Source organism: Ranitomeya imitator, chromosome 3 (genome assembly GCF_032444005.1).
Source record: "Ranitomeya imitator isolate aRanImi1 chromosome 3, aRanImi1.pri, whole genome shotgun sequence".
In the NCBI taxonomy this organism is placed as follows: domain Eukaryota; kingdom Metazoa; phylum Chordata; class Amphibia; order Anura; family Dendrobatidae; genus Ranitomeya; species Ranitomeya imitator.
The window spans coordinates 645,341,436-645,629,793 of NC_091284.1; positions in this window are offsets into that span (position 1 = coordinate 645,341,436).

Below are 288,358 nucleotides of genomic sequence, written 5' to 3' on the forward strand. Positions count from 1 at the left end.
AATTGGGGACTAAAATATCATTTTTGTGGGAAAAAATAGGATTTTTTATTTTCACGCCTGGGCATTATAAACTTTAGTGAAGCACGTGGGGGTTCAAATTTCTCACCAAACACCTAGATAAGTTCCTTAGGGGGTACAGTTTCCAAAATGGGGTCACTTGTGGGGGGTTTCTACTGTTTAGTCACATCAGGGGCTCTGCAAATGGAACATGATGCCAGCAGAACATTCCATCAAAGTCTGCATTCCAAAACGTCACTACTTCCCTTTCGAGCCCCAACGTGTGCCCAAACAGTAGTTCCTCCCCACATATGGGGTATCAGCGTACTCAGGACAAATTGGACAACAACTTTTGGGGTCCAATTTCTCCTGGTACCCTTGGGAAAATTAAAAATTGGGGACTAAAATATCATTTTTGTGGGAAAAAATAGGATTTTTTATTTTCACGCCTGGGCATTATAAACTTTAGTGAAGCACGTGGGGGTTCAAAATTCTCACCACACAACTAGATAAGTTCCTTAGGGGGTACAGTTTCCAAAATGGGGTCACTTGTGGGGGGTTTCTACTGTTTAGTCACATCAGGGGCTCTGCAAATGGAACATGATGCCAGCAGAACATTCCATCAAAGTCTGCATTCCAAAACGTCACTACTTCCCTTTCGAGCCCCAACGTGTGCCCAAACAGTAGTTCCTCCCCACATATGGGGTATCAGCATACTCAGGACAAATTGGACAACAACTTTTGGGGTCCAATTTCTCCTGGTACCCTTGGGAAAATTAAAAATTGGGGACTAAAATATCATTTTTGTAGGAAAAAATAGGATTTTTTATTTTCACGCCTGGGCATTATATACTTTAGTGAAGCACGTTGGGGTTCAAAATTCTCACCACACAACTAGATAAGTTCCTTAGAGGGTCTAGTTTCCAAAATGGGGTCACTTGTGGGGGGTTTCCACTGTTTAGGCACATCATGGGCTCTCCAAACGCGACATGGCGTCCGATCTCAATTCCAGCCAAAGTTAGCTTGAAAAAGTCAAACGGCGCTCCTTTCCTTCTGAGCCCTGCCATGCGCCCAAACAGTGGTCCCCCCCCCCACATATGGGGTATCAGCGTACTCAGGACAAATTGGACAACAACTTTTGGGGTCCAATTTCTCTTTTTACCCTTGAGAAAATAAAAAATTGGGGACTAAACGATCATGTTTGTGGAAAAAATAGGAATTTTTTTTTTCACGCCCGGGCGTTATAAACTTTCGTGAAGCACTTGGGGGATAAAAGTGCTCATGACACATCTAGATAAGTTCCTTAGGGGGTCTAGTTTCCAAAATGGGGTCATTTGTGGGGGGTTTCTACTGTTTAGGCACATCAGGGGGTCGCCAAACGCGACATGGCGTCCGATCTCAATTCCAGCCAAATTTAGCTTGAAAAAGTCAAACGGCGCTCCTTTCCTTCTGAGCCCTGCCATGCGCCCAAACAGTGGTCCCCCCCCACATATGGGGTATCAGCGTACTCAGTACAAATTGGACAACAACTTTTGGGGTCCAATTTCTCCTTTTACCCTTGAGAAAATAAAAAATTGGGGACTAAACGATCATGTTTGTGGAAAAAATAGGAATTTTTTTTTTCACGCCCGGGCGTTATAAACTTTCGTGAAGCACTTGGGGGATAAAAGTGCTCATGACACATCTAGATAAGTTCCTTAGGGGGTCTAGTTTCCAAAATGGGGTCATTTGTGGGGGGTTTCCACTGTTTAGGCACATCAGGGGGTCGCCAAACGCGACATGGCGTCCGATCTCAATTCCAGCCAAATTTAGCTTGAAAAAGTCAAACGGCGCTCCTTTCCTTCTGAGCCCTGCCATGCGCCCAAACAGTGGTCCCCCCCCACATATGGGGTATCAGCGTACTCAGGACAAATTGGACAACAACTTTTGGGGTCCAATTTCTCCTTTTACCCTTGAGAAAATAAAAAATTGGGGACTAAACGATCATGTTTGTGGAAAAAATAGGAATTTTTTTTTTCACGCCCGGGCGTTATAAACTTTCGTGAAGCACTTGGGGGATAAAAGTGCTCATGACACATCTAGATAAGTTCCTTGGGGGGTCTAGTTTCCAAAATGGGGTCATTTGTGGGGGGTTTCCACTGTTTAGGCACATCAGGGGGTCGCCAAATGCGACATGGCGTCCGATCTCAATTCCAGCCAAATTTAGCTTGAAAAAGTCAAACGGCGCTCCTTTCCTTCTGAGCCCTGCCATGCGCCCAAACAGTGGTCCCCCCCCACATATGGGGTATCAGCGTACTGAGGACAAATTGGACAACAACTTTTGGGGTCCAATTTCTCCTTTTACCCTTGAGAAAATAAAAAATTGGGGACTAAACGATCATGTTTGTGGAAAAAATAGGAATTTTTTTTTTCACGCCCGGGCGTTATAAACTTTCGTGAATAACTTGGGGGATAAAAGTGCTCATGACACATCTAGATAAGTTCCTTAGGGGGTCTAGTTTCCAAAATGGGGTCATTTTGGGGGGTTTCCACTGTTTAGGCACATCAGGGGGTCGCCAAAAGCGACATGGCGTCCGATCTCAATTCCAGCCAAATTTAGCTTGAAAAAGTCAAACGGCGCTCCTTTCCTTCTGAGCCCTGCCATGCGCCCAAACAGTGGTCCCCCCCACATATGGGGTATCAGCGTACTCAGGACAAATTGGACAACAACTTTTGGGGTCCAATTTCTCCTTTTACCCTTGAGAAAATAAAAAATTGGGGACTAAACGATCATGTTTGTGGAAAAAATAGGATTTTTTTTTTTCACGCCCGGGCGTTATAAACTTTCGTGAAGCACTTGGGGGATAAAAGTGCTCATGACACATCTAGATAAGTTCCTTAGGGGGTCTAGTTTCCAAAATGGGGTCATTTGTGGGAGGTTTCCACTGCTTAGGCACATCAGGGGGTCGCCAAACGCGACATGGCGTCCGATCTCAATTCCAGCCAAATTTAGCTTGAAAAAGTCAAACTGCGCTCCTTTCCTTCTGAGCCCTGCCATGCGCCCAAACAGTGGTCCCCCCCACATATGGGGTATCAGCGTACTCAGGACAAATTGGACAACAACTTTTGGGGTCCAATTTCTCCTTTTACCCTTGAGAAAATAAAAAATTGGGGACTAAACGATCATGTTTGTGGAAAAAATAGGATTTTTTTTTTTCACGCCCGGGCGTTATAAACTTTCGTGAAGCACTTGGGGGATAAAAGTGCTCATGACACATCTAGATAAGTTCCTTAGGGGGTCTAGTTTCCAAAATAGGGTCACTTGTGGGGGGTTTCCACTGTTTAGGCACATCAGGGGGTCGCCAAACGCGACATGGCGTCCGATCTCAATTCCAGCCAAATTTAGCTTGAAAAAGTCAAACGGCGCTCCTTTCCTTCTGAGCCCTGCCATGCGCCCAAAAAGTGGTTCCCCCTCACATGTGGGGTATCAGCGTACTCAGGATAAATTGGACAACAACTTTTGAGGTCCATTTTCTCTTTTTACCCTTGGGAAATTAAAAAGATTATTGCTGAAAGATCATTTTTGTGACTAAAAAGTAAAATGTTAATTTTTTCCTTCCATGTTGCTTCTGCTGCTGTGAATCACCTGAACGGTTAATAAACTTCTTGAATGTGGTTTTGAGCACCTTGAGGGGTGCAGTTTTTAGAATGGTGTCGCTTTTGGGTATTTTCTGCCATATAGACCCTTCAAAATGACTTCAAATGTGAGATGGTCCCTAAAAAAAATGGTTTTGTAAATTTGGTTGTAAAAATGAGAAATTGCTGGTCAAATTTTAACCCTTATAACTTCCTTGAAAAAAAAAAGTTTGTTTAAAAAATTGTGCTGATGTAAAGTAGACATGTGGGAAATGTTATTTATTAACTATATTGTGTCACATAACTCTCTGGTTTAACAGAATAAAAATTCAAAGTTGGAAAATTGTGAAATTTTCAAAATTTTCGCCAAATTTCCGTTTTTTTCACAAATAAACGCAAGTTATATCGAAGAAATTTTAGCACTATCATGAAGTACAATATGTTACAAGAAAACAATCTCAGAATCGCTAAGATCCGTTGAAGCGTTTCGGAGTTATAACCTCATAAAGGGACAGTGGTCAGAATTGTAAAAATTGGCCTGGTCATTAACGTGCAAACCACCCTTGTGGGTAAAGGGGTTAACGAGTCGTGCAATATGACTTAGGATAAAAGCCAAATCAGTATCTCAATTCGCAGACACGGTGTTTCGGGCTGTTGGCCCTCGTCATTGCGAAGCATGAGAACCAATTTGGCTAGGTGAGAGGCTCTGGACTGGGGTATAAGGGGTATCGTTTCTCCTTATGGAGAGTGACATACCATCTCTGGCTTGTCAAGGTAAGGAGGCTTATTCGCCGTGCAATGCTCCTCTGGGAAATATAATATGCAAATTGCCTCTTCTGAGAAAAAGAAGACTTAAACTCTATAGCACCACCTGTTGGAAGTAGCGATCCTACAAGTCACAATCAACTCTTTAACGAGTCGTGCACGAGTGGGAAGAGAGTGACTAATTCCCAGAATTTTCGCATCTTACAGATGCGCCATTTCTGGGGCGGCTGCGGACTGATATTTGTAGCGGGGGGGCCAATATCCATGGCCCCTCTCTAGGCTATGAAAATCAGCCCGCAGCTGTCTGCCTAGTCTTTCTGGCTATAAAATATAGGGGGACCCCACATCATTTTTTGGGGGGTCTCCCTATTTTAATAGCCAGTAAAGGCTACGCAGACAGCTGTGGGCTGATATTCATAGCAGCCTACAAATATTGGCCCCTGGCCGTCGGCTTTCCCCCGCTTTCCCCCTGGTGCAGAAAATTGCATGGGAGCCCACACCGTTTATTTTCATTTTTTTTAATTAAACGCTCATTAAGGCCTCTTTCACATTTGCATTGGTGCGGGTCTGTCGCTATGCGTTGGCCGACGTACCGACGCACATTGTGAAATTTGTGCACGACATGGGCAGCGGATGCAGTTTTTCAATGCATCCGCTGCCCATTTTGAAGTCTGGGGAGGAGGGGGCGGAGTTTCAGCCGCGAATGCGCGGTAGAAAATGGCGGACGCGACAAACAAAAAACATTCACATGAACATTTTTTCTTGCTGACGGTCCGCCAAAACACGACAGATGCATTGCACGACGGACGCGACGTGTGGCCATCTGTCGCAATCTGTCACTAATACAAGTCTATGGGTAAAAACGCATCCTGCGAGCACATTTGCAGGATCCGTTTTTTTCTCATAGAGTTGTATTAGCACCGGATTGAGCCTGATGGCCACACGTTTCGTCCGTTTTTTGCTGGATCCGTCAAAAAAGCTGTTTCCGCTGGACGGAAAACACATACAGAGGAACGGTTTTTTTGTCCGGCGAAAAAACGCACAGCAACGGATCCGGCAAAAAATGGATGAAATGTGTGGCCATCAGGCGCAATGTAGTATGTATGTTGTATGTATGTATGTAGTATTTATGTAGTATGTATGTTGTATGTATGTTGCATGTATGTATGTAGTATGTATGTAGTATGTTGTATGTATGTATGTATGTTGTATGTATGTATGTAGTATGTAGTGTGTGTTTTGTATGTATGTAGTATGTATGTATGTATGTACTATGTATGTATGCAGTATGTATGGTGTATGCATGTTGTATGTGTGTTGTATGTATGCAGTATGTTGCATGTATGTAGTATGTATATTGTAGGTATGTAGTTTGTATGTAGTATGTAGTATGTTGTATGTAGTATGTATGTTGTATGTATGTAGTATGTATGTTGTATGTAGTATGCATGTTGTATGTATTTAGTATGTAGTATGTTGTATGTATTTTGAAAAGGAGAACAATACGGAGCATTGATGAAAAAATATCACAAATGTTTATTTAATAAATGGTATAAATACAACGTGGAATTAAACATCACTTATATTATACAGTAACATGCAAGGATGAAATGCCTGGAAATGCTGGAACCCTCCTCCCCACAATACACCCACAGATGGTACCCCCACAGTGGAAAATGGCACAACCTCCCCTCCTCCAACGTAACAAAAAGAGGAGGAAAAGGGTAACATAAGAGCAGGCGCACTGCAAAAAGGCACATCACAAACGGCGCGGCTCAATAACAATTGCGCATATCCCAAGGTCCATGTCCCAATGGGGCCAGAGAAAAAAAGTAATATAAGAGCAGACACCCATAAATGAACATGCCGCAGTGAGCCAAGCTCAATAGCCAATGCCCATAGCCCAAAAACAGCGTCCCTCAGTAGGAAAAAACAACGCTGCAAAAATAAAAAATAAATAGTGAGGACCGGGCTTACCAGTAGTGGGGGCGGAGTGGGGAGACAGCCGGGCGGTGGACCCCATGTTGTATGTGTGTAGTATGTATGTGGTATGTATGTGTGTAGTATGTTGTATGTATGTAGTATGTATGTAGTATGTTGTATGTATGGCAGGCCTGCACAGACCCCCGGCAGCCCGCACAGAACCCCGGCAGACCCGTACAGAGCCCCGGCAGGCCAGCACAGACCCCCAGCAGGCCCGTACAGACCCCTGGTAGACCCACACAGACCCCCCACGGTCACTCACAGACCCCGCCCGCACACACAGACACACAGTCTCCGCCCACACACCGCCCACACTCCATTATAGTGCATCATTGCACTATAGGAACTTCCAATTCCGGTATCCGATATCTTAAAAGTATCAGAACTCAGTATCGGAAATCCGATACAGCGAATATCGGCCGATACCCGATATTTGCAGTATCAGAATGCTCAACACTAATGATCACCCGATTCTTACACCATGGCTGGTCCGACCAACTAAAACAATTGTTACCATCCACCTTTAAAGTGTCTCCGTTTTCCTCATAGATTGTAAGCTTGCGAGCAGGGCCCTCATTCCTCTTGGTATCTGTTTTGATCTGTGTCTATCATTATGCCGTAATGTGTATTGTATGTTCAAGCCCCCTCTAAAATATAAAGTGCTGCGTAATATGTCAGTGCTATAGAAATAAAATTATTCTTATTCCCGAGATGAGGGACATAACACTAACTTCCTATTCATAAGAACAGCACAGTTCCAGGTGTATCACTGTAATCATTCTAGTCTTCGTTTACTATGACTTACAGGTATGGCTATAACTTTACCTCCTCCTTGTATAGGCACCCAACTTGCCAGCTGCATATAGATTCTACTGCAACTTGTTTATTTGGTAGCCTTCAGGATTTATCTGCATATAAGGGTTGCCTCTCCTTCAGAATTTTCTCATTAACTGCCAGACACCAGGTACTAACTTCATGAAGTCCACTTAACTCTTCCCAACCACAGAGTGACCCAATTAGTAATCTTGTCAGTACCAGGCTAGGTAAACTGTTACAGGCCACAAAGGATATAAAGACACAGATAAAACAAGTCACTACCTTATAAGAAAAACAAAGCGTTCTTTGATTGTGCAATGAGAATCTGTGCGATATGTCAAATTAAAATGAATAACTGTGGCAGTATGCAAGTGGCAATTTGTGTTACCAGTGAGAGCAATAAGGGCAGTGGTAATATGGATTCATAAGAAGAAGGAGCCTTCCAAGTTTGTGAAAACTTTCTGCAATTTACAGAGATTTTGCTGCCATACAGGACTGACCCTGAGATCTGAAAGAGGTATAGTAACTAATCTGGTTAAAGCAGATAAATAGCATGCACCATGTGTGCCACATGTACAGTATATCACAAAAGTGAGTACACCCTCACATTTTTGTAAATATTTTATTATATCTTTTCATGGAACAACACTGAAGATATGACACTTTGATACAAAGCAAAGTAGTTAGTGTGCAGCTTGTATGATGGTGTAAATCTGGTGTGCCCTCTAAATAATTCAACACACCTCCATTAACGCCTAAACCTCTGGCAACAAAAAGTGAGTACACCCTAAGTGTAAATGGCCAAATTGTGCCCAAAGTGTCAATATTTTGTGTGGTCACCGACTCACCACTATTTTAAAGCACTGCCTTAACTCTCTTGGGCATGGAGTTCACTAGAGCCTCACAGGCTGCCACTGCAATCCTCTTCCACTCCGAAATGACAATATCAGGGAGCTGATGGATGACTGAGACTTTGCACTCCTCCCCCTTCTGTTTCAAGATGCCCCACAGATGCTCAATATGCTTTCATTTGGAATACATGCTTGGCTAGACTGGCACATTTATGCATAGTTTCTTTAGCGAGACAGTACTTGTCTTGGAGGTGTGTTTGGGGTCGTCATGTTGGATAACTACCCTGTGGCCCAGTTTCTGAAGGAATGAGATCATGCTCTGCTTCAGTATATTACAGTACATATTGACATTCATGTTTATCAACTTGGTATATATCAAAATATATACCGGTACGCGCTGGGTGATAGCAAAGAGTCCACTGATAGGATGTGAGACAATTAAATAGGACACGGAGCTAAATGTACAATAGAATATCCTAAAGTAGCTGAAAAACACCAAAAATATATATATAATCCCCTGCGATAGATGCAGAAAGTCTTTGAAAGTGAAACGGTGTTCCTACCTTGAATAGGAGTAGTCCCGGATTCACCGCTTACATGTCACGCGGCACCGGCTTCGCATGACCCCGCGCTCTACATCGGAGGTCAGTTTTAGGTGGCTGCTACCGGCCGGGGCAGCCACCTGTTTTGGTAACGTTCCATTGCCCGGATATATTCAGCATATTTACGGCACTATAACCGCCTCTTAAGCCGGGACTACTCCTATTCAAGGTAGGAACACCAACATTTTTTTCTTTTTACAAACAGTAGGTGGATGTTTGTTGGTGTCGCTGCAGGGTTATTGAGCTTGATACTTAGCGCCACCATATTTTAGATATATTTTGACATTCATGTTTCCCTCAATCAACTGTAGCTCCCCACAACTGGCAGCTCTCATGCAGCTGCAAACTATGACACTCCCACCAGTATGCTTGACTTTAGGCAAGACTTACTTGTCTTTGTATACCTCACCTGGTTGCCGCCACACATGCTTTGAACCATCTCAACCAAATAAGTTTATGTTGGTCTCATCAGACCACAAGTCATAGTTCCAGTAAGCCATGACCTTAGTCTGCTTGCCTTCTGCAAACTGTGAGTTTTCTTGGGCATCTTCTTTAGGTGAAGCTTCCTTCTGGGATGATAGGCGTGTACACCAATTTGATGAAGTGTGTTGCACATGGTCTGAGCACTGACATACCTACCTTCCACCACTGTAACCTCTGCAGCAATGCTGGCAACATTCACACGTCTATTTTGAAAAGACAAACTCTTGATATGAAGCACGTGAACTCAACTTCTTTAGTCAACAATGGCGAGTTCTGTTCTGAGTGGAACCTGTCTTGTTAAATTGCTATATGGTCTTGGCCACTGTGCTGCAGCTCAGTTTCAGAGTGTTGGCAATCTTCTTATAGCTTAGGCCATCTTTATGTAGTGCAACATTTATTTTTCAGATCCTCAGACAGTTCTTTACACGAGGTGCCATGTTGAACTTCCAATGACCAGTATGAGAGAGTGTGAGAGCAATAACACCAAATTTTAACCCCTTTACCTCCAAGGGTGGTTTGCACGTCAATGACCAGGCCAATTTTTACAATTCTGACCACTGTCCCTTTATGAGGTTATAACTCTGGAACGCTTCAACGGATCCTGGTGATTCTGACATTGTTTTCTCGTGACATATTGTACTTCATGATAGTCATAAAATTTCTTTGATAGTTCCTGCGTTTATTTGTGAAAAAAACGGAAATTTGGCGAAAATTTTGAAAATTTTGCAATTTTCAAACTTTGAATTTTTATGCAATTAAATCACAGAAATATGTCACACAAAATACTTAATAAGTAACATTTCCCACATGTCTACTTTACATCAGCATAATTTTGGAACCAAAATTTTTTTTTGTTAGGGAGTTATAAGGGTTAAAAGTTGACCAGCAATTTCTTATTTTTACAACACCATTTTTTTTTAGGGACCACATCTCATTTGAAGTCATTTTGAGGGGTCTATATGATAGAAAATACCCAAGTGTGACACCACTCTAAAAACTGCACCCCTCAAGGTGCTAAAAACCACATTAAAGAAGTTTATTAACCCTTCAGGTGTTTCATAGGAATTTTTGGAATGTTTAAATAAAAATGAACATTTAACTTTTTTTCACAAAAAATTTACTTCAGCTCCAATTTGTTTTATTTTACCAAGGGTAACAGGAGAAAATGGACACCAAAAGTTGTTGTACAATTTGTCCTGAGTACGCCGATACCCCATATGTGGGGGTAAACCACTGTTTGGATGCATGACAGAGCTTGGAAGCGAAGGAGGGCAATTTGACTTTTAAATGCAAAATTGACAGGAATTGAGATGGGACACCATGTTGCGTTTGGAGAGCCACTGATGTGCCTAAACATTGAAACCCCCCACAAGTGACACCATTTTGGAAAGTAGACCCCCTAAGGAACTTATCTAGAGGTGTGGTGAGCAATTTGACCCACCAAGTGCTTCACAGAAGTTTATAATGCAGAACCGTAAAAATAAAAAATCATATTTTTTCACAAAAATTATCTTTTCGCCCCCAATTTTTTATTTTCTGAAGGGTAAGAGAAGAAGTTGGACCCCAAAAGTTGTTGTCCAATTTGTCCTGAGTACGCTGATACCCCATATGTGGCAGTAAACCACTGTTTGGGCGCATGGGAGAGCTCGGAAGGGAAGGAGCGCCGTTTGACTTTTCAATGCAAAATTGACAGGAATTGAGATGGGACTCCATGTTGCGTTTGGAGAGCCATTGATGTGCCTAAACATTGAAACCCCCCACAAGTGACACCATTTTGGAAAGTAGACCCCCTAAGGAACTTATCTAGAGGTGTGGTGAGCACTTTGACCCACCAAGTGCTTCACAGAAGTTTATAATGCAGAACCGTAAAAATAAAAAATCATATTTTTTCACAAAAATTATATTTTTGCCCCCAATTTTTTATTTTTCCAAAGGTAAGAGAAGAAATTGGACCTCAAAAGTTGTTGTACAATTTGTTCTGAGTACGCTGATACCCCATATGTGGGGGTAAACCACTGTTTAGGAACATGGTAGAGCTCGGAAGGGAAGGAGCACCGTTTGACTTTTCATGCCAAAATTGACAGGAATTGAGATGGGACGCCATGTTGCATTTGGAGAGCCACTGATGTGCCTAAACATTGAAACCCCCCACAAGTGACAACATTTTGGAAAGTAGACCTCCTAACGAACTTATCTGGATGTGTGGTGAGCACTTTGACCCACCAAGGGCTTCACAGAAGTTTATAATGCAGAGCCATAAAAATAAAACAATTTTTTTCCCACAAAAATTATTTTTTAGCCCCCAGTTTTGTATTTTCCCTAGGGTAACAGGAGAAATTGGACCCCAAAAGTTGTCCAATTTGTCCTGAGTACACTGATACCCCATATGTGGGGGGGGAACCACCGTTTGGGCGCATGGGAGGGCTCGGAAGGGAAGGAGCGCCATTTGGAATGCAGACTTAGATGGAATGGTCTGCAGGCGTCACATTGCGTTTGCAGAGCCCCTAATGTACCTAAACAGTAGAAACCCCCCACAAGTGACACCATTTTGGAAAGTAGACCCCCTAAGGAACTCATCTAGATGTGTTGTGACAGCTTTGAACCCCCAAGTATTTCACTACAGTTTATAACGCAGAGCCGTGCAAATAAAAAATATTTTTTTCTACAAAAATTATATTTTAGCCCCCAGTTTTGTATTTTTCCAAGGGTAGCAGGAGAAATTGGACCCTAAATGTTGTTGTCCAATTTGTCCTGAGTACGCTGATACCCGATATGTGGGGGGGAACCACCGTTTGGGCGCATGGGAGGGCTCGGAAGGGAAGGAGCATCATTTGGAATGCAGACTTAGATGGATTGGTCTGCAGGCGTCACATTGCGTTTGCAGAGCCCCTAATGTACCTAAACAGTAGAAACCCCCCACAAGTGACCCCATATTGGAAACTAGACACCCCCCCACAAACTTATCTAGATGTGTTGTGAGAACTTTGAACCCCCAAGTGTTTCACTACAGTTTATAACGCAGAGCCGTGAAAATAAAAAATCTTTTTGTTTTCCCACAAAAATTATTTTTTAGCCCCCAGTTTTGTATTTTTCCAAGGGTAACAGGAGAATTTGGACACCAAAATTTGTTGTCCTATTTGTCCTGAGTACGCTGATACCCCATATGTTGGGGTAAACCCCTGTTTGAGCACACGGGAGAGCTTGAAAGGGAAGGAGCACTGTTTTACTTTTTCAACGCAGAATTGGCTGGAATTGAGATCGGACGCCATGTCGTGTTTGGAGAGCCCCTGATGTGCCTAAACAGTGGAAACGCCCCAATTATAACTGAAACCCTAATCCAAACACACCCCTAACCCTAATTCCAACGGTAACCCTAACCACACCTCTAACCCTGACACACCCCTAACCCTAATCCCAACCCTATTCCCTAGTGTAAATGTAATCTAAACCCTAACCCTAACTTTAGCCCCAACCCTAACTGTAGCCCCAACCCTAGCCCTAACCCTAACCCTAGCCCTAACCCTAGCCCTAACCCTAACCCTAACCCTAGCCCTAACCCTAACCCTAGCCCTATCCCTAGCCTTAATCCTAGCCCTAACCCTAACCCTAGCACTAACCCTAGCCCTAACCCTAGCCCTAATGGGAAAATGGAAATAAATACATTTTTGTTATTTTTCCCTAACTAAGGGGGTGATGAAGGGGGGTTTGATTTACTTTTATAGCGAGTTTTTTAGCGGATTTTTATGATTGGCAGCCGTCACACACTGAAAGACGCTTTTTATTGCAAAAAATATTTTTTGCGTTACCACATTTTGAGAGCTATAATTTTTCCATATTTTGGTCCACAGAGTCATGTGAGGTCTTGTTTTTTGCGGGACGAGTTGACATTTTTATTGGTAACATTTTCGGGCACGTGACATTTTTTGATCGCTTTTTATTCCGATTTTTGTGAGGAAGAATGACCAAAAACCAGCTATTCATGAATTTCTTTTGGGGGAGGCGTTTATACCGTTCCGCGTTTGGTAAAATTGATAAAGCAGTTTTATTCTTTGGGTCAGTACGATTACATCGACACCTCATTTATATCATTTTTTTATGTTTTGGCGCTTTTATACGATAAAAACTATTTTACAGAAAAAATAATTATTTTTGCATCGCTTTATTCTCAGGACTATAACTTTTTTATTTTTTGCTGATGATGCTGTATGGTGGTTCATTTTTTGCGGGACAAGATGACGTTTTCAGCTGTACCATGGTTATGTATATCTGTCTTTTTGATCGCGTGTTATTCCACTTTTTGTTCGGCGGTATGATAATAAAGCGTTGTTTTTTGCATCGTTTTTTTTTTTTTTTTTCTTACGGTGTTTACTGAAGGGGTTAACTAGTGGGCCAGTTTTATAGGTCGGGTCGTTACGGACGCGGCGATACTAAATATGTGCACTTTTATTGTTTTTTTTATTATTTAGATGAAGAAATGTATTTATGGGAATAATATTTTTTTTTTTTCATTATTTAGGAATATTTTTTTAAATTTTTTTTTACACATTTGGAAATATTTTTTTTTACTTTTTTACTTTGTCCCATGGGGGGATATCACAGATCAGTGATCTGACAGTTTGCACAGCACTCTGTCAGATTACTGATCTGACATGCAGCGCTGCAGCCTTCACAGTGCCTGCTCTGAGCAGGCTCTGTGAAGCCACCTCCCTCCCTGCAGGACCCGGATCTGCGGCCATCTTGGATCCAGGCCTGGAGCAGGGAGGGAGGTAGGAAGACCCTTGCAGCAATGCGATCACATCGCGTTGCTGCGGGGGGCTCAGGGAAGCCCGCAGGGAGCCCCCTCCCTGCGCGGTGCTTTGCTGCACAGCCGGCACATCGCGATCATCTTTGATCGCGGTGTGCCGGGGGTTAATGTGCCGGGGGCGGTCCGTGACCGCTCCTGGCACATAGTGCCGGATGCTAGCTGCTATAAGCAGCTGACACCCGGCCGCGATCGGCGGCACTCCCCCCGTGAGCGCTGCCGATCGCTATGATGTACTATCCCGTCCAGGGTCAGATAGGCCCAGGGCACCTCGACGGGATAGTACGTCTAAGGTCACAGAGGGGTTAAACACCTGCTCCCCAGTCACACCTGAGACCTTGTAACACTAAAACGTCAATGAGGGAAAATAGATAACTTGACACAATTTGACCATTTTCAGTTAGGGGGTGTACTCACTTTTGTTGCCAGCAGCTTAGACATTAATGGCTGTGTGCTGAGTTACTTAGAGGGCACATCCAATGTACACTGTTATTCAAGCTGTACACTGGCTACTTTATATTTAATCAAATTGTCATTTTTTCAGTGTTGTCCTATGAAAAGATATAATAAAATATTTATAAAAATGTGATGGTTGTACTCACGTTTGTGATATGCTTTACCTTCTATGACCTAACTCATGCAGATAGTGCTGATGGACTACCTCACAGTGGAAGAATCGCTTCGCAAAGTTTGCATTTGTATGAGCCCCAGCGAATGTTATTGAAGCAGTTAATCACCCGGGCTCTAGAAATGGATTTTGCTATGCATTTGTTGAACACAGGTACACTTATACAGCGCGGTCCTGTTTTGAAGGCAGAGTGATTGAAGAACTATGATTGAATTCTTACACTGCCTCTGCTATTATCCTAAAGGAAATGATGACTCAAGTACAGGCCCACACATTGCTCCTTTGCAGAGCAAACATACTTTTCATTACACTAAATAACATTTGCGAAAACCATAAAACTCTTCAAAGGTAACTTGCCAGCTGAATCATGCTCCCAAGATTATGGGCAGCATAAATCAGAGTCTGAATGTGTTATTGCTACCTGCTATGCTAATACTTCATTCACACGTCCATGTCTGACCCATAGAAAGTCTGCGTCACGGTTTTCTTTAAGGCCAATTCACACTGATGTGTGACGACAGCATTACTCCGAAGTGCTTCAGCAGGCTACAATGTGTTTCAGATGATTATCCAAGGAAGGTCGGTGGAGAAGTCAGTCAAAACACATAGTTACTTTCCAACATTTCAAAGTATGTTTTCTCTGAAACACCCAGAATGTTTTCTCGAAAACATACGTCTTTGATAACGCAGCGTAATCTGTCATATTCTGACAGGTAAGGGGTTTTGGAGAAGCTTGTTTGGTGTGCTGAGGAAAAGAATATACAATAATGTCTCACACTTATCAAAATCTCTGTGCTGTGTGTCCAAACTTTGTCTATTAGCAACCAAACTCCAATGCATTCATCAGAAGAACAGATATTTACTCCTTTGTAGTAATCTGTGAAGGTTCATATTAATCAGAGATCATGAAAACTGGCAGGAATTAATGTAGAAAGCATATTGGAAAAGTCACTACATATGGTATCACAATAAAATGTTTGCTTGTCGTTACTATAGAATGAATAACCTTCTTTTACATGAACTGTAATATTTTTTAATACACAAATTAAAAAAAATCTGCAATGAAATATTATTATGTGGGGAGGAAGGGTAGATACACTAAGGTCTGGTGTCCATGCAGTCATTCAACCAAACCTCATTGATCTAGCCACTTAAAATGAAAAAAAAAAAAAATATATATATATATATATATATGTATATATATATATATATATATATATGCCCCCCCCCTTATATAACTACATAATAATCAATATCTTTGCAATTTGCATATTTGGTTGAAATGTAAAATTCCACTAACATGGTTCAAAAAAAAAATATAATATTTAATAATGCATTTGTTTGATATTTTCCAGGTGATGAACAAGACATTATGAGAAGTGAAACTATGTTCACCATTCATAGAATTGGATTTATTGGCTATTTTCACTTTAGCTCCATGCCATTGATTACATTTGTGCTGCTTTCTGAGTTTTATAGCAAACATATATTCCATTTTAATCATACGAAATAAAAAAAAATAGATGCATTTTTCATTTCATTCAGCATCTTAGGTTTAAAATACTCCCAGGCATAGCAAAGATAGCTATTAAGAATACGTATAAAATTATTTATGAGACATGAGATATTAAAAAATGAATAAAGGATGCCATCTTCTGGTGATGCCGTGCCTCTATGAGTTCACGGTTTCTCATTTGGAGTGCTTCAGTGTTTGAAAATGAAAGCACAGTGCCATCTTTTGGTACGTACAGAGTTGGATAAAAGAAAAAAAAACATTCTGCGATGGCAGACAATCTGTTCAGAGAAATTACATGTTTAATCTTTATGAAGCATTTTTATAAAATCAGAGGAAGTAAAAAAATGATTTTGACTGTTTTCAATCTGGACGCAATGCAAATATCTGAAATTTATGTCCTTAAATAATGTAATAAATAGAGATGATTGAAGGTGGCAAGATTTAAAGTCTGCAACTCATACAAATTTGACGGGAAAAGTTGATTCTCATAGAAGTGCAACACGGCACACACATCACGCATGGAGGCTCAGTCAAAAGAGATGAAGTGGCATTGTTTCGCAGAACGACTCCGCTGTGCGTGCTGCAGAAACTCCATTACTGCCTACTGTTGCTCTCAAAGTCTCCCCAGCATATGCAAGGTGGAGTTCCAACTTTTTGGTACGTAGCATATCAGCCACTGAGCGTGAAGGCAGAATTGATGCTGCAGTGCAGACAGAAGAACAGCAGCACGGTGAGAATGCCAAAAGCGAGTACACACTGCCCGCACTTTCAGCAGATGCTCTGAAATGTGTGGATAGTTTTTCAGAAAGCTCTGCACCATCAAGTTCAGCACAAATACCAGACAAGGAATGTGTGTCAAACCGGCTGGGCCCTGAGTTACTTCAATATTCTGCCCGTTTTCACACACACCCAAAACTGGGCTTGAGGTTCACCGTAACCAACCACTCATCTGTCTGCTGTTCTCTCTGTTCTTTTGAGGATTTGGAGTATGGAAAGCTGAACACTTTCATGAGATGGTGTGCAGATGCTCAATGACACTTGTGGTGGTGCTGTCACACCCTCTCTTGGCGAGGGGGCAGGTAGCCCTGATGATCATGAGTAAGAAGCTGAGACCACAGCAGAAGAAGGAGCAGGAGGATGCTCAGATCTGTCAGGCTTGGATTTCAGATGGCTTGTCATGCACATGGTGCTCAGGTCCAGAAGATTTATTCCTCGCTACAGGGTCTGACGGCACAGCATGCAAACCACCCGTCGCTTGTCGCCACAGCAAATTCCCTGAAGAAATGCCACACCTGGTAGCTCTTTGAAGCTGTCTTTGCTGTGCTTTTGAAGCCTGCTCCCTCTTTTTCTGTGCTGCCCAGCAGCATGGCCACATCCTCTTCCTCCAAACTTTGCATGTCACTAGGATGGCCTCTGCTCCATGTGGGGCCTAGGAACTTATTCTCCCCTGCATCATCTTCCATTGACACATTTAACCCTGCCCTACTTGCCGGTCTTCACACTGCATAAAGATGATGCAGTTGGTAACTGAGTTTCGTCGTCATCTGACATATGCCTCGGTAGTCGACTGACCGTGTGTACTAGCTCTCCCACATACTTATCCTCCAACACAACAAGTGGTTGGGCATTGGTGTATTCTGTCTCTTCAACTTCCTAGGCAGGGCCAGGTGGATGGGCCATGGAACCCTAGCCAGTGGAGTTATCAAAAAACAGAAGAGATTGTTGCATGACATGGGGAGCAGACTGTTTGGCTAATTTGGAAGGGCATGGAGTGGAAGCTGAATAACCATGGTCATCAGGTGCCAACTGTGCAATTTCTGCACTGGACCAGGTGGGACATAATTTGAAGGAACTGAAGGGCATGTAACAGGTATAGAATGACTATGTACAGCTTGTCCAGCTACACCACCACCACCATATGCAGCTACACCAGCACCATCAAGGCCAAGCACACATCCTCTGTTTGATGTTCTCCTCATGTTTGTAAGTAGTTTTTCTGCACACTACTCACTAAGATATGGTGGAAGAGTAAATTTATTTTATTTTGCAACACTACTAGAAGAAAAATGTTTTCTTAGGCATATAAATGGCAACGAGACAGCTGATATGATTTATATAGTTGCAACAATATTAGAAAATACACAGTGACTTAAAAGAGCAGTACTCACACAGATGGGGGATGCAGAGTACACAGTAGCATAAAGGCACATGACTCACAGGTGGGGTTACAGAGTACACCCAGCAAATTAAAGGCACAGTACTCTCACAGGCATTGTTGTTTAATGCACACTGTGGCTTAAAGGCACAGTACTCCCACAAGGGGTACACAAAGCAGCTTAAAGGAACAGTACTCCCACAGGGGGAGTTGCAGAGTACACACATTTCTTAAAGAAACAGTTCTCCCACAGGCAGCGGGTGTAGAGTACACACAGTGGGTTAAAGGAACAGTACTTCTACAGGTGGGGAGTGAAGAATACACATAGCTTCTTAAAGGAAGGGTACTCTCACAGGCATGGAGTGCAGAGTACCCACAGTGACTTAAAGGAACAGTATTCCCAAAGGTAGGGGTGCAGAGTAAAACCAGGGGTGTAAAGGCACTGTATTCCCACAGGCAAGGTTGCAGACTACAAATAGTGGCTTAAAGGCACAGCGCTCTCACAGGCGGGTTTGGAGAGTACTGACAGCGGCTTTTGGAATAGTGCTCTCACAGGCGAGGTTGCAGAGTACACCAGCTGTATATTCAGATTCTGTCCCTCAGTCTAGCAGCATCCTGTCTCCTACCTAATAAGCCATATATTCAAATGGAATTTGTAGATATACTCCGTGCTGCCGCAAGGATAAATTCAGGAAAAGTATCAAAGATTCTCCATGGTTTATTCTACACGTTTCGGGGGTCTCATGCCCCCTTCATCAGGAAATACCACACAATATGTACAGGCATCACAAGTATATATAGTTAAAAGAGGACGCTGAGTTTAAAAAAAACAAGCGCCAACAAATCAGATGACATGGTGTCAAAGTAAACTAATAAGAACAGGAGGCAGAACTTGTTATCCAGCCTTTAAACAGGTCGGGTAATGTAGTTCGCCTGTCAAACACAGCCATGCCAATACTTGGCATGGGTCTGATGGCTCCAGAAGTTCCCACAGTCTAAAAGTTGCTGTGTTGATTGGCTACTTTACAGCCTTTCAACAAGCTTTAGGAGTGTGGTGAATTAAAAGAGGAAAGTGGATGTACATTATAAAGTATATCTCAATGCATCATGTGAGTCTGCTGGAGGTGGGAGTCACTTATACAATACAACTTTACATTCTGACTTATAGAATGGAGTAGTGAATAGGAATTTCTCTCTGTATTTTTAACCCCTTTATACTTTAGCCTGTTTTTCTTTTTTTGCCAGGTCAAATATTGCAATTCCGACAAATGGCAATTTATGTGGTATTTAGTGATGAACGAATATACTCGTTACTCGATATTTCTCGAGCATGCTCTGGGGTCATCCGAGTATTTTTTTAGTGCTCGGAGATTTAGTTTTTCTTGCCTCAGCTGAATGATTTACATCTGTTAGCCAGCATAAGTCTGACCCTGTCTGACCACAACCTACTGACATTCTCTTCCCTCTCCTCTCCTAATGTGCAACCCCCACTCCACAAACTCCCTCACAGAAATCTCAAACATTTCAACTTACAATCACTCTTGGAGTCCCTTCTCCCTCTCACAGACATAGATTCCCTTCATGACACAGATGCTGCTGCCACTTTTTATAACACTACAATAACAGCAACACTCGATTTGGCCGCTCCGCTCATGGATTGCAAAACTCGCATAATCAACAGGCAGCCCTGGCTGACCAGCCTGACCAAGAACTGAGACGGGCTTCCAGGATCGCTGAGCGGAGATGGAAGCAATCCCGCTCTTCCGACCACTTCACTGCAGTCCCTCGCCAGCTTCAAGTCTGCGCTCACTGCCGCAAAACAAACTTACTTCTCATCTCTCATATCCTCCCTGTCTCACAACCCTAAACAGCTTTTCAACACTTTCAATTCTCTAGTCCGTCCCCCAGCACCTCCTCCCTCCCCCCTCATTTCTGCTGAAGACTTCGCCTCTTTCTTTAAACAGAAGATCGATACGATCAGAGAAAGCTTTGGCCCACAGCGCCCACTGTCCCTCTTAGCTGCTCAACCCTGCTTCTCCAAAACCAGCTTCTCTACCATGACAGAAGATCAGCTCTCCACCTTCCTGTCAAGATCACACCTCACCACCTGCACGCTCAACCGGCTCCCGTCCCACCTCACCCCCAACCTTTCCACTGTCTTCATTACAACCCTAACGCACCTCTTGAACCTCTCACTCACAATAGGTGTCTTCCCCTCATCCTTCAAGCATGCCAAGATCACACCCATCCTCAAAAAGCCCTCCCTCGACCCATCCTCTGCGTCTAGCTATCACCCGATATCTCTTCTCCCTTATGCCTCCAAATTGCAGGAGCAACACATCCATCTTGAACTGTCCTCCCACCTCTCCTCCTGCTCCCTCTTTAACCGGTTACAATCTGGCTTCCGTTCCAATCACTCAACTTAAACTGCCCTAACTAAAGTCACCAATGACCTACAGTTAGGGCCAGAGATATTTGGACAGTGACACAATTTTCACGAGTTGGGCTCTGCATGCCACCACATTGGATTTGAAATGAAACCTCTACAACAGAATTCAAGTGCAGATTGTAACGTTTAATTTGAAGGGTTGAACAAAAATATCTGATAGAAAATGTAGGAATTGTACACATTTCTTTACAAACACTCCACATTTTAAGAGGTCAAAAGTAATTGGACAAATAAACATAACCCAAACAAAATATTTTTATTTTCAATATTTTGTTGCAAATCCTTTGGAGGCAATCACTGCCTTAAGTCTGGAACCCATGGACATCACCAAACGCTGGGTTTCCTCCTTCTTAATGCTTTGCCAGGCCTTTACAGCCGCAGCCTTCAGGTCTTGCTTGTTTGTGGGTCTTTCCGTCTTAAGTCTGGATTTGAGCAAGTGAAATGCATGCTCAATTGGGTTTAGATCTGGAGATTGAATTGGCCATTGCAGAATGTTCCACTTTTTGGCGCTCATGAACTCCTGGGTAGCTTTGGATGTATGCTTGGGGTCATTGTCCATCTGTACTATGAAGCGCCGTCCAATCAACTTTGCAGCATTTGGCTGAATCTGGGCTGAAAGTATATCCCGGTACACTTCAGAATTCATCCGGCTACTCTTGTCTGCTCTTATGTCATCAATAAACACAAGTGACCCAGTGCCATGGAAAGCCATGCATGCCCATGCCATCACGTTGCCTCCACCATGTTTTACAGAGGATGTGGTGTGCCTTGGATCATGTGCCGTTCCCTTTCTTCTCCAAACTTTTTTCTTCCCATCATTCTGGTACAGGTTGATCTTTGTCTCATCTGTCCATAGAATGCTTTTCCAGAACTGAGCTGGCTTCTTGAGGTGTTTTTCTGCAAATTTAACTCTGGCCTGTCTATTTTTGGTATTGATGAATGGTTTGCATCTAGATGTGAACCCTTTGTATTTACTGTCATGGAGTCTTCTCTTTACTGTTGACTTAGAGACAGATACACCTACTTCACTTTGAGTGTTCTGGACTTCAGTTGATGTTGTGAACGGGTTCTTCTTCACCAAATTAAGTATGCGGCGATCATCCACCATTGTTGTCATCCGTGGACGCCCAGGCCTTTTTGAGTTCCCAAGCTCACCAGTCAATTCCTTTTTTCTCAGAATGTACCCAACTGTTGATTTTGCTACTCCAAGCATGTCTGCTATCTCTCTGATGGATTTTTTCTTTTTTTTCAGCCTCAGGATGTTCTGCTTCACCTCAATTGAGAGTTCCTTTGACCGCATGTTGTCTGCTCACAGCAACAGCTTCCAAATGCAAAACCACACACCTGGAATCCACCCCTGACCTTTTAACTACTTCATTGATTACAGGTTAACGAGGGAGATGCCTTCAGAGTTAATTGCAGCCCTTAGAGTCCATTGTCCAATTACTTTTGGTCCCTTGAAAAAGAGGACGCTATGCATTACAGAGCTATGATTCCTAAACCCTTTCTCCGATTTGGATGTGGAAACTATCATATTGCAGCTGGGAGTGTGCACTTTCAGCCCATATTATATATATAATTGTATTTCTGAACATGTTTTTGTAAACAGCTAAAATAACAAAACTTGTGTCACTGTCCAAATATTTCTGGCCCTAACTGTACTAACTGCCAGGAGCAAGCGACACTACTCTGTCCTCCTTCTCCTGGACCTGTCTTCTTCCTTCGACACTGTGGACCACTCCGTTCTGCTGCAAATCCTCTCATCTCTTGGCATCACAGACTTGGCCCTTTCCTGTATCTCGTCATATCTGACAGACTGAACATTCAGTTTCTCCCTCCCCCACACCACCTCCTCACTTCATTCCTTGTCAGTCGGTGTTTCTTAAAGCTCTGGTCTAGGACGCCTACTCTTCTCCATCTACACTTTCGGCCTGGGACAGCTCATAGAATCCCACGGTATGCAGTACCATCTCTACGCTGATGACACGCAGATCTACCTATCCGGACCTGACCTCACCTCCTTACTTCCCAAAATCCCACACTGTCTGTCTGCTATTTCAGCCTTCTTTTCTGCTCGCTTTCTACAACTGAACATGGACAAAACAGAATTCATCATCTTTCCCCCCTTGCCTCCTGCTGTCTCAAACTCAAAAATATTTCCCGGATCTGTGCTTTCCTTGACCGCGACACTGCAAAAACGCTAGTGCATGCCCTTATCATCTCCTGCCTCAACTACTCCAACCTCCTACTCTTTGGACTCCCCTCTAGCACTTTGGCACCACTCCAATCCATCCTACACTCTGCTGCCTGACTAATCTACCTGTCTCCCCGCTATTCCCCAGCCTCTTCCCTATGTCAAGTCCTTCACTGGCTTCCTTTCACCCAGAGACTCCAGTTAAAAACCCTCACAATGACAAGCAAAGCCATCCACAACCTGTCTCCTCCATACATCTGTGACATGGTCTCCCGGTACCTACCTACACGCAACCTCCGATCCTCTTAAGACCTTCTTCTCTACTCTCCTCTCATCTCTTCTTCCCACAACCGCATCCTAGACTTCTCCTGTGCTTCCCCCATACTCTGGAACTCTCTACCCCAACACATCAGACTTTCGCCTACCATAGAAACCTTAAAAAAGAACCTGAAGACTCACCTCTTCCGACAAGCCTACAGCCAGTGATCCTGAACTTACTGAACCACCGCACAACCTGCCTATCCTCTCCTAGAGTTTTATCACCCATCCCCTGCAGAATGTGAGCCCTCGCGGGCAGGGTCCTCCCTCCTTATGTACCCGTGTACCTTATTTGCTCATGTTTAATGTATTTGTCTATATTTGCCCCGTGTTCATATGTAAAGCGCCATGAAATAAATGGCGCTATAAAAATGTATAATAATAATAATAAGTACATGTGGGGGTTGCCTAGCAACCAGTGGACCTTAATCTAATTGAGAATCTCGGGTCAGACTTGACGATTGCTGTTCATCAGGGGAAATCATCTAACTTGAAACAGCTGGAGCATTCTTGCATTGAGGAATGGGGGAAAATCTCAATGGCAAGATGTCAAAAGCTCATGGAGACTAATCCATTGAAATGCAGCTGTAATTGCAGCAAGATAAGGCTCTAGAAAGGCTCTATAGGAGGCTCTATAACTGTGTACTCTAAAGTTTAAGTCGTCCTATTTGTTGTTTGCTTCACTATAAAAAAATGATCATATAATCATTGAATGCTAGAATTGGAAGGGAACTCAAGCGTTATCATGTCCAACCTCCTGCTCAATGCAGCAGAGGATTTACTAAACCATCTCAGACAGATGTCTGTCCATCTTCTGTTTGAGGACTTCCATTGAAGGATACCTCACCAACTCTTGTGACAGCCTGTTCCACTCGTTGATCACAATCACTGTTAAAAAGTTTTTTCTAATGTCTAATCTGTGTCTTCTCTAGTGTTGAGCATTCTCATACTGCAATATCGGGTATCGGCCGATATTCGCGGTATCGGAGTTCCGATACTAAGTTCCAATGCTTTTACAATATCGAATACCGGAATCGGAAGTTCCCATAATGCAATGAGCCAGTTTGATTTTATTCAGCCAATGAGGAATCCTAAGAAGTGTGGGCACATCCTGTTATGCATGTTAGGCATGTTAACTAATGGAATGGCTGTGATTGGCTGCTGAAATGATGTCATGATGTAATATAAAAGCCGCCGCCACCATTTTGGGTTCACTCTGCTGTGAATTTACTTAGGGACAGGACGTTGCTGTTCTGACTCTGAGGGACAGTTTGAGCTAGCGATTTGCTTTATTGTGCTTTTCCCAGGCTACTTTAGCATCCGCTGTGTGAGAATTCACAAGCTTTCTTTTGCCTTGCAGTGCTGTTCACCGCTGTTTGCGAGGTCTGTGTGTGTGAGGGCAGCTCACGCTGTAGTTGTGTTCTGCAGCCACCTCTGGTTGTAGTCCGCTGAGCGTGCGTCACTGCCTCATACATTGTCCTTTTTTTCATTAGTACAGCTCATTTTTTCTGATTTCTCCTATTAGTGTGTTTCCATCCGTATTCAGCTAGATTGCTTGAAAACACTATATAGGAGTAGATAGAGGAGCTTTACTTCAGCCTTGCAGCGCTGTTCACGGCTGTCTGTGAGGTCTATGTGTGTGAGTGCAGCTCACTCTGTAGTTGTGTTCTGCAGCCACTTCTGGTTGTAGTCCACTCAGCATGCGTCACTGCCTCATATGTTGTCCTTTTTTTCATTAGTACAGCTAATTTTTCCTGATTTCTCCTATAAGTGTGTTTCTATCTGTATCCAGCTAGATTGCTTGAAAACACTAATTAGGAGTAGATAGAGGAGCTTTCTGCAGCCTTGCAGCGCTGTTCACGGCTGTCTGCGAGGTCTGTGTGTGTGAGTGCAGCTCACTCTGTAGTTGTGTTCTGCAGCCACCTCTGGTTGTAGTCCGCTCAGCGTGCATCACTGCCTCATATGTTGTCCTTTTTTTCATTAGTACAGCTCATTTTTTCTGATTTCTCCTATTAGTGTGTTTCCATCCGTATTCAGCTAGATTGCTTGAAAACACTATATAGGAGTAGATAGAGGAGCTTTACTTCAGCCTTGCAGCGCTGTTCACGGCTGTCTGTGAGGTCTATGTGTGTGAGTGCAGCTCACTCTGTAGTTGTGTTCTGCAGCCACCTCTGGTTGTAGTCCACTCAGCGTGCGTCACTGCCTCATACATTGTCCTTTTTTTTCGTTAGTGCAGCTCATTTTTCCTGATTTCTCCTATTAGTGTGGTTCCATCCGTATCCAGTTAGATTGCTTGAAAACACTATATAGGAGTAGATAGAGGAGCCTTTCTGCTGCCTTGTGCCCTGCAGCCTCAGCCACATTAGTATTAGCCTATTTTTGGAGCCTCATCTATTTCATTATAGGTTACCTTCCTACCTTGTAATAGCTACAAAAAGTTTGTGATACTATCAGTTTGACATCTTTTTGCACATCCAGTGTCTTTTTGGGAAAAAAACTAAAAGTTAATATAGTTCATTAAACACTCCACTTTACAGTTGTGTAGGCCACATTAGCTCATATTAAGGTCTAGCCAACACTTTATAAAATTAGTGTTTCTTATACCTATTAGCAGCTGTTCAGGAATAAGCACACTAAGCCCTTAGTACTTTTCTGCCTATCTTTATCAGTCTACCAAGATGAAGAAGGCAGGGAATAAGGCACGTGGGCGTGGGCATGGAGTTTCTGCAGGGAGAGGACATGGGGATTCTGTGCCAGCTGTGGGCACCAGTGACTCAGCATCCCCCAGTTTTACCAGGGAACAGTCGTTTATGCGCAGCTTTGTAGGAGCTCGCCGTACCCCACTGCTGCGGGATGAAAAAATTGAAGCCGTTGTCGGATGGATGGCAGCTAATGCATGGACTTCAATTAGTTCCAGATCCTCTCAGGTCCAGAGCACTGAAGAGCACCCATCTGTCTCTTCACCACCTGCCAAATTGCCCAGGCAGTCAGAGAGCCCAGGACAGGAGCCATCTCTACTTCTGTTCTCTGAATATTTTGGCTTGGAAAGAGGGGGCCAGCCAAGCAGCATTCGAGAATTAGAAGAAGAGGTAGTATGCAGTGATGCACAACAGCTTTGTCTCTCTGACTCTGAAGAGGTGGGTGGGCCAGTGCCTATGGTCAGCACACCTCAGTACGCATCTGCTGATGAGAATCAGGTGCCACTTTCTGGTGTGACCACAAGCATGTGGCCGAGTTACAAAGACACACTAAAGACCTAGGCCAACCTACAGCACATCCTTTCACCTCTTCAGCTCGTGTTGTAGCCTCTTCCTCCAGCTCACACACAGCTGGTTCGGCTTCCTCACAGGATCGCCATGGAAGAACCTCTGGCACTGTTGTACAGACACACAGTGTCATTCCACCCACGGCACCATGTTCCCTGCCAACCTTACACTCCCAGGCCAGTCTACAGCCATTGGTAGCACAGGCATGGGAGAAAAGGCACCCATACTCGGCAAACCACCCCCGAGCACAGGCTCTGAATGCTGGCATTGCAAAACTACTGTCCATTGAAATGCTCTCATTCAGGCTGGTGGAGACTGACACCTTCCGTAACTTCGTGGCATTGGCAGTCCCACACTGTTAGGGTTGGCGGAACGAACCGAATACATTCATTAGATGAGATTGGTGCGTTCGCAACCCGGAATCCACCATGCAGGAAAGAACCTGCTGCTAAGCAAGGCGGCGAAGGAAGTTAGTACAAACAAACTCTGTTACTTCACAGAGCCCGTGGCAAAGAGAACGCTGTGCCCTGTTTAGCTCACAGGAAACACAGCTACCGTGTAGAGCAAACAGTGGTCATGCAGTCCAACCAACTAGCAGCTCCTCTCCGGTGGAGCCAGAATTCTAATGGCTATTAGCCAGCACGGAATTCAGACATAAAATTCCTTGCCGGAGGTGCCAGCATACTAGGGGATTATTTTAGCCGGGTCCCTGACTGCATACACAAAACTCCTCGCCGGAGGTGCCAGCATTCTAGGGGCTTATTTCAGCCGGGTCCCTGACCACACACACGACCACACTGGCGCTGAGCTCGTACATATTTGATTCTAGTGCATGGTCGTGCGGTCATGAGAACCTGTTATAGCTGTAGCACCTACAGGACCTTCCAAGAAGGACCAATGGAAGGCTGCCACAGAACTTGATCAGGTACAGGGCCTTCCTGGAGGACCAATGGAAGTTGCTGCAGTACCTGAGCATGTGACCTTTGATCTCCACTGAGAGATCTTACCCTGGGCATGCTCGGTGTGTGCAAAGCAGGACTTAGTCCCAGAAAAGCCATCTCGCTGCAGACCAGTGCAGGGTACAATAGTAGAGCCTGGAGAGGCAGCAGTAACCCTTTGCACAGTATCAGATTCAGTGAGACACTGGGACCGATGTCTCCGCTGAGCAGGCTCCACTGCCGCCGATGCAGAATGGGGGACCGCAGCAGACATGGCTCGAGATTCCCCCTGTGCAGTGGCAGCAACTCGACTCCTAACATTACCCCCCTCCTAGGGCCTCCCTCCTTGAGCCTCGGTATGCTAAAAAACTGCAATGAGCAGCGGAGCCCGAATGTGCTCCACAGGCTCCCAGGTTCTATCTTCTTAACCGTGACCCTTCCAGTCCACCAGATAAAATTTCTTGCCATGTACCACCTTGCACCCCACGATAGCATTCACCTCAAACTCATCCGTGGATGAACCCGATGTCCCGGCAGATGATTCAGAAAACTGGGACAAACGAACAGGCTTTAAGAGGGAAACATGAAAAATGTCGGTGATACCAAGGCGTGGAGGAATAGCCAAATGGTAGACCACAGGGTTGACCTGTTCCAGAATCTTGAATGGGCCAATGTAGCGAGGTGCAAACTTAGTGGACTCAACTCTCAGCCTTATGTTACGGGCGGAGAGCCACACTAAGGTCGGAGCGGGGCGCCGGTGTGTATCAGCAGAGACCCTCATTCTCTGCTTGGAGGCCCGGATGGCATCCTGTGTGCGGTCCCAAATGTCACGTGCCTCCACCGCCCAGTCTGCCACCCTAGAATCGGTGGATGACACGGGCATGGGCACAGGGACACGCGGATGCTGGCTGTAATTAAGGAGAAAAGGAGTCTGCCCAGTGGAATCGGCTACGGCATTGTTCAAGGCAAATTCCGCCCAAGGTAGGAAAGATGACCAGTCATCCTGCCTAGCAGAGACAAAATTCTGCAAGTATGTCACCAGTGTCTGGTTGGTCCTCTCTACCAACCCATTCGTCTCGGGATGGTATGCAGAGGAAAGATTCAACTCTATGCTGAGTAAATGGCAGAGCTCTCTCCAAAACCGAGACGCGAACTGGGGACCCAGGTCGCTGACAATTTTATCGGGCATTCCATGTAAACGGAAAATATGCTTTATGAACAACACCGCTAAGGCCCGTGCAGAAGGTAACCATGAAAGCGGCACCAAGTGCACCATATTAGAGAAATGATCGGTGACAGCCCAGATAACAGTGCAGCTACGAGACTTGGGTAAGCCCACCATGAAGTCCATCCTGACCATTTCCCAGGGCCTGTCTGCCACCGGTAGGGGGTAAAGCAACCCAGCAGGCCATTGCCGAGGAGACCGATTCTGGGCGCAGGAAACGCACGCCCGAATATAGTCCCCGACATCACGGGTCATATGGGGCTACTGGTACGTTCTCGCCAAAAGCTCAGATGTCCGTTTGGTCCCAAAATGCCCACCCACTCTGGACGAGTGAGCCCAAGCGAGAACCTCCGGTCACAGATTCGCTGGCACGAAAGTCTTGCCCGGGGACACAGACTCTAGCAAAACCGGAGCTACAGTTCTCAGGCTCTCAGAAGGGACAGTAAGCCGAGGCTCCTCCTCAGATGACACTACAGAGCGGGAGAGAGCATCGGCACGAATGTTCTTCTCCCCGGAGAGAAAATGAAGAGTGAAATTAAACTGGGAGAAGAACAGGGACCATCTAGCCTGGCGAGAATTCAGCCGCTGGGCCGTCTGTAGATATACCAAGTTTTTGCGGTCAGTGAAAACCTGGATGGGAAAGAGAGCTCCCTCCAAGAGGTGTCTCCACTCTGAAAAAGCCAACTTCATGGCTAGCAACTCCCTGTCCCCAATGGAATAATTTCTCTCTGCTGGTGTGAAGGTCTTGGAGAAGAAGAAGCAAGGATGCTTCCGTCCTTGAGCATCCTTTTGGAAAAGGACTTCTCCAGCACCAACGGATGAGGCATCCACCTCCATGATAAATGGCTTATCTACATTGGAGCGATGTAGAATGGGAGCGCTAGCGAAGTGTGACTTAACCGAGAGGAAGGCCTTGGAGACATCCTCCGACCACAACTTGGGATTTGCTCCCTTCTTGGTGAGGGCAACCAAGGGAGCTGCCAAAGTTGAGAAGTGTGGGATGAACTGACGATAGTAATTAATGAACCCCATAAAGCGCTGCACTGCTTTAAGTGAATGGGGTTCCTGCCAGTCCATCACAGCCTGTAGCTTGGCAGGATCCATAGACAAACCCTGGGCAGAGATGATATAACCAAGGAAAGGCAAGGACTCCTGCTCAAACACACACTTCTCCAACTTGGCGTAGAGGGAGTTTGCCCGTAAGAGGTCGAAGACTTTGCGAACATCTCTCCGATGGGAGTCAATATCTGGAGAAGAGAAGAGAATATCATCCAGATAGACTACGATTGAGGTGGTGAGCATATCCCAGAAGATGTTGTTCACAAAGTCTAGGAAAATGGCTTGGGCATTACAGAGCCCGAAGGGCATCGCCATATACTCATAGTGCCCATCCCTGGTGTTAAAACCGTCTTCCATTCGTCCCCCTCACGGATGCGAATCAGGTTGTAAGCACCCCGACGATCTAATTTAGTAAATACCCTTGCTCCCCGTAGCCTATCAAAAAGCTCAGATATCATGGGTAGTAGGTACTTGTTCTTAACGGTGATGGCGTTAAGACCCCTGTAGTCTATGCATGGACGTAAGTCTCCACTCTTCTTCTGCACGAAGAAGAACCCAGCCCCTGCAGGTGACACTGACTTCCTAATGAATCCTCTTGCCAGATTCTCTTGGATGTACTGAGACATTGCCTCTGTCTCCGAGAGAGATAACGGATAGACTCGACCCCGGGGAGGCTCAGCACCAATCAAGAGGTCAATAGGACAGTCATAGGGGCGGTGAGGCGGAAGGGTCTCCGCAGCCCATTTGGAGAACACGTCCGCATAGGGCCAATAGTGCTTGGGGAGAGGAGAAAGATCTGTGGGTACCTCTGTTGTAGCAACCTGAACACACTCCCTCTGACATCTACCCTCACAGGATTTACTCCATCGCAAAATTATCCCTGAGGACGACTCTATATGAGGAGAATGATAGCGTAGCCATGGTATCCCCAACAGGACCTTATCAATTCCTTCAGGAATGACTAATAGAGCGATAATCTCCTGATGTGATGGAGACACAGAAAGAGTGAAAGGAATGGTTTGGTGGGTAATCTGTGAGGGTAGTGTCGACCCATTTACCACTCGAATGGTTACTGGTTTGGCAAGCATCACCAGGGGTATTGTGTGACGCTGGGCGAAAGCGGATGACATAAATTTACCCTCCGCCCTAGAGTCCACGCATAGCTGTACCATAAGAGTGGATGGGCCTATGGTAATTGTCCCCTTGAAGGACAACTTAGAGGCAAACGTCACCGTGTCTAGTATACCTCCTCCAACTGCCACTAGACGCTGACGTTCCCTGTCCACTGAGGACACTTGGAGGCAAGATGTCCTGACTGCCGGCAAACATGACAGACCTTAGGTGCACGAGTGGACAGGGACTTGGACCCCGCTCGTGTCACCTCTATAGCCTCATGTGACTCGGACACCAGGACTGGAGATTCCAAATGTCTGGCGAAGGTGGGAGCCAGCCGAAACCTCTGCCTACACTGGGCTCGCTCCAACCTTCACTCGTGAAAACGAAGGTCTATGCGAGTTGATACAGCTATGAGCTCCTCCAGTGTGGCAGGAATCTCCCTAGTGGCCAAAGCGTCCTTTACATGGTCAGCCAGCCCCCTCCAAAATACAGGAATGAGGGTTTTATCTGGCCATTCCAACTCAGACGCTAATGTCTGGAAGTGGACGGCAAAATGGCTGACCATGGTTGAACCCTGAGTCAAAGCTAGCAGTTGGAGCGCTGTATCATGGGTGACTTGAGGTCCCACAAAGACCTGTTTCAGAGTGTCCAGAAACCAAGGAACACTCCACAATGCATGATCGTTGCGCTCCCACAGCGGCATAGCCCACTCCAAAGCTCTGTCCGACAGGATAGAGATTATGAATCCCACCTTTGCCCGCTCTGTGGGAAAACGTGCAGCCAGGAGCTCGAGGTGTATACCGCACTGGCTCATGAAACCCCTACAGGACTTACTCTCCCCAGAGTATTTCTCAGGCAATGGGAGGTGAGATAAAGTCGGAACAGAGGTGGCAGTGGGTAAAGCTACTGCAGCCACACTAGCAGCCTGAACAGCTATTGCGGTAATATCCACCGCCGAGGTTGCACGCTCAAGAGACGCCAACCGGCCCTCCAGCTGCTGGATGTACCCCTGCAATCGCCTTTCATCCGCCATTACTTAGCCAGATCCTGGCACTAGTATACTGTTAGGGTTGGTGGAACGCACCGAATACATTCATTAGATGAGATTGGGGCGTTCGCAACCTGGAATCCAACGTGCAGGAAAGAACCTGCTGCTAAGCAAGGCGGCGAAGCAAGTTAGTACAAACGAACTCTGTTACTTCACAGAGTGCAAACCAACTGCATTTTTAAAAGCAAAAATCCTGTTGCTCCTTTCTGCACAGTTATCTTGTTTATTTGTCCATACTTTCGTGTGCAGCAGTCCTTTTTATTGCTGCCATACTTTTCCTGAGATCATTGTAGGGAGATTGAAATTGTACTACAGTCCTTGCATTTTTTTCATATATCTTCCAGCCATGTTCTGCCACTTACATTGTGTTGCTTTATACACTGGGCCTGAGTTTTGGTTCAGTCTCCCCCCAAAAAAGTGAGATTCAAATTCTCACAAAGGGGATATACTTCTGTCCTGTTAGTTTGTTGTATATCAGCCAGCCACTGTCTGCCACTTAGATAGCGTTGTTATATACACTGGGCCTAAGTTGTGGTTCAGTCTCCCAAAAAAAAGGGGAGATTCAAATTCTCACAAAGTTGATATACTTCTGTCCTGTTAGTTTGTCGTATATCAGCCAGCCACTTTCTGCCACTTAGATAGCATTGTTATTATACACTGGGCCTAAGTTGTGGTTCAGTCTCCCAAAAAAAGGGGAGATTCAAATTTTCACAAAGTGGATATACTTCTGTCCTGTTAGTTTGTCGTATATCAGCCAGCCACTTTCAGCCACTTACATTGTATTTTTTTTGCACAGGGACTGATTTTTTGTTCAGTCTCTCCAAAAAAAGGAGATTTAAAATCTCAACACATTTATATACACCTTCTACCTTGTTTTACAGTACCATATAACGGTTGTTATTTTGGTTAGATTTTCCAAGAAATGAGGAAGTCAGGTGGAAGAGGCTGTGGGCGGTGGTTGTGAGCTGGTACTGATGGTGGTGGTGGTGCATCTGGTGGTAGTGGCAAAAGCACAATAGCACCTAAGGCTGGAGGTGTTGAGCCAGCGTCATCATCTGGCTACACAAGGCCTCGAAGGCTCCCTTATCTGGGGGTAGGAAAATGGCTTTTAAAGCCGGAGCAGCAGGAAAAAGTTTTGGCTTTCCTTGCTGACTCCGCCTCTAGCTCTTTCACCTCCTCTTCGGAAAGTTCCAAATATAAAAGCAGCGAGTCGTCAGGGGATGCTCCCGGTCAGGAATAAGACACCACAGGTTACTCCATGGAGCTCTTTACACATACCGTGCCTGGGTTAGAACGGGAAATTGTTAACTGCCCATTACAAGATGAATCAGACATGGAGTGCACTGATGCATAGCCACAGCTAGATTATAAAGCTGTTCCATTGACTCAGATAACTACATTGCCCTCGCAGTGTACTGAGCCAGAAACTGACCCTGAGGAGACTATGGTGCCCTGTCCCGAACATTATAGCACCTTACACGGTGACACTGAGGAAGGTGCACATGATATTGAGGAGGAGGAGGTGATAGATGACCCAGTTGTTGACCCAGATTGGCATCCATTGGGGGAAGAGGGTGCCGCTGCCAGAAGCTCAAAAGCGGAGGCTGATGATCCGCAGCAGCCATCTACATCGCAACAGCTGTCATCTGGCAGGCCCGTATCAGGCCCAAAACGTTTGTCAAAAGCAAAAACAGTTTTAGGACAGCGTGGCCATGCAGAGAAAGTAGCACAGCGTGCAATGCCTGAAAAGGTACTCCATAATAGGAATAGTGCAGTGTGGCAATTTTTTAACCAAGATCCGAATGATCAGTCAAAAGTTATCTGTAAGAAATGCTCAAAGACCTTTAGCAGAGGGAAGAATCTTCAAAATTTTAATACAACGTGCATGCTTAGACATTTAACCAGCATGCACTTGCAAGCCTGGACTAACTACCAAATGTCCCGTACCGTTGGTGCACCTGCTCAGAATGAAGATAGTCAGCAACGCTACATTGCTTCTCTTACTGTAAGCCCACCGGTTAGGACACCACCAGCAGCAAATGTGGAAGTATCGTCGCAAGGCCAAAGCAGTCAGGGAATCACAAGGTTATTGGTAGGAAACATTGTATGTAAACCAACAGCGAGAATACCATCACCAATACTGTTGAGCATTCCGATACCGCAAGTATCGGGTATCGGCCGATATTTGCGGTATCGGAATTCCGATACCGAATTCCGAACTCCCCGCGTATCGGATACCGGAATCGGAAGATCCCAGAATTCAAACAGAACGCAGCAGCCAATGAGGAATGATTGGAAGTGTGGGCACATCCTGTTTAGCATGGTGGGCATGTAAGTACTGGCAAGGCTGTGATTGGCTGCTGAAATGATGTCACTCTGCACTATAAAAAACGCTGCCGCCATTTTGCGCTCACTCTGCTGTGATTTCAGTTAGGGACAGGACGCTGTGTTCTAACTGAGGGCCAGTTGAGCTAGCTAATTGCTTTATTTTCCTTTCCAAAGGCTAATTTAGCAAAACGCTGTGTGTTCTTCACTGTTCACCTTGCTCTTGCCTTGCAGCGCTGTTTTAACAGCGTTCTGCAAGGTCTCTGTGTGTGTGTGTGCAGCTCACTCTGTAGTCTGTGTGCAGCCATATACCCGGTTGTATTCAGCTCAGGGGGGTTCACACTGCCTCACACAGTTGTCCTTTTTTGCTCATAGTGCAGCCTGCTGCACATTTTTTCTCAAATTTCCTATTAGTGTTTTTCCACCCGTCTCCAGCTAAATTGTGGAAAAACACTACATAGGATAACCTAGAGGGGGGTTTTTGGGCCTTGCAGCGCCGTTTACGGCTGTCTGCACGGTCTCCGTGTGAGCCCAGCTCGCCCTGTAGTCTGTGTGCAGCCATAGCCGGTTGGATTCAGCTCAGGGTTCGTTACTGGCTCATACCTTGAGAAAAATTTTCCTTTCTTTCAAATAGTGCAGCCTGTTTAAAAATTTTAAAAAAAATTCCCTATTAGTGTTTTTCCACCTGTCTCCAGCTAAATTGTGGAAAAACACTACATAGGATAACCTAGAGGGGGGTTTTTGGGCCTTGCAGCGCCGTTTACGGCTGTCTGCACGGTCTCCGTGTGAGCCCAGCTCGCCCTGTAGTCTGTGTGCAGCCATAGCCGGTTGGATTCAGCTCAGGGTGCGTTACTGGCTCATACCTTGAGAAAAAATTTCCTTTTTTTCAAATAGTGCAGCCTGTTTAAAAATTTTTTAAAAAATTCCCTATTAGTGTTTTTCCACCCGTCTCCAGCTAAATAGTGGAAAAACACTACATAGGATAACCTAGAGGGGGTTTATTGGGCCTTGCAGCGCCGTTTACGGCTGTCTGCACGGTCTCTGTGTGAGCGCAGCTCGCCCTGTAGTCTGTGTGCAGCTATAGCCAGTTGGATTCAGCTCAGGGTGCGTTACTGCCTCATACCTTGAAAAACAATTTCCTTTTTTTCAAATAGTGCAGCCTGTTTAAAATTTTAAAAAAAAATTCCTATTAGTGTCTTTCCACCTGTCTCCAGCTAAATAGTGGAAAAACACTACATAGGATAACCTAGAGGAGGGTTTTTTGGCCTTGCAGCGCCGTTTACGGCTGTCTGCACGGTCTCCGTGTGAGCGCAGCTCGCCCTGTAGTCTGTGTGCAGCTATAGCCGGTTGGATTCAGCTCAGGGTGCGTTACTGCCTCATATCTTGAAAAACAATTTCCTTTTTTTCAAATAGTGCAGCCTGTTTAAAATTTAAAAAAAAAAATTCCTATTAGTGTCTTTCCACCCGTCTCCAGCTAAATAGTGGAAAAACACTACATAGGATAACCTAGAGGAGGGTTTTTTGGCCTTGCAGCGCCGTTTACGGCTGTCTCACGGTCTCCGTGTGATTTAAACTAGCTCTGTAGCCCGATCTGCACAAAAAAAAAGTAAAGTTCACCAAACACAACTTAACACTTGTGTAGGCCACATTTGAAAAATAATAAAGTTTAGTCCACACTTTACAACATTAGTGTTTCTTACACCTGTTAGGAGGAGCATTTCAGGAATAAGCACGCTAAGGCCTTAGTACTTTTCTGCTTATCTTTATCTGTCAACCAAGATGAAGAGGGCAGGGAGTAAAGCACGTGGGCGTGGGCGCGGAGCAGGGAGAGGAGCAGGGAGAGGACGTGGTGATTCTGTGCCTGCTGCGGGCGCCGGTGACTCGTCGTCACTCAGTTTCAGCAGGGAACAGTCCTTCATGCGCAGCTTTGTCGGAGAGCGCCGTGCACCGCTGCTGCGTGAAGACCAAATTGAAGCCGTTGTCGGGTGGATGGCAGCTAACGCCTCGGCATCGACTTCAGTTAGTGCCACATCCTCTCAGGCACAGAGCACTGGAGAGCAGCCATCTGTCTCTTCACCACCTGCCAAATTGGCCAGGCAGTCAGAGAGCCCAGGACAGGAGCCGTCTCTACTTCTGTTCTCTGAATCTCTTGGCTTGGAAACAGGGGGCCAGCCAAGCAGCATTGGAGAAATGGAAGAGGCAGTGTGCAGTGATGCCCAACAGCTTTTTCTCTCTGACTCTGAAGAGGCAGGTGGGCCAGTGCCTCCGGTGACCACAGCGCAGTACGCATTTGATGATGAAACTCAGGTGCCGCTTTCTGATGCGTACTGTGCTGCCGAGACTACCCAGGAGGAGCAGTTGGTGGCAAAGGGTAGTGGAGATGATGAGGTCCTTGACCCATCGTGGCGTGAGGAACAGGAAGGTGGTGGGAGCAGCTCTGAGGAAGAGCTTCCCCTTACGGGCCAAAGAGGGAGAGGGAGGGGGAAGACTGCGGAGCCTGTAGCCTCCACTTTGGCACCCGTTAGGAGCCTGTCTCTTTCCAAAGCCAAAAAGGGCGCTCCCAAGACTTGCAGTGCCTGGTCCTTTTTTGACACAGTTGCAGATGACATTTGTTTTGTCAAATGCAAGCTGTGTCATCAGAAAGTAAAAAGAGGTAAAAGTGTCAGCAACCTCAATACCACAAATATGTGGAAACATGTGCGGACCAGGCACGCGGTGGAGTTACAGAAACACAGTGAAGACGTAGGCCAACCAACAGCGGCAGCTACCATCTCTTCATCTCGTGTTGCCTCTTCCTCCACTGTTGTCCAGAGACCTAGTGTAATTCCACCCACAGCACCACCTTCCCAGTCATCCTCACACTCCCAGTCTACTCTACAGCCATCGGTAGTACAGGCATGGGAGAAAAGGCGGGCATTCTCGGCCAACCACCCCCGAGCACAGGCTCTGAATGCAGGCATTGCCAAACTGTTGTCCCTGGAAATGCTCTCGTTCAGGCTGGTGGAGACTGACAGCTTCCGTGACTTGATGGCATTGGCAGTCCCACAGTACAAGGTGCCCAGCCGCTTTTACTTCTGCAGGCAGGCTGTCCCTGCCCTGCACAGGCATGTTGAGGCAAACATAAAACATGCGCTACTGAACGCCGTCAGTAGCAAGGTCCACCTCACCACCGATGCGTGGACCAGTCAGCATGGACAGGGGCGATATGTTTCCCTCACTGCCCATTGGGTTAATGTTGTTGAGCCAGGTACAGATCGTGCGAGTGGCGCAGGACGTGTCCTGCCCACTCCAAGGATTGCAGGAATCCAGTCTGTACGCATCGACTCCTCCTCTTACACCAGTTCCTCAGATTCCTCTTTGCAGGATCCGTCACAGTCCACCTCCACATGGACCCGTGAACGTTTACCTATGACCGACATGAGCACAGCCGTGGCCAAACGTCAGCAGGCCATCTTGAAACTAGTTTCATTGGGGCATCGAAGCCACACAGCGCAGGAGCTCTGGAATGCCATCAAGCAGGAGAGCGATGTGTGGTTACTGCCAGCGAATCTCCAGCCAGGCATGGTAGTGTGTGACAATGGCCGAAATCTGGTGGCAGCTTTGGCCCTTGGCAACCTCACTCACATCCCATGTCTGGCACATGTGCTCAATTTGGTTGTGCAGAGTTTTCTGAGGGACTATCCGGATCTTGATGCCCTGCTGCACAAGGTCCGCCTAGAGTGTGCTCACTTGCGGCGTTCCAGCTTGGCCAGATCCCGCATTGCTGCTCTGCAGCGCCGATTCCGCCTTCCGGAACACCGCATCATATGTGACCTACCTACCCGGTGGAATTCCACGTTACATATGTTGGAGCGGTTGTGTGAGCAGCAGCAAGCAGTTATGGAGCACCAGCTGCATCAGGCGCAAAGAAGTCGCAGTCAGCGCCGATCAGACTTCACAACCACAGAGTGGGCCACTATGAAGGACGTCTGCCAGGTTTTGCGTCCTTTTGATTATTCCACGCGGATGGCAAGTGCAGATGATGCACTAGTCAGCATGACTGTCCCCCTTATCTGCCTGCTTCAGCAAACTTTGCAAGGGTTAAGGGATGATGTTGTGGAAGAGGTGGAGGATGAGGAGTCACCTTTTCCATCAGCTTCTGGAGAGTCAGCGCCACGCGGTTCCTCACAAAGGGGTACGCAGGGGCCAATTTGTGAGGAGGATGAGGAGGAGTCAATGGAGGAGGAAGAGCTCTGTCCAGAGGAGGGAGCGACACAATTGTCCAGTGGTCAGTGTGTACAACGAGGGTGGGGTGATGACGAGCGGGCAGAGATCATGTCTCAAGCAGGGGACAGCGTTTCTGGGCCAGTTGGCACTCTGCAGCACATGGTGGATTTCATGCTGCAGTGCCTGAGAAACGACCGCCGCATCGACCACATTCTCAACATGCCTGATTATTGGGTGTTCACCCTCCTCGATCCTCGCTACCGGGACAACGTCCAAAACCTCATCCCTGCGTTGACCCGGGAGCGTAAATTGCGGGAGTACCACGACACACTGGTGAATTCCATCATCTTCTCCTGTCCAACTGAGAGGAGTGCTGCTAGTGCTTTACAAAGCAGCTCAGTGCGTCGAGGCAGTGGGGGAGGCTCTGCCCAAAGAGGGAGCAGAAGCAGTGCCTCTGCCCAAGGCAAGCCCAGTATGGCACAACTCTGGCATACTTTTGTGTGCCCGCCCCAAATGTCTACACCATCACCGGCGGCTCCAGTCAGCAGGAGGCAACGGTTCCGTCAGATGGTGACAGACTACATGGCTTGCCCTCTTACTGTACTCCCAGACGGCTCTTCCCCGTTCAAGTTTTGGGTCTCTAAGCTGGATACATGGCCAGAGCTAAGCCAGTATGCATTGGAGGTGCTGGCTTGCCCTGCGGCTAGTGTCTTATCGGAACGTGTCTTTAGTGCCGCAGGTGGTGTACTAACAGACCGTCGCATGCGACTATCCTCCGATAACGTTGACCGGCTTACTTTCCTGAAAATGAACCAGGCCTGGATCTCGCAGGAATTTGCCACTCCTCTGCCTGATTAAGTAATTGGGTGTCATCCAGGTCTCCTGCTGTGTTCATCTTTCTACCACCTGAACTGCTATTCCTGGGCTCCAACACCGCCAGTTGCGGCTCAGAAGTGCAGGCTGCACAGTAAAAACATACGACCCAGTGTTATTGGGTTTCAGTAACGTCAGCTGATCCCCAGCTGTGTAGCCGGCAATGTGTCCTGCGACCGCCACGCTGGCACAACAACCTAAATGGAAGGGAACCTGCCCCCCCCCCCGTCGTTTGTTACTGAGAGAGCCATCTTGTGCAGCAGTAATGCTGCACAAGGAAAAGGTAGCTCTTTTTTTTTAGCTCCTTGCACACGCAGAACTTAACACTTATAAAATGTGTTCACTGATACCGTTATACTGTCCCGGAGCTGGGACTTTCCTTCGCAATGTGACGCAGCACAGCCGTCATTCCTACCCCCTTGGTGCCATGCGCTGCCTCCTCAGCGTTGTTTTAAGCTGTCACGGAGCCTGCGCTGTTCTGTTATCCCTTGGGCATGGCCTATTTGCGCTGCCTGTCTTCTGACATAATTTGGTGTCAGGCTGGCTGCGCCTGTGCGGCCGCGCTGCCCGAGATCCCGCCTCGCTGTGTCATCTGATTGAGTCACACTGCGGGCCTGGGATCCATGGGCATGCGCAGTGCATATCTTCCCCTCGGGCTCTCGCTCATTTCCCTCCGCCTTCTTTAGACTGTGCGCCGTCAGCTGATCCCTAATAGCATGCCACGGCCGTGACACCGCACAGTCTGAAGAAGAGGGAAGGAGGGGAGTGAGAGTCGAGGATATGCACTGTGCATGTCCATGGTTCCAAGGCCCGCAGTGGGATTACGTTGGACGAGACTGCGAGGTGGGATCTGGAGCAGCGTGGACGCACAGGCAGTGACAGCCTGACACCAAATTATGTCAGAAGACAGGCAGCGCTAATTGGCCATGGCCAAGGGCTAACAGAACAGCGCAGGCTCCGTGACAGCTTAAAACAACGCTGAGGAGGCAGCGCACGGCACCAAGGGGATAGGAATGACAGCTGTGCTGTGTCCCATTACGAAGGAAATTCGCACCTCCGGGACGGTTTAACGGTATAAGGGGACACATTTTTAGTGTTTACTTCGGTGTTTGCAAGGAGCATAATTAAAAGAACCACCTTTTCCTTTTGCATCGTTAGTGCTGCACAAGATGGCTCTTTCAGCTACAAACGTCTTGGGGGGGGGGTTAAAGGATCCCTTTCAACTTGCTCCAATCAGGCTTCGGCCTAGACTCTGTTCCTCTGCTCCTCCTGCTGTCCCTGGGCTCTAACACCGCCAGTTGGTGCCTGGAAGTGCTGTGTGCACAGTCAACAGTCGCTCCTCTGTTATTGGGGTTCAGTAACGTCAGCTGATCCCCAGCTGTGTGTGCGGCAATACCTCCAATCTGCTCCTCCTGCTGTCCCTGGGCTCTAACACTGCCAGTTGGTGCCTGGAAGTGCTGTGTGCACAGTCAACAGTCGCTCCTCTGTTATTGGGGTTCAGTAACGTCAGCTGATCCCCAGCTGTGTGTGCGGCAATACCTCCAATCTGCTCCTCCTGCTGTCCCTGGGCTCTAACACCGCCAGTTGGTGCCTGGAAGTGCTGTGTGCACAGTCAACAGTCGCTCCTCTGTTATTGGGGTTCAGTAACGTCAGCTGATCCCCAGCTGTGTGTGCGGCAATACCTCCAATCTGCTCCTCCTGCTGTCCCTGGGCTCTAACACCGCCAGTTGGTGCCTGGAAGTGCTGTGTGCACAGTCAACAGTCGCTCCTCTGTTATTGGGGTTCAGTAACGTCAGCTGATCCCCAGCTGTGTGTGCGGCAATACCTCCAATCTGCTCCTCCTGCTGTCCCTGGGCTCTAACACCGCCAGTTGGTGCCTGAAAGTGCTGTGTGCACAGTCAACAGTCGCTCCTCTGTTATTGGGGTTCAGTAACGTCAGCTGATCCCCAGCTGTGTGTGCGGCAATACCTCCAATCTGCTCCTCCTGCTGTCCTTGGGCTCTAACACCGCCAGTTGGTGCCTGGAAGTGCTGTGTGCACAGTCAACAGTCGCTCCTCTGTTATTGGGGTTCAGTAACGTCAGCTGATCCCCAGCTGTGTGTCCGGCAACGTGTCATGCGACCGCCACGCTGGCACAACTAAAATGTAAGGGGACCTGTCCCCCCCCCCCCCCTAGGCGTTTGTTACTGAAAGAGCCACCATGTGCAGCACTAATACTGCACAAGGGAAAGGTCGCTCTTGAAATTATGCTCCTTGCAAACGCTGAACTATACACTCATGTAATGTGTCCCCTCACACCGTCCAACCGTCCCGGAGGTGTGACTTTCCTTTGTAATGTGACGCAGCACAGCCGTCATTGCTACCCCCTTGGCACCGTGCGCTGCCTCCTTAGCGTTGTTTGATTCCGTCATGGACCCTGCGCTGTTATGTTATCCCTTGGCCATGCACAGTTTGCGCTGCCCGTCCTCTGACATCATTTGTTGTCGTCCTGGCTGCGCCTGTGCGTCCACGCTGCCCGAAATCACATCTCGCAGTGTCGTCTAATGTGATCCCACAGTGGGCCTGGTATCCATGGCCATGCGCAGTGCATATACTAGCCTCTCACTCCCCTTCTTCACGCTTCTTCAGACTAGGCGGCGTCAGCTGATCCCTAATAGCATGCCACGGCCGTGACGCCGCACAGTCTGAAGAAGCAGGAAGGAGGTGAGTGAGAGGCGATGATATGCACTGCGCATGCCCATGGATCCCTGGCCCGCAGTGGGACTACATTAGATGACACTGCAAGGTTGGATCTCAGGCAGCTTGGACGCACAGGCACTGCCAGCCTGACACCTACATGATGTCAGAAGACGGGCACCGCTAACTGTGCATGGCCAAGGGATAACATTACAGCGCGGGCTCCGTGACAGAACCAAACAACGTTGAGGAGGTGGCGCCCGGCACCAAGGGGGTTGGAATGACGGCTGTGCTGTGTCACATTACAAAGGAAAGTCCCACTTCCGGGATGGTTTGACGGTGTGAGGGGACACATTATATGAGTGTGTACTTCAGAGTTTGCAAGGAGCATAATTTTCGGAGCCACCATTTTCCATGTGCAGTATTACTGCTGTACAACATGGCTCTTTCAGCAACAAATGCCTGGGGGGGGGGTTAAAGGTTCCCTTTCAACTTGCTCCACTGCAGGCTTCGGCCTACACTCTGCTCCTCTTTGATTCCCTGGGTTTCAACACTGTCAGTTGCCACCTGGAAGTGTTGTCTACACAGAAAAAACACTAGCTGATGTGTCAGTGGGGTTCAGCACCGCCAGCTGTTCCCCTGCTGTGTAGTCGGCAACGTGTCCAGCACAAGCCACGCTGGCACAACAGAACAAAACCTGCCACCAGTGCAGGCTTCGACCTACACTCTGCTCCTCTCCTCCTCCTGCTGACCCTGGGCTCAAACACCGCTAGTTTTTGCCCGGAAGTGCTAGCTGCACAGAGAAAAACACCAGCCAATGTGTTAGTGGGGTTCAGCACCGTCAGCTGTTCCCCTGCTGTGTAGCCGGCAACGTGACCTGCAAACGCCACGCAGGCACATGAACTGAAATTAAAGGGAACCTGGCCCCACCCCCCCAGGTGTTTCTATGTATAACAGCCACCTAGTACAGCAGTACTGCTGCATTTGTACAAGGTGGCTGACTTTTTCTCCTTGCCCACGTGGAACTCAACACGTACAAAATGTGTCTCATTGAGACCATTCCACTGTCCCTGAGGTGTGACTTTCCTTTCTAATGATACGCAGCACCCCCCTTGGTAGCGTTTCTCGTCTTTTGTCATCATGGTTAGCTGGCTGCGCCTGTGCATCCGCCCTGCTAGAAACAACGCCCCTCGTTGTCATATTTATTTTGTCAGCGAGGGTGTGGTTTATGGGCACGAGCAGTGCATATGTTCGCCTGTCTTAACTCATCTCCTTCTGCCTTCTTCAGACTGTGCGGCCTCCTGGCCGTGGTAGGCGATAAGGGATCAGCTGAGGCCGCCCAGTCTGAAGCAGGTGTAAGGACATGTGTGAGCGGCAAACCTATTTACTGCACAAGGCCACGAATCCCAGCCACGCAGTGTGATTTTTTGAAAACACACTGTGGGTCTGGGATTCATGTCCATCGCTAACCGCAACGGCCGACATGAAATGAGGTCAGAAGACAGGAAGCGCTCACAGCGCATGGCCAAGGGATCACAATAGCGCAGACTCCTGTACAGCAAATAACAACGCTCAGGAATCTGTGCCCAGTACCTAGGTGCAAATTTTGACACCTGTGCTGCGTCTCCTTAAAAAGACAAGTCACGCCTCCACAACTGTTTGACAGTATAATGGGCTAAATAGTGTACGTGTTTTATTCAGCGTGTGCAAGGAGAAAACTAAATAGAGCAACCTTTTACTTGTGCAGCATTAATGCTGCACAAGGTGTGGCTCTTGTACCTTGCAACACCTGAGGGGGGGTTAAAGGTAACCTTTGAAATTGGTTCAACTAGGCTTCGGCCTATACTCTGCTCCTCTCCTCCTCCTGCTGACCCTGGGCTCTAACACCGCCAGTTTTTGCCCGGACATGCGATCTGCACAGAGAAAAACACCAGTCAATGTGTCAGTGGGGTTCAGCAACGCCAGCTGTTCCCCTGCTGTGTAGCCGGCATCATGTCCAGCACAAGCCACGCTGGCACAACCGACCAAAACTGCCACCAGTGCAGGCTTCGGCCTACACTCTGCTCCTCTCTTCCTCCTGCTGACCCTGGGCTCAAACACCGCCAGTTTCTGCCCGGACATGCTAGCTGCACAGAGAAAAACACCCACCATTGTGTCAGTGGGGTTCAGCACCGCCAGCTGTTCCCCCGCTGTGTAGCCGGCATCGTGTCCAGCACAAGCCACGCTGGCACAACTGACCAAAAGCTGCCACCAGTGCAGGCTTCGGCCTACACTCTGCTCCTCTCCTCCTCCTGCTGACCCTGGGCTCTAACACCACCAGTTTTTGCCCGGACATGCGATCTGCACAGAGAAAAACACCAGTCAATGTGTCAGTGGGGTTCAGCAACGCCAGCTGTTCCCCTGCTGTGTAGCCGGCATCGTGTCCAGCACAAGCCACGCTGGCACAACCGACCAAAACTGCCACCAGTGCAGGCTTCGGCCTACACTCTGCTCCTCTCTTCCTCCTGCTGACCCTGGGCTCAAACACCGCCAGTTTCTGCCCGGACATGCTAGCTGCACAGAGAAAAACACCCACCATTGTGTCAGTGGGGTTCAGCACCGCCAGCTGTTCCCCCGCTGTGTAGCCGGCATCGTGTCCAGCACAAGCCACGCTGGCACAACTGACCAAAAGCTGCCACCAGTGCAGGCTTCGGCCTACACTCTGCTCCTCTCCTCCTCCTGCTGACCCTGGGCTCAAACACCTCCAGTTTCTGCCCGGAAGTGCTAGCTGCACAGAGAAAAACACCAGCCAATGTGTTAGTGGGGTTCAGCACCGCCAGCTGTTCCCCTGCTGTGTAGCCGGCAATGTGACCTGCAAACGCCACGCAGGCACATGAACTGAAATTAAAGGGAACCTGGCCCCACCCCCCCAGGTGTTTCTATGTATAACAGCCACCTTGTACAGCAGTACTGCTGCATTTGTACAAGGTGGCTGACTTTTTCTCCTTGCCCATGTGGAACTCAACACATACAAAATGTGTCTCATTGAGACCATTCCACTGTCCCTGAGGTGTGACTTTCCTTTCTAATGACACGCAGCACCCCCATTGTTAGCGCTGCCCGTCTTCTGACATCATTGGTTGGCTGGCTGTGCCTGTGCGTCCGCCCTGCCCGACACAACGCCCCTCGTTGTCTCATATATTTTGACTGCGAGGGTGTGATTGATGGGCACGAGCAGTGCATATGTTCCCCTGTCTTCACTCCCCTCCTTCCGCCTTCTTCTGACTGTGCGGCCTCATGGCCGCGGCATGCGATAAGGGATCAGCTGAGGCCGCCCAGTCTGAAGCAGGTGTAAGGACATGTGTGAGCGGCAAACATATTTACTGCACAAGGCCACGAATCCCAGCACCGCAGTGTGACTTTAGGAAAAGGCACTGTGGGTCTGGGATTTATGGCCATCGTTAACCGCACCGGCCAACAAGAAATGAGGTCATGAGACGGCCTGCACTAACAGGGTATTGCCAAGGGATAACACAAGAGCGCAGTTTCCTGTACTGCAAATAACAACGGTAAGGAATCTGCGCCCAGCACCTAGGTGTAAATTTGTACACCTGTGCTGCGTCTCCTTAAAAAGACAAGTCACGCCTCCACTACTGCTTGACAGTATAATGGGCTAAATAGTGTACGTGTTTTATTCAGCGTGTGCAAGGAGCAAAATTAAGAGAGCAACCTTTGACTTGTGCATCATTAATGCAGTTCAAGGTGTGGCTCTTGTACCTTGCAACACCTGAGGGGGGGTTAAAGGTTACCTTTGAATTTGGTTCAACTAGGCTTCGGCCTACACTCTGCTCCTCTCCTCCTCCTGCTGACCCTGGGCTATAACACCGCCAGTTGTAGCCTGGAAGTGCTAGCTGCACAGAGAAAAACACCAGCAATGTGTTAGTGGGGTTCAGCACCGCCAGCTGTTCCCCTGCTGTGTAGCCGGCATCGTGTCCAGCACAAGCCACGCTGGCACAACCGACCAAAAGCTGCCACCAGTGCAGGCTTCGGCCTACACTCTGCTCCTCTCCTCCTCCTGCTGACCCTGGGCTCAAACACCGCCAGTTTCTGCCCGGACATGCTAGCTGCACAGAGAAAAACACCCACCATTGTGTCAGTGGGGTTCAGCACCGCCAGCTGTTCCCCCGCTGTGTAGCCGGCATCGTGTCCAGCACAAGCCACGCTGGCACAACTGACCAAAAGCTGCCACCAGTGCAGGCTTCGGCCTACACTCTGCTCCTCTCCTCCTCCTGCTGACCCTGGGCTCAAACACCTCCAGTTTCTGCCCGGAAGTGCTAGCTGCACAGAGAAAAACACCAGCCAATGTGTTAGTGGGGTTCAGCACCGCCAGCTGTTCCCCTGCTGTGTAGCCGGCAACGTGACCTGCAAACGCCACGCAGGCACATGAACTGAAATTAAAGGGAACCTGGCCCCACCCCCCCAGGTGTTTCTATGTATAACAGCCACCTTGTACAGCAGTACTGCTGCATTTGTACAAGGTGGCTGACTTTTTCTCCTTGCCCAAGTGGAACTCAACACGTACAAAATGTGTCTCATTAGAGACCATTCCACTGTCCCTGAGGTGTGACTTTCCTTTCTAATGACACGCAGCACCCCCATTGTTAGCGCTGCCCGTCTTCTGACATCATTGGTTGGCTGGCTGTGCCTGTGCGTCCGCCCTGCCTGAAACAATGCTCCTCGTTGTCTTACTTATTTTGACTGCGAGGGTGTGATTGATGGGCACGAGCAGTGCATATCTTCGCCTGTCTTAACTCATCTCCTTCCGCCTTCTTCAGACTGTGCAGCCTCATGGCCGCGGCATGCGAGAAGGGATCAGCAGAGGCCGCCCAGTCTGAAGCAGGTGTAAGGACGTGTGTGAGCGGCCAAAATATTTACTGCTCAAGGCCACGAATCCCAGCACCGCAGTGTGACTTTATGAAAAGGCACTGTGGGTCTGGGATTTATGGCCATCGTTAACCGCACTGGCCAACATGAAATGAGGTCATAAGACGGGCAGCTCTAACAGGGCATTGCCAAGGGATAACACAAGAGTGCAGACTCCTGTACAGCAAATAACAACGCTCAGGAAGCTGCGCCAAGCACCAAGGCGTTATTTGGGACACCTGTGCTGCGTCTCCTTAAAAAGCCAAGTCACGCATCCACTACAGTTTGACTGTAGAATGGGCTAAATTGTGTACGTCTTTCATTCAGCGTGTGCAAGTAGACAAATTAATAGAGCAACCTTTCACATGTGCAGCATTAATACTGCACAAGGTGTGTCTCTTGTATTTTGTAACACCTGAGGGGGGGTTAAAGGTTTCCTTTGAAATTGGTTCAACTAGGCTTCGGCCTACACTCTGCTCCTCTCCTCCTGCTTCACCACGGGCTCTAACATCGCAAGTTTTTGCCCGCAAGTGCTAGCTGCACAGAGAAAAACACCCGCCATTGTGTTAGTGGGTTTCAGCAACGCCAGCTGTTCCCACACTGTATAGCCGGCAAAGTGTCCTGCAAACGCAACGCTGACACAAAGCTGCCTCCAGTGCAGGCTTCGGCCTACACTCTGCTCCCCCTGCTTACCCTTTGCTCCAGCACCGCTAGTTGGGGCTCTAGGAAGACAATCTTTAATAGGCAACGCATCTGGGTTCCAGCACCGCCAGCTGGTTCTCGGCAGTGTTTTTGTCACAGGTACTCCCTCGTGCCAAACCTGGTTTCAGCACCGTCAGCTGTTTCCGGGTTGTGTCAAACTCGCTGAGACGCCTATGCTTGCCCCGTTGTGTTGCGGTCGGGTTAGCCAACTCCAGGGTGCCTCCAGTTTAGGAGCTTCCTATGTGGGCTGCGTGAACTGGTAGTCAAGGCTGGTTCTGTAGTGCCAGTAGGCCCAGCTCCCCCTGTAGGACTGTTGGGGTTCGGTAACTGCGGCTGCCTCGCGGCCTAGCTGTTCTCTCCTCTCCTGTGGGCCTTGGGGTCCACCAACTGGTTCCAGCACCGTCAGCTGGTTCCAGGCCGAGCCTTTGGCTTAGGTGCCTCCTCCTGGGTATCCGAGTTCCGCCAACGTCAGTCGGTCCTTGGTAGTGCTTTTAAGCGCGGGCACCTACAGCTTAGTAACCGGGTTCCAGCACCGTCAGCTGGTCCTCGGTCGTGCCATTGGCTCTTGCACACTGGGGCAACGCATCTGGGTTCCAGCACCGCCAGCTGGTTCTCGGCAGTGTTTTTGTCACTGGTACTCCCTCGTGCCAAACCTGGTTTCAGCACCGTCAGCTGTTTCCGGGTTGTGTCAAACTCGCTGAGACGCCTATGCTTGCCCCGTCGTGTTGCGGTCGGGTTAGCCAACTCCAGGGTGCCTCCAGTTTAGGAGCTTCCTATGTGGGCTGCGTGAATTGGTAGTCAAGGCTGGTTCTGTAGTGCCAGTAGGCCCAGCTCCCCCTGTAGGACTGTTGGGGTTCGGTAACTGCGGCTGACTCGCGGCCTAGCTGTTCTCTCCTCTCCTGTGGGCCTTGGGGTCCACCACCTGGTTCCAGCACCGTCAGCTGGTTCCAGGCCGAGCCTTTGGCTTAGGTGCCTCCTCCTGGGTATCCGAGTTCCGCCAACGTCAGGCCGTCCTTGGTAGTGCTTTTAAGCGCGGGCACCTACAGCTTAGTAACCGGGTTCCAGCACCGCCAGCTGGTCCTCGGTCGTGCCATTGGCTCTTGCACACTGGGGCAACGCATCTGGGTTCCAGCACCGCCAGCTGGTTCTCGGCAGTGTTCTTGACACAGGTACTCCCTCGTGCCAAGCCTGGTTTCAGCACCGTCAGCTGTTTCCGGGTTGTGTCAAGCTCACTGAGACGCCTATGCTTGCCCCGTCGTGGTGCGGTCGGGTTAGCCAACTCCAGGGTGCCTCCAATTTAGGAGCTTCCTATGTGGGCTGCGTGAATTGGTAGTCAAGGCTGGTTCTGTAGTGCCAGTAGGCCCAGCTCCCCCTGTAGGACTGTTGGGGTTCGGTAACTGCGGCTGCCTCACGGCCTAGCTGTTCTCTCCTCTCCTGTGGGCCTTGGGGTCCACCACCTGGTTCCAGCACCGTCAGCTGGTTCCAGGCCGAGCCTTTGGCTTAGGTGCCTCCTCCTGGGTATCCGAGTTCCGCCAACGTCAGGCGGTCCTTGGTAGTGCTTTTAAGCGCGGGCACCTACAGCTTAGTAACCGGGTTCCAGCACCGCCAGCTGGTCCTCGGTCGTGCCATTGGCTCTTGCACACTGAGGCAACGCATCTGGGTTCCAGCACTGCCAGCTGGTTCTCGGCAGTGTTCTTGACACAGGTACTCCCTCGTGCCAAGCCTGGTTTCATCACCGTCAGCTGTTTCCGGGTTGTGTCAAGCTCACTGAGACGCCTATGCTTGCCCCGTCGTGGTGCGGTCAGGTTAGCCAACTCCAGGGTGCCTCCAGTTTAGGAGCTTCCTATGTGGGCTGCGTGAATTGGTAGTCAAGGCTGGTTCTGTAGTGCCAGTAGGCCCAGCTCCCCCTGTAGGACTGTTGGGGTTCGGTAACTGCGGCTGACTCGCGGCCTAGCTGTTCTCTCCTCTCCTGTGGGCCTTGGGGTCCACCACCTGGTTCCAGCACCGTCAGCTGGTTCCAGGCCGAGCCTTTGGCTTAGGTGCCTCCTCCTGGGTATCCGAGTTCCGCCAACGTCAGGCCGTCCTTGGTAGTGCTTTTAAGCGCGGGCACCTACAGCTTAGTAACCGGGTTCCAGCACCGCCAGCTGGTCCTCGGTCGTGCCATTGGCTCTTGCACACTGGGGCAACGCATCTGGGTTCCAGCACCGCCAGCTGGTTCTCGGCAGTGTTCTTGACACAGGTACTCCCTCGTGCCAAGCCTGGTTTCAGCACCGTCAGCTGTTTCCGGGTTGTGTCAAGCTCACTGAGACGCCTATGCTTGCCCCGTCGTGGTGCGGTCGGGTTAGCCAACTCCAGGGTGCCTCCAGTTTAGGAGCTTCCTATGTGGGCTGCGTGAATTGGTAGTCAAGGCTGGTTCTGTAGTGCCAGTAGGCCCAGCTCCCCCTGTAGGACTGTTGGGGTTCGGTAACTGCGGCTGCCTCACGGCCTAGCTGTTCTCTCCTCTCCTGTGGGCCTTGGGGTCCACCACCTGGTTCCAGCACCGTCAGCTGGTTCCAGGCCGAGCCTTTGGCTTAGGTGCCTCCTCCTGGGTATCCGAGTTCCGCCAACGTCAGGCGGTCCTTGGTAGTGCTTTTAAGCGCGGGCACCTACAGCTTAGTAACCGGGTTCCAGCACCGCCAGCTGGTCCTCGGTCGTGCCATTGGCTCTTGCACACTGAGGCAACGCATCTGGGTTCCAGCACCGCCAGCTGGTTCTCGGCAGTGTTCTTGACACAGGTACTCCCTCGTGCCAAGCCTGGTTTCATCACCGTCAGCTGTTTCCGGGTTGTGTCAAGCTCACTGAGACGCCTATGCTTGCCCCGTCGTGGTGCGGTCAGGTTAGCCAACTCCAGGGTGCCTCCAGTTTAGGAGCTTCCTATGTGGGCTGCGTGAATTGGTAGTCAAGGCTGGTTCTGTAGTGCCAGTAGGCCCAGCTCCCCCTGTAGGACTGTTGGGGTTCGGTAACTGCGGCTGCCTCGCGGCCTAGCTGTTCTCTCCTCTCCTGTGGGCCTTCGGGTCCACCACCTGGTTCCAGCACCGTCAGCTGGTTCCAGGCCGAGCCTTTGGCTTAGGTGCCTCCTCCTGGGTATCCGAGTTCCGCCAACGTCAGGCGGTCTTTGGTAGTGCTTTTAAGCGCGGGCACCTACAGCTTAGTAACCGGGTTCCAGCACCGCCAGCTGGTCCTCGGTCGTGCCATTGGCTCTTGCACACTGGGGCAACGCATCTGGGTTCCAGCACCGCCAGCTGGTTCTCGGCAGTGTTCTTGACACAGGTACTCCCTCGTGCCAAGCCTGGTTTCAGCACCGTCAGCTGTTTCCGGGTTGTGTCAAGCTCACTGAGACGCCTATGCTTGCCCCGTCGTGGTGCGGTCGGGTTAGCCAACTCCAGGGTGCCTCCAGTTTAGGAGCTTCCTATGTGGGCTGCGTGAATTGGTAGTCAAGGCTGGTTCTGTAGTGCCAGTAGGCCCAGCTCCCCCTGTAGGACTGTTGGGGTTCGGTAACTGCGGCTGCCTCACGGCCTAGCTGTTCTCTCCTCTCCTGTGGGCCTTGGGGTCCACCACCTGGTTCCAGCACCGTCAGCTGGTTCCAGGCCGAGCCTTTGGCTTAGGTGCCTCCTCCTGGGTATCCGAGTTCCGCCAACGTCAGGCGGTCCTTGGTAGTGCTTTTAAGCGCGGGCACCTACAGCTTAGTAACCGGGTTCCAGCACCGCCAGCTGGTCCTCGGTCGTGCCATTGGCTCTTGCACACTGGGGCAACGGATCTGGGTTCCAGCACCGCCAGCTGGTTCTCGGCAGTGTTTTTGACAGAGGTACTCCCTCGTGCCAAGCCTGGTTTCATCACTGTCAGCTGTTTCCGGGTTGTGTCAAGCTCACTGAGACGCCTATGCTTGCCCGGTCGTGGTGCGGTCGGGTTAGCCAACTCCAGGGTGCCTCCAGTTTAGGAGCTTCCTATGTGGGCTGCGTGAATTGGTAGTCAAGGCTGGTTCTGTAGTGCCAGTAGGCCCAGCTCCCCCTGTAGGACTGTTGGGGTTCGGTAACTGCGGCTGCCTCACGGCCTAGCTGTTCTCTTCTCTCCTGTGGGCCTTGGGGTCCACCACCTGGTTCCAGCACCGTCAGCTGGTTCCAGGCCGAGCCTTTGGCTTAGGTGCCTCCTCCTGGGTATCCGAGTTCCGCCAACGTCAGGCGGTCCTTGGTAGTGCTTTTAAGCGCGGGCACCTACAGCTTAGTAACCGGGTTCCAGCACCGTCAGCTGGTCCTCGGTCGTGCCATTGGCTCTTGCACACTGGGGCAACGCATCTGGGTTCCAGCACCGCCAGCTGGTTCTCGGCAGTGTTTTTGTCACAGGTACTCCCTCGTGCCAAGCCTGGTTTCATCACCGTCAGCTGTTTCCGGGTTGTGTCAAGCTCACTGAGACGCCTATGCTTGCCCCGTCGTGGTGCGGTCAGGTTAGCCAACTCCAGGGTGCCTCCAGTTTAGGAGCTTCCTATGTGGGCTGCGTGAATTGGTAGTCAAGGCTGGTTCTGTAGTGCCAGTAGGCCCAGCTCCCCCTGTAGGACTGTTGGGGTTCGGTAACTGCGGCTGCCTCGCGGCCTAGCTGTTCTCTCCTCTCCTGTGGGCCTTCGGGTCCACCACCTGGTTCCAGCACCGTCAGCTGGTTCCAGGCCGAGCCTTTGGCTTAGGTGCCTCCTCCTGGGTATCCGAGTTCCGCCAACGTCAGGCGGTCTTTGGTAGTGCTTTTAAGCGCGGGCACCTACAGCTTAGTAACCGGGTTCCAGCACCGCCAGCTGGTCCTCGGTCGTGCCATTGGCTCTTGCACACTGGGGCAACGCATCTGGGTTCCAGCACCGCCAGCTGGTTCTCGGCAGTGTTCTTGACACAGGTACTCCCTCGTGCCAAGCCTGGTTTCAGCACCGTCAGCTGTTTCCGGGTTGTGTCAAGCTCACTGAGACGCCTATGCTTGCCCCGTCGTGGTGCGGTCGGGTTAGCCAACTCCAGGGTGCCTCCAGTTTAGGAGCTTCCTATGTGGGCTGCGTGAATTGGTAGTCAAGGCTGGTTCTGTAGTGCCAGTAGGCCCAGCTCCCCCTGTAGGACTGTTGGGGTTCGGTAACTGCGGCTGCCTCACGGCCTAGCTGTTCTCTCCTCTCCTGTGGGCCTTGGGGTCCACCACCTGGTTCCAGCACCGTCAGCTGGTTCCAGGCCGAGCCTTTGGCTTAGGTGCCTCCTCCTGGGTATCCGAGTTCCGCCAACGTCAGGCGGTCCTTGGTAGTGCTTTTAAGCGCGGGCACCTACAGCTTAGTAACCGGGTTCCAGCACCGCCAGCTGGTCCTCGGTCGTGCCATTGGCTCTTGCACACTGGGGCAACGGATCTGGGTTCCAGCACCGCCAGCTGGTTCTCGGCAGTGTTTTTGACAGAGGTACTCCCTCGTGCCAAGCCTGGTTTCATCACTGTCAGCTGTTTCCGGGTTGTGTCAAGCTCACTGAGACGCCTATGCTTGCCCGGTCGTGGTGCGGTCGGGTTAGCCAACTCCAGGGTGCCTCCAGTTTAGGAGCTTCCTATGTGGGCTGCGTGAATTGGTAGTCAAGGCTGGTTCTGTAGTGCCAGTAGGCCCAGCTCCCCCTGTAGGACTGTTGGGGTTCGGTAACTGCGGCTGCCTCACGGCCTAGCTGTTCTCTTCTCTCCTGTGGGCCTTGGGGTCCACCACCTGGTTCCAGCACCGTCAGCTGGTTCCAGGCCGAGCCTTTGGCTTAGGTGCCTCCTCCTGGGTATCCGAGTTCCGCCAACGTCAGGCGGTCCTTGGTAGTGCTTTTAAGCGCGGGCACCTACAGCTTAGTAACCGGGTTCCAGCACCGTCAGCTGGTCCTCGGTCGTGCCATTGGCTCTTGCACACTGGGGCAACGCATCTGGGTTCCAGCACCGCCAGCTGGTTCTCGGCAGTGTTTTTGTCACAGGTACTCCCTCGTGCCAAACCTGGTTTCAGCACCGTCAGCTGTTTCCGGGTTGTGTCAAACTCGCTGAGACGCCTATGCTTGCCCCGTCGTGTTGCGGCCGGGTTAGCCAACTCCAGGGTGCCTCCAGTTTAGGAGCTTCCTATGTGGGCTGCGTGAACTGGTAGTCAAGGCTGGTTCTGTAGTGCCAGTAGGCCCAGCTCCCCCTGTAAGACTGTTGGGGTTCGGTAACTGCGGCTGCCTCGCGGCCTAGCTTTTCTCTCCTCTCCTGTGGACCTTCAGGTCCACCACCTGGTTCCAGCACCGTCAGCTGGTTCTCGGCAGTGTCTTTTGCTCTTGTACCTTCTGCTCCCCATCCTGGTTCTAGTACCGTCAGCTGGTTCCGGGCAGAGCCTTTGGCTTAGGTGCCTCCTTCTGGGTATCCAAGTTCCACCAACGTCAGGTGGTCCTTGGTAGTGCTTTCGGGCACGGGTACCTCCTGCTTAGTAACCGGGTTCCAGTAACGTCAGCTGGTCCTCGGTAGTTCCATTGGCTCTTGGACCTTCGGCTACCCATCCGGGTTCCAGTACCGTCAGCTGGTTCTCGGCAGTGTCTTTTGCTCTTGTACCTTCTGCTCCCCATCCTGGTTCCAGTACCGTCAGCTGGTTCCGGGCAGAGCCTTTGGCTTAGGTGCCTCCTTCTGGGTATCCGAGTTCCGCCAACGTCAGGCGGTCCTTGGTAGTGCTTTTTAGCACGGGTATCTCCTGCTTAGTAACCGGGTTCCAGTAACGTCAGCTGGTCCTCGGTAGTTCCATAGGCTCTTGAACCTTCGGGTAGCCATCCGAGTTCCAGTTCCATCAGCTGGTTCTTGGCATTTTCTCAGCCTTCTTGTACCTTCTGCTACATTTCCAAGTTGAAGACCCTAAAGTCGACGACCCGGAAGACCACCCCGATGACGATGGCGGAGACGACGACGGCTGAGACGACGACGGCGGAGATGACGACACTGGAGACGACGACCCTGGAGACGACGACATGGAAGACCGAGAAGCAGAAGAACAAGAGGCTGCAGAACAAAGAGCAGAAGAACATTAAGCATAAGACTTAATATCAGAGCAAAAGATATTATCTAAATTATATGCAGAAGAAGACTAAGCAGTGTATGGGGGTGAGTCCGTTCCTCCTCGTGGTGCCCCTGGATAAAGCCTGATGCTGCAGGCCAAACTGAACGCGGACAAATGTAACTTTTGTGACTGGCAGAACGGAAGGTGTAATCTTCCAACTTTTATAGATAACAACTGCGGGAATGCCTGTCACAAATGAGAATATGATGAAGAAGTAGAATAGGAAGAATAATAACAGTGGAATAAAAAGAATATGTATAATAGGAAGAATAATAATAGTTGAATAAAATGAATATGAAGAATGTAATCAAAAGAAAAAAAAAGGTAAAGGATGAAGAAGAAGATGAATAAGGCGAAGAAGAAGTTGATGTCAAAGATGCTGATGATGATGAAGATGAAAGTGTGGGAAAAGAAAAAAAAAAAAAAGAAGGGGAAGGGCGTGGAATAGTGAAACATCAATATCTGACAAAATAAAAAAAAAATTTACATAGTCAATATCTTTGTCACTCCGAACGTCTTAAATAAAAACAAAAAACATGCTATTCTATTTGATTGGGATAAACCTCTATGACTTTAATGTCTCCGCCACCTCCCCAAATACATCCGGCATTATTCTTAGTTGTTTTCCTTCATGTAGAATGAACCTACAAGGCAAGAAAGGGTTTATTTTAATTCCGATATTTTGGTCCCATTGACTTGCATTGGGATCGGGTATCGGTATCGGCGATATCCGATATTTTTTGAATATCGGCCGATCCTATCCGATACCGATACTTTCCAATATCGGAAGGTATCGCTCAACACTAATCACCAACCATCTCTCAATCCGCCATGTCTACCACCACCACCACCACCGCTAGTTCCACCATATGTACCTCTCCAGTCCAGCTCACCCAACAAGAGACTCTCGTTAGGAAAAGAAAGTACTCATCCTCTCATCCGCATACACAGGGTTTGAACACCCACATTGCTAGACTAATCTCGTTAGAGACAATGCCCTACCGGTTGGTTGAAAGTGAAGCTTTCAAAGCCCTAATGGCCAACGCAGTACCACGCTATGACCTACCAAGTCAACACTTTGCAAGAAATGCCATGCCAGTCCTCCACCAGCATGTCAAAGACCGCATTGTCCATGCACTGAGGCAATCAGTCAGTAGAAAGGTGCACACACAACAGATGCACGGACCAGTAGGCATGGCCAGGGATGTTACGTGACCATCATGGCACATTGGGTTAATGTGGTGGACAGCCATAGTGGGACAGTCCTGCCTAGCCCACGGTCTACGAAACAATTGGCTGTAGGCTTTCACCACCCCTCCTCCTCCTCCTCCTCCAGAAGTGAATGCTCGTCCACAGAGCGCAGTCGCATGACCACTCCATCCGCAGCTGCCAGTGTTGCACACAAGGTTATTGAACAGCTAGTGGTAATTGTCAGCAGGCTGTGTTAGAAATAAAGTGTTTGGGCGACAACAGACACACCGCGGAAGTACTGGCCGTGTACTTGCAGCAATAAACTCAGTCATGGCTGGGCAGTGTACATCTTGAGACAGGCAAGGTAGTGAGTGATAACGGAAGGAATTTTATGGCTGCCATAGCCCTTTAAGAACTTAAATACATACCTTGCCTGGCTCACACCTTGAACCCGGTGATGCAGTGCTTCCTCAAAAATTATCCGTAGTTACCAGCCCTGCTCCTGAAGGCGCGAAGACTTTGCTCGCACATCCGCCGGTCGCCCGTACACTCCAGCCGCATCCTGAACCATCAGCGATCGCTGAATCTTCCACAGCACCGCCTAATAATCGACATTGTAACAAGGTGGAACTCCACACTACACATGGTTCATAGGCTGTGTGAACAGAGGCGTGCTGTGCGGCGTGCTGTAATTAATTTGTGGGAGGATACACATACACGGGCAGGCAATTGGATGGCAGACATGGAGTTGTCTGGTGTGCAGTGGTCGAAGCTCCAAGACCTCTGCCAAGTCCTTCAGTGTTTTGAGGAATGCACACGGCTGGTAAGCGCAGACGACGCCATCATAAGCATGAGCATACCACTATTGTGTCTGCTGATGCAAAGTTTGACGCACATTATGGAGCTGGCGTCTGCAGCCGAGGAGGAGGGAAGCCTTGATGACAGTCAGCCATTGTCTGCTCAGGGAACTCTCCTGGACGAGGTGGCGGATGAAGAGGAGGAGAAGGATGATGGGGATGAATATTTATGGGAGGAGTGTTATGATGCGGTGGTCTAGGAGCAACATGGAACGAGCTCTGAAGGAAGAGGTAACTGAACTGACCGTAGTCCCTAAGCTCAACACACACTAGAATCAGCCGTGGAATGCTCCTTACTCTCCCTATGCATCTTGTCACAGCCTAAGAGCTAACTACCCCTAAAGACAGAAGCAGGAAAACTATCTTGCCTCAGAGAAAATCCCCAAAGCATAGATTAGCCCCCACAAATAATGACTGTGAGTGGAGAGGGAAAAAGACATACACAGAATGAAACCAGGATGAGCACAGGAGGCCAGTCTAGCTTGATAGATAGGACAGGATGGAATACTGTGCGGTCAGTATAAAACACTACAAAAATCCATGCAGAGTTTACTAAAAATCTCCACACCTGACTAAAGGTGTGGAGGGTAAATCTGCTTCCCAGAGCTTCCAGCAAGACAGAATTAATTCATACTGATAAGCTGAACAAACATAGAAAGCACTGAACGGATAAGTCCACAAACTGTGAACAGAACAGAACAAGTAAGAACTTAGCTTTGCTGAACTGGTCAGGAAAACAGGGAAATCCAAAGAGATGTGAATCCAACCATAAACCATTTACAAGTGGCACTAGCTGAAGGAACAGCCAGACCTAAATAGCCGAGCAGAAGAGAAGATAAGTGGAGGCAGCTGATGACAGCTAACTCCAAGGAGCAGCCATACCACTTGAAACCACAAGAGGGAGCCCAAGAGCAGAACTCACAAAAGAGCCACTTACAACCACCGGAGGGAGCCCAAGAGCGGAATTCACAACAGAGGAGGATGCTTCACAGGGGGCAATGGAAACTGGTGGCGTTGCACAGTCAGTTACAGGGTTTTTGTGGTACACAAGCGATGTTGATTTGCAAGTAAGTGCTCCTCAACCCAGCACAAGCAGTGAATTGACACCTGGAACATTGGCCAACATGGCTGAGTATGCCTTGCGTATCCTAAAAAGGGACCCCCCATTATCAAAATGATGACCGATGACGATTACTGGTTGGCCTGCCTCCTGGATCCACGATATAAAGGAAAATTACAAAATGTCATGCCACATGAGAACCATGAGCAAATATTGGCTACCAAACAAGCAACTCTTGTAGACCGTTTGGTTCAGGCATTCCCAGCACTCAGCGGCGGTGATGGTTCTCACACAAACCGTAGGGGGCAACATGGCAGAGGTGTTAGAGGTGCACAAATCCAAAGTGGTGTTGGACAGAGGGGTTTTATGACCAGGTGGTGGAGTGATTTTGCAATGACCACTGGTAGTGCTGCATCGATTCAAAGTGACAGAAGACAGCATTTGTCCAGTATGGTTACAAACTACTTTTCCTCCTTTATCTATGTTCTCCCTCACAGGTCATTCCCCTCTGATTACTGGGCATCTAAAATAGACACCTGGCCTGAATTGGCAGAATATGCATAAAAGGAGCTCGCTTGCCCTGCTTCTAGTGTGCTATCAGAGAAACTCTTCAGCACTGCTGGTTCAATACTGACCGAAAAAAGGACACATCTGGCTAACCAGAATGTTGATGATCTAACCTTCATTAAAATGAACCAATCATGGATTTCAAATTATTTTGTGCCACCTTCTCCTGCTGACACGTAGCTTGCCTGAAAAATGTCTTGCTTTTGGCCTCCTCTTACTGACTTCTCCAATTCCGCCATTTGCAGCTGCTGAATGTCCACCATTGGCCATTTTTATACCTCCCTAAATGGGCTGACTCCCCCCACAGGGCCGTGGTCACCACCAGGCACAAGCACCCATGTGAGTGCCTTTTGCCTGGACAGGTGGGTGCGCCCACTCTTGGACGACGGCACTGGCACAGGGTCCCTCATAGTACAATGAAGTGTCTCTGTTGGCGGTGGTGCACAACCAACGTCAGATACACCGTCGTAAAATGAGAGGCCCTGTGCCAGTACCGCTGCCCATGAGAGAGTGTTCCCCCCAGCTCGAACAGTGCTCTACGACTTGCAATACTTACCTCTCCCTGCTCGACCACTGTGTAGCATGTGCTTTTAAATCCTTCAATGGCACTCCCAATACAAATTTGCTGAAATGATAGATGATAGTTAAAATATACAGGGGCCCTGGCCTCCATTTTGACCAGTTAATACTTTGCGCCTACTACCACAGTCTGCTACTCAGCAGAGGAGCCCACCCCAGTACCTAGCTATGCCATCTGTTTAGTTCTGTTACCAATTTTGAACTGCTTTTAGCCTACTTTTGTATTTGGGCCTACTAACCGTGTCTGCGCCACTCATTACAGTTGTCCTCCACTGAACAAAGCAATGCCGCCTGTTTAGTCCTGTTACCAATTTTGAACTGCATTTAGCCTACTTTTGTATTTGGACCTTCTAACTGCGTCTGCACCACTCATTACAGTTGTCCTCCACTGAACAAAGCAATGCCGCCTGTTTAGTCCTGTTACCAATTTTGAACTGCATTTAGCCTAATTTTTTATTTGGGCCTACTAACCGTGTCTGTGCCACTCATTTCAGTTGTCCTCCACTGAACAAAGCTAGGCCGCATGTTTAGTCCTGTTACCAATTTTGAACTGCATTTGCCTACTTTTTTATTTTGGGCCTACTAGCTGTGTCTGCGCCACTCATTACAGTTGTCCTCCACTGAACAAATCTATGCCGCCTGTTTAGTCCTGTTACCAATTTTGAACTGCATTTAGCCTACTTTTTTATTGTGGGCCTTCAAACTGTGTCTGCGCCACTCATTACAGTTGTCCTCCACTGAACAAAGCAATGCCGCCTGTTTAGTCCTGTTACCAATATTGAACTGCATTTAGCCTACTTTTTTATTGTGTGCCTTCAAACTGTGTCTGCGCCACTCATTACAGTTGTCCTCCACTGAACAAAGCTATGCCGCCTGTTTAGTCCTGTTACCAATTTTGAACTGCTTTTAGCTTACTTTTGTATTTGGGCCTACTAACCATGTCTGCACCACTCATTACAGTTGTCCTCCACTGAACAAAGCTAGGCCACCTGTTTAGTCCTGTTACCAATTTAGAACTGCTTTTAGCCTACTTTTTTATTGTGGGCCTACTAACTGTGTGTGCCACTCATTACAGTTGTCCTCCACTGAACAAAGCTATGCCGCCTCTTTAGTCCTGTTACCAATTTTGAACTGCATTAAGCCTACTTTATTATTTGGGCCTATATATGTGTTTCCTCCTCATCCTGCCCATTGCGCAGCCACTGCTAGATGAGTCTGCTGGTACATTGACCTAGACCACTACATTCCCCTTGCACTGTACACAGCCTGAATCTGACCCTGCTGAAAGTCAGGTTCCCCTCCCGCATACTATACCACCTTACAACGGGACAAAGAGGAGTTTGCAGATGAAAGTGCAGGTTCCTTCATCAGGTGGGGGGGGGCATACTCGTTGGCGATGTCACTGGCACAGGGCCCCTCATGGTATGCAAAAGTGTCTCTGCCAGTGGGAGGCGCCACCCGCCGTCAAGCAAACCGCCATACTATGAGGGGCCCTGTGTCAGTGCCAAGTGCCAATGAGTGAGCCCCCCTGCTTGCTCAAGATCACAGCACTTGCAAAGTTGAAATACTTACCTCTCCCTGCTCCACCGCCGTGACATATTCCGCGTTTCCTTGGCCCACAAAAATCTTGAGCCAGCCCTAACCCCCACAACTTTAGCCAAATGACCCCCTGTTTTCAATGCCCAACTATTATTATAAAGTAAATTAAGATTGACAAGCTTAAGAAATAAGAATTGATGTTTTTGGCATTAAAATGGGCACTGTAGGTGTTTTCCTGTCCTCCACTCACTGCCGACTTTGATTCCCCATTGACTTGCGTTGGGTTCCGTGTTTCAGTCGGCCCCTGACTTTTTGAAATAATCGGCTGATTTCACCCGACCCGACTTTTGACAAAGTCGGGTTTCGCGAAACCCGACTCGATCCTAAAAAAGTAAAAGTCGCTCAACTCTAGTCTTGACTAAATTCCCAACTCCAAAGCTGAAATGCTGTGCCAAATTTGCAAGGAACCTCCACGATGCATCACTGATGCCTGCTAACTCATTATTGTATGTTTTTCCCAGCAAACAAACTGCCTTCTGTTGCAGCCAAATATTTCACATTTTAACTCAACAGTCCAGAGCACCTGTTGCCATTTTGTTGAACCCCAGTTGCTATGTTTTTGTGGCTAGTTGAGTAATTTGTTCTTGTTTACATGTTAAAGGTATGTGTATGAGAGTGATATTTTGGTGTAGAAGGATTTCATTTGTTGCTGCCCTTTCTGTGCAGATGGCACTGCTGGCATATTCCAATATTGAAGTAAAGTAACCTTGATGTGTTTTTCATTTCCTGCACAAAGTTTCCTTGGAAGACCACTATGCCTATTTTTTTATGTTATCCATTCCTTGATGTCCTCATTGCAAAGAAATACAGGCCGATTCTAATCCATTGTTCAGCACTATCTCAAAGGCATCTATTTGGCTCTAAGGGTGCCGTCTCACAGTGGCACTTTGGTTGCTACGACGGCACGATCCGTGACGCTCCGACATCGCACCATTATCGCTCCAGCGTCGTAGACTGCGGTCACACTTTGCAATGCACGACGCTGGAGCGATAATTTCATGACGTGTTTGCGCTGTAGAAGCTGTTGGTTACTATACACACATTGTATACAATATCGTGCACACCTTTGTTACACGAAGCGATCATGCCGCCACAGCAGGACACTTGACGACGAAAGAAAGTTTCAAACGATCTGCTACGACATACGATTCTCAGCGGGGTCCCTGATCGCAGTAGCGTGTCAGACACAGCGAGATCGTAAGTATATCGCTGGAACGTCACGAATTGTGCCATCATAGCGATCAAAATGCCACTGTGTGACGGTACCCTAAGTTCTGCAGCAGGACTATGAACCTAAACATGCAGTCCATATCATTAAGAAATAAATTTAGAGAGAGGAAGAAAAAGGAGTTCTGGAAGTGATTATATGTCTCCTACTGAACCTGCATCTAAATATCATCAAGTCGGTGTAGGATTACATGAAGAGACCGAAGGAATTGCGTAAGCCTACATCCACAGAATATCTGTAGTTAGTTCTCCAAAATGTTTGGGACAATCCCCCTGCCCAGTTCTTTTGAAAACTGTGTCTAAATGTTCCTAGGAAAATTTATAATTTTTGGTCCAACCAAATATTGATTTGATTTAAATTTCTCCTTTTGTTCATTTACTTTTCAATTGTATAGTTGACATAAATTAAACTATTGACACTTCTATTTTTTAAAGAATTCTTTGCAGTAATTATTCCACACCTGCTTAAAAGTTTTGCACAGTACTGTAGGTAGTTGTTATCAGGGCAAGGTGAGAGTATTTTATATTCAAATTTAAATGCAAATTTACATAATTTGGTGGAACACACTTCTAAGAGTTAATATGATAAGCAAGCTGATTCCCATTATGAGTACTCCATAAGTATAGAAATAATGCATCCCAGAGATAAGTGGGGAGGAAAGTTAAAGAAAATCCATGACTAGGTCAGAATTAGCCAGTTTTTGCTCTTGAATCCTGCTGTTCCCCTGAGTATTTTTTTCTTCTCATTATTTATTTATTTTTTAAATTCAACATACGATTCTAGAAATACACCATGTTCCAAATTATTATGCAAGTGACATTTTTCTCGGATTTTCCTAAATGGTCAGTGCAAATGATAGTCAGTCTAATAAAAGTCATCACCCATTAGAGCATACATCGAATTTTATTGAAGAAACCTCCCAATAATAACAGTATAATCTCCAAAATGAATAAAAACTCAAAATGTACTGTTCCAAATTATTAGGCACAGTAGAATTTCTAAACATTTGATATGTTTTAACCCCTTAGTGACGGAGCCAAATTTTTTAAATCTGACCAGTATCAATTTATGTGGTAATAACTCTGGAACACTTCAACATATCCCAGCGATTTTGAGACTGTTTTTTCATGACCCATTATACTTTACGATAATGGTAAATTTAGGTCAATATGTTTTGTGTTTATTTATAAAAAATGTCAGAAATTTGAGAAAAATGTTAAAAAATTTGCAATTTTCAAACTTTGAATGATTATCCCTTTAATCCAGATAGTCATACCATAGCAAACCATTAATAAATAACATTTCCCACATGTCGGCTTTACATCAGCACCATTTGTAAAATGTTATTTTATTTTGTTAGCATTTTAGGGGGATTAAAAATGTAGCAGCAGTTTTTCATTTTTTCAAGGAAATTTACAAAATTTATTTTTTTAGGGATCTATCCATTTTTGAAGTGACTTTAGGGGTCCCATATATTGGGAAACCCCCCAAAGTGATACCATTTTAGAAACAGCCCCCCCTGACATATTGAAAACTGCAGTCAGGTAGTTTATTAACCCTTCAGGTTCATTTCAGGAATTAATGCAAAGTGGCATGACAGAAATGAAAATGTGTATTTTTACCACCTAAATGCCACTAACTTCTGAACAGATTACTACAGCCGTCAGACTCTAAGGCCGCTTTTAGGTCATGAATTGCCACTGCAAACATCAGGACCACACAATCATGATCTGAGGGCACCGATTGGGATAAAGTGGAAGCCCCCACACTCTGTTAATCATTTATATGATGTAGTCATTATTGACCGCAGCATCTAAGGGGTTAAACAGATTTGGACGGTGCAAACACTGATCGTGGCTGATGCAGCAAGTTGTCAGCTATAGTGTACAGCCGACAGCTGCTGGATTGTCACCTGTATGGGGAGGCTATTCCCTAATATCTCAGGTCAGTTAAAAGACGTATTGGCGGTCATTAAGAACTGAAAATGCTGATTTGTGGAATTTGCAGCATTGGGAGGTCACATTCACTGAACAAAAAAGCTATGTAACTCCAAAACATCCTAACAGGCCAAGTTACATGTTAACATAGGAACCCTTCTTTGATATCACCTTCACAATTCTTGCATCCATTGAACTTGTGAGTTTTTGGAGAGTTTCTGCTTGTATTTCTTTGCATGAAGTCAGAATAGCCTCCCGGATCTGCTGTTGTGATGTGAACTGCCTCCCACCCTCATAGATCTTTTGCTTGATGATACTCCAAAGGTTCTCTATAGGGTTGAGGTCAGTTGAAGATGGTGGCCACTCCTTATCTCCTTTTTTGCCCATAGCAGCCAATGACTCAGAGGTATTCTTTACAGCATGAGATGGTGCATTGCCATGCATGAAGATGATTTTGCTCCTGAAGGCACGTTTCTGCTTTTTATACCATGGAAGAAAGTTGTCAGTTAGAATCTCTATATACTTTACAGAGGTCATTTTCACGCCTTCAGGAACCTTAAAGGGCCCTACCAGCTGTTTCCTCATGATTCCGGCCCAAAACATGACTCCTCCACCTCCTTGCTGATGTCGCAGCCTTGTTGGGACATGGTGGCCATCCACCAACCATCCACTACTCCATCCACCTGGACCATCCAGGGTTGCTCGACACTCATCAGTAAACAAGACTGTTTGAAAATTAGTCTTCATGTACGTCTGGGCCCACTGCAACTGTTTCTGCTTGTGAACACTGTTTAGGGGTGGCTGAATAGTAGGTTTATGCACCACAGCAAGTTTTTTGATGGATCCTACACCTTGGGGTTCGAGGGACTCCAGAGACATCAGCAGCTTCAAATAACTGTTTGCTGATTTGTAATGGTATTTTGGCAGATGCCCTCTTAATCCAATTAATTTGTCTGGCAGAAACCTTACTCATTATGCCTTTATCTGCATGAACTCTGTCTGTGCCCTGTTTCAGTCACAAATATCTTCACAGTGTGAATATCACTCTTAAGTTTTCGTGAAATATCTAATGTTTTCATACCTTGTCCAAGGCATTGCACTATTTAATGCTTTTCAGCAACAGAGAGATCATTTTTATTTCCCATATTGCTTGAAACCTGTGGCCTGCTTAATAATGTGGAACATCATTTTCAAGTAGTTTTCCTATAATTAGAATCACCTGGAAAACTAATTATCACATGTGTTTAAGATTGATTTCAGTGATCCATTGAGCCCTGAGACACAATACCATCCACGAGTTTATTTGAAAAAAAAAATTAAATCTTTATGACACTTAAATTCAATTTGCATAATAATTTGGAACATGGTATATGTTTTTTTTATTTAGTGCTAATTTTTATGGTTTTTACCAAGAGGGAATTGCTGAGAATCCTGTTGTAAAGACTATAAATATTGCTCCTGAATAAATAGGCCCATGTCTCTGTAACTGTATGGTGGATTTAAAAAACAAAAATTCTAGGAGAATCATTGTGAATAAAGTAAATGCAACCGCAGGCCATTTTTGACCTGGCGACATGTTCTTTTCAGGTTATGGTATGTTCTCACGATGAGCTTTTGGTGTGCATTTCCGCAACATGTCAATTTCTCTTGCAGATATGCTGAATTTTCTGTGTGGATTTTCCCCATAGATTTGCATTAGATGCAGAAAATCTGCAGGTAAAAAAATGTGTTTCTTGATGGAAACACATCATACATGCATGCACTCCACACCTAAGTATATCAATGAAGTTTTGTCAAGCCAATTATCAGGAAGTATAAAAAACAAAGCAGATTTATTTAGACAACAAAAAGAGGCAAACACATAGTATCAAAAATGCATTAACCCCTTCACCCCCGGAGCTTTTTCCGTTTTTTCATTTTCGTTTTTCGCTCCCCTCCTTCCCAGAGCCATAACTTTTTTATTTTTCAATCAATATGGCCATGTGAGGGCTCATTTTTTTGTGGGACGAGATGTACTTTTGAATGATACAATTGATTTTTACCATGCCATGTAACAGAAAACAGGAAAAAAATTCCAAGTGTGATGAAATTGCAATAAAAGTGCAATCTCAAACCTGTTTTTTGTTTGGCGTTTTTGCTAGGTTCACCAAAAGCTAAAACTAACCTGCCATTATGTTTCTCCAGGTCATTCCGAGTTCATAGATACCTAACATGTCTAGATTATTTTTTATCTAAGTGGTGAAAAAAAATTCCAAAGTTTGCTAAAAAAAAATAAATGCGCGATTTTCCGATACCCGTAGCGTCTCCAATTTTCGTGATCTGGGGTCAGGTGAGGGCTTATTTTTTGTGTGCCGAGCTGGTGTTTTTAATGATACCATTTTGGTGTAGATACGTTCTTTTGATTGCCCGTTATTGCATTTTAATGCAATGTCGCGGCGACCAAAAAAACAATTTTGGCGTTTTGATTTTTTTTCTTGCTACGCCATTTAGCGGTCAGGTTAATCCTTTGTTTTTATTGATAGATCGGGCGATTCTGAATGTGGAGATACCAATTATGTGTATGTTTGATTTTTTTTTAATTGTTTTATTTTGATTGGGGCGAAAGGGGGGTGATTTGAACTTTTATATATTTTTTATTTTTTTTATATTTTCAAACACTTTTTTTTTAATTTTGGCATGATTCAATAGCCTTCACAGGAGGCTAGAAGCATGCACAACTCGATCGCCTCTGCTACATAGAGGTGAAGTACAGATCACCTCTATGTAGCAGAAATGCAGGGTTGCTTTGAACGCCGACCGCAGGGTGGCGCTCAAAGCAATCGGCCATCAACAACCATAGAGGTCTCAAGGAGACCTCTGGTTGTTATGGCAATGCACCGCTGACCCCCGATCATGTGACAGGGAGCGCTAGTTAAATGCCGCTGTCAGCGCTTGACGGCGGCATTTAACTAGTTAATGGGCGCCGGCGGATCGCGATTCCGCTCGCGCTCATTGCGCGCACATGTCAGCTGTACAATACAGCTGACATGTCGCGGCTTTGAGGTGGGCTCACCACCGGAACCCGCCTCAAAGCAGGGGATCTGCCAGCTGACGTACTATTCTGTCAGCTGGCAGAAAGGGGTTAAAAACACATGTCAAAAAAGGCACAAAAAATGCAATGACAAACAGCAAGTAACCTAATTTAAATACTAGGTGGAGAATTGATGCAGAAATTTTGCAGCTTCAAAAAGTCACCAAAAAGTCATCATGGGAACGTACCTTTAACGTCCTTACCCCTATGTCTAATGATGGGTTCAGATGGCTGCATTTAAAACTAGGCCAGTCTAGGCCATGCATTGCCTACGTTTGTGGTTCTCTGCACTCAACTATATAGTGGACTGATGCAGAAGCTAAATTTTCTTGCATGCGCTATTCCGATCTGTGGTGCTTTGCTTTGTGTGAATTATGGTCCTCAATGCCAAAGAAGTGTCATAAATATTCTATAGTGAGTAATCCACATTTCAGACTGTACTGCATAGTCCTTAATGAACTACTGATGAAAAATACTGCTAGTGTGAGGGCAGCCTTATTTTTTTGTGCATCAATCATTTTTATTGATTTTGGTGCACACTGCACATACATTCTTTTGATCGCCCGTTATTGCATTTTGTTGCAATGTCGCAGTAACCAAAAAAAATGTAATTCTTGCATTTTTATTTTTTTTTCTCGCTACGCCGTTTAACAGTTTTATTAATTATTTTTATATATAGAGAGATAGTGCAATTCTGAAAGCGGTAATACCAAACATGTGTATATTTGATTTTTTTATTGCTTTATTTTGAATGGGGCAAAATGGGGATGTATTGAACTTTGATATATTTTTTATTTTTGTATATTTTTAAAAACTTTTTTTTGTATTTGTTACTTGCTTCAATAGTCCCCATGGGAGATTAGAAGCTTAAGGCCGGGGTCACACTAGACCATATTACGGACGAGTGCAGTGCGCTAAAAAATCGCATAGCACTTGTCCCAATGTTAATCTATGGGTCAGCTCCCATCATTATGGGTCAGCTCCCATCATCCGATATTTTCTCGGCCGTATTTCGGATCCGAGTGAAATCGCAGCATGCTGCGATTGTCAGCGTATCTCGGCCGAGAATCGCCAATGCAAGTCTATGGGTGCGAGAAAAAAATCGGATTACATACGGACCATGCGTGTGCATTGCGAGAAATACGGAAGACTTCTCCAGGTGACAGGAAATTGAATCATCCATTATCAGGAAGCTTTGGCATGCTAATTTCTGGCCCACGCTGGATTGCAAACCAGGAAGCACGCCTCCACGGAGTGTTCTGTTGTAGCAGCATGGCCAGGCATATTAATGTGGAGATGCTCATTGCTCTGGTCCATGATAGGCCCGAATTATGGGACCAACGCGACGCACATTATGCGGACCGTGCACGTAAAGACGCAGCATGGAGGTCAATATGTCGCCACATGTTCCCCGATTTTGATGAGCGACCTCAAGAGGTTCAGCAAGAAATATGTAAGTACCATTCTTCACCAAAAAATGTTGTTTAATAATAGTGGTTTCAGGAATAAAAAATAAGCCTGAAACCATCATATGTGTTTTGTTTATGATGGGAGTAAATCATCCATGCTCTTGGTTGAAGATGCAAAAACATTACCAAGAGACACAAATATGGATGAAATTTATTTTAGCTATAGTCCGTTAATATAGGGCCAAAGGAATTTTATGTCCCCCTAGCCTCCTGGGCCCATGTGTTCTTGCAAACCCTGTAACGGTTTGAGTTATGTGTGTGATATTTATGTCGAATATTTTGTATATTTGCAGTCAATGATGTCAATAGACGCTGGCGGAGTTGCCGGGACCAATACCGGCGTGAGCGTCAAGTTCATGGGCGGAGTGGTGATGCAGCCCCCAAAAAAAGGAAATACCTTTATTATGATCGTCTAAATTTTCTTGCCCCGGTGATGGCGCTACGACCGTAAGTGCATGCATGTCTCCAAATATTGTACACATCTTATTATGTGAATATGTATGTATTTTTTAATATAAATAATCTTTTGTGAAATACAGAACAGAGTCAAATCTGACTGAAAGAGAGACTGGATCTGACTCAGAGTTGCTGATTGACCCTGTTGCTGAAGATGCAGAAATGGCTGGACCATCTGGGCAAGCAACAGGCAGCAACCACCCACCACCACCACAACCAGCAGCAGCGTCTTCTGCTCCACAGGAGGCAAATCCTGAGGTTGATGAAGGAGCCCAGAGCAGCAGTCCAACATTGACTCTGGATACATCACCACAGCCTACTACCAGACCAAACCGTGGTCGTCGCAGAAGGGTGGCTTTGAACATTGGCACCAGGAGGCAAGTTGATACCGGGGTGTTGGACTATTTGTCCCGAGCTGCCCATGACGATGGGGAGGAAGCTTACTTCCGCAGTCTTGCCCGCTATTTACGGCCCATTCCACGCCCGCTCAGGCTGCGGACCAGAGGTTGCATCCAAATTTTGCTAGATGCGGCAACACCCCCCAACAACCCCACTAATATTTTTAATTATCTTGAACGGTGGCAAATGTCAGCTACAAACCTTCTGGCGGTGCAAGACCTTCCACAGGACCAATCACAAACTGTGTCAGCACCACCCCCGCAACCTATAGCTCCCCAACAACAGCCTGCACAAAGCACACAACAAGCCCAAAACCGGGGTATTTATGATTTTGCAGCACATCCCCAATCTGACCACTTGAACAGACACATGTTTGGAGGCTGGTCCCAACATGTGTCTGCTCGACATGGCCATATTGGGGGTTCTGACCAAATGGGTCAATCCAGTACCCAGGACTTGATGCCCTTCTACCCTCCACATCAAGTGTTAGGTCATACACATGATCGCAACTTGCAGCAACACCCTCAATTTATATCTGCACTAACACAGGTAGACAGTGTGGTTGGTCAACCACCCAGGCCAAGTTCCGCACATGCTGGACACCCGCCATCACCATCACCACCCCCAACCTACCATAACCTGTAATGTTTTTGATGTTATTTTTTGGCTGTCATTTGGGCTTTTTGTTGGCCTAAGTTTTTTATGACCTTGGCATGTAAAGCTGTGTTGTTTATTTTGCTCAAATTACATATGAGAATGGAAATATGTTTTTTGAATACATATATATATGCGCTGAGCAGTAAACATTTGTTCTGAAAACAGAGTGTTATGTATTGGTTCAGCTACATACATGATTTGTCAACTTTACACACTTACATCTTTTCATCATCAGATACATATTACACCAATTTATGAAGCAAATTATCTGATTTATTAACTTAGAATCTAAATCAAAATTAAGGCAAAACAGCATTGTCTTGCCAAACCGTAGATCCCTCTGGTGACACAAAAAAATTGGTTAAAACATCACGAACTTTTAGGCCAGAGGGCTGACGACGTGAAGGACGAACACGTGTAGTTGTCAAGACAGTATTTGCATAATCAATGTCATCTGCAGCAGATGATGGGCAATCATGGTCTCTTGTAAAGTTGTGAAGAACAACACATGCTTTAATCACGCCATTTACATTGCCTTCACTCAGTTGGATTGCAGACTGAAGGACCCGCCATTTTGCACTGAGAATGCCGAATGAACACTCGACCAGACGGCGGGCACGGGAAAGACGCAAATTAAAGATTCTGCGCCGGTAGTCCAGGCTTCTCCGTGGATAGGGTCTCATGACGTTCCTTGATAATTGAAAGGCCTCATCTGCTACCATCATGTAAGGGACCGCATCCAAATTAGCCCCTGGTATGTGACTTGGGTTGGGAGATCCAATTCATTGTTGCGCAGCCGCCGACCCATAATGGAAGAACTGAAGACTCTAGAGTCTCCAGTTCTCCCATAGGCCCCAATATCTACAATTATAAACCTATAGTTGCTGTCGACTAGGGCCAACAGCACTACAGAGAAAAACTGTTTATAATTAAAGAATTGGGTCCCTGAACCTGGCGGCTTACGCACACGGATGTGCTTTCCGTCAAGAGCCCCAATACAGTGCGGAAACTGGCATGTGTCCTGAAATCCTTGAGCAATACGTAACCAGTCTGCAATTTTGGGTTCAGGCATCACCTCTTGATGGAGTCTTCCCCAGATTTCATTGCATGTATCCCGCGCAATCCCAGAAATTGTAGATTTGCCCAATAAAAACTCTAAATGCAGGGCCGCATATGATAGGCCAGTGGCAAGGAAGCTAAAAGACAAAAGAATATTGTTTTCAAATATCAAATTAACACAATACAGGGTTATATGGGGCAATAAAAACAAAAAAAAAATATTAAAACATTAACCTTCGTCCGGCTGAGTAGGTACAATTGTAACTATTCTGTTTTAAAATTGCAATAACTTTTTTTTTCGAAAAGCCGTAGAGGGCTGAAATTTCGTGACATCTCTGCAGTTTTAGTCCAGAATATATTGGCCAAATTTCAATAAAATATATATGAAGGTACAATTGTACCTCTGCAGCCTGTTAACGTTGTAAAATTATGCAGCCTGACGAAGGTTAAGGACATGCTATGGCTTTGATCTTTGCCAAAATTTAATGTAAGAAAAGAAGGACAAATGATGTTGAAGTTACTTAACCATTTAACTATCTAATTTGAATAAGGGGGATCGACCAAAAAATGTGTAACAAATTGGGTCAATTAGTATTAAGGCATACCGCAAGGTAAGGATAAGGCGCTCCTCAGCTGAAATAGATTTGCGCATCCTGGTGTCCTTCTTCGTGATCCCTGGACGCAAAATCTCCAACAAAATGTCAAAGGTTTGAATCCTCATCTGACAATAGTTGAAGAACTTGTCCGGATTAGTCCTCAGAGCAGCATACAGACGGCTGAAATGGCCTTTATTGATACATTGTTTGATAAGTGGATGTACCCACATCCGTCTCCGCCTCCTCGGATCTACAATAACTGGGTATGGCTGGCCAAAACGTTGGGAAAGTACCCAGTTGAAAAGCACACGCTCTGTGGTGTTGAAAGACAGTTGATCAGACATGTTGCTCATCAATCCGAAGTGCACCAACACAAGCAGGGACTCTACTGCATAGATTGGTGTGTGGCACCTGTGTTTAGGGCCATTAAATAATGTTCTTGGTGATGATTTAAATTTTTTCAGGTGGAAAAACCGTTATATGTCCATTTTGCAAGCCTGCGAGAAAATCTCGCCATACGGATGCCATACGGATGTCACACGGATGTCAAATGGATCATTTGATACGAGAAAATCGCATCCTCGCACTGCACACGGATCACTGTTTTGTTAACATTTGTGCGATTCTCGTCCGTCAAAAATGGACCGTTTTTTTATACGTTGTGTGTGTCCCCGGCCTTACTTGTCCAATCACCTCTGCTACATAGAGCAGGGATCAAGTCCTGCTCTATGTAGCAGATATGCACACTTGCTATGAGCATCAACCACCAGGCAGCGCTCATAGCAATCCAGCAATGACAACCACAGGGGTCTCCTGCTGACCCCAGGTTGTCATGCAAACCCATTGGCAACCTGTGATCATGTGAAACGGGCGCTGATGGGAGGCGATAACGATGCACTTCCAGTGCGTGCATGTTAAATGCCGCTGTCAGTGTTTGACAGCGGCATTTAACATGTTAACAGCCGTGGGTGAATCATTGTGGATGTTCCAGGCATGTCAGCTGATCAGAACAAGTGTCATGTGCCAGAAACTGGGAGAGGCATCCATGGACGTTAAGGGGTTAAAAGTCCGTGTGCTGTCTGTATACAAAACAGGGAGGATAAAGAAATATGTTTCTTGAACATTTTTACACACGCATCATATGTTTAAAAAAATTTGCAGCATTCAAGACTTTGATCCTTTTTCCGGATCAAACGCACCTGTCATAAGACAATGTGTGTGCAAAAAATGGATCGATAACAATTAATGTAAAATAGTGTATTTGACCTTAATTATTTATTAAATTCTTCATATAAAATCTATATATAGATATATGAATGGCAAACAGATGTAGTAAATAGACATATGGATGTAATTCGGATATGAAAAACGGACATGCAGAGCATAATACATGCAAAATGAAAAAAATGTTAGTATTGTGAGCTCGATTTTAACTCAGGAAACTACAGTGTATTTGGCTAGAAAACGCTATTTATTGCTGTTGTATAAAATGAATGCCATACGATACCTTACAGATTGCATACAGATGACAACACAGATGAAAAAATGTCTTGTCTGGATGATATTTGGACCATTTTTTACACTCTAGTGAACTAAGACAGATTTTCACCTCTTGAATGTAAATATTACGTTTCTCAATATTTGGTTAGGCTCACACGACAATATAAAAATCAGTTTCATGCAGAAAATTGCTACAATGTTTTTTCTCACATGTCATCCATGGGCAGTCCGTATGCAATCTGTATTTTTTACAGTAGCAGCAACTAATCATTTACAGGATCAGTTACAGTTTCCTATGCTATAGAATTGCAATGGATCTGTAAAAATGGGATGCTGTACTGTAGCTCAGTATGGAATTCAATTTTTTTATCGCACCCATAGGCTTGAATGGGTGAGTCTCATCTGATTTCCAGAAGTAAAATCGTGAATGCTGCAATTTTATCACACAATGAAAAAAAAATGTTTGTCTACGCTGCCCCATTGAATAACATTGGTGACTAGGGTTGAGCGAAACGGGTCGAACATTTTCAAAAGTCGCCGACTTTTGGCGAAGTCGAGTTTCATGAAACCCGATCTGACCCCTGTGCGTTGTCGGCCATGCGGTACGCGACTTTCGCGCCAAAGTCACATTTCAATGACGCGAAAAGCGCCATTTCTCAGCCAATGAAGGTAAACGCAGAGTGTGGGCAGTATGATGACATAGGTCCTGGTTGTTAGGGGTCGAGTTCCCGCTTCTGCACAGGGGGAATCTCGAGCCACTTCCGCTGCGGTCTCCCATTCTTGTCCAGCCGCAGTGGAGCCTGCTCAGCAAGGACGTCGGTCCCAGCGTCTTGCTCATTCTCACTCTGTTCTGAGAGTTAGTGCTGCTTCTCCAGTCTCTGCCATTAAAGTCAGTGCTGGTCAGCAGCGAGCGGACTTCTCTGGGACTAAGTCCTTGTCTGCATGTACTGAGCATGCCCAGCGTAAGGTCTCCCGTTGGAGATCGAGGGTCATGTGCTCAGGCTCTGCAGCACATTCCATTGGTCCTCTTGGCAGGTCCTAGAAGGGCAAAAGTGCTGTGGCCACTTCCTGTGCTGCTGCTATATAAACTGCGCATGACCGCACGGCCATGCGCTAGTATTGTCTAACAATTGCTAATGTGTGTATGTTGTGAGTGCAAGTCGTCCTTGGAAACCCCTACCCTAGTGAATGTCTGTTCGCGGAAGGTGTATGGCTGCTACCTAGCGCCCGACTTAGCCTACAGCACTAAACACACATCTCAGCGTCCTGTAGCTGTGCCTGCCAGTACGGCGCCGTGCGCCTGCCTTGCGCTTTCCATACCCGAGTCTGGGTGGTTAGTGGCGTCCGTTAGTGCGGCATCGCTCGCACTCTTGTGCACTTATATTTCTTTAGGTTCTCTACACACCCAGTTGCGGTGTTACGCCAGCAAGGGTCTAATCGGGCTCCAATCCCTTCTGGGGTTAAGTCCGCTGACCACTTGCTCGCGCACTAGTGCGGTACTGCGGTCCTGTGAATTAACAGGATCGCTTCCTTCACGCTGGGTGAGGTTTAACCCACGCGTGTATCCTTTAGTGTACCGCCATATTGTCCGTCTTGCTAGCTGCAGGGTCTTTTACCTGCACGGTGGACCTCGGACTGCGAACGCACCTAGTTTCTTACCATCTATACTTGGTGCGTTCCGCCAGTCCTTAACATAATACTAGCGCCAAGGTCTGGCTAGTATGGCGGACATTCAGCAATCTTTGCGGTATATCCAGCAGTTGGAGGGTAGGTTGAAGGTTCTCGAGAACTCAACCTCAGCTGTGGATGTTACCGCAGTTGCTGTAAAGGCTGCTGGCGTGGCGGCAGCAACCTTGTCCACTGCCACCCCTGTTCCGACATTATCCCGCCTCCTGTTGCCAGAAAAATTTTCTGGAGATTGCAAAACTTGTAGGGGATTCGTGAGTCAGTGCTCTATCCACCTCGAGCTCCTGGCTGCACGTTTTCCTACAGAGCGGGCTAAGGTGGGATTTATTGTCTCGCTGTTGTCGGACAGGGCGTTGGAGTGGGCTACGCCGCTGTGGGAGCGTGATGATCATGTGGTGCAGAGTGCTCCGTTGTTTCTGGGCACGCTGAAAAAGGTCTTTCTAGGACCTCAACTCACCCATGATACAGCGCTCCAACTACTGGCATTAACTCAGGGTGAGTCCTTGGTCAGCCATTTTTCCGTCCGATTCCGTACTTTAGCTTCCGAGCTGGAGTGGTCGGATAAAGCCCTTATCCCCATATTCTGGAGGGGCCTGGCTGACCATGTTAAGGACGCTCTAGCCACTAGGGAGATTCCTGCCACACTGGAGGAGTTAATATCTATTTCTACTCGTATAGACCTCCGTTTTAACGAGCGGAGGTTGGAACGAGCCCAGTGTAGGCAGAGGTTTCGGCTGGCTCCTACCTTCGCCAAACCTTTGGAATCCCCAGTCCAGGCATCTGAGTCACATGAGACCTTGGAGGTGACACGAGCGGGATCTAAGTCTCAGTCCGCTCGTGCACATAAGGTCCGTCATGTTTGCCAGCAGTCAGGACGTCTTGCCTCCAAGAGTCCTCAGCGGTCGGGGAAACGTCAGCGTCTAGTGGCAGTTGGAGGAGGTACACTAGACACGGCGACGTTTGCCTCAAAGTTGTCCTTCAAGGGGACAATTACCATAGGCCCATCCACTCTTACGGTCGAGCTATGCTTGGATTCTGGGGCAGAGGGTAACTTTATGTCCTCCGCCTTTGCCCAGCGTCACGCAATACCCTTGGTGATGCTCGCCCAGCCAGTGACCGTTCGAGTGGTAAATGGGTCAACACTACCTTCACAGATTACCCACCAAACCATTCCTTTCACGCTATCTGTGTCTCCATCACATCAGGAGATAATCTCCCTATTAGTCATTCCTGAGGGAATTGATGAGGTCCTGTTGGGGATGCCATGGCTTCGCTACCATTCTCCTCATATTGAGTGGTCCTCTGGGAGAATTTTGGGATGGAGTAAATCCTGTGAGGGTAGATGTCAGAGGGAGTGCGTTCAGGTTGCTACTACACAGGTACCCGCAGATCTTTCCTCTCTCCCCAAGCACTATTGGTCCCATGCAGACGTGTTCTCCAAAAGAGCTGCGGAGACTCTTCCGCCTCACCGCCCCTATGACTGTCCTATTGACCTCTTGCCTGGTGCTGAGCCTCCCCGGGGTCGAGTCTACCCGTTATCTCTCCCGGAGACGGAAGCAATGTCCCAGTATATTCAGGAGAATCTGGCAAGAGGATTCATTAGGAAGTCAGTGTCACCGGCAGGGGCTGGGTTCTTCTTCGTACAGAAGAAGACTGGAGACTTACGTCCATGCATAGACTACAGGGGTCTTAACGCCATTACCGTTAAGAACAAGTACCCATTACCCCTGATATCTGAGCTCTTTGATAGGCTACGGGGAGCAAAGGTATTTACAAAGTTAGATCTGCGGGGTGCTTACAACCTGATTCGCATCCGTGAGGGGGATGAATGGAAGACGGCTTTTAACACCAGGGATGGGCACTATGAATATCTAGTGATGCCCTTTGGGCTCTGTAATGCCCCAGCCGTTTTCCAAGACTTTGTGAACGACATCTTTCGGGATATGCTCACCACCTCGGTCGTAGTCTATCTGGATGACATTCTCATCTACTCTCCAGATATAGACTCCCATCGGAGAGATGTTCGCAAAGTCTTCGACCTCTTACGGGCAAACTCCCTCTACGCTAAGTTGGAGAAGTGTGTGTTTGAGCAGGAGTCCTTGCCTTTCCTTGGTTATATCATTTCTGCCCAGGGTTTGGCTATGGATCCTGCCAAGCTACAGGCAGTAATGGACTGGCAGGAACCCCATTCTCCTAAAGCGGTGCAGCGCTTTATGGGGTTCATTAATTACTATCGCCAGTTCATTCCACACTTCTCAACTTTGGTAGCTCCCTTGGTCGCCCTCACCAAGAAGGGAGCAAATCCCAAGTTGTGGTCAGAGGAGGTCTCCAAGGCCTTTCTCTCGATTAAGTCACACTTCGCTAGCGCTCCCATCCTACATCGCCCCGATGTAGATAAACCATTCATCTTGGAGGTGGATGCCTCATCCGTTGGTGCTGGAGCAGTCCTTTTCCAAAAGGATGCTCAAGGTCGGAAGCATCCTTGCTTCTTCTTCTCCAAAACTTTCACACCAGCGGAGAGGAATTATTCCATCGGGGACAGGGAGTTGCTAGCCATGAAGTTGGCTTTTTCAGAGTGGAGACACCTCTTGGAGGGAGCTCGCTTTCCCTTCCAAGTCTTCACTGACCACAAGAACTTGGTGTATATACAGACGGCCCAGCGGCTAAATTCTCGCCAGGCTAGATGGTCCCTGTTTTTCTCCCGGTTCCATTTTACCCTCCATTTTCTCTCCGGGGAGAAGAACGTTCGTGCCGACGCTCTCTCCCGCTCCGTAGTGTCATCTGAGGAGGAGGAGGAGGAGCCTCGGCTTATTGTCCCGCCTGAGAGCTTGAGAACTGTAGCTCCGGTTTCGCTGGAGTCTGTGCCCCCGGGCAAGACTTTCGTGCCAGCTAACTTGCGACCGGAGGTTCTCTCTTGGGCTCACTCCTCCAGAGTGGGTGGGCATTTTGGGAACAAGAGGACTTCTGAGCTTTTGGCGAGAACATATTGGTGGCCGCATATGGTCCGAGATGTCAAGGACTATATTCAGGCGTGCGTTTCTTGCGCCCAGAATCGGTCTCCTCGGCAACGGCCTGCTGGGTTGCTTTACCCTCTACCGGTGGCAGACAGGCCCTGGGAGATGGTCGGAATGGACTTTGTGGTGGGCTTACCCAAGTCGCGTGGCTGCTCCATTATTTGGGTTGTCACCGACCATTTCTCTAAGATGGTACATTTGGTACCGCTTCCTCGGTTACCCTCAGCACGGGCCTTGGCGGTGTTGTTCATGAAGCATGTTTTCCGATTGCATGGTATGCCTGATAAGATTGCCAGCGATCGGGGTCCCCAGTTCGCGTCTCGGTTTTGGAGAGAGCTCTGCCGTTTGCTCAGCATAGAGTTAAACCTCTCCTCCGCATATCATCCCGAGACGAATGGGTTGGTGGAGAGAACCAACCAGACTCTGGTGACATATTTGCGACATTTCGTCTCCGCTAGGCAGGATGACTGGGCATCTTTGCTACCTTGGGCGGAATTTGCCTTGAACAACGCCGTAGCCGATTCCACTGGCCAAACTCCTTTTCTCCTTAATTACGGCCAGCATCCGCGTGTTCCTGTGCCCATGCCCGTGTCATCCACCGATTCTAGGGTGGCAGACTGGGCGGTGGAGGCACGGGACATCTGGGACCGCACACAGGATGCCATTCGGGCCTCCAAGGAGAGAATGAGGGTTTCGGCTGATACACACCGGCGTCCCGCTCCGGTCTTTGCTCCCGGCGACTTAGTGTGGCTCTCCGCCCGTAACATCAGGCTGCGAGTTGAGTCCACTAAGTTTGCTCCTCGCTACATTGGCCCGTTTAAAGTTCTGGAACAGGTCAACCCTGTGGTTTACCGTTTGGCCATTCCTCCACGCCTTGGTATCACCGATACCTTTCACGTTTCCCTCTTAAAGCCCGTTCGTTTGTCTCGGTTTTCTGAGTTATCTGCTGGGACATCGGGTTCATCCACGGATGAGTTTGAGGTGAATGCTATTGTGGGAAGCAAGGTGGTACGTGGCAAAAAATTTTATTTGGTGGATTGGAAGGGTCATGGTCCAGAGGATAGAACCTGGGAGCCTGTGGAGCACATTCGGGCTCCGCAGCTCATTGCTGCCTTCGAACGTAGCGAGGCCCAAGGAGGGGGGGGGGCCCTAGGAGGGGGGGTAATGTTAGGGGTCGAGTTCCCGCTTCTGCACAGGGGGAATCTCGAGCCACTTCCGCTGCGGTCTCCCATTCTTGTCCAGCCGCAGTGGAGCCTGCTCAGCAAGGACGTCGGTCCCAGCGTCTTGCTCATTCTCACTCTGTTCTGAGAGTTAGTGCTGCTTCTCCAGTCTCTGCCATTAAAGTCAGTGCTGGTCAGCAGCGAGCGGACTTCTCTGGGACTAAGTCCTTGTCTGCATGTACTGAGCATGCCCAGCGTAAGGTCTCCCGTTGGAGATCGAGGGTCATGTGCTCAGGCTCTGCAGCACATTCCATTGGTCCTCTTGGCAGGTCCTAGAAGGGCAAAAGTGCTGTGGCCACTTCCTGTGCTGCTGCTATATAAACTGCGCATGACCGCACGGCCATGCGCTAGTATTGTCTAACAATTGCTAATGTGTGTATGTTGTGAGTGCAAGTCGTCCTTGGAAACCCCTACCCTAGTGAATGTCTGTTCGCGGAAGGTGTATGGCTGCTACCTAGCGCCCGACTTAGCCTACAGCACTAAACACACATCTCAGCGTCCTGTAGCTGTGCCTGCCAGTACGGCGCCGTGCGCCTGCCTTGCGCTTTCCATACTCGAGTCTGGGTGGTTAGTGGCGTCCGTTAGTGCGGCATCGCTCGCACTCTTGTGCACTTATATTTCTTTAGGTTCTCTACACACCCAGTTGCGGTGTTACGCCAGCAAGGGTCTAATCGGGCTCCAATCCCTTCTGGGGTAAAGTCCGCTGACCACTTGCTCGCGCACTAGTGCGGTACTGCGGTCCTGTGAATTAACAGGATCGCTTCCTTCACGCTGGGTGAGGTTTAACCCACGCGTGTATCCTTTAGTGTACCGCCATATTGTCCGTCTTGCTAGCTGCAGGGTCTTTTACCTGCACGGTGGACCTCGGACTGCGAACGCACCTAGTTTCTTACCATCTATACTTGGTGCGTTCCGCCAGTCCTTAACACTGGTCCCCACCATCTTAGAGAAGGGCATTGCAGTGATTGGCTTGCTGTCTGCGGCGTCACAGGGGCTATAAAGGGGCGTTCCCGCCGACCGCCATCTTACTGCTGCTGATCTGAGCTTAGGGAGAGGTTGCTGCCGCTTCGTCAGAAGCAGGGATAGCGTTAGGCAGGGTCCATTAACCACAAAACCGCTTGTGCTGTAGCGATTTCCACTGTCCAACACCACCTTCGGTGTGCAGGGATAGTGGAAGCTACATTTTTTTTTTTCCCCTCAGCGCTGTAGCTCATTGGGCTGCCCTAGAAGGCTCCCTGATAGCTGCATTGCTGTGTGTACGCCGCTGTGCAAACCAACTGCTTTTTTCAAAGCACAAATCCTCTTGTTCCTTCCTTTCTGCACAGCTATCTTGTTTGTTTGTCCACACTTTTTATTTAATTTGTGCATCAGTCCACTCCTTATTGCTGCCTGCCATACCTGGCTGAGATTACTGCAGGGAGATAGTAATTGAAGGACAGTTCCTTTTTTTTCTTTTTGTGGGAGATTAAGATTGGCATTTCTGCTAGAGTGCCATCCCTGTCTGTGCCATCTCTCACTCAGTGGGCCATAGAAAGCCTATTTATTTTTTTGCTTGATTTGGGTTCTAAAATCTACCTGAAAAAATCACTACATCAATCAGTGGGAGAAAAATATTGGCCTCAGGGCTTGTGTGCCACTCCTGACTCCTGTGTGTGCCATCTCTCACTCAGTGGGCCATAGAAAGCCTATTTATTTTTTTGCTTGATTTGGGTTCCAAAATCTACCTGAAAAAATCACTACATCAATCAGTGGGAGAAAAATATTGGCCTCAGGGCTTGTGTGCCACTCCTGACTCCTGTGTGCATCATCACTCACTCAGTGGGCCATAGAAAGCCTATTTTTTTTTTTACTTTATTTGGGTTCTAAATTCTACCTGAAAAAATCAATAAATCAATCAGTGGGAGATTAATATTGGCCTTTGGGCTTGTGTGCCAGTCCTAAGCGTGCCATCTCTCTCACAAATAGTGGGCCATAGAAAGCATATTTATTTATTTTTTTTTGGTTTTATAAATTCTCCCTGAAAAAAAAAGGGAGATTAATATTGGCCTTTGGGCTTGTGTGCCAGTCCTAAGCGTGCCATCTCTCTCTCTCAGATAGTGGGCCATAGAAAGCCTATTTATTATTTTTTTTATTGGGTTTATAAATTTTCCCTGAAAAAAAAAAAAAAGGGGAGATTAATATTGGCCTTTGGGCTTGTGTGCCAGTCCTGAGCGTGCCATCTCTCTCTCTCAGATAGTGAGCCATAGAAAGCCTATTTATTTTTTTGGTTGATTTGGGTTCTAAATTCTACCTGAAAAAATCAATAAATCAATCAGTGGGAGATAAATATTGGCCTCTGGGCTTGTGTGCCACTCCTGACTCCTGTGCGTCATCTCTCACTCAGTGGGCCATAGAAAGCCTATTTTTTGTTTTATTTGTTTTCTAAATTCTCCCTGAAAAAATCATTTTATTTTATTTGGTTTCTGAATTCTTCCTGAAAAAATCATTTTATTCTATTATTTTTTTTTTCTAAAGTCTCCCTGAAAAAAAAAAAATCAGTGGGAGATTAATATTGCCCTTTCTGCTTGTGTGCCAGTCTTGACTCCTGGGTGTGCCATCTCTCTCTCTCTCTCCAATTGTGGGCCATAGAAAGCCTATTATTTTTTTTGCTTGATTTGGGTTCCAAAATCTACCTGAAAAAATCACTACATCAATCATTGGGAGAAAAATATTGGCCTCTGGGCTTGTGTGCCACTCCTGACTCCTGTGTGCGTCATCTCTCACTCAGTGGGCCATAGAAAGCCTATTTTTTGTTTTATTTGTTTTCTAAATTCTCCCTGAAAAAATCATTTTATTTTATTTGGTTTCTAAATTCTTCCTGAAAAAATCATTTTATTTTATTTTGTTTCTAAAGTCTCCCTGAAAAAAAAAATAAATAAAAAAAAAACAGTGGGAGATTAATATTTACATTTGTGCTTCAGTGACAGTCCTGCGTGTGTGGCATCTCTCTCATTTGGTGCCACTAAAAACAGAGTGTGTAACATTGTGCCTGATTTTCGTTGTGGTCTCACCCACCTGTAAAGGGGTAGCTAAATCATACTGAAGTTATAGCTCACCGTGTAAGTTGTGTGACAGCAACAAATACCGTTAGTTTGGTTACGTTTCTAAAACAATGAGGAAGTCTGGTGGAAGAGGTCGTGGCCGGGGGCGTTCATTGTCAGCTGGTAATGAGGGTAGTGGTAGTGGTGGAGCATCAGGTGGTCGTGGGAAAAAAATATTGCACCTAAGTCTGGAGCTGTGGAGCCAGGTTCGTCGTCTGGCTACACAAGGCCTCGAACGCTCCCTTTTCTGGGAGTAGGAAAACCGCTTTTAAAGCCGGAGCAGCAAGAGCAAGTTTTGGCTTATCTTGCTGACTCAGCCTCTAGCTCTTTTGCCTCCTCTCGTGAAACTGGTAAATGTAAAAGCAGCGCGTCGTTAGTGGATGTTCACGGTCAGGGACAAGTCGCTTCCTTGTCCTCTTCAGCAAAAACCACAACAGAGAAGAATGCAGCAGGCGACACAACGGGTTACTCCATGGAGCTCTTTACACATACCGTCCCTGGCTTAGAAAGTGAAGCAGTTAACAGTCCATGCCCATTACAAGTTGAATCTGACATGGAGTGCACTGATGCACAGCCACAGCCAGACTACTATGCTGGTCCTTTGACTCAGACCACAACATTGCCCTCGCAGGGTAATGATCAAGTATCAGACCCTGATGAGACTATGTTGCCCCATCACGAACGCTATACCACCGACCGACACGGTGACACAGACGAAGTTGCACACGAGCTACAAGAAGAGGTAATAGATGACCCAGTTCTTGACCCCGATTGGCAGCCATTGGGGGAACAGGGTGCAGGCGGTAGCAGTTCTGAAGCGGTGGAGGAGGGGCCGCAGCAGGCATCAACATCGCAACAGGTTCCATCTGCCGGGCCCGTATCTTGCCCAAAACACGTGGCAAAGCCAAAACCTGTTGGAGGACAGCGTGGCCATCCGGTTAAAGCTCAGTCTGCAATGCCTGAAAAGGTATCCGATGCTAGAAAGAGTGCAGTCTGGCATTTTTTTAAACAACATCCAATTGATCAGCGCAAAGTCATCTGTCAAAAATGTTCAACTACCTTAAGCAGAGGGCAGAATCTGAAAAGTCTCAATACAAGTTGCATGCATAGACATTTAACCACCATGCATTTGCAAGCTTGAACTAACTACCAAACGTCCCCTTAAGGTTGTAGCACCCTCGGCCAATGAAGCTAGTCATCAAAGCAACATCCCTTCCGGCAGTGTAGGGCCACCATTTTCCGCACCATCTGCAGTATCTGTGCAGGTTTCTTTGCCAGGCCAAAGCAGTCAGGGTCAGGGAATCACCAGTTTCGTAGTAGGAAACACTGCATCTAGGGCACCGGCGGCAACAATACCATCTCCCACCGTCTCTCAGTCTGCCATGTCCACCGGCACCCCCGCTAGTTCCACGATCTCCAGCTCTCCAGTCCAGCTCACCCTACATGAGACTATGGTTAGAAAAAGGAAGTACTTAGCCTCGCATCCGCGTACACAGGGTTTGAACGCCCACATAGCTAGACTAATCTCGTTAGAGATGATGCCCTACCGGTTAGTTGAAAGCGAAGCTTTCAAAGCCCTGATGGACTACGCTGTACCACGCTACGAGCTACCCAGTCGACACTTTTTTTCCAGAAAAGCCATCCCAGCCCTCCACCAGCATGTTAAAGAGCGCATCGTCCATGCACTCAGGCAATCTGTGAGCACAAAGGTGCACCTGACAACAGATGCATGGACCAGTAGGCATGGCCAGGGACGTTACGTGTCCATCACGGCACACTGGGTGAATGTTGTGGATGCAGGATCCACAGGGGACAGCAATTTTGGGACAGTTCTGCCTAGCCCACGGTCTAGGAAACAGTTGCCTGTAGCCGTTCGCACCCCCTCCTCCTCCTCCTCGTCCTCCTGCAGAAGTGAAAGCTCGTCCACAGACCGCAGTCGCACAACCACTCCATCCGCAGCTGCCACTGTTGCACACCAGGTCTCCCATTATGGGGCAGCTACTGGCAAACGTCAGCAGGCTGTATTGGCTATGAAGTGTTTGGGCGAGAACAGACACACCGCGGAAGTTCTGTCCGAGTTCTTGCAGAAAGAAACGCAGTCGTGGCTGGGCACTGTAGATCTTGAGGCAGGCAAGGTAGTGAGTGATAACGGAAGGAATTTCATGTCTGCCATCTCCCTTTCCCAACTGAAACACATTCCTTGCCTGGCTCACACCTTAAACCTGGTGGTGCAGTGCTTCCTGAAAAGTTATCCGGGGTTATCCGACCTGCTCCTCAAAGTGCATGGACTTTGCTCACATATCCGCCGTTCGCCCGTACACTCCAGCCGTATGCAGACCTATCAGCGTTCTTTGAACCTTCCCCAGCATCGCCTAATCATAGACGTTGCAACAAGGTGGAACTCAACACTGCACATGCTTCAGAGACTGTGCGAACAGAGGCGGGCTGTTATGTTTTTGTGGGAGGATACACATACACGGGCAGGCAGTAGGATGGCAGACATGGAGTTGTCAGGTGTGCAGTGGTCGAAGATTCAAGACATGTGTCAAGTCCTTCAGTGTTTTGAGGAATGCACACGGCTGGTTAGTGCAGACAACGCCATAATAAGCATGAGCATCCCCCTAATGCGTCTGCTGATGCAAAGTTTGACGCACATAAAGGATCAGGCGTCTGCAGCTGAGGAAGAGGAAAGCCTTGATGACAGTCAGCCATTGTCTGGCCAGGGCAGTGTACAGGACGAGGTAGCGGGCGAAGAGGAGGAGGAGGATGAGGAGGATGATGGGGATGATTATATTTTTAATGAGGAAGCTTTTCCGGGGCCACTGGAAATTGTTGGCGCGGCAAGGCCGGGTTCTGGTTTTTTGAAGGACACAAGTGACGTGGATTTGCCTGAAATTGCCCCTCAACCAAGCACAACCGCAGATTTGAGAACTGGAACTTTGGCCCACATGGCGGATTATGCCTTACGTATCCTCAAAAGGGACACACGCATTACTAAAATGATGAACGATGACGATTACTGGTTGGCCTGCCTCCTTGATCCTCGCTATAAAGGCAAATTGCAAAATATAATGCCACATGAGAACTTGGAACTAATATTAGCAACCAAACAATCAACTCTTGTTGACCGTTTGCTTCTGGCATTCCCTGCACACAGCGCCCGTGATCGTTCTCACACGAGCTGCAGGGGCCAGCAGACCAGAGGTGTTAGAGGGGCAGAAATCAGAAGTGGCGTTGGCCAGAGGGGTTTTCTGACCAGGTTGTGGAGTGATTTTGCTATGACCGCAGACAGGACAGGTACTGCAGCATCAATTCAAAGTGACAGGAGACAACATTTGTCCAGTATGGTTACAAACTATTTTTTATCCCTTATCGACGTTCTCCCTCAACCGTCATTCCCATTTGATTACTGGGCATCCAAATTAGACACCTGGCCAGAATTGGCAGAATATGCATTGCAGGAGCTTGCTTGCCCGGCAGCTAGTGTCCTATCAGAAAGAGTATTCAGTGCTGCAGGTTCAATACTAACAGAAAAAAGGACTCGTCTGGCTACCCAAAATGTAGATGATCTAACCTTCATTAAAATGAACCACAACTGGGTTTCGAAATCTTTTGCCCCACCTTGCCCGGCTGACACCTAGCTTTCCTATGAAAAGGTCTTGCCTGTGGACTATTATGAATGACTTTTCCAATATCGTAATTTGCTGCACCTGATTGTCCAGCATACGACATGTTTACACCTCCCTAAATGGCCAAACTCCCCACACGGGGCCGTGGTATCGCCACTTGGCGCCAGCACCCGTGAGAGTGCTGTTTTTTTTCTGAAGAGGTGGGTGTGCCCGCTTTTGGTCGATGGCATTGCCACTGGGTCCCTCATAGTACAATAAAGTGTCTCTGGCGGTGGTGGTGTGCACCCAACGTCAGACACACCGTTGTAATATGAGGGGCCCTGGGCCTGTACCGCCAGCCACAAGACAGTTCCCCCCCCCCAGCTCAAACAGTGCTCTACCACTTGCAAAATTATCTCTCACAGCTCCACCAATGTTTAGTCTATGCGCTGACATCCTTCAATGCCTGGCACTGACAATACCATTGTATTGACATTTTTGTTATGTTAGGCCTTCGAAGCATGTCTGCGGTCCCTCCTTCCACTAGGCCTCCACTGACCATTGTACTGCTGCCCGTGTACCCCTGGAACCAATTTTAAATTGCCAACAGCCCAATTTTGTTATGTTAGGCCTTCGAAGCCTGTCTGCAGTCCCTTCTTTCTACTATTACTACACTGACCAGACCACTGCTGCCCGTGTACCCCTGGAACCAATGTTAAATTGCCTGCACCCCTATTTTTGTTATGTTAGGCCTTCGAAGCCTGTCTGCGGTCTTTCCTTCCACTAGTCCTCCACTGACCATTGTACTGCTGCCCGTGTACCCCTGGAACCAATTTTAAATTGCCAACAGCCCAATTTTGTTATGTTAGGCCTTCGAAGCCTGTCTGCAGTCCCTTCTTTCTACTACTACTACACTGACCAGACCACTGCTGCCCGTGTACCCCTGGAACCAATGTTAAATTGCCTGCACCCCTATTTTTGCTATGTTAGGCCTTCGAAGCCTGTCTGCGGTCCCTCCTTCCACTAGTCCTCCACTGACCATTGTACTGCTGACCGTGTACCCCTGGAACCAATTTTAAATTGCCAACAGCCCAATTTTGTTATGTTAGGCCTTCGAAGCCTGTCTGCAGTCCCTTCATTCTACTACTACTACACTGACCAGACCACTGCTGCCCGTGTACCCCTGGAACCAATGTTAAATTGCCTGCACCCCTATATTTGTTATGTTAGGCCTTCGAAGCCTCTCTGCGGTCCATCTTACCACTAGGCCTCCACTGACCATTGTACTGCTGACCGTGTACCCCTGGAACCAATTTTAAATTGCCAACAGCCCAATTTTGTTATGTTAGGCCTTCGAAGCCTGTCTGCAGTCCCTTCATTCTACTACTACTACACTGACCAGACCACTGCTGCCCGTGTACCCCTGGAACCAATGTTAAATTGCCTGCACCCCTATTTTTGTTATGTTAGGCCTTCGAAGCCTGTCTGCGGTCCCTCCTTCCACTAGTCCTCCACTGACCATTGTACTGCTGCCCGTGTACCCCTGGAACCAATTGTAAATTGCCAACAGCCCTATTTTTTTATGTTAGGCCTTCGAAGCCTGTCTGCGGTCCCTCCTTCCACTTGGCCTCCACTGACCATTGTACTGCTACCCGTGTACCCCTGGAACCAATGTAAAAGTGCCTACAGCCTGTCCAATTTGTTATGTTAGGCCTTCGAAGCCTGTCTGCGGTCCCTTCTTTCTACTACAACTACACTGACCAGACCACTGCCGCCCGTGTACCCCTGTAACCTATTTTAAAGTGCATACAGCCAATTTTTATTCTCTATTTTACAATTATAAAGCCCAGATGGAATACGCTGTACCACGGTAAGAGCTACCCAGTCGTCACTTCTTTTGTGAGAAAAGCCATCCCAGCACTACATCATGTAAAAATCTGCATTGTCCATGCTCTCTGGCTATCTAATAGTAGAAAGGTGCACCTGACAACAGATGCATGGACCAGTAGGCATGTCCATGAAAGGTTAGATGTCCATTACGGCGCACTGGGTTAATGTTGTGGATGCATGGTCCACAGGGGACAGCCTACAAAGTCTGTCTGCAGTCCCAAATATAAATTGTCCTCCGCTTACCACACCAATGCTGCCTATGTACCCCTGGAACATTTCATAAACTCCATTGACCAAAATTTAGGGTTTACAGCCTACTACCAGTGTCTGCCGCTCCAAGGTATTCCCCGGGTTGCCTTTTCTGAGCTTTGATCTTCAGGCTCTTCTTAAGTAGTTGTTGAAAACAACACTGCATTCGGCCTACAAGTTGGGTCTGGGGTGTAGAGACGGTGTGTTCCACTCCAAGGTGTTCCCCAGGTTTCCTCGCCATTGCTGCAATCTTAATGCTCTCGTTTAGTAGTTGTTGGAAACTACAGTGCATTAGGCCTACAAATTGGGTATGGGGTGTAGAGAGACGGTGTGTTACACTCCAAGGTGTTCCCCAGGTTTCCTCTCCATTGCTTCGATCTTCCTGCTCTCGTTTAGTAGTTGTTGGAAACTACAGTGCATTAGGCCTACAAATTGGGTATGGGGTGTAGAGAGATGATGTGTTCCACTCCAAGGTGTTCCCCAGGTTTCCTCGCCATTGCTGCGATCTTAATGCTCTCGTTTAGTAGTTGTTGGAAACTACAGTGCATTAGGCCTACAAATTGGGTATGGGGTGTAGAGAGATGGTGTGTTCCACTCCAAGGTGTTCCCCAGGTTTCCTCGCCATTGCTTCGATCTTCCTGCTCTCGTTTAGTAGTTGTTGGAAACTACACTGCATTAGGCCTACAAATTGGGTATGGGATGTAGAGAGACGGTGTGTTACACTCCAAGGTGTTCCCCAGGTTTCCTCTCCATTGCTTCGATCTTCCTGCTCTCGTTTAGTAGTTGTTGGAAACTACTGTGCATTAGGCCTACAAATTGGGTATGGGGTGTAGAGACGGTGTGTTCCACTCCAAGGTGTTCCCCAGGTTTCCTCGCCATTGCTTCGATATTAAAGCTCTCGTTTAGTAGTTGTTGAAAACTACGCTGCATTAGGCCTACAAATTGGGTATGGGGTGTAGAGAGATGGTGTGTTACACTCCAAGGTGTTCCCCAGGTTTCATCCACATTGCTGCGGTCTTCCGACTCTCGTTTAGTAGTTGTTGGAAACTACAGTGCATTAGGCCTACAAATTGGGTATGGGGTGTAGAGAGATGGTGTGTTACACTCCAAGGTGTTCCCCAGGTTTCATCCACATTGCTTCGGTCTTCCGACTCTCGTTTAGTAGTTGTTGGAAACTACAGTGCATTAGGCCTACAAATTGGGTATGGGGTGTAGAGAGATGGTGTGTTCCACTCCAAGGTGTTCCCCAGGTTTCCTCGCCATTGCTGCGATCTTAATGCTCTCGTTTAGTAGTTGTTGGAAACTACAGTGCATTAGGCCTACAAATTGGGTATGGGGTGTAGAGAGATGGTGTGTTCCACTCCAAGGTGTTCCCCAGGTTTCCTCGCCATTGCTTCGATCTTCCTGCTCTCGTTTAGTAGTTGTTGGAAACTACACTGCATTAGGCCTACAAATTGGGTATGGGGTGTAGAGAGATGGTGTGTTACACTCCAAGGTGTTCCCCAGGTTTCATCCACATTGCTTCGGGCTTCCGACTCTCGTTTAGTAGTTGTTGGAAACTACACTGCATTAGGCCTACAAATTGGGTATGGGATGTAGAGAGACGGTGTGTTACACTCCAAGGTGTTCCCCAGGTTTCCTCTCCATTGCTTCGATCTTCCTGCTCTCGTTTAGTAGTTGTTGGAAACTACTGTGCATTAGGCCTACAAATTGGGTATGGGGTGTAGAGACGGTGTGTTCCACTCCAAGGTGTTCCCCAGGTTTCCTCGCCATTGCTTCGATATTAAAGCTCTCGTTTAGTAGTTGTTGAAAACTACGCTGCATTAGGCCTGCAAATTGGGTATGGGGTGTAGAGAGATGGTGTGTTACACTCCAAAGTGTTCCCCAGGTTTCATCCACATTGCTGCGGTCTTCCGACTCTCATTTAGTAGTTGTTGGAAACTACAGTGCATTAGGCCTACAAATTGGGTATGGGGTGTAGAGAGATGGTGTGTTACACTCCAAGGTGTTCCCCAGGTTTCATCCACATTGCTTCGGTCTTCCGACTCTCGTTTAGTAGTTGTTGGAAACTACAGTGCATTAGGCCTACAAATTGGGTATGGGGTGTAGAGAGATGGTGTGTTCCACTCCAAGGTGTTCCCCAGGTTTCCTCGCCATTGCTGCGATCTTAATGCTCTCGTTTAGTAGTTGTTGGAAACTACAGTGCATTAGGCCTACAAATTGGGTATGGGGTGTAGAGAGATGGTGTGTTCCACTCCAAGGTGTTCCCCAGGTTTCCTCGCCATTGCTTCGATCTTCCTGCTATCGTTTAGTAGTTGTTGGAAACTACACTGCATTAGGCCTACAAATTGGGTATGGGGTGTAGAGAGATGGTGTGTTACACTCCAAGGTGTTCCCCAGGTTTCATCCACATTGCTTCGGGCTTCCGACTCTCGTTTAGTAGTTGTTGGAAACTACACTGCATTAGGCCTACAAATTGGGTATGGGGTGTAGAGAGACGGTGTGTTACACTCCAAGGTGTTCCCCAGGTTTCCTCGCCATTGCTTCGATCTTAATGCTCTCGTTTAGTAGTTGTTGGAAACTACGCTGCATTAGGCCTACAAATTGGGTATGGGGTGTAGAGAGATGGTGTGTTACACTCCAAGGTGTTCCCCAGGTTTCATCCACATTGCTTCGGTCTTCCGACTCTCGTTTAGTAGTTGTTGGAAACTACACTGCATTAGGCCTACAAATTGGGTATGGGGTGTAGAGAGACGGTGTGTTACACTCCAAGGTGTTCCCCAGGTTTCCTCTCCATTGCTTCGATCTTCCTGCTCTTGTTTAGTAGTTGTTGGAAACTACAGTGCATTAGGCCTACAAATTGGGTATGGGGTGTAGAGAGATGGTGTGCTCCACTCCAAGGTGTTCCCCAGGTTTCCTCGCCATTGCTGCGATCTTAATGCTCTCGTTTAGTAGTTGTTGGAAACTACACTGCATTAGGCCTACAAATTGGGTATGGGGTGTAGAGAGACGGTGTGTTACACTCCAAGGTGTTCCCCAGGTTTCCTCTCCATTGCTTCGATCTTCCTGCTCTCGTTTAGTAGTTGTTGGAAACTACAGTGCATTAGGCCTACAAATTGGGTATGGGGTGTAGAGAGATGGTGTGTTCCACTCCAAGGTGTTCCCCAGGTTTCCTCGCCATTGCTGCGATCTTAATGCTCTCGTTTAGTAGTTGTTGGAAACTACAGTGCATTAGGCCTACAAATTGGGTATGGGGTGTAGAGAGATGGTGTGTTCCACTCCAAGGTGTTCCCCAGGTTTCCTCGCCATTGCTTCGATCTTCCTGCTCTCGTTTAGTAGTTGTTGGAAACTACAGTGCATTAGGCCTACAAATTGGGTATGGGGTGTAGAGAGACGGTGTGTTACACTCCAAGGTGTTCCCCAGGTTTCCTCTCCATTGCTTCGATCTTCCTGCTCTCGTTTAGTAGTTGTTGGAAACTACAGTGCATTAGGCCTACAAATTGGGTATGGGGTGTAGAGACGGTGTGTTCCACTCCAAGGTGTTCCCCAGGTTTCCTCGCCATTGCTTCGATCTTAATGCTCTCGTTTAGTAGTTGTTGGAAACTACGCTGCATTAGGCCTACAAATTGGGTATGGGGTGTAGAGAGATGGTGTGTTACACTCCAAGGTGTTCCCCAGGTTTCATCCACATTGCTTCGGTCTTCCGACTCTCGTTTAGTAGTTGTTGGAAACTACAGTGCATTAGGCCTACAAATTGGGTATGGGGTGTAGAGAGATGGTGTGTTCCACTCCAAGGTGTTCCCCAGGTTTCCTCGCCATTGCTGCGATCTTAATGCTCTCGTTTAGTAGTTGTTGGAAACTACAGTGCATTAGGCCTACAAATTGGGTATGGGGTGTAGAGAGATGGTGTGTTCCACTCCAAGGTGTTCCCCAAGTTTCCTCGCCATTGCTTCGATCTTCCTGCTCTCGTTTAGTAGTTGTTGGAAACTACAGTGCATTAGGCCTACAAATTGGGTATGGGGTGTAGAGAGATGGTGTGTTCCACTCCAAGGTGTTCCCCAAGTTTCCTCGCCATTGCTTCGATCTTCCTGCTCTCGTTTAGTAGTTGTTGGAAACTACACTGCATTAGGCCTACAAATTGGGTATGGGGTGTAGAGAGATGGTGTGTTACACTACAAGGTGTTCTCCAGGTTGCCTTTCCTGAGCTTCTATGTTCAGGCTCTCATTAAATTGTGGTTAAATGGAACAACTGCATTTGGCGTACTAGTTGGGTTGGGGCCTACTATCGGTGTCTGCCACTCCTTGCTGTTCTCCTGGTTTCCTGTCCTGAAATTCCATTTTCAGGCGCTCGTTAAGTAGTTGTTAATGTTAGACCGCATTTGGCCTACTAGTTGGGTTGGGGCCTACTATCGGTGTCTGCCACTCCTTGCTGTTCTCCTCCACTGAACAAAGCTGTGCCGCCTGTTTACTACGGTTGCCAATTTTGAACTGCATTTCGACTACTTACTGATTTGGGCCTACTCTCTGTGTCAGCCTCTCATTCCAGTTGTCCTCCACTGCAATGCCCCCTGGTTAGTCCTGTGTTAACAATTTTGAACTGCATTTAGCCCACTTTATTCTTTGGGCCTATATCTGTGTTTCCTCCTCATCCTGCCCATTGCCCAGCCAGTGATAGATGAGTCTGCTGGTACATTGACCCATAACACTAAATTCCCCGTGCACGCTACACAGCAAGATTGTGACCCTGCTGAAAGTCAGGTTCCTCTTCCCGCATACCATACCACCTTACACGGGGACAAAGAGGAAGGTGCAGATGAAAGTGCAGGTTCCTTCATCAGGTGGGGGGAGGAATACTAGTTGGCGACGTCACTGGCACAGGGACTCTCATAGTACGCAAAAGTGTTGCTGCCGGTGGGAGGCGCCCCCGCCGTGCAAACACACCGCTGTACTTTGAGGGGCCCTGTGCCAGTGCCAGTGCCAACGAGTGGGCCCCCCCTGCTTACTCAGGATCACAGCACTTGCAAAGTTGAAATACTTTCCTCTCCCTGCTCCACTGCCGTGACGCGTTCCAGATTTCCTGGGCCCACTAATTACTTGAACCAGCCCTACCCCCCACAACTTTAGCCAAATGACCCCCAATTTCAAATGCCTTCCAATTATTATAAGCTAAATTACGATTGACAAGCTTCAGTAAAAAGAATGGATGTTTTTGCCATTAAAATGGGCAGTGTAGGTGTTTTCCTGGCCTCCACTCACTGCCGACTATGCTCCCCCATTGACTTGCATTGGGTTTCGTGTTTCGGGCGATACCCGACTTTTCGCGATAATCGGCCGATTCCACTCGACTCGACTTCTAAGACAGTCGGGTTTCGCGAAACACGACTCGACTCTAAAAAGGTCAAGGTCGCTCAACCCTATTGGTGACACCTCTCCTTACAGCCATGTGAATAGAGCAGACTTTAACTCTTTGGTGACACATGCCACACATGGAAGCCCACCATCACAACTTTGAAGTCACGAGTCAGTGAAATTTGCAGCATAAGTCATTTTTTTCACAGTATTTGGAATTTTTTTAAGCAACTAAGGTAAAAAAATAAAAGCTCTACAAGTTTGGTATCAACATAATCAAACTGATCGGGAGAATCCTGTTATCAGGACATTTTTATTGCGCAATAAAGGCTTAAAAACCAAATTCCAAAACAAATAGAATTGTGATTTTTTTTTCACCACACTTGAATTTTTTATTACCCATTTTCAGTACATTATATGGTAAAGTGGTTATTTCATTCAGGGCAAGCTCACACTGGAGTATAACATGGTCGACTGCTATGTGATGTTTTATCAGATACTGTAGCACTGAGACCAATGTTATACTGTGGGGCAATGAAGATCTGCAATTTTTTATCATGCCGATTCATACTGCATTAGCATACAATCAGATTACACTTGCCCATACACTTGCCCATGTTAACTATTTAACCCCTTAACGATCGCCGATACACCTTTTAACGGCAGCCGCTAAGGGTACTTAAACCACAGCGCCGTTAATTAACGGCACTGTGGAAAAAGTAAATAGCGCACCCCAGAGTCGGATTTTCTCCAGGGTCTCAGCTGACGGGGGTAGCCGAGACCCCAGAGAACATGATTCGGGTTTTTTTTTTACCGACCCCGCATTTGCGATTGCCGGTAATTAACCGTTTACCGGCGATCGCAAAAATAAAAAAAACGCGATTTCTTTTTAATTTCTCTGTCCTCCGATGTGATCGCACATCAGAGGACAGAGAAATGGGGTCCCAGGTAGCCCCCCAATACTTACCTGTCTCCCCCAGTGCTCCTCGTGGCTCCCGATGGGCGCCGCCATCTTCAAAATGGTGGGCTCATGCGCAGTGCGCCCGCCGGCCGGCACCAGGAGAATCTTTGGGGTCTCGGCTGCCGGAGGTAGCCGAGACCCCAAAGAACATGATCAGGGTCGGTTTTACCGACCCCTGTTTTGCGATCGCCTGTAATTAACTGTTTACCGGCGAACGCAAAAAAAAAAAAAAAAAAAGCAAAGTGTAATTCTCTGTCCTCTGATGTGATCGCACATCAGAGGACAGAGAAATAGGGGGATTCGGGGACCCTATTATACTCACCAGTGTCCCTGGGTCCTCCTGCTGCTCCTCCTGGTCTTCTTGACAAAAGAAAATGGCGGGCGCATGCGCAGTGCTTCCGCCATCTGTTGCCATCTGCCGGCCGGCAGGAGAAGAGCAGTTGGGGCTAAAATTAGGGTTAGGGTTAGAGCTGGGATTAGGGTTAGGGTTTGGATTAGGGTTGGTGTTAGGGTTAGGGTTGGCATTAGGGTTACGCTTGGGATTAGGGTTAGGTTTGGGATTAGGGTTAAGGTTAGGGTTGTGATTAGGGGTGTATTGGGATTAGGGTTAGGTTTGAGGTTAGGGTTGAGATTAGGGTTAGGGGTGTGTTGGATTTAGGGTTTTGATTAGGGTTATGGTTAGGGTTGACATTAGGGTTGTTTTGGGGTAAGGGTTGTGATTATCGTTAGGGTTAGTGATTAGGATTATGGATCGGGTTGGGATTAGGGTTAGGGGTGTGTTGGGGTTAGGGTTGGAGCTAGAATTGGGGGGTTTCCACTGTTTAGTTACATCAGGGGGTATCCAAACACGACAGCCAATTTTGCGCTCAAAAAGTCACATGGTGCTCCCTCCCTTCTGAGCTCTGCCGTGCACCCAAACAATGGGTTACCCCCACATATGGGGCATCAGCGTACTCGGGATAAATTGAACAACAACTTTTGGTCCAATTTCACCTGTTACCCTTGTGAAAATAAAAACTTGGGGGCTACAAAATCTTTTTTGTGGAAAAAAAAATATTTTTTTATTTTCACGACTCTGCATTCTAAACTTCTGTGAAGCACTTGGGCATTCAAAGTTCTCACCACACATCTAGATAAGTTCCTTGGGGGGTCTAGTTTCAAAAACGGGGTCACTTGTGGGGAGTTATTACTGCTTAGGTACATCAGGGGCTCTGCAAACGCAACATAACGCCCACAGACCATTCTATCTAAGTCTGCATTCCAAAACTCCTTCCCTTCCGAGCTCTGCCGTGCGCCCAAACAGTGGTTTACCCCCACATATGGGGCATCAGCATACTCAGGATAAATTGGACAACAACTTTAGTGGTCCAATTTCTCCTGTTACCCTTGTGAAAATAAAAACTTGGGGGCTACAATATCTTTTTTGTGAAAAAAAATATTTTTTATTTTCACGACTCTGCATTCTAAACTTCTGTGAAGCACTTGGGCATTCAAAGTTCTCACCACACATCTAGATAAGTTCCTTGGGGGGTCTAGTTTCCAAAATGGGGTCACTTGTGGGGGGTTACTACAGTTTAGGTACATCAGGGGCTCTGCAATCGCAACATAATGCCCACAGACCATTCTATCAACGTCTGCATTCCAAAAAGGCGCTCCTTCCCTTCCGAGCTCTGCTGTGCGCACAAACAGTGGTTTACCCCCACATATTGTGCATCAGCGTACTCGGGATAAATTGTGCAACAACTATTGCAGTCCAATTTCTCCTTTTACCCTTGTGAAAATAAAAACTTGGGGGCTACAATATCTTTTTTGTGGAAAAAAAAATATTTTTTATTTTCACGACTCTGCATTCTAAACTTCTGTGAAGCACTTGGGCATTCAAAGTTCTCACCACACATCTAGAAAAGTTCATTGTGGGGTCTAGTTTCCAAAATGGGTTCACTTGTATAGGGTTTCTACTGGTTAGGTACATCAGGGGCTCTGCAAACGCAACATAATGCCCGCAGACCATTCTATCAAAGTCTACATTCAAAAACGGCGCTCCTTCCTTCCGAGCTCTGCCGTGCGCCCAAACAGTAGTTTACCCCCACATATGGGGTACCAGCATACTCAGGACAAATTGGACAACAACTTTTGAGGTCCAATTTCTCTTGTTACCCTTGTGAAAATAAAAACTTGGGGGCTAAAAAATCTTTTTTGTGGAAAAAAATATTTTTTATTTTCACGACTCTGCATTATAAACTTCTGTGAAGCACTTGGGCATTCAAAGTTCTCACCACACATCTAGATAAGTTCCATGGGGGGTCTAGTTTCCAAAATGGGGTCACTTGTGGCGGATTTCTACTGTTTAGGCACATCAGGGGCTCTCCAAACGCGACATGGCGTCCAATCTCAATTCCAGCCAATTCTACATTGAAAAAGTAAAACGGCACTCCTTCTCTTCCAAGCTCTGCGGTGCGCCCAAACAGTGGTTTACCCCCACATATTAGGTATCAGCGTACTCAGGAGAAATTGCACAACAACTTTTGTGGTCTAATTTCTCCTGTTACCCTTGTGAAAATAAAAATTTGTGGGCAAAAAGATCATTTTTGTGGAAAAAATGCGATTTTTATTTTCACGGCTCTACATTATAAACTTCTGTGAAGCACAAGGGGGTTCAAAGTGCTCACCACACATCTAGATAAGTTCCTTAAGGGGTCTAGTTTCCAAAATCAGGTCACTTGTGGGGGATTTCTACTGTTTAGGCACATCAGTGGCTCTCCAAATGCGACATGGCGTCCAATCTCAATTCCAGCCAATTCTACATTGAAAAAGTAAAACGGCACTCCTTCTCTTCCACGCTCTGCGGTGCGCCCAAACAGTGGTTTACCCCCACATATTGAGTATCAGCGTACTCAAGAGAAATTGCACAACAACTTTTGTGGTCTAATTTCTCCTGTTACCCTTGCGAAAATAAAAATTTGTGGGCAAAAATATCATTTTTGTAGAAAAAATGCGATTTGTTTTTCCACGGCTCTACATTATAAACTTCTGTGAAGCACATGGGGGTTCAAAGTGCTCACCACACATCTAGATAAGTTCCTTAAGGGGTCTAGTTTCCAAAATGGGGTCACTTGTGGGGGTTTCTACTGTTTAGGCACATCAGTGGCTCTCCAAACGCGACATGGCGTCCAATCTCAATTACAGCCAATTCTACATTGAAAAAGTAAAACGGCGCTCCTTCACTTCCAATCTCTGCGGTGCGCCCAAACAGTGGTTTACCCTCACATATGGGGTATCGACGTATTCAGGAGAAATCTCTCAACAACTTTTGTGGTCTAATTTCTCCTGTTACCCTTGTGAAAATAAGAATTTGTGGGCGAAAATATCATTTTTGTGTAAACAAAAGCGATTTTTTATTTTCACGGCTCTACATTATAAACTTCTGTGAAGCACTTGGGGGTTCAAAGTGCTCACCACAAATCTAGATAAGTTCCTTAAGGGGTCTAGTTTCCAAAATGGTGTCACTTATGGGGGGTTTCCACTGTTTAGGCACATCAGGGGCTCTCTAAACGTGACATGGTGTCCGATCTCAATTCCAGCCAATTCTGCATTGAAAAAGTGGTTTACCCCCACATATGGGGTATTTGCGTATTCAGGAGAAATTGCATAACAAAATTTATGGTTACATTTCTGTTTTTACACTTGTGAAAATAAAAAAAATGGTTCTGAATTAAGATGTTTGCAAAAAAAAGTTAAATGTTCATTTTTTCCTTCCACATTGTTTCAGTTCCTGTGAAGCACGTAAAGGGTTAATAAACTTCTTGAATGTGGTTTTGAGAACCTTGAGGGGTGTAGTTTTTAGAATGGTGTCACACTTCGTTATTTTCTATCATATAGACCCCTCAAAATGACTTCACATGTGATGTGGTCCCTAAAAAAAAATGGTGTTGTAAAAATGAGAAATTGCTGGTCAACTTTTAACCCTTATAACTCCCTAACAAAAAAAAATTTAGTTTCCAAAATTGTGCTGATGTAAAGTAGACATGTGGGAAATGTTATTTATTAACTATTTTTGTGACATATCTCTCCGATTTAAGGGCATAAAAATACAAAGTTTGAAAATTGCAAAATTTTAAAAATTTTCGCCATATTTCCGTTTTTTTCATAAATCATCGCAAGTAATATCGAAGAAATGTTACCACTAACATGAAGTACAATAGGTCACGAAAAAACAGTCTCAGAATAAGCGGGATCCATTGAAGCGTTCCAGAGTTATACCCTCATAAAGTGACAGTGGTCAGAATTGCAAAAATTGGCCCGGTCATTAAGTACCAAATTGGCTCTGTCACTAAGGGGTTAAATGCACTTTTTGCTTTTTATTTACTTAGTTACAGCAGGGTTTTTGCAAATTTCTTCTCTTGTAGGTTTTATGTTTTATGGCCAATTTGAACATGCGCTTATGAGCTGCATGTGTACCAACTCAAGTGAAGCTAAATTTTTGTGTTTTTTCACTGTTCACACTAGGTAGGTTTTAACTTTAGAGAGTGTAGTTACTTTCCCAATTGGATATACCTTGTCACGGTGGGACAGCTTTATGAATTTTATTTAATCCAAAAGAGTGTTTGCTAAATACCTTATGTTAATTATTCAATGCACTTGCTTTTTTACTTATTTATTTTCATTAGGGTATATGCACACATTGCTTTTTCTTTGGTTTTACTTGTCCATACAAGTCTATGGGTGCGTGTGAAACATCAGACTGTACTCAAAAATCATCCAAGTGCAGACCGATGTATGCGCACATAGACAACGGAGAAGATGGAGAAATTAAGTTCTTCATCTTCCCCGCATCTGTGTTGTGATTTTCTCACGCAAGGGAATCGGATCACAATGAGGTGACACTTGGTTCAAACTCTGGCAGAGATTGACCCTTGAGTCATTAGTATAATTAACCCTGTTCCCTCAAAACTACAGATCCTGCCACAGTAAACAAACCCTCCTAGGGCTATGTGGAAGGTAAATAAAAAGGTATGGCTCTCATAAGGTTAGCAGGAAAAAATGAATGTGCCAAGACAACAAACAGCCACATCTCCAAGGGACTAATGTTCATATTCATATTGCTCAAATTTAATTACACCAATCAGAGATCCTGACAATTGGGCGAATGTAATGCACACAGACAGTGCATTAAAAATCTACAAACCCTTTCATTTGCAAAAGAATAAGCTTACAAGAGGCCCAGTTCATCCTTAGCGATGTTTTGAAGCCACTTTCTCTTCTTTTGTCCTGCATTCACAGATTTTTTTGTCCGAGTCAAATACTTCAAAATGGTGCACGTGTTGCATGAAATGGGTGAAAAAATTTTAAAAAATCTTTTTTTCCCTGTTTTTAACCATTTTTTTTGCGATTCTTTTTAACATTTGTTTTTTAGCACCAAATGTAGCAAATCATCTACTATATAAAGCTAAATGTGTGTATGTGTGTGTGTGTGTATGTGTGTGTGTGTGTATGTCCGGGATTGGCATCTGCACCGTCGCAGCTACAGCCACAAAATTTTGCACAGTCACACGTCTGGACCCCGAGAGCGTCATAGGCTATATTGTGAGGCGAAATATTAACCCCGCGTGTTCCAATTCACCAAACAATTTTGCCCCTATCTACATAATGGGGAAAAAAGTGAAAGGAAAAGTGTTGGAAGCGTCGCAGCTACAGCAAAAAAATTTTGCACAGTCACACGTCTGGACCCTGAGAGCGTCATAGGCTACGTTGAGAGGTGAAATTTTAACCCCGTGCTTTCCAATTCACCAAACAATTTTGCCCCTATCTACATAATGGGGAAAAAAGTGAAAGGAAAAGTATTGGAGGCGTCGCAGCTACAGCCACAAAATTTTGCACAGTCACACATCTGGACCCTGAGAGCATCATAAGCTATGTTGTCAGGTGAAATTTTAACCCCACGCTTTCCAATTCACCAAATAATTTTGCCCCTATCTACATAATGGGGAAAAGTGAAAGGAAAAGTGTTGGAGGCAAATTGACAGCTGCCAGATGTGAACAAGAGGGACTTAAAGAATGAGAGCGATGGCACCAAAGAGTATATACCGTACAGTTGCTAAGGTGGGGCCCCGACATGGGATACTCACCACACACGGGGATATGAACACACACAAAATGCGCCACACACTACCACATGCTTGAACACATATACCACCCTCAGCACACATTTCACCACACATACACCAACCTCGGCACATAAAAGTCGAAACACAAAAGTCGCCGCTCAAAACTCGCCACGCGCAAAACTCGCCACATGCAAAAACTAGGCTCACGCAAAACTCGCCACAAGTGCAAAACTCACCTCATGGAAAACTCGCCACACGCAAAACTTGCACACGCGGAAAAATTGCCACATGTACAAAAGTTGCCGCACATGCAAAAGTTGCCTCACACACAACTTGCACATACTCAAAAGGCACCACACATAAAACTTGCCATGCGCAAAACTCGCCATGCACAAAACTTGCTGCACACAACTTGCTACACTAACCTGTCACATGCAACTCAACACACAAAAAGTTGCTACATGCATGTTGCCACATAAAACTCATCTCACAAAAGTCGCTACAAGCATGTCGCCACACGCAACTCAACACACACAACTTGACAAACGAAACTCACCCTAAAACACACACAAGTCTGGTATTATCCTTCAAAAATAAAAATTAGATTAATAAGCAGACAAACTACAAGAGCAACAAATGTACCATATAGGAAATACGGCAGCTGTCAGTCACATGACCTGTCTATTATGTGTATGTGTGAGCTAATATATACTGCCAGGGGGAGGGCTTCCTGTTGGCTGGGGATTTATCAGGCTGCCAATTTAGCTTACAAATACTGAGGTAAAAATACTGAGCAAATAATGTGTGAACGAGGTCTAATACAGGAGGAGATGACACACAGGTATATACTATATACAGGGGAGATGACACACAGATATATACTATATACAGGAGAGATGACACACAGGTATATACTATATAGAGATGACATACAGGTACATACTATATACAGGAGGAGATGACACACAGGTATATACTATATACAGGAGCAGATGACCTACAGGTATATACTATATACAGGAGGAGATGACATACAGGTATATGCTATATATAGAAGATGACATACAGGTATATACTATATACAGGAGGAGATGACACACAGATATATACTATATACAGGGGAGATGACACACAGGTATATACTATATACAGGAGGAGATGACATACAGGTATATACTATATATAGAAGGAGATGACATACAGGTATATACTATATATAGGAGGAGATGACATACAGGTATATACTATATACAGGGGAGATGACACACAGCAGGTATATTATATATACAGGGGAGATGACATACAGGTATATACTATATACAGGAGATGACATACAGGTGTATACTATATATAAGGGAGATGACAAACATGTATATACTGAGGTGAAAGTGAAAAGGTGTGAGTGCAAAATGAGAGGAGTGAGGGAAAATAGTGGAGTGATCGGAAAATGACAGATGTGGCGTCGAAAGAGGAGTGAGGGAAAATAGTGGAGTGATCGGAAAATGACAGATGTGAGGTCGAAATGACAAGTGTTAGGGGGGAATGAGAGGAGTGAGGGAGAAAATGAGAGGTGTAAGGGAGAAAATGAGAGAGATATGAGGGGGAAAATGAACGATGTGATTGGGAAAATGAGAGGCGTGATGGGAAAATAAGAGAAGTGAGGTGCTATAACTAACCACAGATATTTACTATGCCCAGGCAACGCCGGGCTCTTCAGCTAGTTTAAATATAAAGTAACATCGCATCAGCGCACAAAATTGAAAACTTTACTTCACTGGGGGAACTTAAGTGAGATGAATAAAAAAATTCAGTAAGTTGGTTAACATTTCAAGAATTTTTCCAAAACATCTGGGTTGTCTAGACAAAAAAAATAAAACAAGACTTAAAAAATTCCAACAATTTGAAAAGTTTGGAAAAATATATAGAGAATAAGGCGCAAATACTACAGCCACTAAAAAGGAGTTCAACTCTCCTGAAAACTGTAGAAACAGCAATGATGAATCAGGGCCATATTTTTATTTCTATAGGAAATGGACTTGAGTCATATATTTTAAGCACTTGCACAATATTACTTTTACCTCTGGGAAAAAAAAATGTGTATAAAACTAAATATCAGTAGTGTCAGAGACATCAGTACACTTTGCAAAAACAGACCATTGCAAGATATGTAAAAGCTTTATCAAAAATAAATATCCAAGTCTCCTAACACATTGAGGAAAGCTGGCTCTCGGCTCCCTCTGCCCGTGCAGAATTAAGTGTACGGTCTACAGCGGCGCATTAGTCACCATGGAGACGTTTTGAGTTTGACTATAACTATAAATTTAGATGCACCACTTCGCTTTGGTATCTCAAAAATAGGCATTTTAGCCTCCCGATCACATACAGACGAGAAAATGAAAGAGAAAAAGAAGCGTAAATCCTTATGAGTGTTCGGATCCAACAGGCCCATTTATTTTAACCTTCTCTGCACCAAGCATATAGGATCTATGTGATTCTATTATATCTCAGAGCGTGGAGAGCAGGGCTTTATTAACACTCCTGCCTGTTCTTTTTTTGCATAAGATGTTTTATAGTCTTTTCAAGAGTTCTCTCATAATAATGACTCACCTAGTTAGTTCTACAAAGATTATGTCCTAACACAAAGCAGAAATAAGAGGATTATTACTGGGATACCATTAGAACCAGGCATAATAATAAGCAGTAATCATAACTGAAAAAGTACATATTAGAGCTGCGGTCAACCACTTTCCATTTACTTACCACTCAAAAGATAATTATCTTCCAAAATACGCTTTTTGGTTGTACTTCAGCAGAGCTTTCTCATCCTATTTCCTGGCTCACTACAGGCAATTACCCAGTGCAGTATTATTTTATTAGCATGATGCATGACTTAAAATCTTTGTATAGTTCATGTTCATTGCTGGACAATAGATCCCGACAACAACAAGCTTCTCTTCGTGGGTGCAGCATTACATCTGCTCTACATTAAACACATGACAATAGATAGCAAAATGTCTGTGAGATTATTTACATAATGTACATCAAAAATAGTTATTTATACTTTGCATACTTATTAATCAGCTCACCTGCCCCATCCGTGCATGAGATTACCGATCTACAGCACAAGGCTCGATCCAAAGAGTAAGTAAAGCAGACTTTACTTTCCGTCTGTAAATTTCACAAGATGTTCCATAACAAAAAAAATCCAAAAAGAGAATCTTGAATACCCCAGGAGATGTTAATGATTCATGTGTTTTCAAGCATGTTGCTTCTTATTCATAATCTTAGTATAGTTGAACATTTCAATACTGATACTGAATATCAACCAATTTTAATCATTGTCCCAACATATAACGAAATGGCATTTGTAGCAATTGCAACTCACAAAAGGGGCGGTAAAATAAACCGTCACTTAAATGAAGCAAACCATATTGATTAAAATTAAATATTTATTATTTCAAAAGTTTTTAAAAAACATTTTTTTTAACCCCTTCGCGCCATGCGCCGTACTTGTACTGCGCTGCCGACACTGCATTTGTGCCAGCAGCAGTACTAGTACGGCGCACCGATCACCGCGGTCTCACGCTGAGCGCCGCGGTGATCGGGTGCGGGTGTCAGCTGTACATGACAGCTGACACCCCGCAGCAATGCCCACGATCGGCGCTATCGCCGATCGCGGGCATTTAACCCCTCTGATGCCGCTGTCAGTAGTGACAGCGGCATAGAGGGGGATCGCGCAGGGACGGGGGCTCCCTGCGCTCTCCCACCGGAGAAACGCGATGAGATCGCGTTGCTCCGGTGACCCGGAAGGAGTCCCCGGATCCAAGATGGCCGCCGGACTCCTTCCGGGTCATGAAATGCCCTGGCTAGCCGGCGCTTGCTGAGAGCAGGCGCCGGAAAGCCAGCTAAGCTGCCTGTCAGATCGTTGATCTGACAGAGTGCTATGCACAGTGTCAGATCAACGATCTGATCTAATACAGAGATGTCCCAACCTGGGACAATAGCAGAAAGTTAAAAAAAAAAAATAGAATGTATAAAAAAAAAAAAAAAAATCCCCAAATAAAAAAAAAAAAAAACATTTCCTAGTAAATCCATTTATTTATGTAAATTAAAAAAAAACAATAAAAGTACACATATTTGGTATCGCCGCGTCCGTAACGACCCGCTCTATAAAACTATCCCACTAGTTAACCCCTTCAGTGAACACCGCAAAGAAAATAAATAAAAAACAAGGCAAAAAACATTGCTTTATTATCATACAGGCGAACAAAAAGTGGAATAACACGCGATCAAAACGACGGATATAAATAACCATGGTACCGCTGAAAACGTCATCTTGTCCCGCAAAAAAAAAGCCACCATACAGCATCATCAGCAGAAAAATAAAAAAGTTATAGCTCTCAGAATAAAGCGATGCAAAAACAATTATTTTTTTATATAAAATAGTTTTTATTGTGTAAAAGCGCCAAAACATAAAAAAAATTACTTAAATGAGGTATCGCTGTAATCGTACTGACCTGAAGAATAAAACTGCTTTATCTATTTTACCACACGTGGAACGGTATAAACGCCCCCCTAAAAGAAATTCAGGAATTGCTGGTTTTTGTTCATTCCGCCTCCCATAAATCGGAATAAAAAGCGATCAAAAAATGTCATCTGCCCGAAAATGTTACCAATAAAAACGTCAACTCGTCCCGCAAAAAACAAGATCTCACATGACTCTGTGGGCCAAAATATGGATAAATTATAGCTCTCAAAATGTGGTGATGCAAAAACTATTTTTTGCAATAAAAAGCGTCTTTTAGTGTGTGACAGCTGCCAACCCTAAAAATCCGCCAAAAAAACGCTATAAAAGTAAATCAAACCCCCCTTCATCACCCCCTTAGTTAGGGAAAAATAATAAAATGTAAAAAAATGTATTTATTTCCATTTTCCCATTAGGGTTAGGGCTAGGGTTAGGGCTAGGGCTAGGGTTAGGGCTAGGGTTAGGGTTGGGGTTGGGGTTGGGGCTAGGGTTAGGGTTGGGGTTAGGGTTTCAGTTAGAATTGGGGGTTTCCACTGTTTAGGCACATCAGGGGCTCTCCAAACGTGACATGGCGTCTGATCTCAATTCCAGCCAATTCTGCTTTGAAAAAGTAAAACAGTGCTCCTTCCCTTCCGAGTTCTCCTGTGCGCCCAAACAGTGATTCCCCCCAACATATGGGGTATCAGCGTTCTCAGGACAAGTTGGACAACAACTTTTGGGGTCCAATTTGTCCTGTTACCCTTGGGAAAATAAAAACATAGGGGATAAAATATCATTTTCGTGGAAAAAAAAATATTTTTTATTTTCACGGCTCTGCGTTATAAACTGTAGTGAAACACTTGTTGGTTCAAAGCTCTCACAACACATCTATATAAGTTCCTTGGGGGGTCTAGTTTCCAATATGGGGTCACTTGTGGGGGGGTTTCTACTGTTTAGGTACATCAGGGGCTCTGCAAATGCAACATGACGCCTGCAGACCAATCCATCTAAGTCTGCATTTCAAATGGCGCTCCTTCCCTTCCGAGCTCTGCCGTGCACCCAAACTGTGGTTCCCCCCAACATATGGGGTATCAGCGTTCTCAGGACAAGTTGGACAACAACTTTTGGGGTCTAATTTGTCCTGTTACCCTTGGGAAAATAAAAACGTGGGGGCTAAAATATCATTTTCGTGGAAAAAAAATATTTTTTATTTTCACGGCTCTGCGTTATAAACTGTAGTGAAACACTTGTTGGTTCAAAGCTCTCACAACACATCTAGATAAGTTCCTTGGGGGGTCTAGTTTCCAATATGGGGTCACTTGTGGGGGGGTTTCTACTGTTTAGGTACATCAGGGGCTCTGCAAATGCAACATGACGCCTGCAGACCAATCCATCTAAGTCTGCATTTCAAACGGTGCTCCTTCCCTTCCGAGCTCTGCAATGCACTCAAACGGTGGTTCTCCCCCACATGTGGGGTATCAGCGTACTCAGGACAAATTGGACAATAACATTTGTGGTCCAATTTCTCCTGTTACCCTTGGGAAAAAAAATTGCGGGCTAAAACATAATTTTGTGGAAAGAAAAAATGATTTTTTAATTTTCACAATGCTATATTCTAAACTTTAGTGAAACAATTGGGGGTTAAAAGTGCTCACCACACATCTAGATAAGTTCCTTAGGGGGTCTTCTTTCCAAAATGGGGTCACTTGTGGGGGGTTACCACTGTTAAGGCACGTCAGGGGCTCTCCAAATGCGACATGGCGTCCGATCTCAATTCCAGCCAATTTTGCATTGAAAAGTCAAATGGCACTCCTTCCCTTCCGAGCTCTGCCATGCGCTCAAACAGTGGTTTATCCCCATATATGAAGTATCAGCGTACTCAGGACAAATTGCACAACAACTTTTGGGGTCCAATTTATCCTGTTACCCTTGGGAAAATAAAACAATTTGGGGCAAAAAGATCATTTTTTGTGAAAATTAATATGAAATTTTTTTTACGGCTCTACATTATAAACTTCTGTGAAGCACTTGGAGGTTCAAAGTGCTCACCACACATCTAGATTAGTTCCATAGGGGGTCTACTTTCCAAAATGGTGTCACTTGTGGGGGTTTCCACTGTTTAGGCACGTCAGGGGCTCTCCAATCGTGACATGGGCTCCAATCTCAATTCCAGCAAATCTTGCATTGAAAAGTCAAATGGCCCTCCTTCCCTTCCGAGCTCTGCCATGTGCCCAAACAGTGGTTTACCTCCACATATGGGGTATCCGCATACTCAGGACAAATTGTACAACGACTTTTGTGGTTCAATTTCTCCTGTTACCCTTGGTAAAATGAAACAAATTGGACCTGAAGTAAAAATTTTGTGAAAAAAAAGTTAAATGTTCAATTTTTTTAAACATTCCAAAAATTCCTGTGAAGCACCTGAAGGGTTAATAAACTTTTTGAATGTGGTTTTGAGCACCTTGAGGGGTGCAGTTTTTAGAATGGTGTCACTTTTGGGCATTTTCTGTCATATAGACCCCTCAAAGTCACTTCAAGTGTGAGGTGGTCCGTAAAAAAAATGGTTTTGCAAATTTTGTTGCAAAAATGAGAAATCGCTGGTCAACTTTTAACCCTTATAACTCCCTAACAAAAAAAAATTATGTTTCCAAAATTGTGCTGATGTAAAGCAGACATGTGGGAAATGTTGTTTATTAACTATATTATGTGATATAACTCTCTAATTTAAGGGCATAAAAACTAAGAGTTTGAAAATTGCTAAATTTTCCTAATTTCCGACAAATTTTTGTTTTTTTCACAAATAAATGCAAGTCATATCGAAGAAGTTTTACCACTATCATGAAGTACAATATGTCATGAGAAAACAGTGTCAGAATCACTAGGATCCGTTGAAGCGTTTCAGAGTTATGACCTCATAAAGTGACAGTGGTCAGAATTGTAAAAATTGGCCCTGTCACTTAGGTGAAAACAGGCTTTGGGGTGAAGGGGTTAAAAAAAGGAGCCACATATTCATTAATTCACAAATTATTTTTTTACCCCAGAGGAGGGCAATACTGGCAAGACAATTAATATAGAATTACATTTAAACAATATTTTGGACTAGGAGACATCACCCCCTGGTTCAACTAATGGCCTATAAAGAGGTGCCTCATTACCAAGGTGCCACATAAGAAACATCTCATAATGGGTGAAACCAATCAGCTATCTCAAGATATTTCAAACTTTATTGCTGGAAAATATACGATGGCATTGGTTACAAAAAAAATCTAATGTACTGAAGGTTCCAATGAGGACTATTGGGGCCATAATCCAGAAGTGGAAAGAACATAATTTCACCATAAACTAGCCAACAGCCAGGTGTTCCCCACAAGATTTCAGACCGAGGCATGAAAAGAATTATCAAAACAGGTGTACAGTAGCCAAGGACATACTGTGGCGAGTTACATAAAGATCTGGAATCAGCTGATTAGCTGATACAACTGTTTAAAAAAAGTATAAGTAATGCACTCATCCTCCGTGGCCTGCTTGCTCAACAATATTTAGCGAAGCCTGTGAAATACTGGGAGAATGCCATAATGCACACCATATTTGGAGTCCAAAAGGCACTGCCTATCACCCAAAACACCATACCAACAGTGAAATTTGGAGGTAGGAACATCTTGGTGTGGGGCTGCTTTTTAACATACAGCACTTGAAAACTTCATATAATTTAAGGAAAGATGAATAGACAAATGCACTAGGACATTCATGAAAAAAAAATTCTCTTCTCTATCTACCAGGATGATGAAGATGAAACAAGGGTGGACATATGAGCAAGACAATGATCGCAAACACACTGCCAAACAACTCTATTGGTGACAGAGGAAGAAAATAAAGCTGCTTGAATGGACCAGCCAATCACCTGACCTGAACCCAATAGAAAATCTATAAAAGGAACTAAAGTTTAGGGCTCATAGAAGGAGCCTATGGGACCTTCAAAATTTGAAGAGTGCTTGTGTGGAAGAATGGGCCAAAATCACACATGAGCAGTGCATGTGTGATGCCCAGGAGACCGGGGTACCCAGCACCGGACCAATGGGGTCTGTCTCTTGAGGGGGATGTCACGGGTGGCTTGACCCGGTGCTGTGGCCTCAGGCAATGCACAGTGTAAGGGGTATCATGCGGGAACAGGCACTTACTTGATCAGCAGCAGGTTCTCCCAGCGGTGATGATCCTGATCCTGGATAGATGGCTATTGCCCAAATGAAAGACTGAGGCACTGAAACGTTTAACCAGTTTACTTCAACATAAAGGGATTTACAATCCAGTCCTGTCACTGGAGTCTGTATGGGAACTCTGAGTTACTTTGACCCTGCCGAGGTCTTCACCTCTTATTGTACGCAGTTTCTGTGTGGCCCTGCTGCTGTATGTGAACTGGCTGCCGGCCCAATCCGTCCCCTCCGGGCCCTGGTTCGACGGGCAACCCGAGTCCTTTTATCGGCTTACCCCCTCCGGGAGTACCGCTGAACTCTGTGTCTGTTGCTGCGTCCGGCCCTAGTGAAGCTGATATCACCTCACGTTTTTCCGGTTGCTGTATTATATATAATGAATACAGCCGCGGATCCGGTATCCGTCTTTGCGCCTGTTCTGGGTAATGATTAATGCTACCCGGTTCTCACAATGTCCTTTTTCTCTGTCCCTCTTCTCCTCAGGCCGGTGATTTGGGCCTGGAAACCGTCATAGGGCTGTTATAAATTCAGCTGTATGACCTCTCACTTTCAACTCCTTAGCCCAACTGCCAGTTCTTTACTCAAGAAAAGTGGTCCACAGGGACCAAAAAACGACCAAAAAGTCAATATACAGAAATATAGAAAATTAGTCTTAAGACAATAAAATATGGACAAAAAAGAGAGACAGGTGGGAGAAAATACCGCATGGTGTGCACATCCGCCTCACCGATGCGTAAACCACCACAGGCGCCCGGCACCAGGGAAGGGGAACATCTACATATAAGTATACACCAGCAGAAACAGAGGTGTTGGGAACTACCGCAGCCAGAACTGGCGTATAGACTGGAACTCTGCTAGACAAATATCTGCCCTACTGCTAAAGCAATATATTAATAATGCCCATGGCGCGGTGCTTACCTCAGATGTTCAAAGTAGATTAGCAACCATCCTTGGGACCGTGCGCTCTCCCCAACGCGTGTTTCGGCAACACACCTTCTTCAGGGGGCTTGATGGAGGGATGCCAGGCAAAGATTTATATACCGCACCAACCCGGAAGTGGCCACGGAAAAACCGGAAGGAGATTCCGGTAACCGTGGCAACAACAGCACACTATCCCCACTATAACAAATAGGCGCTAAATGATCCGGCCGGTAATAAGCAGCGATCACAGTAATCGGCCACAAGGGAGCCCACCATGTATCGCGCCGCCCGCCCAGCCACCGCAGGGCCCTGTGGCGCCAGGCGGCGGACGCACTAACAGGCAGGCACCCCATGGTGCCGATAAAGGAGCGCGCATGCGCCTATCAGGGAGAAAGCCACAAGCGCCATATCAGAGCAGGGAACGTAGGAAGGGAAAAGCTGGGAGGAGCGTAAACATACATAAGGGGATACATATAAGTCAGACATACTGTCAAAATAAATAACATTGTATTCGATACATCCACGGATACTGTCATTACCAAACCAATATATATAACTAGCACATTAGTTTGAGTGATATTAGCGGCCGCACTCGGATTCCATATGAGTGCCAAACGGCAACCACATAAGACAGAATAGAACAGTCCAGATATTACATTGACACAGTCAATGCTAGAAACTTATAAATTAGAAAATTCGTAATGGTGCCTGTACAAAAAAACACACACTCAGCCTTAGCAGAGTCAGTATTATGGAGGAAACAATGCCGTAATATGATGGCAGGGAGGAATGATAAATGTGGTAACCCCGCAAAGGGCTTCTTCTTCAATGACGTCATTCATCGATAGTCCATCGGGCATTTCTTTCAACACCAAAATACAGTTTCTTATCCACCAGCTGGCCAGATAATGCACCCAGGAATCACGGCACGGCTAACTCCAAATATCCGCAGCGTGAAGACAGTAGCATGTAGCGCCATATGCATCAAACACTAAACCTACAACAAACAGAACAGTTAGTAAATGTAAAAAATTATTAAAATGAATAAAAACACACTACACACCCGGTGAAGCGTGAAAATAAAGACTACAGGATGTGCAGCGGGCGGTGATCACAGGAAGGGTGAGAAGCTCAGATTCTCGTTCAATCCCCGTGGATGAACCGTGCCCAGGGTCCAGATCCAACGAGACTCAAGTTGAGCCAAACGTTGGGTGATATTGCCACCACGGATACCCAAATCTATATGGTCAATACCTCTGACACGTAATAATTTACCATTACATTCATGGTGAGTCTTGAAATGTCGAGGTAAGGTCTTAAGGAGGGCTGTATCCATCTGGTCGCTGGCCGCCTGGATGCCACGCACATGCTCCCTGACCCTGATCTTAAATTGGCGTGTGGTAAGGCCACATAGATCAGGGAGCATGGACAAGTGGCATAATAGATCACATTGGTGGTGGTGCATGTAATCGACTTCTTAATTTTATAGTTCTTACTACCCGATGAGTCCGAAAATGAATCACACCGGTCAATATTAGCACAGGCGACACAGCGACCACAGGGCCTACAGCCCTCCCTAAATGGGACATCACTCAAAAATGTCCTATTGGGTACCCCTTTATGGTGGCTATTGACCAAGCAGTCACGCAAATTCCTAGACCGTCTAAAGGTAATAGACGGCCTTGAAGGTAGGATTTTAGCTATGGTGGAATCGGTCATGAGGATTGGCCACGCCTTCTCCAGTGTAGAGCGTATTAATCCAGAAGCTGTATTAAAATCAGTGATGAATCTTACTACACCAGATTCTTCAGCTCTGGTGGTATTCTGATACAACAGTGTGTCCCTATCAGACCATTTAGCCCTATGATAGGCCCGTTTGATAGCTCGGTGACTATATCCCCTCTCCATAAATCTTTTCTTAAGTTTGTCCGCCTCTATCTCAAAAAGGGCCTACGTAGAGCAAATACGTCGTAGACGTAAAAACTGGCCCACAGGTACGGATCAAATCATATGGGCCGGATGTGAGGAGGAGGCATGTAGTAACATATTAGTAGAGGTAGGCTTACGGTAAATGTTGGTACAGATGTTGTCACCTGTGTCCCTCCGAAGGGTAACATCCAAGAATTCCATTTCGTCAGGATGGTATTTGACCGTAAGCCGAATGTTTAAATCATTCTGATTAATCCCCTCAAAAAAACGCTCAAGTGCTACCGAAGAACCCTGCCAGATGAGAAAGACGTCGTCGATGTACCGCGTCCAAGAAAGGACGCAGTCCACCGACGACGGCCGCTCATCTGACAGGAAGAGGTCCCTCTCCCACAGCCCCAGGAACAAATTTGCATAGGAGGGGGCAAAGGCCGCCCCCATAGCAGTGCCCTGGAGCTGCAGGTAGAGGGACCCCTTAAAAGTAAAAAAAATTGTGAGTCAGAGTAAACTCTAACATCTCAAGCACCAATGCCCTGAAGGCGGGGGAGTGGTCGGACGAGCCCAGGAAAAACTTAACGGCCCTTAAACCGTCACAATGACGTATACTAGTGTAAAGGGACTCGACATCAGCCGCCACCAAGAGGGTATCCGGGTCCAAAGAGAGCCCGTCGACCATCCGGAGCAGCTGAGTAGTGTCCTTGAGAAAGGAGGGGAGTCCCATCACTAGGGGTTGTAAGATGGAATCAATCCCTTTATTAATGTTCTCCAGGAAGTTTACCCGACCCGACACAATTGGACGTCCAGGGGGGACCTTAATGTTCTTATGTATTTTAGGGAGGAGGTAAAACGTAGGGATGGTAGGTTCACAAACCACTAGGGCAGACGCCAATTCCCTAGTAATAACACCACCATCTACAGCGGCGGACAGAATGGAGGATAACTGTGCGCTGTAGGAGGACAAGGGGTTAAACGTAAGCTTTCTATAGCAAACCAAGTTCTTCAACTGGTGAAATGCCTCATGCTCATACATAGCGATGGGCCAAATAACAACGTTACCCCCCTTGTCCGCCGGTTTCAGCACAACATCTGAAAGCCGCTGCAGATGGTGGAGACGTTGACGCTCCTCCCTAGTAAGATTGTCCCCCCGAATGTGCTGTGGAATTTTCAAAATATCACTTGTGACAACCTGCACAAATAAATCAATGGCGCTACAATTGGAGAGAGGGGGAAACTTCCTGGAGCGTGGTCTGATCGATGGGGGTATCCTACCTCCCTCTGTAGACCTGTGCTCGTCCGACAGCTCGTCATTGAAGAAGAAGCCCTTTGCGGGGTTACCACATTTATCATTCCTCCCTGCCATCATATTACGGCATTGTTTCCTCCATAATACTGACTCTGCTAAGGCTGAGTGTGTGTTTTTTTGTACAGGCACCTTTACGAATTTTCTAATTTATAAGTTTCTAGCATTGACTGTGTCAATGTAATATCTGGACTGTTCTATTCTGTCTTATGTGGTTGCCGTTTGGCACTCTTATGGAATCCGAGTGCGGCCGCTAATATCACTCAAACTAATGTGCCAGTTATATATATTGGTTTGGTAATGACAGTATCCGTGGATGTATCGAGTACAATGTTATTTATTTTGACAGTATGTCTGACTTATATGTATCCCTTTATGTATGTTTATGCTCCTCCCAGCTTTTCCCTTCCTACGTTCCCTGCTCTGATATGGCGCTTGTGGCTTTCTCCCTGATAGGCGCATGCGCGCTCCTTTATCGGCACCATGGGGTGCCTGCCTGTTAGTGCGTCCGCCGCCTGGCGCCACAGGGCCCTGCGGTGGCTGGGCGAGCGGCGCGATACATGGTGGGCTCCCTTGTGGCCGATTACTGTGATCGCTGCTTATTACCGGCCGGATCATTTAGCGCCTATTTGTTATAGTGGGGATAGTGTGCTGTTGTTGCCACGGTTACCGGAATCTCCTTCCGGTTTTTCCGTGGCCACTTCCGGGTTGGTGCGGTATATAAATCTTTGCCTGGCATCCCTCCATCAAGCCCCCTGAAGAAGGTGTGTTGCCGAAACACGCGTTGGGGAGGGCGCACGGTCCCAAGGAAGGTTGCTAATCTACTTTGAACATCTGAGGTAAGCACCGCGCCATGGGCATTATTAATATATTGCTTTAGCAGTAGGGCAGATATTTGTCTAGCAGAGTTCCAGTCTATACGCCAGTTCTGGCATTTATACATATAATGTGATCTCTGTCTAATGTTAGTACTGCTCCTTATTGCTACGTATATGAGCCATCTGTGGCTGCGGTAGTTCCCAACACCTCTGTTTCTGCTGGTGTATACTTATATGTAGATGTTCCCCTTCCCTGGTGCCGGGCGCCTGTGGTGGTTTACGCATCGGTGAGGCGGATGTGCACACCATGCGGTATTTTCTCCCACCTGTCTCTCTTTTTTGTCCATATTTTATTGTCTTAAGACTAATTTTCTATATTTCTGTATATTGACTTTTTGGTCGTTTTTTGGTCCCTGTGGACCACTTTTCTTGAGTAAAGAACTGGCAGTTGGGCTAAGGAGTTGAAAGTGAGAGGTCATACAGCTGAATTTCTAACAGCCCTATGACGGTTTCCAGGCCCAAATCACCGGCCTGAGGAGAAGAGGGACAGAGAAAAAGGACATTGTGAGAACCGGGTAGCATTAATCACTACCCAGAACAGGCGCAAAGACGGATACCGGATCCGCGGCTGTATTCATTATATATAATACAGCAACCGGAAAAACGTGAGGTGATATCAGCTTCACTAGGGCCGGACGCAGCAACAGACACAGAGTTCAGCGGTACTCCCGGAGGGGGTAAGCCGATAAAAGGACTCGGGTTGCCCGTCGAACCAGGGCCCGGAGGGGACGGATTGGGCCGGCAGCCAGTTCACATACAGCAGCAGGGCCACACAGAAACTGAGTACAATAAGAGGCGAAGACCTTGGCAGGGTCAAAGTAACTCAGAGTTCCCATACAGACTCCAGTGACAGGACCACTTTTCTTGGTTATGTTATTTAGCGACTAGTCTTGTCACAGTTCCCCCCTTTGGGGCTCAGTATATAGTTATAATTTTCTTGTCACTTTGTGTACTTTATTGTTTAATTTGACTATATAATGCTGAGGATTGTCGTGCTCTTGGTTTACAGTTCTTTACTCAGACCAGAATGGATCAAGGGGAGTCTCTGGAGCTCCCCCTTCTGGCCGGAGGTGGTAGTGCAGTCTTGCTATTTTAGTATTTGTATTTAGTGTCAGTAACTGTTTTTGTGGCAAATACCCCTAGGGGTGCCACATTCCCCCTTAGTTAAGAACAGTACTCCGGGACTGTGGGACGATAACATTTTGAAATAACAATTAATATGTACAGAGTCTTAAAAATGAAAAGTTACAAAAACCACTCAAAGAAACAAAAATAGAGTTCTGTAAAAAGTCACTTCAAATAGCGTCCATTAATACAGTTCTATACTTGAAGGTACTAGGAAAGGCACTGCACTTTGTGTCCAGGAATTTAGTTCCATTTTTCCAACGGAGTTATCAATATAAAGTCTAAAGAAAGTTCAAAAAGAGCAAAAAGCAAAGTTCAAAAAGCAGACTTTCCAGAGTTTTGATTTAGCGCCTCCGGGCTGATAAAAAGTTCAAGAATATGCAAGAAGTTCATACAGACAAGTCTCTGTAGGTACTGGGCTTAAATGTTGCAGAATGATAACAATGACTATAATTTTATAGTTGGTAATCTGCATACCTGGCCGGTAATTGACCCTGGGTACTACGCTGTGATCTACGTAATAGCGGTGTCTCTTCATGTGGTGTACTACTGTCTACTGTGGATGTAGTATCTGCCCGCTCTGCTAAAGATAATTCCACGACTATGGAGTTGGCAAGTCCACCGTGAATGGGATTACTCTGATCAGGAATCTGTTCTTCCTGGCCTGGAACCTCCTGTAGTACGGGGTCAGCCTCTTCCTGTCTTGGGACTTCTGGTATTGGGTTCGGTGTTGGGTAAAAGGCCACCATGGGAACCACTACTGCACCATGGTATGTTAGTAGGGTTTTGGGAAAGTCTCCTATACAGGTGTGATACATTTCCTCTTCTTTTTCCTTTACTGGTTGGACCTGCATGGGTTGAATAACTTCTGGTTCTGGCTGGACAACTTCTGGCTCTTTCAATGCTTCCGGACATAATTTAAGATTGTCTCTTGACACTAGTACAGATGTTAAGCCTCCGTTTTTGCTAATGAGACACATTTTAGGATTATCCATTCTTGTTGGTAAAACTGTGTAGGGTACGGCTTCCCACTGATTGTCTAGTTTATTGGTTCGACGATTTCTCTTGAGCACTTGGTCACCCGGTCTTAATGGGATGGCTAGAGCATTCTGGTTGAAAGTTCGCTCTTGTCTTTCTCTAGTTTGCTGAAGGCTTCTTTCCACACTCTCTTGCACTTGGCGATACTGCTTTTGCCGTATGATATCCCAATTGGAGTCTTGAACTTCTGCATCTGGTTTCAGAATTCCTATTTCTAGATCGATTGGTAATTGGCCAGGTCTTGCACGCATAAGGTAAGCTGGGGTGCAGTTGGGGGAGCTCACCGGGACATGATTATACAGATCCACCAAGTCAGGCAATTTCTCTGGCCATTGATTCCTTTCTGTCTCAGGTAAAGTCTTTAGTAGGTCTATTACAATATGGTTCATCTTCTCGCATAAGCCGTTTGTTTGTGGATGATAGGCCGTCGTCCGGATCTTTTTGCAACCATACATATTACAGAATTCTCTGAAGATCTCTGATTCAAAGGCTGTACCTTGGTCGGTGAGAACCTGTTCCGGATATCCATGGGGTCTACAAAAGTACGTTTGGAACGCTTTGGCCGCTGTTTTTGCTGTCAGATCTTTTACGGGTACTACTACCAAGAAGCGTGAATAATGGTCCACGATGGTCAAGGCATAGACATAGCCGGACCGGCTTGGTGTCAACTTCACGTGGTCTATGGCTACAAGTTCAAGTGGTTGTTTGGTGATTATGGGCTGCAGTGGTGCTCTTTGGTTCTTTTGATCGTTTCTTCTGAGGTTGCACGGGCCACAGTTTCTGCACCACTGTTCGATTGATTTTCTCATCCCGACCAAATAAAATCTTTCTCTTAGAAGTACTTCTAACTTTTTCCAACCGAAGTGACCAGCACCATTATGGTAAGCTTCGAGGACCATCTTCACATCTTGTTTAGGCGCAATAATCTGCCAAACCAATTCATGTGTTTTCGGATTGGTGTATCTTCTACAGAGCTTCCCTTGATACAGGAACATTTTGCCTCTCTCTTTCCAGAGTTGATGCGTCTCTTCTGGGGCATCCTCATCGGGATATGCACTTTGCTCAGTCAACAGTTCCTTCACCAACTTCACAGCCGGATTGCTGTCTTGGGTGTCAGCCCATCTATGGTGTGCTAACGGATTAAAATTCACCTCTTGTTGTTTCTGATAGGTACTTGACTGATGATGTTTTGCCTTGGGACGATGGAAGGCTGGTAGTTCAATTTCTTCAAGCTCCCCCATTTCCTCTTCTACATCTCTCAAGTGTGGCATCCGGGATAGGGCATCGGCATTTCCATTCTTGCGACCTGCTCGATACTTGATTATGAAGTTGTAATTAGATAACCGGGCTATCCATCGCTGTTCTAACGCACCTAATTTGGCTGTGTCCAGGTGGGTCAACGGATTGTTGTCAGTATAGACAATAAATTCTGCAGCGGCCAGATAGTGTTTGAAACGTTCAGTCACAGCCCAAACTACTGCCAGTAGTTCCAATTTGAAGGAGCTGTAATTTTCTGAATTTCTTTCAGTAGGCCGAGCTACAAAGCTGCAAAGGCGATGACTTTCTCCCGACCTTCTTGCTTTTGTGACAGCACCGCTCCTAGTCCCACATTACTGGCATCGGTGTAGAGGATGAAAGGTTGATGGTAATCTGGGTATGCCAGAACCTCTTCTCCGGTTAGTGCCTTCTTTAGTTGTTCAAAGGAGTTTTCCCTTTCGTCGTTCCACTGAAAAGGAGGGTTTCGGTTTGAAGGTTTCTTCGTCTGCCCTACCAAGGTGTCTTGCAAGGGTGCTGCCAACTTGGTAAATCCTTTTATAAATCTGCGATAGTAACCCACCAATCCCAGGAATTGTCTCACTTCTTTTGCGCTGGTAGGTCTTGGCCAATCCCTTATGGCGCTTATTTTCTCGGGATCTGGTGCTACTCCCTCCGAACTCACGATGTGTCCCAGGTACTGTACCTTTGGCTTGAGAAGGTGACATTTGGATGGCTTGACTTTCATGCCATACCTGGATAAGGCTTCGAACACTTCTGCCAGGTCTATTAAGTGTTGTTCGTAAGTCTTTGAGTAGACGATCACATCATCTAGGTACAGGAGGACAGTCTCGAAGTTCTTGTGTCCGAGGCAGCATTCCATCAGCCGCTGGAAGGTACCGGATGCGTTGCAGAGTCCGAACGGCATGCGATTAGATTCACATAGACCCATTGGTGTGGTGAATTCCGTCTTTTCCTTATCTCTCTCAGCCACAGGGACTTGCCAATACCCGCTTGTTAAGTCTAAGGTGGAAAAATAATTAGCAGATTTCAAAGCAGTTAAGGACTCTTCTATCCTAGGCAAGGGGTAGGCGTCTTTATGGGTGATGTTATTAATCTTCCGGTAGTCTACGCACATTCTCATGGTTCCGTCCTTTTTTTTTACAATCACTAGAGGGGCCGCCTAGGGGCTACAGCTGTCTCCTATTACCCCGGCCTGTTTCATCTCCCTCAGCATATCTTTTGCACACTGATAGTGAGCGGGCGGTATGGGTCTATATCTTTCTTTTATTGGGGGATGGTCACCGGTGGGGATTGTGTGTTCTACCCCTTCTATCCGTCCGAAGTCCAATGGGTGTTTACTGAAGACTTGTTCATATTCCGTCACTAGCCTATACACCCCTTGTTTTTGATGGGTAGGTGTTGAATTTATGCCCACGTGTAGCTGTTGGCACCAATCCTCCAATTCTCCGTCTGAGCCGTTGCCTTCCACCTGACAGGTTGGTTCTAAGGGCTCAATGGTTGTGATGGCATTGTTGTCAACAGTATATAGCTTTGCCACTGTAGCATACCATGGCAAAGTGACCTCTTCCTCTCCACAGTTCAAAAGTCGTTCCGGTACTCGTCCCCGGTGTACCTCGACTATCCCTCGTGCTGTGAGTATCGTGGGCCTGCTGTCGGTGTACACTGGTTCTATTAAGGCTTGATAATCTCGTCCCTTAGTACCAATGGCTGCTCTACACCATACCAGCATTTCTGTTTTTGGTGGGATTACAATAGATGTCGGATCACTTACCCTCACACTGCCGATTTCTCCACCTGCAACTTCTACCTGTTGCCTTAACATCAATACTTTTATTTCCCTTCAGAGAACTCTCTGCTGGCAGGATTGGGCAGTTTCAGCAATTTGCTGTAAGACAGAAATAACTTCGGAAAAGCAGTTCTCTAACACATTCATTCCTATCAATACAGTGGGTTCACAGTTCCGCCGGTCAACATCAACAACAATTATACCCTGTTTCTTCAATTCTACTTTACCAATCTTTATGGTCATCTCCCTGAATCCTAGTTTCGGTACCAACTTACCATTACTGGCCCATACATCTATTTCAACATCAGAGGGCCCTTTATCAATATCTGCATCAGCCCAGTACCTCTTATAAAGGATATACAGTATAGATGAAATCTGGGAACCCGTGTCCAGCAAAGCGTTGAGGGGAATTCCGTCCAGCACGATAGGGATAATGGGTCGTCCTTCGATGTACCTGTCGTGCCAGGGTGTTGGGCTTTGAAAGTTCATTCCTGCGAAGCGGCCCGCATTCCCAGGGGATTCCTGTTTAAATCACAATCTCGTGCAAAGTGGCCTGGCTGCTGGCAACGGCGGCAAATGGGCTGTCCATCCGGTTGGTAGCGGTCGCGGGGTCGTCCTCTCCATGTCGGGTATCTCCGGGGTCTCATCCATGGAACATCCTCTCTACAGTTTGCCAACTCCATCTTGTGTCCTCTCATCTCCTGCATGGTTTTAGCCATTGAAGCAACAACATCAGCTAAAGAGTCAAGCTTTTGTTGAAGAGCCTCATTAGTACTGGGCCCCAGGGGCTTAGCAATGGCCCCAGACATAGCTGATGTCACTGGCACTCCCTGTTGTTGAGGTGCCTCTGCCATGGGTTGCACAGGATCCTGATCCCGAGGTGCCTCTGCCAGCTGGAGACGTATAGCGCTCTCCTTAACCCCTTCATGACCCAGCCTATTTTGACCTTAAAGACCTTGCCGTTTTTTGCAATTCTGACCAGTGTCCCTTTATGAGGTAATAACTCAGGAACGCTTCAACGGATCCTAGCGGTTCTGAGACTGTTTTTTTGTGACATATTGGGCTTCATGTTAGTGGTAAATTTAGGTCAATAAATTCTGCGTTTATTTGTGATAAAAACGGAAATTTGGCGAAAATTTTGAAAATTTCGCAATTTTCACATTTTGAATTTTTATTCTGTTAAACCAGAGAGATATGTGACACAAAATAGTTAATAAATAACATTTCCCACATGTTTACTTTACATCAGCACAATTTTGGAAACAAAATTTTTTTTTGTTAGGAAGTTATAAGGGTTAAAATTTGACCAGCGATTTGTCATTTTTACAACGAAATTTACAAAACCATTTTTTTTAGGGGCCACCTCACATTTGAAGTCAGTTTGAGGGGTCTATATGGCTGAAAATACCCAAAAGTGACACCATTCTAAAAACTGCACCCCTCAAGGTACTCAAAACCACATTCAAGAAGTTTATTAACCCTTCAGGTGCTTCACAGCAGCAGAAGCAACAAGGAAGGAAAAAATGAACATTTAACTTTTTAGTCACAAAAATTATCTTTTAGCAACAATTTTTTTATTTTCCCAATGGTAAAAGGAGAAACTGAACCACGAAAGTTGTTGTCCAATTTGTCCTGAGTACGCTGATACCTCATATGTGGGGGTAAACCACTGTTTGGGCGCACGGCAGGGCTTGGAAGGGAAGGCGCGCCATTTGACTTTTTGAATCAAAAATTGGCTCCACTCTTTAGCGGACACCATGTCACGTTTGGAGAGCACCCGTGTGCCTAAAAATTGGAGCTCCCCCACAAGTGACGACATTTTGGAAACTAGACGCCCCAAGGAACTTATCTAGATGCATAGTGAGCACTTTGAACCCCCAGGTGCTTCACAAATTGATCCGTAAAAATGAAAAAGTACTTTTTTTTCACAAAAAAATTCTTTTTGCCTCAATTTTTTCATTTTCACATGGGCAACAGGATAAAATGGATCCTAAAATGTGTTGGGCAATTTCTCCTGAGTACACCAATACCTCACATGTGGGGGTAAACCACTGTTTGGGCACATGGTAAGGCTCGGAAGGGAAGGAGCGCCATTTGACTTTTTGAATGAAAAATTATTTCCATCGTTAGCGGACACCATGTCGCGTTTGGATAGCTCCTGTGTGCCTAAACATTGGCGCTCCCCCACAAGTGACCCCATTTTGGAAACTAGACCCCCCAAGGAACTTATTTAGATGCCTAGTGAGCACTTTAAACCCTCAGGTGCTTCGCAAATTGATCTGTAAAAATGAAAAAGTACTTTTTTTTTCACAAAAAAATTCTTTTCGCCTCAATTTTTTCATTTTCACATGGGCAGCAGGATAAAATGGATCATAAAATTTGTTGGGCAATTTCTCCCGAGTACGCCGATACCTCATATGTGGGGGTAAACCACTGTTTGGGCACTCGGCAGGGCTCGGAAGGGAAGGCGCGCCATTTGACTTTTTGAATGGAAAATTAGCTCCAATTGTTAGCGGACACCATGTCGCGTTTGGAGAGCCCCTGTGTGCCTAAACATTGGAGCTCCCCCACAAATGACCCCATTTTGGAAACTAGACCCCCCAAGGAACTTATCTAGATGCACATTGAGCACTTTAAACCCCGAGGTGCTTCACAGAAGTTTATAACGCAGAGCCATGAAAATAAAAAATAATTTTTCTTTCCTCAAAAATGATTTTTTAGCCTGGAATTTCCTATTTTGCCAAGGATAATAGGAGAAATTGGACCCCAAATATTGTTGTCCAGTTTGTCCTGAGTACGCTGATACCCCATATGTGGGGGTAAACCACTGTTTGGGCGCACGGCAGGGCTCGGAAGGGATGGCATGCCATTTGGCTTTTTAAATGGAAAATTAGCTCCAATCATTAGCGAACACCATGTCACGTTTGGAGAGCCCCTGTGTGCCTAAACATTGGAGATCCCCCAGAAATGACCCAATTTTGGAAATTAGACCCCCAAAGGAACTAATCTAGATGTGTGGTGAGGACTTTGAACCCCCAAGTGCTTCACAGAAGTTTATAACGCAGAGCCATGAAAATAAAAAAAAAAAATATTTTCTCAAAAATGATCTTTTAGCCTGCAATTTTTTATTTTCCCAAGGGTAACAGGAGAAATTTGACCCCAAAAGTTGTTGTCCAGTTTCTCCTGAGTACGCTGATACCCCATATGTGGGGGTAAATCACTGTTTGGGCACATGCCGGGGCTCGGTAGTGAAGTAGTGACGTTTTGAAATGCAGACTTTGATGGAATGCTCTGTGGGCGTCACGTTGCGTTTGCAGAGCCCCTGATGTGGCTTAACAGTAGAAACCCCCCACAAGTGACCCCATTTTGGAAACTAGACCCCCAAAGGAACTTATCTAGATGTGTGGTGAGCACTTTGAACCCCCAAGTGCTTCATAGAAGTTTATAATGCAGAGCCGTGAAAATAATAAATACGTTTTCTTTCCTCAAAAATAATTATTTAGCCCAGAATTTTTTATTTTCCCAAGGGTTACAGGAGAAATTGGACCCCATAAGTTGTTGTCCAGTTTCTCCTGAGTACGCTGATACCCCATATGTGGGGGTAAACCACTGTTTGGGCACATGCCGAGGCTCGGAAGTGAAGTAGTGACGTTTTGAAATGCAGACTTTGATGGAATGCTCTGTGGGCGTCACGTTGCGTTTGCAGAGCCCGTGATGTGGCTTAACAGTAGAAACCCCCCACAAGTGACCACATTTTAGAAACTAGACCCCCCAAGGAACTTATCTAGATATGTGGTGAGCACTTTGAACCCCCAAGTGCTTCACAGACGTTTACAACGCAGAGCCGTGAAAATAAAAAATCATTTTTCTTTCCTCAAAAATGATGTTTTAGCAAGCATTTTTTTAGATTCACAAGGGTAACAGGAGAAATTGGACCCCAGTAATTGTTGCGCAGTTTATCCTGAGTACACTGATACCCCATATGTGGGGGTAAACCACTGTTTGGGCATACGTCAGGGCTCGGAAGTGAGGGAGCACCATTTGACTTTTTGAATACGAGATTGGCTGGAATCAATGGTGGCGCCATGTTGCGTTTGGAGACCCCCTGATGTGCCTAAACAGTGGTAACCCCTCAATTCTACCTCCAACATTAACCCCCCACACCCCTAACCCTAATCCCAACTGTAGCCATAACCCTAATCACAACCCTAATTCCAACCCTAACCCTAAGGCTATGTGCCCACGTTGCGGATTCGTGTGAGATATTTCCGCACCATTTTTAAAAAATCCGCGGGTAAAAGGCACTGCGTTTTACCTGCGGATTTTCCGCGGATTTCCAGTGTTTTTTTGTGCGGATTTCACCTGCGGATTCCTATTGAGGAACAGGTGTAAAACGCCGCGGAATCCGCACAAAGAATTGACATGCTGCGGAAAATACAACGCAGCGTTTCCGCGCGGTATTTTCTGCACCATGGGCACAGCGGATTTGGTTTTTCATATGTTTACATGGTACTGTAAACCTGATGGAACACTGCTGCGAATCCGCAGCGGCCAATCCGCTGCGGATCTGCAGCCAAATCCGCACCGTGTGCACATAGCCTAATTCTATGTATGTGCACACACTGCGGAAAACGCTGCAGATCCGCAGCAGTTTCCCATGAGTTTACAGTTCAATGTAGACCTATGGGAAACAAAAATCGCTGTACACATGCTGCGGAAAAACTGCACGGAAACGCAGCGGTTTACATTCCGCAGCATGTCACTTCTTTGTGCGGATTCCGCAGCGGTTTTACAACTGTTCAAATAGAAAATCGCAATTGTAAAACCGCAGTGAAATGCGCAGAAAAAAACGCGGTAAATCCGCCATAAATCCGCAGCGGTTTAGCACTGCGGATTTATCAAATCCGCAGCGGAAAAATCCGCAGAGGACCAGAATACGTGTGCACATACCGAAACCCTAACCCTAGCCCTAACCCTAACCCTACCCCTAGCCCTAACCCTAGCCCTAACCCTAACCCTACCCCTAACCCTAACCCTACCCCTAACCCTACCCCTAACCCTAACCCTACCCCTAACCCTAACCCTACCCCTAACCCTACCCCTAACCCTAACCCTATTCTAACATTAGTGGAAAAAAAAAATTTCTTTATTTTTTTATTGTCCCTACCTATGGGGGTGACAAAGGGGGGGGGTCATTTATTATTTTTTTTATTTTGATCACTGAGATATAATCTATCTCAGTGATCAAAATGCACTTTGGAACGAATCTGCCGGCTGGCAGATTCGGCGGGCGCACTGCGCATGCGCCTGCCATTTTGGAAGATGGCGGCGCCCAGGGAGAAGACGGACGGGACCCCGGCTGGATCGGTAAGTATGATGGGGTGGGAGGGGACCACGGGGGGGGATCAAGGGGGGGGATCGGAGCACGGGGGGGGGGGAATCGGAGCGCGGCAGGCGTGGAACGGAGCACGGGGGGCGTGGAACGGAGCACGGGGGGGCTAGAACGGAGAACGGGGGGGTGGAATGGAGCACGGGGGGGTGGATCTGAATGCAGGGGGGGTGATTGGAGCACGGGGGGGTGATTGGAGCACGGGGGGAGCGGACAAGAGCACGGGGGGGAGCGGAGCACTGGACGGAGGGGAGCCGGAGCAGTGTACCGGCCAGATCGGGGGGCTGGGGGGGCGATCGGTGGGGTGGGGTGGGGTGGGGGCACACTAGTATTTCCAGCCATGGCCGATGATATTGCAGCATCGGCCATGGCTGGATTGTAATATTTCACCCGTTATAATAGGTGAAATATTACAAATCGCTCTGATTGGCAGTTTCACTTTCAACAGCCAATCAGAGCGATCGTAGCCACGAGGGGGTGAAGCCACCCCCCCTGGGCTAAACTACCACTCCCCCTGTCCCTGCAGATCGGGTGAAATGGGAGTTAACCCTTTCACCCGATCTGCAGGGACGCGATCTTTCTGTGACACAGCATATGCGTCACAGGTCGGATTGGCACCGACTTTCATGACGCATATGCTGTGTCACAGGTCGGGAAGGGGTTAAATTGGGCAAATGTCAATTCAGGGTTCTTAAAAACAAGCATGCTCACATGCCCCCGGTGAGAAGGGGTGTAGAGTCCCTCAATAAATTGATCTCTTAGCAGTTTATCCGCTCCGGTGTTAAAAATGGGTTCAGCCAGTGTAAGTGATTTAAGGGCTTCCTGCAGGTTTAAGGCAAAGTCTCTCACACCCTCATTAGCTTTTTGTTTGCAATTAAAGAATCGTATTTTAGCTTTGCTGCTGGCCGTGGTTTCAAATGTAGCTTTTAATCCAGCAAATATGCGTTCAACAGTGCCTTTTAGATCAGCTGCCCATGCTGTGACTTCTCGCTTAGCATGGCCACTTAACTGCATCATCAGGAGACTAACACGCTGAACTTCACCCATGGGGAACATGTCAAAATGGGCCAGCATCTTTTCTCTGAAATTGTCAAGGGTATTAGGCTCACCTTCATACATTGGAAGCCACGGGCCACCCGGGGTATATGGCATCAGCACCGGCATGATGGGCGCCACTCCTTGCACCGCTGCGCTGCTGGACCCTCTATCGACACTCTGTCTTTCAGCTGCATTAGCGTCGCCGGGTGCTGCGACGTCTCCGTGCTGCGACATACTGTGCCCCCTTAGTTAATCCGGACCCTTCCGGTCCTCCGCTTCCGTCGGGATAGTGTAGATTCGTTCCACTGTGCAGCAGGATTGGTTTTCCCCTTGCTCTGACGTCAGAGCGCTCAGCTTAATGCCACCCACAATGACACGCCCCCTGCTTCTCCCGCCCGCCGCGTGCTCCGTAATGGCGGATTCTGAAGTTTTTCAGTCAGATTGGGGCTCAAGTAATGGCGTAGCTCAATTAACAGTCTCGTGCCTAACGGTTACGAGGTGATGGCGGCCATCTTTACTCCATTATAACCAATGGGGAAAAGTCACTTTCAATAGTTTTCAATGGGGAACGGAATTTTCTTTAATAATGTCAATTTTCAAGATTTTTCATCCAAGTTTTCACAGTTTTGGGCTCCAATCACGGCACACAATACCCGGTATACGGGCTGGCTCGATCCTGTTCGTGACGCCAATTGTGATGCCCAGGAGACCGGGGTACCCAGCACCGGACCAATGGGGTCTGTCTCTTGAGGGGGATGTCACGGGTGGCTTGACCCGGTGCTGTGGCCTCAGGCAATGCACAGTGTAAGGGGTATCAAGCGGGAACAGGCACTTACTTGATCAGCAGCAGGTTCTCCCAGCGGTGATGATCCTGATCCTGGATAGATGGCTATTGCCCAAATGAAAGACTGAGGCACTGAAACGTTTAACCAGTTTACTTCAACATAAAGGGATTTACAATCCAGTCCTGTCACCGGAGTCTGTATGGGAACTCTGAGTTACTTTGACCCTGCCGGGGTCTTTGCCTCTTATTGTACGCAGTTTCTGTGTGGCCCTGCTGCTGTATGTGAACTGGCTGCCGGCCCAATCTGTCCCCTCCGGGCCCTGGTTCGACGGGCAACCCGAGTCCTTTTATCGGCTTACCCCCTCCGGGAGTACCGCTGAACTCTGTGTCTGTTGCTGCGTCCGGCCCTAGTGAAGCTGATATCACCTCACGTTTTTCCGGTTGCTGTATTATATATAATGAATACAGCCGCGGATCCGGTATCCGTCTTTGCGCCTGTTCTGGGTAGTGAATAATGCTATCCGGTTCTCACAATGTCCTTTTTCTCTATCCCTCTTCTCCTCAGGCCGGTGATTTGGGCCTGGAAACCGTCATAGGGCTGTTAGAAATTCAGCTGTATGACCTCTCACTTTCAACTCCTTAGCCCAACTGCCAGTTCTTTACTCAGACCAGAATGGATCAAGGGGAGTCTCTGGAGCTCCCCCTTCTGGCCGGAGGTGGTAGTGCAGTCTTGCTATTTTAGTATTTGTATTTAGTGTCAGTAACTGTTTTTGTGGCAAATACCCCTAGGGGTGCCACACATGCAACTAATATCCCCATACAGGAGGAATCGTGAAGCTGTCATCACTACAAAGGCTTTTGTACAAGGCATTAAATACATTTTGGTAAGTGTGTTCAATACTTTTTCCCTGTATAATTTCTCATTATTACACATAATTCATGGACATCTCTGGTTTGATTTTAAAGTCAGTGTAGATTGGATAGGTATCAATATATGGTGAGAATTTCATGTCAGCAGCATCTTTAGAAATATATTTACTTAGAAAATTGGTGCTGTGTTTAACACATTTCACCCTCTGTATTTAAATAAAGATGTTGGGAACATAATTTAACACACTTGTTAAAATAAAGATAAAGCAGAAATCAGTTTAAATTGAATAAAGAACAAAAATCTAGAACCATGCAGTGCTGTTCTCCATTTTTGGCCTACATTTTTTTCATAGACTGTATAAAATCTTCAGAAACAAATGGAAATGTATCAAAGTTATATCCTCATGATTTTTTATTTAGTTATTCAAATCAAAACAGCAAAAAAAAAAATGATTTTCAACTCATATATTGCAATTTTAAAGAAGAAACAAAATAAACAGCATGTGCAGCCTTATTTTCATCCCCCGTCCTCCACACCCTGGTGAATACCTTTGTTATTTGTGAGAGTATATTTGTGTGAGTGGAATTTTCTTTTTAGCCCTGTCTTTGTTCCCCTGTCTGTCAGGCTGGTGTACTGCGGTACACGGTGGCGCCTCTCTTCCCCAGGTGAGGGAAGGGGACAGATGCAGGGCTGCAGTTAGGAGACAGGGCATGGTCGGAGGCCCCGGCATCCTCGCCATCTGAGGTATCCCGGGGAACAGGGCGAGTGAGGGTGCCCCCTAGTGCTAGGGCCAGGAAAGGTGCCCCTAGTCCCAGTTTACTCGCCAGTCTTATCGTGACAGATTGTATGCTACTATAACTAGTGGATTGAATTCTTTTGGAAACAGAAAACTTAAAGGGAGTCTGTGAGCACAGAATGACAGTTCTAACCAATCACTGTGTCTTGTAGCTGACTAAGACCCAGGAGCGTAACGATCACAGTCGCAGAGATCGCAACAGTGACTGAGCCTGTGCGTGTGGAGAGCCAGCCGACACCAGCACTTACTTCAGCTAGATGTGCGCCCATGACCGCATATTAAGCTGAAGTGTACAGCAGAGCAGAGATCCGCACAGCAGTAGATTGGTTCGCAAAAAAGTACGATTTCCATTACAGCTATGCTCTCTTCAAGGTGCTGTGCTTGGTTTGAGCAGTTAATTTGTGCCCACAGACTTCCTTCAATATAATTAACTTAAAGATCCACCTTACAACAAATGGACATCAAATAAAAGGAAAGGTCCAGGACATTAGTAAAACATGAATATCTCAATTATGCAGTGTAGAATGTCAACTAGCAGGGTAGCCGCTGGTTATTATTCCCATCATGGCTGTATGCTTATTATGCTTGCCTGGATCATTAACACCTTCATATCCCCTCTAAAATTGATTTTTGGGTATTCTATTCTGTAGGAAAGGTTATTGCCACATGTTATATTGGTTAAAAGGTTAGAAAGCATGACTCATGAATGATTCTCTTTACCAACTATGGAAAAAGTAACATTTCTTTCTTACTTCTATATCAATGAATCACATAGTAAAATAAGGAATAAGTGGTCGTAAAATACTGCAATTTCTTCTACACTTTTCTAGATAATTCAATTATTTAGGAATACAAAAATATTTTATACATCAAGAAAATAATTGATTTTGGTCATTTTTGTATTTCAATTTCAATTTAATACAAATTTCACCTTATTCCACCCACTCTAAAAAGCTCTGTACAGCTTCTGACCAATCAGCAACAGCCACAGTCCGGCGGCAATATGGCCACTCTTTCCTCCCCGCAGTCAGTGCCCGCTCCGTAATCCGATCCAGTCATCCATTCAGCCCTCACACAGGGTTAATGCCAGCATTACTGGAGCGCGGTGTAACGCACTCCGGTTAGGCAGCTATTAACGCTGCATATGCAGCATCAATACTAAAACGATCTAATGTTAAAAATAATAATAATAATAAAGAAAGGTTATTCTCACACTCCGACGTGCATGCTGTCCTTGGCAGTGCAAGCGGCAGGTTCCGGTTCCAAATATGCTATGCGAGAAGGACCTTCCATGATGTCACGGTCATGTGACCATGACGTCATCACAGGTCCTGTGCTCATACCAACGCTGGGAATGGAAGCTGCCGCGTGCACCGCACACAGGTGACAGGATAATAAGGGGCCGTAGGAGGGTGAGTATATGTTTCTCTTTTATTTTTTGACCTGTTACATACGTGGCTGGGCAATATACTATGCAGCTGGGCAATAAACTACGTGACTGGCCAATATACTATGTGACTGGGCAGTATACTACATGTCTGTGCTGTATACTACTATGTTCTCTGTGCTGTATACTACGTCGCTGTGCAATAAACTATGACTGGGCAATATACTATGTCACTGGACAATATACTACATAACTGGGCAATATACTACGTGACTAGGCAATATACTACGTGACTGGGCAATATACTATGTGACTGGGCAATATACTATGTAGCTGGGCAATATATTACGTCACTGGGCAATATATTACATGGCTGGGCAATATACTACGTGGCTGGGCAATATATTACGTTACTGGGCAGTATACTACGTGTCTGTGCTGTATACTACGTGGCTCTGTGCTGTATACTATGTCGCTGTGCAATATACTATGTAACTGGGCAATATACTATGTCACTGGGCAATATACTACGCGACTGGGCAATATACTATGTGACTGGGCAATATACTACGTGACTGAGAAATATACTATGTAGCTGACCAATATACTACGTTACTGGGCAATATACTACGTGGCTGGGCAATAAACTCCATGGCTTGGCAATATATTACGTGGCTGGGCAATATACTATGTGGCTGGGCAATATACTACGTGACTGGGCAATATACTACGTGACTGGGCAATATACTACATGGCTGGGCAATATACAACGTCACTGGGCAATATATTATGTGGCTGGGCAATCTACGTGGCTGGACAATATACTACGTGGCTGGGCAATATACTACGTGGCTGTGCAATATACTACGTGACTGGCCAATATATTACTTTACTGGGCAGTATACTACATGTCTGTGCTGTATACTACGTGGCTCTGTGCTGTATACTACGTCGCTGTGCCTTATACTATGTGACTGGGCAATATACTATGTCACTGGGCAATATACTATGTGACTGGGCAATATACTATGTAGCTGGGCAATATACTACGTCACTGGGCAATATACTACGTGGCTGGGCAATATACTACGTGGCTGGGCAATATATTACGTGGCTAAGCAATATACTATGTGGCTGGGCAATATACTACGTGACTGGGCAATATGCTACATGGCTGGGCAATATACTACGTCACTGGGCAATATACTAAGTGGCTGGGCAATATACTACGTGGACATGCATATTCTAGAATACCCGATGCGTTAGAATCGGGCCACCATCTAGTTTTTACATAAAGGCATACCTTCAAAACGAACCTGAAGACCCACCTCTTCTGACAAGCCTACAACCTGCAGTAACCACCGATCCACCAAACCGCTACACGACCAGTTCTATCCTCACCTACTCTATCCTCACCCATCCCTTGTAGATTGTGAGCCCTTGCGGGAAGGGTCATCTCTTCTACTGTGCCCGTTGGTGACTTGTATTGTTTGAGATTATTGTACCTGTTTTTATTATGCATAAACCTCTTCACATGTAAAGCACCATGGAATAAATAATGTTATAATAAGTAATAATAATCTATAATAATAATTTTAATTCTATTATGTCAACATATTGCACATCACTTTACAATTAAAATGAGATACAGTACAGACTGTTATGATCAGGTGACCTTGGAGCAGCATGAAAACTTTCCCTGGAGTAGGTGGTAACTATACAGACCGCAAACCCTGATCTTAACACCACAACTAGAAGTAGCCGTGGGGTGTGCCTAACAAAATCTAGACACCTCGACACAGCCGGAGGACTAAATACCCCTATAGATGGAAATAGGAATACTATCTTGCCTCAGAGCAGAACCCCAAAGAATTGGCAGCCCCCCACAAATAATGACTGTGAGTAGTAGAGAAAAAGACACACGCAGGCAGGAAACAGGATTTAGCAAATGAGGCCACACTAGCTAAATAGGAAAGAAAAGGACAGGATACTAAGCGGTCAGTATTAAAAATCCTTCCAAAAAATCCACCATCTAACTAAAGATGTGGAGTGTATATCTGCAACTCCAGAGAATCCAACAAGACTGAGAAAACACTGACACAGTCTAAGCTGGACAAGATAAAAACAAATGAATAGCACAGAATACTAGCACACCACATGTGTGCCACAGAAAAAGGAACAGACACTTATCTTTTGCTGAATTGGCAGCTAAGCAGGAGAGCCAGAAAGTGATCCAACACTTCACAAGAAACATTGACAACTGGCAAGGACTAATGAGTCCTTCAAACCTAAATACCCCAGTCAGATTTGCAATCAGCAGATACACCTGTCCAGAACTGCAGGCCAGGGACAACTGCATTACCACCTACAGCCACTGGGGGGAGCCCAAAAGCAGAGTTCACAACAGTACCCCCCCCTTGAGGAGGGGTCACCAAACCCTCACCAGAGCCCCCAGGCCGATCAGGATGAGCCAGATGAAAGGCACGAACCAAATCAGCAGCATGGACATCAGAGGCAAAAACCCAAGAATTATCCTCCTGGCCATAACCCTTCCATTTGACAAGGTACTGAAGCTTCCGCCTCGAAAAACGGGAATCCAAAATCTTCTCAACAACATATTCCAACTCCACATCAACCAACACGGGGGCCGGAGGATCAACAGAGGGAACAATGGGCTCCACATATTTCCGCAATAAAGATCTATGGAAGACATTATGGATAGCAAAAGAGGCCGGAAGCGACAATCGAAAAGACACCGGATTAATAATCTCAGAAATCTTATAAGGACCAATAAACCGAGGTTTAAACTTAGGGGAAGAAACCTTCATAGGAACATGAAGGGAAGACAACCAGACAAGATCCCCAACCCGAAGCCGGGAACCAACACACCGACGATGTCACACCTGAGACAACACCAAAATGTCCACCACATGAGCCCAAATCTGCTGCAACCTGTCAACCACAGAATCCACACCAGGATAGTCAGAAGGCTCAACCTGCGCAGAAGAAAAACGAGGATGAAAACCAAAATTATAAAAGAAAGGCGAAACCAAAGTAGCCGAACTAGCCCGATTATTAAGGGCAAACTCGGCCAATGGCAAGAAGGCCACCCAATCATCCTGATTAGCAGACACAAAGCATCTCAAATAAGTCTCCAAAGTCTGATTAGTTCGCTCGGTCTGGCCATTTGTCTGAGGATGAAATGCAGAAGAAAAAGACAAATCAATGCCCAGCTTAGCACAAAAGGCCCGCCAAAACCTAGAAACAAACTGGGAACCTCTGTTGGACACAATATTTTCCAGAATACCATGCAAACGAACCACATGCTGAAAAAACAACGGAACCAAATCAGAAGAGGAAGGCAATTTAGGCAAAGGCACCAAATGAACCATGTTAGAGAACCGGTCACAAACAACCCAGATAACAGACATCTTCTGGGAGACCGGAAGATCAGAAATAAAATCCATCGAAATATGCGTCCAGGGCCTCTCAGGGACTGGCAATGGCAAAAGCAACCCACTAGCACGGGAACAACAAGGCTTGGCCCGTGCACAAGTCCCACAGGACTGCACAAAAGAACATACATCACGTGACAAAGAAGGCCACCAAAAGGACCTACCTGTTGTGAATTCTGTTGTCGGGCTCCCTCCTGTGGTCATGAATGGTACTTCGGCTGGACACAATCCTGTGTCATTTCGTTTGGCCCTTCCTGCTTCTTTTGCCATCCATAATGTGTTCCATAGGTCGTTGTTGCGGAGATACGTGGCGCCTGTGGTTCCATTCGTTGATCCTCCTGCCCCGGTGTTGGTTGAGGGGGAGTTGGAGTATGTGGTGGAGAAGATTTTGGATTCTCGCATTTCGAGATGGAAACTCCAGTACCTGGTCAAGTGGAAGGGTTATGGTCAGGAAGATAATTCCTGGGTTTTTGCCTCTGATGTTCATGCTGCCGATCTGGTTCGTGCCTTTCATTTGGCTCGTCCTGGTCGGCCTGGGGGCTCTGGTGAGGGTTCGGTGACCCCTCCTCAAGGGGGATGTACTGTTGTGAATTCTGTTGTCGGGCTCCCTCCTGTGGTCATGAATGGTACTTTGGCTGGTTCTGTCCATGGACTTTCTCTGGTGGCTGTGGGTGTTTCTGAGTTTCCTTTCACAGGTGATGAGGTTAATTCGTTAACTGGCTGCTCTATTTAACTCCACTTAGATCTTTGCTCCATGCCACCTGTCAATGTTCCAGTATTGGTCTAGTTCTCTCCTGGATCGTTCTTGTGACCTGTCTTCCCAGCAGAAGCTAAGTGACTGCTTGTTTTTCTCTGGTTTGCTATTTTTCTGTCCAGCTTGCTATTTTGATTGTTCTTGCTTGCTGGAAGCTCTGGGACGCAGAGGGAGCGCCTCTGCACCGTGAGTCGGTGCGGAGGGTCTTTTTGCGCCCTCTGCGTGGTCTTTTTGTAGGTTTTTGTGCTGACCGCAAAGCTACCTTTCCTATCCTCAGTCTGTTCAGTAAGTCGGGCCTCACTTTGCTTAACCTATTTCATCTCTGTGTTTGTATTTTCATCTTTACTTACAGTCATTATATGTGGGGGGGCTGCCTTTTCCTTTGGGGAATTTCTCTGAGGCAAGGTAGGCTTTATTTTTCTATCTTCAGGGCTAGCTAGTTCCTTAGGCTGTGCCGAGTTGCATAGGGAGCGTTAGGCGCAATCCACGGCTATTTCTAGTGTGGTTGATAGGATTAGGGATTGCGGTCAGCAGAGTTCCCACGTCCCAGAGCTCGTCCTATATTATCAGTAACTATCGGGTCATTCCGTGTGCTCTTATCCACCAGGTCCATTATTGTCCTGACCACCAGGTCATAACAGTACAGGTGGCCCAAAGTACTAATGCATCTCAATAGAGGGATAAGAGAAGTTCTGAGACCATTTTTTTTTCTTTGCAGTGTGTTTTGTCTCTCTTTTCCCCTTTACATCTGGGTGGTTCAGAACACAGGTGTAGACATGGACATTCAAGGTCTGTCCTCTTTGATGGATAATCTCACTATAAGTGTACAAAAAATTCAAGATTTTGTGGTTCAGAATCCGATGTCAGAGCCTAGGATTCCAATTCCTGATTTGTTTTTTGGTGATAGATCTAAGTTCTTGAATTTCAAAAATAATTGTAAATTGTTTCTTGCCTTGAAACCTCGCTCCTCAGGTGACCCTGTTCAACAAGTAAAGATCATTATTTCTTACGCGGTGACCCTCAAGACTGGGCATTTTCCCTTGTGCCAGGAGATCCGGCATTGCGTGATGTTGATGCGTTTTTCCTGGCGCTTGGATTGCTTTATGATGAACCTAATTCAGTGGATCAGGCAGAGAAAATCTTGCTGGCTCTGTGTCAGGGTCAGGATGAAGCGGAGATATATTGTCAGAAGTTTAGAAAGTGGTCTGTGCTCACTCAGTGGAATGAATGTGCCCTGGCAGCAATCTTCAGAAAGGGTCTCTCTGAAGCCCTTAAGGATGTCATGGTGGGATTTCCCATGCCTGCTGGTCTGAATGAGTCTATGTCTTTGGCCATTCAGATCGATCGACGCTTGCGTGAGCGTAAAGCTGTGCACCATTTGGCGTTACTATCTGAGCATGGGCCTGAGCCTTTTGACCAGAGCTGAACGGCAAGAACACAGACGTCGGAATGGGCTATGTTTTTACTGTGGTGATTCCACTCATGCTATCTCCGATTGTCCTAAGCGCACTAAGCGGTTCGCTAGGTCTGACACCATTGGTACGGTACAGTCTAAATTTCTATTGTCCGTTACTCTGATTTGTTCTTTGTCATCCTATTCTGTTATGGCATTTGTGGATTCAGGCGCTGCCCTGAATTTGATGGACTTGGAGTATGCTAGGCGCTGTGGTTTTTTCTTGGAGCCCTTGCAGTATCCTATTCCATTGAGAGGAATTGATGCTACGCCTTTGGCCAAGAATAAGTCTCAGTACTGGACCCAATTGACCATGTGCATGGCTCCTGCACATCAGGAGGATATCAGCTTTCTGGTGTTGCATAATCTGCATGATGTGGTCGTTTTGGGGTTACCATGGCTACAGGTTCATAATCCAGTATTGGACTGGAAATCTATGTCTGTGTCCAGCTGGGGTTTCCAGGGGGTACATGGTGATGTTCCATTTTTGTCTATTTCATCTTCCACTCCTTGTGAAGTTCCAGAGTTTTTGTCGGATTATCGGGATGTATTTGATGAGCCCAAAGCCAGTGCCCTACCTCCTCATAGGGATTGCGACTGTGCAATTAATTTGATTCCTGGTAGTAAGTTTCCTAAGGGCCGATTGTTTATTTTATCTGTGCCAGAACATGCCGCTATGCGGAGTTATATAAAGGAATCCTTGGAGAAAGGCTATATTCGCCCGTCGTCATCACCGTTAGGAGCAGGGTTCTTTTTTGTGGCCAAGAAGGATGGTTCTTTGAGACCTTGTATTGATTACCGCCTTCTCAATAAAATTACAGTCAAATTTCAGTATCCTTTGCCGTTGCTGTCTGATTTGTTTGCTCGTATTAAAGGGGCTAGTTGGTTCACCAAGATAGATCTTCGAGGGGCGTATAATCTTGTGCGTATTAAACAAGGCGATGAATGGAAAACAGCATTTAATACGCCCGAGGGCCATTTTGAGTACCTGGTTATGCCATTCGGGCTTTCCAATGCTCAATCAGTATTTCAGTCCTTTATGCATGACATCTTCCGAGAGTACCTGGATAAATTCCTGATTGTGTATTTGGATGATATTTTGGTCTTTTCGGATGATTGGGAGTCTCATGTGAAGCAGGTCAGAATGGTGTTCCAGGTCCTTCGTGTGAATTCCTTGTTTGTGAAGGGGTCAAAGTGTCTCTTTGGAGTTCAGAAGGTCTCATTTTTGGGGTTCATTTTTTCCCCTTCTACTATCGAGATGGACCCTGTTAAAGTCCAAGCCATTTACGATTGGACACAGCCGACATCTGTGAAGAGCCTGCAAAAGTTCCTGGGCTTTGCTCATTTTTATCGGCGCTTCATCTGCAATTTTTCTAGTGTTGCTAAACCGTTGACTGATTTGACCAAGAAGGGTGCTGATGTGGTCAATTGGTCTTCTGCAGCTGTAGAGGCTTTTCAGGAGTTGAAGCGTTGTTTTTCTTCTGTCCCTGTGTTGTGCCAGCCAGATGTTTCGCTCCCGTTTCAGGTTGAGGTTGATGCTTCTGAGATTGGAGCTGGGGCTGTTTTGTCGCAAAGAACTTCTGATGGCTCGGTGATGAAGCCATGTGCTTTCTTTTCTAGAAAGTTTTCGCCTGCTGAGCACAATTATGATGTTGGTAATCGAGAGTTGTTGGCCATGAAGTGGGCATTCGAGGAGTGGCGTCATTGGCTTGAAGGAGCCAAGCATCGCGTGGTGGTCTTGACAGATCACAAGAATTTGACTTATCTTGAGTCTGCCAAACGGTTGAATCCGAGACAGGCTCGATGGTCGTTATTTTTCTCCCATTTTGATTTTGTGGTTTCGTACCTTCCGGGCTCTAAGAATGTGAAGGCTGATGCCCTGTCAAGGAGTTTTGTGCCTGACTCTCCGGGTGTTCCTGAGTCGGCGGGTATTCTCAAAGAGGGAGTAATTTTGTCTGCCATCTCCCCTGATTTGCGGCGGGTGCTGCAAAAATTTCAGGCTGATAGACCTGACCGTTGCCCAGCAGAGAAACTGTTTGTCCCTGATAGATGGACTAGTAGAGTTATCTCTGAGATTCATTGTTCAGTGTTGGCTGGGCATCCTGGAATCTTTGATACCAGAGATTTGGTGGCTAGATCCTTTTGGTGGCCGTCTTTGTCACGGGATGTGCGTTCTTTTGTGCAGTCCTGTGGGACTTGTGCTCGGGCTAAGCCCTGCTGTTCTCGTGCCAGTGGGTTGCTTTTGCCCTTGCCGGTCCCGAAGAGGCCCTGGATGCATATTTCTATGGATTTTATTTCTGATCTCCCCGTCTCTCAAAAGATGTCGGTCATTTGGGTGGTTTGTGATCGCTTTTCTAAGATGGTCCATTTGGTACCTTTGTCTAAATTGCCTTCCTCCTCTGATTTGGTGCCATTGTTTTTCCAGCATGTGGTTCGTTTACATGGTATCCCGGAGAACATCATTTCTGACAGAGGTTCCCAGTTTGTTTCGAGGTTTTGGCGATCTTTTTGTGCTAGGATGGGCATTGATTTGTCTTTTTCCTCGGCTTTCCATCCTCAGACAAATGGCCAAACCGAACGAACTAATCAGACTTTGGAAACATATCTGAGATGCTTTGTTTCTGCTGATCAGGATGATTGGGTGTCCTTTTTGCCATTGGCTGAGTTCGCCCTTAATAATCGGGCCAGCTCGGCTACTTTGGATTCGCCGTTTTTCTGCAATCCTGGATTCCATCCGCGTTTCTCTTCAGGGCAGGTTGAGTCTTCGGACTGTCCTGGTGTAGATACTGTGGTGGATAGGTTGCAGCAGATTTGGACTCATGTGGTGGACAATTTGACATTGTCCCAGGAGAAGGCTCAACGTTTCGCTAACCGCCGGCGTTGTGTGGGTCCCCGACTTCGTGTTTGGGATTTGGTTTGGTTGTCGTCTCGTTATGTTCCTATGAAGGTTTCCTCTCCTAAGTTTAAGCCTCGTTTCATTGGTCTATATAAGATTTCTGAGGTTATCAATCCTGTGTCATTTCGTTTGGCCCTTCCTGCTTCTTTTGCCATCCATAATGTGTTCCATAGGTCGTTGTTGCGGAGATACGTGGCGCCTGTGGTTCCATTCGTTGATCCTCCTGCCCCGGTGTTGGTTGAGGGGGAGTTGGAGTATGTGGTGGAGAAGATTTTGGATTCTCGCATTTCGAGATGGAAACTCCAGTACCTGGTCAAGTGGAAGGGTTATGGTCAGGAAGATAATTCCTGGGTTTTTGCCTCTGATGTTCATGCTGCCGATCTGGTTCGTGCCTTTCATTTGGCTCGTACTGGTCGGCCTGGGGGCTCTGGTGAGGGTTCGGTGACCCCTCCTCAAGGGGGATGTACTGTTGTGAATTCTGTTGTCGGGCTCCCTCCTGTGGTCATGAATGGTACTTTGGCTGGTTCTGTCCATGGACTTTCTCTGGTGGCTGTGGGTGTTTCTGAGTTTCCTTTCACAGGTGATGAGGTTAATTCGTTAACTGGCTGCTCTATTTAACTCCACTTAGATCTTTGCTCCATGCCACCTGTCAATGTTCCAGTATTGGTCTAGTTCTCTCCTGGATCGTTCTTGTGACCTGTCTTCCCAGCAGAAGCTAAGTGTCTGCTTGTTTTTCTCTGGTTTGCTATTTTTCTGTCCAGCTTGCTATTTTGATTGTTCTTGCTTGCTGGAAGCTCTGGGACGCAGAGGGAGCGCCTCTGCACCGTGAGTCGGTGCGGAGGGTCTTTTTGCGCCCTCTGCGTGGTCTTTTTGTAGGTTTTTGTGCTGACCGCAAAGCTACCTTTCCTATCCTCAGTCTGTTCAGTAAGTCGGGCCTCACTTTGCTTAACCTATTTCATCTCTGTGTTTGTATTTTCATCTTTACTCACAGTCATTATATGTGGGGGGGCTGCCTTTTCCTTTGGGGAATTTCTCTGAGGCAAGGTAGGCTTTATTTTTCTATCTTCAGGGCTAGCTAGTTCCTTAGGCTGTGCCGAGTTGCATAGGGAGCGTTAGGCGCAATCCACGGCTATTTCTAGTGTGGTTGATAGGATTAGGGATTGCGGTCAGCAGAGTTCCCACGTCCCAGAGCTCGTCCTATATTATCAGTAACTATCAGGTCATTCCGTGTGCTCTTATCCACCAGGTCCATTATTGTTCTGACCACCAGGTCGTAACACCTACCAACCAAGTCTCTGGTACCAAAAATGCCAGGATGACCAGCCAACACAGAACAGTGAACCTCAGAAATCACTCTACTAGTCCATCTGTCAGGAACAAACAGTTTCCCCACAGGACAGCGGTCAGGTTTGTCAGCCTGAAACTCCTGAAGAACCCGTCGTAAATCAGAGGAAATGGCAGAAAGGACCACCCCTTCTTTCAGAATACCGACCGGTTCTAAGACCTCAGGAGAATCAGGCAAAAAACTCCTAGAGAGGGCATCAGCCTTAATATTCTTAGAACCCGGAAGGTACGAGACCACGAAATCAAAACGGGAAAAAAACAAGGCCCATCGAGCCTGTCTAGGATACAGCCGTTTGGCAGACTCGAGGTAAATCAGATTCTTATGATCGGTCAAGACCACAATACAGTGCTTAGCTCCCTCAAGCCAATGTCGCCACTCCTCAAACAACCACTTCATAGCCAACAACTCCCGATTGCCGACATCATAATTGCGTTCAGCAGGCGAAAACTTACGGGAAAAGAAGGCACACGGTTTCATTAAGGAGCCAACAGGATCCCTTTGAGACAAAACGGCCCCTGCCCCAATCTCAGAAGCGTCAACCTCAACCTGAAATGGAAGAGAAACATCCGGTTGGCGCAACACAGGAGCAGAAGTAAATCGACGTTTAAGCTCCTGAAAGGCAGAGACAGCCGCAGAGGACCAATTTGCCACATCAGCGCATTTCTTCGTCAAATCGGTCAAGGGTTTAACCACGCTGGAAAAATTAGCAATGAAACAGCGATAAAAATTTGCAAAACCCAAAAATTTCTGAAGACTCTTCACGGATGTGGGCTGAATCCAATCATGAATGGCCTGAACCTTAACCGGATCCATCTCTATAGACGACGGAGAAAAAATGAAGCCCAAAAAAGAAACCTTCTGCACCCCAAAGAGACAATTAGACCCTTTCACAAACAAAGCATTGTCACGAAGGATCTGAAATACCATCCAGACCTGTTGCACATGAGACTCCCAATCATCGGAAAAAATCAAAATATCGTCCAAATATACAATCAAGAATTTATCAAGATAAGTCCGGAAGATATCATGCATGAAGTACTGAAAAACAGATGGAGCATTAGAGAGTCCGAATGGTATCACAAGGTATTCAAAATGGCCTTCGGGCGTGTTAAACGCAGTTTTCCATTCATCACCCTGCTTAATACGAACAAGATTATATGCCCCCCGAAGGTCAATCTTCGTAAACCAACTAGCTCCCTTAATCCTAGCAAACAAATCAGAAAGCAAAGGTAAAGGGTATTGAAACTTGACCGTGATCTTATTCAAGAGGCGATAATCAATACAGGGTCTCAAGGAACCATCTTTTTTAGCAACAAAAAAGAAGATGGTCGAATATGCCCTTTCTCCAAAGACTCCTTAATATAGCTCCGCATGGCGGTATGTTCAGGCACAGACAGGTTGAAAAGTCGACCCTTAGGAAACTTACAGCCTTGAATTAAGACAATAGCACAATCACAGTCCCTGTACGGTGGAAGGAAACTGGACTTGGGCTCATCGAATACATCCTGAAAATCAGACAAAAACTCTGGAATTTCAGAAGAGGAAGAAGAGGAGATTGACATCAAAGGAACATCATTATGAACCCCCTGACAACCCCAACTAGTCACATACATGGACTTCCAATCCAACACAGGATTATGTACCTGCAACCACGGAAAACCCAGCACGATAGCATCATGCAAATTATGCAACACCAGAAATCGACAATCTTCCTGATGGGCTGGCGCCATGCGCATGGTCACCTGTGTCCAAAACTGGGGCTTATTTTTAGCCAAGGGTGTAGCATCAATGCCCCTTAGAGGAATAGGGTTCTGCAAAGGCTGCAAGGGAAAACCACAACGCTTGGCAAACTCAAAGTCCATTAAGTTCAAGGCAGCGCCTGAATCCACAAACGCCATGATAGAAAATGATGACAACGAGCAGATCAGGGACACAGATAACAAAAATTTAGGTTGTACAGTACTGATGGTAATTGAACTGGCGATCTTCTTTGTCCGCTTATTGCAGACAGAAATGACATGAGAAGCGTCGCCACAATAACACAACCTATTCTGACGTCTGAAACCTTGTCGTTCCATTCTAGACAGAATCCTAATCACACTGAGGATAACGCAACAGCGCGCACAGTTCTGCGCTCCCGCAAGCGCCAGTCAATCTGAATGGCCAGAGACATAGAATCACTCAGACCGGAGGGCGTGGGAAACCCCACCATAACATCTTTAACGGATTCAGAAAGACCCTTTCTGAAAATTGCCACCAAAGCATCATTATTCCATTTAGTCAACACCGACCATTTTCTGAATTTCTGACAATACAATTCTGCCGCCTCTTGACCCTGAGGCAGGGCCAACAAGGTCTTCTCAGCTTGATCCACAGAATTAGGTTCATCATATAAAAATCCCAAAGCCTGAAAAAAGGAGTCTACATCAAGCAAAGCCAGATTCCCAGATTCCAGGGAAAATGCCCAATCCTGCGGGTCGCCACGCAGCAGGGAGTTGACGATTTTAACCTGCTGAATGGAATCACCGGAGGATCGAGGTCTCAAAGCAAAAAACAGCTTACAGTTGTTTTTAAAACTCAAAAATTTGGACCTGTCACCCAAAAACAAATCAGGAGTAGGAATCTTCGGTTCTAAAACAAGAGTTTGAACAATATAATCAGAAATACCCTGTACCCTAGCAGCAAGCTGGTCTACATGAGAAGCTAATTCCTGAACATTCATGCTAGCACAAGGCTCTTCAGCCACCCAGGGATAAAGAGGGAGGAGAAGACAAAGTAGACTGAAAAAAAAATGGCCCAAGACCTTTCTTCCCTTCTTCTGAGATGCATTTTACTCATTATTGGCCAGTTGTACTGTTATGATCAGGTGACCTTGGAGCAGCATGAAAACTTTCCCTGGAGTAGGTGGTAACTATACAGACCGCAAACCCTGATCTTAACAACGCAACTAGAAGTAGCCGTGGGGTGTGCCTAACAAAACCTAGACACCTCGACACAGCCGGAGGACTAAATACCCCTATAGATGGAAATAGGAATACTATCTTGCCTCAGAGCAGAACACCAAAGAATAGGCAGCCCCCCACAAATAATGACTGTGAGTAGTAGAGAAAAAGACACACGCAGGCAGGAAACAGGATTTAGCAAATGAGGCCACACTAGCTAAATAGGAAAGAATAGGACAGGATACTAAGCGGTCAGTATTAAAAATCCTTCCAAAAAATCCACAGCATAAAATACAAAAACTCCACCATCTAACTAAAGATGTGGAGTGTATACCTGCAACTCCAGAGAATCCAACAAGACTGAGAAAACACTGACACAGTCTAAGCTGGACAAGAGAAAAACAAATGAATAGCACAGAATACTAGCACACCGCATGTGTGCCACAGAAAAAGGAACAGACACTTATCTTTTGCTGAATTGGCAGCTAAGCAGGAGAGCCAGAAAGTGATCCAACACTTCACAAGAAACATTGACAACTGGCAAGGACTAATGAGTCCTGCAAACCTAAATACCCCAGTCAGATTTGCAATCAGCAGATACACCTGTCCAGAACTGCAGGCCAGGGACAACTGCATTACCACCTACAGCCACCGGAGGGAGCCCAAAAGCAGAGTTCACAACAACAGACCAAAAGTTTGGACACACCTTTTCATTTAAAGATTTTTCTGTATTTTCATGACTATGAAAATTGTACATTCACACTGAAGGCATCAAAACTATGAATTAACACATGTGGAATTATATACTTAACAAAAAAGTGTGAAACAACTGAAATTATGTCTTATATTCTAGGTTCTTCAAAGTAGCCACCTTTTGCTTTGATGACTGCTTTGCACACTCTTGGCATTCATCATGAGCTTCAAGAGGTAGTCACTGGGCATGGTCTTCCAAGAGTCTTGAAGGATTCCCAGAGATGCTTAGCACTTGTTGGCCCTTTTGCCTTCACTCTGCGGTCCAGCTCACCCCAAACCATCTCGATTGGGTTCAGGTCTGGTGACTGTGGAGGCCAGGTCATCTAGCACCCCATTACTCTTCTTCTTGGTCAAATAGCCTTTACACAGCCTGGAGGTGTGTTTGGGGTCATTTCCCTGTTGAAAAATAAATGATGGTCCAACTAAACGCAAACCGGATGGAATAGCATGCCGCTGCAAGATGCTGTGGTAGCCATGCTGGTTCAGTATGCCTTCAATTTTGAATAAATCCCCAACAGTGTCACCAGCAAAGCACCCCCACACCATCACACCTCCTCCTCCATGCTTCACGGTGGGAACCAGGCATGTAGAGTCCATCCGTTCACCATTTCTGCGTCGCACAAAGACACGGTGGTTGGAACCAAAGAGCTCAAATTTGGACTCATCAGACAAAGCACAGATTTCCACTGGTCTAATGTCCATTCCTTGTGTTCTTTAGCCCAAGCAAGTCTCTTCTGCTTGTTGCCTGTCCTTAGCAGTGGTTTCCTAGCAGCTATTTTACCATGAAGGCCTGCTGCACAAAGTCTCCTCTTAACAGTTGTTGTAGAGATGTGTCTGCTGCTAGAACTCTGTGTGGCATTGACCTGGTCTCTAATCTGAGCTGCTGTTAACCTGCGATTTCTGAGGCTGGTGACTCGGGTAAACTTATCCTCAGAAGCAGAGGTGACTCTTGGTCTTCCTTCATTGGGGCAGTCCTCATGTGAGCCAGTTTGTTTGTAGTGCTTGATGATTTTTGCCACTGCTCTTGGTGACAATTTCAAAGTTTGCCCAATTTTTCGGACTGACTGACCTTCATTTCTTAAAGTAATGATGGCCACTTGTTTTTCTTTACTTAGCTGTTTTTTTCTTGCCATAATATAAATTCTAACAGTCTATTCAGTAGGACTATCAGCTGTGTATCCACCAGACTTCTGCACAACACAACTGATGGTCCCAACCCGATTTATAAGACAAGAAATCCCACTTATTAAACCTGACAGGGCACACCTGTGAAGTGAAAACCATTTCCAGTGACTTCCTCTTGAAGCTCATCAAGAGAATGCCAAGAGTGTGCAAAGCAGTCATCAAAGCAAAAGTTGGCTACTTTGCAGAACCTAGAATATAAGACATAATTTCAGTTGTTTCACACTTTTTTGTTAAGTATATAATTCCACATGTGTTAATTCATAGTTTTGATGCCTTCAGTGTGAATGTACAATTTTCATAGTCATAAAAATACAGAAAAATCTTTAAATGAAAAGGTGTGTCCAAACTTTTGGTCTGTACTGTATGTACACACAATAAAGACATTACAGGGTAACACATAGATAGATAGATCTGATATGATAGATATGATCGATCGATCTATCTATCTATCTATCTATCTATCTATCTATCTATCTATCTATCTATCTATCTACCTACCTACCTACCTACCTACCTACCTACCTACTGTATGGGGCGGCACGGTGGCTCAGTGGTTAGCACAGTAGCTTTGCAGCGCTGGAGTCCTGGGTTCAAACCCCGCCAAGGACAACATCTGCAAAGAGTTTGTATGTTCTCTCTGTGTTTGCGTGGGTTTCCTCTGGGCACTCCGGTTTCCTCCCACATTCCAAAGACATACTGATAGGGAATTTAGATTGTGAGCCCCATCGGGGGACAGTGATGATAATGTGTGCAAAAATGTAAAGCGCTGCGGAATATGTTAGCGCTATATAAAAATAAAGATTATTATTATCTATCTATCTACTGTATCTATCTATTTACATGTTTGGCAATATCTATCCATTCTTCCATTTATCTATCTATTATCTACAGTATCTATATATTATCTATCTATCTAGCTATCTATCTATCTATCTATCTATCTATCTATCTATCTGTCTATTTACATGTTTGGCAATATCTATCCATCCTTCTATCTATCTATCTATCTATCTATCTATCTATTATCTACAGTATCTATATATTATCTATCTATCATGCTATGCATATTTCATACAGTTAGTGAGGTAACATTTTTACAGTATTTTCGGATCCTTGACATAGTGAAATTTCTCTTTTCTACATGCAAATCAAGCATGAAATAACAAAGAATCCTTTCCTGTTCTCTGTAGCAGACAAGGTGTGATCTGCTTTCATCTTAGACATTGACATATCTTGTCACCACTCATTTATTTGCAAGTTATTCAAATCACTTTAAATTACACTGTCAAATAACTTGAATTCAATAGCTAGACGCAGCAGATAGAATGTCAATGACGCTATTATAACCGGTGTTTTTGACAGGGTACTGATTAGTTATTCACTTCATAAACAAAAGAAAGGTTCTCTTTTTTTTTTCTTCTTTTTTCGCCTGGAGCTTGACAGCCGCCCTACTGAGAGATAAAAGTTGAAATCATTCGTCTGCTATTGTGTTTGCAGTCTCAAACTGTGCAATTGCAGAGAAATGTAACTGTAAAATGTGGGTTATGGCCATTTAGCAGTTAATGAGTCTCTCACTACACGCAGGATGCATCTAAGCTTCCTCTGTGCAGTATAACTGGCGTAAGACTGGAGCTATTCATGCAATCTGCTGGATAAGCAGCCTTCGGAGAAATGACAGACTTGGGGGGAAAGAATTATGCTAGAGGCAGGATGTCTTGTGTGTTTATCGAAAACAAAAACACTATACTTATGAATTGTAGTGATATCATGACTAGCGGTAGTCTCTTCCATTAGAGTGTGTCACTAAATATCAGACACTACCCTTGCCATTGACATCCCTCATCCATCACAGGCTGTTGAGAAGTGATGACAGCTGCACTCATGAGGTCAACCAAGGCTTGATTTAATACCACAGTCCTCTGATAATATTGATAATCGTGACACGGAGTGAAGGACAGTATCTGCATTTTCAGCCCTTCCAGTAACTGGAAGACAGAAAACAGTTAACATGTTTAGAATTGATAATGTCGTTAAGTAGAAAGAACGTAACTTTGGCAACATAATTAGTGACAAGAAACAGAGCATATAAACGACAAGAAAATACCATTGGATCTTAAATGATGGATCACGTAGGAAAATTAAAGGTCATGTATCGAACGTCCTTTAATGATCACCCACAGTGCAAATAGTGTTTGTTGTAATGTGTTTGTCCTTATAATGTACGGTTAAGTAATTTATCAGAATACATATGTGTACATAAGGTATTACTCTATTTCATCCCATTATAGCTATCTTTACATTTTCATCAGATGTCCCCTTTACAGACTTTAATATGCAATTGACTCTGAGCTGGTTGGAGAAGACAGGGATTCCTGCTCTTCATTCCACAGAAAGAAGCAGCAGCAGCATGAAAAACATAACATATAATACTTTACACAGCAATACTGAGCTGTGTAGATGTGAATCCAGCTCTGGCGTAAGATAAAAATATTGCTAAAAAGCTTAGCATGATCATTTTATGTCTCCCTCTGCCTGCTTTCTCTCTCTGCTCTTCAGTCCTTATCCCTTTTCCCTCTCCATGTAGTATAATGGACTGCGTAACTTTGCTGGGCTGGTAGTCCATCTTGTCTTGATCAAGATAAAACTGAGCTGTTCTTTTCAGAGTTAGAGGAAAATTCAGGGGATGGAGGAGTAAAATAAGTTTCTCATAAAGGAAGAGATAGGCATAAGATATATTATAATGTTTAGTATATCCTCATGTACTTTTGCATTACATAAAGTCTGTTGAACGTACCTTTCTGTTTTAAAAAATCCTCAGTTCAAGGAACAACATATACAGTAAGGTGTTTCTAATATTCAAGACCCTCTCCATGAGTCAAAATGGAAAGTTACTGAATTACATGTGTGGGTATTCCCACCATGTGAAGCCACATTTCTCCTATTTGCCTAGATAAGGCATGCCACCAAGGGTGTTAAGACTGTTGTGGCAGAGGTCGCTACCGTGACCACACCTTTGCAGGTGGGGACAAGCCGATGCCAGCAGAAGCTTCAACTGGATGTGCATCCTCAGATGCATGTCCAGTTGAAGTGTATTGTGGACCACAGACCCATTGAGTTCAGCAGCTAATATTGTCATGCACATGACTGAGTGCGAATGGCAGTGATCTAATGTGCTCCGCCTCCCATCGCTTGCAGACTGAAGTGAGCTGCTGGCTTCAGAAGAGGACGCCACACGAAGGAAGAGTGGAGGAAAAGTGGTAAGTATAATTGTTTTTTTCTATGCATTAAAGAACAGAGGCTGAACGGAAGACATTAAGCAGCATGGGGCCCAGAATAAGGACACATACCAGGATAAGGAACATTTACCAGGATAAGTGACATATTACCAGGATGGGGCTCAGGATAAGGGACATATACCAGGATAAGGGACATATTATCAGGATGGGGCCCAGGATAAGGGACATATAACAGGATAACAGACATATTACCAGGATGGGGATATATATATATACCAGGATAGGTGCATTTACAAAAATGGGAGACCATATACCTGGATGGGGGAGCATATACCAGGATGAGGGAACATATACAGGATGGGGGAGCATATACCTGGATGGGGGAGCATATTCCAGGATGAGGGAACATATACAGGATGGGGGAGCATATACCTGGATGGGGGAGCATATTCCAGGATGAGGAGCATATACCAGTGTGAGGGTGCATATACCAGGATGGCGGAGCATATACCAGGATGAGGAGCATATACCAGGATGAGGAGCATATACCAGGATGGGGAGTATATATCAGGATGGGGGAGCATATTAAAAGATGGGGAGTGTATATCAGGATGGGGGAGCATATTAAAGGATGGGGACCATATACCAGGATGGCAGAGCATATACCAGGATAGCAGGGCAAATACTAGGATGGTGGAACATATTCCTCTGCAGTCTGGCAACCTTGCTCTGTCTGTGGCTGCACTTTGCTTCCTCTGCTTGCTCTTTCTAGTTCCTCTCTGTTCTCTGCTGCCTTGTCTGCTCTCTGCTGCCTCCATCTGCTCTTTGTATGAGTTGTTTTTTTCTAAATTAAAACCTCTACATTGAGCACTTGGTCTTTAAATGTTTCGCTATCACTGTTGTAGTACATTACTTAGATAAAATGCCACCAAAGTCAGCTCGTGCGCATACTGTGATCTCCGGCGCCATTTTATTGAAGACACTGTACATGCAAATTCACAGACACAGTTTCTTCAAAAAATGTAGTAAAATTAAAAATGTAGCAACAAAAATGCTAACTACCCAGGCATAGAGCGGGATCAATAGCTAGTATACAGTATATAAACCTGCTAGATTGGAGGGCAAAAATCAAATCTTGCACCGGGGACCATCGGACTCTAGTTATGCCACAACAATATCTACTTATCATCAGGAGTGAGAAAACATGTATCACCCTGGATTCCCAATCATAGTCATTTAAAAAAAGGGTTGTCATTAAAAAAAAAAAATATCTCTTCAAGGAAATATTCATGTATGCAGCATAAATTGAGCGAAGAAGAAAAAAAAACTGCTGTGGATTTGTTGTGCTAATCCAGGTCAAAATTCATAAATTACGAACCAATACTTTTATGCGCAGATTTTTTTTTTACTCTTCTGTATTTTCATATATTTGATGCCAATTTGAAAAAGGTGAAGTCCAAAATGAAAATATGCAGCATAAATTGACTTACTGTTGATTTACAATCCTCGATGCAATTCAGCTCAATTCACATTTTTTATACAGCGTGAAGAGGAGATTTATTATTTTAATCCATTTTTCTCGAATTATAATACACTGCAGATTTTCTTCCTGGAAAATTTAGGTGCAAAATCTGCAATACATTTATGTTCTTGTTGGTATGGAAGGATGATCAGTCTAGTAGTACCCTTGAGAAAGTAAAGTCTACTTCCATTTTTTTTTTATTTAGATGAAGATTTTGAAGGTTTCATCATAGCACACCGATTCTCAGACTATATTTCGGCAACTGTTTCAGATGCCCCAGAGGCAAACACTGAATAAATTCATTGAAAATAGACAGTTGAGAAGTGAATTGATGCTGCACAAAAAACAAACCTATTGTTGATAAGTTCACTTTTGAGCAGAGACTATAACCTGAGTTCTATATATGTGTCACAAACTCAAAACAGAAAAGGAGAGACAATTATATATTTTACATTTTATTTCAAAGTAACAATATTCGACATTTTTATAATGTAGTTAAATATAAATTTACTTAAATTACAACGATGTTATAAAAACCAAAATCCTACTAGGAAGATCTCTCAATGCTTTCAAAGGTTTGGTCAAGAGGTTGGTTAAAAATCTTTTTTTTTTAAATGGCAAATTTATGATTGTAACATTGGGCTAAAATAATTAGTAATGAAAGATTTACTCCTTTTTTTGTGTTTTGAAGCTATTCCTAATTTTAGATTACATATAATAATCTTTATTTATCATATACTTATGATATACTGAGCAAGTAAACGTGATTTGTGAATAATGCCTAAATGTATACATTACAGCATAAGTAGTATCGAAAGGCAAAAAAGAAGTTTGGCAGCATTAGTACTTTTTCGTTGATGCTCTGCAATTTGTATATTATATAAAATATTATAGATACCTTATTATGGAAAATATGGGGTTCGTAATGTAGGGAGCCCAATGTATTTATTAATTATGATCGTGGCTGGTTTGGATGGCCAAACAATCATGAGAGCTGATTAGTAAATTTCTGAAAGCTCGGGTCCTCCATGGTTTAAGCCAAACCCCAAAAAACCCCTAAAAACTGTTTAGGGCAGCGTGGTTCATGATATAATTATCAATAAACGTTGCACATCATGTACTTCAGTATATGTTAGCAAGCATGGTTACACAATTGTAAAGCATACACTTACACATAACATTCGTAATCGCAATATTGTCAGTAAGACATTGCCATATACTGTATTTAGAGAGAGAGGTCAGAATGATGCTGTAGTACACAAGTGTCCATTGCCTGACCTCAAGCAAAGTCCCCCCATGCACTTGAAAAGGCTATTTGATTCAATGTCTGTACACTTGAATCATTGCTGATACAGACCATGTGCCATGATCATTGGAACCACACAGCCCAGTACCCCAACACTTGTTACTCATATAGCTTTGTCGGGGGATGTGCAATGTTTATTGATAATTATATAATGAACCAAACTGGCCTAAACATTTTAGAGGTTTGGCTCTGTATTTAGTCTCCTGTCTGTGTGATGTCCATTAAAACTATTGCTATAAATTAAATTACCATATACTGTATGCATAATTACTTTTTATCACCACTAAGTGGTGGTAATTGTCTGAAATGATCTTATGCGGGTACCCCCACATAGATAAAAAATTTTTGAAGAATTTGTCTATACAGCTCTGGCAAAAATTAAGAGACCACCACATCAAAACCCTGTCATGGGGATCCCAATCTCCAGACCTGAACCCCATTGAAAACCTCTTGAATGTAATCAAGAGGGAGATGGATAGTCACAAGCCATTAACCAAAGAAGAACAGCTTAATTTTTTGCGCCAGAAGCAGTGTGAAAGATTGGTGGAAAGCATGCAAAAACGCATGAAAGGTGTGACTCAAAATCATAGTTATTCCACCAAATATTGATTTCTGAACTCTTCCTGAGTTAAAACATTAGTATTGTTGTTTCTAAATGATTATGAACTTATTTTATTTGCATTATTTGAGGTGCGAAAGCCCATTTCTTTTAAATTTGACCATTTCTCCTTTTCAGAAAAAAAATACAAAATTTATTGCTTGGAAAGTTTATAGAATAAATGAACAATTTACATTTTACTCAAAAATATACCTATAAAGAGAAAAATCAGATAAACTGAACGTTTTGCAGTGGTCTCTTAGTTTTTGGCAGAGCTTTATTTCCTTGTTTCCATATTAACCACACTGGTTTGACCCCTGGACTACCTGACTCCTTCTGAATGACCTCCTGGACTCTGATATGGTTTCTCCTCACAAAGCATTTGCATAGAATTTTGACCGCAATCTAATATCTATGGTTCCAACCCACTTTAATAGCTTTAATCCTTCTTACTCCGCAGATGCTACCTATGGGACCCTACCCATAAAGTCCAGATTAGGTATTAAATGCTGCAAGCAATTGACCCCTTAAAACCTTCTAAGAAAAGTGGTAGGTGCCAAATCTAAGCATGGAAGTTCTCTTTGATTTGAAAGATTGCTACGAAAATCCATTTAAAGAGTTATTTCCATTACAGTTTGTAATCATAACTATCAAGCTTGTTGCCACTATGTCGTAGTATAACCAACAAACTTTTCATGTTTGCAATCTGGTGGCTATTCAAGTAGGCCAAAGCTCAATTGAGTAAATCATTCATTTTTTTGAGTCAATCTCATAGACAACATAATGCACATAGTGGCCTCCTCTCCATTAACACCAGGCATTTTGGAGCCTGTACACAGTATTTGTGGGGGTTTTGCAGGAATGGTGATAATTTAGAATTTTGGGAATGGTCCTGTAATCCGGGGTCCAAATAGAGAGACTCTAATCACTAGGATTGAGTGCCTCACTTTGGATAAACCCAATCAAGTTAAAACTGCCATGAATACATCAACCACCGTGTCATCCTTGAGGGATCAAAGGGCCAAAGCAAGTTCTGACCGCTTGCAATCTGTTTCTTCTTTTATTTATAAATTGTGTCTTTGTGGATTTTCATTGATTGACTCTGATTCACTCTCAGAACAGGGACTTTGCTAAATATTTCTAAAGCAAACAATGATTTAAAAAAAATCATCAAATATTAGTGAAACCTTTATTCTCTTAAAAATAAAGAAACTGCAAATGTTTATGCTGTCTTTCTTTAATATATTAAAAATTCCAAGGTTACTCATTTGTACACATAAATAGTCAGCCAAATGCAAAATTAATCACAATAGAGTGAAGCTCTGTGAAACATTTCTGAAAGAACTACTAATTTGAGGGAAATGTATTTAGTGGTGTAATACATCAATATGAACATGCTCATTGACACTCCCATTCATTTCAATGACAGTTAATTGGAGCAAATGAAAGTTTATGATACAATACCATCCAGGGTTGTCAAAAATACAGATTATAATTGTTATGGCATATTTACACAGTCAACATTTTAATCAATATGCCCACTGGGAAAAAATGGTAAATTACAGATTTTAGTTAATGAATGAAATATCTTTAGATGTTGTATGTCTTTATTACAAATCTACATTATATAATTAGTAGGAATGAGCGAGCACTAAAATGCTTGGATGCTCGTTACTCAAACCAAGCAATTCCTAACGCTCAGATGCTAGTTTGGAGAAACGAGTACAATTGCGAGTAAATGGGAAACCCAAGCATTTTTCCAGCAGACCCTACAAAGTGAACTGCATGACCTCATGGCAGTATTAAATGAAAATGATTTAAATATCAAACTCAAACACAACTATGGACGGAGTGTAAACTTTCTGGATATTGATATCACAGTTAAAAATGACGGTTCCATTTTAACGAACATATTTAGAAAACCTACAGCTACTAGTTCGATATTGCATGCCCAGTAGTCCCATCCACGATCCACTGTACGATCAATACCGGTGGGACAATATTTAAGAGCTAAGCGTATATGTTCTACTGAGCAAGCATATCAGGAACAGGCATCAGATTTATATTCCAGATTTCAGGGCGGGAAAGGGGATATGGTCATAGGCAGATCCAATATGCCTATAAAAAGTCTCAAAATTTCACAAGGAATCAACTCCTATATAAAACAAAGGATATATAAATAAAATAAAGGATGAGAATATTGTAAGACTCATTACCCCTTACAACGATCAGTGTCATCTTAAAACATTGGAATATTCTACTTACTGACACTGTTCTAAGTAAAACACTTTCTAAAAGGCCTTATATTACGGCCAAACTGTCAAAAAATGTACCCGATTACCTGGTACATAGCCATTTTTCCAAATCTGGGGATGCACCTAGTAACTTAGTGATATTAGAGGGTTTTTTCCTTGTAGACAATGTAAGGCGTGTGCTAATATCATAAGGGGTAAGCAATTTTTTTAATTCCAACCATGCTCGTACTTTTTCTATTAGAAAATGCCTTACCTGTTCATCAAAACGGGTGATATACCAGGCACGTTGTCCCTGCAATAAATTTTACATTGGCATGATGACAATCGAACTACGGATCAGAATACGGGAGCACGTCAGAGACATTGAGAAATCCAAGGATGCCAAGGAAGGTGAACATTTGAAAACCCTACCACGACATTTTTAAAAATTCCATAATTCAGAAGCAAAAGATTTACAAATTATGGCAATTAATCAGGTATTGTTGGGTGTATGGAGTGGGGATTTATTCAAACAATTATCTCAGGTTGAGAGCCGATGGATTTAAAGGCTCAATGCCATGGTTCCTTATGATCTCAATGAAAATAATTGTTTTGGTTCCTTCTTATGAATTTATGGGTATTTTAATCTTTGTTCTTTTTCTTGGAAATATTATATGGGTCTCATATGTATGTATGTCTTCATTTTATGATTTTAATGCGAATTTTTATTCTAACAGATTTATTTATGCATTCGTTTGGTCCTTTATGTGTTGGTGCCTATCTTGTGAGGATTAGGATATACATTACATCAAGCAAGACCTGGATCTTCTTCTATCCAGATGTGAGAATGGACTTCTTGTAAAGTTAATAACATTGGGATGATTTCAATAATTGGACTTTGAAAATTGTTATAGCATTGATATTGTGGGCCTTATTAATTTTTTTCATCATTTTTGTATGTGGTATTAATTAGTATTATTTATGTCACACTAATGTCACTTCATTGTGGTTTTATAATTATGCAGTATTTAATATACTCTAATCATGAGCTAGATTTGAAGTATCTACTATCTAATCGTCTAATGGTCACTTCCATCTTTCTGTCTGTCTGTCTTTCTGTCTGTCTGTCTGTCTTTCTGTCTGTCTTTCTGTCTGTCTGTAACGGAAATCCCAAGTCGCTGATTGGTCATGGCAAAACGGCCACGACCAATCAGCGACGGTCAGAGTCCGGTGGCGAAATGGCCGCTCCCTACTCCCCTGCCGTCAGTGCCCGCTCCATACTCCCCTCCAGTCAGCGCTCACACAGGGTTAATGGCAGCATTAACGGACTGCGTTATGCTGCGGTGTAACGGCCTCTGTTAACGCTGCTATTAACCCTGTGTGACCAACTTTTTCCTATTGATGCTGCCTATTCAGCATCAATAGTAAAAAGATCTAATGTTAAAAATAATAAAAAAAATAAAAAATCATTATATACTCACCTTCCGGATCCAGCCGAGGCCTTTCCCGCTCCTCGCGACGCTCCGGTGATCGGTCCATGCATTGCGGTCTCGCAAGATGATGATGTAGCGGTCTCGCGAGACTGCTCCGGTCTTGGGACCGGAGCGTCGCGAGGAGCATCGGTAAACGCCTGACCTGAATCCGGGGGCCAACGGAAGGTGAGTATATATAACTATTTTTTATTTTAATTCTTTTTTTAACATGGATATGGTGCCCACATTGCTATGTACTGTGTTAGATACTGCGTGGGCTGTATTATATACCACATCTCTGTGCTATATACTATGTGGGCTGTGCTATATACTACGTGGCTGTGGTATATATTACGTGGCTGGGCAATATACTACATTGCTGTGCTCTATACTATGTGGCCTGGGTTATTTATATACTGCATGGGCAGTGTTATATACTACGTCTCTGTGCTATATACTACGTAACTGTGCTATATACTACGTAGCTGTGCAATATATTACGTGGCTGGGCAATATACTACATGTCTGTGCTATATACTGCGTGGCTGGGCAATATACTATGTGGGCAGTGTTATATACTGCATGGCTGTAGTATATACTACGTGTCTGTGCTATATACTATGTGTCTGTGCTATATACTACATGGCTGTGTTATATACTACGTGGCTGTGTTATATACTACGTGGCTGTGCTATATATTATGTGGCTGTGCAATATAATATGTTACTGTGCAATATACTACATGGCTGTGCAATATATTACGTGGCTGGGCAATATACTACGTGTCTGTGCTATATAATATGTGGCTGTGCTATATATTATGTGGCTGGGCAATATACTACGAGGCTGTACTATATACTACGTGGCTGTGCAATATATTACGTGGCTGGGCAATATACTGTTTGTCTGTGCTATATACTACGTGGCTGGGCAATATACTACGTGGGCAGTGTTATATACTGCGTGGTTGTGGTACATACTACGTGTCTGTGCTATATACTATGTGTCTGTGCTATATACTATGTGGCTGTGTTATATACTACATGGCTGTGTTATATACTACGTGCCTGTGCTACAGTTAGGTCCATATATATTTGGACAGAGACAACATTTTTCTAATTTTGGTTATAGACATTACCACAATGAATTTTAAACAAAGCAATTCAGATGCAGTTGAAATTCAGACTTTCAGCTTTCATTTGAGGGTATCCACATTAAAATTGGATGAAGGGTTTAGGAGTTTCAGCTCCTTAGCATGTGCCACCCTGTTTTTAAAGGGACCAAAAGTAATTGGACAATTGACTCCAAGGCTATTTCATGGATAGGTGTGGGCAATCCCTTTGTTATGTCATTCTCAATTAATCAGATAATAGGCCTGGAGTTGATTTGAGGTGTGGTGCTTGCATTTGGAAGGTTTTGCTGTGAAGTAAACATGCTGTCAAAGGAGCTCTCCATGCAGGTGAAACAAGCCATCCTTAAGCGGCAAAAACAGAAAAAAACTCATCCGAGAAATTGCTACAATATTAAGAGTGGCAAAATCTACAGTTTGATACATCCTGAGAAAGAAAGAAAGCACTGGTGAACTCATCAATGCAAAAACACATGGGCGCCCATGGAAGACAACAGTGGTGGATGATCGCAGAATAATCGCCATGGTGAAGAGAAACCCCTTCACAACAGCCAACCAAGTGAACAACACTCTCCAGGAGGTAGACATATCAATATCCAAATCTATCATAAAGAGAAGACTGCATGAAAGTAAATACAGAGGGTTCACTACACGGTGCAAGCCACTCATAAGCATCAAAAATAAAAAGGCTAGACTGGACTTTGCTAAAAAAACATCTAAAAAAGCCATCACAGTTCTGGAAGAACATTCTTTGGACAGATTAAACCAAGATCAACCTCTACCAGAGTGATGGAAAGAGAAAAGTATGGCGAAGCCACGGTACAGCTCATGATCCAAAGCATACCACATCATCTGTAAAACACGGCGGAGGCAGTGTGATGGCTTTGGCATGCATGGCTGCCAGTGGCACTGGGTCACTAGTGTTTATTGATGATGTGACACAGGACAGAAGCAGCCGAATGAATTCTGAGGTATTCAGAGACATACTGTGTGCTCAGATCCAGCCAAATGCAGCCAAACTGATTGGTCATCGTTTCATACTACAGATGGACAATGGCCCAAAACATAAAGCCAAAGCAACCCAGGAGTTTATTAAAGCAAAGAAGTGGAATATTCTTGAATGGCCAAGTCAGTCGCCTGATCTCAACCCAATTGAGCATGCATTTCACTTGTTAAAAACTAAACTTCAGACAGAAAGGCCTACAAACAAACAGCAACTGAAAACCACCGCAGTGAAGGCCTGGCAGAGCATCAAAAAGGAGGAAACACAGCATCTGGTGAAGTCCATGAGTTCAAGACTTCAGGCAGTCATTGCCACCAAAGGGTTTTCAACCAAGTACTAAAAATGAACATTTTATTTAAAATTATTGAATCTGTCCAATTACTTTTGGTCCCTTTAAAAACAGGGTGGCACATGTTAAGGAGCTGAAACTCCTAAACCCTTCATCCAATTTTAATGTGGATACTCTCAAATGAAAGCTGAAAGTCTGAATTTCAACTGCATCTGAATTGTTTTGTTTAAAATTCATTGTGGTAAAGTCTACAACCAAAATTAGAAAAATGTTGGCTCTGTCCAAATATATATGGACCTAACTGTATATATTACGTGGCTGTGCAATATATTACGTGGCTGTGCAATATACTACATGGCTGTGCAATATATTACATGGCTGGGCAATATACTATGTGTCTGTGCTGTATACTACGTGTCTGTGCTATATAATATGGGGCTGGGCAATATACTATGTGGCTGGGCAATATACTATGTGGCTGGGCAATATGCTATGTATCTGTGCTATATACTACGTGTCTGTGCTATATACTACGTGTCTGTGCTATATACTATGTGGCTGGGCAATATAATACGTGGCTGGGAAATATACTATGTGCCTGTGCTATTTACTACGTGGGCTGTGCTATATACTACGTGGCTGTGCTATATACTACGTGGCTGTGCTATATACTACATGGCTGGGTAATATACTACATGGGCTGTGCTATATACTACGTGGCTGTGCTATATACTACGTGGCTGTGTTATATACTATGAAGCTGTGCTATATACTGCGTGGGCTGTGTTATATAATATGGGGTAATACGCTACTTGGCTGTGCTATATTTCTCTTTTGTATCTGTGCATCATGAATCGTGGTATGTGTTAAAGAGAGGGGCCCACTAAGACTCTTTCGCCCGGGGCCCTCAAAAACCTGGAGCCGGCCCTGGCTTCACTGATTGGTCACGCCTGGCCGCAAACAATCAGCGACAGGTGCAGTCCGCCTGCAAATTGGCGCGGAATTTGAACCACGCTTCGCTAATTGATCGCGGCAGGCCGAATCCTGTGTATAAATTGCATTATTCTGAAAACTTCATAAATAAACTAAATACATATTCTAGAATACCTGATGCGTTAGAATCGGGCCACCTTCTAGTTATGTATAATAATTGGATTCTTTCACATTATTTATTTATTACTGTACACAATATATAACTCTTTATATATGGTTATTACTTTTAGCATATACTTAATTCATACTAATTTACATTTAATAGTATTCACGTATCACGTTCTTATACCTGTTTATTTAGTATTAGCCAACCGTTATTTATTTTTATGTCCCATTTCATTAGGAAATAGTTCCTTCCCTGTCAGGTATATTATACATAAGCGCCTTGGTCTGTTGCGCATGCGTGGACTTGAGCTCTCCAGAACCTTGTGGAAGTGCTCAAGTGGTCTGCAGGCATTCCACTCTGCTTAGCAGGGGCGGACCGCTTGCGCTCCAGGAGCGCAACAGGAAGTGCCTTACAGTGGTGGGCTCCGGTCTGCGCATGCGCCGCTAACAGATCCACATCATTGCGAAGATTACCTACGATAGGTGCACGGCACTATATAAGCCTACCTCATTTCCAGGATTACTAGTATAGATGGTTAGCACTCGACTAAGTAGAGTAACGGTGCCAGTGAAAGGGAACCCAATGTTCCATAAACATAAGTCAGATATAGAATCACTGCACTCAGTAGAAAAGTATGCTTTCAAGTGGATAAATTTTATTTGTGATGATTGGTGAGGCGACAGTTAACGTTTCAACCGAACTCCGGCCTTTATCATAAAGTCGCCTTTTTGGTCATCTAGAAAATATTGGCACCGTATATGTTAATTTTTCCAATTGGACGCAATGTATCCAGCTTAGTGGATGATCCAGTGGGGGGTTGCAGCAGGTCAGGGGAGCAATGTCCTGACAGTGGCACCTTGGGAAATATTGGTGGCGCAGCGGTCATGCGGGAGCACAGTTGTGCAGGTGCAGTGTGTAGCACTTTACTACTGAACACACTTAATGCTGCTTCTTAATCAGGATATGATCAGAGTTTTGGTCACTAAGAGTTTTTCTTACATATACTGTACATAAATTATTATTGAGTTATCTCATTACTAAACTCTTTCAGGCAATACTTTGGTTTCGGAAGCTATTCAGATATATATTGAACTTAATTTAATTTAAAATTGATTTTTATCCTCAATGGAATCAATGTGATTTACAATGCTGATAGCCTCGAATTATAATTAGGATTCACTGTTACCTGCTTCAGTCTGAATATTCTATCCTAAAATTTTATTTAATATTATGTGTTTATAATATAATACATTTTTGGCCTAAAATACTCCTTTTGTCCCTATTTTGCTTCACTTAAGTATGTTGGGGTCTTGTGTATGAGAAAGTGATCTGGGGGTCAGTGAAAATGTTGAAATGGATGTAAAAAGTGCTCAATAGGAGAAAAGCATGGGGAAGACCCCTGGAGGCTTCTCTGATTCCCAGATTGCTGCTGAGAACAATGGTGTCACACTTTTACTCCAATTTAATGATTGACAATAAAACATTAAAAATTGAAATGGGAGTTTACATGAACAAAAAATGTTAAGAATGTTTTTCCTGTGTAATAACTTGTATATAATGCAAAATTTAAAAATGATTTTTTTAAAAATTAAGTAACCAAAATTAAAATCTTTTTTTTAAAAAATGGAAATTTTGATGTAATTTATGAAGGAAGCAAGCACTGCCAAAAATATGATGGGCAAGGGACTCAGATACACCCTGTATTAGACATAATGGAGGACCTCATGCACATTCTGTTCAAATTGAGTGCAAAGGTTGCCAAAAATTAGAGGCAGCATAATTCATACACCCTTCATGGCAAGAAACTATAGTATTTAATTCAAATATTGTGAACAAAGTGTAGTTGTGTTACACCAACACTCAAAAAAGTCTCCACAAAGTGCAAAGCCTGAAAAAATTACAAACACTGTCATCCATACACCCTTGAAGAAACCAACTGTAATATTTAATTCAAATATTGTGAACAAAGTGTAGTTGTGGTACTTCCACACTCATAAAACGTCCGCACAAAGTGCAAAGCCTGCCAAAAATTACAAGTAGGGTCATCCATACATCTTCAAGGCACCAACTGTAGTGCCTCATTCAAACATTGCAATAACAGACAATCAAAAGATCATATCTACCCCAAAATGCTATTAATACAAATGTTCTTTCGGCAGGCAAAAAATAAAGCACTAACCTAGACCCAAAATCACGAATGATGGAGATGCTACAGGTCTCAGAAAGCAGCACCATATTTTTCTTTTTGCAAACTTTAGATTTTTTCCCCCACTAAAATAAAAAGCAACTTATACATGTTTGGTATCTGTGAACCATAATGACCTGGGAAATCATAATGTCAGATCATTTTTAGCATTTAGTGAACTTGGTTAAAAAAATGTAAAAAATTGTGGAATTGCAATTTCACCTCACTTAGAATTTTTTTTCTCATTTTCCAGTACATATGTTAAAACCAATGGTGCTGTTCAAAAGTACAACTCGTCCTGCAAAAAAGAGCCCTTACATGGCCACATTCACAAAAAATGTTTTAAAAAGTTATGGTCGTGGGAACACAAGGAGCAAAAAATGCAAAAACAAAAAAGCAAAGTCGTGAAGGGGTTAAATCACCGCAATTTTACACAAAACAGGTTAAACTGTATGGATAACAATAGTCACTTTTTGGTACAAAAAAAATTGATGACCTGTAGCAGGGCAAGCGGTTTTTAAAAATGTTAAACCACTGTACTTTTACACAAAGCACATTAAACTTTAATTAAAGTTTGACTACTTGAATTCAGGAAAAAAATGAACTTTTTTTGCTTTATATTCCATTGTAATGTAATGTTAAGCAGTGCTTTAAAGTCTACGGACGTCTAATTGACTTTGCAAATTTTTGAATTTTTTGGGGAGTTTTGTGTGCCACCACAATGTAATACTAAGCACGTTAAACTCTATGAATGACTAATTAAATCCAGAAAAAAAAATTTGAATGGTTTTTGGCAGTTTTGTGTTTAATGTAACTATAACCACGTTAACCTCTACAGATGACTACTTGAATCCAGAGAAGTAATTTGGAACTTTTTTTGCAGTTTTATATACCACCTTAATGTAACACTAATAACATTAACCCTTATGAATGTCTAATTCAATCAAGAAAAAAAATGATAAACTTTTTTTGGGAGTTTTATATGCCATCATTATGTAACTCTATGCACTTTAAAGCATATGGATGACAATATAGTCAGTTTTTTACTCCCCCCCCCCCCCCTCAAAAAAAAAAAAAAGTGGTCACGTACAGCACCTATATATTTAGCAACGGTCTGCAAAGCCCTAAACTCTGCCTAGAGGCTGTATTTGGCCTCTTTCCCTTCTCCTGCAACTGTCCACAGGCTAAATGCAGAATGTATCTTACACAAACAGCAAAGCTTATGCTAAGCCCCTTAGAAGGACTGTTAGTATGATGGTTCAGCATCAGCACCAGTATCAACACTAGAGGACTCTGATTAGTTAAACTGTGCTCACATATGACTGGATAACTGCTCTCTCCCTCAAAGCAGAACTGTCCCTGGCTATGGCATTACAGTGACTGGCAGGCAATTCTCGCATGTTTATTGTCTATGTAACAGGCGCGAAACATGTGAAGCAGAGAGTCAAGCTGCAAATCCGAGCACCAGCCAATGCTCGTCTAGTGCCGAGTATATCGGAGCACTCAGCTAGTCGAGTGATATACGGATATCAGCGAACACGTTCGCTCATCCCTAGTGTTGACACTTTTTCCAATCCTTTACATGATAAATGCTAGGTAACCTGAATCAACTAGCTTTCTAATGTTTCTGAATGGTGTGTGCATGTTTTACTTCTCCAGCTTTCTAGTAACCTCCAGTATACAGTTACTGATCGCATGAGTCTCACGAGCTATTGATTAAGGTATTTTGCATTAGATACACATATCTGCTTATTATTCATTATTCTACATTTCCTGTCAGAATGTATTTTAAAGTGCATTGTATTACTCAGCAATTTAGAAAGCTTTTTATTTATTCAGTTACTTATACGTGCCCTATTAATCATGTCAACCTTCCCCATCCACCCACATGTGGTTTGATCCATTAGATACTATTTAAGTCTATATTGTTACATAAGTTTGCATGTGTCATTTTTATCTGAAGAAATTGATTAACTCCCTGAAACGCATTATACTGAAAACATAAATTCATATCCTTGCTTTCAAAGCACAGGTGTTTGGAAGTTTTTTAATCATACGGTTATTATTTATATTTTTAATCACGTATTTGCTGCATTTGTGCAAATATGCAGAGACACTTTATTTGAAGGCACTCTCAATGTGACTATCTTATATAAAATGACATCAAGCGATTACAGTTCGTGTGACTCTCCCAACAGCATGAGGTGAGCACTTTTACTGCACGTGGTCTAGCAACTACTACAGTTAGGTCCATATATATTTGGACAGAGACAACATTTTTCTAATTTTGGTTATAGACATTACCACAATGAATTGTAAACAAAATAATTCAGATGCAGTTGAAGTTCAGACTTTCAGCTTTCATTTGAGGGTATCCACATTAAAATTGGATGAAGGGTTTAGGAGTTTCAGCTCCTTAACATGTGCCACCCTGTTTTTAAACGGACCAAAAGTAATTGGACAGATTCAATAATTGTAAATAAAATGTTCATTTTTAGTACTTGGTTGAAAACCCTTTGTTGGCAATGACTGCCTGAAGTCTTGAACTCATGGACATCACCAGACGCTGTGTTTCCTCCTTTTAGATGCTCTGCCAGGCCTTCACTGCAGTGGCTTTCAGTTGCTGTTTATTTGTGGGCCTTTCTGTCTGAAGTTTAGTCTTTAACAAGTGAAATGCATGCTCAATTGGGTTGAGATCAGGTGACTGACTTGGCCATTCAAGAATATTCCACTTCTTTGCTTTAATAAACTCCTGGGTTGCTTTGGCTTTATGTTTTGGGTCATTGTCCATCTGTAGTGTTAAACGACAACCAATCAGTTTGGCTGCATTTGGCTGGATCTGAGCACACAGTATGTCTCTGAATACCTCAGAATTCATTCAACTGCTTCTGTCCTGTGTCACATCATCAATAAACACTAGTGACCCAGTACCACTGGCAGCCATGCATGCCCAAGCCATCACACTGAGTCCGCCGTGTTTTACAGATGATGTGGTATGCTTTGGATCATGAGCTGTTCCACGCCTTTGCTATACTATTTTCTTTCCATCGTTCTGGTAGAGGTTGATCTTGGTTTCATCTGTCCAAAGAATGTTCTTCCAGAACTGTGCTGGCTTTTTTAGATGTTTTTTAGCAAAGTCTAGTCTTGCCTTTTTATTCTTCATTATGGGTGACTTGCACCGTGCAGTGAACCCTCTGTTAGGAGTCGAGTTTCCTCTGCTGCACAGGGGGAATCTCGATCCGTCTCCGCTGCGGTCTCCCATTCTCCTCCAGCCGCAGTGGAGTCTGCTCAGCAGGGACGTCGCTCCCAGTGTCTTGCTCGCTCTCACTCTGTACAGAGAGTTACTACTGCTTCTTCAGCTCCTGCCATTAAAGTCAGTGCTGGTCAGCGGCGAGCGGACTTCCCTGGGACTAAGTCCTTGTTTGCGCACACTGAGCATGCCCAGAGCAAGATCTCCCGTTGGAGATCGAGGGTCATGTGCTCTGGCTCTGCAGCGCATTCCATTGGTCCTCTTGGCAGGCCCTGGAAGGGCAAAGTTTCTGTGGCCACTTCCTGTCCTGCAATTATATAAACTGCGCATGACCGCACGGCCATGCGCTAGTGTACAATTGAATACATGTGTTTGTTGTGAGTGCAAGTCGTTCATTAAATACCCCTACCCTATTGTATGACTGTTCGCGTATGGAGTATGGCTGCTATCTAGCGCCCGACAAACCACTCAACGTGTCACACACGTATCAGCGTCTATTGCTGTGACCGCCAGTGCGGCGCCACGCGCCAGTAGTGCGCTTCCTGACCCACGTCTGGGTGCTTAGTGGTGCCTGCCAGCACGGCACATTTCGCACTTCGGTGCTCTAATTATAAGAGTTGCCTAACACACCCTGTTGCGGTGTTGTGTTAGCAAGTGGTCTAATCGGACTTCAATCCTAGTTGGGGTTAAGTTCGCTGACTGCTTGCTCGCCTTCTATGTGCGGTACCGCGATCCTGTGACGCAACAGGATCGCTTCCTTCACGTTGGGTGAAGTTTAACCCACGCGAGTATACTTATGAGTACCGCCATATAGTCCGTCATTACTCAGCAGCAGGTTCCATCTCTGCACGGTGGACCCCGGGCTACGAACGCACCGTACACTATCAGTCTTATTATTTGGTGCGTTCCGCTAGCCCTAACACCCTCTGTATTTACTTTCATGCAGTCTTGTCTTTATGGTAGATTTGGATATTGGTTTGCCTATCTCCTGGAGAGTGTTGTTCACCTGGTTGGCTGTTGTGAAGGGGTTTCTGTTCACCATGGAGATTATTCTGCGAGCATCCACCACTGTTGTCTTCCGTTGGCGCCCAGGTCTTTTTGCATTTATCAGTTCACAAGTGCTTTCTTTCTTTCTCAGGATGTACCAAACTGTAGATTTTGCCACTCCTAATATTGTAGCAATTTCTCGGATGGGTTTTTTCTGTTTTTGCAGCTTAAGGATGGCTTGTTTCACCTGCATGGAGAGCTCCTTTGACCGCATGTTTACTTCACAGCAAAACCTTCCAAATGCAAGCACCACACCTCAAATCAACTCCAGGCCTTTTATCTGCTTAATTGAGAATGACATAAAGAAGGGATTGCCCACACCTGTCCATGAAATAGCCTTGGAGTTAATTGTCCAATTACTTTTGGTCCCTTTAAAAACAGGGTGGCACATGTTAAGGAGCTGAAACTCCTAAACCCTTCATCCAATTTTAACGTGGATACCCTCAAATTAAAGCTGAAAGTCTGAACTGCAACTGCATCTGAATTGTTTTGCTTAAAATTCATTGTGGTAATGTCTGTAACCAAAATGAGAAAAATGTTGTCTCTGTCCAAATATATATGGACCTAACTGTATGTGTTTCTGTATACAATATGGTACACACTGGTACTAATAACAAAGAGAGTGATGGGGAACGTCCTTATAATTGATTATAGGGAACTTGGAGAGAAGCTGAAGTCCAGGTGGTGTTTTCAGAAATACTGCCGTTGCCACGTGTGTCACTCAATGGGAGTTAAGGGAGATAGATAAGTGGCTTAGAAATTGAATCAGGAAGGAAGAGTTTTGGTTCATGGAGAACTGAGCTGACTTCTCTCTTGGCTACCAAAGAAATACCAAAACATAAGAGATAATATATATAAAAAAATCTTGACCACTAAACATATATGATTTTCAAATGAAAAATAAATTGTATTGAAAGTAAAATATATATAACAAATTTTATTAGATAATTAGTCACAACAAAACATACGGTAATTAAAATACATGATTATGGAAAAAAAGGAAATTCAGTCCGGCACACCAGACCCGGGAGATAAAATCGAAAACTTTATTCTTGCATATCAACTCATGTTTAAAAACATTAGAACACCTGATGGGGTTCTGGTGTGATAAAAGTGCTCATAATCATAGGATGTAACAAGGAAAATCATCCGGTAACATATAGCAAGGTAAAACAAATCACAACAGTGTTGATAATTATATCAGTAAACTCAAGGTACAGTATGTACCTAGTCGAGGTAACAAAGCTTCAGTGCAAAACAAGATTAATAGATGTAAAATAAATCATTCCTGAAATTCATACCTTTCGGTTACTTTGAGTCAAGTTTAAGAATCCAAAACGCTTCTCTTATAGTTAATTGTTTGGCTGTTACCCCCCCACCCCCACCCCCCTCGATTCAGATTATGTACCTTCTCAAAACCGTGAAATGCAAAATGTGAAATGTCACCCTTATGAATATTGACAAAATGTTTGGAGGCTCCAGAATAAGAGACATTATTGTTCCGGATATTGGACAAATGTTTTGCTATCTTTTTTTAATTTTCGAATAGTACACACAATATACTGTAGTTTGCATGACAGGCAGCAGATGAAATATACTACATATTGGGTATCGCAATTGATGAATGATGCGATATCTTGGACGAAGCCAGTGGATGACTGAATGGATTTGGTTTTGTCCAAAGCATACATGCAAACATTGCATCTGTTGCCTGCACACTTATAAAAACCTGTAGTGGATACCAAGTTCTGATAGACTGTGATTGTCGGATGAGACTGGGGGATAAAGAATTGCCTAAAATGAGACCCCTCCTGGCCATATACCTGTGTAATATCACACAGAATATCATCTTGATTGGTAAAAGGTAAACATTTTTTATAATGGTCTTGATTTCGCTGAATTGTGGGCTATACGGTGTTGAAAAGGTGATAACATTTGTCTATTGATGAGCTGAAACGTCGCCCTGAACAGTGGGTTGATTAAATCCTGCAAGGTTAAATACTGATAGTATGGAGTGCTGCCTTGTTTTTGCTTTATATTGAATCATTTGGATACATGGACTGTTATCCTGGGGCCCTGCACCTGAAGATAAGTTGACATTGTGCTGTTCCCTTTTCTTTGTGTATATATATATGTGACGCCCAGGAGACCGGGATACCCAGCACCGGACCAATGGAGTCTGTCTCTTGAGGGGGATGTCACGGGTGGCTTGACCCGGTGCTGTGGCCTCAGGCAATGCACAGTGTAAGGGGTATCATGAGGGGACAGGCACTTACTTGATCAGCAGCAGGTTCTCCCAGCGGTGATGATCCCAATCCTGGATAGATGGCTATTGTCCAAATGAAAGACTGCGGCACTGAAACGTTTAACCAGTTTACTTTAACATAAAAGGATTTACAACCAGTCCTGTCACCGGAGTCTGTATGGGAACTCTGAGTTACTTTGACCCTGCCGGGGTCTTCGCCTCTTATTGTGCGCAATTTCTGTGTGGCCCTGCTGCTGTATGTGAACTGGCTGCCGGCCCAATCTGTCCCCTCCGGGTCCTGGTTCGACGGGCAACCCGAGTCCTTTTATCGGTTTACCCCCTCTGGGAGTACCGCTGAACTCTGTGTCTGTTGCTGCATCCGACCCTAGTGAAGCTGATATCACCTCACGTTTTTCCGGTTGCTGTATTATATATAATGAATACAGCCACGGATCCGGTATCCGTCTTTGCGCCTGTTCTGGGTAGTGATTAATGCTACCCGGTTCTCACAATGTCCTTTTTCTCTATCCCTCTTCTCCTCAGGCCGGTGATTTAGGCCTGGTAACAGTCACAGGGCTGTTAGAAATTCAACTGTATGACCTCTCACTATCAGCTCCTTGGCCCAAATGCCATTTCTTCTCTCAGACCAGAATGGATCAAGGGGAGTCTCTGGAGCTCCCCCTTCTGGCCGGAGGTGGTAGTGCAGTCTTGCTATTTTAGTATTTGTACTTACTGTCAGTAACTATTTTTGTGGCAAATACCCCTAGGGGTGCCACATTCCCCCTTAGTTAAGAACAGTACTCCGGGACTGTGGGACGATAACATTTTGAAATAACAATTAATATGTACAGAGTCTTAAAAATGAAAAGTTACAAAAACCACTCAAGGAAACAAAAATAGAGTTCTGTAAAAAGTCACTTCAAATAGCGTCCATTAATACAGTCCTATCCTTGAAGGTACTAGGAAAGGCACTGCACTTTGTGTCCAGGAATTTAGTTCCATTTTTCCAACGAAGTTGTCAATATAAAGTCTAAAGAAAGTTCAAAAAGAGCAAAAAGCAAAGTTCAAAAAGCAGTCTTTCCGGAGCTTTGATTTAGTGCCTCCGGGCTGATAACAAGTTCAAGAATATGCAAGAAGTTCATACAGACAAGTCTCTGTAGGTACTGGGCTTAAACGTTGCAGAATGATAACAATGACTATAGTTTTATAATTGGTAATCTGCATACCTGGCCGGTAATTGACCCTGGGTACTACGCTGTGATCTACGTAATAGCGGTATCTCTTCATGTGGTGTACTACTGTCTACTGCGGATGTAGTATCTGCCCGCTCTGCTAAAGATAATTCCATGACTATGGAGTTGGCAAGTCCACCGTGAATGGGATTACTCTGACCAGGAATCTGTTCTTCCTGGCCTGGAACCTCCTGTAGTACGGGGTCAGCCTCTTCCTGTCTTGGGACTTCTGGTATTGGGTTCGGTGTTGGGTAAAAGGCCACCATGGGAACCACTACTGCACCATGGTATGTTAGTAGGGTTTTGGGAAAGTCTCCTATACAGGTGTGATACACTTCCTCTTCTTTTTCCTTTACTGGTTGAACCTGTATGGGTTGAATAACTTCTGGTTCTGGCTGGACAACGTCTGGCTCTTTCAATGCTTCCGGACATAATTTAAGATTGTCTCTTGACACTAGTACAGATGTTAAGCCTCCGTTTTTGCTAATGAGACACATTTTAGGATTATCCACTCTTGTTGGTAAAACTGTGTAGGGTACGGCTTCCCACTGATTGTCCAGTTTATTGGTTCGACGATTTCTCTTGAGCACTTGGTCACCCGGTCTTAATGGGGTCGCTAGAGCATTCTGGTTGAAAGTTCGCTCTTGTCTTTCTCTAGTTTGCTGAAGGCTTCTTTCCACACTCTCTTGCACTTGGCGATACTGCTTTTGCCGTATGATATCCCAATTGGAGTCTTGAACTTCTGCGTCTGGTTTCAGAATTCCCATTTCTAGATCGATTGGTAATTGGCCGGGTCTTGCACGCATAAGGTAAGCTGGGGTGCAGTTGGTGGAGCTCACCGGGACATGATTATACAGATCCACCAAGTCAGGCAATTTCTCTGGCCATTGATTCCTTTCTGTCTCAGGTAAAGTCTTTAGTAGGTCTATTACAATATGGTTCATCTTCTCGCATAAGCCGTTTGTTTGTGGATGATAGGCCGTCGTCCGGATCTTTTTGCAACCATACATATTACAGAATTCTCTGAAGATCTCTGATTCAAAGGCTGTACCTTGGTCGGTGAGAACCTGTTCCGGATATCCATGGGGTCTACAAAAGTACGTTTGGAACGCTTTGGCTGCTGTTTTTGCTGTCAGATCTTTTACGGGTACTACTACCAAGAAACGTGAATAATGGTCCACGATGGTCAAGGCATAGACATAGCCGGACCAGCTTGGTGTCAACTTCACGTGGTCCATGGCTACAAGTTCAAGTGGTTGTTTGGTGATTATGGGCTGCAGTGGTGCTCTTTGGTTCTTTTGATCGTTTCTTCTGAGGTTACACGGGCCACAATTTCTGCACCACTGTTCGATTGATTTTCTCATCCCGACCCAATAAAATCTTTTTCTTAGAAGTACTTCTAACTTTTTCCAATCGAAGTGACCAGCACCATTATGGTAAGCTTCGAGGACCATCTTCACATCTTGTTTAGGCACAATAATCTGCCAAACCAATTCATGTGTTTTTGGATTGGTGTATCTTCTACAGAGCTTCCCTTGATACAGGAACATTTTGCCTCTCTCTTTCCAGAGTTGATGCGTCTCTTCTGGGGCATCCTCATAGGGATATGCACTTTGCTCAGTCAACAGTTCCTTCACCAACTTCACAGCCGGATTGCTGTCTTGGGTGTCAGCCCATCTATGGTGTGCTAACGGATTAAAATTCACCTCTTGTTGTTTCTGATAGGTACTTGACTGATGATGTTTTGCCTTGGGACGATGGAAGGCTGGTAGTTCAATTTCTTCAAGCTCCCCTGTTTCCTGTTCTACATCTCTCAAGTGTGGCATCCGGGATAGGGCATCGGCATTTCCATTCTTGCGACCTGCTCGATACTTGATTATGAAGTTGTAATTAGATAACCGGGCTATCCATCGCTGTTCTAACGCACCTAATTTGGCTGTGTCCAGGTGGGTCAACGGATTGTTGTCAGTATAGACAATAAATTCTGCAGCGGCCAGATAGTGTTTGAAACGCTCCGTCACAGCCCAAACTACTGCCAGTAGTTCCAATTTGAAGGAGCTGTAATTTTCTGAATTTCTTTCAGTAGGCCGGAGCTTTCTACTTGCAAAGGCGATGACTTTCTCCCGACCTTCTTGCTTTTGTGACAGCACCGCTCCTAGTCCCACATTACTGGCATCGGTGTAGAGGATGAAAGGTTTATGGTAATCTGGGTATGCCAGAACCTCTTCTCCGGTTAGTGCCTTCTTTAGTTGTTCAAAGGAGTCTTCCCTTTCGTCGTTCCACTGAAAAGGAGGGTTTCGGTTTGAAGGTTTCTTCGTCTGCCCTACCTAGGTGTCTTGCAAGGGTGCTGCCAACTTGGTAAATCCTTTTATAAATCTGCGATAGTAACCCACCAATCCCAGGAATTGTCTCACTTCTTTTGCGCTGGTAGGTCTTGGCCAATCCCTTATGGCGCTTATTTTCTCGGGATCTGGTGCTACTCCCTCCGAACTCACGATGTGTCCCAGGTACTGTACCTTTGGCTTGAGAAGGTGACATTTGGATGGCTTGACTTTCATGCCATACCTGGATAAGGCTTCGAACACTTCTGCCAGGTCTATTAAGTGTTGTTCGTAAGTCTTTGAGTAGACGATCACATCATCTAGCTACAGGAGGACGGTCTCGAAGTTCTTGTGTCCGAGGCAGCATTCCATCAGCCGCTGGAAGGTACCGGATGCGTTGCAGAGTCCGAACGGCATGCAATTAAATTCACATAGACCCATTGGTGTGGTGAATGCCGTCTTTTCCTTATCTCTCTCAGCCACAGGGACTTGCCAATACCCGCTTGTTAAGTCTAAGGTGGAAAAATAATTAGCAGATTTCAAAGCAGTTAAGGACTCTTCTATCCTAGGCAAGGGGTAGGCGTCTTTATGGGTGATGTTATTAATCTTCCGGTAGTCTACGCACATTCTCATGGTTCCGTCCTTTTTTTTGACAATCACTAGAGGGGCCGCCCAGGGGCTACAGCTGTCTCTTATTACCCCGGCCTGTTTCATTTTCCTCAGCATATCTTTTGCACATTGATAGTGAGCGGGCGGTATGGGTCTATATCTTTCTTTTATTGGGGGATGGTCACCTGTGGGGATTGTGTGTTCTACCCCTTCTATCCGTCCGAAGTCCAATGGGTGTTTACTGAAGACTTGTTCATATTCCGTCACTATCCTATACACCCCTTGTTTTTGATGGGTAGGTGTTGAATTTATGCCCACGTGTAGCTGTTGGCACCAATCCTCCATTTCTCCATCTGAGCCATTGCCTTCCACCTGACAGGTTGGTTCTAAGGGCTCAATGGTTGTGATGGCATTGTTGTCAACAGTATATAGCTTTGCCATTGTAGCATACCTTGGCAAAGTGACCTCTTCCTCTCCACAGTTCAAAAGTCGTACCGGCACTCGTCCCCGGTGTACCTCGACTACCCCTCGTGCTGTGAGTATAGTGGGCCTGCTGTCGGTGTACACTGGTTCTATTAAGGCTTGATAATCTCGTCCCTTAGTACCAATGGCTGCTCTACACCATACCAGCATTTCTGTTTTTGGTGGGATTACAATAGACGTTGGATCACTTACCCTCACACTGCCGATTTCTCCACCTGCAACTTCTACCTGTTGCCTTAACATCAATACTTTTATTTCCCTCCGGAGAACTCTCTGCTGGCAGGATTGGGCAGTTTCAGCAATTTGCTGTAAGACAGAAATGACTTCGGAAAAGCAGTTCTCTAACACATTCATTCCTATCAATACAGTTGGTTCACAGTTCCGCCGGTCAACATCAACAACAATTATACCCTGTTTCTTCAGTTCTACTTTACCAATCTTTATGGTCATCTCCCTGAATCCTAGTTTCGGTACCAACTTACCATTACTGGCCCATATATCTAGTTCAACATCAGAGGGCCCTTTATCAATATCTGCATCAGCCCAGTACCTCTTATAAAGGATATACGGTATAGATGAAATCTGGGAACCTGTGTCCAGCAAAGCGTTGAGGGGAATTCCGTCCAGCACGATAGGGATAATGGGTCGTCCTCCGATGTACCTGTCGTGCCAGGGTGTTGGGCCTTGAAAGTTCATTCCTGCGAAGCGGCCCGCATTCCCAGGGGATTCCCGTTTAAATCACAATCTCGTGCAAAGTGGCCCGGCTGCTGGCAACGGCGGCAAATGGGCTGTCCATCCGGTTGGTAGCGGTCGCGTGGTCGTCCTCTCCATGTCGGGTATCTCCGGGGTCTCATCCATGGAACATCCTCTCTACAGTTTGCCAACTCCATCTTGTGTCCTCTCATCTCCTGCATGGTTTTAGCCATTGAAGCAACAACATCAGCTAACGAGTCAAGCTTTTGTTGAAGAGCCTCATTAGTACTGGGCCCCAGGGGCTTAGCAATGGCCCCAGACATAGCTGATGTCACTGGCACTCCCTGTTGTTGAGGTGCCTCTGCCATGGGTTGCGCAGGATCCTGATCCCGAGGTGCCTCTGCCAGCTGGAGACGTATAGCGCTCTCCTTTAATTGGGCAAATGTCAATTCAGGGTTCTTAAAAACAAGCATGCTCACATGCCCCCGGTGAGAAGGGGTGTAGAGTCCCTCAATAAATTGATCTCTTAGCAGTTTATCCGCTCCGGTGTTAAAAATGGGTTCAGCGAGTGTAAGTGATTTAAGGGCTTCCTGCAGGTTTAAGGCAAAGTCTCTCACGCCCTCATTAGCTTTTTGTTTGCAACTAAAGAATCGTATTTTAGCTTTGCTGCTGGCCGTGGTTTCAAATGTAGCTTTTAATCCAGCAAATATGCGTTCAACAGTGCCTTTTAGATCAGCTGCCCATGCTGTGACTTCTCGCTTAGCATGGCCACTTAACTGCATCATCAGGAGACTAACACGCTGAACTTCACCCACAGGGAACATGTCAAAATGGGCCAGCATCTTTTCTCTGAAATCGTCAAGGGTATTAGGCTCACCTTCATACATTGGAAGCCATGGGCCACCCGGGGTATATGGCATCAGCACCGGCATGATGGGCGCCACTCCTTGCACCGCTGCGCTGCCGGACTCTCTACTGACACTCTGTCTTTCAGCTGCATTAGCGTTGCCGAGTGCTGCGGCATCTCCGTGCTGCGACATACTGTGCCCCCTTAGTTAATCCGGACCCTTCCGGTCCTCCGCTTCCGTCGGGATAGTGTAGATTCGTTCCGCTGTGCAGCAGGATCGATTTTCCCCTTGCTCTGATGTCAGAGCGCTCAGCTTGGTGCCACCCACAATGACACGCCCCCTGCTGCTCCCACCCACCGCGCTCTGTAATGGCGGATTCTGAAGTTTTTCAGTTAGACTGGGGCTCAGGTGATGGCGTAGCTCAATTAACAGTCTCGTGCCTAACGGTTATGAAGTGATTACCTCAGGGGATGGCGGCCATCTTTACTCCATTATAACCAATGGGGAAAAGTCACTTTCAATAGTTTTCAATGGGGAATGGATTTTTCTTTAATAAAGTCAATTTTCAAGATTTTTCATCCCAGTTTTCACAGTTTTGGGCTCCAATCACGGCACACAATACCCGGTATACGGGCTGGCTAGATCCTGTTCGTGACGCCAATTGTGACGCCCAGGAGACCGGGATACCCAGCACCGGACCAATGGAGTCTGTCTCTTGAGGGGGATGTCACGGGTGGCTTGACCCGGTGCTGTGGCCTCAGGCAATGCACAGTGTAAGGGGTATCATGAGGGGACAGGCACTTACTTGATCAGCAGCAGGTTCTCCCAGCGGTGATGATCCCAATCCTGGATAGATGGCTATTGTCCAAATGAAAGACTGAGGCACTGAAACGTTTAACCAGTTTACTTTAACATAAAAGGATTTACAACCAGTCCTGTCACCGGAGTCTGTATGGGAACTCTGAGTTACTTTGACCCTGCCGGGGTCTTCGCCTCTTATTGTGCGCAATTTCTGTGTGGCCCTGCTGCTGTATGTGAACTGGCTGCCGGCCCAATCTGTCCCCTCCGGGTCCTGGTTCGACGGGCAACCCGAGTCCTTTTATCGGTTTACCCCCTCTGGGAGTACCGCTGAACTCTGTGTCTGTTGCTGCATCCGACCCTAGTGAAGCTGATATCACCTCACGTTTTTCCGGTTGCTGTATTATATATAATGAATACAGCCACGGATCCGGTATCCGTCTTTGCGCCTGTTCTGGGTAGTGATTAATGCTACCCGGTTCTCACAATGTCCTTTTTCTCTATCCCTCTTCTCCTCAGGCCGGTGATTTAGGCCTGGTAACAGTCACAGGGCTGTGAGAGATTCAACTGTATGACCTCTCACTATCAGCTCCTTGGCCCAACTGCCATTTCTTCTCTCAGACCAGAATGGATCAAGGGGAGTCTCTGGAGCTCCCCCTTCTGGCCGGAGGTGGTAGTGCAGTCTTGCTATTTTAGTATTTGTACTTACTGTCAGTAACTATTTTTGTGGCAAATACCCCTAGGGGTGCCACATTTATATATATATATATATATATGTCATTGAGACATATATATATATATATATATATATATATATATTAATATTTACTTCAGCGCGATATAGCAGAAAGCCGGTAATTCAATTGCCAGCTTTTGCTATCTCCTTCCTAAACCCGACATGATATGAGACATGGTTTACATACAGTAAACCATCTCATATTCCCATTTGTTTTGCATATTCCACACTACTAATGTTAGTAGTGTGTATGTGCAAAATTTGGGCGCTCTAGCTATTAAATATAAGGGTTAAATGGCGGAAAAAATTGGCGTGGGCACAAATTTCTCCGCCAGAGTAGTAAAGACAGTGACTGAGGGCAGATATTAATAGCCTAGAGAGGGTCCACGATTATTGGCACCCCCTGGCTAAAAACATCTGCCCCCAGCCACCCCAGAAAAGGCACATCTGGAAGATGCGCCTATTCTGGCACTAATAATAGAATATATAGAGAATGAGAGAACAAATTTGACCTATGCGCAATGTACAAAGGTTTCCAAAAATTAACCCAAGGGGTCTGTACACTTTGCAGTTATTACAAGAGGCATATAAAAAACATCATTTTCTATTTGTTTAATAGGGTATCTTAATGTAGTAGTTTTGTGACTGACGCAAAGCCTGGTGAGATACACAAACTGTCACGGACATGGTTTGTGGAACCATGGTTCCACGGACTGTGGAGAGCATGGAGAGGCGTGACTAAGCGAACACCTGACTGTTCATTAGAGCCTCTGATGGTGAGGTTAGACTTAGCTCCTGATGAACACTAGATGCAACTCCGGGGCAGACCAACAGAAGTGCAGCAGCTGGACCCAGAGGACTGACTGGAGGGAGTAGCTGGCAGAGAATGCAGCAGACAGTTAGCAACTGAGTGCAGCAGACAGAATTTGCATCATAGTGTGGCAGCCATAGTTCATGTCTGAGTGAAGCAGGCAGTGTTTGTATGAGAGTGCAGCTGACAGGATCTGCAGTAGAGTGCAGCAGGCAGGGTCTGCAGTAGAGTGCAGCAGGCAGGATCTGCAGTTGAATGCAGCAGGCAGAATCTGCAGTTCAGTGCAGCAGGCAGAATATGCATTAGAGTGCACCAGGCAGGATCTGCATTAGAGTGCAGCAAGCAGGGTCTCCATTTGAGTGCAGCAGGCAGGGTCAGCATTAGAGTGCAGCAAGCAGGGTCTGCAGTTGAATGCAGCAGGGACTGGTATGCAACTTTACTCAACTTAGACTCCGAAACAAGAAGGTTGCTCAGGTACCTCCCCAATGTGGAGGAACCAATATATACATTATTTCCCATAGCCATTGCTTGGGGAGCAAATAGCAAGTGCACACGCTGACCCTTTAAGAGGGCAGGAACGCATGCACGCATGCCCTAATGACATGGTTAGAGGACCAGTTAGAAGCATACCGAGCATGGGGAAGTGAAGAACTCTCTGCAGCATGGGTTACTGAAGAGACACGCCAGCAGCCCTGCCTGTTACAGCCGACGTGGTGCTATCAGTACCCCCCTTTACATCCCCTCCTCTTCAAGCCATCTAGGAAGTTCTGGAGAATCGGAGCTTGAATATTCTCCTTATTCTCCCAGAACCTTTCTTCAGGACCAAATCCATGCCAGTCAATGAGTCTAAAGGTCTTGCCTCTCACCTTCTTCATGGCCAAGATGTTCCCCACTTCAAAAACATCATCAGAGGCTGTTGGCATGGGCGTAGTACTGGGATCCTTGAAGAAGGGACTCAGGATGACCGGCCTCAGTAGAGATACATGGAAGGAATTTGTAAACCGCAAAGAAAGAGGCAGCTTCAATTTATAGGAGACCTCGTTGATCCGCTTCAACACTTCAAAAGGCCCAATAAAACGAGGACCCAACTTGTAAAAAGGAACCTTCAGCCAAACGTACCTGAATGAAAGCCATACCTTTTATGTCGGCAGTAGGGTTGAGCGACTTTTTTAAGGTTGAGTCGGGTTTTGCGAAACCTGACTTTCTGAAAAGCTGAGTCGAGTGAAATCGGCCGATTATCGCGAAAAGTCGGGGTCGGGGATCGACCGAAACATGAAACCCAATGCAAGTCATTGGAAAATATGTAATCCGTACTGCGAGATTTTCTCGCAGGCTTGCAAAACCGACATACGGACATACAATGGATCCATGTGCTCAAAAAATCATAAAACCATATGTACTGTCCATATATATATATATACAGTTAGGGCCAGAAATATTTGGACAGTGACAGAATTTTCGCGAGTTGGGCTCTGCATGCCACCACATTGGATTTGAAATGAAACCTCTACAACAGAATTCAAGTGCAGATTGTAACGTTTAATTTGAAGGGTTGATCAAAAATATCTGATAGAAAATGTAGGAATTGTACACATTTCTTTACAAACACTCCACATTTTAGGAGGTCAAAAGTAATTGGACAAATAAACATAACCCAAACAAAATATTTTTATTTTCAATATTTTGTTGCAAATCCTTTGGAGGCAATCACTGCCTTAAGTCTGGAACCCATGGACATAACCAAACGCTGGGTTTCCTCCTTCTTAATGCTTTGCCAGGCCTTTACAGCCGCAGCCTTCAGGTCTTGCTTGTTTGTGGGTCTTTCCGTCTTAAGTCTGGATTTGAGCAAGTGAAATGCATGCTCAATTGGGTTTAGATCTGGAGATTGACTTGGCCATTGCAGAATGTTCCACTTTTTGGCACTCATGAACTCCTGGGTAGCTTTGGCTGTATGCTTGGGGTCATTGTCCATCTGTACTATGAAGCGCCGTCCAATCAACTTTGCACCATTTGGCTGAATCTGGGCTGAAAGTATATCCCGGTACACTTCAGAATTCATCCGGCTACTCTTGTCTGCTCTTATGTCATCAATAAACTCAAGTGACCCAGTGCCATTGAATGCCATGCATGCCCATGCCATCACGTTGCCTCCACCATGTTTTACAGAGGATGTGGTGTGCCTTGGATCATGTGCCGTTCCCTTTCTTCTCCAAACTTTTTTCTTCCCATCATTCTGGTACAGGTTGATCTTTGTCTCATCTGTCCATAGAATACTTTTCCAGAACTGAGCTGGCTTCTTGAGGTGTTTTTCTGCAAATTTAACTCTGGCCTGTCTATTTTTGGTATTGATGAATGGTTTGCATCTAGATGTGAACCCTTTGTATTTACTGTCATGGAGTCTTCTCTTTACTGTTGACTTAGAGACAGATACACCTACTTCACTGAGAGTGTTCTGGACTTCAGTTGATGTTGTGAACGGGTTCTTCTTCACCAAATTAAGTATGCGGCGATCATCCACCACTGTTGTCATCCGTGGACGCCCAGGCCTTTTTGAGTTCCCAAGCTCACCAGTCAATTCCTTTTTTCTCAGAATGTACCCAACTGTTGATTTTGCTACTCCAAGCATGTCTGCTATCTCTCTGATGGATTTTTTCTTTTTTTTCAGCCTCAGGATGTTCTGCTTCACCTCAATTGAGAGTTCCTTTGACCGCATGTTGTCTGCTCACAGCAAAAGCTTCCAAATGCAAAACCACACACCTGGAATCCACCCCTGACCTTTTAACTACTTCATTGATTACAGGTTAACGAGGGAGACGCCTTCAGAGTTAATTGCAGCCCTTAGAGTCCATTGTCCAATTACTTTTGGTCCCTTGAAAAAGAGGACGCTATGCATTACAGAGCTATGATTCCTAAACCCTTTCTCCGATTTGGATGTGGAAACTGTCATATTGCAGCTGGGAGTGTGCACTTTCAGCCCATATTATATATATAATTGTATTTCTGAACATGTTTTTGTAAACAGCTAAAATAACAAAACTTGTGTCACTGTCCAAATATTTCTGGCCCTAACTGTATATATATATCTCATTGAGACACATATATATATATATATGTATATATATATATATATTTATTTACTTCAGCGCGATATAGCAGAAAAGCTGGTAATTCAATTGCCGGCTTTTCATTTCTCCTTCCTAAACCCGACATGATATGAGACATGGTTTACATACAGTAAACCATGTCATATTCTCATTTTTTTTGCATATTACACACTACTAATGTTAGTAGTGTGTATGTGCAAAATTTGGGCGCTGTAGCTATTAAATTTAAGGGTTAAATCGCAGAAAAAATTGGCATGGGCTCCCGTGCAATTTTCTCCGCCAGAGTGGTAAAGCCAGTGACTGAGGGCAGATATTAATAGCCTAGAGAGGGTCCACGGTTATTGGCACCCCCTGGTTAAAAACATCTGCCCCCAGCCACCCCAGAAAAGGCACATCTGGAAGATGCGCCTATTCTGGCACTTGGCCACTCTCTTCCCATTCCCGTGTAGCGGTGGGATATGGGGTAATGAAGGGTTAATGTCACCTTGCTATTGTAAGGTGACATTAAGCCAGATTAATAATGGAAAGGCGTCAATTATGACACCTATCCATTAATAATCCAATTGTATGAAATGGTTAAAAAACACACACATTATTACAAAGTCTTTTAATGAAATAAAGACACAGGTTGTTGTAATATTTTATTAGACTCTTAATCCACCTGAAGACCCTCGCTCTGTAAGAAAGGAAAAATAAAAAAACAACAATATCCCATATCCCAAGAGTGTGCAAAGCAGTCATCAAAGCAAAAGGTGGCTACTTTGAAGAACCAAGAATATAAGACATACTTTCAGTTGTTACACACTTTTTTGTTAAGTATATAATTCCACATGTGTTAATTCATAATTTTGATGCCTTCAGTGTGAATGTACAATTTTCATAATTATGAAAATACAGAAAAATCTTTAAATGACAAGGTGTGTCCAAACTTTTGGTCTGCACTGTATATTGCCAAGAGACTAGCCTACTCCTTGTCTACAGATTGTATTCTGTCACTCTCCATGCTCCTGCGATGCTCTCTCCATCCCTAGGCTAAATGCAGATTGTATGTGATACAAACAGCAAAGCAAACAATCCTTCGAAAAGCTGTTAGCATGATCAGGGTCATCTCCAGGTTTTCATGGGCAGCGGGTGAAAGAGTGTTAGTAGTCCCCTCTATTACATACCACAATTCATGATGCACAGATACAGCAGAGAAATATAGGTATAGTACAATGCCAAAGATTTCACTTTTTTCTTACAAAACATGAGTGATATCTATTGTAAACTCTACAATAGCTCAGAAACCAGAGAGTATAGTCCTTCATATAAATAAAAGATTGTAGTCCAGCTCATTTCTTTAGTTTTTCTGTAATCTGTAAAGAGATAACGTAGGCACTACTTGTAAGTGGTGCTCAAGTAGGTGCCCAAACTGTGCTAGTACAGGTCCTTCTCAAAAAATTAGCATATAGTGTTAAATTATATTATTTACCATAATGTAATGATTACAATTAAACTTTCATATATTATAGATTCATTATCAACCAACTGAAATTTGTCAGGTCTTTTATTGTTTTAATACTGATGATTTTGGCATACAACTCCTGATAACCCAAAAAACCTGTCTCAATAAATTAGCATATCAAGAAAAGGTTCTCTAAACGACCTATTACCCTAATCTTCTGAATCAACTAATTAACTCTAAACACATGCAAAAGATACATGAGGCTTTTATAAACTCCCTGCCTGGTTCATTACTCAAAACCCCCATCATGGGTAAGACTAGCGACCTGACAGATGTCAAGAAGGCCATCATTGACACCCTCAAGCAAGAGGGTAAGACCCAGAAAGAAATTTCTCAACAAATAGGCTGTTCCCAGAGTGCTGTATCAAGGCACCTCAATGGTAAGTCTGTTGGAAGGAAACAATGTGGCAGAAAACGCTGTACAACGAGAAGAGGAGACCGGACCCTGAGGAAGATTGTGGAGAAGGACCGATTCCAGACCTTGGGGAACCTGAGGAAGCAGTGGAATGAGTCTGGTGTGGAAACATCCAGAGCCACCGTGCACAGGCGTGTGCATGAAATGGGCTACAGGTGCCGCATTCCCCAGGTAAAGCCACTTTTGAACCATAAACAGCGGCAGAGGCGCCTGACCTGGGCTACAGAGAAGCAGCACTGGACTGTTGCTAAGTGGTCCCAAGTACTTTTTTCTGATGAAAGCAAATTTTGCATGTCATTCGGAAATCAAGGTGCCAGAGTCTGGAGGAAGACTGGGGAGAAGGAAATGCCAAAATGCCTGAAGTCCAGTGTCAAGTACCCACAGTCAGTGATGGTGTGGGGTGCCATGTCAGCTGCTGGTGTTGGTCCACTGTGTTTCATCAAGGGCAGGGTCAATGCAGCTAGCTATCAGGAGATTTTGGATCACTTCATGCTTCCATCGGCTGAAATGCTTTATGGAGATGAAGATTTCATTTTTCAGCACGACCTGGCACCTGCTCACAGTGCCAAAACCACTGGTAAATGGTTTACTGACCATGGTATTACTGTGCTCAATTGGCCTGCCAACTCTCCTGACCTGAACCCCATAGAGAATCTGTGGGATATTGTGAAGAGAAAGTTGAGAGACGCAAGACCCAACACTCTGGATGAGCTTAAGGCCGCTATTGAAGCATCCTGGGCCTCCATAACATCTCAGCAGTGTCACAGGCTGATTGCCTCCATGCCACGCCGCATTGAAGCAGTCATTTCTGCCAAAGGATTCCCGACCAAGTATTGAGTGCATAACTGAACATTATTATTTGATGGTTTTTTTGTTTGTTATTAAAAAACACTTTTATTTGATTGGATGGGTGAAATATGCTAATTTATTGAGACAGGTTTTTTGGGTTATCAGGAGTTGTATGCCAAAATCATCAGTATTAAAACAATAAAAGACCTGACAAATTTCAGTTGGTGGATAATGAATCTATAATATATGAAAGTTTAATTGTAATCATTACATTATGGTAAATAATGAAATTTAACACTATATGCTAATTTTTTGAGAAGGACCTGTATTATAGATAAACTTGGCACACATGAAACGTAGATGCAGTGAAATTTAATGAGGTAAAGTACATACAGTAGACGTTTCGGTCAGCTTAGACCTTCAACAATGTTACTCATCTACTATATAATTGTCTAAGGGTCACTTCAGTCTTTCTGTCTGTCTGTCCTTCTTTCTGTCATGGATATTCATTGGTCGCGGCCTCTGTCTGTCATTGAATCCAAGTCGCTGATTGGTCTCGCCAGCTGCCTGTCATGGCTGCCACGACCAATCAGCGACGGCCACAGTCCGATTAGTCCCTCCCTACTCCCCTGCAGTCAGTGCCTGGCGCCCGCTCCATACTCCCCGCAGTCATCGCTCACACAGGGTTAATGCCAGCGGTAATGGACCACGTTATGCACTCTGTTACCGCCGCTATTAGCCCTGTGTGACCAAGATTTTACTATTGATGCTGCCTATGCAGCATCAATAGTAAAAGGATCTAATGTTAAAAATAATTAAAAAAATTTAAATCGTTATATACTCACCTTCCGCCGACATCCCCGCTCCAAAGCAACGCTCCGGTAACCGCTCCATGCAAGCGGCAGGTTCCGGTGGCAAGGATGGTATGTGACAAGGACCTGCCATGACGTCACAGTCATGTGACCGCCACTTCATCACAGGTCCTGCGCACCTGCGTGAGAAGGACCTGCCATGACGTCATGGTCAGGTGACCGCGACATCATCACGGGTCCTGCGCTACCAACCCTGGGACCAGAAGCTGCCGAGTGCACCCAACACAGGCGACATGACTACAAGGGCTCCCTCAGAAGGTGAGTATATGTTTATTTTTTATTTTTTATCCTATGACATACGTGGCTGGGCAATATACTACATGAATGGCCAATATACAATGTGGCTGTGCAATATACTTCGTGGCTCTGTAATGTATACTACATCGCTGTGCAATATACTATGTGGTTCTGTGCTGTATACTACGTCACTGGACAATATACTACGTGGCTCTGTGCTGTATACTACGTCACTGGGCAATATACTACGTGGCTCCGTGCTGTATACTACGTCACTGGGCAATATACTACGTGTCTCTGTGCTGTATGCTACGTCACTGGGCAATATACTACATAACTGGGCAATATACTACGTGGCTGGGCAATATACTACGTCACTGGGCAATATACTACGTGACTGGGCAATATACCACGTGGCTGGGCAATATAGTATGTGGCTGGGCAATATACTACGTGGGCTGTGCAATATACTATGTGGACATGCATATTCTAGAATACCTGATGCTTTAGAATTGGGCCACCATCTAGTTCAAAATAATTATAAGTCTCAGGGTCAAAAATAGATAGGAGTTCCCAAAAATAATGGGTTGTCCGGTAATGCCACAATGACACCAGGTCAGGAGGCGTTAGTGATAGAATGGACGCAGTGTCCGCTGCTTGTTCGACTATCAGTTGAGGCCATGACCTTATTCACATTGGTGTCGTTTGACACATGGTAAGGTTTTAATACTAGAGACAGGTTAGGACTGTCCGGAGGGGTACAACTTGTTGTGGTGTGTTGACTTTTATGCTTTTTTCATCAAAATTGCATTAACTAAGTACTCTGTGTTATTTACATGCACTATTGGTATTTACTTATCTACGTACTGTAGGGTATTTTCATATTTTCATGAATGTTTTCCTTTGGTTTGTATGTGATATGGCCACAGTGTGAACATGCTCTTATACCCAAGTATTCCATCTGTAAAGATTCCCATGGATGGGTGTCTAAGTCGGAGTCTTGTCAATCTCATTATTCACATTGGCGTCGTTTGACATATTGTAGGGTTTGTAACACGTAAGGACATGTTAGGACCATCCTGATGAGTACATCTTGCTGTAATTGGGTTGCTTTCACGCTTTTTCATTTAAAATAGTGTTAATTAAGTACCCTGTGTTATTTATATGTACTATTACTATTTACTGATATACTTGCTGTTGAGTACATTCATATTTTTTCTTTGGTTTTATTTGTGAAATGGACGCAGTATGACCGTGCTCTAACAGTTTGCGTGTATACCAGCTCATAGTCCGCTTCATTTCTTTGTTTTTGCTGTTATCTCTAGTACTTTGTATTAACAGGATGTGGCCCCATTTCTGAGTCAACTATTCTATCTGTATAACTTTCCATAGATAGATGTCTCAGTCGTGGCGCAGTCCTGCTTTGCCTCTATTTTCTTGACATAGTTTAACACAGTGTAAGACTAGAAACAGGTTAGGACGATGCCAATGAGTATACCTTATTGCGGTGGGATTGCTTTTATACTTTTTTTAAAAAAAATAGCGTTAACTATATACCCTGTGTTATTTACATGTACTATTACTATTTACTTATTGACTTGCTGTTGGGTATATGATCTTTTCGTTTGTTTTATTGCCTTTTTTCCTGGCGTTTTGTATGATTCCTACACATTTAACAGAAGATATTTGGGGAACTTCTGGAAGCTTCTACACAAATTAAATTATTAATGGATCCAAAAACAAAAGTCATTGTTCAGTAATGTGTTTGCTATTTGAAAACAATGAAATGAAGCTGATGTCGTTTGGTCTATTTTGTGAAGTATTTCAGCAATATGCTTTATAAGCCCCAAACACATTTAATTTTATTTCATTTAACCCCCCAAATTAACTGAATCAGTTTAGTAAGAATGGGACTGAATGAAAAAGCAGCATATGGTTTGTTTCATGCAGATTAAAATTAGAAAGTGGTAGGCAGAAATTTAAATGGCTCCTTGAGGGCAAAACATGAATAGGCCATTTCCCTTCTGAAGACCTGATTTCCCTGAAATGTAATTTTCTGTTTATAGCAGTTGTGCGAGTCGCTGCTTTACCCACTGGGCATTTATAGCACGACACAAGCTCGTATTGACAGAGACTGTGAGTAGGTGGGAATCATGCAACAGCAGTAGACTGTGTCATTATGAATGCCCCATGAGTATAGAATTGATGAAAAGGGATGCTATATAAATGATATTTCACAACCGCTTGCTCCACTCTTTGGGAGTGACCTATTTCCATAGTGCGGAAATCTATTCTTATCTCAGATTGCCCATTTGTTATTTGAGTTTTTATCTTTAGCTTTTTTATATTGTGCTCCCATAAGGCAGTAATTATTTTCTAATGCACATGCACTTCGGTATACAAATAAGTCCATAAGTTAAATATAAGTGTCCCTAATAAAAGTATACTTAAAATATTCTGGAATTGTTATTGCTCAAAAATGTCATATGCAAGCTGACACACATTCTTTATGGATCTCCTGCGCTTTCGCAGTCCTGCTGGAGTTTTCTTCTGGGCCCAGTAATTGATTGTTAAAATGCTGTAGTAGGCACAATCGGAGCAGCGCACTACTGTTGAGTAGCTGATAATTACCAAACCATGCAGCTGACAATTATGGACGTGGAGACAAGTATAAAGCTTAAGCTAATGTAGGAGGTTTAAAGGAGGATGAAGGACACTAACTAAATGTCATTTATCAGTGCTCTACTTATTATTGCAATGGTTCTTTCTACCAATTTAAAAATAATTTCTAGACTCCTTGCCAGTGCCCATGTAATGCACTTATCGGATGTCCAACGTAGTTCTCTCTTTGGATGTCAAACATTAAAGAGCTTGCATATGTAATGTACCCTAGCCGGTCAGTATTGATTAAAATTCACACAAAACGTCACACTCATGAGGTCTGCTTCCTGTCAATCAACTGTAGTTATAGAGTTGTAATGAACTGACGGAAATAAATGCAAATAATCTCTTTCCGCACATGAATTCTTTTTCTTTTATTACAATTGGCTGATGGTTGGTTTTATTACTTTACAAATAAAGGTAGTTTGATGGATTTTTTTATTTTATAGTATTTTAATAAATCACCATTGTTTTTAAAGTACTTATCTTTAATGTGTCCTGTGTGAACATTAGATTCCTATTTTTCTGTTAAGCAAATGGTTATGTGTCTAGGTAAAATGTCTCAATGTAAAGGATGATTTTCTTTCACGTGTGAATTAATGAACCAAATGAATTTACATTTGTTACTATTTATATACCAGATATTGGAAAATTTTGAATACAGTGCAACACTATTGATAGTACATTGGGGCGTTAATGTCTCACTTTATTGATTCCTACATGTGTGTGGAATTAACAATATGACTTTTATTTTCTTCCACTACAGTTGTACTCAAAAGCTTACATACCCCAACAGAATTTTTGTTTTCTTGGACTTTTTCCAGAGAATGTAGATGATAACACCAAAACTTTACCTCTACTCATATTGGTTGGGTGAAGCCATTTCTTGTCAAACTACTGTGTTGTCTCTTTTTAAATCATAATGACAACCCAAAACATCCAAATTACCCTGATCAAAAGTTCACATGTCCCATTTCTTAATACTATATATTGCCCCCTCTAACATCAATGACAGCTAGAAGCCTTTTGTGGTAGTTGTAGATCGGGTTCTTTTTTTTCTCAAATGGTAAAGTTGCCCACTCTTCATGGCAAAAAGCCTCCAGTTCCTGTAAATTCCTGGGCTGTCTAGCATGAACTGTCTCTTGCTATCTGTGTGGATCGCTGTTTACACCAAAGATATAAAGAGACCCTTCAATTTGTAGTGGGCTCAGGGCCAAGGGAACCTAGGTCTAAGTCTACTGAGGAACCCATGCAGCTGTGAGGGGCGTTTGTCTGGTCCAACTGTAATTCAGGGTAAAGGAGAATTGTGCTTTTTTCTGTGGTAGAAAGGGTCTTCTTGTGGGTGGCAGTCATTAGCTATCACACTGTAAACATCCATAGGGAAACTAAGATGCACGGGTTGAAGGGAAGTTGTAAATACAGGTGTAAATGTTTCCCTTCTGGGTAGGTCACAATATTTTTTTCTGACCGAGCTCGATATGGGCAAAAATGGTTATTTCAGCATTTATGGACGGTGGGGCATGATTTTATTTACCGTATTTACTCGAGTGTAAGCCGACCCGGGTATATGCCGACCCCCCGACTGTTGCCACAAAAAACTGGGAAAACTTAATGACTCGAGTATAAGCCTAGGGTGAAAAATGCAGCAGCTACCGGTAAATATCAAAAGTAAAAATAGATACCAATAAAAGTAAAATTAATTGAGACATCAGTAGGTTAAGTGTTTTTGAATATCCATATTGAATCAGGAGCCCCATATAATGCTCCTTAAAGTTTATGATAGCCCCATAAGATGCTCCATATTAAAATATGTCCCATATAATCCTGCATAAAGGTTAATATTGGCCCCATAAGATGCTCCATAGACACACTTGCCCAATATAATGCTGCACAAATGTTGATTATGGCCCCATAAGATGCTCCATAAAGATATTTGCCCCATATAGTGCTGCACAAACCTTGATTATGGCCCCATAAGATGCTCCATACAGACACATTTTCCCCATACAGTGCTCCACAAACGTTGATTATGACACCATAAGATGCTCCATACAGACACTTGCCCCATTTGATGTTGCTGAGATAAAAAAAAAAAAATCATACTCACCTTTTCGTCGCTGAGGCACTTTCAATATTCACCTGACTTCATTTCGGCGCTGCTCCATCTTCAGCGTCTTCTGCACTAACCACGCGCCCTCTGACCTGAGCGTCACTGCAGAAGATGCTGAAGATGGAGCAGCGCCGGAATGAGGAGCAGGTGAATATCGCGCAGTGGAGCGCTCCCCTCCCCGTTATACTCACTTGCTCCTGGTGCTGTGCAGTCCCTGCTTCCCCGGCACAGCAGCTTCTTCCTGTATTGAGTGGACACTGTTACTGCTAATTACAGTAATGAATATGTGGCTCCAGCCCTATGGGAGGTGAAGCCGCATATTCATTACTGTAATGAGTGGTAAGATGTGAACGCTCAGTACAGGAAGAAGTCAGGGAGCCAGGGACCTGCAGGGACCGCGCCAGGAGCAGGTGAGTATAATTAGACATCCTCCGCTCCCCCTTCCCTGCCGACCCCTGGGTATGACTCGAGTATAATCCAAGAGGGGGACTTTCAACCCTAAAAAAGGGGCTGAAAATCTCGGCTTATACTTGAGTATATACGGTAATCAATACAAGGTTTGTCCAGGTCCAGAGTCTCAATCAAACCTGATTTCCACTTAAAAAAATTGTTAGGCCTAAAGTTGGTGTGCAACCCGGAGGCCCAATTAGCTAATCCAAATTGCTTCTGCTAAAACTGTGTTTTAGAGACAAATCAGAATGTCAGATATCAACTTAAAAATTGTTAAGCCTAATATTGGGGTGCAGCCAGGAGACCCAATTAGCTAATCAAAATAGTTTGTAATAAACTGTGTTTCATTGACAAATCAGAAAGTCAGATTTCCACTTAAAAAGCATTAGGCATAACAGTGTTGTTCAAGTACAATCTAAGAAAATAAATTGCGATTTTTCATTTTGTGACAGGTGGCTGACAGCTGTGGGCCTAGGTTTGTGAAGCAGCAGGGTACAAGAGGGGAAGGCTACATGCAACATGAATGGGAAGAAGTGAGGTCTTGATGGAAGGGGGAATAGACTTGGTGTTCGCTATGTATGTGGGTTTGGTGTTAATATTAAGGAAATTTCTACTGAACAAACACTGTCTCGTCCTATCCATAGACTACTGACAACATCTGTTACTAGACGGTCTACTCCACTCCCTTTTTTGGCAGTGGTACACCTTGTAAATGAGGCTCAAAAAGAGTATGTGCTCCAGTGGATGGCAAGCGCTGGACCAAGTGACCTCTCTTTTTATTCCTCTACCTTAACATCACACACAGCACAATCCGAAGTGGCACCCCAATCACCCTTGTTTCCCCTTGCATCACAAAATTCCAAACACCAACAGACGGTTAGGAACCAAAAATAGTCAATTCTGCAGAGCTGTTCACATATTCTATTCCATGGAAATCAGAGGTCTGCTTTGCAGATTTAGAGAATCCAGAGTAGGAAAGCATCTGCACTGATGCACACATTTTTTTCATGTTGGACCTGGGGCCGGACAAAGTAGGGTCCAATAAGAATCCAGACCCTCGTCACAAAATGTTAACGTCCGGGGTGGAGGGAGAACCTGATGAGACTCAGATACCAGAGGAGCATGCGGACTGTACTGTGGTGTCAGGGCAGGAAAAGGAGGAGAATGACTCTTCAACTGAGGAGTGTGAGAACAGAGAGGATGATAATGAGGTTGTAGGTCCCACTTGGTGTGAATCTAGAGGTATGCAGCTGAGTAGCTCAGCAGAGGAGGTGGAGGAGGAAGACGTGACGTTGCATTGCAGCTTCCCATACAGACTAAAAGTGATGGAACCACGACAAGCATTGCATGCTTAGCCCAAACTCTTAACCAATCAAAAGAATACTTGAAGATAAATAATTAAAGAGAAAATACTTAAAAGTTCAAACTGCTTTATTAGACACCACTAGAACAATAGCCCAAACTCTGACTGTGGCCAGCATCGGTTGCTAGTGTGCAGTTTGCATTGTCAGCAAGGGCTGCCTAGCCTGTATCTTTTGTGAATTCCGCTCTTGGGCTCCCTCCGGTGGTTGTAAGTGGCACTTTTGTGAGTTCTGCTCTTGGGCTCCCTCCGGTGGTTTTAAGTGGAATGGCTGCTCCTTGGATTTAGCAGTCATCAGCTGCTTCCACTGATTGTCTATTCTGCTCGGCTATTTAGCCTGGCTCTTTCCTTGAGCTTGTGACACTTGTCAATGGTTCCTGGTTGGATTCACATCTCTGCTTGGATTTCCCTGATATCCTGACCAGTTCAGCAAAGATAAGTCCTTGCTTTGCTCTTTTCTATCCACATGTTGTGGACTTAATTGTTCTGTACATTCTATGTTTTTGTCCAGCTTGTCAGTATGGATTTATTCAGTTAAGCTGGAAGCTCTGGGAAGCAGATTTACCCTCCACACCTTTAGTCAGGTGTGGAGTTTTTGTAAACTCTGTGTGGATTTTTCTAGTTTTTAATACTGACCGCACAGTACTGTCCTATCTATCTAGCTAGACTGGCCTCCTTTGCTACATCCTGGTTTCATTCTACGTATGTCTTTTCCCTCTGCACTCACAGTCATTATTTGTGGGGGCCTATCTATTCTTTGGGGATTTTCTCTGAGGCAAGATAGGTTTCCTGTTTCTATCTTTAGGGGTAGTTAGTTCTCAGGCTGTGACGAGGTGTCTAGGGAGTGACAGGAACATCCCACGGCTACTTCTAGTGTTGTGTTGAGCTTAGGAACTGCGGTCAGTACAGGTACCACCTCCTTCAGAGCTCATCCCATGTTGCTCCAAAACCACCAGTTCATAACAGTGTCTTTTTTAAGACCACAAAGGATAACTCAACTCACGATATCTGCCAAATTTGCACACAAAAAAAACACAGTAGAGGCAAAAATTGCAACCACATGCATTAACCAGCACAGGCTCATTCAACATCAACAATCAGTTAAATAAATATATATATATATATATATATATATATATATAATCAAAGTGCTGCCCGTTGTGTTGGATTGTCAATGCAAGCCTCTTCTCCCACTCTTGACACACTGATAGCATTTCTTTTGCGGTGTTGCTACAAGTGTGTCAAGAGTGGGAGAGAAGGGTTGCATTGACAATCCAACACAATGAACAGCACTTTGAACACATTTTATAAGTGGTCATATACTTGTAAATGACTCATGAAGAAGCAAACATATGGTAAAACCAAGCACACCATTTTTTTTCTTGTGAAATTCTCAATAAGTTTGATGTGTCACATGACCCTCTTCCCATTGGAAAAAAAAAATTTGGATCCAAAATGGCTTTCATGGTCACCACCCATCTTGAAAACTTTTCCCCCTCATATATACTAATGTACCACAAACAGGAAGTTGATATCACCAACCATTCCCTTTTATTTAGGTGCATCCATATGAATGGCCCATCCTGTGTTGGGTGTCGAGTTCCCGGCTCTTCTCCAGCCACAGTGGAGTCTGCTCAGTGGAGACTTCGGTCCCAGCAGCTAGCTCAGGCTGATACTGGATGACTGGTTAAATACTACCCTACTGGTTAAAATACTGTGTACAGTATGAAGCTCCAGTATATAAAGACATAGCTTAACTAGAGCTGGGACGTAGAAGCGTGGCAAAGGTTATTATGGGAATGCGTGGACTGCCTTGCCAAGACAATTTATTAAGCTTAGTGTTATTCAGTTTGAAAAAAAAAAGACTTAGGCGCAATCTTATTACAATCAACAAATATAGGAAGGTACAGTACAGAGATCTTTCTAACAATTAACCTGACACCTAAGAATGCAACAGTGAAAGGGGGCATCAACTATGTGTAGAGGAAAGAAGGTTTAAGCATAATCACAGGCAGCAATTTTTACTGTAAGAGCAGTGAGATTATGGAAATCTCTGCAATAGAATACAGTAATGGTTGATTTACTACTGTCTACCTTTCTTGAAGATTATAATATTACATGTTATGGGTACTAGATTCTGTAAGGGGACAATGATCCAGGGAACCAGTCTGATTGTTGTACACTGATGAGGGTAAAAACAAAAGGGTAATAATGTTTTGATCTTTTGACTTTCAGGCTACATATCTCACCATCCATCACTACTTCGAATGTGAGACTACCATCAATTTATAGACAATCATCTTGTCTATCTAATACATCAATTTTGCATGCAGCTATTTAGCATATGATTAATTATGCAGATTCCTGTCAGGAAAGAATTTTCCCCCAATTTGAATCTGCCACATTCAGTTTTTGGCTTGGTCTGGATCAACACATTAGGCTGTGGGCTGAAGGTTGAACTAGATGGACTTATGTCTACTTTTAATCTTTAAAGACAAAAAAAGTATTAAAAATTATGGCAAAAGGATATGTTAAATGTGTATTTCTTCATTTAGCTGTATCTGCTGTTAGGTGTCGAGTTCCCGCCACCGCACAAGGGGAATCTCGAACCATGTCCTCTGCGGTCTCCCATTCTTCCTCAGCCACAGATGATTCTGCTCAGCAGAGACATCGATCCCAGCATTTTGCTCAACCTGATGCTGTGCCTCTGGTTACTGCTGCCATCCCAAGTCCAGCTATTGTAACCAGCATTAGTCAGCGGCGAGCAGACACTCCTGGGACTAAGTCCTGCTTTTTGCCTACTGAGCCTGCCCATGGGACTACCTCTCATTGGCGGTCAGAGATCACATGCTCAGGTCCTCAAGCTGTTCTGATTGGACCACTTGCAAGGTCCAGGACGTCTGCAAGTTTGCATGGCCGCTCGGCCATGCTCTCGTATAACCTCAAATTGTGATGTGTGCGGATGCGTGTGTGTTTTGGTGAAGGCTCCTAACTGAACCCCTTTCCTAGCATTGTTGCATGAACCTGGGTAATTGGAGTTGAAATAGTGTCAGTTAAGCGCATTCCAGCACCAAGCACGATTATCAAACATCTAAGTAGTAGCATTCGCCGATGCAGGGCCATGCATTTAGTGCGCGTATATGCTCCCTAGTTAGGGTGGTTAGTGATGGTCGCCAGTGTGATGCTGCATGCACTCAGTGCGCTAAATGTATTATTTCATTTTTCCTGGCATTACAGGTGCCGCACCATGCATTAGTAGGTCTAGAGGGACTCTAACCCGTGTCCTTGGGGCAGAGTCCTGTGACCAAACACTAGTGCACATTCTGCGGTATAGCAGCTCTAAGAAGCAACAGAGTCCGTCTCTGTACATACCGGGTGTTAGGGCTGGTGGAACGCACCAAATATATATATGTTATTAAAGGTGCGTTCGCAGCCCAGGGTCCACAGTGCAGGAGAGGAACCGGCTGCTAGCAATTGGCGGCACTATATGGCGGTATAAGCAAACTCTGTTACTTCACAGAGTCACCTAGATAGGAAAATGCTGTGCCCTGTTAACTTCACAGAGGATCATAGCTACCTAACAGAGCAGAAAGCAATTAGTGGTCATGCAGTCAGCTTAACACACAAACAACTCCTCTCTAGTGGAGCCGGAATTCTAGTGGCTATACGCCTGCCCTAAATTCAAACACACAAAACTCCTCACCAGAGGTGCCGGTATTCTTGGGGCTTATTTCAGCCGAACTTGACCACAAGCAGACATGACCACCAAGTAGCAAAGCTCATAACATAAGCTGATACTAGCGCATGGCCATGCAGCCATGCGAGCCTTTCATAGCTGCAGCAGACAAGGACCTTCCTAGAGGACCAATGGGAGTTGCTACAGGACTTGAGCGTGTGACCCCCGACCTCCAATGAGAAGTCTTCCTTTGGGCATGCTCAGAAGGGGAAAAGCAGGACTTAGTTCCAGAGACGTCTGCTCGCTGCTGACCAGTAGTGGCTACAACAGCTGAGCCTGGAAGAGTACCAGCAGCCAAGCCCATAGTATCTGCCTGAGGAAGACTTTGGGACCAATGTCTCTGCTGAGCAGACTCTACTGCGGCTGGAGAAGAATGGGAGACTGCAGCGGAGGTGGTTTGAGATTCCCCCTGTGCAGCGGCGGGAACTCGACACCTAACTTTACCACCCCTCCTTGGACCTTGCTACGCTTGAAAGCAGCAATAAGCTGCGGAGCTTGAATGTGCTCAGCATGCTCCCAAGACCTGTTCTCTGGACCATAACCATTCCAGTCCACCAAATAAAATTTTTTGCCACTTACCATCTTGCACCCCAAATTAGCGTTCACCTCGTAATCATCCACAGATGAACCCAATGTCCTGGCAGATGACTCGGAATACCAGAACATGTGTACGGACTTTAAGAGGGACACATGAAAGGAATCAGGGATACCTAGGCATGGAGGAAGGGCCAGATAGTAGACCACAGGGTTAACCTGTTCGAGGACCTTGAAGGGACCAAAGTAGCGAGGTGCAAACTTAGTGGACTCCACTCGCAGCCTGATGTTATGGTGGAGAGTCGCACTAAGTCTCCAGGAGCAAAGGTCAGAGTGGGGCATCAACGTGCATCGGCAGAGACCCTCATTCTCTTCTTGGAGGCCCAGATGTCATCCTGAGGGAGGTCCCAAATGTGCCGTGCCTCCACAGCCCAGTCTGCCACCCTGGAATCGGCGGAAGACACGGGCATAGGCACAGGAACCCGCGGATGCTGGCCATAATTAAGGAGGAATGGAGTCTGACCATTGGAGTCAGTTACGGCGTTATTAAGCGCAAACTCCACCCACGGTAGCATGGATGCCCAGTCATCCTGCCTGGCAGAAACAAAATGTCCCAGATATGTGACCAGAGTCTGGTTGGCCCTCTCTACCAACCCATTCATCTCGGGATGATATGCTGAAGAGAGATTCAACTCAATGCTGAGTAGACGACAAAGCTCTCTCCAGAACCAAGATGCAAACTGGGACCCCAGTCACTAGGGTTGAGCGACTTTTACTTTTATAGGATCGGGTCGGGTTTCACGAAACCCGACTTTCTCAAAAGTCGGGTCGAGTGAAATCGGCCGATCCTATAGAAAAGTCGGGGTCGGGGTCGGCCGAAACACGAAACCCAATGCAGTGCAATGGGATACTATGGTTCCCAGGGTCTGAAGGAGAGGAAACTCTCCTTCAGGCCCTGGGATCCATATTTAAGTGTAAAATAAAGAATTAAAATAAAAAATATTGCTATACTTACCCTCTGACGCGCCCTGGTACTAACCGGCAGTCTTCCTTCCTTAGAATCAGCGCGTGAAAGACCTTAGATGACGTCGCGGCTTGTGATTGGTCGCGCGACCGCCCATGTGACCACTCACGCGACCAATCACAAGCCGCGACATCACCGAAGGTCCTTTAAGCACTGATTCTTAGGAAGGAAGGCTGCCGGAAAGAAGCAGGGCGCGTCCGAAGGTGAGTATATTCCTATTAGGTATATACTCACCCTCGGACGCGCCCTGCTTCTTTCCGGCAGCCTTCCTTCCTAAGAATCAGCGCTTGAGGGACCTTCGGTGACGTCGCAGCTTGTGATTGGTCGCGTGAGCGGTCACATGGGCGGTCGCGCGACCAATCACAAGCCGAGACGTCATCTAAGGTCTTTCACGCACTGATTCTAAGGAAGGAAGGCTGCCGGTTAGTACCAGGGCGCGTCAGAGGGTAAGTATAGCAATATTTTTTATTTTAATTCTTTATTTTACACTTAAATATGGATTCCAATACCGATTTCCGATATTGCAAACATATCGGAACTCGGTATCGGAATTCCGATACCAGATTCAGAAGATCGCCAACCTCATGGCCGACCCCACCAAGGGGTCGGGTTTCATGAAACCCGACTTTGCCAAGAGTCGGTGACTTCTGAAAATGGCCGACCCATTTCGCTCAACCCTACCAGTCACTGACAATTTTGTCCGGCATACCGTGTAGGTGAAAGAAATGTGTAATAAACAACGCTGCCAGAGCCTGTGCAGAAGGTAGCCGTGGAAGAGGCACCAAGTGCACCATTTTGGAAAAATGGTCGGTGATCACGCAAACAATGATGCAGCTACGAGACTTGGGTAAGCCCACCACAAAATCCATCCCGACCATCTCCCAGGGCCTGTCCGCCACTGGCAGGGGGTAAAGCAACCCGGCTGGCTGTTGTCGAGGGGACTTGTTCTTGGCGCAGGAAACACACGCCCGAACATAGTCACCGATGTCACGGGCCATATGCAGCCACCAATATGTCCTTGCCAGCAGCATTTGATGGTACAAAAGTCTTGCCCGGAGGCACAGACTCTAGCAAAACCAGAGCCACAATTCTCAGGCTCTCAGAAGGGACAAAAAGCCGAGGCTCCTCTTCCTCCTCAGATGATACAACGGAGCGAGAGAGAGCATCGGCACAAATGTTCTTCTCCCCGGAGAGAAAATGGAGGGTAAAATGGAACCGGGAGAAGAACAGGGACCATCTGGCCTGGCTGTCTGTAAGTAGACCAAATTTTTGTAGTCTGTGAATACTTGAAAGGGAAAGCGAGCCCCCTCCAAAATATGTCTCCACTCATAGAAAGCCAACTTCATTGCTAGCAACTCCCTGTCCCCGATGGAATAATTTCTCTCCGCTGGTGTGAAGGTCTTGGAAAAAAAGAAGCAAGGATGCTTCTGACCTTGAGCATCCTTTTGAAAGAGGACTGCTCCATCACCAAAGGATGAGCCATCCACCTCCATTATAAACGGCTTATCTACATCGGGGCGATGTAGGATGGGAGCACTATCAAAATGAGACTTAATAGAAGTGAAGGCCTTGGAGACCTCTTCAGACCACAATTTGGGATTTGCTCCCTTCTTGGGGCTTCCAAGGGAGCTACCAAATTTGACAAATGAGGAATGAACTGGCAATAATAGTTAATGAACCCCATAAAGCACTGCACTGCTTTAAGAGAATGGGGTGCTTTCAAGTCCATCACAGCCTGTAGTTTAGCAGGATCCATAGCCAATCTCTGGGCGGAGATTATATAGCACAGGAAAGGTAAGGACTCCTGATCAAATACACATTTCTCCAACTTGGCGTAGAGGGAATTTGCCTGCAAGAGGTTGAAGACTCTGCAAACATCTCTCCGGTGGGAGTCAATATCTGGAGAGTAGATGAGAATATCATCCACATAGACTACGACCGAGGTGGAGATCATATCCCGGAAGATGTCATTTACAAAGTCTTGGAAAACAGCTGGGGCATTACAGAGCCCAAAGGGTATCACCAGGTTTTCATAGTGCCCATCCCTGGTGTTAAAAGCCATCTTCCATTCGTACCCCTTGCTAATGCGAATCAGGTTGTAAGCACCCCGCAGATCTAGTTTACTAAATGCCCTTGCTCCCCGAAGCCTATCAAAGAGCTCAGATAGCAGGGGCAGGGGATACTTATTCTTAACGATGATGGCGTTAAGAACCCTGTAGTCTATCCATGGACGTAGTTCCCCGTTCTTCTTCTGCATGAAGAAGCACTCAGCCCCTGCAGGTGACACTGACTTTCTAAAGAATCCTCTAGCCAGATTTTCCTGAATGTAATGTGACATAGCCTCCATCTCCGGGAGAGATAACGAATAGACTCGACCCCGGGGAGGTTCAGCACCAGGCAAGAGGTCAATAGGACAGTCATGGGGCAGTGAGGCGGAAGGTTCTCCGCAGCCCTTTTGGAGAACACGTCCGCATAGGGCCAATACTGCTTGGGGAGAGAGGATAGATACGCTGGTACATACATAGTAGCAACCTGAACGTATTCCCTCTGACATTCACCCCCAAAAGATTTACCCCATCCCAAATTCTGCCTGTGGACCACTCAATATGAGGAGAGTGGTACCATAGCCAAATTATCCCTAATAGGACCTCTTCGTTTCCCTCAGCAATGACGAGCAGAGATATAATCTCCTGATAAGATGGTGACATAGACAAAGTAATAGGGATGGTCTGGTGTGTTATCTGTGAGAACAGTGTCGACCCATTCACCACTCGTACGGTTACTGGTTGAGCAAGCATCAACAAGGGTATTGCGTGACGTTGGGTGAAGGAACAAGACATAAAATTGCCCTCCGCCCCAGAATCCATGCAGAGCTCAACCAAATGAGTGAATGAGCCTATTGTAATTGTCCCCTTAAAGGACAGTTTTTAGGCAAATGTCGCCGTGTCTCATGTACCTCCCCCTACTGCCACTAGTGTTGTGAATTCTGTTTTCGGGCTCCCCCCTGTGGTCATGAATAGTACTTCAGCTGGTTCTGTCCATGGACTTTCTCTGGTGCCTGTGGGTGTTTCTGAGTTTCCTTCCACAGGTGACGAGGCTAATTCGTTAGTGGGCTGCTCTATTTAACTCCACTTGGATCTTTGCCTGATGCCAGCTGTCAATGTTGTAGCATTGGTCTAGTTCGCTCCTGGATCTTCCTGGTTACCTGTTTCCTCCAGCAGAAGCTAAGTTTCGCTTTGCTTTTTTCTTGTTTGCTATTTTTTCTGTCCAGCATGCTTATGTGAATTTTGCCGTGCTTGCTGGAACCTCTGGGACGCAGAGGGGCGCCTCCGCTCCGTTAGTTGGTGCGGCAGGTATTTTTCCCTGCACTCTCTGTGTGGCTTTTTGAGGGTTTTGTGCTGACTGCAAAGTGACCTTTCCTATCTTCTGTCTGTTTAGTAAGTCGGGCCTCTCTTTGTTAAATCTATTTCATCTCTGTGTTTGTGATTTCATCTTACTCACAGTCAATATATGTGGGGGGCTGCCTTTTCCTTTGGGGAATTTTCTCTGAGGCAAGATAGGCTTATTTTTCCTTTCTCTAGGGCTAGCTAGTTCTGAGGCTGTGACGAGGCGCCTAGGTCATGATAGGAGCGCTCCACGGCTATTTCTAGTGTGCGTGATAGGATTAGGGATTGCGGTCAGCAGAGGTTCCACTTCCCAGAGCTTGTCCTGTATTAATGTACTATCAGGTCTTTCCTGGTGCTCTAACTACCAGGTCCACTATTTGTTCTAACCACCAGATCATAACACACTAGACGCTGATGTCTCCATGACCGCTGGGAACATCTGGTGGCAAGATATCCTGACTAGGGTTGAGCGACTTTTCTTTTTATAGGATCGGGTTTCACGAAACCCGACTTTTTCAAAAGTCGGGTCGAGTGAAATCGGCCGATCCTATAGAAAAATCGGGGTCGGGGTCGGTCGAAACACGAAACGCAATGCAGTGCATTGGGTTTCTAATGGTTCCCAGGGTCTGAAGGAGAGGAAACTCTCCTTCAGGCCCTGGGATCCATATTTAAGTGTAAAATAAAGAATCAAAATAAAAAATATTGATATACTTACCCTCGGACGCGCCCTGGTTCTCACCGGCAGCCTTCCTAAGAATGAGCGCCTGAAGGACCTTCGATGACGTCGCGGCTTGTGATTGGTCGTGTGAGCGGTCACATGGGCGTCACGTGACCAATCACAAGCCGCAACGTCATCTAAGGTCCTTCATGCGCTGATTCTTAGGAAGGAAGGCTGCGGGTTAGAACCAGGGCACGTCCGAGGGTGAGTATATACCTATTAGGAATATACTCACCCTCGGACGTGCCCTCGGACGCTTCCTTCCTAAGAATTAGCGCCTGAAGGACCTTAGATGACATCGCGGCTTGTGACGTCATCGAAGGCCTTTCAGGCGCTCATTCTTAGGAAGGAAAGCTGCCGGTGAGAACAAGGGCGCGTCCGAGGGTGAGTATATCAATATTTTTTTTATTTTTATTCTTTATTTTACCTTTAAATATGAATTCCGATACCGATTCCCGATATCTTAAACATATCGGAACTCGGTATCAGAATTCCGATTCCAGATCAGAAGATCGCCGACCTCATGGCCGACCCCATACAGGGGTCAGGTCAGGTTTCATGAAACCCGACTTTGCCAAAAGTCGGCGACTTCTGAATCTGGCTGACCCGTTTCGCTCAACCCTAATCCTGACTGCTGGCAAACATGACAGACCTTGAGTGCATGAGCGGTCCGGGACTTAGATCCCGCTCATGACATTTCCATGGCCTCATGTGACTCAGGGGCCTGGACCGGAGATTCCAAAGGTTTTGTGAAGGTGGGAGCCAGCCAAAACCTCTGCCTACACTGGACTCGCTCTAAACTCCACTCGTTAAAATGGAGGTCAAAACAAGTGGACACAACTAGGGTTGAGCGAAATGGGTCGAACATTTTCAAAAGTCGCCGACTTTTGGCGAAGTCGAGTTTCATGAAACCCGATCCAACCCCTGTGCGTTGTCGGCCATGCGGTACGCGACTTTCGCGCCAAAGTCGCGTTTCAATGACGCGAAAAGCGCCATTTCTCAGCCAATGAAGGTGATCGCAGAGTGTGGGCAGCGTGATGACATAGGTCCTGGTCCCCACCATCTTAGAGAAGGGCATTGCAGTGATTGGCTTGCTGTCTGCGGCGTCACAGGGGCTATAAAGGGGCGTTCCCGCTGACCGCCATCTTACTGCTGCTGATCTGAGCTTAGGGAGAGGTTGCTGCCGCTTCGTCAGAAGCAGGGATAGCGTTAGGCAGGGTCCATTAACCACCAAACCGCTTGTGCTGTAGCGATTTCCACTGCCCAACACCACCTTCGGTGTGCAGGGACAGTGGAAGCTACATTTTTTTTTTTCCTCAGCGCTGTAGCTCATTGGGCTGCCCTAGAAGGCTCCCTGATAGCTGCATTGCTGTGTGTACGCCGCTGTGCAAACCAACTGCTTTTTTCAAAGCACAAATCCTCTTGTTCCTTCCTTTCTGCACAGCTATCTTGTTTGTTTGTCCACACTTTTTATTTAATTTGTGCATCAGTCCACTCCTTATTGCTGCCTGCCATACCTGGCTGAGATTACTGCAGGGAGATAGTAATTGTAGGACAGTCCCTGTTTTTTTTTTTTTTTCTGTGGGAGATTAAGATTGGCATTTTTGCTAGAGTACCATCCCTGTGTGTGCCATCTCTCACTCAGTGGGCCATAGAAAGCCTATTTATTTTTTTGCTTGATTTGGGTTATAAAATCTACCTGAAAAAATCACTACATCAATCAGTGGGAGAAAAATATTGGCCTCAGGGCTTGTGTGCCACTCCTGACTCCTGTGTGTGCCATCTCTCACTCAGTGGGCCATAGAAAGCCTATTTATTTTTTTGCTTGATTTGGGTTCTAAAATCTACCTGAAAAAATCACTACATCAATCAGTGGGAGAAAAATATTGGCCTCAGGGCTTGTGTGCCACTCCTGACTCCTGTGTGTGCCATCTCTCACTCAGTGGGCCATAGAAAGCCTATTAATTTTTTTGCTTGATTTGGGTTCTAAAATCTACCTGAAAAAATCACTACATCAATCAGTGGGAGAAAAATATTGGCCTCAGGGCTTGTGTGCCACTCCTGACTCCTGTGTGTGCCATCTCTCACTCAGTGGGCCATAGAAAGCCTATTTTTTTTTTTTGCTTGATTTGGGTTCTAAAATCTACCTGAAAAATTCACTACATCAATCAGTGGGAGAAAAATATTGGCCTCAGGGCTTGTGTGCCACTCCTGACTCATGTGTGTGCCATCTCTCACTCAGTGGGCCATAGAAAGCCTATTTATTTTTTTGCTTGATTTGGGTTCTAAAATCTACCTGAAAAATCACTACATCAATCAGTGGGAGATAAATATTGGCCTCTGGGCTTGTGTGCCACTCCTGAATCCTGTGTGTGCCATCTCTCACTCAGTGGGCCATAGAAAGCCTATTAATTTTTTTGCTTGATTTGGGTTCTAAAATCTACCTGAAAAAATCACTACATCAACCAGTGGGAGAAAAATATTGGCCTCTGGGCTTGTGTGCCACTGCTGAATCCTGTGTGTGCCATCTCTCACTCAGTGGGCCATAGAAAGCCTATTAATTTTTTTGCTTGATTTGGGTTCTAAAATCTACCTGAAAAAAACACTACATCAATCAGTGGGAGAAAAATATTGGCCTCAGGGCTTGTGTGCCACTCCTGACTCCTGTGTGTGCCATCTCTCACTCAGTGGGCCATAGAAAGCCTATTTTTTTTTTTGCTTGATTTGGGTTCTAAAATCTACCTGAAAAAATCACTACATCAATCAGTGGGAGAAAAATATTGGCCTCAGGGCTTGTGTGCCACTCCTGACTCCTGTGTGTGCCATCTCTCCAATTGTGGGCCATAGAAAGCCTATTTATTTTTTTGCTTGATTTGGGTTCTAAAATCTACCTGAAAAAATCACTACATCAATCAGTGGGAGATAAATATTGGCCTCTGGGCTTGTGTGCCACTCCTGACTCCTGTGTGTGCCATCTCTCACTCAGTGGGGCATAGAAAGCCTTTTTTTTTTTTTTTTTTGGTTTCTAAATTGACATTGAAAAAATCATTTTATTTTATTTGGTTTCTAAATTATTCCTGAAAAAATCATTTTATTTTATTTTGTTTAAAAAGTCTCCCTGAAAAAAAAATAAAAAATAGGTGGGAGATTAATATTGCCCTTTCTGCTTGTGTGCCAGTCTTGACTCCTGGGTGTGCCATCTCTCTCTCTCTCTCTCTCTCAAATTGTGGGCCATAGAAAGCCTATTAATTTTTTTGCTTGATTTGGGTTCTAAAATCTACCTGAAAAAATCACTACATCAATCAGTGGGAGAAAAATATTGGCCCCTGGGCTTGTGGGCCACTCCTGACTCCTGTGTGTGCCATCTTTCACTCAGTGGGGCATAGAAAGCCTTTTTTTTTTATTATTTGGTTTCTAAATTGTCATTGAAAAAATCATTTTATTTTATTTGGTTTCTAAATTATTCCTGAAAAAATCATTTTATTTTATTTTGTTTATAAAGTCTCCATGAAAAAAAAAATAGGTGGGAGATTAATATTGCCCTTTCTGCTTGTGTGCCAGTCTTGACTCCTGGGTGTGCCATCTCTCTCTCTATCTCTCTCAAATTGTGGGCCATAGAAAGCCTATTAATTTTTTTGCTTGATTTGGGTTCTAAAATCTACCTGAAAAAATCACTACATCAATCAGTGGGAGAAAAATATTGTCCTCTGGGCTTGTGGGCCACTCCTGACTCCTGTGTGTGCCATCTGTCACTCAGTGGGGCATAGAAAGCCTTTTTTTTTTTTTTATTTGGTTTCTAAATTGTCATTGAAAAAATCATTTTATTTATTTGGTTTCTAAATTATTCCTGAAAAAATAATTTTATTTTATTTTGTTTATAAAGTCTCCCTGAAAAAAAAAAAAAAATTGGGAGATTTATATTGACATTTGTGCTTGAGTGACAGTCCTGCGTGTGTGGCATCTCTGTGATTTGGTGCCACAGAAAACAGAGTGTGTAACATTGTGCCTGATTTTCCTTGTGGTATCACCAACCTGTAAAGGGATATTGAAATCAAACAGAAGTTATAGCTCACCGTGTAAGTTGTTTGACAGCAACAAATAAAGTTACTTTGGTTAAGTTTATAAAACAATGAGGAAGTCTGGTGCAAGAGGTCGTGGCCGTGGGCGTTCATTGTCAGCTGGTAATGATGGTAGTGGTAGTGGAGCATCAGGTGGTCGTGGGAAAAAAAATATTCCACCTAAGTCTGGAGCTGTGGAGCCAGGTTCGTCGTCTGGCTACACAAGGCCTCGAACGCTCTCTTTTCTGGGAGTAGGAAAACCGCTTTTAAAGCCGGAGCAGCAACAGCAAGTTTTGGCTTACCTTGCAGACTCAGCCTCTAGCTCTTTTGCCTCCTCTTCTGAAACTGGTAAATGTAAAAGCAGCGCGTCGTTTGTGGAAGTTCACGGTCAGGGACAAGTCGATTCCTTGTCCTCTTCAGCAAAAACAACAACAAGAGAGAAGGATGCAGCAGGCGACACAACGGGTTACTCCATGGAGCTCTTTACACATACCGTCCCTGGCTTAGAAAGTGAAACAGTTAACAGGCCATGTCCATTACAAGTAGATTCTGACATGGTGTGCACTGATGCACAGCCACAGCCAGACTACTATGCTGGTCCTTTGACTCAGACCACAACATTGCCCTCTCAGGGTACTGATCCACAATCAGACCCTGATGAGACTATGTTGCCTCATCACGAACGCTATACAACCGACCAACACGGTGACACAGACGAAGTTGCACACGAGGTAGAAGAGGAGGTAATAGATGACCCTGTTGTTGACCCCGATTTGCAGCCATTGGGGGAACAGGGTGCAGGCGGCAGTAGTTCTGAAGCGGAGGAGGAGGGGCCGCAGCAGGCATCAACATCGCAACAGGCTCCATCTGCCGGGCCCGTATCTGGCCCAAAACGTGTGGTAAAGCAAAAAACTGTTGGAGGACAGCGTGTCCATCCGGTTAAAGCTCAGTCTGCAATTCCTGAAAAGGGATCCGATGTTAGGAAGAGTGCAGTCTGGCATTTGATCAGCGCAAAGTCATCTGTCAAAAATGTTCAACTAGCTTAAGCAGAGGTCAGAATCTGAAAAGTCTCAATACAAGTTGCATGCATAGACATTTAACCACCATGCATTTGCAAGCCTGGACTAACTACCAAACATCCCTTAAGGTTGTAGCACCCTCGGCCAATGAAGCTAGTCAGCAACCAACATCCCTTCCGTCACTGTAAGGCCACCATTTTCCGCACCACCGGCAGTATCTGTGCAGGTTTCTTTGCCAGCCCAAAGCAGTCAGGGTCAGGGAATCACCAGTTTTGTAGGAGGAAATACTGCATCTGGGGCACCGGCGGAAACAATACCGTCTCCAACAGTCTCTCAGTCTGCCGTGGCCACCGGCACACCCGCTAGTTCCACGATCTCCAGCTCTCCAGTCCAGCTCACCCTACATGAGACTCTGGTTAGAAAAAGGAAGTACTTATCCTCGCATCCGCGTACACAGGGTTTGAACGCCCACATAGCTAGACTAATCTTGTTAGAGATGATGCCCTACCGGTTAGTTGAAAGCGAAGCTTTCAAAGCCCTGATGGAGTACGCTGAACCACGCTACGAGCTACCCAGTCGACACTTTTTTTCCAGAAAAGCCATCCCAGCCCTGCACCAGCATGTTAAACAGCGCATAGTCCATGCACTCAGGCAATCTGTGAGTACAAAGGTGCACCTGACTACAGATGCATGGACCAGTAGGCATGGCCAGGGACGTTACGTGTCCATCACGGCACACTGGGTGAATGTGGTGGATGCAGGGTCCACAGGGGACAGCAATTTCGGGATAGTTGTGCCTAGCCCACGGTCTAGGAAACAGTTGGCTGTAGGCGTTCGCACCCCCTCCTCCACCTCCTCGTCCTCCTGCAGAAGCGAGAGCTCTTCCACAGAGCGCAGTCGCCAAACCACTCCATCGTCAGCTGTCACTGTTGCACACCAGTTGTCCCATTATGGGGCAGCTACTGGCAAGCGTCAGCAGGCTGTATTGGCTATGAAGTGTTTGGGCGACAACAGACACACCGCGGAAGTTCTGTCCGAGTTATTGCAGGAAGAAACGCAGTCGTGGCTGGGCACAGTAGATCTTGAGGCAGGCAAGGTAGTGAGTGATAATGGAAGGAATTTCATGGCTGCCATCTCCCTTTCCCAACTGAAACACATTCCTTTCCTGGCTCACACCTTAAACCTGGTGGTGCAGTGCTTATTGAAAACTTATACTGGTTTCTCCGACCTGCTCCTCAAAGTGCGTGGACTTTGCTCACATATCCGCCGTTCGCTTGTACACTCCAGCCGTATGCAGAACTATCAGCGGTCTTTGAACCTTCCCCAGCATCGCCTAATCATAGACGTTGCAACAAGGTGGAACTCAACACTGCACATGCTTCAGAGACTGTGCGAACAGAGGCGGGCTGTTATGTTTTTGTGGGAGGATACACATACACGGGCAGGCAGTAGGATGGCAGACATGGAGTTGTCGGGTGTGCAGTGGTCGAAGATACAAGACATGTGTCAAGTCCTTCAGTGTTTTGAGGAATGCACACGGCTGGTTAGTGCAGACAACGCCATAATAAGCATGAGCATCCCCCTAATGCGTCTGCTGATGCAAAGTTTGACGCACATAAAGGATCAGGTGTCTGCACCAGAGGAAGAGGAAAGCCTTGATGACAGTCAGCCATTGTCTGGTCAGGGCAGTGTACAGGACGAGGTAGCGGGCGAAGAGGAGGTGGAGGACGAGGAGGATGATGGGGATGAGTATATTTTTAATGAGGAAGCTTTCCCGGGGGCACTGGAAATTGGTGGCGTGGCAAGGCCGGGTTCTGGTCTTTTGAGGGACACAAGTGACGTAGATTTGCCTGCAACTGCACCTCAACCAAGCACAACCGCAGATTTGACAACTGGAACTTTGGCCCACATGGCAGATTATGCCTTGCGTATCCTCAAAAGGGACACACGCATTACTAAAATGATGAACCATGACGATTACTGGTTGGCCTGCCTCCTTGATCCTCACTATAAAGGCAAATTGCAAAATATTATGCCACATGAGAACTTGGAACTAATATTAGCAACAAAACAATCAACTCTTGTTGACCGTTTGCTTCAGGCATTCCCAGCACACAGTGCCCGTGATCGTTCTCACACGAGCTCCAGGGGGCAGCAGACCAGGAGTGTTAGGTGTGCACACATCAGAAATGGCGTTGGACAGAGGGGTTTTCTGACCAGGTTGTGGAGTGATTTTGCTATGACCGCAGACAGGACAGGTACTGCTGCATCAATTGAAAGTGACAGGAAACAACATTTGTCCAGTATGGTAACAAACTATTTTTCATCCCTTATCGATGTCCTCCCTCAACCGTCATTCCCATTTGATTACTGGGCATCAAAATTAGACACCTGGCTATGCATTGCAGGAGCTTGCTTGCCCGGCAGCTAGTGTCCTATCAGAAAGAGTATTCAGTGCTGCAGGTTCAATATTAACCGAAAAAAGGACTCTTCTGGCTACACAAAATGTTGATGGTCTAACATTCATTAAAATGAACCACAACTGGATTTCTAATTCTTTTGCCTCACCTTGCCCGGGCGACACCTAGCTTTCCTTAGAAAAGCTCTTGCCTGTGGACTACTGTGAATGACTTTTCAAATGTCTTAATTTGCAGCAGCTGATTGTCCAGCATTAGTGTTGAGCATTCCGATACCGCAAGTATCGGGTATCGGCCGATATTTGCGGTATCGGAATTCCGATACTGAATTCCGATACTTCCCGCGTATCGGATACCGGAATCGGAAGTTCCCAGAATTCAAATTGAACGCAGCAGCCAATGAGGAATGAATGAAAGTGTGGGCACATCCTGTTTAGCATGGTGGGCCTGTAAGTACTGGCAAGGCTTGGATTGGCTGCTGAAATGATGTCACTCTGCACTATAAAAAAGCGCTGCCGCCATTTTGCGCTCACTCTGCTGTGATTTCAGTTAGGGACAGGACGCTGTGTTCTAACTGAGGGCCAGTTGAGCTTGCTAATTGCTTTATTTTCCTTTCCAAAGGCTAATTTAGCAAAACGCTGTGTGTTCTTCACTGTTCACCTTGCTCTTGCCTTGCAGCGCTGTTTTAACAGCGTTCTGCAAGGTCTCTGTGTGTGTGTGTGTGTGTGCAGCTCACTCTGTAGTCTGTGTGCAGCCATATACCCGGTTGTATTCAGCTCAGGGGGGGTTCACACTGCCTCACACAGTTGTTCTTTTTTGCTCTTAGTGCAGCCTGCTGCACATTTTTTCTCAAATTTCCTATTAGTGTTTTTCCACCAGTCTCCAGCTCTATTGTGGAAAAACACTACATAGGATAACCTAGAGGGGGGTTTTTGGGCCTTGCAGCGCCGTTTACGGCTGTCTGCACGGTCTCCGTGTGAGCCCAGCTCGCCCTGTAGTCTGTGTGCAGCCATAGCCGGTTGGATTCAGCTCAGGGTTCGTTACTGGCTCATACCTTGAGAAAAATTTTCCTTTTTTTCAAATAGTGCAGCCTGTTTAAAATTTGAAAAAAAAAATTCCTATTAGTGTCTTTCCACTCGTATCCAGCTAAATAGTGGAAAAACACTATATAGGATAACCTAGAGGAGGGTTTTTTGGCCTTGCAGCGCCGTTTACGGCTGTCTGCACGGTCTCCGTGTGAGCCCAGCTCGCCCTGTAGTCTGTGTGCAGCCATAGCCGGTTGGATTCAGCTCAGGGTTCGTTACTGGCTCATACCTTGAGAAAAATTTTCCTTTTTTTGAAATAGTGCAGCCTGTTTAAAATTTGAAAAAAAAAAAATTCCTATTAGTGTCTTTCCACCAGTCTCCAGCTCAATTGTGGAAAAACACTACATAGGATAACCTAGAGGGTTTTTTTGGGGCCTTGCAGCGCCGTTTACGGCTGTCTGCACGGTCTCTGTGTGAGCGCAGCTCGCCCTGTAGTCTGTGTGCAGCCATAGCCGGTTGGATTCAGCTCAGGGTGCGTTACTGCCTCATACCTTGAAAAACAATTTCCTTTTTTTCAAATAGTGCAGCCAGTTTAAAATTTGAAAAAAAAAATTCCTATTAGTGTCTTTCCACTTGTATCCAGCTAAATAGTGGAAAAACACTATATAGGATAACCTAGAGGAGGGTTTTTTGGCCTTGCAGCGCCGTTTACGGCTGTCTGCACGGTCTCCGTGTGATTTAAACTAGCTCTGTAGCCCGATCTGCACCAAAAAAAAGGTTAAGTTCACCAAACACAACTTAACACTTGTGTAGGCCACATTTGAAAAATAATAAAGTTTAGTCCACAATTTACAACATTAGTGTTTCTTACACCTGTTAGGAGGAGCATTACAGGAATAAGCACACTAAGGCCTTAGTACTTTTCTGCTTATCTTTATCTGTCAACCAAGATGAAGAGGGCAGGGAGTAAGGCACGTGGGCGTGGGCGCGGAGCAGGGAGAGGAGCAGGGAGAGGACGTGGTGATTCTGTGCCTGCTGCGGGCGCCGGTGACTCGTCGTCACTCAGTTTCAGCAGGGAACAGTCCTTCATGCGCAGCTTTGTCGGAGAGCGCCGTGCACCGCTGCTGCGTGAAGACCAAATTGAAGCCGTTGTCGGGTGGATGGCAGCTAACGCCTCGGCATCGACTTCAGTTAGTGCCACATCCTCTCAGGCACAGAGCACTGGAGAGCAGCCATCTGTCTCTTCACCACCTGCCAAATTGGCCAGGCAGTCAGAGAGCCCAGGACAGGAGCCGTCTCTACTTCTGTTCTCTGAATCTCTTGGCTTGGAAACAGGGGGCCAGCCAAGCAGCATTGGAGAAATGGAAGAAGAGGCAGTGTGCAGTGATGCCCAACACCTTTTTCTCTCTGACTCTGAAGAGGCAGGAGGGCCAGTGCCTCCGGTGACCACAGCGCAGTACGCATCTGATGATGAAACTCAGGTGCCGCTTTCTCGTGCGTACTGTGCTGCTGAGACTACCCAGGAGGAGCAGTTGGTGGCAGAGGGTAGTGGAGATGATGAGGTCCTTGACCCATCGTGGCGTGAGGAACAGGAAGGTGGTGGGAGCAGCTCAGAGGAAGAGCTTCCTCTAACGGGCCAAAGAGGGAGAGGGAGGGGGAAGACTGCGGAGCCTGTAGCCTCCACTTTGGCACCCGTTAGGAGCCTGTCTCTTTCCAAAGCCAAAAAGGGCGCTCCCAAGACTTGCAGTGCCTGGTCCTTTTTTGACACAGTTGCAGATGACATTTGTTTTGTCAAATGCAAGCTGTGTCATCATAAAGTAAAAAGAGGGAAAAATGTCAGCAACCTCAATACCACAAATATGTGGAAACATGTGCGGACCAGGCACGCGGTGGAGTTACAGAAACACACTGAAGATGTAGGCCAACCAACAGCGGCAGCTACCACCTCTTCAGCTCGTGTTGCCTCTTCCTCCAGCTCACACACAGCTGGTTTGGCTTCCTCCCAGAGACCTTGTGTAATTCCACCCACAGCACCACCTTCCCAGTCATCCTCACACTCCCAGTCTACTCTACAGCCATCGGTAGTACAGGCATGGGAGAAAAGGCGGGCATTCTCGGCCAACCACCCCCGAGCACAGGCTCTGAATGCAGGCATTGCCAAACTGTTGTCCCTGGAAATGCTCTCGTTCAGGCTGGTGGAGACTGACAGCTTCCGTGACTTGATGGCATTGGCAGTCCCACAGTACAAGGTGCCCAGCCGCTTTTACTTCAGCAGGCAGGCTGTCCCTGCCCTGCACAGGCATGTTGAGGCAAACATAAAACATGCGCTACTGAACGCCGTCAGTAGCAAGGTCCACCTCACCACCGATGCGTGGACCAGTCAGCATGGACAGGGGCGATATGTTTCCCTCACTGCCCATTGGGTTAATGTTGTTGAGCCAGGTACAGATCGTGCGAGTGGCGCAGGACGTGTCCTGCCCACTCCAAGGATTGCAGGAATCCAGTCTGTACGCATCGACTCCTCCTCTTACACCAGTTCCTCTGATTCCTCTCTGCAGGATCCGTCACAGTCCACCCCCACATGGACCCGTGAACGTTTACCTATGACCGACATGAGCACAGCCGTGGCCAAACGTCAGCAGGCCGTCTTGAAACTAGTTTCATTGGGGCATCGAAGCCACACAGCGCAGGAGCTCTGGAATGCCATAAAGCAGGAGAGCGATGTGTGGTTACTGCCAGCGAATCTCCAGCCAGGCATGGTAGTGTGTGACAATGGCCGAAATCTGGTGGCAGCTTTGGCCCTTGGCAACCTCACTCACATCCCATGTCTGGCACATGTGCTCAATTTGGTTGTGCAGAGTTTTCTGAGGGACTATCCGGATCTTGATGCCCTGCTGCACAAGGTCCGCCTAGAGTGTGCTCACTTGCGGCGTTCCAGCTTGGCCAGATCCCGCATTGCTGCTCTGCAGCGCCGATTCCGCCTTCCGGAACACCGCATCATATGTGACCTACCTACCCGGTGGAATTCCACGTTACATATGTTGGAGCGGTTGTGTGAGCAGCAGCAAGCAGTTATGGAGTACCAGCTGCATCAGGCGCAAAGAAGTCGCAGTCAGCGCCGATCAGACTTCACAACCACAGAGTGGGCCACTATGAAGGACGTCTGCCAGATTTTGCGTCCTTTTGATTATTCCACGCGGATGGCAAGTGCAGATGATGCACTAGTCAGCATGACTGTCCCCCTTATCTGCCTGCTTCAGCAAACTTTGCAAGGGTTAAGGGATGATGTGGTGGAAGAGGTGGAGGATGAGGAGTCACCTTTTCCATCAGCTTCTGGAGAGTCAGCGCCACGTGGTTCCTCACAAAGGGGTACGCAGGGGCCAATTTGTGAGGAGGATGAGGAGGAGTCAATGGAGGAGGAAGAGCTCCGTCCAGAGGAGGGAGCGACACAATTGTCCAGTGGTCAGTGTGTACAGCGAGGGTGGGGTGATGACGAGCGGGCAGAGATCATGTCTCAAGCAGGGGACAGCGTTTCTGGGCCAGTTGGCACTCTGCAGCACATGGTGGATTTCATGCTGCAGTGCCTGAGAAACGACCGCCGCATCGACCACATTCTCAACATGCCTGATTATTGGGTGTTCACCCTCCTCGATCCTCGCTACCGGGACAACGTCCAAAACCTCATCCCTGCGTTGACCCGGGAGCGTAAATTGCGGGAGTACCACGACACACTGGTGAATTCCATCATCTTCTCCTGTCCAACTGAGAGGAGTGCTGCTAGTGCTTTACAAAGCAGCTCAGTGCGTCGAGGCAGTGGGGGAGGCTCTGCTCAAAGAGGGAGCAGAAGCAGTGCCTCTGCCCAAGGCAAGCCCAGTATGGCACAACTCTGGCACACTTTTGTGTGCCCGCCCCAAATGTCTACACCATCACCGGCGGCTCCAGTCAGCAGGAGGCAACGGTTCCGTCAGATGGTGACAGACTACATGGCTTGCCCTCTTACTGTACTCCCAGACGGCTCTTCCCCGTTCAAGTTTTGGGTCTCTAAGCTGGATACATGGCCAGAGCTAAGCCAGAATGCATTGGAGGTGCTGGCTTGCCCTGCGGCTAGTGTCTTATCGGAACGTGTCTTTAGTGCCGCAGGTGGTGTACTAACAGACCGTCGCATGCGACTATCCTCCGATAACGTTGACCGGCTTACTTTCCTGAAAATGAACCAGGCCTGGATCTCGCAGGAATTTGCCACTCCTCTGCCTGATTAAGTAATTGGGTGTCATCCAGGTCTCCTGCTGTGTTCATCTTTCTACCACCTGAACTGCTATTCCTGGGCTCCAACACCGCCAGTTGCGGCTCAGAAGTGCAGGCTGCACAGTAAAAACATACGACCCAGTGTTATTGGGTTTCAGTAACGTCAGCTGATCCCCAGCTGTGTAGCCAGCAATGTGTCCTGCGACCGCCACGCTGGCACAACAACCTAAATGTAAGGGAACCTGTCCCCCCCCCCCCCCCCCCGTCGTTTGTTACTGAAAGAGCCATCTTGTGCAGCAGTAATGCTGCACAAGGAAAAGGTAGCTCTTTTTTTTTAGCTCTTTGCACACGCAGAACTTAACACTTATAAAATGTGTTCACTGATACCGTTATACCGTCCCGGAGCTGGGACTTTCCTTCGTAATGTGACGCAGCACAGCCGTCATTCCTACCCCCTTGGTGCCATGCGCTGCCTCCTCAGCGTTGTTTTAAGCTGTCACGGAGCCTGCGCTGTTCTGTTATCCCTTGGGCATGCCCTATTTGCGCTGCCTGTCTTCTGACATAATTTGGTGTCAGGCTGGCTGCGCCTGTGCGGCCGCGGTGCCCGAGATCCCGCCTCGCAGTGTCTTCTGATTGAGTCACACTGCGGGCCTGGGATCCATGGGCATGCGCAGTGCATATCTTCCCCTCGGGCTCTCGCTCATTTCCCTCCGCCTTCTTTAGACTGTGCGCCGTCAGCTGATCCCTAGCATGCCACGGCCGTGACACCGCACAGTCTGAAGAAGAGGGAAGGAGGGGAGTGAGAGTCGAGGTTATGCACTGTGCATGCCCATGGTTCCAAGGCCCGCAGTGGGATTACGTTAGATGAGACTGCGAGGTGGGATCTGGAGCAGCGTGGACGCACAGGCACTGACAGCCTGACACCAAATTATGTCAGAAGACAGGCAGCGCTAATTGGGCATGGCCAAGGGCTAACAGAACAGCGCAGGCTCCGTGACAGCTTAAAACAACGCTGAGGAGGCAGCGCACGGCATCAAGGGGATAGGAATGACAGCTGTGCTGTGTCCCATTACGAAGGAAATTCGCACCTCCGGAACGGTTTAACGGTATAAAGGGACACATTTTTAGTGTTTACTTCGGTGTTTGCAAGGAGCATAATTAAAAGAGCAACCTTTTCCTTTTGCATCCTTAGTGCTGCACAACATGGCTCTTTCAGCTACAAACGTCTTGGGGGGGTTAAAGGTTTCCTTTCAACTTGCTCCAATCAGGCTTCGGCCTACACTCTGTTCCTCTGCTCCTCCTGCTGTCCCTGGGCTCTAACACCGCCAGTTGGTGCCTGGAAGTGCTGTGTGCACAGTCAACAGTCGCTCCTCTGTTATTGGGGTTCAGTAACGTCAGCTGATCCCCAGCTGTGTGTGCGGCAATACCTCCAATCTGCTCCTCCTGCTGTCCCTGGGCTCTAACACCGCCAGTTGGTGCCTGGAAGTGCTGTGTGCACAGTCAACAGTCGCTCCTCTGTTATTGGGGTTCAGTAACGTCAGCTGATCCCCAGCTGTGTGTGCGGCAATACCTCCAATCTGCTCCTCCTGCTGTCCCTGGGCTCTAACACCGCCAGTTGGTGCCTGGAAGTGCTGTGTGCACAGTCAACAGTCGCTCCTCTGTTATTGGGGTTCAGTAACGTCAGCTGATCCCCAGCTGTGTATCCGGCAACGTGTCATGCGACCGCCACGCTGGCACAACTAAAATGTAAGGGGACCTGTCCCCCCCCCCCCCCTAGGCGTTTGTTACTGAAAGAGCCACCATGTGCAGCACTAATACTGCACAAGGGAAAGGTCGCTCTTGAAATTATGCTCCTTGCAAACGCTGAACTACACACTCATGTAATGTGTCCCCTCACACCGTCCAACCGTCCCGGAGGTGGGACTTTCCTTTGTAATGTGACGCAGCACAGCCGTCATTGCTACCCCCTTGGCACCGTGCGCTGCCTCCTTAGCGTTGTTTGATTCCGTCATGGACCCTGCGCTGTTATGTTATCCCTTGGCCATGCACAGTTTGCGCTGCCCGTCCTCTGACATCATTTGTTGTCGTCCTGGCTGCGCCTGTGCGTCCACGCTGCCCGAAATCACACCTCGCAGTGTCGTCTAATGTGATCCCACAGTGGGCCTGGTATCCATGGCCATGCGCAGTGCATATACTAGCCTCTCACTCCCCTTCTTCACGCTTCTTCAGACTAGGCGGCGTCAGCTGATCCCTAATAGCATGCCACGGCCGTGACGCCGCACAGTCTGAAGAAGCAGGAAGGAGGTGAGTGAGAGGCGATGATATGCACTGCGCATGCCCATGGATCCCTGGCCCGCAGTGGGACTACATTAGATGACACTGCAAGGTTGGATCTCGGGCAGCTTGGACGCACAGGCACTGCCAGCCTGACACCTACATGATGTCAGAAGACGGGCACCGCTAACTGTGCATGGCCAAGGGATAACATTACAGCGCGGGCTCCGTGACAGAACCAAACAACGTTGAGGAGGTGGTGCCCGGCACCAAGGGGGTTGGAATGACGGCTGTGCTGTGTCACATTACAAAGGAAAGTCCCACTTCCGGGATGGTTTGACGGTGTGAGGGGACACATTATATGAGTGTGTACTTCAGCGTTTGCAAGGAGCATAATTTTCGGAGCCACCATTTTCCATGTGCAGTATTACTGCTGTACAAGATGGCTCTTTCAGCAACAAATGCCTGGGGGGGGGGGGGTTAAAGGTTCCCTTTCAACTTGCTCCACTGCAGGCTTCGGCCTACACTCTGCTCCTCTTTGATTCCCTGGGTTTCAACACTGTCAGTTGCCACCTGGAAGTGTTGTCTACACAGAAAAAACACTAGGTGATGTGTCAGTGGGGTTCAGCACCGCCAGCTGTTCCCCTGCTGTGTAGTCGGCAACGTGTCCAGCACAAGCCACGCTGGCACAACAGAACAAAAGCTGCCACCAGTGCAGGCTTCGGCCTACACTCTGCTCCTCTCCTCCTCCTGCTGACCCTGGGCTCAAACACCGCTAGTTTTTGCCCGGAAGTGCTAGCTGCACAGAGAAAAACACCAGCCAATGTGTTAGTGGGGTTCAGCAATGCCAGCTGTTCCCCTGCTGTGTAGCCGGCAACGTGACCTGCAAACGCCATGCAGGCACAGGAACTGAAATTAAAAGGGAACCTGGCCCCACCCCCCCAGGTGTTTCTATGTATAACAGCCACCTAGTACAGCAGTACTGCTGCATTTGTACAAGGTGGCTGACTTTTTCTCCTTGCCCACGTGGAACTCAACACGTACAAAATGTGTCTCATTGAGACCATTCCACTGTCCCTGAGGTGTGACTTTCCTTTGTAATGATACGCAGCACCCCCCTTGGTAGCGTTTCCCGTCTTTTGTCATCATGGTTAGCTGGCTGCGCCTGTGCATCCGCCCTGCTAGAAACAACGCCCCTCGTTGTCATATTTATTTTGTCAGCGAGGGTGTGGTTTATGGGCACGAGCAGTGCATATGTTCGCCTGTCTTAACTCATCTCCTTCCGCCTTCTTCAGACTGTGCGGCTTCCTGGCCGTGGTAGGCGATAAGGGATCAGCTGAGGCCGCCCAGTCTGGAGCAGGTGTAAGGACATGTGTAAGCGGCAAACCTATTTACTGCACAAGGCCACGAATCCCAGCCACGCAGTGTGATTTTTTGAAAACACACTGTGGGTCTGGGATTCATGTCCATCGCTAACCGCAACGGCCGACATGAAATGAGGTCAGAAGACAGGAAGCGCTCACAGCGCATGGCCAAGGGATCACAATAGCGCAGACTCCTGTACAGCAAATAACAACGCTCAGGAATCTGCGCCCAGTACCTAGGTGCAAATTTTGACACCTGTGCTGCGTCTCGTTAAAAAGACAAGTCACGCCTCCACAACTGTTTGACAGTATAATGGGCTAAATAGTGTACGTGTTTTAGTCAGCGTGTGCAAGGAGCAAAACAAATAGAGCAACCTTTTACTTGTGCAGCATTAATGCTGCACAAGGTGTGGCTCTTGTACCTTGCAACACCTGAGGGGGGGTTAAAGGTAACCTTTGAAATTGGTTCAACTAGGCTTCGGCATACACTCTGCTCCTCTACTCCTCCTGCTGACCCTGGGCTCAAACACCGCTAGTTTTTGCCCGGAAATGCTAGCTGCACATAGAAAAACACCAGCCAATGTGTTAGTGGGGTTCAGCACCGCCAGCTGTTCCCCTGCTGTGTAGTCGGCAACGTGTCCAGCACAAGCCACGCTGGCACAACAGAACAAAAGCTGCCACCAGTGCAGGCTTCGGCCTACACTTTGCTCCTCTCCTCCTCCTGCTGACCCTGGGCTCAAACAACACCAGTTTCTGCCCGGACATGCTAGCTGCACAGAGAAAAACACCAGCCAATGTGTTAGTGGGGTTCAGCACCGCCAGCTGTTCCCCCGCTGTGTAGCCGGCATCGTGTCCAGCACAAGCCACGCTGGCACAACCGACCAAAAGCTGCCACCAGTGCAGTGGTTCAACTAGGCTTCGGCCTACACTTTGCTCCTCTCCTCCTCCTGCTGACCCTGGGCTCAAACAACACCAGTTTCTGCCCGGACATGCAATCTGCACAGAGAAAAACACCAGTCAATGTGTCAGTGGGGTTCAGCAACGCCAGCTGTTCCCCTGCTGTGTAGCTTGCAACGTGACCTGCAAACGCCACGCAGGCACATGAACTGAAATTGAAGGGAGCCTGCCCCCCACCCACAGATGTTTCTATGTATATCAGCCACCTTGTACAGCAGTACTGCTGCATTTGTACAAGGTGGCTGACTTTTTCTCCTTGCCCACGTGGAACTCAACACGTACAAAATGTGTCTCATTAGAGACCATTACAATGTCCCTGAGGTGTGACTTTCCTTTGTAATGACACGCAGCACCACCCTTGTTAGCGCTGCCCGTCTTTTGACATCATTGGTTAGCTGGCTGCGCCTGTACATCTCCCCTGCTCGAAACAACGGCCCTCGGTGTCTTATTTTTTTGGACAGCGAGGGTGTGATTGATGGGCATGTGCAGTGCATATGTTTGCCTGTGTTCACTCATCTCCTTCCGCCTTCTTCAGACTGGGTGTCCTCATGGCCGCGGCAGGCGATAAGGGATCAGATGAGGCCGCCCAGTCTGAAGCAGGTGTAAGGACATGTGTGAGCGGCAAACATATTTAGTGCACCAGGGCACGAATCCCAGCACCGCAGTGTGATTTTTTAAAAACACACTGTGGGTCTGGGATTCATGTCCATCGCTAACCGCAACGGCCAACATGAAATGAGGTCATAAGACAGGAAGCGCTCACAGCGCATGGCCAAAGGATCACAAGAGCGCAGACTCCTGTACAGCAACTAACAACGCTCAGGAAGCTGCGCCCATGCAAAAAGATGTTGTTTTCGACACCTGTGCTGCTTTTCTTTAAAAAGACAAGTCACGCCTCCACTACTGATTAACAGTATAATGGGCTAAATAGTCTACGTGTTGCATTCAGCTTGTGCAAGTGGGAAAAATTAATAGAGCAACCTTTTACTTGTGCAGCATTAATGCTGCAGAAGGAGTGGCTCTTGTACTTTGTAACACCTGAGGGTGGTTAAAGGTAACCTTTGAAATTGGTTCAACTAGGCTTCGGCCTACACTCTGCTCCTCTCCTCCTCCTGCTGACCCTGGGCTCTAACAACGCTAGTTTTTGCCCGGAAATGCTAGCTGCACAGAGAAAAACACCAACCAATGTGTTAGTGGTGTTCAGCACCGCCAGCTGTTCCCCCGCTGTGTAGCCGGCATCGTGTCCAGCACAAGCCACACTGGCACAACCGACCAAAAGCTGCCACCAGTGCAGGCTTCGGCCTACACTTTGCTCCTCTCCTCCTCCTGCTGACCCTGGGCTAAAACAAAGCCAGTTTCTGCCCGGACATGCTAGCTGCACAGAGAAAAACACCAGCCAATGTGTTAGTGGGGTTCAGCACCGCCAGCTGTTCCTCTGCTGTGTAGTCGGCATCGTGTCCAGCACAAGCCACGCTGGCACAACTGACCAAAAGCTGCCACCAGTGCAGGCTTCGGCCTACACTTTGCTCCTCTCCTCCTCCTGCTGACCCTGGGCTAAAACAACGCCAGTTTCTGCCCGGACATGCTAGCTGCACAGAGAAAAACACCAGCCAATGTGTTAGTGGGGTTCAGCACCGCCAGCTGTTCCCCTGCTGTGTAGCTTGCAACGTTTCCTGCAAACGCCACGCAGGAACATGAACTGAAATTGAAGGGAGCCTGCCCCCCACCCCCCCAGGTGTTTCTATGTATAACAGCCACCTTGTACAGCAGTACTGCTGCATTTGTACAAGGTGGCTGACTTTTTCTCCTTGCACACGTGGAACTCAACAAGTACAAAATGTGTCTCATTACAGACCATTACAATGTCCCTGAGTTGTGACTTTCCTTTTTAATGACACGCAGCACCCCCATTGTTAGCGCTGCCCGTCTCCTGACATCATTGGTTGGCTGGCTGTGCCTGTGCGTCCCCCCTGCCCGACACAACGCCCCCGTTGTCTCATATATTTTGACTGCGAGGGTGTGATTGATGGGCACGAGCAGTGCATATGTTCCCCTGTTTTCACTCCCCTCCTTCCGCCTTCTTCTGACTGTGCGGCCTCATGGCCGCGGCATGCGATAAGGGATCAGCTGAGGCCGCCCAGTCTGAAGCAGGTGTAAGGACATGTGTGAGCGGCGAACATATTTACTGCACAAGGCCACGAATCCCAGCACCGCAGTGTGACTTTAGGAAAAGCCACTGTGGGTCTGGGATTTATGGCCATCGTTAACCGCACCGGCCAACATGAAATGAGGTCATGAGACGGCCTGCACTAACAGGGTATTGCCAAGGGATAACACAAGAGCGCAGTTTCCTGTACTGCAAATAACAACGGTAAGGAATCAGCGCACAGCACCTAGGTGTAAATTTGTACACCTGTGCTGCGTCTCCTTAAAAAGACTAGTAGTCACGCCTCCACTACTGTTTGATAGTATAATGGGCTAAATAGTGTACGTGTTTAATTCAGTGTGTGCAAGGAGCAAAAATAAATAGAGCAACCTTTGACTTGTGCATCATTAATGCTGTTCAAGGTGTGGCTCTTGTACCTTGCAACACCTGAGGGGGGGGTTAAAGGTAACCTTTGAAATTGGTTCAACTAGGCTTTGGCCAACACTCTGCTCCTCTACTCCTCCTGCTGACCCTGGGCTCAAACACCGCTAGTTTTTGCCCGGAAATGCTAGCTGCACAGAGAAAAACACCAGCCAATGTGTTAGTGGGGTTCAGCAACGCCAGCTGTTCCCCTGCTGTGTAGTCGGCAACGTGTCCAGCACAAGCCACGCTGGCACAAGAGAACAAAAGCTGCCACCAGTGCAGGCTTCGGCCTACACTTTGCTCCTCTCCTCCTCCTGCTGACCCTGGGCTCAAACAACGCCAGTTTCTGCCCGGACATGCTAGCTGCACAGAGAAAAACACCAGCCAATGTGTCAGTGGGGTTCAGCACCGCCAGCTGTTCCTCTGCTGTGTAGTCGGCATCGTGTCCAGCACAAGCCACGCTGGCACAACTGACCAAAAGCTGCCACCAGTGCAGGCTTCGGCCTACACTTTGCTCCTCTCCTCCTCCTGCTGACCCTGGGCTAAAACAACGCCAGTTTCTGCCCGGACATGCTAGCTGCACAGAGAAAAACACCAGCCAATGTGTTAGTGGGGTTCAGCACCGCCAGCTGTTCCCCTGCTGTGTAGCTTGCAACGTTTCCTGCAAACGCCACGCAGGAACATGAACTGAAATTGAAGGGAGCCTGCCCCCCACCCCCCCAGGTGTTTCTATGTATAACAGCCACCTTGTACAGCAGTACTGCTGCATTTGTACAAGGTGGCTGACTTTTTCTCCTTGCACACGTGGAACTCAACAAGTACAAAATGTGTCTCATTACAGACCATTACAATGTCCCTGAGGTGTGACTTTCCTTTTTAATGACACGCAGCACCCCCATTGTTAGCGCTGCCCGTCTCCTGACATCATTGGTTGGCTGGCTGTGCCTGTGCGTCCCCCCTGCCTGACACAACGCCCCCCGTTGTCTCATATATTTTGACTGCGAGGGTGTGATTGATGGGCACGAGCAGTGCATATGTTCCCCTGTTTTCACTCCCCTCCTTCCGCCTTCTTCTGACTGTGCGGCCTCATGGCCGCGGCATGCGATAAGGGATCAGCTGAGGCCGCCCAGTCTGAAGCAGGTGTAAGGACATGTGTGAGCGGCGAACATATTTACTGCACAAGGCCACGAATCCCAGCACCGCAGTGTGACTTTAGGAAAAGCCACTGTGGGTCTGGGATTTATGGCCATCGTTAACCGCACCGGCCAACATGAAATGAGGTCATGAGACGGCCTGCACTAACAGGGTATTGCCAAGGGATAACACAAGAGCGCAGTTTCCTGTACTGCAAATAACAACGGTAAGGAATCAGCGCACAGCACCTAGGTGTAAATTTGTACACCTGTGCTGCGTCTCCTTAAAAAGACTAGTAGTCACGCCTCCACTACTGTTTGACAGTATAATGGGCTAAATAGTGTACGTGTTTAATTCAGCGTGTGCAAGGAGCAAAATTAAATAGAGCAACCTTTGACTTGTGCATCATTAATGCTGTTCAAGGTGTGGCTCTTGTACCTTGCAACACCTGAGGGGGGGGTTAAAGGTAACCTTTGAAATTGGTTCAACTAGGCTTTGGCCAACACTCTGCTCCTCTACTCCTCCTGCTGACCCTGGGCTCAAACACCGCTAGTTTTTGCCCGGAAATGCTAGCTGCACAGAGAAAAACACCAGCCAATGTGTTAGTGGGGTTCAGCACCGCCAGCTGTTCCCCTGCTGTGTAGTCGGCAACGTGTCCAGCACAAGCCACGCTGGCACAACAGAACAAAAGCTGCCACCAGTGCAGGCTTCGGCCTACACTTTGCTCCTCTCCTCCTCCTGCTGACCCTGGGCTCAAACAACGCCAGTTTCTGCCCGGACATGCTAGCTGCACAGAGAAAAACACCAGCCAATGTGTTAGTGGGGTTCACAACCGCCAGCTGTTCCCCCGCTGTGTAGCCGGCATCGTGTCCAGCACAAGCCACGCTGGCACAACCGACCAAAAGCTGCCACCAGTGCAGGCTTCGGCCTACACTTTGCTCCTCTCCTCCTCCTCCTGCTGACCCTGGGCTCTAACACCGCTAGTTTTTGCCCGGACATGCAATCTGCACAGAGAAAAACACCAGTCAATGTGTCAGTGGGGTTCAGCAACGCCAGCTGTTCCCCTGCTGTGTAGCTTGCAACGTGACCTGCAAACGCCACGCAGGCACATGAACTGAAATTGAAGGGAGCCTGCCCCCCACCCACAGGTGTTTCTATGTATAACAGCCACCTTGTACAGCAGTACTGCTGCATTTGTACAAGGTGGCTGACTTTTTCTCCTTGCCCACGTGGAACTCAACACGTAAAAAATGTGTCTCATTAGAGACCATTACAATGTCCCTGAGGTGTGACTTTCCTTTGTAATGACACGCAGCACCACCCTTGTTAGCGCTGCCCGTCTTTTGACATCATTGGTTAGCTGGCTGCGCCTGTGCATCTCCCCTGCTCGAAACAACGGCCCTCGGTGTCTTATTTTTTTGGACAGCGAGGGTGTGATTGATGGGCATGTGCAGTGCATATGTTTGCCTGTGTTCACTCATCTCCTTCCGCCTTCTTCAGACTGGGTGTCCTCATGGCCGCGGCAGGCGATAAGGGATCAGATGAGGCCGCCCAGTCTGAAGCAGGTGTAAGGACATGTGTGAGCGGCAAACATATTTAGTGCACCAGGGCACGAATCCCAGCACCGCAGTGTGATTTTTTAAAAACACACTGTGGGTCTGGGATTCATGTCCATCGCTAACCGCAACGGCCAACATGAAATGAGGTCATAAGACAGGAAGCGCTCACAGCGCATGGCCAAAGGATCACAAGAGCGCAGACTCCTGTACAGCAACTAACAACGCTCAGGAAGCTGCGCCCATGCAAAAAGGTGTTGTTTTCGACACCTGTGCTGCTTTTCTTTAAAAAGACAAGTCACGCCTCCACTACTGATTAACAGTATAATGGGCTAAATAGTCTACGTGTTGCATTCAGCTTGTGTAAGTAGAAAAATTAATAGAGCAACCTTTTACTTGTGCAGCATTAATGCTGCAGAAGGAGTGGCTCTTGTACTTTGTAACACCTGAGGGGGGGTTAAAGGTAACCTTTGAAATTGGTTCAACTAGGCTTCGGCCTACACTCTGCTCCTCTCCTCCTCCTGCTGACCCTGGGCTCTAACAACGCTAGTTTTTGCCCGGAAATGCTAGCTGCACAGAGAAAAACACCAGCCAATGTGTTAGTGGGGTTCAGCACCGCCAGCTGTTCCCCCGCTGTGTAGCCGGCATCGTGTCCAGCACAAGCCACGCTGGCACAACCGACCAAAAGCTGCCACCAGTGCAGGCTTCGGCCTACACTTTGCTCCTCTCCTCCTCCTGCTGACCCTGGGCTCAAACACCGCTAGTTTTTGCCCGGAAATGCTAGCTGCACAGAGAAAAACAACAGCCAATGTGTTAGTGGGGTTCAGCACCGCCAGCTGTTCCCCTGCTGTGCAGCTTGCAACGTGACCTGCAAACGCCACGCAGGCACATGAACTGAAATTGAAGGGAGCCTGGCCCCCACCCCCAGGTGTTTATATGTATAACAGCCACCTTGTACAGCAGTACTGCTGCATTTGTACAAGGTGGCTGATGTTTTCTCCTTGCCCACGTGGAACTCAACACGTACAAAATGTGTCTCTTTGAGACCATTCCACTGTCCCTGAGGTGTGACTTTCCTTTCTAATGATACGCAGCACCCCCCTTGGTAGCGCTTCCCGTCTTCTGACATCATTGGTTGGCTACTTGCGCCTGTTCGTCCGCCCTGCCTGAATAAAATGCTCCTCGTTGTCTTAATTATTTTGACTGCGAGGGTGTGATTGATGGGCACGAGCAGTGCATATCTTCGCCTGTCTTAACTCATCTCCTTCCGCCTTCTTCAGACTGTGCAGCCTCATGGCCGCGGCATGCGAGAAGGGATCAGCAGAGGCCGCCCAGTCTGAAGCAGGTGTAAGGACGTGTGTGAGCGGCCAAAATATGTACTGCTCAAGGCCACGAATCCCAGCACCGCAGTGTGGCTTTATGAAAAGACACTGTGGGTCTGGGATTTATGGCCATCGTTAACCGCACCGGCCAACATGAAATGATGTCATAAGATGGGCAGCGCTAACAGGGCATTGCCAAGGGATAACACAAGAGCACAGACTCCTGTACAGCAAATAACAACGCTCAGGAAGCTGCGCCAAGCACCAAGGCGTTATTTTGGACACCTGTGCTGCGTCTCATCAAAAAACCAAGTCACGCATCCACTACAGTTTGACTGTAGAATGGGGTAAATTGTGTATGTCTTTCATTCAGCGTGTGCAAGTAGACAAATTAATAGAGCAACCTTTCACTTGTGCAGCATTAATACTGCACAAGGTGTGTCTCTTGTACTTTGTAACACCTGAGGGGGGGGTTAAAGGTTTCCTTTGAAATTCGTTCAACTAGGCTTCGGCCTACACTCTGCTCCTCTCCTCCTCCTCCTGCTTCAACACGGGCTCTAACATCGCTAGTTTTTGCCCGCAAGTGCTAGCTGCACAGAGAAAAACACACGCCATTGTGTTAGTGGGGTTCAGCAACGCCAGCTGTTCCCCCAGTGTGTAGCCGGCAAAGTGTCCTGCAAACGCAACGCAGACACAAAGCTGCCTCCAGTGCAGGCTTCGGCCTACACTCATCTCCCCCTGCTTACCCTTTGCTCCAACACCGCTAGTTGGGGCTCTAGGAAGACAATCTTTAATAGGCAAGGCAACGCATCTGGGTTCCAGCACCGCCAGCTGGTTCTCGGCAGTGTTCTTGTCACAGGTACTCCCTCGTGCCAAGCCTGGTTTCAGCACCGTCAGCTGTTTCCGGGTTGTGTCAAGCTCACTGAGACACCTATGCTTGCCTCGTCGTGGTGCGGTCGGGTTAGCCAACTCCAGGGTGCCTCCAGTTTAGGAGCTTCCTATGTGGGCTGCGTGAACTGGTAGTCAAGGCTGGTTCTGTAGTGCCAGTAGGCCCAGCTCCCCCTGTAGGACTGTTGGGGTTCGGTAACTGCGGCTGCCTTGCGGCCTAGCTGTTCTCTCCTCTCCTGTGGGCCTTGGGGTCCACCACCTGGTTCCAGCACCGTCAGCTGGTTCCGGGCCGAGCCTTTGGCTTAGGTGCCTCCTCCTGGTTATCCGAGTTCCGCCAACGCCAGGCGGTCCTTGGTAGTGCTTTTAAGCGCGGGCACCTACAGCTTAGTAACCGGGTTCCAGCACCGTCAGCTGGTCCTCGGTCGTGCCATTGGCTCTTGCACACTGGGGCAACGCATCCGGGTTCCAGCACCGCCAGCTGGTTCTCGGCAGTGTTCTTGTCACAGGTACTCCCTCGTGCCAAGCCTGGTTTCAGCACCGTCAGCTGTTTCCGGGTTGTGTCAACTTCACTGAGACGCCTATGCTTGCCCCGTCGTGGTGCGGTCGAGTTAGCCAACTCCAGGGTGCCTCCAGTTTAGGAGCTTCCTATGTGGGCTGCGTGAACTGGTAGTCAAGGCTGGTTCTGTAGTGCCAGTAGGCCCAGCTCCCCCTGTAGGACTGTTGGGGTTCGGTAACTGCGGCTGCCTCGCGGCCTAGCTGTTCTCTCCTCTCCTGTGGGCCTTGGGGTCCACCACCTGGTTCCAGCACCGTCAGCTGGTTCCGGGCCGAGCCTTTGGCTTCGGTGCCTCCTCCTGGGTATCCGAGTTCCGCCAACGCCAGGCGGTCCTTGGTAGTGCTTTTAAGTGCGGGCACCTACAGCTTAGTAACCGGGTTCCAGCACCGTCAGCTGGTCCTCGGTCGTGCCATTGGCTCTTGCACACTGGGGCAACGCATCCGGGTTCAAGCACCGCCAGCTGGTTCTCGGCAGTGTTCTTGTCACAGGTACTCCCTCGTGCCAAGCCTGGTTTCAGCACCGTCAGCTGTTTCCGGGTTGTGTCAACTTCACTGAGACGCCTATGCTTGCCCCGTCGTGGTGCGGTCGAGTTAGCCAACTCCAGGGTGCCTCCAGTTTAGGAGCTTCCTATGTGGGCTGCGTGAACTGGTAGTCAAGGCTGGTTCTGTAGTGCCAGTAGGCCCAGCTCCCCCTGTAGGACTGTTGGGGTTCGGTAACTGCGGCTGCCTCGCGGCCTAGCTGTTCTCTCCTCTCCTGTGGGCCTTGGGGTCCACCACCTGGTTCCAGCACCGTCAGCTGGTTCCGGGCCGAGCCTTTGGCTTAGGTGCCTCCTCCTGGGTATCCGAGTTCCGCCAACGCCAGGCGGTCCTTGGTAGTGCTTTTAAGCGCGGGCACCTACAGCTTAGTAACCGGGTTCCAGCACCGTCAGCTGGTCCTCGGTCGTGCCATTGGCTCTTGCACACTGGGGCAACGCATCCGGGTTCCAGCACCGCCAGCTGGTTCTCGGCAGTGTTCTTGTCACAGGTACTCCCTCGTGCCAAGCCTGGTTTCAGCACCGTCAGCTGTTTCCGGGTTGTGTCAACTTCACTGAGACGCCTATGCTTGCCCCGTCGTGGTGCGGTCGAGTTAGCCAACTCCAGGGTGCCTCCAGTTTAGGAGCTTCCTATGTGGGCTGCGTGAACTGGTAGTCAAGGCTGGTTCTGTAGTGCCAGTAGGCCCAGCTCCCCCTGTAGGACTGTTGGGGTTCGGTAACTGCGGCTGCCTCGCGGCCTAGCTGTTCTCTCCTCTCCTGTGGGCCTTGGGGTCCACCACCTGGTTCCAGCACCGTCAGCTGGTTCCGGGCCGAGCCTTTGGCTTAGGTGCCTCCTCCTGGGTATCCGAGTTCCGCCAACGCCAGGCGGTCCTTGGTAGTGCTTTTAAGCGCGGGCACCTACAGCTTAGTAACCGGGTTCCAGCACCGTCAGCTGGTCCTCGGTCGTGCCATTGGCTCTTGCACACTGGGGCAACGCATCCGGGTTCCAGCACCGCCAGCTGGTTCTCGGCAGTGTTCTTGTCACAGGTACTCCCTCGTGCCAAGCCTGGTTTCAGCACCGTCAGCTGTTTCCGGGTTGTGTCAACTTCACTGAGACGCCTATGCTTGCCCCGTCGTGGTGCGGTCGAGTTAGCCAACTCCAGGGTGCCTCCAGTTTAGGAGCTTCCTATGTGGGCTGCGTGAACTGGTAGTCAAGGCTGGTTCTGTAGTGCCAGTAGGCCCAGCTCCCCCTGTAGGACTGTTGGGGTTCGGTAACTGCGGCTGCCTCGCGGCCTAGCTGTTCTCTCCTCTCCTGTGGGCCTTGGGGTCCACCACCTGGTTCCAGCACCGTCAGCTGGTTCCGGGCCGAGCCTTTGGCTTAGGTGCCTCCTCCTGGGTATCCGAGTTCCGCCAACGCCAGGCGGTCCTTGGTAGTGCTTTTAAGCGCGGGCACCTACAGCTTAGTAACCGGGTTCCAGCACCGTCAGCTGGTCCTCGGTCGTGCCATTGGCTCTTGCACACTGGGGCAACGCATCCGGGTTCCAGCACCGCCAGCTGGTTCTCGGCAGTGTTCTTGTCACAGGTAATCCCTCGTGCCAAGCCTGGTTTCAGCACCGTCAGCTGTTTCTGGGTTGTGTCAACTTCACTGAGACGCCTATGCTTGCCCCGTCGTGGTGCGGTCGAGTTAGCCAACTCCAGGGTGCCTCCAGTTTAGGAGCTTCCTATGTGGGCTGCGTGAACTGGTAGTCAAGGCTGGTTCTGTAGTGCCAGTAGGCCCAGCTCCCCCTGTAGGACTGTTGGGGTTCGGTAACTGCGGCTGCCTCGCGGCCTAGCTGTTCTCTCCTCTCCTGTGGGCCTTCGGGTCCACCACCTGGTTCCAGCACCGTCAGCTGGTTCCGGGCCGAGCCTTTGGCTTAGGTGCCTCCTCCTGGGTATCCGAGTTCCGCCAACGCCAGGCGGTCCTTGGTAGTGCTTTTAAGCGCGGGCACCTACAGCTTAGTAACCGGGTTCCAGCACCGTCAGCTGGTCCTCGGTCGTGCCATTGGCTCTTGCACACTGGGGCAACGCATCCGGGTTCCAGCACCGCCAGCTGGTTCTCGGCAGTGTTCTTGTCACAGGTACTCCCTCGTGCCAAGCCTGGTTTCAGCACCGTCAGCTGTTTCCGGGTTGTGTCAACTTCACTGAGACGCCTATGCTTGCCCCGTCGTGGTGCGGTCGAGTTAGCCAACTCCAGGGTGCCTCCAGTTTAGGAGCTTCCTATGTGGGCTGCGTGAACTGGTAGTCAAGGCTGGTTCTGTAGTGCCAGTAGGCCCAGCTCCCCCTGTAGGACTGTTGGGGTTCGGTAACTGCGGCTGCCTCGCGGCCTAGCTGTTCTCTCCTCTCCTGTGGGCCTTCGAGTCCACCACCTGGTTCCAGCACCGTCAGCTGGTTCCGGGCCGAGCCTTTGGCTTAGGTGCCTCCTCCTGGGTATCCGAGTTCCGCCAACGCCAGGCGGTCCTTGGTAGTGCTTTTAAGCGCGGGCACCTACAGCTTAGTAACCGGGTTCCAGCACCGTCAGCTGGTCCTCGGTCGTGCCATTGGCTCTTGCACACTGGGGCAACGCATCCGGGTTCCAGCACCGCCAGCTGGTTCTCGGCAGTGTTCTTGTCACAGGTACTCCCTCGTGCCAAGCCTGGTTTCAGCACCGTCAGCTGTTTCCGGGTTGTGTCAACTTCACTGAGACGCCTATGCTTGCCCCGTCGTGGTGCGGTCGAGTTAGCCAACTCCAGGGTGCCTCCAGTTTAGGAGCTTCCTATGTGGGCTGCGTGAACTGGTAGTCAAGGCTGGTTCTGTAGTGCCAGTAGGCCCAGCTCCCCCTGTAGGACTGTTGGGGTTCGGTAACTGCGGCTGCCTCGCGGCCTAGCTGTTCTCTCCTCTCCTGTGGGCCTTCGGGTCCACCACCTGGTTCCAGCACCGTCAGCTGGTTCTCGGCAGTGTCTTTTGCTCTTGTACCTTCTGCTCCCCATCCTGGTTCCAGTACCGTCAGCTGGTTCCGGGCAGAGCCTTTGGCTTAGGTGCCTCCTTCTGGGTATCCAAGTTCCACCAACGTCAGGTGGTCCTTGGTAGTGCTTTCAGGCACGGGTACCTCCTGCTTAGTAACCGGGTTCCAGTAACGTCAGCTGGTCCTTGGTAGTTCCATTGGCTCTTGGACCTTCGGCTACCCATCCGGGTTCCAGTACCGTCAGCTGGTTCTCGGCAGTGTCTTTTGCTCTTGTACCTTCTGCTCCCCATCCTGGTTCCAGTAACGTCAGCTGGTTCCGGGCAGAGCCTTTGGCTTAGGTGCCTCCTTCTGGGTATCCGAGTTCCGCCAACGTCAGGCGGTCCTTGGTAGTGCTTTTTAGCACGGGTACCTCCTGCTTAGTAACCGGGTTCCAGTAACGTCAGCTGGTCCTCGGTAGTTCCATAGGCTCTTGAACCTTCGGGTAGCCATCCGAGTTCCAGTTCCATCAGCTGGTTCTTGGCATTTTCTCAGCCTTCTTGTACCTTCTGCTACATTTCCAAGTTGAAGACCCTAACGTCGACAACCCGGAAGACCACCCCGATGACGACGACCCGGAAGACCACCCCGATGACGACGACGACGACGGCGGAGACGACGACGGCGGAGACGACGACGACGGCTGAGACGACGACGGCGGAGATGACGACACTGGAGACGACGACCCTGGAGACGACAACATGGAAGACCGAGAAGCAGAAGAACAAGAGGCTGCAGAACATAGAGCAGAAGAACATTAAGCATAAGACTTAATATCAGAGCAAAAGATATTATCTAAATTATATGCAGAAGAAGACTAAGCAGTGTATGGGGGTGAGTCCGTTCCTCCTCGTGGTGCCCCTGGATAAAGCCTGATGCTGCAGGCCAAACTGAACGCGGACAAATGTAACTTTTGTGACTGGCAGAACGGAAGGTGTAATCTTCCAACTTTTATAGATAACAACTACGGGAATGCCTGTCACAAATGAGAATATGATGAAGAAGTAGAATAGGAAGAATAATAACAGTGGAATAAAAAGAATATGTAGAATAGGAAGAATAATAATAGTTGAAGAAAATGAATATGAAGAATGTAATAAAAAAAAAAAAATAGGTAGAAGATGAAGAAGAAGATGAATAAGGTGAAGAAGTTGATGTCAAAGATGCTGATGATGATGAAGATGAAAGTGTGGGAAAAGGAAAAAAAAGAAGGGGAAGGTCGTGGAATAGTGAAACATCAATATCTGACAAAATAAAAAAAATTTACATAGTCAATATCTTTTTCAATCCGAACGTCTTTAAAAAAAAAAAAAAACATGCTATTCTATTTGATTGGACTAATCCTCATTGCCTTTAATGTCTCCGCCACCTCCCCCATACATCCTACATTATTCTTAGTTGTTTTCCTTCATGTAGAATGAACCTACAAGGAAAGAAAGGGTTTATTTTAATTCCGATATTTTGGTCCCATTGACTTGCATTGGGATCGGGTATCGGTATCGGCGATATCCGATATTTTTTGAATATCGGCCGATCCAAACCGATACCGATACTTTCCGATATCGGAAGGTATCGCTCAACACTATCCAGCATACGACATGTTTACACCTCCCTAAATGGCTAAACTCCCCACACGGGGCCGTGGTTTCGCGACTTGGCGCAAGCACCCGTGAGAGTGCTGTTTGTCTGAAGAGGTGGGTGTGCCCGCTTTTGGTCGACGGCACTGCCACTGGGTCCCTCATAGTACACTAAACTGTCTCTGGCGGTCAGACACACTGTTGTAACATGAGGGGCCCTGGGCCTCTACCGCCGTCCACAAGAGAGTTCACCCACCCCCAGGTCAAACATTGCTCTGCCACTTCCACAATTATCTCTCACACTTCCACCAATGTTTAGACTATGCGCTGACATCCTTCCATTCCTGCCACTGACAATACCATTGTGTTGACATGTATAATGGTACTTAACATAGTCAGGGGCAGTGTCCTCTATTTACCAAAGTAAAAACTTTGCGCCAAATTAGTAGGTCAGAAACAACGCAGAGGATCCCACCCCTGTACCTAAAGATTGCACCCTTTAGTGTTTTCGCTGGATTTTAATGTGAGACATTCACATTTATGTATTGTTTTGGACTACTAACTGGCAGACACTCATTACAATCATCCTCCGCTGACCAGGCCACTGCTGGCCGTGTTCACCTGGAACCAATTTAAAATTGCCTACAGCCATCTGATATTATGTTAGGCCTTCGATGCCTGTCTGCGGTCACTCCTTCCACTAGGCCTCCACTGACCACACCACTGCTGCCCGTGTACCCCTGGAACCAATTTAAAATTGCCTACAGCCAGCCCAATTTTTTTATGTTAGGCCTTCGAAGCCTGTCTGCGATCCGTTCTTTCTACTACTACTACACTGACCAGGCCACTGCTGCCCGTGTTCCCCTGGAACCAATTTAAAATTGCCTACAGCCATCTGTTATTATGTTAGGCCTTCGATGCCTGTCTGTGGTCACTCCTTCCACTAGGCCTCCACTGACCACACCACTGCTGCCCGTGTAACCCTGGAACCAATTTAAAATTGCCTACAGCCATCTGTTATTATGTTAGGCCTTCGATGCCTGTCTGCGGTCACTCCCCACTCACTATGGGGTGTTATGAAAGGCAATTCAGTATCACAATGGACATGGAGGTCAGAGCACATACAGTGATCTGACAATAACCCAAAATAATAGAACGAGCTCTGAGACGTGGGAACTCTGCAGACCGCAATCCCTAATCCTCTCCAAACACAACTAGAGGCAGCCGTGGATTGCGCCTAACGGTCCCTATGCAACTCGGCACAGCCTGAGAAACTAACTAGCCTGAAGATAGAAAAAATAAGCCTACCTTGCCTCAGAGAAATACCCCAAAGGAAAAGGCAGCCCCCCACATATAATGACTGTGAGTAAGATGAAAAGACAAACGTAGGGATGAAATAGATTCAGCAAAGTGAGGCCCGATATTCTTAGACAGAACAAGGATAGGAAAGATAACTTTGCGGTCTACACAAAACCCTAAAGAAAACCACGCAAAGGGGCAAAAAGACCCTCCGTACCGAACTAACGGCACGGAGGTACACCCTTTGCGTCCCAGAGCTTCCAGCAAAACAAATAGACAAGCTGGACAGAAATAATAGCAACAAATAGCAAAGAAGCACTTAGCTATGCAGAGCAGCAGGCCACAGGAATGATCCAGAGAAACACAAGTCCAACACTGGAACATTGACAGGAAGCATGAATCAAAGCATTAGGTGGGGTTAAGTAGAGAAGCACCTAACGACCTCACCAGATCACCTGAGGGAGGAAACTCAGAAGCAGCAGTACCAGTTTCCTCCACAAACGGAAGCTCCCAGAGACAATAAGCCGAAGTACCACTTGTGACCACAGGAGGGAGCTCTGCCACAGAATTCACAACAGTACCCCCCCCTTGAGGAGGGGTTACCGAACCCTCACCAGAGCCCCCAGGCCGACCAGGATGAGCCACATGAAAGGCACGAACAAGATCGGGAGCATGGACATCAGAGGCAAAAACCCAGGAATTATCCTCCTGAGCATAACCCTTCCATTTAACCAGATACTGGAGTTTCCGTCTTGAAACACGAGAATCCAAAATCTTCTCCACAATATACTCCAATTCCCCCTCCACCAAAACCGGGGCAGGAGGGTCAACAGATGGAACCATAGGTGCCACGTATCTCCGAAACAATGACCTATGGAAGACGTTATGTATGAAAAAAGAATCTGGGAGGGTCAGACGAAAAGACACAGGATTAATAACCTCAGAAATCCTATAAGGACCAATGAAACAAGGTTTAAACTTCGGAGAGGAAACCTTCATAGGAATATGACGAGAAGATAACCAAACCAGATCCCCAACACGAAGTCGGGGACCCACACGGCGTCTGCGATTAGCGAAACGTTGAGCTTTCTCCTGGGACAAGGTCAAATTGTCCACTACATGAGTCCAAATCTGCTGCAACCTGTCCACCACAGTATCCACACCAGGACAGTCCGAAGACTCAACCTGTCCTGAAGAGAAACGAGGATGGAACCCAGAATTGCAGAAAAATGGCGAAACCAAGGTAGCCGAGCTGGCCCGATTATTAAGGGCGAACTCAGCCAAAGGCAAAAAGGACACCCAGTCATCCTGATCGGCAGAAACAAAGCATCTCAGATAGGTTTCCAAGGTCTGATTGGTTCGTTCGGTCTGGCCATTAGTCTGAGGATGAAAAGCCGAGGAAAAAGACAAGTCAATGCCCATCCTACCACAAAAGGCTTGCCAAAACCTCGAAACAAACTGGGAACCTCTGTCAGAAACGATATTCTCTGGAATGCCATGCAAACGAACCACATGCTGGAAGAACAATGGCACCAAATCAGAGGAGGAAGGCAACTTGGACAAGGGTACCAGATGGACCATCTTAGAAAAGCGATCACAGACCACCCAAATGATTGACATCTTTTGAGAGACGGGAAGATCTGAAATAAAATCCATAGAGATATGTGTCCAAGGTCTCTTCGGGACCGGCAAGGGCAAAAGCAACCCACTGACACGAGAACAGCAGGGCTTAGCCCGAGCACAAATCCCACAGGACTGCACAAAAAAAAGCACATCCCGCGACAGAGACGGCCACCAAAAGGATCCAGCCACTAACTCTCTGGTACCAAAGATTCCAGGATGACCAGCCAACACCGAACAATGAACCTCAGAGACCACTTTATTTGTCCACCTATCCGGGACAAACAGTTTCTCCGCTGGACAACGATCAGGTTTATTAGCCTGAAATTTTTGCAGCACCCGCCGCAAATCAGGGGAGATGGCAGACACAATTACTCCTTCCTTGAGGACACCCGCCGGCTCAGATAAACCCGGAGAGTCGGGCACAAAACTCCTAGACAGAGCATCCGCCTTCACATTTTTAGAGCCCGGAAGGTACGAAATCACAAAGTCAAAACGGGCAAAAAACAGCGACCAACGAGCCTGTCTAGGATTCAAACGCTTAGCAGACTCGAGATAAGTCAGGTTCTTATGATCAGTTAATACCACCACGCGATGCTTAGCTCCTTCAAGCCAATGACGCCACTCCTCGAATGCCCACTTCATGGCCAGTAACTCTCGCCTGTAGGACATTATTGCAAGAGAGCTTGGCTGAGTAGATTACACAAGAAGGAAAACACACAGCAAGTCAGCAGGATCTAGGAGCAACATGGCAGATGTGACAACCTACATGGTGAGCTGCAGCATGTGCTACATGTTCACAGATCAACCAGAAGAAGAATTAAATTTCACCTGTCAGAAGTGTAGACTAGTGGCCCTTTTAGAAGAAAAGGTGCGGGGTCTGGAAGAAAGAATAGCAACCTTGAAACTCATCAAAGAGAATGAAGACTTTCTAGACAGAACAGAAGCATCTCTACTGGTCACAGAAGGTGAAAAAAGTGTCAGAGAACCTCCAAAAGCAGATGAGTGGAAGCATGTGACCAAAAGAAGCAAGAAGACCATGAAGAAATCACCAACCACACAACTGAAGAACCGATATCAAATCTTTGTAGAGGATGAAGATGGCACACCTAAGGATGAAGCAATACCAGCAAGCAAAAAAGAAAAGGGCACACAGCAACAAGTGACAGCAAAAAGTACAGCCAAGAAGCAACGAAGAGTGGTGGTGGTGGGAGACTCACTACTGAGAGGCACAGAAGCAGCCATCTGCAGACCGGACATAACTGCAAGAGAAGTATGCTGCCTTCCAGGTGCGATGATCAAGGATGTGACCGATAGGATACCAAAGCTCTTCAACTCCAAGGACGTCCACCCATTTCTTCTGATACATGTTGGCACCAATGACACGGTAAGGAAGGACCTACCGACAATCTGCAAAGACTTTGAAGAGTTGGGGAAGAAAGTAAAGGAACTGGATGCACAGGTAGTTTTTTCTTCTATCCTTCCAGTAGACGGGCATGGCACCAGGAGATGGAACAGGATCCTTGATGCAAACAACTGGCTAAGACGATGGTGCAGACAACAAGGATTCGGATTCCTGGACCACGGTGTGAATTACTTGTACGATGGACTCCTCGCCAGAGACGGACTACACCTCAACAAACCTGGGAAACACACATTCGCCAGAAGACTCGCTACACTCATCAGGAGGGCGTTAAACTAGAAGAAGAGGGGACGGGAAGAAAAACATTAGACTTGAACAAAGAAGATCCAGGAAAACATACTCAGAAGGGAGGTAAGAACATTTCTAAAACAATCCACAGCGAGGAGATTGGAACAAAACAAAATCCTCTAAACTGCATGCTTGCAAACGCCAGAAGCCTGACAAACAAGATGGAAGAACTAGAAGCAGAAATATCTACAGGTAACTTTGACATAGTGGGAATAACCGAGACATGGTTAGATGAAAGCTATGACTGGGCAGTTAACTTACAGGGTTACAGTCTGTTTAGAAAGGATCGTAAAAATCGGAGAGGAGGAGGGGTTTGTCTCTATGTAAAGTCTTGTCTAAAGTCCACTTTAAGGGAGGATATTAGCGAAGGAAATGAGGATGTCGAGTCCATATGGGTCGAAATTCATGGTGGGAAAAATGGTAACAAAATTCTCATTGGGGTCTGTTACAAACCCCCAAATATAACAGAAACCATGGAAAGTCTACTTCTAAAGCAGATAGATGAAGCTGCAACCCATAATGAGGTCCTGGTTATGGGGGACTTTAACTACCCGGATATTAACTGGGAAACAGAAACCTGTGAAACCCATAAAGGCAACAGGTTTCTGCTAATAACCAAGAAAAATTATCTTTCACAATTGTTGCAGAATCCAACCAGAGGAGCAGCACTTTTAGACCTAATACTATCTAATAGACCTGACAGAATAACAAATCTGCAGGTGGTTGGGCATCTAGGAAATAGCGACCACAATATTGTACAGTTTCACCTGTCTTTCACTAGGGGGACTTGTCAGGGAGTCACAAAAACACTGAACTTTAGGAAGGTAAAGTTTGACCAGCTTAGAGATGCCCTTAATCTGGTAGACTGGGACAATATCCTCAGAAATAAGAATACAGATAATAAATGGGAAATGTTTAAGAACATCCTAAATAGGCAGTGTAAGCGGTTTATACCTTGTGGGAATAAAAGGACTAGAAATAGGAAAAACCCAATGTGGCTAAACAAAGAAGTAAGACAGGCAATTAACAGTAAAAAGAAAGCATTTGCACTACTAAATCAGGATGGCACCATTGAAGCTCTAAAAAACTATAGGGAGAAAAATACTTTATCTAAAAAACTAATTAAAGCTGCCAAAAAGGAAACAGAGAAGCACATTGCTAAGGAGAGTAAAACTAATCCCAAACTGTTCTTCAACTATATCAATAGTAAAAGAATAAAAACTGTAAATGTAGGCCCCTTAAAAAATAGTGAGGAAAGAATGGTTGTAGATGACGAGGAAAAAGCTAACATATTAAACACCTTCTTCTCCACGGTATTCACGGTGGAAAATGAAATGCTAGGTGAAATCCCAAGAAACAATGAAAACCCTATATTAAGGGTCACCAATCTAACCCAAGAAGAGGTGCGAAACCGGCTAAATAAGATTAAAATAGATAAATCTCCGGGTCCGGATGGCATACACCCACGAGTACTAAGAGAACTAAGTAATGTAATAGATAAACCATTATTTCTTATTTTTAGGGACTCTATAGCGACAGGGTCTGTTCCGCAGGATTGGCGCATAGCAAATGTGGTGCCAATATTCAAAAAGGGCTCTAAAAGTGAACCTGGAAATTATAGGCCAGTAAGTCTAACCTCTATTGTTGGTAAAATATTTGAAGGGTTTCTGAGGGATGTTATTCTGGATTATCTCAATGAGAATAACTGTTTAACTCCATATCAGCATGGGTTTATGAGAAATCGCTCCTGTCAAACCAATCTAATCAGTTTTTATGAAGAGGTAAGCTATAGGCTGGACCACGGTGAGTCATTGGACGTGGTATATCTCGATTTTTCCAAAGCGTTTGATACCGTGCCGCACAAGAGGTTGGTACACAAAATGAGAATGCTTGGTCTGGGGGAAATTGTGTGTAAATGGGTTAGTAACTGGCTTAGTGATAGAAAGCAGAGGGTGGTTATAAATGGTATAGTCTCTAACTGGGTCGCTGTGACCAGTGGGGTACCGCAGGGGTCAGTATTGGGACCTGTTCTCTTCAACATATTCATTAATGATCTGGTAGAAGGTTTACACAGTAAAATATCGATATTTGCAGATGATACAAAACTATGTAAAGCAGTTAATACAAGAGAAGATAGTATTCTGCTACAGATGGATCTGGATAAGTTGGAAACTTGGGCTGAAAGGTGGCAGATGAGGTTTAACAATGATAAATGTAAGGTTATACACATGGGAAGAAGGAATCAATGTCACCATTACACACTGAATGGGAAACCACTGGGTAAATCTGACAGGGAGAAGGACTTGGGGATCCTAGTTAATGATAAACTTACCTGGAGCAGCCAGTGCCAGGCAGCAGCTGCCAAGGCAAACAGGATCATGGGGTGCATTAAAAGAGGTCTGGATACACATGATGAGAGCATTATACTGCCTCTGTACAAATCCCTAGTTAGACCGCACATGGAGTACTGTGTCCAGTTTTGGGCACCGGTGCTCAGGAAGGATATAATGGAACTAGAGAGAGTACAAAGGAGGGCAACAAAATTAACAAAGGGGATGGGAGAACTACAATACCCAGATAGATTAGCGAAATTAGGATTATTTAGTCTAGAAAAAAGACGACTGAGGGGCGATCTATTAACCATGTATAAGTATATAAGGGGACAATACAAATATCTCGCTGAGGATCTGTTTATACCAAGGAAAGTGACGGGCACAAGGGGGCATTCTTTGCGTCTGGAGGAGAGAAGGTTTTTCCACCAACATAGAAGAGGATTCTTTACTGTTAGGGCAGTGAGAATCTGGAATTGCTTGCCTGAGGAGGTGGTGATGGCGAACTCAGTCGAGGGGTTCAAGAGAGGCCTGGATGTCTTCCTGGAGCAGAACAATATTGTATCATACAATTAGGTTCTGTAGAAGGACGTAGATCTGGGGATTTATTATGATGGAATATAGGCTGAACTGGATGGACAAATGTCTTTTTTCGGCCTTACTAACTATGTTACTATGTTACTATGTTACTATGTTACATCATAATTCCGCTCAGCAGGCGAAAACTTCCTGGAAAAAAAAGCGCATGATTTCATCACTGAACAATCAGAACCTCTCTGCGACAAAACAGCCCCTGCTCTAATCTCAGAAGCATCAACCTCGACCTGGAACGGAAGAGATACATCAGGTTGACACAACACAGGGGCAGAAGAAAAACGACGCTTCAACTCTTGAAAAGCTTCCACAGCAGCAGAAGACCAATTGACCAAATCAGCACCCTTCTTGGTCAAATCGGTCAATGGTTTGGCAATACTAGAAAAATTGCAGATGAAGCGACGATAAAAATTAGCAAAGCCCAGGAACTTTTGCAGACTTTTCAGAGATGTCGGCTGAGTCCAATCATGGATGGCTTGGACCTTAACAGGATCCATCTCGATAGTAGAAGGGGAAAAGATGAACCCCAAAAATGAAACCTTCTGCACACCAAAGAGACACTTTGATCCCTTCACAAACAAAGAGTTAGCACGCAGGACCTGAAAAACCGTTCTGACCTGTTTCACATGAGACTCCCAATCATCCGAGAAGATCAAAATGTCATCCAAGTACACAATCAGGAATTTATCCAGGTACTCTCGGAAGATGTCATGCATAAAGGACTGAAACACTGATGGCGCATTGGCAAGTCCGAATGGCATCCCTAGATACTCAAAATGACCCTCGGGCGTATTAAATGCAGTTTTCCATTCATCGCCTCGCCTGATTCGCACCAGATTATACGCACCACGAAGATCAATCTTGGTGAACCAACTAGCCCCCTTAATCCGAGCAAACAAATCAGATAACAAAGGCAAGGGGTACTGAAATTTAACAGTGATCTTATTAAGAAGGCGATAATCTATACAAGGTCTCAGCGAACCATCCTTTTTGGCTACAAAAAAGAACCCTGCTCCTAATGGCGACGACGACGGGCGAATATGCCCCTTCTCCAGGGATTCCTTCACATAACTGCGCATAGCGGTGTGCTCAGGCACGGATAAATTAAACAGTCGACCTTTTGGGAATTTACCACCAGGAATCAAATCGATAGCACAATCACAATCCCTATGCGGAGGTAGGGCATCGGACTTGGGCTCATCAAATACATCCCGGTAATCAGACAAGAACTCTGGAACCTCAGAAGGGGTGGATGACGAAATTGACAAAAATGGAACATCACCATGTACCCCCTGACAACCCCAGCTGGACACCGACATGGATTTCCAATCCAATACTGGATTATGGGCTTGTAGCCATGGCAACCCCAACACGACCACATCATGCAGATTATGCAACACCAGAAAGCGAATATCCTCCTGTTGTGCAGGAGCCATGCACATGGTCAGCTGGGTCCAGTATTGAGGCTTATTCTTGGCCAAAGGCGTAGCATCAATACCTCTCAATGGAATAGGATACTGCAAGGGCTCCAAGAAAAAGCCACAACGCTTAGCATATTCCAAGTCCATCAAATTCAGAGCAGCGCCTGAATCCACAAACGCCATGACAGAATACGATGACAAAGAGCAGATCAAGGTAACGGACAGAAGAAATTTTGACTGTACCGTACCATTGGTGGCAGACCTAGCGAACCGCTTAGTGCGCTTAGGACAATCAGAGATAGCATGAGTGGAATCACCACAGTAGAAACACAGCCCATTCAGACGTCTGTGTTCTTGCCGTTCAACTCTGGTCAAAGTCCTAGGTGCATAGGCTCAGGTTTAAGCTCAGGTAATACCGCCAAATGGTGCACAGATTTACGCTCACGCAAGCGTCGACCGATCTGAATAGCCAAAGACACAGACTCATTCAAACCAGCAGGCATAGGAAATCCCACCATGACATCCTTAAGGGCTTCAGAGAGACCCTTTCTGAACATAGCTGCCAGCGCAGATTCATTCCATTGAGTGAGCACTGACCATTTTCTAAATTTCTGGCAATATACCTCTATCTCATCCTGACCCTGACAAAGAGCCAGCAAATTCTTTTCTGCCTGATCCACTGAATTAGGCTCATCGTACAGCAATCCGAGCACCAGGAAAAACGCATTGATATTACTTAATGCAGGATCTCCTGGCGCAAGAGAAAATGCCCAGTCCTGAGGGTCGCTGCACAAAAAAGAAATAATAATCAAAACCTGTTGAACTGGATCACCAGAGGAACGAGGTTTCAAGGCCAGAAATAACTTACAATTATTTTTGAAACTCAGAAACTTAGTTCTATCTCCAAAAAACAAATCAGGAATAGGAATTCTTGGTTCTAACATAGATTTCTAATCAATAGTGTCTTGAATCTTTTGTACTCTTGCCGAGAGCTGATCCACAAATGAAGACAGACTTCTAATGTCCATCGCTACACCTGTGTACTGAACCACCCAAATGTCTAGGGGAAAAAAAAGACAAAACACAAAGCTAAGAAAAAAAAATGGTCTCAGAACTTCGTTTTTCCCTCTCTTGAGAATCATTAGTACTTTTGGCTTCCTGTACTGTTATGAAAGGCAATTCAGTATCACAATGGACATGGAGGTCAGAGCACATACAGTGATCTGACAATAACCCAAAATAATAGAACGAGCTCTGAGACGTGGGAACTCTGCAGACCGCAATCCCTAATCCTCTCCAAACACAACTAGAGGCAGCCGTGGATTGCGCCTAACGGTCCCTATGCAACTCGGCACAGCCTGAGAAACTAACTAGCCTGAAGATAGAAAAAATAAGCCTACCTTGCCTCAGAGAAATACCCCAAAGGAAAAGGCAGCCCCCCACATATAATGACTGTGAGTAAGATGAAAAGACAAACGTAGGGATGAAATAGATTCAGCAAAGTGAGGCCCGATATTCTTAGACAGAACGAGGATAGGAAACATAACTTTGCGGTCTACACAAAACCCTAAAGAAAACCACGCAAAGGGGCAAAAAGACCCTCCGTACCGAACTAACGGCACGGAGGTACACCCTTTGCGTCCCAGAGCTTCCAGCAAACAAATAGACAAGCTGGACAGAAAAAATAGCAACAAATAGAAAAGAAGCACTTAGCTATGCAGAGCAGCAGGCCACAGGAATGATCCAGAGAAACACAAGTCCAACACTGGAACATTGACAGGAAGCATGAATCAAAGCATTAGGTTTGGTTAAGTAGAGAAGCACCTAACGACCTCACCAGATCACCTGAGGGAGGAAACTCAGAAGCAGCAGTACCAGTTTCCTCCACAAACGGAAGCTCCCAGAGAGAATAAGCCGAAGTACCACTTGTGACCACAGGAGGGAGCTCTGCCACAGAATTCGCAACAGTGGGGTGTAGAGAGCCGGTGTGTTCCACTCCAAGGTGTTCTCCAGGTTGCCTTTCCTGAGCTTCGATCTTCTCGCTCTCGTTTAGTAGTTGTTGGAAACTACACTGCATTAGGCCTACAAATTGGGTATGGGGTGTAGAGAGATGGTGTGTTCCACTCCAAGGTGTTCCCCAGGTTTCCTCTCCATTGCTTCGATCTTCATGCTCTCGTTTAGTAGTTGTTGGAAACTACACTGCATTAGGCCTACAAAATGGGTATGGGGTGTAGAGAGATGGTGTGTTCCACTCCAAGGTGTTCCCCAGGTTTCGTCCACATTGCTTCGGTCTTCCGACTCTCGTTTAGTAGTTGTAGAAAACTACACTGCATTAGGCCTACAAATTGGGTATGGGGTGTAGAGAGATGGTGTGTTCCACTCCAAGGTGTTCCCCAGGTTTCCTCGCCAATGCTTCGATCTTCATGCTCTCGTTTAGTAGTTGTTGGAAACTACACTGCATTAGGCCTACAAATTGGGTATGGGGTGTAGAGAGACGGTGTGTTCCACTCCAAGGTGTTCTCCAGGTTGCCTTTCCTGAGCTTCGATCTTCTGGCTCTCGTTTAGTAGTTGTTGGAAACTACACTGCATTAGGCCTACAAATTGGGTATGGGGTGTAGAGAGATGGTGTGTTCCACTCCAAGGTGTTCCCCAGGTTTCCTCTCCATTGCTTCGATCTTCATGCTCTCGTTTAGTAGTTGTTGGAAACTACACTGCATTAGGCCTACAAAATGGGCATGGGGTGTAGAGAGATGGTGTGTTCCACTCCAAGGTGTTCCCCAGGTTTCCTCTCCATTGCTTCGATCTTCATGCTCTCGTTTAGTAGTTGTTGGAAACTACACTGCATTAGGCCTACAAATCGGGTATGGGGTGTAGAGAGATGGTGTGTTCCACTCCAAGGTGTTCCCCAGGTTTTCTCGCCATTGCTTTGATCTTAATGCTCTCGTTTAGTAGTTGTTGGAAACTACACTGCATTAGGCCTACAAATTGGGTATGGGGTGTAGAGAGATGGTGTGTTACACTCCAAGGTGTTCCCCAGGTTTCCTCGCCATTGCTTCGATCTTAATGCTCTTGTTTAGTAGTTGGAAACTACACTGCGTTAGGCCTACAAATTGGGTATGATTTGTAGAGAGATGGTGTGTTCCACTCCAAGGTGTTCCCCAGGTTTCGTCCACATTGCTTCGGTCTTCCAACTCTCGTTTAGTAGTTGTAGAAAACTACACTGCATTAGGCCTACAAATTGGGTATGGGGTGTAGAGAGATGGTGTGTTCCACTCCAAGGTGTTCTCCAGGTTGCCTCTCCTGAGTTTCTATCTTCAGGCTCTTGTTAAATAGTGGTTAAATGGAACAACTGCATTTGGCGTACTAGTTTGTTTGGGGCCTACTAACAGTGTCTGCCGCTCCTTGCTGTTCTCCTCCACTGAACAAAGCTGTGCCGCCTGTTTACTACGGTTGCCAATTTTGAACTGCATTTCGACTACTTACTGATTTGGGCCTACTCTCTGTGTCAGCCTCTCATTCCAGTTGTCCTCCACTGCAATGCCCCCTGGTTAGTCCTGTGTTACCAATTTTGAACTGCATTTAGCCCACTTTATTCTTTGGGCCTATATCTGTGTTTCCTCCTCATCCTGCCCATTGCCCAGCCAGTGATAGATGAGTCTGCTGGTACATTGACCCATAACGCAAAATTCCCTGTGCACGCTACACAGCAAGATTGTGACCCTGCTGAAAGTCAGGTTCCTCTTCCCGCATACCATACCACCTTACACGGGGACAAAGAGGAAGGTGCAGATGAAAGTGCAGGTTCCTTCGTCAGGTGGGGGGAGGAATACTAGTTGGCGACGTCACTGGCACAGGGCCTCTCATAGTATGCAAAAGTGTTGCTGCTGGTGGGAGGCGCCCCCGCCGTGCAAACACACCGCTGTACTTTGAGGGGCCCTGTGCCAGTGCCAATGTCAACTAGTGGGCCCCCCCTGCTTGCTCAGGATCACAGCACTTGCAAAGTTGAAATACTTACCTCTCCCTGCTCCACTGCCGTGACGTGTTCCAGATTTCCTGGGCCCACTAATTACTTGAACCAGCCCTACCCCCCACAACTTTAGCCAAATGACCCCCAATTTCAAATGCCTTCAAATTATTATAAGCTAAATTACGATTGACAAGCTTCAGTAACAAGAATCGATGTTTTTGCCATTAAAATGGGCAGTGTAGATGTTTTCCTGGCCTCCACTCACTGCCGACTATGCTCCCCCATTGACTTGCATTGGGTTTCGTGTTTCGGGCGATACCCGAATTTTCGCGATAATCGGCCGATTCCACTCGACTCGACTTCTAAGATAGTCGGGTTTCGCGAAATACGGCTCGACTCCAAAAAGGTCAAGGTCGCTCAACCCTAGACACAACTATTAGCTCCTCCAGCGTGGCGGGAATCTCCCTAGTGGCCAAAGCATCCTTCACATAATCAGCCATCCCCCTCCAAAATTTAGGGATGAAGGCTTTATCTGACTACTCCAGCTCAGATGCTAAGGTGCGGAAGTGGACAGCAAAATGACTGACCAAGGACGAGCCCTGAGGCAATGCCAACAGTTGGAGTGTCGTATCATGTGTGACTTGAGGTCCTAAAAAGACCTGTTTCAGAGTGCTCAGAAACAGCAGAGCACTCTGCACCACATGATCGCCACGCTCCCACAGCGGTGTAGCCCACTCCAATGCCCTGTCCGACAGGAGAGACAAAATGAATCCCACCTTTGCCCGCTCTGTGGGGAAATGTGCGGCCAGTAGCTCGAGGTGTATAGAGCACTGGCTCACGAACCCCCTACAAGATTTGCTATCACCGTAAAATTTTTCTGTCAGCAGGAGGCAAGATAGGGTCGTAACTAGGGTTGAGCGAAACGGGTCGTTCAATTTCAAAAGTCGCCGACTTTTGGCAAAGTCGGGTTTCATGAAACCCGATCCGACTCCCTGTGCGGGGTCGGCCATGCGGTACGCGACTTTCGCGCCAAAGTCGCGTTTCAATGACGCGAAAAGCGCCATTTCTCAGCCAATGAAGGTAAACGCAGAGTGTGGGCAGCGTGATGACATAGGTCCTGGTCCCCACCATCTTAGAGAAGGGCATTGCAGTGATTGGCTTGCTGTCTGCGGCGTCACAGGGGCTATAAATGGGCGTTCCCGCCGACCGCCATGTTACTGCTGCTGATCTGAGCTTAGTGAGAGGTTGCTGCCGCTTCGTCAGAAGCAGGGATAGCGTTAGGCAGGGTCCATTAACCACCAAACCGATTGTGCTGCAGCGATTTGCACTGTCCAACACCACCTTCGGTGTGCAGGGACAGTGGAAGCTACATTTTTTTTTTCTCAGCGCTGTAGCTCATTGGGCTGCCCTAGAAGGCTCCCTGATAGCTGCATTGCTGTGTGTACGCCGCTGTGCAAACCAACTGCTTTTTTCAAAGCACAAATCCTCTTGTTCCTTCCTTTCTGCACAGCTATCTTGTTTGTTTGTCCACACTTTTTATTTAATTTGTGCATCAGTCCACTCCTTATTGCTGCCTGCCATACCTGGCTGAGATTACTGCAGGGAGATAGTAATTGAAGGACAGTTCCTTTTTTTTTTTTGTGGGAGATTAAGATTGGCATTTCTGCTAGAGTGCCATCCCTGTCTGTGTCATCTCTCACTCAGTAGGCCATAGAAAGCCTATTTATTTTTTTGCTTGATTTGGGTTCTAAAATCTACCTGAAAAAATCACTACATCAATCAGTGGGAGAAAAATATTGGCCTCAGGGCTTGTGTGCCACTCCTGACTCCTGTGTGCATCATCACTCACTCAGTGGGCCATAGAAAGCCTATTTTTTTTTTTGCTTTATTTGGGTTCTAAATTCTACCTGAAAAAATCAATAAATCAATCAGTGGGAGATTAATATTGGCCTTTGGGCTTGTGTGCCAGTCCTAAGCGTGCCATCTCTCTCTCAGATAGTGGGCCATATAAAGCCTATTCATTATTTTTTTTATTGGGTTTATAAATTTTCCCTGAAAAAAAAAAAAAAAATTGGAGATTAATATTGGCCTCTGGGCTTGTGTGCCAGTCCTGAGCGTGCCATCTCTCTCACAAATAGTGTGCCATAGAAAGCCTATTTATTTTTATTTTTTGGTTTTACAAATTCTCCCTGAAAAAAAAAGGGAGATTAATATTGGCCTTTGGGCTTGTGTGCCAGTCCTAAGCGTGCCATCTCTCTCTATCAGATAGTGGGCCATAGAAAGCCTATTTATAATTTTTTTTATTGGGTTTATAAATTTTCCCTGAAAAAAAAAAAAAAAAAGTGGGAGAACAATATTGGCCTCTGGGCTTGTGTGCCACTCCTGACTCCTGTGTGCGTCATCTCTCACTCAGTGGGCCATAGAAAGCCTATTTACTTATTTTTTGGGGTTTTATAAATTCTCCCTGAAAAAAAAAAGGAAGATTAATATTGGCTTCTGGGCTTGTGTGCCAGTCCTAAGCGTGCCATCTCTCTCTCTCAGATAGTGGGCCATAGAAAGCCTATTTATTATTTTTTTTATTGGGTTTATAAATTTTCCCTGAAAAAAAAAAAGTGGGAGATTAATATTGGCCTCTGGGCTTGTGTGCCAGTCCTGAGCGTGCCATCTCTCTCACAAATAGTGGGCCATAGAAAGCCTATTTATTTTTTTTTTTTGGTTTTATAAATTCTCCCTGAAAAAAAAAAGGGAGATTAATATTGGCCTTTGGGCTTGTGTGCCAGTCCTCAGCGTGCTATCTCTCTCTCTCAGATAGTGGGCCATAGAAAGCCTATTTATAATTTTTTTTATTGGGTTTATAAATTTTCCCTGAAAAAAAAAAAAAAAGTGGGAGAACAATATTGGCCTCTGGGCTTGTGTGCCACTCCTGACTCCTGTGTGCGTCATCTCTCACTCAGTGGGCCATAGAAAGCCTGTTTTTTGTTTTATTTGTTTTCTAAATTCTCCCTGAAAAAATAATTTTATTTTATTTGGTTTCTAAATTCTTCCTGAAAAAATCATTTTTTTTTATTATTTTTTTTTTCTAAAGTCTCCCTGAAAAAAAAAAAAAAAAAATCAGTGGGAGATTAATATTGCCCTTTCTGCTTGTGTGCCAGTCTTGACTCCTGGGTGTGCCATCTCTCTCTCTCTCTCCAATTGTGGGCCATAGAAAGCCTATAATTTTTTTTGCTTGATTTGGGTTCCAAAATCTACCTAAAAAAATCACTACATCAATCATTGGGAGAACAATATTGGCCTCTGGGCTTGTGTGCCACTCCTGACTCCTGTGTGCGTCATCTCTCACTCAGTGGGCCATAGAAAGCCTATTTTTGGTTTTATTTGTTTTCTAAATTCTCCCTGAAAAAATCATTTTATTTTATTTGGTTTCTAAATTCTTCCTGAAAAAATCATTTTTTTTTATTATTTTTTTTTTCTAAAGTCTCCCTGAAAAAAAAAAAAAAAAATCAGTGTGAGATTAATATTGCCCTTTCTGCTTGTGTGCCAGTCTTGACTCCTGGGTGTGCCATCTCTCTCTCTCTCTCCAATTGTGGGCCATAGAAAGCCTATAATTTTTTTTGCTTGATTTGGGTTCCAAAATCTACCTGAAAAAATCACTACATCAATCATTGGGAGAACAATATTGGCCTCTGGGCTTGTGTGCCACTCCTGACTCCTGTGTGCGTCATCTCTCACTCAGTGGGCCATAGAAAGCCTATTTTTGGTTTTATTTGTTTTCTAAATTCTCCCTGAAAAAATCATTTTATTTTATTTGGTTTCTAAATTCTTCCTGAAAAAATCATTTTTTTTTATTATTTTTTTTTTCTAAAGTCTCCCTGAAAAAAAAAAAAAATCAGTGTGAGATTAATATTGCCCTTTCTGCTTGTGTGCCAGTCTTGACTCCTGGGTGTGCCATCTCTCTCTCTCTCTCCAATTGTGGGCCATAGATAGCCTATTATTTTTTTTGCTTGATTTGGGTTCCAAAATCTACCTAAAAAAATCACTACATCAATCATTGGGAGAACAATATTGGCCTCTGGGCTTGTGTGCCACTCCTGACTCCTGTGTGCGTCAACTCTCACTCAGTGGGCCATAGAAAGCCTATTTTTGGTTTTATTTGTTTTCTAAATTCTCCCTGAAAAAATCATTTTATTTTATTTGGTTTCTAAATTCTTCCTGAAAAAATCATTTTTTTTTATTATTTTTTTTTTCTAAAGTCTCCCTGAAAAAAAAAAAAAAAAAATCAGTGTGAGATTAATATTGCCCTTTCTGCTTGTGTGCCAGTCTTGACTCCTGGGTGTGCCATCTCTCTCTCTCTCTCCAATTGTGGGCCATAGAAAGCCTATTATTTTTTTTGCTTGATTTGGGTTCCAAAATCTACCTGAAAAAATCACTACATCAATCATTGGGAGAACAATATTGGCCTCTGGGCTTGTGTGCCACTCCTGACTCCTGTGTGCGTCATCTCTCACTCAGTGGGCCATAGAAAGCCTATTTTTGGTTTTATTTGTTTTCTAAATTCTCCCTGAAAAAATCATTTTATTTTATTTGGTTTCTAAATTCTTCCTGAAAAAATCATTTTTTTTATTATTTTTTTTTTCTAAAGTCTCCCTGAAAAAAAAAAAAAATCAAATCAGTGGGAGATTAATATTGCCCTTTCTGCTTGTGTGCCAGTCTTGACTCCTGGTTGTGCCATCTCTTTCTCTCTCTCTCCAATTGTGGGCCATAGAAAGCCTATAATTTTTTTTGCTTGATTTGGGTTCCAAAATCTACCTGAAAAAATCACTACATCAATCATTGGGAGAACAATATTGGCCTCTGGGCTTGTGTGCCACTCCTGACTCCTGTGTGCGTCATCTCTCACTCAGTGGGCCATAGAAAGCCTATTTTTGGTTTTATTTGTTTTCTAAATTCTCCCTGAAAAAATCATTTTATTTTATTTGGTTTCTAAATTCTTCCTGAAAAAATCATTTTTTTTTATTATTTTTTTTTTCTAAAGTCTCCCTGAAAAAAAAAAAAAAAAATCAGTGTGAGATTAATATTGCCCTTTCTGCTTGTGTGCCAGTCTTGACTCCTGGGTGTGACATCTCTCTCTCTCTCTCCAATTGTGGGCCATAGATAGCCTATTATTTTTTTTGCTTGATTTGGGTTCCAAAATCTACCTGAAAAAATCACTACATCAATCATTGGGAGAACAATATTGGCCTCTGGGCTTGTGTGCCACTCCTGACTCCTGTGTGCGTCATCTCTCACTCAGTGGGCCATAGAAAGCCTATTTTTGGTTTTATTTGTTTTCTAAATTCTCCCTGAAAAAATCATTTTATTTTATTTGGTTTTTAAATTCTTCCTGAAAAAATCATTTTTTTTTATTATTTTTTTTTTCTAAAGTCTCCCTGAAAAAAAAAAAAAAAAAAATCAGTGTGAGATTAATATTGCCCTTTCTGCTTGTGTGCCAGTCTTGACTCCTGGGTGTGCCATCTCTCTCTCTCTCTCTCTCCAATTGTGGGCCATAGAAAGCCTATTATTTTTTTTGCTTGATTTGGGTTCCAAAATCTACCTGAAAAAATCACTACATCAATCATTGGGAGAACAATATTGGCCTCTGGGCTTGTGTGCCACTCCTGACTCCTGTGTGCGTCATCTCTCACTCAGTGGGCCATAGAAAGCCTATTTTTGGTTTTATTTGTTTTCTAAATTCTCCCTGAAAAAATCATTTTATTTTATTTGGTTTCTAAATTCTTCCTGAAAAAATCATTTTTTTTTATTATTTTTTTTTCTAAAGTCTCCCTGAAAAGAAAAAAAAAAATCATTGGGAGATTAATATTGCCCTTTCTGCTTGTGTGCCAGTCTTGACTCCTGGGTGTGCCATCTCTCTCTCTCTCCAATTGTGGGCAATAGAAAGCCTATTATTTTTTTTGCTTGATTTGGGTTCCAAAATCTACCTGAAAAAATCACTACATCAATCATTGGGAGACAAATATTGGCCTCTGGGCTTGTGTGCCACTCATGACTCCTGTGTGTGGCATCTCTCACTCAGTGGGGCATAGAAAGCCTTTTTTTTTTTTTTTTTTTTTTTTTATTTGGTTTCTAAATTGTCATTGGAAAAATCATTTTATGTTATTTGGTTTCTAAATTCTTCCTGAAAAAATCATTTTATTTTATTTTGTTTCTAAAGTCTCCCTGAAAAAAAAAAAAAAAAATAAAAAAAACAGTGGGAGATTAATATTAACATTTGTGCTTCAGTGACAGTCCTGCGTGTGTGGCATCTCTCTCATTTGGTGCCACCAAAAACAGAGTGTGTAACATTGTGCCTGATTTTCGTTGTGGTCTCACCCACCTGTAAAGGGGTAGCTAAATCATACTGAAGTTATAGCTCACCGTGTAAGTTGTGTGACAGCAACAAATACTGTTAGTTTGGTTACATTTTTAATACAATGAGGAAGTCTGCTGGAAGAGGTCGTGGCCGGGGGCGTTCATTGTCAGCTGGTAATGAGGGTAGTGGTAGTGGTGGAGCATCAGGTGGTCGTGGGAAAAAAAATATTGCACCTAAGTCTGGAGCTGTGGAGCCAGGTTCGTCGTCTGGCCTCGAACGCTCCCTTTTCTGGGAGTAGGAAAACCGCTTTTAAAGCTGGAGCAGCAAGAGCAAGTTTTGGCTTATCTTGCTGACTCAGCCTCTAGCTCTTTTGCCTCCTCTCGTGAAACTGGTAAATGTAAAAGCAGCGCGTCGTTAGTGGATGTTCACGGTCAGGGACAAGTCGCTTCCTTGTCCTCTTCAGCAAAAACAACAACAGAGAAGAATGCAGCAGGCGACACAACGGGTTACTCCATGGAGCTCTTTACACATACCGTCCCTGGCTTAGAAAGTGAAGCAGTTAACAGTCCATGCCCATTACAAGTTGAATCTGACATGGAGTGCACTGATGCACAGCCACAGCCAGACTACTATGCTGGTCCTTTGACTCAGACCACAACATTGCCCTCGCAGGGTAATGATCAAGAATCAGACCCTGATGAGACTATGTTGCCCCATCACGAACGCTTTACCACCGACCGACACGGTGACACAGACGAAGTTGCACACGAGCTACAAGAAGAGGTAATAGATGACCCAGTTCTTGACCCCGATTGGCAGCCATTGGGGGAACAGGGTGCAGGCGGCAGCAGTTCTGAAGCGGAGGAGGAGGGGCCACAGCAGGCATCAACATTGCAACAGGTTCCATCTGCCGGGCCCATATCTTGCCAAAAACGCGTGGCAAAGCCAAAACCTGTTGGAGGACAGCGTGGCCATCCGGTTAAAGCTCAGTCTGCAATGCCTGAAAAGGTATCCGATGCTAGAAACAGTGCAGTCTGGCATTTTTTTAAACTACATCCAATTGATCAGCGCAAAGTCATCTGTCAAAAATGTTCAACTGCCTTAAGCAGAGGGCAGAATCTGAAAAGTCTCAATACAAGTTGCATGCATAGACATTTAACCACCATGCATTTGCAAGCTTGGACTAACTACCAAACGTCCCTTAAGGTTGTAGCACCCTCGGCCAATGAAGCTAGTCATCAACGCAACATCCCTTCCGGCAGTGTAGGGCCACCATTTTGCGCAGCACCTGCAGTATCTGTGCAGGTTTCTTTGCCAGGCCAAAGCAGTCAGGGTCAGGGAGTCATCAGTTTCGTAGTAGGAAACACTGCATCTAGGGCACCGGCGGCAACAATACCATCTCCCACCGTCTCTCAGTCTGCCATGTCCACCGGCACCCCCGCTAGTTCCACGATCTCCAGCTCTCCAGTCCAGCTCACCCTACATGAGACTATGGTTAGAGTAAGGAAGTACTTAGCCTCGCATCCGCGTACACAGGGTTTGAACGCCCACATAGCTAGACTAATCTCGTTAGAGATGATGCCCTACCGGTTAGTTGAAAGCGAAGCTTTCAAAACCCTGATGGACTACGCTGTACCACGCTACGAGCTACCCAGTCGACACTTTTTTTCCAGAAAAGCCATCCCAGCCCTCCACCAGCATGTTAAAGAGCGCATCGTCCATGCACTCAGGCAATCTGTGAGCACAAAGGTGCACCTGACAACAGATGCATGGACCAGTAGGCATGGCCAGGGACGTTACGTGTCCATCACGGCACACTGGGTGAATGTTGTGGATGCAGGGTCCACAGGGGACAGCAAGTTTGGGACAGTTCTGCCTTGCCCACGGTCTAGGAAACAGTTGGCTGTAGGCGTTCGCACCCCCTCCTCCTCCTCCTCGTCCTCCTGCAGAAGCGAGAGCTCGTCCACAGACCGCAGTCGCACAACCACTCCATCCGCAGCTGCCACTGTTGCACACCAGGTCTCCCATTATGGGGCAGCTACTGGCAAACGTCAGCAGGCTGTATTGGCTTTGAAGTGTTTGGGCGACAACAGACACACCGCGGAAGTTCTGTCCGAGTTCTTGCAGAAAGAAACGCAGTCGTGGCTGGGCACTGTAGATCTTGAGGCAGGCAAGGTAGTGAGTGATAACGGAAGGAATTTCATGGCTGCCATCTCTCTTTCCCAACTGAAACACATTCCTTGCCTGGCTCACACCTTAAACCTGGTGGTGCAGTGCTTCCTGAAAAGTTATCCGGGGTTATCCGACCTGCTCCTCAAAGTGCGTGGACTTTGCTCACATATCCGCCGTTCGCCCGTACACTCCAGCCGTATGCAGACCTATCAGCGTTCTTTGAACCTTCCCCAGCATCGCCTAATCATAGACGTTGCAACAAGGTGGAACTCAACACTGCACATGCTTCAGAGACTGTGCGAACAGAGGCGGGCTGTTATGTTTTTGTGGGAGGATACACATACACGGGCAGGCAGTTGGATGGCAGACATGGAGTTGTCAGGTGTGCAGTGGTCGAAGATTCAAGACATGTGTCAAGTCCTTCAGTGTTTTGAGGAATGCACACGGCTGGTTAGTGCAGACAACGTCATAATAAGCATGAGCATCCCCCTAATGCGTCTGCTGATTCAAAGTTTGACGCACATAAAGGATCAGGCGTCTGCCGCTGAGGAAGAGGAAAGCCTTGATGACAGTCAGCCATTGTCTGGCCAGGGCAGTGTACAGGACGAGGTAGCGGGCGAAGAGGAGGAGGACGAGGAGGATGATGGGGATGATTATATTTTTAATGAGGAAGCTTTTCCGGGGCCACTGGAAATTGTTGGCGCGGCAAGGCCGGGTTCTGGTTTTTGGAGGGACACAAGTGACGTGGATTTGCCTGAAACTGCCCCTCAACCAAGCACAACCGCAGATTTGAGAACTGGAACTTTGGCCCACATGGCGGATTATGCCTTACGTATCCTCAAAAGGGACACACGCATTACTAAAATGATGAACGATGACGATTACTGGTTGGCCTGCCTCCTTGATCCTCGCTATCAAGGCAAATTGCAAAATATAATGCCACATGACAACTTGGAAATAATATTAGCAACCAAACAATCAACTCTTGTTGACCGTTTGCTTCTGGCATTCCCTGCACACAGCGCCCGTGATCGTTCTCACACGAGCTGCAGGGGCCAGCAGACCAGAGGTGTTAGAGGGGCAGAAATCAGAAGTGGCGTTGGCCAGAGGGGTTTTCTGACCAGGTTGTGGAGTGATTTTGCTATGACCGCAGACAGGACAGGTACTGCAGCATCAATTCAAAGTGACAGGAGACAACATTTGTCCAGTATGGTTACAAACTATTTTTCATCCCTTATCAACGTTCTCCCTCAACCGTCATTCCCATTTGATTACTGGGCATCCAAATTAGACACCTGGCCAGAATTGGCAGAATATGCATTGCAGGAGCTTGCTTGCCCGGCAGCTAGTGTCCTATCAGAAAGAGTATTCAGTGCTGCAGGTTCAATACTAACAGAAAAAAGGACTCGTCTGGCTACCCAAAATGTAGATGATCTAACCTTCATTAAAATGAACCACAACTGGATTTCGAAATCTTTTGCCCCATCTTGCCCGGCTGACACCTAGCTTTCCTATGAAAAGGTCTTGCCTGTGGACTATTCTGAATGACTTTTCCAATCTCGTAATTTTCTGCACCTGATTGTTCAGCATACGACATGTTTACACCTCACTAAATGGCCAAATTCCCCACACGGGGCCGTGGTATCGCCACTTGGCGCCAGCACCCGTGAGAGTGCTGTTTGTCTGAAGAGGTGGGTGTGCCCGCTTTTGGTCGACGGCACTGCCACTGGGTCCCTCATAGTACAATAAAGTGTCTCTGGCGGTGGTGGTGTGCACCAAACGTCAGACACACCGTTGTAATATGAGGGGCCCTGGGCCTGTACCGCCGGCCACAAGACAGTTCCCCCCCCAGCTCAAACAGTGCTCTACCACTTGCAAAATTATCTCTCACAGCTCCACCAATGTTTAGTCTATGCGCTGACATCCTTCAATGCCTGGCACTGACAATACCATTGTATTGACATTTTTGTTATGTTGGGCCTTCGAAGCCTGTCTGCGGTCCCTCCTTTCGCTAGGCCTCCACTGACCATTGTACTGCTGCCCTTGTACCACTGGAACCAATTTTAAATTGCCAACAGCCCTATTTTTTTATGTTAGGCCTTCGAAGCCTGTCTGCGGTCCCTCCTTCCACTAAGCCTCCACTGACCACACCACTGCTGCCCGTGTACCCCTGGAACCAATTTAAAATTGCCTACAGCCATCTGTTATTATGTTAGGCCTTCAATGCCTGTTTGCGGTCACTCCTTCCACTAGGCCTCCACTGACCACACCACTGCTGCCCGTGTACCCCTGGAACCAATTTAAAATTGCCTACAGCCAGCCCAATTTTTTTATGTTAGGCCTTCGAAGCCTGTCTGCGGTCCGTTCTTTCTACTACTACTACACTGACCAGGCCACTGCTGCCCGTGTTCCCCTGGAACCAATTTAAAATTGCCTACAGCCATCTGTTATTATGTTAGGCCTTCGATGCCTGTTTGCGGTCACTCCTTCCACTAGGCCTCCACTGACCACACCACTGCTGCCCGTGTACCCCTGGAACCAATTTAAAATTGCCTACAGCCAGCCCAATTTTTTTATGTTAGGCCTTCGAAGCCTGTCTGCGGTCCGTTCTTTCTACTACTACTACACTGACCAGGCTACTGCTGCCCGTGTTCCCCTGGAACCAATTTAAAATTGCCTACAGCCATCTGTTATTATGTTAGGCCTTCGATGCCTGTTTGCGGTCACTCCTTCCACTAGGCCTCCACTGACCACACCACTGCTGCCCGTGTACCCATGGAACCAATTTAAAATTGCCTACAGCCAGCCCAATTTTTTTATGTTAGGCCTTCGAAGCCTGTCTGCGGACCGTTCTTTCTACTACTACTACACTGACCAGGCCACTGCTGCCCGTGATCCCCTGGAACCAATTTAAAATTGCCTACAGCCATCTGGTATTATGTTAGGCCTTCGAAGCCTGTCTGCGGTCCTTCCTTCCAATAGTTCTCCACTGACCAGACCAATGCTGGCCGTGTACCCCTGGAACCCAGCTGAAAGGGCATGTAGCCTCCTTTTTTTCTTTGTTTTATATTTAGAAAGCCCAGATGAACTACGCTGTGCAACGGTTCAAGCTACCCAGTCAACATTTCTTTTGCGAGAAAAGCCATCCCAGCCCTCCAGCGGCATGAAAAAGTCTGCATTGTCATAGCACTCAGGCAATCAAACAGTAGAAAGGTGCACCTGACAAGAGACGCATGGACCAGTAGGCATGTCCACAAAAAGTTACGTGTCCATTACGGCGCACTGGGTTAATGTGTTGGATGCATGGTACACAGGGGACAGCCTACAAAGTCTGTCTGCAGTCCCTAATTCCAATTTTCCTCCGCTGACCACACCACTGCTGCCCGTGTACCCCTGGAACCAATTTTACAGTGTCTACAGCCTAATTTTGTTATGTTAGGCCTACTACGCCTGTCTGCGGTCCCTCCTTCCAATACTCGTCCACTGACCACACCACTGCTGCCCGTGGACCCCTGGAACCTATTTTTAATTGCATAGAGCATCCTTTTTTTAATAGTAGGCGTACAAAGTCTGTCTGCGGTCCACTATTGAAATTGTCCTCCACTGCCCAGAGCACTGCTGCTTGTGTACCCCTGTAACTTTTTTAAGCTGCAGTGAGCCACATTTTTGGTTTAAGTCCTACTACCTGTGTCTGTCTGCGCCACTCAATTCAGCTGTGTTCCTTTGAAAAAAGCTGAGCGTCAATAGTCTTGTTTTCAGCCTCTAGGAATTTTAAAACTGCATTGGGGGTACAACTTTGGTAGGGCCTACTAACGGTGTCTGCCTCCCCAAGGTGTGCCCCAGATTTCCTCGCCATTGCTTCGATCTTAATGCTCTCGTTTAGTAGTTGTTGGAAACTACGCTGCATTAGGCCTACAAATTGGGTATGGGGTGTAGAGAGATGGTGTGTTCCACTCCAAGGTGTTCTCCAGGTTGCCTTTCCTGAGCTTCGATCTTCCGGCTCTCGGTTAGTAGTTGTTGGAAACTACACTGCATTAGGCCTACAAATTGGGAATGGGGTGTAGAGAGATGGTGTGTTACACTCCAAGGTGTTCCCCAGTTTTCCTCTCCATTGCTTCGATCTTCATGCTCTCGTTTAGTAGTTGTTGGAAACTACACTGCATTAGGCCTACAAATTGGGTATGGGGTGTAGAGAGATGGTATGTTCCACTCCAAGGTGTTCTCCAGGTTGCCTTTCCTGAGCTTCGATCTTCCGGCTCTCGTTTAGTAGTTGTTGGAAACTACGCTGCATTAGGCCTACAAATTGGGTATGGGGTGTAGAGAGATGGTGTGTTCCACTCCAAGGTGTTCCCCAGGTTTCCTCTAGATTGCTTCGATCTTCATGCTCTCGTTTAGTAGTTGTTGGAAACTACGCTGCATTAGGCCTACAAATTGGGTATGGGGTGTAGAGAGATGGTGTGTTCCACTCCAAGGTGTTCCCCAGGTTTCGTCCACATTGCTTCGGTCTTCTGACTCTCGTTTAGTAGTTGTAGAAAACTACACTGCATTAGGCCTACAAATTGGGTATGGGGTGTAGAGAGATGGTGTGTTCCACTCCAAGGTGTTCCCCAGGTTTCCTCTCCATTGCTTCGATCTTCATGCTCTCGTTTAGTAGTTGTTGGAAACTACGCTGCATTAGGCCTACAAATTGGGTATGGGGTGTAGAGAGACGGTGTGTTACACTCCAAGGTGTTCCCCAGGTTTCCTCTCCATTGCTTCGATCTTCTGGCTCTCGTTTAGTAGTTGTTGGAAACTACACTGCATTAGGCCTACAAATTGGGTATGGGGTGTAGAGAGACGGTGTGTTACACTCCAAGGTGTTCCCCAGGTTTCCTCGCCATTGCTTCTATCTTCCCGCTCTCGTTTAGTAGTTGTTGGAAACTACACTGCATTAGGCCTACAAATTGGGTATGGGGTGTAGAGAGATGGTGTGTTACACTCCAAGGTGTTCTCCAGGTTGCCTTTCCTGAACTTCTATCTTCAGGCTCTCATTAAATTGTGGTTAAATGGAACAACTGCATTTGGCGTACTAGTTGGTTTGGGGCCTACTATCGGTGTCTGCTACTCCTTGCTGTTCTCCTGGTTTCCTGTCCTGAAATTCCATTTTCAGGCTCTCGTTAAGTAGTTGTTAATGTTAGACTGCATTTGGCCTACTAGTTGGGTTGGGGCCTACTATTGGTGTCTGCCACTCCTTGCTGTTCTCCTCCTCTGTGCCGCCTGTTTACTACGGTTGCCAATTGTGAACTGCATTTCGACTACTTACTGATTTGGGCCTACTCTCTGTGTCAGCCTCTCATTCCAGTTGTCCTCCACTGCAATGCCCCCTGGTTAGTCCTGTGTTACCAATTTTGAACTGCATTTAGCCAACTTTATTCTTTGGGCCTATATCTGTGTTTCCTCCTCATCCTGCCCATTGCCCAGCCAGTGATAGATGAGTCTGCTGGTACATTGACCCACAATGCAAAATTCCCTGTGCACGCTACACAGCAAGATTGTGACCCTGCTGAAAGTCAGGTTCCTCTTCCCGCATACCATACCACCTTACACGGGGACAAAGAGGAAGGTGCAGATGAAAGTGCAGGTTCCTTCATCAGGTGGGGGGAGGAATACTAATTGGCGACGTCACTGGCACAGGGCCTCTCATAGTACGCAAAAGTGTTGCTGCCGGTGGGAGGCGCCCCCGCCGTGCAAACACACCGCTGTACTTTGAGGGGCCCTGTGCCAGTGCCAATGCCAACGAGTGGGCCCCCCCTGCTTGCTCAGGATCACAGCACTTGCAAAGTTGAAATACTTACCTCTCCCTGCTCCACTGCCGTGACGTGGTCCAGATTTACTGGGCCCACTAATTACTTGAACCAGCCCTACCCCCCACAACTTTAGCCAAATGACCCCCAATTTCAAATGCCTTCCAATTATTATAAGCTAAATTACGATTGACAAGCTTCTGTAACAAGAATGGATGTTTTTGCCATTAAAATGGGCAGTGTAGGTGTTTTCCTGGCCTCCACTCACTGCCGACTATGCTCCCCCATTGACTTGCATTGGGTTTCGTGTTTCGGGCGATACCCGACTTTTCGCCATAATCGGCCGATTCCACTCGACTCGACTTCTAAGATAGTCGGGTTTCGTGAAACACGGCTCGACTCTAAAAAGGTCAAGGTCTCTCAACCCTAATGCCCAATAGTGCTATCATACCAACTGGAAGAGCACCTACTATAGGTGCTTTCCTATTAAAGACCTGCAATGCCTATCAGCAGGATTCATATAAAGGTATGATTCCTATTGTACATTTGAACACTGAGACCCCCATTAATTTAAAAATCTGTGTGAATAGAGCAACAGAGTGCATGTATGACCACTACTCTATTTGTGATTTATTGTTATAGAAGCTGCGTAGTGAAACATTTACAATTATATGGCTGTCCTGTAGCATAACGGAATATAAAATATTAAACCCCCTCTCTTACCATAGACCATTGAAGTTGAACTAAAGTGAACCTTTAAAAAGTTTTTTTTTTTCTATTTTCTGCTTTCTAAATCAAGGGTACGTTCTACAGTCAGGTACAACTAGTAGTCTAAAATGTTACTGTGTGATTGTCAAAAGACCACACTGTTTTTGAATGGCTATGGATTCTTTAAAGCATACAAGGACCAAATTTATTAAAGTTACTGTATAAGTGTTAATATAAAAATTACAGTGCTTAAAAGAAAAGGTGTAAAAAGGGAATACTAGAGAGACACACAGAATAAGCCAAACAAATATGGAATAAAAATGGACAAAATTACAGAAATAGATAATTTATCTAAATAAAATCTAAAGTAGTTTTTCTGTATTCTTGAAGATATGAGAAAGGGTTTATGTAACACTTTCTGCTCAGGTCAGCTTCCAAATGTGAAAGCCTTTCCATTGTGTAGCCCATCTTTGATATGCCAGGTCCACGGCTCAAGTTTCCAAAATGGCCTAGATTGTAATATTGAAATTGAAGTTCAGTAACTAGATCATGTGCAAGCGTGTTGAATAGTAAATATGTTGTTTCTTCAAACCCCTGCTCTTTCAATCAAAGGCTGTAATAATAATAATAATAATAATAATCTTTATTTATATAGCGCCAACATATTCCGCAGCGCTTTACAGTTTAACAGTTTCAAACACAACAGTCATAGGTAACAATGTTAACAATACAGTAATAAAAAAAACAAAATAAGACAAAATAAGACAACCCTGCTCGTGAGAGCTTACAATCTACAATGAGGTGGGGGAGATACAAAGTACAGGTGTGTATTTACAATTATGTATTTACAATGATGGTCCAGCCATCTTCATGGAGTGGGGGGTAGATGGAGATACTGAATGGGCTACACACACAAAAACATAAAATGAGTTTGATTAGGGAACGTGATAGGCCGCTCTGAACAAATGAGTTTTGAGCGAGCGCCTAAAACTATGCAAGTTGTGGATGGTCCTAATATCTTGGGGTAGAGCATTCCAGAGGATTGGCGCAGCACGGGAGAAGTCTTGGAGTCGGGAGTGGGAGGTACGGATTAGTGCAGAGGTTAGTCGAAAGTCGTTTGCAGAGCGCAGTGGTCGGCTAGGCTGATAGACAGAAATGAGGGAGGAGATGTAAGGGGGTGCCGCACTGTGGAGAGCTTTGTGGGTGAGAGCAAGTACTTTGAATTGTATCCTGTAATGAATGGGCAGCCAGTGTAACGACTGGCGAAGAGCGGACACGTCCGAGTAACGATTAGCCAGATGGACGACCCTGGCTGCTGCATTAAGGATAGACTGGAGAGGGGAAAGTCGAGTGAGGGGGAGGCCAATTAATAGAGCGTTACAGTAGTCCAGACGGGAGTGGATTAGGGCTACAGTGAGAGTTTTTGTTGTCTCCATGGTGAGAAAAGGGCGGATTCTAGAGATGTTCTTTAGGTGTAAGCGGCACGAGCAGGCAAGAGATTGTATGTGGGAGGTGAAGGAGAGATCAGAATCAAACATAACACTCAGACAGCGTGCCTGCTGCCGGGGTGTTATTATGGTGCCACCCACGGAGAGGGAAATGTCAGATTTAGGGAGGTTAGTAGAAGGCAGGAGCAGAAGAAGTTCAGTTTTGGAGAGGTTGAGTTTCAGATAGAGAGCGGACATGATGACAGAGACTGCGGACAGACAGTCAGTGGCGTTCTGTAGTACAGCAGGAGTAAGGTCAGGGGATGACGTGTATAGTTGTGTGTCATCAGCGTAAAGATGGTACTGAAAGCCAAATCTGCTGATGGTCTGTCCAATTGGGGCTGTGTAGAGGGAGAAGAGAAGGGGGCCAAGGACTGAGCCCTGAGGTACCCCGACAGCGAGAGGAAGACGAGATGAAGTGGAGCCAGAGAACAGAACACTGAAGGAGCGGTCAGAAAGATAGGAGGAGGACCAGGAGAGAGCAGTGTCCTTAATGCCTAGTGACTGGAGCCTATAGAGTAAGAGAGGGTGGTCAACAGTGTCGAAAGCTGCAGAAAGATCGAGAAGAATGAGCAGAGAGTGGTCACCATTACGTTTTGCTGTCAGAAGGTCATTGGTCACCTTGATGAGTGCAGTTTCTGTCGAATGTAGGGGGCGGAAACCGGACTGTGAAGGGTCTAGGAGGGAATGAGTGGAGAGGTAACGGGTAAGGCGGGAGTAGACTAGGCGCTCCAGGAGTTTTGAGATGAAGGGGAGATTGGAGACCGGTCTGTAGTTTTTTGTGCAGGATGGGTCAAGGGTGGGTTTTTTTAGTAATGGAGTAATGATAGAGTGTTTGAAGGAGGAGGGAAAAATACCAGAGAAAAGGGAGAGATTAAAAATTGTAGTTAGGTGAGTTGTGACGGCTGGAGAGATAGACTGGAGGAGGTGTGAGGGAATGGGGTCGGTGGTGCATGTAGTCGGGCGAGAAGAGGAGAGGAGCCTGGAGACTTCTTCTTCTGTGATGGGATCGAATGTGGAGAGTGAGCCAGGGGAGATGCAGGGAGGAATGGGAGTCATTGCACTTGGTGTCTGGGAGCGGATTTCCTGACGAATATTGTCTATTTTCTCTATAAAGTGGGAGGCCAGGTCATCAGCACAAATGTCTGTGAATGGACAATTGCATTCCCTGTCCTCTTCTGTTTCTTTGTGATTTGAAGATGCAGTTTACCCGTGTCAGGCACAATAGGTTGGACAGGCACAGGTCACACATTTTTGTTTCCCCATCCTGTCCAAAGGCATCAGAAGATTCCACCCCAAGCACCTTCATATCTGTAGGTGCTGCTTGAAACCCCCCTACTCAAATTTATCACCATCCTTGTGGAGAGCAGGTGTGACCTCCATGGCCTCTCAGGCTCATTGTGCCTGAAGGTTCACACTTCTGAAGGTTCATACTTTCTGGGGGGGGTCCATCACAATTGTTTATTTTGCTCATGAATGAATAATGCAAAGTTTGTGGATATTTCATACAAATAAGCAGATCTTTCTTAAAAATAAGAGAGCTTCCTTAGAAATGGCCTCTCAGGCACATTGTACCTGAATATGTAATAATAACCTCTGATATGATCTGCCAACCTTGCTTTTCTCTCTGCCAATGTGTTTCTTCTGCTGAACTTTTAAGGTCTAAATCTCAGTGAATATATCTTCAGTAACATCGAAATGCCTTCAATTATTTTTTTTTCCCTAATTTTCATGTTTAGTAATAGCTATCACCTGAAATCTGGAGACTAGTTGGTGGTAGTTGTGACATGAAGGTAGTTTTTGTTTTATTATGTTTATGTTATTAAATGTTTTTTTTGCATCTGATTCATCCATATGAAGGTCACTGAATATTTTTAAAGCCCAGAAATTGAGATAATTAGATATTATAGACGGTTTTCTAATCTGTGCTTGTCAGGCCCACTGAGCTGGATCTTGTGAATGCCAGAGATGCACCTGACCCAGGGTTAATATGCAAACTGTCACAGTTTTTATGCAGATCCACTAGTTCTTTCAGTAACTGCACTGAGACCACCAATTGGCAGGTTTCTGTATACACTGTGTAAAAGCAGAAAGCTGCCAATTACTGGTGAAGGTGGAGTAACACAGATCACATGAATATGGAGGACTACATGGCAGCAGGTTTACTAATAATCTCCTGCTGATAAAACAGTGATTTTATGAATGCCAAAGCGAGCAGTCAGTTAAGTGATTCGTCACCTGAATCAGCAATTCTGTCTCTATATCATGCTGCTCTTTAATAATTGGCAAAGAGACCTGTTGACATATTTCCTATAAATAAGGTACCATTGAACCTGCACAGGCATTGAGTGTCATGCCTCCGTAAATTGTCTCAGACTGCACTAGAATAGTGCCATGGTGCTTAACCTTCGTCAGGCTGCATAATTTTACAACGTTAACAGGTTGCAGAGGTGCAATTTTACCTTCATATATACCTCCACTGTGAAATTTGGCCAATATATTCTGGACCAAAACTGCAGAGATGCCACGAAATTTCAGCCCTCTACGGCTTTTCGAAAAAAAGTTATTGCAATTTTAAAACGGAATAGTTACAATTGTACCTAGTCAGCCGGACGAAGGTTAATGCTCTTAGTATGCAGCATAAAGTTCAGCAACATTGGGTGCGTCAAAAGCAGATACTGGAGGGGTGCAAAATATGAGTGTCATGCGAGAGCAGACCTAGTGAATTACAGCACTAATAGCTACAGCTCCCTAGCTAACCCTGATCAGTTAATTGATTACAATTACATTCATCTATTCTTTTCTCCTCATACTCTATTCCTCACAATCTGTACTATGTCTCTCTGACTGAGCTTTGAAGTCATCTCTTCTATTCATATTCCTCACAAGATGTTGGGAACATCTCTTGCTTGTGTTTTTATTCTGGCTGTAAGTCATATGTGATCTCTAACCTATTGTCTGCGCTATAGGTGAGATAAATCCAAGTTATTATAAGGAAGCCCACTGGGTTATGTATTCCTTCTTCTCTGGCTTATGCTATCGGTAACATGGGAGCAGCCTTTTGGGCAATTAAAGCCAAAACTGTAGAAGAAGACATGGACCACACAAACCAAAATCCTACTTTGATCTAATGCTGCTACGTAAAAATGTACAAAAGTGATCATGTGGTTCTTAGATGAACATTCTGATCAAATTGTTAAAAGCCCACTGCCACGTCATGGTGAACCTCTAAGTGGTCCCTAACTTTTTATGGCCTTAATGGTGTGGTACCGCGCGCCAACAACTACCTCGACGACAGTGCACGGGAAGGGTGGGTGACTTGATTCCCCACATTACCCATGCGGCAAAGCTGAGTCTCCATGACTCCAGGCTCACCTTCCAAAAGTTCGCAGGTTATGAACTCAGCGAAAAAAAATAGGTGGAACCCCTCTTGCAGTCTCCTGCTAATTTGGGTGATTCACATGAATAAATTAAATATCACTTGGTTTCTCAAACATCAACAAGTTTTGAAAAAATCATACTGATTTCAATTAGACCAAAATCAATTTGCTCATCTCTAGTTGCTACGTTCCCTCATTCAATATTATGTGTTTCTACACAGTCAGCCTTGACTAAACAATGTAAGACTTCCAGGAAGAAAAACTGAGGAACGGCACAATGCACATGTCCATGAAAAGTTGCTTCAGAATTGTTTTTTTTTTTATGAGGAATACTATAGTTTTACGTCAGTAGAGCCACATTTCTGCTTTAAGAGTAATCATCATGTAATCAGAATGTTCACTACTTGACTGCAAGAATTGTTGAGTTTCAACCTAACTCCTCTTAAATCCTAAAAAATCCTCTTCATTTCCCAGTACAGTACTGTATTATCCTTGTTCCACCCTTGGCCTTTTCTGCAGTGCATATTTAATTTATTTGAAAGAAATGTACAAAACATATTCATGTTTTGCACAAATTCATTGCTCGTCCTTAATATTCAATACCATTTGAAATCCCTGGGAGGGATCTTTTATTCTTACCTTAGAAAATAGACTGTGGAAAAAGTTGATAGCTGTGTAATATCAACCACCATTCTCTCCTGTGCCGTTTTTCATGCTAGAATAGTAAAGCAGCCTTTTTTGTACCATATTTAAAGAAATTGTTTTTCAGCATGGCGTGTAGATGATCTGTCCTAGAGGGAAACAATGTGTTCTATAAAACCTATATTTGATTTCCATATCTTAATCTGCATGAGCCTTCACGCAGCACTGTGCACACACATCGGCATTAGTCTTTGTTTGACATTATCTTTCTGAATTTTTCATGAAATTCATTCCTTTCCTCATGCATAAAATATCAGAGTATGTGATACAATTAGTGTAACCTCATAAATATCTATTCTCCGGAAACAAAACTTCCCTGGTAATAATCTATAGCATACCTGAGGGACCTTTTTTTTAACCCATAATCTTCAATAATGAATAAATAAATAAACAATAGTTTGCTAACAAAATGTCTTTCTTTTGAAGTATACCTTGGCACTTTTATCTTGTCTTGAAAAACATGTCTCATCTTTGATGAATACAAATGTGGTTGAGTAGAAATGATGTGCCAGCTATCCTGTATCTCTAGAGGAAAAATGTAACAATGTGCGCGCAGCTAAAGTGTGATTAAAAAGTAGTTGTATCAACTCAAAATTACACACACAAGAAGTTTAGAAACACCTTGAATTGCTGAAAGAAAAAAAAGATCAAACAAATCGACGCGTTGACTTGTTTTCCTTAAGTTTGTCTATTCCAACTGAAATATTTAAATATAAGTTAAAATTATAGATAATTTGGGAATTTTAAAATAGAGCTTGATTTAAACCGGAAATAATCCTTTATTTCTTTTAGTGCATTGACGATCAGATATATTTACATCCCAAACCTCATTATTTCTACAAAGGAACATTTTCTTTATTATAGTTTGATAAATTCTAGATATTAGTCCCATGATTTTCACATAGTTTTTAGCTTATTGGAAAAGGTTAATAGTCTAATGAAGCTTTCATATTAAAATTATTTAAAAATCACAGGAAGATTTAAAGTAAATATGGTAAAACCACTCTGTAAACTCCAGTTTTTATAACCTACTCATTAATAAATTAGAAGTTAAATTGGATGAGAAAATTATCGTTAAGGACAGAAGATCTGTGGGGTTTAGTCCTAGTTAAAATGCTTTGGACAGCATTTTATACTTTCTAAATATTATTCAGTGGGTGAAGAAAAATAGTACCTTCTCTGCTCCTTGCTTAAGAGAGAGAGAACGTGTTGTATAAAGTTCACTGGGGTTACAATTTGGTGCTCCTACAGAACTTAGAAAAAAAATGGTTAAATCATCATAATTATATTTTCTTTATTTTCCAACCTCTCAGTTCAAGTCAGATTCTTCAGATTTTTATCTGGACGCTTAAAGTGAACAACTGAATAGGCAATGGCACTAGGCAACGATGCCTTCCATCATCTTTTATTTTTATGATGGTCATGGAATTACTGGTGGTGTATTTTTCTCAACTCCAAATTATAAACAGTATAGTTATTAATTCACCCTCAAACATTATTGCAAGATTAAAGGACAATACGATGATTGAGATGATTGACTCTTTTGAAATACAAATTTGTCATGTTCAAAATATAAAATTGTAGATATTCCAATTGACCTATAAAAACGTGTATAAAACTAAAATCATTTAAGTCTTTATCCAACCAGTGTCAGCAAAGAGAAAGTATTAAAACGTAACTTTTAATGATAAACATGGAAAGGCTACCTATAAGAAGAAAGTGGTATAGTGCAATATTTAAAATTTCACTAATTAACTTACAGTTAGTGTTGAGCAATATCTTCCGATATCCAGAAGTATCAGTATCGGATTGGATCGGCCGATATCCAAAAAGTATCGAATATTGCTGATACCGAAACCTGATACCAATGCAAGACAATGGGACACAAATATCGGAATGTAAATAAGCCCTTTCTGTCCTTCTACATCCTGTTCCGGAGGAGGGAAGAGTGTGGGCGGTGAGTGGGTGGACACTGTGCATGTCTGTGTGTGCGGGCGGGGGCTGTGCGGGCCTGTCGGGGCTCTGTGCGGGCCTACCGGGGCTCTGTGCGGGCTGCCGGGGTCTGTACGGGCCTGCCGGGGCTCTGTATGGGCTGCCAGGGCTCTTTGTGGGCTACCAGGGCTCTGTTCGGTCTGCCAGGGCTCTGTGCGAGCTGCTGGGGGTCTGTGCGGGCTGCCGGTGGTCTGTGCGGGCCTGCGAGCTTCCGGGGATCTGTGCGGGCTGCCGGGGGTCTGTGCGGGCCTGCCAGGGCTCTGTGCGAGCTGCCGGGGCTCTGTGCGGGCTGCCGGGGGTCTGTGCGGGCCTGCCGGGGCTCTGTGCGAGCTGCTGGGGGTCTGTGTGTGCCTGCCGGGGGCTCTGGGTGGGCTGCTGGGGCTCTGTGCAGGCTGCCGGGGCTCTGTGCGGGCTATACATACAGACATACAGTACATTAAACATAAAATACATACTCACCATTACTTGTCATTTTGATCCCCGAAGCCAGTGTCATCTGTAAAAAAGATTAAAATAACAAACAACCAATATACTCCCTGATCCGCAGAAATCCACAAGTGTCCCACGACGATCTCCCGTGGAGAACGGCAGCATCAGCTGATACGACCGCTCTCCAGGGGCTCCAGGAACACAATGACAGGAGGAAGGTATCCTTGTGCACTGTATTCCTCCACCGCTGTAAAAAAATAGTCCCAAGTCTCACTTTTGGCATTGCTGTGTGAGAAATTCTCCCACGCAGCAATTGCCATAAAGTGAGACTTTGAACTATTGTAACCTCAGTGATGTGCTGCAGTAGCCATTGTCTCCTGTCAGTGTGTGACTGAGGGTCCTATAGAGCAGTGACATCACTTACTGCTGAAGTGTCCAGGTAGCTCAAAAGACCACATATCACATCTCTTGGAGGGTCTGAGCTTGTAGGTTTGGGCCAAAGTGAGCGATGCACTCTGTCAATTATCACCTGGTCACTTCTTTCTTGCGGAAGTAAAAGTGCAAATATTTCTTTAATTGTTTTCTCAAGAGTATCGTTAGAGACACTTTCCAGGATACCTTTGATTCTAATATTTTTTCTGCAACTCCTGTTTTTTAGGTCTTCTAAGAGTAGGGATGCAGAGTTTAGTTGTGATCTATGAAATTCAAGGTGGTCTTTGATAGTATTTGAATGGCTTATTATGGAGGATTGGGTAGCTTCAAGACACTTTACCCTATTGCCAATTTGTTGTATGTCTGCCCTTAGGGCAGAGACCTCAGCAATTAGTGGCTTCATCGTCAGAGCTAGTGCTTTTTTAAGGAAGGATTTTGAGATCCCTCCCGAGTCCAAATGGGGGTGTCGCTCTCCGATATTTTGTCACTAGAGTCAGAATCTTCTGTATGGTCCTCCGTCCCAGTGTTGGAATGAGAGAACTTAAAGAAGTTATCCACTACTATAAAGTTTTTTTTTTTTTATAAATCTTGCTATTATGTGCCACTGAAAACATCTACTGTGTTTATTTTAGCAATATTAGCTGTTATCATGCTGTAGCAGCACATCTTCAGTGCTGGATTCAGCTCTCATGGGGTTAATCGACAACTTCCTTATTGTGACCTAATACTACAAGTTCCATGATGCTTTGCACTGCCACTAAGCCCGAATCTAGCACACCCCCTCCAAAAACACACCCAAACCCCTCCCTCCTCTCCCTCCTCTCTCTTCAAAAAGATTTGTGGTGTCATTTCTGTCCAACTCGTCTTTTACATTTGTCCAACCCACACTCCATTACACACACAGATAGATAGATAGATAGATAGATAGATAGAGAGAGAGATATGGGATAGATAGATAGATAGATATTAGATAGATAGATAGATGATATATAGATAGATAGATAGATAGAGATAGATAGATAGATAGATAGATAGATAGATGATATATAGATAGATAGATAGATAGAGATAGATAGATAGATAGATAGATAGATAGATAGATAGATAGATAGATAGATATTAGATAGAGAGAGAGAAAGAGATATGGGATAGATAGATAGATAGATAGATAGATAGATAGATAGATAGATAGATAGATAGATAGATAATAGATAGATAGATAGATGTGGGATAGATAGATAGATAATAGATAAATAGATAGATAGATAGATAGATAGATAGATAGATAGATAGATAGATAGATAGATGTGGGATAGATAGATAATAGATAGATAGATAGATAGATAGATAGATAGATAGATAGATAGATAGATAGATAGATAGATCGATAGATAGACACAGACAGACAGATAGATAGAATTAGATAGATATGGGATAAATACATACAGATAGATCTATATATCTATATGTCTATTTCCATAGATATGTCCATATCCATGTTTCTAAACCCCTTCACCCCTGGAGCTTTTTTTCGTTTATCGCTCCCCTTCTTTCCAGAGCCATAATGTTTCCGTCAATATGGCCATGTGAGGGCTTATCTTTTGCGGGACAAGTTCTACTTTTGAACGACACCATTGGTTTTACCATGTCGTGTAACAGAAAATGTGAAAAAAATTCAAAGTGCGATGAAATTGCAAAAAAAGTGCAATCCCACACTTGTTTTTTGCTTGCCTTTTTGCTAGGTTCACTAAATGCTAAGGCTGTGTACACACGTTGCCGATTTGATTGCAGATCCGCAGCGTTTTTTGCCGCACAGAATTGCAGCAAATCCGCAGTGTAGTGCACAACCAATGCAAGTCTATGGGAGCCTCAGACTTGTTGTGCACATGCTGCGGAAAAGACCGCACCGAAACGCAGCTTTTTTTTTTCTCCACAGCATGTCACTTCTTTTGTGCCGAACTGCAGCGTTTCTGCACCCTTAGGCCGGGATCACACACAGCGAGATACGGCCGAGTCTCGCAGGTTAAAACCAAGCTCTGGCACCGGCACTCTGGAGCAGAGCATGCAGCCGCACAGCAATAAATGGAGCTGCACGCTCCGCCCCGGAGTGCCGATGCCAGAGCTTGTATCTCGCTGTAGTGTGACTCCGGCCTTACACTTTCATTGAGATGTAAAATATATCTGCAGTTTTGCTGCGGATGTGGGTCCGAGAAACGCTGCAGTTCAGGAGGAGGGAAGTGTGTGGGTGGTGACCAGGGCCGGACTGGCCATCGGGCACTTCTGGCAAATGCCAGAAGGGCCGGTGCCAGTAGTGGGCCGCTGCACTCTTTCCCCCTCCTTCCGCCAGTGCCGCCGCCGCATTCAACTATACCGGCGTCTATGACGCCGGTATAGTTCAATGCAATGATGCAATGCAATGCAATGACGCTCCCTCTCCCATCATTCCCCGCTCTGCCTCTGACACTGCGGGTGCGCGATGACGTCATATCATCGCACACCTGCTGTGTCCCGGGCAGACTGCAGCCGCCGAGACAGGAGCAGCGCAGGCAAGAGGAAAGGTGAGGAGAGTGTGGAGCCATTATCGGGGGGATGAGATGTGGGTTGAGCTGTATATACCACTGTGTGGGCTGTGCCGTGTATATACCACTGTGTGGGCTGTGCTGTGTATGTACCACTGTGTGGGCTGTGTATATACCACTGTGTGGGCTGTGCTGTGTATATACCACTGTGTGGGCTGTGCTGTGTATATATCACTGTGTGGGCTGTGCTGTGTATATACCACTGTGTGGGCTGTGTATATACCACTGTGTGGGCTGTGCTGTGTATATACCACTGTGTGGGCTGTGCTGTGTATATATCACTGTGTGGTCTGTGCTGTGTATATACCACTGTGTGGGCTGTGTTGTGTATACTACTACGCGGGCTGTGCTGTATATACTACTACGCGGGCTGTGCTGTATATACTACTACGCGGGCTGTGCTGTATATACTACGACCCGGACTGTGCTGTATACTACTACATGGGCTGTGCTGTATACTACTACACGGGCTGTGCTGTATATACTACGACCCGCGCTGTGCTGTATACTACTACATGGGCTGTGCTGTATACTACTATGCGGGCTGTGCTATATACTATGCAAGTTGTGCTATATTATATGCGGGCTTTGATATATACTATGGGAGGTATATTATATTCTATGGGGGAGGCCGTGTTATATACTACTAGCTATTGAACCCATTCTACGCCCAGGTGGCGAGCATTTATATTGGTATATGGTCTCCATCCTGTCATGTGCTGCTCCATCCTGCAGCCCCATTCTGACATGCGCTGCTCCCATCCTGCGCCCCCGTTCTGTCATGTGCTCCCATCCTGCGCCACCGTTCTGTAATTTGCTGCTCCCATGCATATGGCCGGTACACTGCTCCATTATGGTTCATGGCCCCCATAACATGCTCCATAGTATATGCCCCGTACACTGCTCCATAAATGTTGATGACCCCCATAAGATGCTCCATAGTATTATATGCCCCGTATGCTGCTGCGATATATATATATATATAAAAAAAAATAACATACTCACCTATCGTCGCTGGGCGCCGAGTGCTGGGGGGTCTTAGCAGGCGGGGACACCGGCGCGCTGTGGGGGTCAGGTGCCGGTATTGCTGCTAGCTCAGGCCCCCGACACTTGCTATATTCACCTGTCCCCTGTTCCAGCGCTGCACGCCACTTCTTCCGGGTCCTCTGGCTGTGACTGTTCAGTCAGAGGGCGGCGCGCATTTAGCGCGTCATCACGCCCTCTGAACTGTGAAAATCACAGGCAGAGGACCCGGGAGACGGAGCCGCACACAGCGCTGGAACGGGGGACAGGTGAATATAGCTTATACTTACCCTCCTGGCGCGTCCCTGCCTCTCCGTTTACGCATACCTCGATCTCCTGGGAGCGTCACTCTGTGAGGTCCAGACTGCGCCGGCGCTTGCGCAGTCTATAAAGGCTTCGGACAGAGTGACGCTCCCAGTGTTATATTATAGATGTGGCTGTGTTATATACTACTGCGGGGGTATATTCTATTCTATGGGGGAGGCTGTCTTATATACTATGGGGGTATATTATATTCTATGGGGGAGGCTGTCTTATATACTATATGCGAGCACATTTGCAGGATCCGTTTTTTTTCGCCGGATCTTTTTTCTTCTGCCGTATCCGTTTTTTTCTCAGAGTTGTATTAGCGCCGGAGTGCGCCTGATGGCCACACATTTCATCCGTTTTTTGCTAGATCCGTCGCTGTGCATTTTTTCGACGTACCGAAAAACCGTTTCTCTGTATGTGTTTTCCGTCCGGCGGAAACAGCTCTTTTGACGTATCCTGCAAAAAACGGATGAAACGTGTGGCCATCAGGTGTAATCCGGCGCTAATACAACTCTATGAGAAAAAACGGATCTGGCGTAAAAAAAGGATTCGGCGAAAATAAACGGATCCGGTGGAAAAAAACAGATCTGGTGGAAAAAAAAAACATCCGGCGGAAAAAAACGGATCCGGCGGAAAAAAAACGTTCCGGTGGAAAAAAACGGATCCTGCGAATGTGCTCGCAGGATGCGTTTCACCCATAGACTTGTATTAGCGACAGATGGCCACATGCGCGGCAGAAACTTCGCCCCCTCCTCCCCGCACTTCAGAATGGGCAGCGGATGCGTTGAAAAACTGCATCCGCTGCCCACTTCATACACAAATTTCACAACGTGCGTCGGTACGTCGGCCCGACGCATAGCGACGGACCTGTACCGACACAAGAGTGAAAGAGGCCTTAATGAGCGTTGAATTTTTTAAAAATAAAGAAAAAAACGGCGTGGGCTCCCGCGCAATTCTCTGCGCCAGAGGGGTAAAGCCGACGGCCGAGGGCCCATATTTGTAGCCTGCTATTAAAATAGGGGGACCCCCCAAAAAAATGACGTGGGGTCCCCCTATATTTTATAGCCAGAAAGGCTACGCAGACAGCTGCGGGCTTATATTCAAAGCCTAGAGAGGGGCCATGGATATTGCCCCCCCCCCCGGCTACAAATACCAGTCCGCAGCCATCCCAGAAATGGCGCATCTGTAAGATGCGCCAATTCCGGCACTTAGCCCCTCTCTTCCCACTCCGGAGTAGCGGTGGGATATGGGGTAATAAGGGGTTAATGTCACCTTGCTATTGTAAGGTGACATTAAGCCGGGTTAATAACGGAGAGGCGTCAATAAGACGCCTATCCATTACTAATCCAATAGTAAGAAAGGTTTAATAAAACACACACACATTTGGAAAAAAGTATTTTAATATTCTTCATTTAACCATACTTACCATACTTCAGCGCCTGCAAAAAAAAGTAAAATAATAAACCGTATACTCCCTGTCCGACGCAGTCCAATTAATAACGAGTGTCCCACGACGATCTCCCCTATAGAACAGTGACATCGGGTGATGTCACTGCTCTATAGGACCTTCAGTGACACACTGACAGGAGACAATGGCTCCTGCAGTGCATCACTGAGGTTACTCTAGTTCACTGGTCTCACTTTATGGCAATTGCTGCGTGGGAAAATGTCTCACCCAGCAATGCCAATAGTGAGACTAGGGACTATTTTCTCACAGGGGCGTAGGAATACCTTGTGAGGAATACATGATGGAAGGATACCTTCCATCATTGTGTTCCTGGAGCCTCTGGAGAGTGGTCGCATCAACTGAAGCTCCTTCTCTCCACGGGAGATCGTCGTGGGACACTCGTTTTAATTGGATTTCTGTGGACAGGGAGTATATTGTTTGTTTATTATTTTAATATTTTTTACAGGTGACAATGGCTTCGGGGAACAAAGTGACAAGTGATGGTGAGTATGTACTCTATGTTATATGTACTGTATGTCTGTAGTATGTATGTACTGTATGTCGCATGTCGTCGCATGGTGCATGTCGTCGCATGGTGCATGTCGTCGCGTGGTGCATGTCGCATGTCGGCGCATGGTGCATGTCGCATGGTGCATGTCGCATGTCGCCGCATGGTGCATGTCACATGGTGCATGTCGTCGCATGGTGCATGTCACATGTCGTCGCATGGTGCATGTCGCATGGTGCATGTCGCATGGTGCATGTCGCATGTCGGCGCATGGTGCATGTAGCCGCATGGTGCATGTCGTCACATGATGCATGTCGCATGTAGTCGCATGGTGCATGTCGCCACATGGTGCATGTCGCATGGTGCATGTCGCATGTCGGCGCATGGTGCATGTAGCCGCATGGTGCATGTCGTCACATGATGCATGTCGCATGTAGTCGCATGGTGCATGTCGCCACATGGTGCATGTCGCATGGTGCATGTCGCATGTCGGCGCATGGTGCATGTAGCATGTCACCGCATGGTGCATGTCGTCGCATGGTGCATGTCGCATGTCGTCGCATGGTGCATGTCGGCGCATGGTGCATGTAGCATGTCGGCACATGGTGCATGTCGCCGCATGGTGCATGTTGTCGCATGGCGCATGTCGTCGCATGGTGCATGTCGCATGTCGGTGCATGGTGCATGTAGCATGTCGCCGCATGGTGCATGTCGCATGTCGTCGCATGGTGCATGTTGTCGCATGGTGCAAGTCGTCGCATGGCGCATGTCATCGCATGGCGCATGTCGTCGCATGACGCATGTCGTCGCATGGCGCATGTCGCATGTCATCGCATGGTCATGTCGCATGTCGTCGCATGGTGCATGTCATCGCATGGTGCATGTCGTCGCATGGTGCATGTTGTCGCATGGTGCATGTCGTCGCATGGTGCATGTCGTCGCATGGTGCATGCAGCATGTCGCATGGTGCATGCAGCATGTCGCATGGTGCATGTCGTCGCATGATGCATGTCGCATGTAGTCGCATGGTGCATGTCGCCACATGGTGCATGTCGCATGGTGCATGTCGCATGTCGGCGCATGGTGCATGTAGCATGTCACCGCATGGTGCATGTCGTCGCATGGTGCATGTCGCATGTCGTCGCATGGTGCATGTCGGCGCATGGTGCATGTAGCATGTCGGCGCATGGTGCATGTCGCATGTCGTCGCATGGTGCATGTTGTCGCATGGCGCATGTCGTCGCATGGTGCATGTCGCATGTCGGTGCATGGTGCATGTCGCATGTCGTCGCATGGTGCATGTTGTCGCATGGTGCAAGTTGTCGCATGGTGCAAGTCGTCGCATGGCGCATGTCGTCGCATGGCGCATGTCATCGCATGGTGAATGTTGTCGCATGGTGCATGTCGTCGCATGGTGCATGTCGTCGCATGGTGCATGCAGCATGTCGCATGGTGCATGTCGTCGCATGGTGCATGTAGTCGCATGGTGTGTTGTATGTATGTATGTGTTTTTACTGTACTGTGTTTTTTTTTTTTTTTTTTACATTCAACACATTAGCCGGATGATGGGACTACTACTATCCCATCATTGGCTAATGTGTCACTCACTGACAGTGTAGCAGGCAGAGCCCGATGGGACTTGTAGTCCCATCGGACGATGCCTGCACACACACGCACGGCGCCGGCACACACACAGCGTCGGCGCACACACACACACGCACAGCGCCGGCACACACACACACACACACGCACAGCGCCGACACACACACACAGGCACAGCGCCGGCACACACACGCAAAGCGCCGACACACACACACAGGCACAGCGCCGGCACACACACACACACACGCACAGCGCCGGCACACACACACACACACAGGCACAGCGCCGGTGGTCACAAACGCCGGCGGGCACAAGCACCGGCGCCAGCGGGCACAAGCGCCGGCGGGCAGAAACACCGGCGGGCACAAGCACCGGCGCCGGCGGGCACAAGCAACGGCGGGCACCGGTGGGCAGAAACACCGGCGCCGGCGGGCACAAGCACCGGCGGGCAGAAACACCAGCGCCGGCGGGCAGACCCCTGGCGACCGCAGCACAGCCCCGTCCTCAGATCCCAGCATGCCACTGAGCAGTGAGCACACACAGAGCCCCGCCTGCCCTCAGCACAGCCCTGCAGGCAGCCCCCAGCCCAGTCACTCTTGCTGAGTGACTGCAGACTGTAGGGGCTGGTCACGCCTGCTGCTGACGTTACGTCAATTTCTAGAGCCTGGAAATTGACGTGACGTCGGCGGAAATGAGCGGCGGCTGCAGTCTGGAGGTCATGTGACCCGTACCCAGCTGCAGCCATAGCGCCGCTCACAGGCGAAAACGTCAACAGAAGGTAATGGCACAATTCATTAGGGGCCCCGGGGGGGTACATTGGGGGGTTAATTGCAAGTAGTGGACAACCCCTTTAAGGACTGTTCGAGCAGAAAGGGGTCTGCGTTTTAGAAATTTCTCCATTTCGCTCTTCTTGTCTTGCTGGAAGGTAGTAGTAGAGGTTTTGCAGCGCTCTTTATTATTTTTGACCATTATAACTGTGTATAGGGCTAGCTTTAAAGATCACCACCTGTGCGCCAGATGAAAGCTTAGCTCAGCTGGAATTAAAGCTGGAGAGTTCATCCCAGCTCCTCAGCTGGAATTAAAGAATAGAATGTCTGTGTGCTGTCTGTGGCAGCAGCTTATATGTATTATATGATAATAATTGTTAGGCGAGATGAGATAGGATCAAACCCACGTCTTCTAATAGGAGGCAAGACCTGAGGGTATGCAATTATGGAATCAATCCAGTTAGGAAGAGGAATATAGGTGCCGAGATAATAGTTGTGGGCTTGTGGCTTTTCTGGAGGAGTTCTTTGATGTTTGGTAAAACATGCAGCTGCAACAGAGGAGGGGGGGACAGAAAGGGGGAACATGGAGGTAGAGCGATTGCCTGGGCTCCGCTACAGGTAGTCCCACCTCAGCTATCCGGTCCCCACAGCCTCACCCCCACACAGAAGAGACCAGCGAGCTTCTCAGCTTCTTCTCCTGCAGCGTGGCACAGAGGGCGTTTGAGCTTCACAGCTCTCACCTTATCCATTGGCCCTCATGGAGCAGATATGGCGTCACAAGGTGAGTACAGGTGAGGGAACTTCGGCTGTCAGCTGCTTATTCTCTCCTCTCCCGTGTGCCGCAGCAATGAAGGTGCCGTCACTCTTGTTGCTCTCTCCTCACTTGTGGACGGTGGGACACACAGGGCGGGACACACAGGGCGTGTGGCAAGATGGCGCCTGTGCCAGGAGACCAGGTTCTTCTCCGCTGCTTCTTCTGTCCTCTGTCGGTTGCAGACCTCTTGTAAATACCTTGGCACCTTCCCTTGGTGTTCCGGTGCCTATTCTGGCACCGTAACGTTATGTAGGTGGGCACAAACTGGTAATTAAGCGGCCTGATAGCAGGAGCCGCTCTTTCACACGTCTTCCCTGTCCAGGATTCAGGCCACGCCCCCCCATTTTTTTGGTTAGGGAGTTATAAGGGTTAAAAGGGTTATAAGGGTTATAAGGGTTAAAAGTTGACCAGAAATTTCAAATTTTTATAACACCATTTTTTTTAGGGACCACATCACATTTGAAGTCACTTTGAGGAGTCTATATAATAGAAAATACCCAAGTGTGATACCATTCAAAAAACTTCACCCCTCAAGATGCTCAAAACCACATTCAAGAAGTTTATTAACCCTTCAGATATTTCACAAGAATTTTCGGAATGTTTAAAAAAAATGAACATTTCACTTTTTTTCACAAAATATTTAGTTCAGCTCCAATTTTTGTTATTTTACCAAGGGTAACAGGAGAAACTGGACCCCAAAATTTGTTCTACAATTTTTCCTGAGTACGCTGGGGTAAACCACTGTTTGGGTGCATGGCAGAGCTCGGAAGGGAAGGAGTGCCGTTTGACTTTTCAATGCAAAACTGACTGGAATTGAGATAGGACTCCATGCCGCGTTTGGAGAGCCCCTCATGTGCCCAAACATTGAAACCCCCACAAGTTACACCATTTTGGAAAGTAGACCCCCTAAGGAACTTATCTAGATGTGCAGTGTTAGGGCTAGCTGAACGCACCAAATAATAAGATAGATTAAGGTGCGTTCGCAGCCCGGGGTCCACCGTGCAGAGATGGAACCTGCTGCCAAGTAATGACGGACTATATGGCGGTACAATGTGAATACACACACGGGTTAACTTCTCCCTGTGTGAAGGAAGTGAACCCTGTTAAGTCACAGGGCCGTGGTACCGCACACAAGAGCGCAAGCAAGGAGTCACCAAGCTCAGTCCCAAGACTTGGGATCCGAGTCTGACTAGACTGCTTGCGCTTGACACCGCTAAGGGGGTGTCAGCGTAACCAAAGTAATAATAACAGATGCACGAGAGTGCATGCGGTGCCGCACTGGCGGACGCCACTAACCACCGAGGCTTGGGTCAGGAAAGCGCTGTGAAAGCGCACGGCGCCGCATTGGCAGTCACAGCAATTAGACGCTGTATGGTGTGTAACGTGCTGGTAGCTAAGTCGGGTGCTAGATAGCAATCACCCACCTTCCGCGAACAGTCATTCAATAGGGAGGGGATTTTAATGAACGACTTTCACACACAACACACACATGCTTACAAATGTACACAAGCGCATGGCCGTGTGGTCATGCGCAGCTTATATAGCTGCAGCACGTTCAGGACCTTCAAATAAAGGACCAATGGGAACCGCTGCAGCATCTGAGCATGTGACCCTCAATCTCCAATGGGAGATCTCACCCTGGGCATGCTCAGAAGGGAAAAAGCAGGACTTAGATCCCAAAAGCGTCTGCTCGCCGCTGCCCAGCACTGGCTTCAATGGCAGAAGCAGGTAAAACAGCAGTAATCCTGTGCACAGAGTGAGACTGAGCAAGAAGCTAGGAACAACGTCTCCGCTGAGCAGACTCCACTGTGGCTGGAGAAGAATGGGAGACCGCAGAAGAGATGGTTCGAGATTCCCCCTGTGCAGAGGTGGGAACTTGACACCTAACATGTGGTGAGCACTTTGACCCACCAAGTGCTTCATAGAAGTTTATAATGTAGTGCCGTAAAAATAAAAAATCGTATTTTTTCACAAAAATGATCTTTCCCCCCCCCCCAATTTTTTATTTTCCCAAGGGTAAAAGAGTACGCTGATACTCCATATGTGGGGGGAACCACCGTTTGGGTGCATGGCAGAGCTCGGAAGGGAAAGAGCTCCATTTGGAATGCAGACTGGAAAGCAGATGGAATGGTCTGCAGGCATCACATTGCGTTTGCAGAACCCCTGATGTACATAAACAGTAGAAAACCCCCACAATTGACCCCATATTGGAAACTAGACCCCCCAAAGAAATTATCTAGATGTGTTGTAAGAACTTTGAACCCCCAAGTGTTTCACCACAGTTTATAATGCGGAGCCGTGAAAATAAAAAATCTTTTTTTTCCACAAAAATAATTTTTTAGCCCCCAGTTTGGTATTGTCCCAATGGTAACAGGAGAAATTGAACCCCAAAAGTTGTTGTCCAATTTGTCCTGAGTACTCTGATACCCCATATGTGGGGGTGGGCCACCGTTTGGGCACATGGCAGAGCTCGGAAGTGAGGGAGTGCCGGTTGGAATGCAGACTTAGATAGAATGGTCTGCAGGCGTCACATTGAGTTTGCAGAGCCCCGATGTGCGTAAACAGTAGAAACCCCACACAAGTTAGCCCATATTGGAAACTAGATCCCCCCAAGGAACTTATCTAGATATGTTGTGAGAACTTTGATCCCCAAGTGTTTCACTAAAGTTCATAATGCAGAACCGCGAAAATAAAAAATGATTTTTTAGCTCCCAAATTTTTATTTTCCCAAGGATAACAAGAGAAGCTGGACCCCAAAAGTTGTTCAATTTGTCCTGAGTTTGCTGATACCCCATATGTTGGGGTAAATCCCTGTTTGGGTGCACGGGAGAGCTCAGAAAGGAAGGAGCACTGTTTTACTTTTTCAACTCAGAATTGGCTGGAATAGAGATCGGACGCCATGTCGCGTTTGGAGAGCCCTTGATGTGCCTAAACAGTTGAAATCCCCAATTCTAACTGAAACCCTAACCCTAACACACCCATAACCCTAACAACAACCCTAACTATAACCCTAACCACAAACCTAACCTGAACAAGTCCCTAACCATAATCCTAAAAACACAGAGACGCTGGAGGCAGAGCCAAGAGCGGAGATGCTGGAGGCAGAGCCAAGAGCGGAGACGCTGGAGGCAGAGCCAAGAGCGGAGACGCAAGAGGCGGAGCCAAGGACGGAGCCGCAAGAGGCGGAGCCAAGAGCGGAGACGCTGGAGGCAGAGCCAAGAGCGGAGATGCTGGAGGCAGAGCCAAGAGCGGAGACGCTGGAGGCAGAGCCAAGAGCGGAGACGCTGGAGGCAGAGCCAAGAGCGGAGACGCTGGAGGCAGAGCCAAGAGCGGAGACGCTGGAGGCAGAGCCAAGAGCGGAGACGCTGGAGGCAGAGCCAAGAGCGGAGACGCTGGAGGCAGAGCCAAGAGCGGAGACGCTGGAGGCAGAGCCAAGAGCGGAGACGCTGGAGGCAGAGCCAAGAGCGGAGACGCTGGAGAGAGAGCCAAGAGCGGAGACGCTGGAGGCAGAGCCAAGAGCGGAGACGCTGGAGGCAGAGCCAAGAGCGGAGATGCTGGAGGTAGAGCCAAGAGCGGAGACGGAGCCAGGTAGAACCGCAAAGAGCGGAGATGGAGCCAGGTAGAACCGCAAAGAGCGGAGCCACAGAGAGCGGAGCAAGGTCTGAGTGCAGAGCAAAGTTACAGAGAGCAGAGCTGAGGGAAAAGCTGAGAGACACAGAAGCACAGGTTGCGGTAGAACTGAGCAAAGAGAAGCAGAGCCTCAGACAGTGGCGAACAGAGCATAAAAGGCAAACCAAGACAGATATAAACAGACAGTGGAATAGGACTAGACTAAGACAGAGTCAGGAACGAGACAAGACACAGAGACATAGACACAAGCCAGGGTATGATGCCCCTCTGGGTGACAGACATAGGCCAGGGTACGAAGCCCCGCTGGGTGGCTACACAAGACAGAGACCAGGGTACTACGCCCCCCTGGGTGGCAGACAAGAGAGAGTAACCAAGACAGGACCTGGCACCTCAGCAGCTAAGAACTGACTGAGGGAGTAAGTTGTACAGGCCGAGACCACAGGGTGGAGCTGCACTATATACAGGAGGCCTCTTGGTAATTGGTCAGGAACTGATTAGACAGATGCACCTAATTCCTATAAGAACCAGAGAGTTCAGGCGCTGGCCCCCTATACACATAGCCATGAGGCATGCAGAGAGCAGAGACACAGAACATGGAGCTGGCATGAAACAGAAACCACATCATGGCCTGGAGCAGTGGGTAAGATTGTGTGAGAGATGTGAGGCCATGCCGTGATGCCAGCAGAGTTGTTACAAATAGTTTTTGCATCCCCACATTTTGAGAGCTATAATTTTTCCATATTTGGTTCACAAAGTCATGTGAGGTATTGTTTTTTGCGGGACAAGTTGACGTTTTTATTGGTACCATTTTTGGGCATGTGACATTTTTTGATCGCTTTTTATTCCGAGTTTTGTGAGGCAGAATGACCAAAAACCAGCAATTCATGAATTTCTTTTGGGGGGGACGTTTATACCATTCAGCGTTTGGTGAAATTGATAAACCAGTTTTATTCTTTGAGTCAGTACGATTGAAGCGATACCTCATTTATATCTTTTTTTATGTTTTGGCGCTTTTATACAATAAAAACTATTTTATATAAAAAATAATTATTTTTATATATTCTGAGGACCATAACTTTTTTACTTTTTTGCTGATCATGCTGTATGGCAGCTCATTTTTTGCGGGACAAGATGATGTTTTCAGCGGTACCATGTTTATTTATGTCTGTCTTTTTGATCGCGTGTTATTCCACTTTTTGTTCGGCGGTATGATGATAAAGCCTTGTTTTTTGCCTCTTTTTTTTTAACAGTGTTCACTGAACGGGTTAAATAGTGGGACAGTTTTATAGGTCGGGTTGTTACTGACACTGCGATACTAAATATGTGTACTTTTATTGATATTATTATTATTTAGATAAAGAAAACTTTTTTTTTTACAATATTTTTTTTAACCATTTTTTCTTTTACACATGTAAATATTTTTCTTTTAACTTTTTTACTTTGTCCCAGGGGGGACATGAATATATAGTGTCAGATCGCTGTCCCGGGAGCAGTCCATGACCGCTCCTGGCACATAGTGCGGAATGTCAGCTGTAATAATCAGCTGACACCCAGCGGCGATCGGCCGCGCTCCCCCCGTGAGCTTGGCTGATCGCCCATGACGTACTATCCCGTCCCTGGGAATTAAGTCCCAGGTGATATCGATGGGATAGTACGTCTTATGGCAGAAAGGGGTTGAAACTTTTTAAATTTTTACTGGCTTGAATAGTCTCTTTGGAGACTTAAAAGTTTGATTGTCTGGTCGTCTGTGCTACATATAGCAGGGTTTCAGCCCTGCTATGTGCACCATGAATCATGATCTCCTATGAATGCCGGTAGATGACAGGCATGGGGTACTTCCAGCTGTCAAGACAACCCATCCATGCCACACCATCACGTCATGGGGCTGTTAATAATTTTTGCAAACTGTAAAGCGCTGGGGAATATGTTAGCACTACATAAAAATAAAAGATTATTATTATTATTATTATTATTATTAACATCCATACGTGTCACGGACCGCCCCCGGCATATTAACCCCCAGCACGCAGCGATCAAACATGATCGCGATGTGCTGGCGGTATAAGGAAGCATCCGCAGGAAGGGGGCTCCCTGCGGGCTTCCCTGAGTCCCCCGCAGCAATGCGTTGCTGCAAGGGTCTCCCTACCTTCCTCCCTGTAGCAGCCCGGATCCAAAATGGCCGCGGCATCCGGGTCCTGCAGGGAGGGAGGTGGCTTACCAAGTGCCTGCTCAGAGCAGGCGCTTGGTAAGCTTGCATTGCTGTTAGAGTGCTATGCAAACTGTCAGATCACCGATCTGTGATGTCCCCCCCTGGGACAAAGTAAAAAAGTAAAAAACAATGTTTCCAAATGTATAAAAAAAAAATTCCTAAATAATGAAAAAAAATATATATATATTATTCCCATAAATACATTTCTTTATCTAAATAAAAAAACAATAAAAGTACACATATTTAGTATCACCGCGTCCGTAACGACCTGACCTATAAAACTGGCCCACTAGTTAGCCGCATCAGTAAACATCCGTAAGAAAAAAAAAAAAAACGAGGCAAAAAACAACGCTTTATTATCATTCCGCCTAACAAAAAGTGTAATAACACGCGATCAGAAAGACAGATATAAATAACCATGGTACCGCTGAAAACGTCATCTTGTCCCGCAAAAAACAGGCCACAATACAGCATCATCAGCAAAAAAATAAAAAAGTTATAGTCCTCAGAATAAAGCGATGCAAAAATAATTATTTTTTCTATAAAATAGTTTTTATCGTATAAAAGCGCCAAAACATAAAAAAAGATATAAATGAGGTATCGCTTCAATCGTACTGACCTGAAGAATAAAACTGCTTCATCAATTTTACCAAACGTGGAACGGTATAAACGCCTCCCCCAAAAGAAATTGATGAATAGCTGGTTTTTGGTCATTCTGCCTCACAAAAATCGATTTAAAAAGTGATCAAAAAATGTCACGTGCCTGAAAATGTTACCAATAAAAACATCAACTCTTCCCGCAAAAAACAAGACCTCACATGACTCTGTGGACCAAAATATGGAAAAATTATAGCTCTCAAAATGTGGTAACGCAAAAAATATTTTTTGCAATAAAAAGCGTCTTTCAGTGTGTGATGGCTGCCAATCATAAAAATCCGCTAAAAAACCCGCTATAAAAGTAAATCAAACCCCCCTTCATCACCCCCTTACTTAGGGAAAAATTTAAAAAAATGTATTTATTTCCATTTTCCCATTAGGGTTAGGGTTAGGGCTAGGGTTAGGGTTAGGGCTAGGGTTAGGGCTAGGGTTAGGGATAGGGTTAGGGCTAGGGTTAGGGCTAGGGTTAGGGTTAGGGCTAGGGTTAGGGCTAGGGTTAGGGTTAGGGCTAGGGTTAGGGTTAGGGTTAGGGTTAGAGCTAGGGTTAGGGTTGGGGCTAGGGTTAAGGCTACAGTTAGGGTTGGGGCTAAAGTTAGGGTTGGGGCTAAAGTTACAGTTAGGGTTTAGATTACATTTACGGTTGGGAATAGGGCTGGGATTAGGGTTAGAGGTGTGGTTAGAGTTACTGTTGGGATTAGGGTTATGGGTGTATTTGGATTAGGGTTTCAGTTATAATTTGGGGGGTTTCCACTGTTTAGGCACATCAGGGGCTCTCCAAACGCGACATGGCGTCCGATCTCAATTCCAGCCAATTCTGCGTTGAAAAAGTAAAACAGTGCTCCTTCCCTTCCGAACTCTCCCGTGTGCCCAAACAGGGGTTTACCCCAACATATGGGGTATCAGCGTACTCAGGACAAATAGTGCAACAACTTTTGGGGTCCAATTTCTCCTGTTACCCTTGGGAAAATACAAAACTGGGGGCTAAAAAATAATTTTTTGTGGGGAAAAAAAGATTTTTTATTTTTACGGCTCTGCGTTATAAACTGTAGTGAAACACTTGGGCGCTCAAAGTTCTCACAACACATCTAGATAAGTTCCTTGGGCGGTCTAGTTTCCAATATGGGGTCACTTGTGGGGGGTTCTTACTGTTTAGGTACATTAGGGGCTCTGCAAATGCAATGTGACGCCTGCAGATCATTCCATCTAAGTCTGCATTCCAAATGGTGCTCCTTCCCTTCCGAGCCCTCCCATGCGCCCAAACGGTGGTTCCCCCCACATATGGGGTATCAGCGTACTCAGGACAAATTGCACAACAACTTTTGGGGTCCAATTTCTCCTCTTAACCTCGGGAAAATACAAAACTGGGGGCTAAAAAATAATTTTTGGGGGAAAGTTTTTATTTTTTATTTTTACGGCTCTGCATTATAAACTTCTGTGAAGCCCTTGGTGGGTCAAAGCGCTCATCACACATCTAGATAAGTTCCTTAGGGGGTCTACTTTCCAAAATGGTGTCACTTGTGTGGGGTTTCAATGTTTAGGCACATCAGTGGCTCTCCAAACGCAACATGGCGTCCCATCTTAATTCCTGTCAATTTTGCATTGAAAAGTCAAACGGCGCTCCTTCCCTTCCGAGCTCTCCCATGCGCCCAAACAGTGGTTTACCCCCACATATGGGATATCAGCGTACTCAGGACAAATTGTACAACAAATATTGTGGTCCAATTTCTTCTCTTACCCTTGGGAAAATAAAAAATTGGGGGCGAAAAGGTAATTTTTGTGAAAAAATATGATTTTTTTATTTTTACGGTTCTGCATTATAAACTTCTGTAAAACACTTGGTGGTTCAAAGTGCTCACCACACCTCTAGATAAGTTCCTTAGGGGGTCTTCTTTCCAAAATGGTGTCACTTGTGGGGGGTTTCAATGTATAGGCACATCAGGGGCTCTCCAAACGCAACATGGTGTCCCATCTCGATTCCAGTCAATTTTGCATTGAAAAGTCAAATGGCGCTCCTTCGCTTCCGAGCTCTGTCATGCGCCCAAACAGTGGTTTACCCCCACATATGGGGTATTGCTGTACTAAGGACAAATTGTACAACAACTTTTGGGGTCAATTTTCTCCTGTTACCCTTGGTAAAATAAAACAAATTGGATCTGAAGTAAATTTTTTGCGAAAAAAAGTTAAATGTTCATTTTTATTTAAACATTCCAAAAATTCCTGTGAAGCACCAGAAGGGTTAATAAACTTCTTGAGTATGGTTTTGAGCACGTTGAGCGGTGCAGTTTTTAGAATTGTGTCACACTTGGGTATTTTCTATCATGTAGACACCTCAAAATGACTTCAATTGAGATGTGGTCCCTAAAAAAAATGGTGTTATAAAAATGAGAAATTGCTGGTCAACTTTTAACTCTTATAACTCCCTAACAAAAAAAAATTTTGGTTCCAAAATTGTGCTGATGTAAAGTAGACTTTTGGGAAATGTTACTTATTAAGTATTTTGTGTGACATATCTCTGTGATTTAATTGCATAAAAATTCAAATTTGGAAAATTGCTAAATTTTCAAAATTTTAGCCAAATTTCAATTTTTGTCACAAATAAACGCAGGTAATATCAAAGATTTTTTACCACTATCATGAAGTACAATATGTCACAAGAAAACATTGTCAGAATCACTGGGATCCGTTGAAGCGTTCCAGAGTTATAACCTCATAAATGGACAGTGGTCAGAATTGTAAAAATTGGCCCGGTCATTAACGTGCAAACCACCCTTGGGGGTAAAGGGGTTAAACAATACAAGTCATAACTGGTACAGGAGCAGAGAGGACTCTGCCCTCTCTTATGTAATAAAATGTAATAAATGTAATAAAACTAAAGTACCCGTAGAAACCAGTTCTAAAAAAACATTCTATTTTGTAAGGAAACCCTAAGTTAAACCTTAACTTAAGTCTATGAAATATCCACAAACTTGTATTATTCATTTATAAAATGAGCAAAATGAAGAATTTGATGAAAACCCCTCAGAATGTATGAACCTTCAAAGCTGAGAACTTTCAGGCGCAATGAGCTTGAGATTCCATGGAGGTCACACCTGCTTTCCACAAGGATGGCGGTAAAACTGAGTGAAGGCATTTTAAGCAACACCTAAAGATAAGAAGTTGTGATGAGCGAACGTGCTCACCACTACTCGTTACTTGTTGTGAATTCTGTGGTCGAGCTCCCTCCTGTGGTCACGAGTGGTACTTCGGCTGATTCTGTCTATGGGCTTCCGTTGGTGGATGTGGGTGGTACTGCGGCTTCTGGGTTTCCTTCCTCAGGTGAAGAGGTTCAGTCGTTGGGTGCTGCTCTATTTAACTCCACCTAGTGCTTTGATCCTGGCCTCCAGTCAATGTTCTAGTATTGGTCTTGCTTCCTCCTGGATCGTTCCTGTGGCCTTTCTATCCTGCATAAGCTAAGTTTTGCTTGTGTTGTTTTTGTTTGCTGTTTTTTCTGTCCAGCTTGCTATATTGGTTTTTCTTGCTTGCTGGAAGCTCTGGGACGCAGAGGGAGCACCTCCGTACCGTTAGTCGGTGCAGAGGGTCTTTTTGCCCCCTCTGCGTGGTTGTTTGTAGGGTTTTGTGTTGACCGCAAAGCAATCTTTCCTATCCTCGGTCTGTTCAGTAAGTTGGGCCTCACTTTGCTAAATCTATTTCATCTCTGCGTTTGTAATTTCATCTTAACTCACAGTCATTATATGTGGGGGGCTGCCTTTTCCTTTGGGGTATTTCTCTGAGGCAAGGTAGGCTTATTTTTCTATCTTCAGGGCTAGTTAGTTTCTCAGGCTGTGCCGAGTTGCATAGGGAGCGTTAGGCGCAATCCACGGCTGCCTCTAGTGTGGTTGGATAGGATTAGGGATTGCGGTCAGCAGAGTTTCCACGTCTCAGAGCTCGTCCTATGTTTTTTGGCTATTGTCAGGTCACTTTGTGTGCTCTGAACTTCAAGGTCCATTGTGGTTCTGAATTACCTATTCATAACAGTACTGGAGGCCCAAAGTACTAATGCTTCTCAATAGAGGGAAAAAAGAAGTTCTGAGACCATTTTTTTTTCCTTGCACTGTGTTTTGCCTTTTTTTTCCCCTAGACATTTGGGTGGTTCAGGACACTGGTGTAGTGATGGACATTAAAGGTCTGTCTTCATGTGTGGATCATCTCACTGCAAGAGTACAAAATAATCAAGACCTTGTGGCTCAGAATTCTATGTTAGAACCAAGAATTCCTATTCCTGATTTGTTTTCTGGAGATAGAGCTAAATTTCTGAGTTTCAAAAATAATTGCAAACTGTTTCTGGCTTTGAAACCTCGCTCCTCTGGTGACCCAGTTCAACAAGTTAAGATCATTATTTCTTTATTACGTGGCGACCCTCAAGACTGGGCATTTTCCCTTGCGCCAGGAGATCCTGCATTATGCAATATTGATGCGTTTTTTCTGGCGCTCGGATTACTGTACGATGAACCTAATTCAGTGGATCAGGCAGAGAAAAATTTGCTGACTCTGTGTCAGGGTCAGGATGAGATAGAGATTTATTGTCAGAAGTTTAGAAAGTGGTCCGTGCTCACTCAATGGAATGAATGTGCGCTGGCAGCTATTTTCAGAAAGGGTCTCTCTGAAGCCCTTAAGGATGTCATGGTGGGATTTCCTATGCCTGCTGGTCTGAATGAGTCTATGTCTTTGGCCATTCAGATCGGTCGACGCTTGCGTGAGCGTAAATCTGTGCACCATTTGGCGGTATTATCTAAGCATAAACCTGAGCCTATGCAGTGCGATAGGACTTTGACCAGAGCTGAAAGGCAAGAAAACAGATGTCAGAATGGGCTGTGTTTCTACTGTGGTGATTCCACTCATGCTATCTCTGATTGTCCTAAGCGCACTAATCGGTTCGCTAAGTCTACCACCATTGGTACGGTACAGACGAAATTTCTTTTGTCCGTTACTTTGATTTGCTCTTTGTCTTCCTATTCTGTCATGGCATTTGGGGATTCAGGCGCTGCCCTGAATTTGATGGACTTGGAGTTTGCTAGGCGCTGTGGGTTTGTCTTGGAGCCCTTGCAGTGTCCTATTCCATTGAGAGGAATTGATGCTACGCCTTTGGCCAAGAATAAGCCTCAGTATTGGACCCAGCTTACCATGTGCATGGCTCCTGCGCACCAGGAGGATATTCGCTTTCTGGTGTTGCATAATCTGCATGATGTGGTCGTGTTGGGGTTGCCATGGCTACAAGCCCATAACCCAGTATTAGATTGGAAATCAATGTCTGTGTCCAGCTGGGGTTGTCAGGGGGTACATGGTGATGTTCCATTTCTGTCTATCTCATCATCCACCCCTTCTGAGGTCCCAGAGTTCTTGTCTGATTATCGGGATGTATTCGATGAGCCCAAGTCCAATGCCCTACCTCGGCATAGGGATTGTGATTGTGCTATCGATTTGATTCCTGGTAGTAAGTTTCCTAAGGGTCGACTGTTTAATTTATCTGTACCTGAGCACGCCGCTATGCGGAGTTACGTAAAAGAATCCTTGGAGAAGGGTCATATTCGCCCGTCGTCATCGCCATAGGGAGCAGGTTTCTTTTTTGTGGCCAAGAAGGATGGTTCGCTGAGACCTTGTATTGATTACCGCCTTCTAAATAAAATCACGGTCAAATTTCAGTACCCCTTGCCGATGCTATCTGATTTGTTTGCTCGGATTAAGGGGGCTAGTTGGTTCACCAAGATAGATCTTCGTGGTGCATATAATCTTGTGCGTACTAAACGGGGCGATAAATGGAAAACTGCATTTAATACGCCCGAGGGCCATTTTGAGTACCTGGTTATGCCATTCGGACTTGCCAATGCTCCATCAGTATTTCAGTCCTTTATGCATGACATCTTCCGAGAGTACCTGGATAAATGCCTGATTGTATACTTGGATGATATTTTGGTCTTCTCGGATGATTGGGAGTCTCATGTGAAGCAGGTCAGAATGGTGTTCCAGGTCCTGCGTGCTAATTCTTTGTTTGTGAAGGGATCAAAGTGTCTCTTTGGTGTTCAGAAGGTTTCATTTTTGGGGTTCATTTTTTCCCCTTCTACTATCGAGATGGACCCTGTTAAGGTCCAGGCCATTTATGATTGGACTCAGCCGACATCTCTGAAGAGTCTGCAAAAGTTACTGGGCTTTGCTAATTTTTTTCGTCGCTTCATCTGTAATTTTTCTAGTATTGCTAAACCATTGACCGATTTGACCAAGAAGGGTGCTGATGTGGTCAATTGGTCTTCTGCTGCTGTGGAAGTTTTCAAGAGTTAAAGCGTCGTTTTTCTTCTGCCCCTGTGTTGTGTCAACCAGATGTTTCGCTTCCGTTCCAGGTCGAGGTTGATGCTTCTGAAATTGGAGCAGGGGCTGTTTTGTCACAAAGAGGTTCTGATTGCTCGGTGATGAAGCCATGCGCCTTCTTTTCCAGGAAGTTTTCGCCTGCTGAGTGAAATTATGATGTTGGCAATCAAGAGTTGCTGGCCATGAAGTGGGCATTCGAGGAGTGGCTTCATTGGCTTGAAGGATCTAAGCATCGCGTGGTGGTCTTGACTGATCACAAGAACTTGACTTATCTCGAGTCTGCCAAACGGTTGAATCCTAGACAGGCTCGTTGGTCGCTGTTTTTCTCCCGTTTTGACTTTGTGGTTTCGTACCTTCCGGGCTCTAAAAATGTGAAGGCGGATGCCCTGTCTAGGAGTTTTGTGCCCTACTCTCCGGGTTTGTCTGAGCCGGCGGGTATTCTCAAAGAGGGAGTAATTGTGTCTGCCATCTCCCCTGATTTGCGGCGGGTGCTGCAAAAATTTCAGGCTAATAAACCTGATGGTTGCCCAGCGGAGAAACTGTTTGTCCCTGATAGGTGGACGAATAAAGTTATCTCTGAGGTTCATTGTTCGGTGCTGGCTGGTCATTCAGGAATCTTTGGTACCAGAGAGTTAGTGGCTAGATCCTTTTGGTGGCCGTCTCTGTCGCGGGATGTGCGTTCTTTTGTGCAGTCCTGTGGGATTTGTGCTCGGGCTAAGCCCTGCTGTTCTCGTGCCAGTGGGTTGCTTTTGCCCTTGCCGGTCCCGAAGAGGCCTTGGACACATATCTCTATGGATTTTATTTCGGATCTCCCCGTCTCTCAAAAAATGTCTGTCATTTGGGTGGTTTGTGATCGCTTCTCTAAGATGATCCATTTGGTACCCTTGTCTAAATTACCTTCCTCCTCTGATTTGGTGCCATTGTTCTTCCAGCATGTGGTTCGTTTACATGGCATTCCAGAGAACATCGTTTCTGACAGAGGTTCCCAGTTTGTTTCGAGGTTTTGGCGAGCCTTTTGTGCTAGGATGGGCATTGATTTGTCTTTTTCCTCGGCTTTCCATCCTCAGACAAATGGCCAGACTGAACGAACCAATCAGACCTTGGAAACATATCTGAGATGCTTTGTTTCTGCTGATCAGGATGATTGGGTGTCCTTTTTGCCGTTGGCTGAGTTCGCCCTTAATAATCGGGCCAGCTCGGCTACCTTGGTTTTGCCGTTTTTCTCCAATTCTGGGTTCCATCCTCGTTTCTCTTCAGGGACAGTCTTCGGACTGTCCTGGTGTGGATACTGTGGTGGACAGGTTGCAGCAGATTTGGACTCATGTAGTGGACAATTTGACCTTGTCCCAGGAGAAGGCTCAACGTTTCGCTAATCGCAGACGTTGTGTGGGTCCCCGACTTCGTGTTGGGGATTTGGTTTGGTTGTCATCTCGTTATACTCCTATGAAGGTTTCCTCTCCTAAGTTTAAGCCTCGTTTCATTGGTCCGTATAGGATTTCTGAGGTTCTTAATCCTGTGTCTTTTCGTTTGACCCTTCCAGATTCTTTTTCCATCCATAACGTATTCCATAGGTCATTGTTG